Source organism: Mauremys reevesii, linkage group 6 (assembly GCF_016161935.1).
Source record: "Mauremys reevesii isolate NIE-2019 linkage group 6, ASM1616193v1, whole genome shotgun sequence".
In the NCBI taxonomy this organism is placed as follows: Eukaryota; Metazoa; Chordata; order Testudines; family Geoemydidae; genus Mauremys; species Mauremys reevesii.
The window spans coordinates 38,361,182-38,604,974 of NC_052628.1; the positions used below are offsets into that span (position 1 = coordinate 38,361,182).

Sequence of the window (243,793 nt, forward strand, 5' to 3'; positions counted from 1 at the left end):
TGTAATGTGAAGTGGCCTATGTTTGGTTTAGTTCCCACCATTTGATTTGTTGGCCTTCATACTGCTGCTTGGTTGTTTCTGGATTGTTCGCCTAACAATAAGTACCTGATAAAGATCTATGAGAGAATATCATTCTGGTGGAGTACGTACAGGGACTTCAGGAGTAAAATAAGCATTTTGAATTGATGTCAGTAGGTCCATGCCAGTCCAGCCTGCATCCTTCCCAGTCTGACCTAATAACCTCGGCTATTTTGATCTTAACTTCTGAGGTAAATGTAGGCACACTGATATCATACTTAAGCATCCTGGGGTCTGGTCTACACTACGCGGGGGGGTCGAACTAAGGTACGCGACTTCAGCTATGTGAATAGCGTAGCTGAAGTCGAACTACCTTAGTTCGACTGACTTACCCATCCAGACGCGGTGGGGTCGAACTCCGCGGCTCCAAGGTTGACTCCGCCACTGCCGTTCGCGGTGGTGGAGTTCCGGAGTCGACCGGAGCACGTGGGGAGTTTGAACTATCGCGTCTTGATTAGACGCGATAGTTCGAACTCCGAGAAGTCGAACTCACCGCGTTGACCTGCGCGGTAAGTATGAACCTACCCTGGGATTTCCATATGCAACACCCCTCTCCTGTTCTGTTCACCATGTGTGAATCTAAATTAGTCATAGAAGGATTCTAGTGCTATATAAACTCCCCACAAAGCATTTCCTTCATTTGGCCAAAACACAACGCTACAAAGGAATGAAACAACTTACCACACTACTTTTGTAATATGTAATGTAAGAAAAATATGAGGAGAGATTAATAGAGAAGTTTAGAAATATTTAGCTACCACAAAAGGTGGGTGAGGGGAGAGAAACCAAAACACACACATACACATGTATAACACTCAACCAGACTACTCTCCTAAAACAGCACAGTGTATGACATAGAAAACAAGACATTCTAATTAACTATAAATTCTCTATGCGAACAACAAAACAAGATTAAAAAGCACCACCTCTTTCTACGCAAGAAATCAAATAATATCAATTTAAAATCACAGTAAATACAGTGCATCATGTAGTCCCTGCAAAGAACATGTATTGTCTGAATAGTGTTTTCCACCTACAGCCCAATCCTGCAGTCCCTACTCAGTCAAAACTCCCCTGATTTCATTTGGTCTTCAGTCCTTTTCTCTCTGTAGAGGAGCATCTAGCCCTGTGAATAAATTTCACTCCAGGAATTCAATCTTATCAACCATTCTTTAAAATAAGTTGTGCATATTATGTTAACATACAAAAAGTTATGGATCCTTGGTGCTTAGGAATCTTACTTGGTTGTGCATTATTAAGGAATAAATTCCTGTTCTAATTTAACTGGCTCCTTGGTGGTTGACTGCCCTTTGCCTATGAGACTCTCCTGATCTCCCTGTTTTTTTTCCCCACTTGTATAGTCAAGTTAATTGTAACCAAACAGCACCAGTTTATCAAAGGTAGTGACAATGCCATTCTATTATCTTATACCACTCATTTCATGGTTTTCTACTGGTGCCCATAATTACGTCCAGTGCTTTCCACATAAAACAGATTGCTAAAGTCCCTACTGGACTTCTTGGTGTTTCTAGCTCTTTTTTTTCCCTTATAGAAACTGTGTTGGCTGTAGGACTTCTTAGGGGGCTTTTTGAGGTGTGGTGGTTGTGAAAGCTGGAAAAAAACCTGAGTTTTGTTAGCAACCACTCTAATAGCGCATTCCTCTATATTGATTTACTAATTTCACTTAATCTAAATAAAAATAGAAAGTAGCAGCTGGTAACCAGGTGAGTGTATACCCATATAAAGGAAGTCAGGGTTAAGATTTAGGTGACTTAGATATCAAGTGTTTAGCATTCATTCTATTATATTTCACCCTCTTATGCCTAGGTTTTGAACTGGTCTCAAAATGATGGCCAACTTTCATATCTTATGTTCAGACTGCTGCAAGACATGGATGCAATGTAATGAATTAAGGATAGCATTTCAGATTTATCTTTGATTTACTTTGTTTTAATCAGTATAAGTTAGACCCTTTGCTTATTTGAACATTTTTCCTATTACTGTAATATATTATGTACTAATCTCTTTGATTTGTAGACATCTTTTCTATGCTCCTTTACCATGCAAGGTAGCTGTAAGTTGGCAAATAATGATAGTCAATAGAAGTTGTGGCTTCTAAATGAAAATATGTAGTGCATATTAACTGGATGTGCACATGTGAGTGCACATAAATTAAATGAAATATATATGTGTGTATATATAATATATATTCTCTACAACATTGTTCTAAATATATAATTCTGTTAACTTCCCTATGTACAATGTATTTTTCATGGAGATATCAAGTTATTTTCTTTTTGTGGGAGAGTTTTCAAGGAAAGCTATCTGTACATTAACTGTCATTTCGGAATGACTCCAGAAAGCAATCCCTTAAATCGCCAATTAAGTCTTTCTGACAGGCTCCTATTCTCTGCAAATCATTGGTAAGAGCATTGAACAAACTTGTCAGCAATTTAATTTGAAGAGATGTGCAACAAACAATCACTTGGCAGACACTAGAAAGTTATAAATGCAGTTACATGATCATCTCATAAACTACAACATTTAGTGATCTGAGATTTACTAGCATTGAAAAAAGATGGTTGGACCAGTTGTGCTTAAATAAACTTTTGTTCCTTGTTGATTCTGGGGTTTCCCTTGTAAAAACCTGTATCCAGAATTGGAGATTTGTATAGAATGCATCATTTCTTGTGTGAGTAGGTTGTATACATTATAAAAGAAGCATGTTTACTTAATATTCCACCCAATGTTCAGAGAATATAGCAAAACCCGGCTCCTTTTTTAGTATGATTTCAGTCCAATATTGTGGTTCTCAAACCAGGCATGTCATCTTTTTCCCTCCCAGTCACTCAAATGCCTCCCCTCCCTCCCCCTACCCCCCAAAAAATAAAAATAAAACTAACCAAACAAAACAACTAAACATTCCTTTCTGGTCTGTAGTTAGGCAAAAAGATAAAGCCTTGTTTTTCAAAATGTGCATACATTAAAAAGTAAATACAATTATTATATGTTGAATTTGCATGCACAATTGTTGTGATTGCATATGCAAATGGTGTATTAACACACATAAATCGTAGGACTGGAACGGATCTCGAGAGGTCATCTAGTCCAGTCCCCTGCACTCATGGCAGGACTAAGTATTAGCTGCTAGACTATCCCTCACAGGTGTTTTTTCTAACCTGCTAATGGCCATTTAAAAGCATTAACTTAACATTTCTATGTGTCATTATCCAATTGGTACATGCAGCCTATGGGTTGCATTGGATTCACACCTGCTTCTGGAGAATTAGCAGGAATTTACAGAAATGCTGTCTTTTGCCTCTGCCTCGCTTGGTGGTTGGAACATTTCTGTTCAGCTGTGTATTTCACCACAGTAATTCATTCTTTTGTCACAGCCATATTAGATTATTGAAAGGCTCTCCACATTAGTTTTAGCCTAAGAGGTACTCAGAACCTACCTCTTTCTCTGTGTGATTCTACCTTTGTTATCAGCCGAGGTGTTTGAGCTAGCAGACCCACTGCTCTCACAAGCTGAGCGGCCTGCAAATTTCTTGCTGCTTAAGGATGGGCAACTTTACACCCAAAAGACTATCATAGTTCATTTGTTACCCAATTAGGAGAATGCCTCCTAATTGGTGGTGGTGGTTTGGATGTGTACAGTTTCTTTAAATCTGCCACAGGGCTAGGGAAGGTTCTGGGATGAAGGTCTACAGTGAATCAGGGAAACAGAATAACTTTGTGGATAAACCTGTTTGTCTTAATCTAATGAAATTCCTTGTCTGATATTCCATTACAGTGTCTCTTTCTGCCAGTCATTAGCATAGTCACAAGACAGTGGAGTCTTTCAATAATGGAAGCCTCTTTTAAAATAATTTAAATAACACAAGAAATAGTTTATTAATAGAGCTGGCTGAGAATTTTCTGTTGGAATGATTTTTCCTATGGAAAATGTAGTTTCCACAAAATGAAAATTTTCTGAGGAGAAATAACAATTTTGTTGAAAATTTTCAAATTTCCATCACAAAAAGTCTAAATTCAATATTTTGTTTGAGGTCAATTTGACCTTTGCTGTCCTGCAACATTTTGTTTCAAGTCAGTTCAACATTAGACTGCATTTCCCTATTGTGGCACAGTGCTGAACAGTTGTCATTGAAGTACCCATTCTTTCCATGGGCTGGGCCCCCAGCAGGCTCCCCAGCAGGCTACATCTCCCATGATGAAATGTAGACACCTCTCTGACCAAGCTGCATGGTGCATCATGGGAGTCACATAATTGTGGAAGTATCGTGAAAGAGGTAGACTGGTCTGAGAGCCTGGCACATAGAGGAGAATGGGGCATCAAGCTCCCAAACTACAACTCCCCTGAGGCAGTGCACCACAATAGGGAAATGAAGTGTTATTTTGAATTGAGCCAAAATGAAGCATACTGAGTTAGTTCAATAAACTGAAACAAAATGTTTCTATTTCGGGAGCACAGAAATGTTTTGTTTCAATTGAAAATGTACTGTGAATTTTTCAGACTATTTCACTCTGTGGGGAAAAAAACCCCACCCTTTTGTTCCAATTTGGGACAAAAACAAATGTTGAAATATTGGATTTTCCTAAAGGAGGGAAATCCCAATTTTTGAGTAGCTTTACTTAATAAGCACAACACCAATGCTGCTGTAATCTAGCCTGGCTGTATTCTCTCTCTCGCTGCACCTGACTAGACCAGGATGGAATTTTCACTTAAAAGGTTAATTGAAAATAGCCTTTTAAAAATAATAATTAAAAAAATACAGAAAAATTATTGATTTCCAAGTGAAAAATATATCAAACATTTTTTCCAAAAAATGGGGGTGGGGTGGGGGTCCATTTTGAGCCTTGTGAAATAAAAATAGGTCTTTGAAGTTTGTTTTCTGTGAAGTTGTTTTTCCAACTCTCCCACTGACTGTGTGTATCTCAGAGTGTCCACTGTTAGAGAGTTATATGTCTGCATATGCAGTTACAAGATATAAAGAGCACCAGCTACAAGCAGATAAGTTTAGGGTATTGTTGATAAGATTTTGTGGGCAGAATAAAGTTGTTGTTGTCACATTGCAAGATGGTTTCTTAGCTGTGCAGCTGTTAACACCTGCAAAAAGCACAGCAACTTTAAACTTCCTACTGAAGTGCACTTCATAGCCTGTGATAGGAGGAATGAATCTATGCCATTATTAATAGAATGAGTAGGGTCCTTCTCACTGGGAGGTGGAAGAAACTATCACTATGACAATAAGTGAAGGAGGAGAACAATTAATATGGTGTTTACTTCAAGAAACATCACGCTTCAGGAGACTTCATGCAGTCTCTTCAGTGAAGGATGCAGGGAGGTACCTCTGGACTCTAGGTGTACACCAATAATGTATTGTCTTTACATACAAACAACATCCCCTCCTGCTGTTTTATTTCTTCCTGTACATTTCCTTTCTTGAAGATTTCACAATCTCTTGATGAGCAATGCTCAGACAGGGAGATATGCATCTATTACTGCCTGTCTGGAAGGAACCTGTCTGAGGCATATAACCCTCTATTTACCTGCCTTCACTCCAAGGCTTTGAGAACTAATTTCCAGTATAGAAACATAACTCCTTAAATATTATCCATACATACTTTTCAAAATGAATGATGACCAATGGGCTATAGGCTCTCAGTAGAGACCTCACATGCCACCCTTTGGTGAATTATTATGCATATACCTGACCGAGGGGGTCCTTATAAAGTGTATGCATCCCCTGTGCCATCTACCAATTGGCCTCAAGAGGTCCCTGGGTCACACCTAGATTTACCTGGAAAAAAATGGTAAATATTAGATAGCACATCCTTGTGCACTACTGCCTAAATCTCAGGATTTGTTCCAGGGTTTTGATTTCACTAGTGAAGAGATGGAATGGTCAAAGAAATTAACAGTGAAGGAAAGGAACCAAATTCCATATACCCCATGGTATCACATAAATGCTCAGTCAACTCCAGATGGAATTTAACCTAATTTAGAGCTTGAGTAAATCCTGAGAGAGACCAGCATAGAGATAAATGGAGAGGCCCAGAAAGATGAAACAGAAAGGTGTCACTTCACTGGCATTACCTACAGAGTTCCCTGAGCAGCATCTGCAGCATGCTGGGTAAGTGCCAGGAGAGATTCCTGGAACCAGTCCCACCATAGCTTCTTAAGCAGCAAAGAGACTGTGCTGATAGCTATGGGGAGGTATCTGAATTTGTGGCTCAGTTTCCAGTGGGTTGCAGACATTCTCACCTATACGCATCAGTAGTTCCATATACTGACACCATCTCCACCCTGAATTCTAGCAAATGACATCACCATTTTGTCATTTATATACAGCTTATGGGCTCACGCCAGCTCCCGCTGAAGTAATGCCATGCCTTTCCACTGACTTCATTGGGAGCTGCAGAATCAGGCCATATGAAAATGCATGAAAATTAGAACAACCAAGTTAGTCTCTTTTTCCAATGCAAAAAAAAAAAGGACCTGTTTGGTTGGGATCACTTTGTGTGAACATGTTGTTAGTCTAATTTTTCTTTCATCTAAATCCATCACACTTACAAATATTTTATCATTTTTTCCCAATTGGCTTCAGGTTTTTCTTTCATGCATAACTTTATCTTGTGCACAAGGACTTGAATCGAAAGCTTAGTTAGCCCTGGTTTTCTGAGATGCAGTTTATTTAGCATCATAAAATGGTCTTGTCTATGCTAAATCTGCAATGTGCTGTACCGTATATTGCTAAGAACAAGATTTTTTTAAAGAAAGGTCATATATTAATATTCATTGTGCTTCATTTTAAAAAAAAAACCTTAGCACATAAACTAGTGTACGTAAATTATCAGTGCCTTTAATCCTTTAGGAGTTGTGGCTTTTTTAACCCTAAATTGTCCCAAATTTTCAAAAGTATTGTACTGATATCTAGAGAGTTGGGATGTCTGTTTGGTTCCTTCCCCTTTTGGCTGACTCTTTCCTCCCTTGAAGTCATTCAGCCTTGTAAATGGGAGAGATCAGAAGCTCATGTTGGGTAGTGTGTTTTTATGTTCACATCACTTTTTTGCATAGTTTACAGTTTGTCAAGATCTCTTCTCAATGGATCTGAAGATCTAAAACAATCAGTGGGTGTTCAAGATTCTGATGTAATTTGAAGTGTCAGTCATGGTCATATAATTACATGCATATCAAACTTATCAAAGATGTTTACAAGGGCAACCTGCATTTGACTCTTATTGTAAGACTTGCTGCTTTCTAGTCGTACTTTTGCGATTACCTTTTATCCCTGCTTTGCCAGAAGGCTAATACAGTAGCTGCTGCCATAGCATCATAGCTGCTTAAACAACATGTTTCAACGAGTTAAATATTTGTATAGATTCACAGAGAAACATTTTAAGAACTTCCTTTTTAAAAAGCTGGAACTTGTTAAAAAGAGACAATAAACAGGTAAAAATATGGCCTCCTATCTCTGCAGCCTCACATATTGTTGTAAATTAAGGGCGATATCTGCAATCTTGATGGAGCTTAGACTTCTGCTTACTAGACTGGTAAATGGGGGTATGCATATTTATGGCATGATCCAGCCTTCCTTACACACACAGCTCTCATTGACTTCAGTGGGTATTTTGGCTGGGCACAGAATGCATGATTGGGATGAGATTTGGCACTCTGAGAAGCTATACTCTTGGATTCTGGTTGGGAAAAGAGGCACTGATTGATTTTGCAGTGGTATGTATCACAGTACCTGTTGGATGCTTGCCTGGCCTCTTGGCCAGAAGGAGATCAATGGGAAATAGGCACTGATTCAGAGAGCAGGAAAGGGAGTAGCAATGAGGTGAGCATATGAAGTTTATTCTTGCGTAGAAAGGAGACTATTGCAGGAGACAGGGACAAAATACTGCCAGAAAGGAATTTTTTTTTTAAAATGAAGTGATGTCTCTTTAAATTTCAAAGTTTGAGCAGAGCCTCCTAACATTGTGTGTTCATTTTAATATGCTTGTTCAGTGTGTTTTGTGTTCAGCATCTTCTCTGAAAAATTACTTGTACAAAAACTAGGATGGAAAATCTGTCCCTTGTCTGAATCACACAAGCCTGCAAAAAGCCATCTTATTTTTTAAACTTCTGCAGCAAGTGCAAAAACTTGATGGATTGTTGGCTGAATCAAGGCTCAAAGAGTGTAAATGCCAGGACTAAGCAATATGCTAGGATTGAAGTGCCCATTAACAACATTGGTTTGCTGCAAGCAGATGAATATAGAGCACAGAGCAGCAATATTACCAGCTAATTATCTACCCCAAAAAAAAAAGAGAGAGGAAGAAAAGACAAGCCAAATTTCTCATGGTAATAGCCAATCACATTTTATTTTTCATTTAAAAAAACAAACAGTACTTGAAACACAACACAAGAAAATTCCCATTAATTGATTAATGTTTTTTTCAGTTTGTGGAGCTTTCTGAAGCTGTCAAGCTGTATTTGGTAGCATTAGTCCTGATGATGAAATCCAGTTCATACATCTCAATATGACTGACAATACCAAGTACAATTAAGCCACAACAAGTCATTAGTGGGGATAGAACCTAGGTTCATAGACTTTAAGGCCAGAAGGGCCCATCATGATCATCTAGTCCAGAGGTCCCCAAAGTGTGAGGTGTTCCCCCCGAGGGGGACATGGAGGAATGTTGGGGGGATACAGTGGGGCCCAGGCCAGCCCCCACGGGGGTAGAGAGGGAGCACCACCGAGCCCCTCCCCGCCCCCAGCTCTGCACCCCACCCCTAGCTCTGCTACAGTCCTGCTCCCAGACACGTCCCCGGCTTCCAACCCCATGCCTGGCCCCATCCCCAGTCTTGGCGTGGCTCTGCTCTCGGCCCCCAGCTATGGCCACTGGCTACGGCTCCATTCCTAGCCTGGGGATGAGGCCGGGAGTGGAGCCGCACCTGGCTGTGGGCCCAGCTGCAAGCTCCCACAGCAGCCCGGCTGCGGCTCTGCTCCCACTCCCAGCCTCAGCCCCTGGCCGTGGCCCCAGGCCCCTCCAGATGAGGCTTCAGCCTCAGCCCCCTTACCCCATCCATGTCGTCCTCCCCAGGAGCTGTGGGTAAGGGGAGACGTGTTCCTCCAAAGTTTGGGGACTGCTGATCTAGTCTGACCTCCTGCACATTGCAGGCCACAGAACCTCACCCACCCACTCCAGTAATAACCTCTGGCTGAGTTACTGAAGTCCCCCAATCATGATTCAAAGACTTCAAGTTACAGAGAATCCACCATTTACACTAGTTTAAACCTGCAAGTGACCCATGCCCCACACGTGCCACTTTGAGCACCGAAAATGCACACTCCTACCACTCTAGCTAAAGGCATAGCCACTAGTGGGTTGTAACCGCAGGGTTCTCTGGTCCAGCGAGCAGAGGAAGATATGGTCACATATACCTAGCCAGTATGTTGTTATACTAGCATAGGGCTTCTCTAAAAATGGAAGGGAGGGAAAAGGCTAATTATTTAAGAGTTGTTCAACACAATCTTTCACTCATAACCAATAGGAAGTTTAGAACCAGCTGTTTGATACCCATTGCAACTGGTGTATTAAACGTATTGCCTTGGCGCAGGGTGATGGGTACATCTAGTGTCAGAATTACACACTATGCACTGTACTTAAGTTTTTTTCACCTTTTTTGTTGCTGATTTTATAGATTTATTATATTTAAGTTAGCAAGTCAGTCTTAACACAGTGTGCAACCCCCTTTCAATAAAACAATACTTGAGCAGACTCAGTAACTGAGCCTCATTGCCTTCCTACTGATGTTGATCTCTTTGAGAATTTGAGATTTGAGAATAGCTCTGCTGCTAGATTAGTCTCAACCCTGCCATTAGATTCCATAGATTCTCGTTCCTTGCTCTTTTATAGAGAAGAAATTATTGCATTGTGTCAATAAGTGATTATGACAGAAACGAGCTGAACTTCTTCAGTAAAAGCCATGTTCATCTGAATATGGGGGGGATTCAGAAACCTATGGCTAGAACAGGATAGGGCTTGTGTGTTTTTAATTTAATTCTGGTGAAATGCCCATTTCTGAAGATTGAAGTCATCTAACCACCACAATAGCATGGGTGGTGGGTATCATAGGCCAGGGGAGGCTAAGCCTCCCCAACCAGCCAAGTGTGGCACAGCCCACACTCCACCCCGAGGTCCTGCTCCCATGTCCTGCTCTTCCCCTGTGGCCCTTCCCATGCTGCTCCTCTTCCTGCCCTTGCTCAGCCTCTCCCCAAAAGCCTGGTGGGCTGGTACTCAGGGTGGCTGGGACAGGCAGGTCACTATGTGGGGCAAGTTGTCTGGACTTGGGGCAACTCCAGCTGCGGTGGGGGATCAGAGCTCTGGCAGGGGAGGGGGGGCCTTGGGCAGAAGGCCTGGGGCCAGGGGTTAGCCTCCCCGAACAGGAGGTTCGCATGCCGCCCATGCACAATAGTACTGCAGAGAAACACTGCAAGCAACACTGCAAGTCCCCAGCACTAGCCCAGTACCCTGACCTGGGCAGACCAACCACAGGGGCAAAAGGGTAACTTTGTCTCTGTGGCCATTCAGTTTGTGGCGACTCCGCTAAGACTGCCAACAAGGATGCCAGGTATGGTTGTTGGTAGTGTGAGGTGGAGATAGTAAAGATGCAGATTATTAAGAAAAATTTGCTTAGTTTACTCAGTGCCTGTACCTAGGGTATCATCATCCAATTTCTTTTTGTAGACTGAAATGCCATAAACAAACTTCTGTTCAATCATTCATTGAAACTGTGAGCGATAACAGTGAATGTAATAGAAAAGATATATTGGTGTTACACTGGGCAAATACACATTCAAAATATATTCTTGTGCATAAAACCCACTAATTCACTTGACCAAGAGTCAGGGCCCTTTTCATTCACTCCTTTATTAATATTTGACAAATTGAGATTGTTCATAGAAAGCAAATGTGCCATGGATTTTTGTACAAGTTTATATCTGAGTCATCATCAGTGCTCACGTTGCCATCTTGATAGCTCTTCTGCTTTCCTCTTCCTGGCTATAAAAATATCTCACAGGCAGTGAACGGAAGCAATATAATATGACATAGGTGACCATTTACCCATGCAAACTGCAAATGAGTGAATATTCACATAAATGCCAATAGCAAATAGCCTGCCAACAGTCTACAGGTTAAAGTTTGTTCACATAATCAATTCGTCGTAAAATTGCACAAGGGGGCAAATTCTTAAACCACAAACTGCGATAACTTCCAAACAGGAAAAGAGGATAAATTTATTCAATTATTTGTTGTGGATTGTTGAGCCAGCTGTATTTACGCTACCAAGAACTGCATTTGTTTGATGGGAATGAGGTGAGATCAGGTTGTTCAATATTAAAAAAAGGAAGAAAAAAATTGGTTATGTGTAGGGACATATCCTACTCCTATAAACAGGACACAATTATTAGGAATGATTAAATCTATAGTTTAATACTGATCCTCTGTTTTTGCTTGGACAGTCTTAATTCATTTTAAGCATATATCTAATATGTATGGTGAACGTATTTAACACAATTCATAATCACAGTACTCATAAACACAGAACTAGAGCTGGTCAGATACAGTGGTGGGGGGGAGAAAACAAAACAGTGTTTGCAGACATCCATATGAATTCCAAATGGCTGTTCATTGCAGCCATGTGCTCTTTTTAATTAGCTATTTGTGCACATCTGTATCAATGAAGACCGTTGCATGAATGTTTGGGAAATGATGGTTCTGCATACAAAGGTCAATATTGCATGTGAACAAGGAGAGTATTCAAAACTAAGTAAGTGTTTTTCACTGTTACTTGGTATTTATTTGCTATGGACAATTTATTTTGCTATTTAAAAAGTGTCTCATCTAATCTGTGAGTAGAAGCAATATCATGTAACTTCAGTGATCAGTCACACACCACAAATAGGGAATAGCCAAGAGGCAAAGCTGATATTTGTGAAAACCCAGTAGGATAAAACTTTTTTCCATGTTCAGCAAACACTTATGTTTGTTTCTTATTTACACTAAGGTTCCTTTGCACAAAATTTGTAAAAATCCAAGTAGCTTGTGAATAGAAAAAAAAAAAGCTAAAATTTTCAGCTACTTTATTTATTCACAATTAATCATTCAGCCGGCTCTACCCAGTAAAACAACGTTTGCAACACAGCCAAAATTATCCTCTGAGTCTACAGTGAAAATACGGAAGCACGTAACTGCTCTAATAACTCATCTCGGTCCCCCGCTACCATCACTGTCGCTGTCTATGTACAGATGGAACACCCTGTTCTGAACATCATCCTGCAAAGCCTGCAAGAAATAAAAGACAGCTTAGTGAGTCCTGTGCCCTGGCCAACTTAATGACTGGAAGCCAGTCCCTTTAACTCTCCCCTCCTTGGAATTTTGTCTGAAGGATTGTTTGCAAAACTGCAGCCTCACAAACAAAGCCTGGATGTGACTAAAAGTTCCTCTAGCCAGCTGCTACCTGGCTTTCACAAAATCCCTTTTTATAAGTCACAAATAGTTCTCAGTTATATGGCATTACAAATTCCCAGTGTAGAAATATGACAAATTATTAACCAGCTTTGAGATTTAATTTAAGGGAACTAAAATTTTAAAATAATGTTAAATTTCTAAAACAGGCTGCCATGAATGCATCAATATTAATCCAGGCACAATAATGATAATAGTGATAATTCTAACAATGTCTCGCTAGTTACTAGATAACACATAATTAAAATATAGGTGGGTGAATCTGGCCAGTATAATCAATGGAAGTTGTTCCTCTTAGTTGGCCCGTCTTCAGGATTTTATTAGGACTGGTGCTCTAACTCAGACCATTTGGATTTATAGCAACAAATACTAATAACCTAGTATTCCAGCACTGGCCAGTATAGTGTGTTCTTTGTGCCCACCAGGTCTGACAATTTTATGAGCTAGCCACCCAGTCTAGCCATCGCTATATTGAACGTATTTGATTTTATGTGGTTTTACTGTCTGTCTGCTCATTAGTGTGATCAGCTTTCATCCATAGTAATAAACTACATCTGGTGAACAGTGCATGAGAGTAGGTTAGGTATATAGACACGTGTCTGCTAGCAGCTAAACTCAGACCACCAAATCATTTCACACAGACCACCAAACTTTTGATCACTAATTAAATGGACGAGATCTGAACCAACCACTTAGAGTTAAATGGTTCTCCAGTCCATTATACCTACTGGATACTGTTCATTACAGTATCCCCTTCAAAACATAGTGCTTTTGGAAATGACCCGGCTGTAACTGTAAAATTTGCATCTTAACACTGAGATCACAGAATGATGTGACAATTAAAGACAGGTCAACCTCAGTAGCTGCAGAGTCCTGGTTCACTTCAGAGGAAAATCCAAAATTTTGGCTATTATCCAAAGCTTATTTAAGCTATATGAATCTCTGCAGTCTGAAAAATTTGGATTGGAAATTTTGTAATTATAATATTCTAGTAACTGCTAAAGACATAGTAGAAGCCATTCTAATAGTATTTTAGTTTTTCTGGTGCTAACATTAGCCAGTAAACAGTAGCGTGGAAAACTTTCTTCTCAAGGGAAGGGATTACTAATTTTTTCCAATGTTTCACTGAGCCCTATTCCCAGACTGGTGACCAAAGATATCTGTATGCAAATACTTATTCCAACGAGGAGGGGATATTTGCTGGCTGTATCATCTCTAGTTATATCACAGTGCAGTTCTAATGCACGTGGTGGTAGCTATTGTAATATCTTTTTTTTAATCTCCTTTTAACATATCACAGTATTGGATGGATGAAGGATACTGTCAAAAGCCCAACATTAAAATACTGAAGCTAACCTGGCTCTTACCTGAATAGAAAAATGCTGAGTGTTTGGTGCTTAATGCAAGCCTAATAACTTTATCTAATTGCTAGTACTGCAGACAGTGCAGAGACCCTATTCCCTTCCTTCCTCCAGAGACTGCAACTTTGTCCAATGGATAAAGGCAAGATGCTAAATCAAGACTCATGTTTGAGGGATTTTGCAAGTGCTGATATTGTCCCGCAATTGCCCTTGCTGCAAGTAATCTATGTATGGAGGGGACATGGCTCCTTTTTCATTTGCCCCTTTCATTTAAAAAAATTCTACGTGGGCTGCTATTGCCATTGATGGCAATAAATGGACTAAAAATAGTTTTCTATGGCTCATGCTTTTGGTTCCAAGGGCAGTGGAAAGAGAAGGAGAGTCTCACAGACTAGTATTCGGACATGGTTTATTAGTTTTTGTGGATTGCTATAGATAGTTGAGCATGAGGAGCAAAGCCATTTACACCAATCCTTTAGATTTCCACTTGAGCTTTATGTTAGCTGTTGCTTTCCATTGGAATTGCCTTGTGACCTAATTCCTCACCCTTTCTGGCTGTCTTCTCTACTAGTTTCTAATCTCAACCCCTCAGCACAGCCAAGTTCACTTGACAGGAATGAGCCTAGCATCACTCTGAGGCACCATGGCAATTAGAATTAGTTGGAAAATCAAAACAGTTTTTCTACAACTTTTTTTGTTCCACTTCAAATTGAAATTCTGTTTTTTTGTTTCAGGATTCAAAAACAGAATAAAATTTCATTTTCAAGTTTCACTTTTGGGGGCAGTGGCTTTTCTTTCCCTCTTTTTACCCCTCCCCCTTTTTTCCACTGGACAAGGGGAGAAAGACTTAGAGTGCGGGAAGAGAACAGGTTTTACTTTTTTGTTCCCCCATCTCTCTCACACAGTGGCTTGTCTCTATTATAGGAGAATTTAGTCTTCCCAGTCAAAAGTTTAAACCACCATCACCCAGTCCGTGTTCTAATCAGAATGGCCTTCAGTACGGCATTTGTCACAATGCCTGAAAAATCAGCTTTACAGGAAACTGACAGCCCAATCATCTTGCTGTCATTGAACTCACTGAGCATTTTGCCATTGATGTCCACAGGAGCAGGATTACATATCTGGCTAATGTTGATCTGCTGTATTGTCCATGTGTGGTATGTGGGATAGAACCCAGGGGATTTAGCATCAAAAGACAGGCCACTTGAATTAAAATTATCTCTCGGCTGCAGTAGGACTAGGGTTTGGTTTCATCCTCTCGGAATGTCAGTCATTAGAGGCAGATATGTTCAAACACACACAAACAGATCTGATATGACATCCGGCAAAGGACCTACCCAATCCAGATTACAGTAAAACATATTCAGTATGGAGCCACCATATAATTTTGTTGTCATCTTTTTTCACTATTACTACTGTTTCTATTCATAAGAAGATATGGATTCCATGCCAAAACTGACAATCCTCCAGAATAATAATTACAATAGCTTGCTTTCGAGACCTATTTTCAACAAGTAACTAGGGCTACTATTACAACAACACAGCAGTGGATGTCATGTGGAAATTGACAACAGTGTAAACTCTGAGCTAAGATTGAAATGTTAAAATCTCACAAATCTGCAAAAGGAAAAAAAAACAAACACACCCACATGCATACCTTTATACCAGTTGAAAAAGGCTTCCCTCACAGCTGCTATATGTGGGATATTTTTCAATCTGCAATAACCTGCTCTCGTAATAAACAATATTATTTCCTGGACAAATAACAGAAAAATATCACTAAAACCACATAGTAATAGGTGGTTTCTAGTAAGTGCCTGAAGATGAATACTACTGTATTACTGCTATTACCTTTTACATACAAAATATATCAATATATATCTATCTGCCAAGGAAGGAAAAAGGAGAATTCCAGCTGCTCAGTGAACAGTAAGCTTTTCATATACTGAGCTCTGATCATCAAATTCTTTCTTGTTAATGCAGTGCAAGAAGAGTTCTTCATGTTCTGAGTGAAATTACTTCATTCCTTTTTGTTTCTTTATTTACTGGAGTCTGAAGTAAATCCTCTGGATGAAATATGGTATTTTCTCTTTCTGGAATATATTTCATTAACTCTTATTCATTATTAACAAAATATAGCTACTGAAAATGAAAATATCCTCTCCAGTTTGGAAAATGAAAGTTGGAGTAATGTGTCATGATTAAGGCTTTCAGTATCTAAACAAAGTAATAAGATGCATAAGTGCTGTATTATGGTGCCACAAGTTCTTTCTCTCTGATTCCTGCTGTTCAGATCTATTGTCTAATCACCTGTCTGTGCCACCCACCAGTTCTTTACATGGACAGCTCATATTACCAGTACACTCAGCAATGGACTGATGTTTCACAGTCCTGCATAAAGTAGCTGCTTATGAGATGAAAATAATTATTATGGCCAGTGTCTTTAAAAAACGAAAGAAAGAAAGAAAGAAAGAAAGAAAGAAAGAAATGAGGCTACAACTTCAAATTGAATTTCATGTCACAGACTTGCTCCAAATCTCTTGTGTCCATGCAAAAGTGTAAAAGGCAATAAGTACTTAAGTGAACCTTTATTAAACTTGGAGCTGTTCCATGCCAATGTGTATTATTATGGCCACTGTTACCGATGCAGTGCACTGCACATGAGCCATTAAGAATCACACCTTTTTGGACTTGCATTTTCTTCACTTTTTAGCAATGTCAACAGTCCCCGGGGACCTCTGGGGCTTAGTGCATGAGCTTCTACCGCATGAGCTAAAAGCCAGCTGCCTCTGAAATAATGCTGTAGAGCAGACTCATTTTATCTCTCTCTCTCTCTAAGTGGTCTCAGTGCCACTAGATTGGACAGAACATCACACCCAGGAGATATGCGGGTTACAGTACCTCTCACACATTTTCTTTACGTACATGATTAGACATGTAATCTCTGTAAGACTTTTTTCCTTTTCTTGATTTTTTTCTAAGGGCTCCATCCTGCCATTGAGGCAAAGAACTGAGTAAGAGGCAGTGCAGAAACTCATGGTCCTCTGGGTACTCCAGGAGATATTGTGCCTCAGAAGGAAGGCCCCTTTTGGAGCTGCCTGGTACATGGAGGGATTCTGCCTTCTGCACAGTAGCTAGATGCCTGGGTCATGGCCACCTCTAATTAATTGCACACTTTGTGAGTGTCTGATATTCCTGGGAGCACTCACAGGGGCTGTACTTGGCCAAAGCCCTTATGAAAGAGGGCAAGAAAAAGGAAGGCTCCTTGCCCCATCCCTATGCTCCCACATTAAGGCCAAGCAAAACCTGCCCCTAACTTGTATAAATATGTTTATGTTGATAATGTTACACTTACTTGCTGAAACATGTAAATACTCTGTATTTGTAAATGGCTCCTACCCACACAGGAACTCAGCATGAGAGCGCCACATTGGGGGACCTGCAGGATCAGGCCTCATCTTAAAATGATTTAAAGTCTGAATGCCATAGACATTTAAGGCACAGAACTAATTCTCTGCCTATCTGCAACACATCTCATTTCTACTAAGGGGTCTTATCCTGAAAGTGCTGCCACTCCAAATTCCTCTTGCCTTCAGTGGGAATTGGGTACAGCATACTTACAGGATTAGGACTTTGTCAAAATCTCCCAGATCCTAATTTGTAATTGGTTTTTGTTTTTTAATGGTCTTAGAACTGAAATACAGAAAAAATAATCAAGGTTAGGATTTTCAAAAGGTCCTAAGGGAGTTACACAATGGGATTAGAACCTTTGCCTCCCTTGGGCTTCTTTGGAGATCCCAGTTTAACCATACAAATATAGGGTTCAGTCCTGCAACTTTCACTTGTCTAATCCCATGGAAGGATAAACATTCTTTGAGCTATAAATGCAGAAAAACAAACTTTGATGGGTCAAATAGGCCCCATACTGGTAGGGTTGGGGTTAACGAGGGCCTGTAGACACAATTGCCCCCCTCTGCTACATCAGCAGTAGATCTCAAGAGTGCAGAAGTGTCTTAGGAAGAAGAGACCCAGCTCAGTTAGGGACTGACCATGCAAGAAAGCAGAGCTCCTCTTCTTCCTCAACAAGGGAAGCCTGCTTCCAGCCAAGAGTCTGAGGCAGCTTGCTACCTGCATGAGCCTCCTGGGGGATGGACAACTAGGCCAAGGAAAACTGAAAGGAAGTGCTGGCCACATGGAGACAAGCCCTGAGTCAAAGAGCAAGGTTTTGCTGATGAATCTTTGGATGACCCTGGTTTTGAGTTCACTGTTTTCCTTTTATTTTGGACTCTAATACCCTGGAAAGGGTGGGACTCAAGTGTTCTATAGCTAGAGGGCTAAGGCACCACGGCACCGGACCCGTGAGGGGTGGCACCGGACCCTGGGGGACCCACAGCTGGGTGAGTCATGCTCTGATGGGACACAAGAGGATACCACCTAGGCAACTTGCAAATTTGTAGGCATGGATCTAGCCCCTGTATAAGGGAGCAGGTCAGGACTTAAACCTCCCTAGTAGCATGAACATGGAACAATTATTGAAATAGATGGCCGAACAGAACAGAACTCCTGACACCAGCAACTCTTGCAGAGATGGCCACCCAGCAGCAGCCACTGATCTGAGATTTAGCTACTCAGCAGTAACAGCAAAAACAACAGCTGGTACAACAGCTCATGACCATATTGCAGCTTCCTGCAACAACTATGCCATCTGGCATGGATCCAACAGGTCCCCAGTACCGATCAGGCTGACAAAGATGGGACTTGAAGATGATCCAGAGGCCTTTCTTGAAACATTTGATCAGGTGGTGGCAGTGGTAAAGTGGTCACTGTATCAATAGGCAGTCTGACTGGCCTCATATTTCATGGATGGTGCAAGCTACCTATCACGAGTTAGACCCAACAACAGCGTGGGATTATTCATGGTGAAGTCAGACATTTTGGATTTGTTGGGCATCTCAGAGGACACGTTCTGCCAGTGATTTGGGGATGAACGATTTCCTCCAGGCACGTGTTCCCGCATGATGGCACAGAAACACTGAGACTGGTGCTTGGTGATGGCTCAGACCCAAGGCAAGGACGGGGATTCAAGTAGCGGAAACAATTCTGTTTGAACAATGTACTTGGCTATTCCCTGCCGGGGGGAGGGATTGGATATTATGCCACCAGCCTGAGATAATGGCTGAAGCCATCCAGCTAATGGAGAACTATATGGCAGCTAGGACATCTGCAGCAACATCCAGAAAGAGGTCCCCTGGGACCAGAGCTAGGGGAGTTGACATCCTGAAAAATCCCACCCAGGCCCTCCCTTGCCAGGATTTAAACCTGGTAAGTTGCAGGGCTAAGGTACCACAGCACAACACTTGTGAGGGGCAGCCCCCAACCACTGCAGGCCACAAGAAGGAACCGTGTAAGCAATGAAGTTACACCAAGTTTTGAATGAATTGACCAGATCAAATGACAAGCTCTTTCACTAAGCAAATGTGCATGATCATATAGATACTAACTTTATAATACAGATAATACGTTGGTAGTTTCTGATAACTTTTCAGCCACTTCTTCAAAAAAGTCAGAAACGTGTAAGGTAGAATACATCACTCAGGAGTGCTATTTGCTCATACAAGCATCTATAATCCAACAAAACAATGGTAATGTAATTGGACAGTAAATTGCCTATAGTGTTGATGTTAATTTAAACTTTGGTTGAAATTGTTTAGCTTTTTACTGACCAGATTCAGCAATGCTTACAGCAGAAGTTCCATTGTCTTCAATTTTGAATGAAAACTACATCCTGCAATAGGTAACTTGATGCATTTTAATGTACAGTAGTATGTCATTTATACAATACCATTAACAAAACCATTCAAAATTATTAGAGGTTAAGAAATGATTTCTTAGGGTTAGCATTTGCCAAATTAAAGTGCTAACCTTTCCTTTCTTAGCTAAGTGCTTAAGCTAGTAGCCTTCTCTCAACTCTCCAGTCGTCTCTCACACACAACATCTTTAGCCAATTTGAATATGGTTTTCATGGTGGCAATACTCTGAACCCAATTTACCGGTATTGTTGACATGTATTGGTGAAAGATATTGTTATATTGAGAAAACAGTAAGGATATGGAATTGCCCATGAGAGAAACGTGGTCTGAGTACAGGCTCAAGAGCCAGGAACTCCTGAGTTCTAAGCCCATTTTTGCAACTGACATCTTTTGAATTGGGCAAGTTTTGTCACTCCTCTGCCTCAGTTTCCCCATCTATAAAATGGGGATGGGTACTTACCACCAATATTTCACAGGGAGCATGAATTAATTAATGGTTTCTAAAATGCATCACATCCCAGTACTAATAAAAATAATACAGAAATAATAACCTGCACCCACAGAAAAATCCCAAGGAACTAATAATTTAACTTTTATTCATAAAAGCCAAGCAAATTTCTGGGCAGTGGCTTTAGCCCAATTTGGGTATATCACTTCATACACAAAGGTATTTTACCACCCACTTCAGATGAAAATATCAGTCTGAGAGCGAGACATGCTAACGAATTTGGTCTTCGAGGTGTATCTGCAGTAGGCATATGCCTATAATGTTCAGTACTTTGAACCTGGGAGTCTCCTACCTTACACCCAAAAGTGCATTGTTAACTAACCAAAAGGACAGGGCCTACAAGCCATGTGATTATGGTTCTGAGTCCTGAATGCATTCATATCCTAAGGTGCAGTTTGTGCATCTTGTTAGTTTGTTTGTACAGCACCTAGCACCTTGGGGTCCTGGTCTATGACAGTGCTGCCCGTGACTGGCAGTAATACTGCCACCGATGATGATGATCTGTGTAGATATTTTTTACTTACTGGCAGATAATTTCACTGCAGAGCAGAGCATCTCACTCTCTTAATGGGGAAAAGGAAACCAGTATGATGTGTACTGCCTCTCAGAGCACAAAGAACAGTGAGTTGAGCACAAACCAAAACCACAATACTGACCCTTTAGGAATCTGTTTAGTCACATTAGCCATCCTGGAAGCACTAATCCCAGCCCTAGTCACCACCAGGATCTGTGACCCTGACCCTTCTCAGCTGATGAGAAGCGAGAACATCTGGGGGCCCTGCTATTCGAGATTGTGACCACCACCTTGGAAGAAGGGAATCTGCCACCACCACCCTAAAGCTCGCAGTAGTCTGACCAATACTAAAGAAACTGTCACTCGGGGTTTGCAATCTTGCAAACTTGACTGCCACTCAATATCAAACCTCTGCTCTCTAATCAAGCTGTGCAAGCAGTTAGTTAGCAGTCTCCAGTGTCAGCTGCCTGTCCTTGGGGCCTTTTCAGTCAGGCTTTAAGCCATGGCACATAACAGAGCACTTGTTGCTGTGGGGGATAACCTCCAGCCTATCAACAAGGGCCAAACCTCCACGTTCATGCTGCTAGATCTCTCCATAACGTTGAATGCTCTTTTCAAGAGACTGGAAGTTTGAATAGACAAAATGGCTCAAGTCCAAACCCAGAAAGTTGTAATGGGCAACAGACCTCCACCTGCAAGGTTCTACAAGGCTCAAACTTCTCCCCATGTTGTTCAACATCTATGGGAAGCCAGTGGAAGAAATTGTGAGACAATATGGACTGAAGTGCCACCAATACATGGGCAATACCCAGCTGTACATTTCATTTACATCAAACATAGAGTGCACCAACTCCCAGCTTGCATGATGCTTGGCTGAGATTCATTTGCGGATGAAAGGCAGCTGGCTGAATCTGCACCTGGGCGAGACCTCTGACTATGGCTCAAGTACTGTATCTGACACATTGGGTGTTCTAGAGTTCAGTCAAAGCCCAGATCTGTTCTCCTGGCAACATTATTTTACAGTATAATTTTAAGTGAAAGTCTAGTGACATTTTGAACATTAAAACAAAATGTTTAGGTTCTAAATCTAACAAATTCTAATGGTTTCACAGCTATGCTTGAGCCCAAAAATCCTGTGGTTGGGCTGAAAAATCGTCCAACCTTTTCAGTGCTGTGGGTTGGATGCTAGTTTGGTGGCACCCGTGTGGGACACACACAGAAATATAATTCCACATTCTAGAATCAGATCATTTTTTTTGTTTTGTTGATTTAGCCATTGAGGCATTGATGGGGCTAAGAAGTAACATTAAATTCAAATGAGAGAAGAGGTGAGCTATTAGTGAGAACCTGAGGAAAGGTGGGGTGGGGGGGTTGCACTAGTGTCCCAATGTGGACATCAATATTTGTAATAGCAAGCTGGGGACAGCAGCAAAGGGTCTCACATGCTGGCACACAACGCATCATGGTTGTCTATTACTCTCAATGAACAAGCAATCTTCTTCCCACTTAGTTTGAAATACCCTTTTCTCTGCATTAGCTTTTTTTTCTTAGTTGCAGCCATTGCAGTTACTTGCACCCTGTTGCACCAGACTGTAACATGCCATGTTTAATTCCTCGCAGCACATACCACAATAAACACAATACACTGATATTCTCACAGCAGAGACTTGAAAGCAACTATCCTGACTCAGGGAGGAGAGTCTGGCAATGGCCTTACAGCTGCCACATAGCATGGAGGCACAATGGGCCTGCAGGGCTGCATGCAGGTGAAAATCATTCAGGGGCTGGACAAAATCATCCTGCAGGATCCAGCCCTCAGGTTGGACCACTGGCATCTCAAATAGCTAAATATTCGAATTATCTTTCGACACCATGTAGCATTAGATCACACCCAACAACTTTCTTTCAAACCACAGAATGATGTTTGACTTTAGTCACCTAAACAGAATATCACAAACAGGGGCGTCTCTACAAAGTAGGCTGCCCCAAGCAGCGCGGAGCGCTGCGCCGCCCTTCCCCAGTCCCGCGGCGGGTCCCCTCTTCCCGCGGCTCCGGCATCCTGGGGAGGGCGTCATTTGGCTCGGTGGAGCTCCGCCAGCATGCCTGCGGCAGGTCCACGGAGCCCGGGACGAGCGGACCTACGCGGTCATGCCTGCGGGAGCTCAACCGGAGCCGCGGGAAGACGGGACCCGCCGCAGGCATGACTGCGGCAGGTCCGCTCGTCCCGGGCTCCGGTGGACCTGCCGCAGGCATGCTGGCGGGAGCTCCACCGGAGCCAAATGACGCCCTCCCCAGGATGCCGCCCCAAGCGGGCGCTTGGCCCGCTGGTGCCTAGAGCCGCCCCTGATCACAAAGCCAGATTTACAGTTGCCTCTGCAATCTTAATTTTTCTGCATCATGCATATGCATTATGATACAGTCTCTTCACATAATTGCATACTATTTTTCCACAGGAATCTTTCCTCATTCAGTGCTCAGGAAGGACAGAAGGCAGAGTTGCATAAGGAGATAGGATTGAGATTGTACAAGCAACCATGAATCTGGAAGTGTGTGTGTGTGTGTGACGATATTTCTGACTTTGGCGGTGATTGGTAGCTATTTAGCACCAAAATTCAGGGTTTAAATGCAATACCACTGAGGTTGACTCTGTAATTCTTTCTTAAAAGACCAAACTCCCTCTGCCAAGTGTAGGTACACCTCTACCCCAATATAACACAAATTCGGATATAATGCGGTAAAGCAGCACTCCAGGGGGGTGGGGCTGCGCGCTCCAGCAGATCAAAGCAAGTTCGATATAATGCAGTTTCACCTATAACACAGTAAGATTTTTTGGCTCCCGAGAACAGCGTTATATCGGGGTAGAGGTGTATGTGACTGTAAAAACACCTGCACATAATTTGCCCTGCTATAGCCTATTTACACATAGTTAACTGATGAACTTAAGGAATGTCAGTATTGCACAGCTAGTCTGGGGTGAAATTTTCCCTCTGATTTCACATGCTGTCTTCAATAAGTCTCTAATACCCAGTTTCTTTCTCTGAGTTTACATGCTGCTGTTAGGCTTCCATCCAGGCCACCCTTACAGAGGCAGCTCTGTGATAATTATCCCTGCATGATAGCTCAACATGTAAAGGAGTGTAGACAAGTTATATATAGTGCAAGCAAGTCTATTTAAGTAGCCAAAAACAACCCATCAGGCAGGTTCAAAATCTATGAAACAATATTTCACTCAAGTCCCTGAATGTGTAAGCGGCTCCTTTTAGCAACCCCCACACTGATATTCAGTGGGACAGCTTGACTACTGAGCAGGTGGGTGGAAGGGGGATTAACTAGTAGATGATTTAGGGCATCTGTCCCAAACTTTATTGTCATATTTTAATGTTTGGAAATTTTCACCAGCAGCCTCCTGCTGCTCACACTGGAGTCTGTGTGCAGCCACCACCATGAAAAATGTTTTGCAAGGGAGCTGGAAACCACAAGGCCTCCATCTGCCTGGGCATTTTGTGTTTGTTCTGGTGAACAGAGAATTTCATAGAGGGGTTTAAAGACACTCCACACAACCACCTTCTAAGGTAGGTGAACTCTGCCCATTTTACACAGAGGGGCTCTAAATCATTTACCAGCTCGCCAGAGATGAAGTCATTGTGAGAGCCACAATAGAACATGGGAGTCTCTTGCCACAATACATCTCATGATAGTCCCTCCTTGTGGTCAGAGGTAACTCTGACTGCTCAATAAGGGAATTAGTTCAGCTGCAGATGGCTGGCTAGGATGGAGGTTGCCCCCGCACAAATACCATCTGTAACAAGCTGGGTTATCTTGTACCCCATAACTATGGACTGGTCTGGGATCCTCCCCAAAACAGGGAACTACAACCCATGGGTTTCCTGACCCCAAAAGCCAGCTCTGGGTATTGTAGAGGGAAAAACAGTGACAAACTTTCAGGTCTAGCAATTATGCTCTAGAATATTTTTGCCAGAAAAAGGGTTAGGAACTTATTGGGTATTTTAGAGAAAGCTAAGGTATTTCTAGGTCTACCAAACTGGTGGTAGGCAGCATGGCCAAGAGCCTTACAGTCCTGAAAGATTGGCTCTGGAAAGTGGCAAACATCCAGTTCTTTCTCTCTGCATCCATGACTGACTTTGATTAGTGTTTAAACTATATGTTCAGCAGCATTCATATCTTCTCTTCCCTTCTCCCAGATCTGTGCATGACTCAGGAGCTCCTTGCAAAGTATAGCTCATAGAGAAAAGATGTTAATTTAATGGAACATTACCCCTTCACCATTCTTGGTGTAGAAAGACCAATCCTTCAGTTACTAGCAGTAAGAAGTCACAGAGTGTACATTTGGGAATGGGCACCTAGAACAATCCATTGCAGTCACATTTGGCAGCCCTCTTCTGTTCTTGCATTTAGGAAAGCACCATTTTGTCACCAACTCTCCTATAATTAGACAACATTAGTTGTGATATAGGAATAATGGGGTTCTTTGGAATTGCAGGGGCTTTTGCCACTTCCACCATATACAAATCTAAAAGCCCATTCCAAAGTGACAGTTCAGGGTGCAGAACGTTTACACATAGCACTTTCACTTAGAAAGCATGATGCCAGCAGGACAATGACAGGATTTTTGCCCATTGCAGCTCTCCGCAGCAGCGCAACCATTTTGGATTTTCTCACAGACATATTTGAAGCTTGAATGGTTAAAAATAAGGGGCTGCAAAATCTCTCTCTCCCAGTCATCATCTTCCCTATGAAAAGTGATTCCCTGGTGAGCTCAATTTTAAAAGTGAGTTTCATGATGTTTCTTGGAGCAATGTTTGGAGAAGCATTTTGAAACTCAGTTTTAAAGCTTGAAACATGACTATTAGGACTCCTTTCTCATGCCGGATCTACACTGGAAATTTTTCCTAGTATAGTAACATGGGTTAAGATTGAGGTTTTTTTTTTTTTTCAAATAACTTTTTTATACTGACAAAAGCCCTAATACAGTGGATGCAGTTATACAAGCATAAAAGTGCTTTTGCTGCTGTCGCTCATTTATTTGGAGAACTGGTACAAGCTATACTGGCAAAATCACTCATTTGCTGGTATAACCTCCATCTACCCAGGGAGGGTTTTGCCAGCATAGCTATGCCAGCAAATCTTTTCTACTGGAGACTAGGCCTCAGGTTCAACACCTTTGAAATCAGTGGAAAGGTTCTCATTAACTTCAACGGGAACTGGATCGATCCCACACACTAAGAAAAATTCCTTCTGCCACTGCTGACATTTTTAAATCTTTTCTTTGGTTTTGCAAAACCCCAAAGAAACATTTTAAAATGAAAAAGAACTTACAGCCTCAATAGCTGCCATAGGGAATCACTTGGAATTGATGATGTCTGTTGAGGATCAGTTCCCTCCAGCCCCATTTCAGACTTTAAAAGCTTTTGCTTTCCATTTAGAATTTCTCTGTATTCATTGCCTGGTCTTAAACAACCATCTTAGAAAGAAAATAAAGCTTTCTAAACTGCGAGGAAGTTGCTTGTTAGTGGAACAAATCTAATACTGCAACCAAGCACAAATATTGACTTGATATAGATTTGATTCTTCTTTTGAAAAGAGTAAGTCCTTTTTTAATCTTATTGGGAAATCAAATTAAGATAGTGTGAAAACTACATCCCACAAACAAAATGTCCCATCCTTGAAAGCAGGCTATTTATTCTGTATCAGAGATGATAAACTCAGCGCAAGAGAATGGGAATTTTGCCATTGACTTCAATGGGGCCAGGATATCAGCCTTCGTGCTTATTATATACCACTTCTGTGCCACATTTTCTGCATAGTGATTTTTTTCAAAACCACCTATAAAGAACGTCACTGGCAGCTGGGCAAAGGCTGACAATTGGTAAGAAGTTGAAGTCTAGTAAAGCTAAATACAAATCAGGAAATTACATCAGTTAGTGAAAGCACATAGCTGACCCATTTGTCTGCACAACATTGTCTCTTAAGGTTTACTCAAATTAACTCTAATTGTATTACATCAAGATACTGGAAAAGGAAAAAGCTCCCCACAAGCTGCTGTACATATGTGATAATAGAGCTGATCAGAAGTCAGACCAATATTCTTCACCTCAAATACTCTCAAACCCTTGCTGCTTAGCACAAAGGTAGAGTCTCCTTAGGATGTCTGCCTTTTTTTCTACTTGCTCTCTAGAGTTTTTTATTTAAGAGCTGAGCATACTGTCTGATAGCTAATTAGTCTTTAGGCTAGATCCTGATGTCCCTGCGCATGCTGAGTAGTACCCAACTCTTGTGAGTTCTCCTCTTGATTTCAGTGGGACTATTTTCAGAAGGACTATTTTCAGAGTGTATTCAACACACCTGAGGGCATCAGAATCTGGCTTTTTGGTCTGAATAATCTTTTGTGTATCCTGTTGCTCACCCCGCCAAAGTAAATGAGGGATAATGGAAGTGATATCACTCATAGAGGTGCCCGTTGTGGAGTCTGATTTTTTTTTTCTCCTGCGTCCATCATTTCTCCACTCCCTTCCTAATGCAATGGACCTGCTGATCGGCTGCACACTGTACAGCTGTTTCTTTCCCACTAGAGCATGATACATTTTCAAGTGAGTTCCTGTGTCAAGGTTTCTGTGTGGAAACCCTCCTTTCCCATATATTTTGTTTCCATCCTTCATTGTTATGTCTTGGGAGGTTGTGGAATCTCCATCATTGGAGATGTTTAAGAGCAAGTTAGACAACCGCTTGTCAGGAATAGTCTAGATAATACTTAGCCCTGCCATGAGTGCAGGGGGACTGGACTAGATGACCTCTCGAGGTCCTGTCCAGTCCTACAATTTCATGATTCTATAAACAGCAGCTTGCATAGCTGAATCATTTTATTCTAGGGTGGGGAGGAAACTTCTCTAAATTATACAGGTTTTATTTCCAGGTGGTTTATCTTCTCACTTCTCCTCCAATACCAGTGCCCTGTTGCTGCATAAAGATGCTACTTATTTCTTCTCTAGTCCATATTTCTTTGGCATTATCCCCTGGGGAGCTTTTCAGAACCTGGTTTTGCCCTGAGCCTCCGACTTTGAGATCTTGGATTTCTCTGAATTATCATACCAAGTTCAATAGTGGCATCTGACCCTTTCTTCTGACATGGTGTAGATAATACCAACCTTCTAGAAGCCTTTCCATGAACAGGCACTCTGCTTTGCTCCATGCTTAGTGACTGTGACATTCCCTTGTCTCAGCTGACAACAGAACCCAACCCTGGTTTTGTGTTTTCCTGCCATGATCCAAGTTTTAATGTTCCCTAGCAGCATTTTTTCACTTCACAGGTACAGACCCCACCAACTGAGTTTTCTCAGCAAAATAACTGTTTCTCTCTTCCATGTACATGTGTTTTTCCCTACTTTTATTTTATTGATGGGAGCAGGGGGTAATCTGTTCTTTTCTAGTATCAGGGGGTAGCCGTGTTAGTCTGTATCCACAAAAACAACAAGGAGTCTGGTGGCACCTTAAAGACTAACAGATTTATTTGGGCATAAGCTTTTGTGGGTAAAAGTGAGGTGTTTTTTACCCATGAAAGTTTATGCCCAAATAAATCTGTTAGTCTTTAAGATGCCTTGTTTCTGTTCTTTTCTGTATTTCTAGTGTGTTCGCTACTTTTTGGTATGTAAAAGAAAAAGTTGGTAGAGTTATCAGGAATAACCTGGAAACTTGAAAATAAAATGTCAATATTTTGTGCCTATGTATTTTTAAATGTAGTTAATACTCTCAGAACTCTTTTTCCAACCTGGCCCTGGGATGAGTGTCACTACTGTTGATGATATGGAAGAGAGGGAGATCAGTTATACAGTGGTTTGAGCATTGGCCTGCTAAACCCAGGGTTGTGAGTTTAATCCTTAAGGGAGCCATTTAGGGATCTGGGGCAAAAATAGGTCAGGGATGGTACTTGGTCCTGCCATAAAGGCAGGGGACTGGACTCAGTGACCTTTCAAGGTCCCTTCCAGTTCTGGGAGATAGGTAATCTCCATATAATGAATGCAGGCTCCTTGAGTGGATGCACACTTTTAGTTAAAAAACCACAGGGATAAAATAAGAAAAAGTGGATTGTTGAGAGCATATTTTTCACCTTTTTGTGAAACCAGTGGAAAATCTACACTAATGTGCTCTGGTTTTACATTAGAAACCTCCTCCCGTCATTATATATCTACCACAGCAGTTACACTCATTTTCTTTAACATACATATCAGAGTGAGTATTGTTACCTCTTCCTGTAGTGCTAATACACAGTCTTTACTAGGATCTAGTGCTCCTTTCTTTTAGCATTTTAATCCTCCTTTGGAGCACCAATTAGCATGGTTAATTAGCACGGACAGACTACTAAAGAGGCCAGAGTGCTGTCAGGCTGGTAGCTACCATCCCCTAGACAAATCACAACATCTGCATTGAACTGAATTTCTCTCACTAGTTCTCCAGAGTTTTGCTTGCAGGAACTCTCTGGAGTCTGGGTACAAGAGAACAAAATCCTGCCCGCTAAATCCCGAGCGATTGAGTGAGAGGTGCTAGGGCTTCATCTCCAGTGATCAGCTTGGAAATAAGTTTCCGTTCCCTGAAGAAAAAAGAAACAACTCCAGCCCTACACGAGTGCCCTGAGCTGGCCATGAGTGCGAGAGGTGATGCTGTGGCCCTCCCCTCTGCCAGCTGCGGCCCGTCTCTCTGAAGTGGAGATTGTGGGGGCGGCAGATGAAGGGCCAATGGCAGACACTCATGGTTTTAGCAGAGGGCTGCAATCCTCGCCTTACTACTGCTCCTGGCCCGTAATCTTGGAGCTGCTCTGTAAGTACCCAAGAGGCTGGTGAAATATAACCCCCTGTCCCTCACCGAGAGGCCCATCCGGCACCCCAGTGACTACAAAAAGAGGGGCTAGGGAGGGGAAATAGATTCCAGGCTGAAACGTGCTACTGTCCCTTTAAAACCAGTTCCTATGGGCTAGGGCTACGTCTGAGTCAGTCGTTAAACCCCTTTACTGCCTTTTGGCTTACGTCATCCCTAAACTGTCACAAGACAAACGAGCCAGCACTCATGATCCACTGCTAATGAGGGGTGGTTTTGTCAGCTGACCAGTGGTGGCCTGCCTCCTGCTCTAGGGGTCAGCGTGCGCAGGGGAGGCCCTTTAATGAAGAACTCTGCCTCGGTGCAGCTGTGCTCTAGCGTCATTGAGCATGGGATCACGCTGGAGCATGCTGCACTGATGGCATTTCCAGCCCTTTCACTCTAGATCCCGACCTGCTGGCCAGATCAATCGAGTGACCTTAGAGATGGCTCCCTCCTGCAAACACGTCCTCGTTTTTTGTGCTTCCACCCCTAGTGCAAAGCGTGTACGCTTCCTCACTGGGACAGGGGAACCACCTCCTTTGGAGCTATCGCTTCTCTTTGAGTAAGAGGGGGAGAGTGAAACTGAAACATCGATCTATTGGCTAGGATAAAAGTTTTCAGCTTTAGCAAGTTTTTTTTTTAATTTCTGAAAGGCCTGGGAGATTCTGACCTCTGCTGCAAGTAATAAATGCGAGGGGGAGGGGGGACGGATTGCACCGTTCAGATTAAATTTAAACAGGTTTAAATTTGAAATATAAGTGAGATGTACATAAAACCACCAACCCACTCTCTCACACACATACACAGACGTAGTGTGATTGTACCATTGTTTCAAACACACGCCGGCTACTGGATGTGTATGTGGAGATAGATTCCTTATAGGTTCAACAAAATTAAAACTAGTCACTTAAAACGCACTTGCTGGTTCTTTGAACTCAAGTCACAAGATCTTCAATTTCAGTAATAGGCTAAATTTTCAACTTCATAAATGGCTACATTAATTTTCCTTGGTATCTTTTTGCACTTAAAAATACAACTTCGTTTTCAACTAAAGAAAACCCAGAATGTACACGTAGTTAGGAGTGATCAGAGAGAAAGGGGAAGATAAGATCAAAGTTCACTTTAATTGAGAAAATGAGGTCAAATAAATTTTCTTATAATAAATTAGACTATCTGAACATATTCAAAGCATTGCTATCATTTAACTTTGAAGGCTGTTTAAATTCATAAACGACTTGACATTTACATTCACGTGAAGCACAGAATTAACATTCCCATTTACCTATAGGTAGTACAGATTACGACAAACTAAAGAAAAATATGTATTTTTGGCTCAAGCATTGGATCTCAAACTACCTTCCCAAATACAAAGAATTCAACCCGTTTAATAGTGCAAAATAATATGCAACCCTGTCAGATCTGAACAGAATAACAGATCACGATGCATACCCTGTATGAAACTAAGAGGCACTGTACAAAATAGACATTCTGGCAATTCCGTTGAAATCACAGTTTAGGCTATCCCCATTTCTGACTTAAGAAAGAGCTGTTAGTAATACCTTTCAGTACAAATCAGGTTATTTCTTCATTCTCATCAAAAGCAAAGTATCAAAAATAAAAAAAGAAAAAAGAAAAAAAACCTCTGCAAACTTTCTTGAGTCAGAGGTGGTTTTTTTTGTTTAAAAGGGGGGGGGGATTAGCATTAGGCCAAGTATTCAGGAAAGTTTTGTTGAACTGCCAAGAAGTCAGAGCTGACAGTGTTTGTTTACTTTGCCACACTTTGCAAGTGAAGTGACTAGTACACTTCCTTTATTCCTTGCTATAGTATGAGTGTTTGTTCGGCAACAATACCGTAGCTAATCACCTGTGCTGGGAGAGAGACTCATTGATTTAGCCCATAATTGCCCTTTTCACTACACAGCATTAAAATGAGATTACTCTAGTTTGGCGGGGGAAGAGGGCAAGAGAGAGAAAGCAGCACCTAGCAAATAGATTCAAACTTCAGGAAAATGCTGCACGGCTGTTTGTTTCCCAAACGAGCACTGTGATTCCTAGTAATACTTTTAAAGTACTTTTCAAAATGAAAACCTGTGTCTTATTTTCAAGAATTTTTAAACAATATACTTATTTGCTTCTCATAGTCACGCAGATGGGTTCCGTGGGTTTTCTTAATGAGAAATCCTCGTTCGATCAGGGTGGTTCTTTAAAAATCTGTTTGTAATTAGGTGAATTGTAATAACTTCATGTTTAGCAAAATCCTTCTCATGTAAACAACGTAACTCCCATGCACTAAAAGATAGTAACATAACAAGCGGGCTATTATAAATACATGGTACAGACATATCAGTTAGTAATGTGATCAGAAGAAGTACCTTGAAAGGTTATAAAATTATGTTTCCCCCCCCCAAAACGAAATTCACTTTTCAAATCTCGCTGCCAGCGACGTAACTTTTAAGCCCCTTCTTCCACTGTGGAAAGAACTGCTTCAACCCCTCCACGTTCGTACTTACTCGACCAGATCTAGGTTAGACTCAGAGCGCTCTGTAATCTTCTTTTAATCCAAGAAAAACAGACAAGAAGGTTTTATGCATAGGATGGTTTATTTTACCGATGCTACTCGGGCAGACAAGGTGGGTAACAGCGACCACAAGCAACGATCTGCAAACCCAAGGTCTACCCAAAATAAATATAAGTGGCGAAATAGGGTGTCATTACACAGGCTGAGTACTGTGTAAACTTAGAGGAGCAGACGGTGGTCAGGTTAGTTCGGGAACACGTGCCAGTCAGTCAGTTTCCAAAGCGCCGAATTGCAAGCGCTAAGTTTGCAGTAGTTCAGAAAGGGGCTGACTCGGTTTGTAACGCTTTGAGAGGCGAGGGATTGGAATCCGGAGCGGCATTGTCTCCCCGGGGAACTATGGCAGACGCTACACCGGAGTCTGAACTACTTGGATTTGCCGCGCGCTGTGTGTTGTAACGAGTCGAGGAGGAGACGGTCCGGAGCTGCCCCTGCCGCAGTCCTGGGGAGAGTGGTCACCGGTGGGGGGGGAAGGGGGCACAAGCAGATACTCTAGTAGCAGAAGAGATGTGGAGTTTGATGAAGCAAGCGCAGGGAGCCCCCGAGAAGGGAGTGTCCTTCACTGCCTGCAAAACTTGCACTTGATAATTTTCTTAAAAGCACTTTGGAAATCTTTGTTGAAATAGGCGTAGATGACGGGGTTGAGGAGGGAGTTGGAGTAGCCCAGCCAGTTGATGACAGCCCCCAGCCAGTCCGGCATGTAGCACTCACTGTCACAAAAGGGCAAGACCAGGGCCACGATGAAGAAGGGCAGCCAGCAGAGGATGAACGTGCCCATGATGATGCCCAGGGTTTTGACCGTTTTCCTTTCCCTGGCCAGAGCCATCTTCCTCTTGGCCTCGGTGCTCCTCTCGTTCTTCTTCTCGAAGGACGGGGCCAGCGGGGTGCTGCAGGGGTCGCTGGGCAGGGGCAGGTGGGTTTTGGAGGAGTTGTGATAGTGCTGGACCTCGATGACCTCCAGAGCGGCTCCATCCTCCCTGTGTCTCACGGCCCCGTTGACACACGCGCTGGGCTTGGGCTCCACCGTCCGCTTCCAGCTCTTGCTGGGCTCCCCGTTGCTTTTCTTCTGCTGGCTGTCCGGGGAGACCGTCAGGCAGGTGTCGGCGATCTTCTTCTTCTCCGCTTTCTTGACGGTCTTGCGGATCCGGAACCGGGCCGCCCTGAAGATGCGCCCGTAGAGCACCAGCATTAGCAGCAGGGGGATGTAGAAGGCGCCGAAGGTGGAGTAGATGGTGTACCCGTGGTCCTTGCTGATGGTGCAGGCGTCGGGGTCCGACCTGTCCTCGGGCGTCCGCCAGCCCAGCATGGGCGGGATGGATATCAAGAAGCCGATGAGCCAGGTCAGGCTGATGAGCACAGCCGCCCGCCTGGGAGTCCGCTTGTTGACATAGTCTATGGGGTCGGTGATGGCCCAGTACCTGTCCAGGGCGATGGCGCACAGGTGGAGGATGGAGGAGGTGCAGCACAGCACGTCCAGGGAGATGAAGATATCGCAGGTGACCTGCCCCAGCGTCCACTTGTTCAGCACCTGGTAGAGGGCGGCCATGGGGAGCACCAGCACCGAGACCATCAGGTCGGTGACGGCCAGGGAGCCTATGAGATAGTTGGCCACGTTCTGCAGGGAGCGCTCCAGGGCGATGGCCGCGATCACACAGGCGTTGCCCAGCAGGGCGCAGAGGATGAGGGCGCTCAGGAAGAGGGAGGTGAGGAGCTGGTAGCTGAGGGTCACCGCGGCGCCCTGGCCCCTGGCGGAGGACTGCTCGGTGGGGGAGGTAGTGGTGTTGGCCACATCCATGCCGGGGCAGCTAGGAGCGCATGGGCAGAGCGCGGCACTGTCACTCCTCCGGGCTCGGGCTGGCAGGTGGGGAGCGCTCCGCTCTCCTGCCGCGAGTCATCGCCTCGGGCCCCCGGGCGCGCCGCGCCGCCAGTGCGCCTGGCCACGCCGGAGAGCCAGGGGCGGGAGCGGCTGCGGGCATCCAGGGAGCGTCAGGCGGCGGAGAGAGGCTGTGCCTGTCCAGCCCGATCCGGCCCCGGCACTCGCCTCCCAGCAGGCGCCCGCCGGGCTCCCAGGGGCTGGCACGGAGCAGCCTCGCTCGCGCTGGCTGCTTCTCCCCTTCGCTCCCTCTGGCTGGTCCTGCTCCCCCTCCCGCTCGCTCGCTGTTTGATCTGCGCTGCCTCTCCCCCGCCCTGTCCCCGCTTTCGCGCTCTTCCCCCGCCCCCTCTCCTCTGGGGTGGCTCTCGCTGCTGGGCTGCCATTGTACTCCGGCCCCTTTCATCAACCGCGCGGGCGGAGCAACCTCTGCACCCGCTGGGTCAGTATCGAGCGACGCGAGTCCCCCCCCTCCTCCCCCTTGTTCGTCCCTCCCAGTCCCAGAGGGAAGCCCGGGCAGCCCGTTTGGAACTGGCTGGTGCCTCCACACTGCGCTCCCCAACTACCTCCGGCGTCACCCTGTGATCCGCGCCAAGGCACCAGCCAGCCCCAAGGGCCCGGGGCCCGGCTGGTGGCGTTCGTGGGCTTGCACCTTCCCCAGCCCCGTGGCCAGGAGCCCGGCACGCTGGCGGCGGGAGGGGGCTAGGCGGTGCCATGCCCTGAGTGATGCCAGCTGTGGCTACGTGCCAGGGCTGAGGAATGGGGGGGGGGGTGGACGAGGCATATAACTGAGTGTGTGGCTGACTCCTGTTCCACTCCCCGCGCGGCTTCAGCCCTTTCCTTCGCGGTTCGCTTTTACATGCAAACTCCTGCCCCAGCGGGAGTCGCTCTGTTGGCCGCGTGGAGCCGGGAGTGACAGGGAAGGGATCCCCGGCCTTAGCTAGAGCAGCCGGCTCTGCGGAGGCTTTTCCCGAGACTCAGGTGAAACTCTTCGGCCGCTGCCACGGGCCAGCTGCGTTCAGTCGCTTCGCGTTCAGCCTTCAGCACCCGGGACAGCGCCAAACTTCAAGGGTATTTGTCGCCACCTGCAGGTACACGGCGTCGGGCTTGCCAGGGATCGCGGCTCTCACATACCTGAGGCGACAGGGGTCCGGGAAGAGCTCACACAAGGCAGCTGGAGGTGACTTCTCCGCAGAAGTCATTCTCTCTCTGCAGCACTTCAGTTCCTGGAACACGCGGCTTCGCTTCTCCAGGGGGAAAGTTTTAAATCGAATTGCCCTTCCCCGGGGGGCCTTTGCAAGTCGCGCAGCAAGAGATGCAAAGGCGGGTCCTTGGAGCCAAGCAGAACCAACCCAAACACGTACTTTTAGTATCATATACTTGGGAAAATTCTGCGCTTTATTTGCATGCCACACACAGATTACAATACATTAAAATTTTTCCCACATTGCAGTTTATCACTCCAATTTGAGTTTATAATTATTTGGCTCCTCTACTAGACGGCAAAGGGTTTTTATAATTGCTTGAATGAAAGGAACAAATGAGTGGCAGTCTGAATTACAAAGGAAAACAAATGTATGCAAATATGGTGAGTGGCGTGGGGAAATATGCATGCCTGGAATAGTCAAGATACAGGTAACGCTCTCGTTTTATTGAGTCATGTATTTTAAAATCAAAGTAAATGGCAAAGTGCTACCAAGTGAAGTGTACCAACGACGTGAGTATAGATAGGTACACACACACACGCTACAGGTAATTCCTCGTACGCTGTGTCAAATGATGGTTCTGTCATCAATGATCATGAAACTCTTGGGCTGTTAGATGGGTAGCAGAGCAATCAATAAAGCAACTTAAAAAAATCAAGATAGGTCGATGTACAGTAGTGTGGTATAGGTGTCCTGTGATGTATTGTTTGTGCACGGTTCCCACTCAACCATTTCAAAGCGCTGTAGCAATGAACCCCCTATTCGTGGTGATTCATGTCATTTCAGCCAAAGCCCCGAAACAAGCAGGACAGTCTATGTCATCGGTGCCTTGGTACCAGTGCGCTGAAATCTGATGTCAAAGTTCTATTTCCCTCCAAACACAACAGCGCCTCGCTATCTTTCTTAAAGCTGCATTACAGGAAATTACAATGCAACAAACTATTGCAATCACGATCCTCAGAAGATAAAAAATAACGTTACAGTTGCGCTTGATAAAAGAGGGAAAGGCTGGGTCTGAAAGAGAGAATGAAATGAGAAAAATATCACTGGGAACAATCTTAAATAAAAATAGTATCAGGTTGACATATCACAAATAAATAGGTTAATATCCAGTAAACATTCCAAACAGTCAGAAGAGTAGGAGACAGCTTCTGATCAGGGATCACATGCAAAGTTTTATGATTGAGAGGTTTAACTTTTGCTTTACTTGGAAGGTGACATTACTGGGAAGCTTACTTGGTATGATTTTTATCCTCTTGTCACACAATAATTTGAATGTCCTGAAAGGATCTTTCAGATTAGTTTGCGTTGCTGCCAAGCAAATGTCTTGTCAGAAAGATTTTTGGCAATTTCCAAATAAATTACATTTATAATTAGGCCCAATGACCCATGTACACACACTCATACTTGTTAATCTGTATTTAGGAGTGGACCCCAAAGATACCGCTGTGTTCAGAACTTTATCAGGTTTGGATAACCTCTTTAGTTCGGGTGTGACTGATTGTGTAGAAGAGAGGCAATGCAGCTGCACAACTTAACTTTCAGGCTTTCAATCATTCCTGCTTGAAATCCCTTGGGCACGTAGAGCTGATGGGCAGGCATAGTAGTAGCCTGCAATGTTTTCTGGTTATATACCCTATGCCTCGTTGTATGAAAGGTGAGGGGAAATATGACATGTCAGTGACTGATACTTAGGTCTGGCTTACTCCTGAACACAACAGGGCTCAGACTTTATTTCCCTGCTAATAGCAGGTGAAAGTCACAGCACAGTAATGGCTTCAAGGGGATTAGATCTAGTTTTAAAAAAACAACAACCCAGTGCCTCTGGCTAAGAGGTAATTTTTAGCAAGCCTGGGCAAACGGGTGGACCACAACATTGGGAAGCAAGAAGCCCAGAGTTTGAATGCAGATTCTGCCACAGACTCCTTGTGTAGCCTTGGGAAGATAACACAGGCCAGCACTGCCAAAGTGTCCTCTGATCCTACGTGCTTCAATTCTGGGCTGCCCAGACATGAGGCAAGTAGGGTTTGTTTTTTCAGAGGCACTGAGGACTCCAGTTGATTGTTGAGGGAGTGGGTAGCAAAAGTGATGGACGTTTCTGAAAATGGGTGTCTTATCTAGAGCAGATCAAACAATGGGAAAATGTTCAAACACACACACACACCCTTTTTTTGTATTTGAAACTTTTCAGCCAGATCTAGTCTTCACCTGTCTTCCAGTTACATCAGTAAAATGGGTGTGTTCTGGGGGGGAGGGAGGCTGAGTTAAATTGTGGCCAGTAGCGGGAGCCATCTCCATGAGAGGGAGAAGTGGTGCAGGTAAAGGGGCATCTCACTCCTTAGTGGTGTGATGGCCTAGGCACTTTAACATAAGTCTCGAATATTACTAAGCATGTAAATGACGGAACAGTCCAAATGAGGCCTAGCTCCTCTACTGTTCCCCCCGACCATGGCAAGATGAGGCCATAAAGGACTCTGCTGCCCTTGGCAGTATCCGCCTGGGCCATAATCCCCGCTCTAGATGGAGGACACAGGGTACAGTGAGAGTTAATTCAGTTGCTAGTACATTATCCCACATGGATTTCCACTCAGGCTTCCATCAGGTCTCAAGAGAAGCATGTCATGTAGCATGCTCCCCAGATCTGTCCCTGCCCTACTCCTGACATGCCACTTCCCCACCCTCAGAGTAACAACCCTGCAGAGATGCTGCTTCCCTTCCCCCCTCAGCCACTCCAGCTCCCACAGAACACTACCAAAGGCATAACTTGCTCAGCCCTTGAATGTTTGGGACTGGTGCCCTAGATGAGCATGAATATGATTATTTATTTAATTTCAACGATTATTCTGTATTTCAGAAAATTGATTTCAGTTGCTCAATATAGAGAAGGGAACAGACTGTCTCCAGTTGCACCATTCCTGGTTATGATGCTACTGAGGATGGTGTCACACATTGCTTTGAATTTTATACTTGAATACTAGCAGGTTGCAGTTAGCTACTTTTTTGTTTCACTTGCTATCCTAAATTATTATTGGTGCCCAATCAAAAATGTTGTCAGTGTTCATAGAGTGAGTCTCTTTTATGCCAGGAGCTCTCAGAAGAAACTAAAGTTATAGCATAACCCTGAGTGAGGACAATTTACGCCTCCTTGCACTGGCCCAGAGAATCTGGGTCTCACTTTAGTGACTGAAAATTACATGAGAAGCATTAGGCCAGATCCTCAGGACTGGCCCTTCTATACCTGCTGTAGCTCTGGTGGGGAAAAGGGTTACAAAGGTATTGTAAGCCATCCCTGCACTTTCCTCATCTTCACACTGTTGAGCACAGGTCTGGTGTCACAGAGCAAAAAAAGCCTTAGTTGTGTCAACTGCAAAGATATTCAGAGAAGCATTCTGGTAACCAGAGGTCACCAGAGTGCTGCAGAGTTCTGGCGCACCCCTATTTTCCTAATCATACCACCTGTGCCTGAGTTTAGGCTCCAGTATTTTGGGATTACCCTTTGTCAGGGGAATACCCATGCAGTCAGTTAAACCAACATTAAGGGAGCTTTGCACCACCTGAATGGTGTGAGGCAGCCTTAAAAGGCCAGAATGTAACCCAATGATTTTAAAAGATACAATGTTATGCTTGTAATTGCCTTAGACAAATATACTCTCCCAGGTCATTTTTCTCATCTGACATTAGCCAAATAAATCTTTATAATAAGAGCTCACTGTTACATAATTCTAGAATGGCTGACTACAATAACACAACTTCTTGGTAGAATCAGTCTTTTACTAGCTGCTAATTAAGATGACTGGATCTACTTCTCAGTAAACATTTATATTTATCTTTTAAGAGCAAGCCATAAAACCAGTTTACTATTAAAATTATTCATTTTTCTGTAGTTGAACGTATACACTGGATTCCAGTAATTTGGCAATTAAGTTGTAGCTGGACAATTGCTAAAATGAGTATTAACAATCCATTCCAGGATTTATAAGGATGTTCTCAGCCTTAAATTGATATTTATTTTCATTTTTATTCACTTCACTTTTAATCTTTCAGCTTTCCACCCTCCTCTTTTTTTGGATAAATTGCAAGAGATTTATTCCCCCCCCTAAAAACATAGAATAGCCTGTACTATATGCAAGACAGACCTTTATTCAAATGATATAAAAAGGACTTTGAATAAATATTGGCTTCTAGATAATGATTTGTGAAGAAGTCAATAGGAATTGCCATTTCTGAAAGTAGATTTATAGCAGCATTCAAAGGAGCCAAAGTAATAGAAAGAGAAGTGTAAGTGTTTTAGAGTGCAGTGAAAATTCATCATTTCCCTGGCTATGTTTTTATAAGTCTCAGCTTCAGGGATGTAATAAAACAGTAAACCTGTTTATCATTTTATCAGAAATAAAAAAAATAATGTTCTTGTGTTAAATCACCAAAGCGTAGATGTTACTGGTGGCGTCCGGCTGCTGTCATGTCAGGGCTTTATGCAACATGGAAGATTAAAGATGAGTTATGTAGGATCTTTTTTTTCCTCCTTAATCAATAAAAACGTCTGTTCCAGTGTTAAACAGCATTTCTTCTCAGGGAAAGAGACTGTATTATTCCATGTGTCACATAGGATTTTCCCAAAGGAGTTCAATGACTTAGTAAGTCAAGTGTGTGGTTTTATTCCCCAAACAAAGATTTGTGTCAGTTTGTGAAAATTTGCTGTGCAATATCTTACTTAGCTATGAATAGAAATACTATTTTAAACCAAATCTGTGTATAATCTCCTAAAACAATCACAGACTATACTGTATGTGTAATGGTAGAAAAGCCTAGTAGAAGAAAAGGTATATTCAGTGTATATAAGTTAAATTTTAGGAAGGAATGAGCTCTACTGACTGAATTTATCCTGTTAATTGGATAAAGGTCTTGCAAGTGTATATAAAACAAATCATTTGTTTTATGTCCAAATATCATTAATGTCTAATCACAGTGAGGACATGGGTCAAATTCCAAAACTTACTACAAATATAGGGAAAATTACTTTTCCAATGACATCTGCCAAGACCATCAAAACTGTATTATTCTAAAAGTTGTTCTAGTCCAACTGTTCATATGTTCATACTATCAGAAACCCCACACTTGAGGTACTTATAAATTATAAGTACTACATTATTGAAAAAATTAGTTAGAAAGCAATTTGCCCTTCAATTATCCATCAAGTCTTGTGTCCATGATTCTCTTTTAGCTCCAAGAAATTACAACTCAAGCAATTAAAACAGCCCAGGGAATTCTTATTTCACTTTCTGCTCTTTACAGCAGAGGTTAATGCTCACTCTTTCCATACTAACAAGTGCAACACAGTTATGAAATTAAAACAAAATAATTCTTAGGTTTGTAAAAGAAAATATTTGTGTGTCTATCTTCATCTTTTCATTGTACCTTTTGTATTTCTCTCATGGGACACAAACAGCTGGTTGAATCCCTGAGATCACTTGAAACTGCTGGAAGTAGCTATGTAGTGAATGCCATCTAATTGCTTTGTGTGTCCTGGGAATAAATACAAAGCCACTGTATGCACTTCTTGGTTTTGCTTGATGCCTCCTATAAAAAGAGCCTGCACTTTTTATCTGTTCACAAAATAAAATCCGAGAGCATTTCAAACATGCTGCTGAGAACGTTCTGAACAACTAGAGTTTGAAATAGCCCATTAGCCAGGCCTTCACCTCAATATTTTTAGAAGTCATAGTTTATGGCCATTCATATTAGATCATCAAAATGGATTGTACACAATCTACTCATTTCAAGATCTTCCATTTTCATTTAAAACAAACTGTTTTTCTAGCTAATGTATGTTTCATGTTAATCATTTGGGGCTAGCCAGTCCTTTTTCCCTCTATCCCAGGGTAAGAGGTGGCACATAACTGCATAGTCCTAGAACAGCCCAGGGAAGGAAGGAATTGTGTGCATCTAAATAGAGGAACAATTCCTTCCCTGCTTTCGGGGAATAGTATTAAGCTACTAGCCTTTACCAGTGGTTGATTAATTATCCTCCATCCTAGAACTAGCTCAGCTATGCTGGCCACCGCAATGGGGGTGGATGCAGAATCTCTTTCCACCACTGTCCTTCAAGGGGGAGAAGTACCAGGCATGCAGCCCCCGCTTTCCTCCCAAGCCCCTGCAGCAGATATGAATGGAAGCCATGCAGGGGCATAAAGACCAATTTATTCCCCATTAGTCCCCATAAATCAGACCACAATCTGAATTCAGTTTAACCAAAAACTTAACAAAAATTCTTCATGGACTTTTCTAAATACAGTTAGTTGGAATTAATGCTACAACCATACAGAAATTTTGCACGTCTATCCACTTCTACCACTCCTGTTCCACCTCCTCTTCCTTTTTAGGAAGAGGTCAATATTGTGATCCTTGACTTTGAATTCAGGCTGTTTGCAGCTACATTTTATTTGCTTTCCATTTTGTGTTTCTGTGGACCTTTCTGGTAACATTTATAAGTTAATACACCAGCTAAGGCTTCTTGGGGGGAGGGGAGGAAATTAGGAGTGAGATGGTGTTTTTTGAACAACACCCAAATAAATCTGGTTTTGTTTACCTCAATGTCAAAGCAAAATTGCCATCTTGGGGATAAATTATGTTGCATCTAATTATTACTGGACAAGGAGGGATAAGGAAGAAGATATTTATAGTTCCTTATTCTGGTGATAATATGATCCAAGGAAAATAATCTGCCTGGCTTCTAAACCACATAGAACTGGGTTCTGGAAAAACAGTATCTATGATCTTGCTTGTATAGCTCAAAGGCTAGAGGGGTTTTCTGTTGAATTTGGGATTTATAGCCTCTAAACAGTGGTTAAAATATCATTGTTCAGTATTTCAGTCTAATCACAAATTAGTTAGAATGACAGTTAGATAAAGCAGGTTCTGAAAAAAATCAGGGATGAAATCCTGGCCCCACTGAAGTCAACAGAAAAACTGCCATTTGAGTGGAATGGAGCCAGGACATCACATCAGGTGCCTCCAAACACTGAGCCAGATTCTCCTCTCAGCTACAATGAGGCAAATCAATTGGCTTTAAATTCTTGAAATCAAGGAAGTTGCACCAGTGTAACTCACAGAAGGATTTGGCCCAGTAGCTCTTCAGACGCTCACAAGCAGTTTTCTATCTGCACTTAGGTGATGCCCTACCAGTTCAAACCAATGGTCCCTCTTTCTATGACTATGGCCAGCACCAGAAGTTTCAGAGAAAGGTGTAAAACTGCATAACAGACAAGTATGCATTAAAATATCTATGGGCTATATCCTAATCCCAGGCAATCTGAGATTGATGTATGTTCTGAAGCAGGAGGGTTTAGATTTCTATCCTTTATATACATTCTTATTCTAGCTAATATAACTGAGAGCAATCTTCTTAGTGATATAAATCTCGTACTCTTTTTGGAACCCTCCTGTGTGCTCTTGGCATCAGTGCTAGATTTTGCAGTGAGTTCCACAGATTAATTATGTGTTGTGTTTAAAAAAAAAGTCATTCCCTCTATCAGTTTTAAATTTGTTACATCTTAAATTTAATTGGATGGCTTCTTGTTCTTCTCTTATGAGACAGGATAAATAGGAGTATCAGAATGATCTTCTATATAATAACAATAATTTTATATCTCTCTCTCATGCCCCGTTTTATTCATCTCCTTTCTAAATTAAATAATCCCAGTCTTTTCACTCTCTCTTCACATGGAAATCTTTCCATCCCTCCAAGCTCTTTTTCTGAATATCCCACTTGCTGCCATGTTTTTTATTGCAAAAATTCCATCCCCAGAAGGAGAACATTTTTTAATAAGGCTACAGTGTTAAATCCTTTCCTTTTGAGGATAAACATGAATAAGTGTGAAATTTTAAAATACCTGTGCATGACATCTGGGCAACTAATTTACTTGATATTATGTTCTGGCTTTTCAGAACTATGTATGCTTCTGTAGGCAAGGTTTCTCGCTCCTTGCAGTAGGATACCCAAGGCATGTATAGTCAAATTTTAATCCTTAGTGGGTTATGTACAACTTTCAGTTTCTCCAGTATGTTTCTCTCCAACTTTTAAATACACAGCAGACTTCCTAACCATTTCTTATCAGTGATAATGTTGACCATCTTACTAACTCTGAATACTTTACCTGATTAATTGTTAACATTCAGGTGAAATAGCAGGGTCCTAACAGCAAATCCTAAAGAATGTTCCTGAATTAAGAAGCTTGAGAAATGGTTAAAGTTAACCTTTTAAATGTATGGGACCAGATCCTCAGCTGATGTAAATCAGCATAGCCTCACTGAAGTCAAACACATAATTACCCTGTAGAACTCATTGCCACAAGCTATAACAGAGGCCAAGAGCTTACTGGGATTCAAAAATGAATTAAACATGTCTTTAAATAACAAGAATATCCTCTGTTACATAAGAAAGGGTAGAAAATTAACACTGATTTCCACTGAGTTATATCAGTTTACACCAGCTGAGGATCTGGCTCATTCAGATATTGTCCAGGCTTCTGTGTTAGCTGTGTGGAGGTAAGAAGAAGAGGCTGAAAAAATCAGCTGACAGAAGGCACCCTGCAGGGTCTCTCTAGTATGCAATTGCCTCTCAATTATTCTTTAGCACTCAGTAAAGCAATGATGATAGTAACATTTTAAACCTGGACATTGTCTGCCCCATTTTTATAGGGATGGGGATTAAGACAGTTTCACGAGACACAGGAAAGTGAATGGAAATCCATGATTATGCTAAGGTGCATGGACAATTGTGAAAATTGTGAACATGAAAATATTTGCCAACTGTTAAGTGGGACAGTCACTGGAATATCTGCCACACTGCATCATAACCATGAGCCTCTCACAACACTGATCACCATATCAGGAGGTACAGCCTCCAGGGCTGCATGCCTGATTTGGATGACAGACAGTTTTTGCTGCATCAGTGCACAAATTGTTCCCAAACAGTTCACTCTTACCCTAACAGCATCCTTGTAATACCTCTGTTTTCTATGGGAACTTGAGTTGCTTCTTGCATGAGAGACTGTTGTATAAATAAAAGCTGCCTAGGAGAAGTTTCAATTTGTACATATTACATTTGCTAACTTTTTTTTTTGTTTTTTTTTTACATTTGCCATTCAATTGCCAATCTTTGTTCACTGAGGCTGGATCTGCTTTAGTTTCTTCCTTCTCTGATGATATTAGATGTATGATACACCTCATACGTATCAGATAAGTGTCCCAATTTATATCTGAATTCTCAATAGAGGAATATCAATTAATCATAAATTAGGGGCAAGTCATACAGTCTTTGCTCAGGAAAATTCCCCACTGACTTTAACGTGCACTTTGCATTCATAAGGGCTGCAGGATTAGCCACTATTTATGGAAAGCTGCCTAATGCCACTCTTTTCTTAAAATAATTTGATAATCAGGATTATGGAAAGCATAACTCCTTCCACAAAGGGTCTTTGGAATCTATGTTCACATGACAACTATTTTCTTCTAGGCACCACTTAAATTCTCTCCAATCAAAGTGATTACTTATACTGAAGATATGGACCTTGACTCAGCAAGGTATTTAAGCACTTGTATAACATTAGGCACTTCAGGAGGCACCAGGCCAATGGAACTATTAAGTATGCCCCTGAATTTGGGTTTATGCTCAGGAAAATACTTTCTAGTATGAATAACAGGTAAAATCCAAGCCCCAATGAAGTCAATAGGAGTTTTGCCATTGACTTCACTGGGACCAGGATTTCATCCAACATGTATTTCAGGCTTATCATTAATTGAATCAGGATCTTGTTCATTTTTCCAGGACACCACAAATCTCAAATCCAGAAATGTTTGAGCATAATCAGAAATTAAAATCCATAAACACATATTTGACTTTATCTAGAAGAACAAGAAACTTGAGAGGACAAAGAGCAGCAATAGTATTCCTAATTCAAGAAACAACCTTGTTATTATTAATGTTGTTAATATTGTTAGTTTATTTTTCACTTCCCAAATGCATGTTAGATACTTTGAATAACTACAGTGTCATCTCTTATGTAGTTTGGGTTAAGGTCCCAAAAAGAAGATGAACCAAATCCTGATCGCCTGACTCATGAGTCTTGTGAGGAGATATTAACCTTAGGCTGGTTTATCTGTCCTGGAGCACCAGCATCTTTTACTTCACAAGTACCCAAACCCTGTTTTTATCACAGAAAGATGAAAATATTATGTTCAGGAATTGAGAGTCTCCTGTGCTATCCCAGAATTATTTCTCAGTCAAATCAGATACAGTTGTGGGACTCAAGAAAGACCAGAAAATCTAGATACATTTATAGTAAAGACCAGAGCATCAAAAGTTGTTTTAATTATTTGTTTGAAGTGTTGCTATAGCCATGTTGGTCCCAAAATATTAGAGAGAGAAGGTGGGTGAGGTAATATCTTTTGGTGGACCAACTTCTGCTGGTGAGAGACAAGCTCTCGGGGTACACAGAGATCTTCTTCAGGGACCTGTGTAGTTCGAGAGCTTGTCTCTTTCACCAGCAGCAGTTGGTCCACCAAAAGATATTACCTCACCCACCTTGCCTTTTTAATCATTTTCAGTTATAACCAATTCTCTGAAAATAGTCTCAGCTCTTTCAATTCCCTCTTCAACCTCAAAGCTCTGATTATTAATAAACACGTATTTGATTTTCTAAAATTCCTACTTTTGTAGGCAAAAAAAAATTTGTGAGAAATACTAAGGATGAATCTGACTTAACTGACTCAATTTCAGATTTAAAGCTCTCTGGGGTGGTACTCACTCATAAATTATCTGCACTGTCTCAAATGCTGTTTCCAGTATAACCAACCTGGGACCATATGCTTCAATCTTGGCATCCAACAGGATCCCCATGGAGTTGATTGCAAACAGAATAGTTTTCATGGAGATCTGAATTTCTAAAATTCCAACAGCAGCAAGTTCTAAACTGATAGCAGAGCAGGTAGGGCTAAGTCATTACTTAAACGGATAGTTTAGCAGCTACCACAGAAGAACTACTGTTTGTAACTGCTTCTCCAATAGTGTTGGATCCTGTCCTAAAACAGAGTTTCCAGGAGCAGTGTCTCTGCCAAGGCTTCTCTAGAGACATTCATCTATGGATAGCATAAAGGTAATTGGCTGATTTGTCTCTCTCACACAATGAATTTACATCAGCATAACTCCAATGACTTCAATATACTTAGTCCTCAATTATACCAGAGTAATAAATGTCAAGGCCAATGGGTACTGCAAAGCTCAAAGGCAATTTCCAAGAGTCCCAGTAGCTGAACAGGACTAATAGGCCACAGGCTGCAAATCCACAGCCTAATTGAACAGTTCCAGCCTCTTTAAACCCTCTTCCTAATACAAGTGGCCTGATTTCTGATTTCTGAGAAGTACATTGGTGTTTGCGTGCCCAATTCTAAGATTTTTGTATGTGTGAGAACTTGGACATCAGACAATTATTAGTACACAATTGTACTTTCAAGAGTGTCTGTAACAGGACAAAAGTAAATAGTTAATGGATCAAATGTTGATAGGTGGCACTCAAGATCATGTACTATAGTTCCTAGGTTTCATAGGACCCAAAACATATTGTTGTACAATGCAAATAGCTTCCTCTTTGCAGCTCTTTCCATGAAGCCTTTAGCAGCCCCTACAGGACATTCCATCTCAAACTAGAACAGCCCTGAGGCTGAACCAGTTCCCAACTGCTCTAAGGACTGGGCAGGCAGAAAAATGGTGGAAAGCCCCAAATGCTACTCCACCCATCCTTTATCACTGGGCAGGGCTCAGACACACCTGGAAATGTTGAATGGTCTGTGAAATTGTTGTGGCTTCTTCCTCCCTGCCCCAGCTTTGGTGAATCTGAGCCAAGGGAGGTATTATTTGTGCAAGACATTGTGAGAGCTGCCATGCAACCACACATTGTCCCAGATTTGAATCCTTTTTGGTATTAAACATTTGGAAACAACAGTGGAGGTCCAGGAGAATTCTGCTTGGAAAACATTTAAAAGTTAACTTGCCTCTCAGCCTATTGAGTGTGGATGTAAATCAGTCATTCATCTACAGAAGTAACAAGATTGGCTTTCACACTGGAAAAGAAACGAGTCTTCCATGCCCGGATCAAACAACAAGCCCAGTGATCTGGCTGACTGGAGCTGATAAAACTTATAGCTGAGTTGTGAAATGGCCAAAATTCCTCACATCTTCTTGTGACTAGTACTTGGAAAAGTTGGGCAGAAACCTTAGTAATGTAACAAAAAAGGGGGTCAGAAGGACCCTGTCACTAAATAACAAGCAGTTAAAGAAAGTGTTAAAACCGTGACCAATGTTTGATGTTAAATGTTTCTTTGTTGGAATTACAAAGAAGTGCAATAAAAACCACTGACTGGAATTTATATAATCCAACAATAAAGAAACTGGTAATTTGAAAGAATAATCTTTCAATTAAAAAGGAAAAGCAAGGGTTTAATGTAAATGGGTTATAATGCTCACAGGGTACTTAAGTATGGAAGCCTGGGGTAAAAAGCAGGGAAACCCATGGCTAATTATCCGATTCTCAAAATAAATGCTAACGCGTCTTCAAAGACGATGATTAAGACACTTGTGATGAAAATACATCAAGGGAAAACTGATCCAGTCTATACTCAGTAATCCTGCCCCCTCCGCCCTGCGGCCTCAGAGGCACAGCCAGTAGAACTGGTGCAGTTTTGCTGGGTGGAGAGACCAGGATGCAGGAAACCCAGATGTCGCTGTGCTTTGCAGGGCCTTCATCTCTCAATCAGTAGGTGGGTTGTGGTGTAAGGCAGAGTGGGGATGGAAGTTTGTCTGATGGACCTTTAATGATGCGGATACTTTGTGCAATCCTCTGTGTGAGTGAGAGGGTCACAGCTGCAGGGGGGGTTGCCGCAGCCATGACAATCTTTTTGTGGGTGCTACACAGTTGACTTCAATGGGAAGAGAATTAGGCCAGGGCTGAGTTCTTTTGAAAATCCCACCTCAGTGTTAAGAAAGTACTCACTGGGGAAGTGTGAGCTTTAGATATGAAATTATTATTCCCACTGTTATTTCCAGTGTGAAAAGATTGGTAATATCCAATGGCACCACCCAATTCTGCAGCTACAAACATACAAAATAAGGACCAAGACAGAAGGCCCAAGGTCCAATCAAAATTGCACACTTGCATTTTCCTGTGCAAGTGCCACATATGTAAATACAGCTAGCTGGTGCCTCAATAGACAATTACACTTGCAATTGACCAGTTTGTCTGCTCACTAGCAGTAATTGTATGGGCAAACGTGGGTGTATAAACTCATGTCTCCTTTGTTATGGACTTCAGGCCTTTTTTATCTTGACAATTTGTCCAAAGCGACTCAGCATCTGAAGTTCTCTCTGCTAGAATTAGTGAGGGCCACATGAATAATTATGATGTTGGACTAGAACTGCTCACATTCATTGCACTGTTCTATAGTCCCCTGTCAAACTGCTCACGAAGTAGTGTCCCCAAGGCATTTATGAACTTACATTAAGAAGCATGTTTTATTCAGCTTACTAACTGATAATCTGCAGAAAATGACCTAAATGGAACCTCGCTTGTCATTGGCTAGCCTTGATTGATTTAAACAGTGGTGACTTTAGACATAGGTTTTAGTCATCCCCCCACACTTCCTCGTTGCCCGTCTTCATGCCTGTGGCAGCACATCAGTATCATTACCAGCTAGTTGGAAGACATCTTTCACTCCTCCAACCTGAAAATATAATCTGTTTCTGCCTGCTGAGAGGCACTATGCAATGCTGGGTGGTTCTTCCTCAGCCCTTATGCTAGAGACCCAGGCATGAAGAATTAGGGGCGATGAAGAGGAGCTGAAAAGTGTGAGATCAACAAAGAAACCTGGGAGGGGTTCCTCGGGGTAATGGGGAATCTTGGAAACTTTTGCTGAGTTTCATCACAAAAGTTTTGGGCACAGCATCTGCAACTTCCCCTGTAACATGCTGCCAAGAGCATATTGGAGGGAGGATTGCTTTATCTTTTATCTTAACACATAGGATTGACTTTCCATTGGTTATAGGACTTGGGGGATTTTTATGTTTTGCTTCAACACCTGGAGGGGATTTTTTCCCAAATGACAAAAAGGGAAGTTGATTTAATTTGCTTGACAGCGACACTGAACTTGGCTACAGATTAGAAGCCTTTGGCAGCTTCACTGAAATTAGAGATGAAACTTCACTGAAATTAGCAACATTCACAACATAGAAAAAGGTTTGGTAGATGGGTATGACAAGACCTCCCCTGCCCCTGTACATATTTGTTGAAGTAGCTTCAGTTTGGTTAGTGAAAGAGCATGTTGGGAAGTAGAGAAAAGAGCCTTTTTTCATAGATTTATAGTCTGAGGCCAGATGGGCCCATTAGATCATCCAGTTTGAGCTCCTATATCTCACAAACCATTACCCTTTGCCCAATCCCCATGCATGGAGTCTGTGATGGGGTGTTCACCCCACACTTGCCCTGAAAGGGTTAATGCAGACTGAGAAAGGGGCTAAGTCACCCAACAAGCTGCAGCTGAGGGGAATCGGGTAGCTTAATCCCATTATTGAATGAGGGAGCTCAGCTGAGGAGGAAGGAGCTGGGATGGATTTACAAAGGTGTGAAAGTGTTAGTAGAAGAGAGGCTGCTGGGAAAGTCAACAGTCATGCCCTGGGAGGAGAGTTTGGGGACTGCAGAGATGTGTAGCCTTTAGTTACTTCCTGGGAGGAGGGAGCAGTGAAGTTGGCAAACCCAGAGAGGGCGGGAGTGCCAGATGGTAAGGAAAGGGCTCCGGGAAAGGCAGTAAAGTCCAAGAGTGAACAGACCTTGACTTCTGGTGAGAGGGTCCCTGAGCAAGAATCTGGATTAGGGGGTGGGCCTGGGTTCCCCTGCCAGCCTCTGAGGAAATGGCATTATGAGGCAGTGAATGGGAAGATTGTCTGGGATTGTGGAAGACACCCTTTGGTACTGTGGAAGGGGAAAATACGAATAGTGACCTGGCTGGAGGGCTGGCTCACAAAGAGGCAACTCCCGGGTGAGAGAGAGGCTGCAGTAAGAGAGAAGCATGGAGAAATGGTGTGCAACTGTGGGATTGGGGGGGGGTTGACCTTATGAAGCTAATCCCCAGAAGGAAGCACCATCCTAGCAGTGAGTAAAGCACCCTATCTCAGAGCCCAGTAACTTGTGTTTGACTAAAGCATAATTTATGCCTAGCTAAAGCATCTCTTCCATAAAAGCATGCAGTCTTGATCTTAAGACATCAAGAGATGCAGAATCCACTACTTCCCTTGGTAGTTTGTTCCAGTGGTTAATCACCCTCACTGTTATGAATTTGTGCTTAATTTCTAAACTGACTTTCTCTGGCTTCAAATTCCAGTCACTGCTTCTAATTTATGGGAATTAGAATCTTCTTTATAATTTTTTTCCTTCCAGTATATGTTCTGGATTTTTAGCTTTAGGATATTTCAAAGGACATAGTCAATGTATTTTTAATAACTTCACACCAATATTTTCTCCCTATTTGAATATCTCTTTGGAAGTTTGCAATACATGTCCTCACCATTCTCTCCTCTTTCCTGCCCCACTGCCGATTTATCAGTCATGAACACTGGTTTTTTGTTTTAGGGCTTCTCACAAGTGCTGAATAGCTTCCACTGATTTCATTGTGTAGAGTAAAAAGCAAACAAACAATCACTCTTTTTTGAAAATAAAAACATTAAAAATGACTCTGCTTTTGCAAGGAAGAAAAGGCATATCCCACTTTAAACCCTGACAAAATCCTTTTCAGCTTGTGATGCTATAATTAAATGAAAATTAATTCCATGTTACTGCACATTACAGATACATATTTAACCAAAACAACCACACTTTTTAAAAAGTATTTTGGCAGTGCTCAATATTAAATTATAGAGATCACTTTGCAAAGAAATGACTTTGGAATCAATTAACAGGTATTATTTGTGCTAAACAACACCAGAGCTGGTGTACGAGGGGTAAAACCAAGGAATGGGATGACCTAGCACTCAGTGGAGTGTCATGCTGTACCAGCACAGATCTATTCTTTCAGAATGTAGGTTTAAAAATCTATCCTTTCAAATGTGAATGAATGGCCATACAGTATTGCCTTATTGAGTCCGTAAGCAGACAGATTGAAACAACAGCCCCCAGAGAGGTGTGGATTGCTGTACTCCTCTCACTGTGTTGCTCTCTCTGAAACCTAATGATGACAATTTAAATATCAACATGGTTAGCTGTTTCACTGCCGATCATTTGAGGAGAAACAGCTGCTGTATGAGGGACACCTGCAGCTGTGGATTGAGTTTGGGTTTGTGGGAGCAGAATGCTGCCACTATTTTTCCTCTGTGTTGCCCCCTGGGTAAAGTACTTATTCTATCAACCAGTATCTACGTGTAGCATTTAAAACTCAGACATCTCTCTCGTATGCTTGAGTGCATATCCTTTCATTAAAAAACCAGGAGTACTTGTGGCACCTTAAAGACTAACAAATTTATTTAAGCATGAGCTTTCGTGAGCTACAGCTCACTTCTTCGGATGCATAGAATGGAACATTCCATTCTATGCATCTGAAGAAGTGAGCTGTAGCTCACGAAAGCTCATGCTTAAATAAATTTGTTAGTCTTTAAGGTGCCACAAGTACTCCTGTTTTTTTTGCGGATACAGACTAACACGGCTGCTACTCTGAAACCTATCCTTTCATTGTCTGTTTCACTGCCTACTCTACTACAAGCTGAGAATGGTGGGCAGGAATCCTTCCTTTGAGTTAGGAATTGTTAATAGAGCAGTCCTATGTCACTCTTCAGAACCAGTTATGATAGATGCTTTATGATCTTTTAATTTCTCTAATAATTAGTGTTGGCTTTTATCTTAGTCAAAGGAAAGTGTTGTCTAATGATTAGAGCAAGAATTGCTTGCATGGACGTGCGCGTGCTCGCTCTCTCTCTCTCTCTCATATGCACGTACATACCCACCCACCCACCTTGGTCTAAGAACACTGCCTCCACAGCACTGGTGCTGCTAGACAAGATTGGACCAAGAATTCTACTAATCATAAGATGACCAAAGGCAAAAGAAATCCATAGAGGTCCATCAGTCTCTCCTGCCTTTCAGCCCTAGAAAAATGTTAGTGTTCTTAAAGGAATACCCCTCCCCATCTACATATATACAAAAATTCTGGGATTACACCTTGTGAAACATAAATGTAATGGTATATTTTTTCCAATTTGTAGAATAAACACGCAGTGCCATATTAAGGCCAGGTTCACATTTATTTCCACTAGTGGAATGCCAGGAGCAGGGTCCTGGAGGCAGAATGTCAGGCAGTGGCAGAAGGCAGCTACAACCTGCTCTCCACTTTTTTTTTAGGGTGGTGGGGAGTGCACATAGGGAGCCAAAATAAACCAAAATATTAAATGCACTGGAGAGGGAGTAGATGCAGCTAGAGTAGCTGGGGAACATGCTGATTCAGCATATCCCATAAGGATCCCCCCGATTCTAGAAGTGCCTTTTCCCAGTAAAAAGCCCTACAGGGAGGGCAGGTATCAAACTTCCTCTTCTGCCTGTCTGATCAACTTCCATATACACCTCTACCCCGATATAACGAGGTCCTCGGGAGCCAAAAAATCTTAGTGCGTTATAGGTGAAACCGTGTTATATCAAACTTGCTTTGGCCTTGAGCATTTCCGTTATTAATAGTCAGCAAATCATTTTTGTTAGAACTAACATGGTGTATGCAGTAAATAAATCTGTTCTACAATGGTTAAATTGTATCTCCTTTCTTTAATTACAACAATTATTTTATAAACTTACTTAAAAGATACAGTGTATTAACAACACAGATACTAAACACTGCTTATGCAACCATGTGGGCTAGGTTTCATCATACATAAATTGTTTGGTCTGTGTGTAATGCTTAGGAAAATGCAAAATTCACATAAAATATCAGAAAACCCTTTTAATTACACATCCTTACAAATTGTTGTAAAAAGGATTTTGGTATGTTAGCAAATAGGAACATGGGCCACTTTGTCACTTAGCCAACTACTGTATGTTATACGTAGATTGTTAAGTAATATGAACTGTTAACTATTAAATAGTTTGAAAACATTTTGGAGATGGGAGTTTTTACTTATAGAAAAGGTTAAAATGAAGCTAAAAAGGGAAAGTAATGAAGTTTTAGAGACATTGATAAAATGGTAAATATCTCTTTTTGGGGTACAAGATACTTTCTTATTTAAGATGTACCCTCTTAACATTTTTTTTAATTTAAAAAAAATCTTGTTATGCTTTGTTGCTTCATGCTACTGCGAGCCTTTTTCTTCGCCAGGTCAGTTATGGATTTTAACTGCAGTATTTGCAGTCTATCCACATCCTGGCTTTCTAGCCACTTAAGACCAATCTCTAACCCTACAACTGCATCAGCAGCTTTGGGCAGTGGCTCCGAGGGTTCTTCGTCACTATCCTCAGGGCTAGACGCATTTTCGGAGGCACCAGGTGGTCGAGGGGCAACATTATGAATTATATCTACATCTGTAAGTCGTTCATAGGTTGGACACATAGCATCCACCTCCATCCACTCGTGAACATCAGCTATCCCACTTTGAGCCATAAGTTCCCTGTAGACTCGTTCTGCCTCCATGGCCTCTTCTTCCGTAAAACCTTCAAAGTTGTTCTCATCTTCATCTTCCTCATCTTGGTGGTTGTCGCTTTCAGTGACAAAAGCACTTTTGAGACCATGATGCCAACATTTCTCTATCATTGATGGAGTGATTCCTAGCCAGGCTGTCTTGCCTAAGTTAAATACATCCAGCAAATTCTATTTCTTGATTACATCCATTATGCTACTGTTGTCCTCAACAATTTTCTTTACTAAGGCTTTACGATAGTTCATGTTAAATATGGCTATAACGCCTGGATCGAGGGGCTGTATTTTGGACATCATGTTCTTAGAAAGGTAGCCCACCTTTATCTTCCTGTCTTTGCTGACAGGAAAGGTCTCAACTGGGGGGCTGGGCAGGACCGTTGTCAAGTAGGAGCAATGCCTTTGGCTCCAGGTTTTGTCTGCGTAGGTGGCTCCAGACAGCTGGTACAAAATATTTCTTAAACCATTCCTCAAAATATCCAATGTCATCCAAGCATTTTTTGAATGGCAATAAATGAATGAAAGTGAATCCATGTTCTAATGGTGGAAAGCCCTAGGTGACCTGGATTCGCCTATGCACAGAGGTTTAAGTTTATGTGAACTGGTTTTATTCATGCAGAAAAGTATTGTCGCTCTCTCTTTTACCACCTTAAAACATTCGGCCTTTTGTTCTTTGGTCCTAGAAGCAAGTGTTCTATTCGGCAGCATACGGTAACATAAGCCAGTTTCATCAGCATTATAGATTTGCTCTGAAGCATAGCTACCCTCGATGATGATCTCTTGTAACTTTAGTGGGTATTTGTCGCAAGCTTTTATATCTGTGGAGCGTGTCACTCCTGAAATTGCGACTTGCTGAATGCTATGACGTTTTTTAAAACAATTAAGCCATCCACTGCTAGCTTTAAATTCGTTAAATTGATGTGCAGAAGCGTCCTTGCCTGAGCATCTAAAATTGAGATCCTTCTTCAATTTCTTCACTTGTTTCCTTATAATGTCACTGGAAATAGTAGTGTAGAAAGAATAGTAAATATGACAGGCGACCAGCTTGGCTTAACAGTGAAATCTTTGCTGATCTTAAACACAAAAAAGAAGTTTACAATAAATGGAAGATTGAACAACTGCCCAGGGAGGAGTATAAAAATATTGCTCAGGCATGCAGGAGTGAAATCAAGAAGGCCAAATCAAACTTGGAGTTGCAGCTAGCAAGAGATGTTAAGAGTAACAAGAAGGGTTTCTTCTGGTATGGTAGCAACAAGAAGAAAGTCAAGGAAAGTGTGGGCCCCTTACTGAATGAGGGAGGCAACCTAGTGACAAAGGATGTGGAAAAAGCTAATGTACTCAATGCTTTTTTTGCCTCTGTCTTCACAAACAAGGTCAGCTCCCAGACTGCTGCACTGGGCAGCACAGCATGGGGAGGAGGTGACCAGCCCTCTGTGGAGAAAGAAGTGGTTCAGGACTATTTAGAAAAGCTCGATGAGCACAAATCCATGGGGGCAGATGTGCTGCACCTGAGGGTGCTAAGGGAATTGGCAGATGTGATTGCAGAGCCATTGGCCATTATCTCTGAAAATTCATGGCGATCGGGAGAGGTCCCAGATGACTGGAAAAAGGCTAATGTAGTGCCCATCTTTAAAAAAGGGAAGAAGGAGGATCTGGGGAGCTACAGGCCAGTCAGCCTCACCTCAGTCCCTGGAAAAATCATGGAGCAGGTCCTCAAGGAATCAATTCTGAAGCACTTAGAGGAGAGGAAAGTGATCAGGAACAGTCAGCATGGATTCACCAAGGGCAAGTCATGCCTGACTAACCTAATTGCCTTTTGTGAGGAGATAACTGGGTCTGTGTATGAGGGGAAAGAAGTGGATGTGTTATTCCTTGACTTTAGCAAAGCTTTTGATACAGTCTCCCACAGTATTCTTGTTGGCAAGTTAAAGAAGTATGGGCTGGATGAATGGACTATACAGTGCATAGAAAGCTGGTTAGATTGTCGGGCTCAATGGGTAGTGATCAATGGCTCCATGTCTAGTTGGCAGCCGGTATCAAGCAGAGTGCCCCAAGGGTTGGTCCTAGGGTCGGTTTTGTTCAATATCTTCATTAATGATCTGGAGGATGGCATAGACTGGACTCTCAGCAAGTTTGCAGATGACACAAAACTGGGAGGAGTGGTAGATACGCTGGAGGGTAGGGATAGGATACAGAGGGACCTAGACAAATTAGAGGATTGGGCCAAAAGAAACCTGATGAGGTTCAGCAAGGACAAGTGCAGAGTCCTGCACTTAGGACGGAAGAATCTCATGCACTGCTACAGACTAGGGACCGAGTGGCTAGGCAGCAGTTCTGCAGAAAAGGACCTAGGGGTTACAGTGGATGAGAACCTGGATATGAGTCAACAGTGTACCCTTGCTGCCAAGAAGGCTAACGGCATTTTGGGCTGTATAAGTAGGGGCATTGCCAGCAGATCGAGGAACGTGATCATTCCCCTCTGTTCGACATTGGTGAGGCCTCATCTGGAGCACTGTGTCCAGTGGGCCCCACGCTACAGGAAGGATGTGGAAAAATTGGAAAGAGTCCAGTGGAGGGCAACAAAAATGATTAGGGGCCTGGAACACATGACTTATGAGGAGAGGCTGAGGGAACTGGGATTGTTTAGTCTGCAGAAGAGAAGAATGGGGCGGGATTTGATATCCGCTTTCAACTACCTGAAAGGGGGTTCTAAAGAGGGTGGATCTAGACTGTTCTCAGTGGCACCAGATGACAGAACAAGGAGTAATGGTCTCAAGTTGCAGTGGGGGAGGTTTAGGTTGGATATTAGGAAAAACTTTTTCACTAGGAGGGTGGTGAAGCACTGGAATGGGTTAACTAGGGAGGTGGTGGAATCTCTATCCTTAGAGGTTTTTAAGGTCAGGCTTGACAAAACCCTGGCTGCGATTATTTAGTTGGGAATTGGTCCTGCTTTGAGCAGGGGGTTGGACTAGATGACCTTCTGAGGTCCCTTCCAACCCTGATATTCTATGAAATTGGCATGCTGTCAGAGCGTTCTTGGGTAAACCACGTAAATACTGCTCTATCTAGTTGGTTATCCTGGCCAGTTTTTAGGCGCTTCCTTTCCAGGACTTCACTTTCATCCAGTTCAACTAGCATTGATCGTAATTTTTCCTCATCTTTGATCCACCCTCTTAATGTTGATTCCCCCACTCCTAGTTCTTTTGAGACCTTCACTTGGCTCATTCCTGATTTGAGTCTGTCCAAAGCTTCCAATTTTTCTTTGACTGTCCATGCCTTTTGTTTCCATGGCTGTGAACTACTTGCCATCACGTCAATGGTATTTTAATACTGTATTAATGCTAACAATTTTTTTAAATTGTTTAGAAAATGTCAGCACAGAGTTACAATGTTTCCAAAATACAACTAGTCAGACAACTTAAGCTTAGTCTATACTGCACACAATTTAGAAATGAGATTAAAATAGGTGGGAGAGATGAGAGTGCCTAATGCAGGGGTGGGCAAATTTTTTGGCCCAAGGGCCACATCGGGATTTAAAATTGTATGGAGGGCCAGGTAGGGAAGGCAGTGCCTCCCCAAACATCCTGGCCCTGCCCCCTATCTGACCCCCACCTACTTCCCACCCCCTGACTGACCCCTCAGAACCCACGAACCAGCCAACCCCCCCCGCTCCTTGTCCCTTGACTACCCCCTCCAGAGACCCCCCCACTCCTAACCACCCCTCCCAAGACCCCACGCCCATCTAAGCCCCCCTTCTTCTTGTCCCCTGACCACCCCCTCCAAAGACCCCCCCATCCCTAATCACCCCCAGGACTCCCATGCCCTATCCAATGTCTCCATTCCCTGTCCCCTGACTGCCCTGCCCCCAGAACCACCAAACCATTTAACCCCTCCTGCTCCCTGTCCCCTGACTGCCCCCCAAGACCGTCGGCCCCTTATCCAACACCTCGGCCCCAGCCCAGCACCCTTAACATGCCGCTCAGAACAGCGTGTCGGAGCCAGACACGCCGACGTGCTGATCCACCAAAGTGCGCAGCACCACCCCCCAGAGCGCTGTTTTACTGCATTATATCCAAATTCATGTTATATCGGGGTACCTGGGCTACCACGCTAGCCAGACTGTATAAGTTACACCTCTCTTTCTCAGCTTCAGTAATATGGCCTGCCATATAGAATATTTTATTATCCTTATCTGTTGCTTTGAAGCTTCCCACTTTTTCACTGTAGAGTTTCTATAATTGATTTAATCAGTTTTGCTCAAGTTCCTTCATACTCCATTAGCATCTGCCCTTGGAACATATAATTTTTATGAACAGATCTCTGCATACATCTTACATTGGATTATGCTTGATCGCTGGTCCTAAATGTTCACCACAGTTACTCTCATTTACTAAATCTGGTTTGTAATTTTGGACTAAGTCAAAAGAGTTTCTAATTTCATTGCTTGCTCAACAAACTATAAAAGAAAATAGTCTTGCTTTACTTGCAGAAATATGGTTGCTTCCTTTGCCATTTTGTGGTTTTTAATGCAGTCAGATTCAGGATCGTTGAATTCTCCGATGACTAGTGAGTGTTTGTTTTTTTCCCCTTTAGGAAATGTTTACATACTCTCCTATGCTTTTTGCCAAGCTATACTTGCATATATGTATTTATTATGCATATAAAATGTGCGCACACAGTATATTTGTGTATACATGGGTATACATTTATTTATTCATTGTACATATATATATATAAAATGGGTATTACATGCACATGTTTATATATATATACATATATATATATGTATATGTATAAACAAACACACACACATCCATATACACATTCAAATATAAATGAAAATTTGACTTCAGTGCAAACTGATATAGCCAGAGTAAATATGTGATAGATATCTGAAGTGATGAGTCATCCCTGAACTAGAGCCTGATTAAGCCACATGCACTGATGAGTCATTCTTGTGCTAGGCTCCAGCCAATCCACAAGCCAGAAGCTGGTCTGGTGATTCTCAGGGCAGGCATATAAACGTCACAGGAGAAAGAGCCACTCAGTCTGCCCAACATCACTTCATGGCTTGGAACTCTTCCCTGCCTGACAATGGTGATAGACTTCACAGGCTTGTTCCCAGCCCTGCCCTTGCTCCAGCCTGGCTCCCAGCCCTATTCTTGCTTTGTTCCAAAGACTCCTGACTCTGGGTCTGACCTTTGTCTCTGGTTCCTGGTTTGGCTGCCACTGCACCAATCACTAGACCTGACTGCCACTGCTCCAACCACTAGGCCTGATGCTCCATGTCGGTTTCTAAACACATAATGAACAAAACACATAATGAAACAAAACATATAAATCCATGCAAAGATGGAAATAGCATATCCATAGCAAATTTCAATATTCATTATTTGTAGAAGATGGAATAAAAACAAAAAAAACTGAACCTGTAGAGGTCATGCAGGACCTCAATTATTAAAGTGACTGAATAGATAAATAAGTGAGAACATAACCTATGAATATTGAACTAATAGATATTAAAATGCAAAAGTATCAATAGTTTCACGTGTGACCAGCCATTCTCATTTTTCCAGGAGTTTCTATTAGGCAGAGTCATTTTTTTCATGAATGCACTAGTAGAGAGCTCGCTAAGCCAATTTTTTGCTTGGGGCGGCAAAAAGCCTGGAGCCGGCCCTGGTTGCAGAATGCCCCATGTAGATGCAAAGATTGGCTTTTTTCCTTAAGGTTGTGGTTAGCCTCTTAAACTTATCAATTACTGATAATTACATGTCCACAGTTACAACAATTGTGATATTACACTCAGCTGAATAAGATAGAATCAAAAGTAGACCATCTTCTTGCATCCTAATAATTTACAGACACATTTTCATACAGTGAGGTCCAAAGTCTGTGTGGCTTTTTATGTATGCATTTGTAGGCCTACTTCTATGTGCACAGGTAGGATATTTGCATGCACAAATGATAGTCAAGCACCTAAATGTCCATTTGCCCCTGTAAATGCAGTACAGGCCCAGACACAAACAGGCAATGCAAATGCATACTCAAAACATCATATTCTTTAGTTCTCCCTTTATGTCCATAATATCTGTCGGGTATGTTTAGACAAATGGCAACTACCTCACTTCTTTCATCTTTTTCTTTAAATGTTGTATGTTTATATTCCTTTAATTTATGTACCTGAAACCATCAGTGAATAATACCTTGGCCTTGTAATGCTTTGCAGAGATTGAGTGTTGAAGGTGGGATCATCTCACAAGTTCTGTAGTAGAAGGAATTCTTTCCTCCACCCCCACAAAAAGGAGTGGGGTCAGCTTATATCCATTAGTCTGTCACTAGACCCGCAGAGAGCCCTCTGCGGGCCCAGTGGCCCACATGTTGGGAGGGAACAGAGAAGAGGTAGGAGAGGGGGATCATTCCCATCTCCAGCAACCAACTGGGATTCTGGGCAAAAAGGAACATAACCCCAGTCTGTTTTACATTTTATAGACCCCTCTCTATACTATGAAGTTCAGCAGAATAATAATAGCGAAAGGTAGCAAAACTAGGGTGCTGTGATACATGTTTGGGAGGCTGGTTTTATTCCTTGCATTTGTGTAACATGGTCTAAAAGCTTAGACAGCTTGTCTGCTTTACCCGCTAAGACCATCTGTCCTTTCTTTATGCTACATAAATCATACAGAACTAACATAGTGATGCAATATGAAATTACTGTACTAGTTAGTGCCCAAATACCACAATGATGGGCAGACTAAAATATATAGATACAGTGTTGTAAATCTATCCATGTTGCATACATAATTCTACAATATACAGTACTTGTTATATCTTATTGGGCTTTATTCCCCACCACACTATACTTAGTATATTCATTTACACTTGTACAGAGTAGGTGCTAAAATGATTCCAGATCAGAGTAGTAGCATTTTATGTCCACTCTGTTTAGGATTAAACCAGTACACAGTGTGGAAAATAATAGAGAATCCAGGCCTATATTTTTTTTATCTTCCTTACCTTCTGGAGTTTGATAAAAAGTGAGAATTTCCTTCTCTTGTATTTCAATACCTCTTAAATATGGCTGTAAATCATACCCACCTGTCAGTCATGCTTGTTATGGAAGATGAAGCACTTATGGATTGCCAGCGATGTCCTTTGAGACATCACTCTTTCACAATTGCTACCCCAGTATTTCTTCACTGTAAAAATAACTCACCCTCATGACCACACTTGCAGATGGTTCACACAGCTTTATCAGAGCCTCTCATGCAGATGTATTCAGTTATTCCTCTTATGATAGTCTCTGTAATGGAAATAACTTTCAGTAATGTATTGCTTTCATCAGAACCATCAACACTGCATGAAGTTGTTAAAATAAAATCCAGTTAAGATCGTACAGCAGGCTCCAAAATATTCAGTTTCAACTGAGTGCCCTGGGAGCGAGTATTGTAATATACTGTATATGGAGAAGACATCAAAGATCCTGATCAGATCTTACAGCAAACAAAACAATTAAAAATAAAAATCAGTTATCAGGCTAAAGACTTTCCTGTCAAACAGATGAACCCTTACGCTTTTCCATGACTTTATATCACCACACATTACAAAAGAAATGAAATTTCAGTTCTAATCCAGGACAAGTACCAAAATCTAGCATAACTGTAAATTGTGGGGTAGCAGAAGGAATAAAGGGCTACCATATTCTCTAAAAATCCAACAAACTTTCATAGAGCTAGAGCCACACTGCTCCCCAAAAGGACTTTTGGTTTCAATTCTGTGCTCCCCCTAGCCTCCCTCAAAACACAGCCACCAGCAGTCCAGCTACTGAGAGAGGGAAAGCCCATTATACAGCTCCCCCATCACCTGCCCAAGAAACATTCAATCCTGAACACAGTGCACTGTCCACCCACAAGAGTATGGGTGGGTTAGGGATCTATGGGTAGGCAGGCCACTTAGGGTGCCTCTACACTGCAGCTGGGAGCCAGCCTCCCAGCCCGGCTAGACAGGCGCACATTCGCATGCTAAAAATAGTGGTGTGGACATTGTGACACCAGCAGAGGCTTGGGCGAGCCACCTGAGCTAAAGCTCACCCTGCCTCCAGAGTCTGAGCTCAGGCAGCTAGCCCAAGCCTCCGCTGGTGCCGAAACATCCACACTGATCACTAGCGTGATCCCCCACTAACCCAAGTCTGTCTACCCAGCCTCAGGGTAGCTAGACCTTTAGAATCCAAGCAACATGGACATGTCTTGGGTGGCCGGCAGATCCTTTGCAGTCATCCTGAGAGCTCTGAATTGCTCACTGGGTGTACATTTGCCTCACATCTGTAATGATACTGGATTCCTTGAAGGCCTGCTCCATTAACCAATCAGACACAGCTGGTGCCTTACATAATCCTATTGGCATTGCAGTGAACTGCCACAAGCCGTGGCCCCTGGGAAAGGCAGTCTGCACACAGGGTGACTCTTCTACCTCAGCTTACCAGCACCCATTGTGGAGATTCAGCGAAGTGAACCATTGGGAGCTACTCATGCCGCCAGCATATTGTCAGTGCATGGGATTGGGTGTGAATCCTTGTGGGTCACCTCATTCAAGTGTCAGTAAATGACACTGAGCTATGTCATGCCATTCTTTTTGCCCAGCAATACCCCGGGGGATCCCAGAGACTGCAGGATGGTTCAGTAACTCCTGCAACTGCCATCCAACAAATTTTCTGTTCAGCTTCCTCTCTGTGGAGCAGGTGTATGTGACATGGGACTTGCTTAATACGCTAGGCATTAACTATGCTGATCTCACATTTAACCAGACTAGGTTGCCCCAGATCATCTGGCTGCTGGGAGAATGCCTCTCAACTGCTATAAAATCATCCTTTGTCCTTGTCATCTGAGCTACTGCATGTGATGCATCTCCAATGAGCCTGCCAGAACCCATGAGCCCTCTGTTTTGAAATAGGAATCCACTTTCAGCAGACAGACATCCCTCCTCACCGTTCATCACCAAAATAGAAGTAGGTTCTTCAACAGCATGAAACAGCTAATAGGTTAATTTTTATTTATTTGTTTGTTTTTGTTTTGTTTTTTAACACAGGCAAAGACTGTCACCAAGCAAGGGATTGGGCAGAAACAAACAAAATTATCAATGTAAAATAGATGGAAGGAAATATTTCCCTAAAGCAGTGAGAGAGCACAGAGAAAACACGGTGTAAAGCACTGAAACTTAGGCAATTAAGTAGAGGCAAACTAGGGAACAAAAATTCACTGAGAAGATTTCCCAAGAAATAATGATAGAGGGTTTATTTCTTTGCAAGCAATTCCCATCAGTGGCTATTAAGAGCTTCCCACTCAAAATAAGTCTCACTTAGAATCCTAGCAATGAAAAGATAGTTGACATGTTTTCATACATGAACTGGTTTCCATAATTTCTGTATTTTATTCTCTTTAGCTCACAGCTGAGAAAACTCTTTCATCAGCATAGTGTTTTCCTAGTAGAGTAATAGAACTGGTCTAACACATTTTCTTTGTCAGTTGAAATTCACTTATGAAGTCTATGGTGAGATCTCTTTCCCCTCTGTTTTATCCAACCTGACCCTCTCCTGTGCTATTCACCAGTGCAGAATCATAAAGTGATAGGGCCCATACAGCAGAACTCTCCATTGATTTCAATCTCCTAGACCACTGCAAGCTCTGAAAACCCTTTCCCCTCTGTGAAATGTGTCACCAGTTTGTCAACTCAAAGAGCTGGTCACCCTACTCATTACAATTCATCACTACATCTCATACCTCTTAAATTACTTGGCCATCTTCTTGCTCACATTTGCCCATAGAAGCATATTTTTGACACAGCTGTGCGTGAAGAGAGCTTTCTCTGTACCTGAGATCTGGGTACCAGGGCAGTTACTTTTTCCATACTCTGCTTCCTTAAAATTGGAGTGCACATGTTAGTTAAATGCAGGGACTGCAACTGTCCCAGATCACAGCCAGATACCATTTCGGCTTGGCTTAAAGAAATCCTGTGCCTTAAAGCCTGGCTCCCACAGATTCTTTTATCCTGTAACAAAATGTACTGTAATTTTTCAATCTTCAGACATATATCATGACTCATTCTTGATCCCATGAGGAGCCTAAAGTTACAGGAAACCCTCTAGGAAATCCTATGTGATGTAATAAGGAAGAAAACAGAGAAATTACTCTCTTGAATTTCATAGAGAATGGTATCCTTTCTAAAAGACTTTTTAAAACAATTCTATAGAATTCTGTAGAAGGAATTTATTCTCAAATTATATAAGGTGGTTTAAAGAAAAAAGGTCCTATGGAAAGATTGTTTTCCCTTTATGGGACTTGCCCATATAAAACAGTTCTGGGGAAAAGAATAGAATCTGACAATAGAGTACACTGAATTGTGATAGATTTTTTTTTTAATCTGAAGCAGGTAGAATTCATAGGTTGCTTAGGCAGTGGTCCCCAAACTTTTTCTGTCATGCAGCCCCATCCCCCATAATGTAACCTGTCCACACCTGTGGTCTGGAACAATGGGACTTGATCGGGAGCTGGGGGTGGAACTGGAGCAGAGCTGGATCCAGAAGGGGGTTGGGTGGCACTCCCTCCCTGCCCCCCAAAAGGGGGCTGGCCCAGACCCGCTGAACCCCTCTGAATGTTCCTCTGCATCCCTCTAGGGAGGCACATCCCACAGTTTGGGGACCACTGAGCTAAGGCATTTAATACTCAAAAACTATCACAAAGTTTATTCTTCTCTATAATGTTGGGAAATCTAAGAATTCTATCATCACAGGATTTCACTAAGTTTTCCATAGCCTCAGGCTTGCTCTGTACTAATTCAACATGGGTTTTCAACTTGGGTGTTGTGAACAGGTTCTTGGAGGTGGCAATCATCCCCCTTTTCTTGATAGCTAGATGAGAGAGAAGATGGGTCCCAAAACTTCTTTTCTGTTGTACCAGGAGAGTCCCAGAACACAAGGACAAAAACCATTATTTTTGGTTGCTGATTCTGTTTGCTCATTTTAGGAGAAACCAAATCTAGTCTTAACCCAAAGGACCTACTTTGCAGTGATTGAATCCAGAAAAATTATTTTCTAGGGAAACTTTTGACAGCAGCTATGTATGTCTGCCTGGAATCTCAAAACTCCTGTTTGCTAACTTGCCTCGGGGGTTGCAGCCTATGGGACGTTGAGAGAGACTGGTGCTGACGTGGGGCAGGACTATGACACTGCCTCCTCCCCATCCTTCTCTGTTCCCTTTTTGGTGACATGCACTCCAAAGGGCAGGGAAGCCTTGTGCAGTTGCTCAAAGGGTCTCTGATGCACCCCACCACCCTTGTGCAGACTCTCACAATGGCCACTCACAATCTGGTCCTCAGCTTTTCTTTCCTCCATTTGAGAATCAGAACCCAATCTTGTCAACTACACAAATGGTTGTTTGCATGTTGAATTCAGTTGAGTCATCCATGTTACGTCATTTTTTATAACAGGAGCTATGAAGGCCTCAGGCTGGACAGCCAAAGGAAAAAAATTCCTTTTATGCTACATAATGCATAAATCATATGCTCTTTATCACATATTATACTGTGTATTGATTGTATAATTTATAACATAGGGTGACATGATTTATGCACTGTGCATCATACAAGGTTCTTGGCTGGTCACCTCACTGTCTAGCCTAGGGCCTCCCTAGCATTATGTTGAATAATGAGAACACATGTGACATGGATGATTTCATCCACTCAGATGCACTGCAATAGACGGAACGGGGATGATTGACGATTACAGTGGTAGTTGCATATATTGTATACTTTTCAAACAAGCCCCACTGTGCAAAGACAAGCTGAGGCATTGATTGCTCTCCAGCAATTTTTTTTTCAAAATTGTGCAATCCATTGTAAAGCACCAACGGGTGGAAATGCCTGGGATTCGGTGAGTCTCCTATTCGCTCTCAACATGGGATATTTACAGAGGAGATTCCACTATGAACAACTAACTATCCCATGAACACCTGCTGCTTTCCAGAGGATTACATTAGTTTACTGTCTGTCTGATGCTAGTTTGACATGCTATGACATGGCATGGCATGTTACACACTACCACGTGGCATGAACTATGTAAAAATAATTTAAAAAGAAGGAAAAAAAATCAAAACAAAACTTTCATTGTGAAGCAAATTTTTGAAATTTCTCCAAAACTACATTGTTGGAAACAATATTTTTTTAATTTCAAAACAGTTTTCCACAGGAAATTTTGTCAAAATTATATGATTTCAGGACAAAAATTGGTTTCTTCAAAATGATGTTTTCTGATGGAAAACTGTTCTCATGAAAATTTTCTGACCAGCTCGTACTGTAAATTCAAACCCGACCTTTTTGAGAAATCTGGAAATTATCTGCAGAAAAGTTGTTACCATCTACCTACCTAACAGCTTTTTTTGTGGGAGGGGAAAGGGGGAAATGTGTCCTCCTAATTTGTACAGCTAAATTAAGAGGGGCTCTCACTCTCTTCTAAAAGATAGGAATGTATACATGCTCTGTGCAGATATGGGAGAATGATAGCTGAGCATGTTGCTAATTTTCCACCTGTAGGGGGGATTATTACAGCACACAGCCACCATTGATTAGTCAATTAGCATTGATTAACTAGAGGGAAGTTGAAAGACAAGATATTGTAATCATATTTCCAGTGTGCTGAGGATCAAGGAGTTCCTGATCTGCAGCCCCTAGTGTGAGCTGCTTATAACTTTAGCAGATTCTTATACCTCTTATGGTGAAGAGCTAGGGAATATGGGGGATTGGAGCAGTGAGGGGGAATGTGGGGGCATGTGGAACAATTTGGGGGGGGATTGGGAGAGTGCAAGGAAGGGAGGGGATTAGAGGGTGGAATAGATGAGGGGGTTGGGCTGCAAAAAGGGGATGGGGGATTAGGAGAAGAGGATCAGTGGGGATGGGTTGTAGGGGAGAGGTCGAGGGGCTCAGGCCATGAGGAGAGGATTAAGAGAGTGGTGGGACACTGGGTGTAGGGACATGAGGAGTGACAGAGGCAGAAGGAGGTGATTAGTTCAGGGGTTCCTGTCAACTCCACATTCTCTCCTCTCGTGTATGCTGGAAACTAAAGGGGGCCTGCCCCTCTGAGCCTCTCTCCCTGCTCTTCCATGTGAGTTGGCACCTGAAGAAGCCCTGCCCCTCTGGGGTGCAGGTGTGAGCCCCTCTCCCTAATCACCTGTCTGAACACAGCTGGAGTGCATGAGGAGAATTCCAGTGGCTATTGCCAGCTCTAGGGGGCAGAGTTAAGGTTGTGTTAGCATGTACTTTAACTCTGTAATTCCTGGTTGTCATAGGTTTAAATTTAGCTGAACTGAACATTCTGGAAGGGCACAAAATACCAACAGGCAACCTTAACTCTGCTCTTAAGGGTTTTTTTAAGGGGGGGATGGGGACTGGTGAATACAGTATATATTGTAAAATCCACCACTTAGAAAGGTTCACATCCCTACTATTACGTCAATATTTAAGCACTCATAAAGCCAACATTAATTTAGCTAATTAACATGTATACTAGAGGCACTATTTTGCTGTCACTACCTTGGTGTTTTGTTCTACTTGTGTCATTTCAGCAAAGGAGTCACAGTGTACTGTAGTACTAGGGATCTCTTTCTTCTGAAAAAAATGTCCCCAGTATCCATGATCATGTTAAAGTATCTCAGTGGGATTTCTCTCTCTAGCTAGGTATTGATTCTGTTCTCAGCACTTTCGTATGTCAGCACAGATGTTTTCATTACATATCCACAAAATAGAGAATGGATTTTAAGGGGGTAAAAATATTGTAGGGAGCATTACTGGATGTTTGCCCATTTCACAGAAGTTTGCATTGTGGGATGAGGGGAGGGAGAGAAACTGCATAGATATGAGAATGGTAATTCTGTAATGCATATGAGCACTGAATTTACAGAAGTCACCTGGTGGTGGTTACATGTCTTGCAGTATAACAAATCTTGAGGAAACCACAACCTGCAAAAAATCCATCTCTTTTCTGTCCATTTAGATTGAAGTACAGCTATAGGGGATGGGGAAAATGGTGGTCAAACTGAAAGGATAATTAATTCAGTCGTTAGGAAAAAGATGTATGAAATTCATGATTATGGGGCCCTGTACTCCTGGGACTAGTGATGTGATGTCTGCCTTGGCAAAGCATTAAAGGAAAACTGTATCAATTCAGAACCTCATAGCCTTTTCTTCAGATAAAGGTACAAGCAAACAGACCCAAGATTACTAATCTTGATACAGGTAAACATTAGCCCTCTGTGCAATTTAACAGTTAATATTTGTATAGTAAAGTATGAGCTAGTGGTTAATGCACAGGACTGGGAGTCAGGAGATCAGGATTCTATTTCTGGCTTTGCCATAGACTTCCTATGTAACCCTGGGAAGTCACTTAATCTCTTTGTCTCTCTAATTCTCTATCTGAAAAACTAAGATAATTACCTACCTCACATACAGTTTGAGAGACTTAATTCATTAAGGTTTTAGAAAGTGCTTTGACATTCTCAGATAAAACTTACTCTGAATCTATCATTAACAATTATAATTGCCAATTGTCATTATTGTAAATTCACTGATATCCTTCCAGTGCCTGTGGTAAGGAAGCTCATGAGAAGGCTGAACGGACTTTAAGAAATCATTATATGCAAACTTGATTGGATTCTGCTGAATCTTGGTGGAATTTTTTATATATAATCACTTCCTTCTCAATCATAGAGAAATCTGAAAATTGAAGGAATTTGTATTGCTTATTAATGTTGTTGCTTTTAAAACTTGTCCCTAATCACTAATGAATTAAATCTTAGAACTATTATGTGTTGCCATGGTACCTGATTTTCAATATTTCTTTTTATGGATGTCTCATACTCTTTAGTCATAGAGTCAAATTAATTTTCTTTCCATAGTATCCTTTAGAACCCCTGTATCCCTATAATCAAAAACTGCAATACAGAGATATCAAGTTATTACCATATTATGGAGTTATTGCTATGATTGTATAGCTATATACAGACAGATTGCTACAAGAGGCTGCATTAAGTTTACTTAAGATATTATGGTTTTACATCTATTTGACAATCTTGAAAATATGAATTCTTTAGAGGAGGTCTAAATGAGGTCACCTGTGTCATTTTACCAAAGGAGTTATACTGTTATCTTTGCTAGCTATTACTGTTGTCGGGTATATTTAGACCAGGATAAAAGATGTTGAGGGGAGTAGGGAGGGGAGGCTTAGAATGTGTTGGCTAACACTTTCACCAACAGTTTTTAAAACCTTAGTGTACATAGGGCACGTTGTATTTTAACGTGTATTAGCTAGCTAAGGGGTCCCATTGGGGAATCAGAAGGTTAATCTTGACCAGCTAATACATGTTAAAATACAACTTGTGCTGTCTACACTAGGGTTTAAAAAATGTATTAACTAACATGTCTCTTTAAAACACCTTTTATCCTATTCTAGACAAACCCATACAGAAGACTAGATATGAAAATAATCGATAGGCCTGTACTGACGAGAATATTGAAGAAAGTCCCTTTTATATGACTGTTTGCTGCAGGTGTTTCACATGAATTGTGCAAAACTCAACTGGTAACCTTTAACTGTCAAGAAAATCTGTGACTGATGGAGCTTGTCGGCTGGATGCATCTGATAGGACAATATCAATTTGAAATATTAATTTTAAACATAGCCATGTGATGTTCGGTGCCAAAATATTTCTGTGGGAAATATTTGACACAAGTGTCAGTCCAAACAGCACTGATTAAATTGTCTTTCCAAAATTCACATTGGCTCCATCATGCTTTCCAGCCTCCTGTGCAAAACCACAGTGAACCTTCAGTATAATTAGGAAAGTGATGTAGCTCAGATTTCAGTCTCTGATCATAAAGAACCTGGATGGTTGGGTAGCAAGTTATGGATGTCAGGATTTTGAATCTTAGCCAATAGACTAGATGCAATTAAGAAGGCAATTCTTATTTATAAATAGAAATTGGCCAGACTTGTGATAGTATTGTGAGAGTTGACAAGACGACTAACTTATTAACAATAAGCCTGTGATGCTTTGAGGGCCTACCCAGACCAGTAAGGGGTTCTGTCACCACCTTCCCTGTAAACCTGGATGCTCCTGTGCTGTGCAGCTTTGGCTCCGAGCCCTGACACTGGCAGCCTGCTTATAGCTCAATGGCCTCACTCTGGTTTGCACCAGCCTGATTACTCCTTGAGGGTGACCCCAACAGCCCTCCAGTCCTGAGTCACCCCCAAACCATCTCCCCTGCAGTGTCCAGTCCCTCTCACTGGACCCTGGCAGAAGTTATCAAGTTATCAAGTTTGCTCCAAAGAGAGAGCACACATCAGCCTGTTAGTTTTGGCTTCAGATTTTACCCTTCGGTTTGAAGCACAGCGCTGAGAAGGTTTTATAGTATTGTAAACAACAGATTTAAGTGATAATAAGTAAGAATAGGAGACAGAGGAAAGGTTACAAATAAAACAAACACAACTTGCTTTCTAGTGACTAAAACTTTATTCTAGCAATTTGCAACCTTTGCCTATGCAATTTCCTTACTTGCATCCAGTTTTCAGCACCCCTATTCTGCCAGATTAGGGGACCCACCTTTCTTAGGCTTGAAGGGTGCTGAATCCTATCATCCCCTCAGTGATGAATACCCCAAAGTCAGTCAGCAGTTCTTTATGTCCCCAAAGTTCACCTTTGTTTTCAAAGTCAGGAAGACCGCCTCCTGTTCTTCCCTTCCTGATTGATTTCCCATCCTCCTGCTGATTTGATGTAAATGTGGATTCCATTGTTTGGATTCCACAATGCTTAATTTACACTGGAGACAAGTAGATGGCTACCTTCCCTCCTGCCTGGGAGAGAACCTGTTTTCTCCCTTTGTTTAGTCATGGACTTTAAAGCATAATATCAGTGAGTATCCATAATTCCTCATGTGTGTAATACCCACACATTTCACAATATCATTGATCACCCATGTGTCACCAGCTTAAATAAGACTCATTTTTACAGTAAAGTAATATTGTGTAATCTCAGTTGATTCACTTGCATATTCTTTAGGGTTCAGACCCTCTGTTCTCCTGCTGGATGTCTGGAGCCTGACTGTCAACAACAATATTAAGTCCATCATCTTGTCCCAAGGCTAGAATGCTTCTAGGGCTGATAGTTCAGTGTTGCTCAGTCCACCTCAGACCGAGGAGCAGCCCACCTTTTTATAGCTTCCAGCTAGAGGGCCCTTCTCTTAAGACTGATATTCCTGGCAGGTATTGCAGTACAGGGTTAACTTCAACCTGTGTCTGCAAGAAATCATGGATCCCTTCTTGTCTTCAACGAGTGATGGTGTTGGGTTTTTTTTCCACCCATCACGTACATTTTTTGCATGACAATAGTATCCTGGTGCAGCACTTCGGTATAGAGACTGCCGCTAGCCCCTCCCACATATATATTGTTCCACTTTGCGTTGAGAGATATGATTCTCAGGCATCAGAATGTGGCTCATAGGCAATTGAATAAATCCTTTGGTATTTGAGAGACAGGTGTGTCCCCAAAAACTAAAAACACAGTGAAATATATACATATTTTTACACAACATTCATTACATTTAAATTTAAGAACACATATCCCCCTATGACATGTTTACTCACCTGCAGATAAATAGTTTATAACCACGGAATAACTATAAACAAATCACTATGAAAGAAACAAGTGAATATGGAAAGAATACTTTCAGCTTGCTTTTAACATTTTTTTCTTTATTTTGGTCTTTTTTGTACTTTTAATTGGCTTTTTGAGTCATCTAATATAACTGACATCCTCAGGCACAAGTGATACAATTTTTCATTTTCTTAACATTAATTTTATTAACTACAATTCTCCTTTTTTTTCTTCTCAGATTAGTGTTCTGAAACAAAATTAAAAACATGATGGAAAGGCAATCATGAGGCTGGCAGAAAGGAAGAGACAACAACAGAGACACAGACTTTGTCTATATACAAAAGTTTCATTAGTTTAACTAAATCAATTAAAATTGATAGAATTAAACTGGTGCAAACACAATATAGGTACACTTAAGCCTGGTCAACCCATGTATATATTTGTTTAACTTACATAGATAATTTACTGACTCAAGTTAAACTGAGTTAAACTAGTTTAAGTGAACCTACATTAGGATTTTAACATGGTTTAAGTAAATTAATTTTAAACTGTTGCAACTTTTGTGTACAGACAAGGTTACACACACTCCAGCCACAGACACAAGCTTAATGTAGGTGAATGCTAAAGATTGCAGTGTTAAAATTACACTTATTTTAACATGCACAATGGAGCAAATCCTGCCCTTGCTTTTGTCAGTGTGGAAAGTCTTCTGGTGGTGGAACTGGTGATGTTCTGCTCTGCATGCGTGGGTAAAGTCAGTAGAGGCTATGCATGCATTCATGCCCACACAAACATTTAGCTTCAGGCTCTCTTCCCTTAGTCTACTTGCCCCAAATTCCACTTTAACATTACATGCATTCCCTAGTGGCTTCCTTCTTGGGACCCTGCTGCATGCCCATTGAAGAGGACTAGCAGTAGGGTATGGAAGAGGTAGCACAGCAAAGGAGGTTCTTGCATTGGCTGCATCCACCCCATGAGTGTGCAAGTGGTAGCTACAATCAGCCACAAGACACTGATCACTAGCTGCACAGTGACAGGATAAGCCTGTGTCTCTTGCTGTGCAGCCAGGGGCGGCTCTAGGCATTTCGCTGCCCCAAGCAGGGCAGCATGCCTCGGGAGGCGCTCTGCTGGTCACTGGTCCCGCGGCTCCGGTGGACCTCCTGCAGGTGTGCCTGCGGAGAGTGCGCTGGTCCCGCACGGCCACCGAAGCCGTGCGGGACCAGTGGATCCTCCGCAGGCACGCCTGCGGGAGGTCCACCAGAGCCGCCTGCCGCGTGACCGGCAGAGCGCCCCTCCCCCCCCCCCGCAGCGTGCCACCCCAAGCACGCGCTTGGTGTGCTGGGGTCTGGAGCCGCCCCTGTGTGCAGCCAAAGCTCCTAGTTGTCCAGGGCCTGCTCAAAGTCATATAGCGAGAGAATGTAAACCTAAAGCAACAGAAGATTATGTGCAACTAGGCTACAACGTGCAATGCAGTGGGACAATCTGACAACTGCTGCACCACTTGCAGTTGCCAATGCCTCCGCTTAAGCTCTGGCTAAACCATGGAGTGGGAAATCTTGAGACCCAGAACCTAGTACAGATCTCTGTGCCACCTCTGGAGGTGGAGACAGAGTTCTTATGTCCCTGGCCCCTTCCTTTCTTTTCTCTGAGAGAGAGAGAGAGAGAGAGAAGAATTGTGGAGTCTATTTTAACTCCAGAGAAGGTGTATAAATAACCTGAAAGGAAAATGTCCAGCATGTAAGGCTAACAGACTCTTTAAAACATAGTTAAGAAAACTGAGCTGACTCCAAAAGAGAGAAATGTACTGGCCAAGTAAAAAATGAAAAGACAGAGCATTGATTTGAGTGATAGAACAAAAAAGCAAATCCCTTCAAAACATATCAAGTAGAACAGGCTGTTAGATTTACATGGAAAAAATATCCCGTAAAAACTACTTGTAAAAAGCAGAAACATGAATGGATGACATGACAATCCAGAACTTCATCATTTCCTAGACATTTTAGTAGAGAAGACATTCAATGATTTTTACTCTACACTCCTACTTAGTCAAGGAAACACCTGAGGTTAATATTCATCATTGTTTCCAATACCAAGCTAAAGACCTTCACAGTTGCCCTCTTCAGTACTTTTCCTCATGTGGAGAGCTCAGCCATGTGGCAGTGTGCCCTGAGCTCTCTTCTGTTAGCTTTTGTTTTTCATTACTACTAGTGCAGCAGGGCCCAAAATCAGCCTGGGAAAAGAGGAGACATTTTGCATTTCAAAGTAAAAATGATACCCCATGAATTTATGGAGCTCAGTACCTGCAAGGAGATTGTGGCCATGAATGCACTGCCCAGACCTTCTCATGCACACCTCCTAATTTAGCTGAGCTGTATTCAGCACAATACCATTTTCTGGCCCCTCAGTACTCGTTCAGTCAGCATTGGACCAGTCTCCCAGTAAAGCTCATTGCTGCCTGATAGCTGCTGTAAACTACCCAGGCTGCCAAGAGCCCTCGGGGCTGTCTGGCAGCTGGGAATCAGTCACATACACAGTCTACCTTCTTTTCAGTCGGGAGACCCCTTGCAGTGGGGGCTACGGGGAAGGGGGTAGTGTAGTAGTCACTAAGGCAGCTGAAAATGACCTGGTGATCCCTTTCACAAGTGATACCCTCCACAGGCTGGATCCTTCCTCTTTAGGGCAGTTTCACACCAGGATGCTGAAACAAACGTATCCGAATTGACTGTCAAATCTAGTCCTTTGCCATTAATTATTGTCTTAATATGAGTAAGGGAGTACAGCCCTCAACGTTTCTGACATGTATAATGCACATTATTAGGTAGTGCACAGATTACATTAGTGTTAGTGCTAAATTCTGCCCTCATATACACATCTTACTCCATTGAAGTCTGAGAGACTTTGACATTCAGTGATGCACCGGAGAGGTCTCCTATTCACACAGCACAGCTAGCTCAGCTATAGAGGAGAGACCAGGCCTCAGTTCTGCCTTGTGCATCATCATGGGGGCTGTATGAACAGAAAGGCCCCAGTTTGACTTTCAGATCCCGGATGAGTTTGAAATGTTGGTAGTTGCAAGGCAAAAAGGCTTTTTTCGAAAGCTGAGCAGATCTTATATGGAAGTCATTGAGAGCATACTTGTGACAATATTTTATAACCACTTATCTGAGTAAAAGCTGACTTTATAGACTTCATGAAAATAATAGTGCACGGAACACTGTAGCAACAAAACTAACTATGGCCATTTCCAACTGCTCCGGGCTTTTTGTATAGAAATGTAAATGTAAGAAAAGCAGAGCAGAGGAGAAGAATATACGTCTCTAACCATTTACTTGAATTAGACTCTTAATAGATGGTAATGAAAGTGTGCAAACTGGCTAATGCATAAAATTGCTGTAGCCCAGACAGGAGAGGTTTAGTTAAGCTATAACCAGCTCACCTTGGGACATCAATAAGGTCTCAGATCAGATTTCTTTTAGGGATTTGTTAGTCAAAGTTCAAGGAAGTGGTTGGAAAGAAAAAAATCAAAAAGGATTTAACTATGGAGTGATTTTGCTTTACTTTTCTTGTGAACTGCAATTTTTATGCTATAATTATAGGAAAAGAGGAAGTGCCGAATTGTAGAAAGTTGCCTATCTGCTTATGTCCATGAAAAGTGGTCGTGTTTGTTTGCATTACCACAGCGCATAGGAATCCTAGTGATGGACCAGGACTCCAAAAGTAGCATCTAAACAAACACAACTATTAGACTATTAGTAACCTAGTGAAAAGATGCAGCAGGGGGGAAAAGAAAAAAACAGTTGCAGGCTAGGACTTTTCCCGGGTGTTCATGTTTAAAACACAAAAACAAACTACATTAGTTTACTCAGAAAGATAACAGAGAAATTCTGCAGCATAGGGTTCAAACTAGTCTTCACAAGTATGGAGCTTTAGCTCTCCATTCCCTTTTGTTTCCCAAACAATCACTTCTCTAGCCTTTCTTCTAAACACTACAAGGGGAGCTGGAGTTAATGCCGCTTTCTCTGAAGCCTGGGTAGCACCAGTACGCCAGTAACATGCTGCATTTTATACTAATTAAGGGATTTGTGATTAAACTTGTAATAAGAAAACAATGTTTAGAAAGCAATTAAGATGAATATTGATTTTTGCACCATATTTCTCCAGGATCATAAATGTGTAACTGATTGTACAAGCAATTATTGTCCATTAGGAAAATGAAATTTTGATTAACTGAATTCTGAATATTAATGGTATAATTAGAATAATTACACTTAGAATTATTCTGCTATTAAAAGTGATAGGAAAAAAAACTACGTAAGTCAGAGCCCAGAAAAGAGCTGGGGAAACCAATGAAATTAGAAGGCCAAGAGGCAATGAGGTCGGGTACAGATGACCCAGTCTTTTTGCAACCACGAATCATACCTATGGCTTGCAGAGCCAAGTAAAATATGTGCACCAGATGCAAGCAGCTCAAAGCTCTGGGTGCCCAAGTGGAGTGTTGCAAGGCTATGATTGCAGACCGGGAAGATACACAGCTGTACAGTGAGGGAATCTGTTGGTAACTTAGAGGAACTCATGGACAGAACTGGATGCCATAGTTCCTCAGATGAGTGAACCAGAAACTTATTTTATTTAAACAATCAACAAAAATCTTATTGGTTCTTCAAAAGATTTTGTGAAAAACCTTAACAATCTTAAATATAGCAGTTTAGCTAAGGGCAAATCCTGCTTCCCTTGCTCCTGGAAAGTCTCACTGAAGTCATTTGGACTGTTCGATCGAGCAAATGTGTGAATTTTTTTACAACCATAATTGCTCTGCAGCAAAGTCAAATGATTGTTTCAAATAGAAAGAAATAACATGTGCGGAATACAGTTCCTGAGGTTTTAAGATCAAAATGCAGCGTAAGTAAGTGCATATAGAAGATAAACCTGAACGTTTTTAATTACTGAACTACTTTTTCAATTAGAAACATAAGAGAAATGTATTGATACACTAGAACATTTACAGCACAGTGCCGTAAGTTGGCAAATCATTGTTAATGTTTCTATTTATTCTGTGAAGGAAGATAGTTTAGTCTTCTGACTGTTTCTCGTGTTCTGCTAATTATACCACCTATATTTTATTTTCCACTGACTTGTTAAATTCTGTAATATCTTCCTATCTGTTTTATGCCTACTTTGCTGGAAACTTCGCAGCAAGTGATAGAATGTTTTAAAATAGGAATCATAGCAACCCTATGAGCTAATCCTCATAAATAATCTCCTAAACCAATTGAGACAGAAGAAAGACGTTCTAGCTCAAATTGAGTGTGGCTATAAGTAATAGGAAAAAAATAAAATTTAATTTTGGTCTGTAACTTCATTATTTCAACTGCTCTTCAAAGGATCTGTCAGACAAGACAACTAGTTCCAGGTCAAGAGTGCAATAAAAAGAAAATCAGGTCTATTGTTAAGAAACATGTTATCCCTGGAATATTTTGTCTGTGTCTTTATAGCTCAGTCTGTGCAGTGGCTGCAGTGCAGAGCCTTAATCTGACCACTTGACTCCTCCTGTCTGGTGTACCATTTAATTGCAGAGTTATTGGTATATAAAATGCAGTCCTATTACAGCAGCTTCAGAAAATATTGCTGTACCTATAGGTCTGTATCGTTGCCAGTATTGATGCATTAGGAGTGCATAAGACATAGGAGTTTGCTAAGATGGAGATTTTATTGGTTCACAAGAAGAAAAAAGCTTGGTGTTGGTGGGGGGAAGGTTTGTTTTTGTAGAATTTTACAGATCGTTTGCCAAATTCTGTTTCCACCAAAGTCAATGTAGCAAAACTGCCATTCAGTGGCAGCAGAAGCATTCACGTGCATTGAAAATCATCTACCAGGCAAACTTGCTAACATTTTATCACAATTTTTAATATAAATGTCCAATGTATAACAATTATAATTGCATGCCCTTCCCCACCTCCTTTGTCTCTTTTTTGTGTCTGGATTGCAAGCTCTTAGGCTGGGGACTCGGACATTTAATAACCTACACGAGAGATCGTCAACCTTTGGCACACAGTCCGTCAGGGAAAGCCACTGGCAGGCCGGGACGGTTTGTTTACCTGCCACGTCTGCAGGTTCGGCCGATCGCGGCTCCCACTGGCCACGGTTCACCAGCGGAGTTCCCTGACAGGCTGTGTGCCAAACGTTGCCAATCCCTGACCTACACCTTTGTAGAACAGTTGCCAACTTTCACGCGGTAAATAAGTACCCAGACTTTCACAATAAGCCAAAATCAAGCTAATCCCATTTCAAAACAAGCCAATCCCTAAGAATCCCAACACCCCCACCACTCTATGTGATTAGATCCCCTCAGCGTGCAGTCTGGGACTGTGGTGGGCCCACTGTGCACCCCTGACTCTCTCCTTACACTTGTCCCTTGCCCCTGCTTGGCGGGAGCTGATCAAAAAAAAAAAAAAAAAAAGCAACAAGCTACAAGCCACAAACTAGCCAACAAGCAACTCACAAGTCTATTAAGCCAAAACAAGCCTAATTTGTGTGGGGGGTTTTTGTGGGGGTTTGGCATGTCTGCTTTGTAGTTGAAATGAGTCAATAAACTTCCTATCTGTCTGAGCTACATAATATACCTTATATGCAGGGGAGAAGCTGTGGAAATTACCCCTATACTCCAGCTATAAGTGGTCTCTTCCATTACTCAAAGGGCTTCCTTCTGCAGCCCATATTCAGGGAAACCTCTGAAATGAATAGGAGTTGTGAGTCAGAAAGCAGCTGGCCTTAAATGCTCATTCAGTTCCCACCCAGAGTCGATATATTTCCCTCTGTTTCTGAGGTTTGCATTATAGTTTACTGACTACATTGCACACAATTTACAGTCAGTACTCTTCTGGTATTTGTGCTGTATTCGCCTCTAGAAAATTCACAAATTGTTGCAGTGTGAAACTCTTTATAATATCTTTTCTGTATAGTCATTCTTGATGTAGCTTTACTTGTGTACAAGGGACCTGACCAAAGCATACTCAGATTCAGAAAGGATGAGTGTAACAAAGGCTTGCCCAGATAGAATCCCTCCGTGGGAGGACACACTATATTTCTGTTCAGGATTTACTTTTACTTGGTGTTAACAACTCTTAGCTTGATGGCAAGGAAGGAAATTCAAAATGTGTTTTTTGAAGCCTTTAAGAAGAAGATTTGAAATGACATAAATTTGAACAGTCAACATTTCTTAATACTTAGGAGAGGAGAGAAACACCTTTAGATCCTTAAAATGTGGGATAAATCTTTAGCTTTTCTAGCCTGCAGGTTCATCATATTACGCTTTTTCTCTCTGGCTTCCAGAACATAGACTAACTTGGCAATTAAAGAAAATCTTGTTCCATCCATGTCTGAAGGTTCTTGCTTCAACCCAGTTCCATTGATTTTCACAGCCTCAAGAGCATCTGCAGCTGGTAGCAGCATGTGGCAAAAAGAATACAACTGCAATACATATTCCAGTGATGTAGGCAGATGTTAATGTGGCCTACAGGAAAGCCTTACCAGTTTTAGATACAGAATAGGACACCCAAATGTTCCTCCATCACTGCTGCATGTGCCATCTAGGACTTGAAGCATAAATAGAGGGATTGGATTGGATTTAAAGAGGGAGTTCCCCTTGTGCTAGTGATGGGAGCCCTGCTGGGGGGATGATGCGGTTGAAAAACACTTGACTACTCATTTCAGACATATATGGAATATATTTAACTTAGACTAATGTGATTAACAATTTAATATCTTTAACCTGCCTTCCTTGTGTTAAAGTGCTTCCCTGACACCTTTGTATTTAATCAAGCAGAATATTGTCTCTGAGAGTTAATCATTGTCTTCTGATTACATCATTGTATTTAATACATTTAATACACTCATGTAGAGTGCACACCATCAGGGGGGTTGGCAAAACAATGGCCCTCTTGGGTCATCTCACATTATTTACATAATAAATAACAGCCCTGGAATGGAGGAAATAGTTACGGCTGCCTCTCTGTTAGTACTAAAGTAATACGGCAGAGAATTCTCAGGCTTCACTGTCTCTCTTCAGAGAGAGCTAAGTAAAGATCTTGCTCTTCATTGTTGAAAGTCAGCAGGGCAAAAGCTGCTCTCAGTAGTCATCACAGTGGGAGGGAAATGGACCTGTTGGCTGTATTTCTCCACCAGAGCAGAAAGACTATAAGGTAATGAATTAATGATGGCTCATTTGACAGCACCATATCAACACTTCTGCCCTCAAATAAAAATATTAAAGTGATAAACAGTGATGGTGTCACTGTTTTAGTGTTCCCGTTTAAAGTAATTCGAGGGTCAAACACAGTCTTTACCAGATTGACAAACACCTCCAAATATTTTAAGTCAGACATTTGTAAAGAAGGTACTGAAATGAAACCCCAAACCTGAACAACCCCAGACTGTAGGGAAGTTCAGATCTGATTTCAAACTCAAGTTGTCTATAAAATACTGTGTTAACTTCTTATTGGAAATTGACAAGATATGCAGCAAGGATCAACAACGAGAAACTCCCATTGACTACAATGGAGATTTTTTTCCCCTTTAGAATGCCCATTTTTCCAACAGTGCAAGTATTTTTGTACACTGCTGCTGAAGAAGCGTAAAAATGGAAAACATCTTAAGAGGAAGAGCCACTTGGCCAGATGGACAGATTATTTTTGCATGCCCAATTTCCTTTTTCTAGAGTATCTTCTGGTTTCACCTGTGCATGAGAGTTCTCATAAAAGGTAAACTGGAACAAATGAGCTTCCCAATGGAAATCGTCAGCATTATTTAGGATTTAAATGAACAAAATATTGTCCCCGTAGAACAAAAACAGTGAACATACCCCCAAAGACCCCTTCAGCTTGGTATTCCACATTGGCTCACAATCAAAGATAGCTAGACTGTGTCATGGAAATTCCAAGCTTTTACAGATCTTCTTCTGCATTTTTGGTATCTTTAACATTTTCTCCAGTACTGTATTTAAACTTCTTTTTGAAGAGGTGCTGAGCCCCAAAAGCATTTATTGACATAAAGTAAAGTTCTGGATGCTCAGCCTTTCTGAAAATCAGGCCTTAAGTTTCTAACCTCTACTTGTGAAAATATTGTTTAAATGTGAAACCTGTGTGTCCTCTAATTGAATGGGGCTGTGATAAGACATAAGCCCCACAATGGCAAATAAATGGTTAACATGGAGTCTGAGGGACCAGTTAGCCCATTCTGTGACAGCTGGTGGGGAGATTTCTAATTAAGGCTTAGATCCAGCTGGGGAGAACCAGACTGGGTGGTTCTTATAAGGAAAGGACTTCAGGCCCAATGGGAGAGAACCAAGAGAGGACAGCTGTGGTAGGGCTGTTATACCTTGGGGCTGGTCCTGAAGAGAGAGGACAGCAAAGGTAAAAGGGTTTCAGGCAGCTGCCAGAGAGGCCAAGAGATGCCCAGAGGAAGCGCCTTAGTAACACAGCTACACAGAGAGATGAAACTCCAGGGAGAGGGGACTAGAGAGTGAAGCTCCATGACAGATGCCTGCAAGAAGGCAACAGAAGGAGGAATATGCAGTAAAGACACTGTATAGTGCAGCTGATATACTATAGGATGCAGCTCACTTGGCTACTGCTGTGGAGTCCTGGCCCTGCAGTACACAGATTGCAGGCAGCAGTAAGAGGAAGGGAAGAGGGTGAGGAACTGCAAACTTTTGAGGTGCTAACTCAGATTTCCGCCACTGAGGCAAAGAACAGGGATTCCTCCACATGCTCCCTGGAGTCCCTGAGGTACACAGAGAAGGGACAGAAATTGAAATTCAATCAGAACACCCCAACCAAGACAGTAAAGGTTTCTGTGCACCTGCTCCCCCAGTTCTTCCCTTCCACCTCTGCCCCTGATTCTCCAGCCCTCAAAATAGGGCTTAAACTGGATGTAAGTAGTGCAGAGGAGGTGTGCTGGTCTGCTCAGTGGTGAATTTCACCCATGCTTTGGGGAAATGTCCTCACAGATCACAGCACTTTTGTAATGGCTCTTCAGTGTTCTCTCAGTTATTTGGGAGGTATCATACACTACTCTAAACCACTGAGGAATACAATGGAGAGTTTCAGATACGCAACTACAAGTGAATAGAGCTGGTAATTATCAGCACAAATTCACAGTATTGCTGTACAGTGGGAAAAATCCTTTTCAGTCTGAACTAACAGGGTAGGTAAACTGACTCTTAATTGTCAAGTAAGTGAAAATTTAGCTTATAAATCCAGTAACTGACGGTAGGTTCATGATACAATCTGTGTTCTTTTAATAGGCTTTATTACCAGAGGTGCTTCTATTGATCAACCTTCTGCCAATAATCACAGCAGATCTTTATTTGAATGTATATAGAGAAGAGCTGGGTTTGATGCCCTGAATCCAAATCAGCTCATTGCTGGTTTGGAAAATATGACCCTATGTACGTATCCTTAATGCATAGATAGTACTGAACCTAAAGTTGCAATAGTATGAAAATAATACTCATTGAAATTATCTATCTATTCAGATGTTCATACCTTGCCTATCACAGTGAAAGCTTTGCATCTCTATGGAAAAGGTTAAAATCTGCTACAGGCCTTCCAATACATTAAGTGTTGAGTTAACAGCCAAGCCACTCTGGGATGGATTGGCAGATATGAAACTAATTATAGTTGCCATTCCTCCTTTTTTCTGTCAATTTCTCTCCCACTTCTCCCATCAGCCAGCCAATCAACAGATTAGAGAGGCACACGTGAAACATAACACTTGGCAGAAACATACTCTATTCTGCCAAATAGGGTGCAATCAAGGCTGCTTTTACTTCCTGGGGAGGAGGAGCTTATTACCAGGGGTTGGGACTAGGCTGCAGTCCCTACCTAACATGGCATTAATTGAACACAGGGGCGGCTCCAGGCCCCAGCATGCCAAGCGCGTGCTTGGGGCAGCATGCCGCGGGGGGGCGCTCTGCCGGTCGCCTGCGGGAGGTCCACTGGAGCCGCGGGACCGTTGACCGGCAGAGCACCCCCCGCAGCATGCCGCCGTGCTTGGGGCGGCAAAATGTCTAGAGCCGGCCCTGATTGAACATCAAGATCAGGACCATACAAAGGGGGAGTAGGAGGAGTTTTTGTTTTCCTTCTCAAATGAGCAACATTCTGCACCTTAAAAGGTCTGGGCTTGAAAGCTCCATTTCTCTTAAAGAGGACTTAAAGCCAGGTAATGTCTGACTAAGACACATTTAAGTGCTGCTAAATTTTGAAAGTCCTGCAGAGCGCAAACCTTTTCTTCATGCACTAACCTACTTCATGCAGCTAGGTGTTTGTGCAGTTGCTGGAAGACAGCAGAGCTTGTTCTGGCTGTGCTTGGTCTTTGAGTAGGTTCCTAAGACTGGGAAGGGAGTTCTTTTGATCGCCCAATGTTCACCCATGTACTTTCTTGTTCATACAGGGACTAGCCACCATCTGAATAAACAGTCACAGGATGTGGTGAGAGCCATATTAAGCCTGGGGTTGGTAGTGAGGAGCAGGGGCGGCTCTAGACATTTTGCCGCCTCAAGCACGACGGCATGCTGCGGGGGGGGCGCTCTGCTGGTCGCCGGTCCCGCGGCTCTGGTGGACCTCCTGCAGGCGTGTCTGCGGAGGGTCCGCTGATCCTGCAGCTCCACTGAAGCCGCGGGACCAGCAGACCCTCCGCAGGCACGCCTGCAGGAGGTCCACTGGAGCCGCGGGACCAGCGGACCCTCCGCAGGCATGCTGCCAAAGGCTGCCTGCCTGCTGCCCTCCCGGCAACCGGCAGAGCGCCCCCCCATGGCATGCCGCCCCAAGCACGCGCTTGGCGTGTTGGGGCCTGGAGCCGCCCCTGGTGAGGAGTGGAAGGTGGAGCCGGCCTGCTGAATAGTAGTTCAGAGGGAGAAAAAATAAGTATTTTAACAAAATCCCAGAGGGAAACAAGTGCATTCTTCATGATTGGTGTTTAATATTGTATCTCTATTGGTTACTTTAAAAAAAGTCTGTGACTCCTGGATAGCTTTGGATGCTTACAAATTAGGGAAAGCTTTTGTTTGTTTATTTCAACAGTGAAATAAACACATCAGCCATGAGGAGAGACACTTGATAGGCGATTACTGACTGACCAACCCCGTATATTCTTTACACATGGAAACAGATATAGCCAGTAAAAAGCAATAAATTCCCTCTCCTAGAGGCATTTATTACATTTGGTATTTAAAAGAGCGAATGTCTCTCTCTCTATCAGGAAGCACCAAAGGCAAGGTTATTTACCGGCAAACAGGGCTACTCCTCACACTGAGATGATTAACAGCCAAGCATGGAGAGGGACGTGAGGATGTAAATGTGGCAACAGTGGAGTCGTACAGGGTGGCTCAAAGGAGAAAAGCCATGAAATAGAAAGTACTTGGTGTGCCAGTCACATTATCAGACTAAATACTCAGTAGTCCCCAAAAACTCAACCAGCAGCACCTGGATGTGTATAAGGTTTGTTCTTTTATCTTATGAAATTTCAATAAAGATAGTTTTATAAATTTTACAATTACAGAGGAGGAAGTACTCTTGCTTAGCGGAGACTTGCTGTGGTGAAGCTTGAGAAACCCTGTATTAGCTTGTGGAACAGTGCAGTGGTGGGAGGATTTTTATCAAAATAATTAAAATTCCGGTGCAGGAGCTACTCAATGTATTTTCCTTTAGCTCTAAATACATTTTCCCATGTTGAAGTTTTCAGGGGGAAATCAGTCTAATGTGCTTTTATGGATTTATTAAAAGGCTATGACGCTAAGCTAATATGTCATGAACCAATTTACTTCTAATTTCTCTAATCTAATATAAAGCAATGCAATTTAGGTTTGTAATTGTAATTAAATCAATGGATCAATGGTTTAATGTATCTGACTGGCCAGTTACTACAATGAATAATGACATCAATTTATTAGGTTAACACAAGAATTATTCAATACTTCACATGAAAGGTAAGAAAGAATGCCTTTATTTTAATCTAATCAACTGGGCTAATAGTCTGCTAAAAGCAGTCACTGAATCTCCCCTTTGTTTTAAGGAAGGTAAACAGATTTCTTTATAGCTTCCCACTTTGGTGTTTCATCTGAGGCTATGTCTACACCGCACACCTTACAACGGTGCAGCTGTGCCGCGACAGCCCCACCATTGTAAGTGTAGCCGCTCTTTGTCACCAGGAGAGAGCTCTCCTGACAACAAAATAAAACCACCCCCAATGAGAGGTGGTAGCTTTGGCAGTGGGAGCGTCTCCTGCCGATGAAGTGGTGCCCACACTGGTGCTTTTTGTCGTTAAAACTTTTGTCATTCTGGGCTGTGTTTTTTCACATCCCTGAGTGACAAGTTTTAACGACAAAAGTGCAGTGTAGACATAACCTTAGGGACTAGTCTTGGTCAAGCAGTCTCCATTGTCTATGTGCTCTCTCTGAGAAGTCTTCTGGGATGGCCAGTGGGAGAGTGGATTCCCCTTAACGGGCCATCAGCGCATCTGGCTATTCTATTGTTGCACCTGAAAGGCTGGTTGTGTGTGTTCCCAACTTCACAACATATTTCAAACACACACACACAGAGCAAAACTGCATAAATCCATGTATGATGATAACATATACAACCCAATAGGATATTAATGTTCAACTGATCAAGACTTTTAAAATGATATCTCACTAGGCATGGTTTGTACAAAACATATGATTATATGACAGTGGTGAATGTGGGTGTTCTACGGTGCTGCTTTGAAGTATAGAGAGTCACAAAGTTATTAACTGTCTTTACCTTGCAGGTAAACAATAGGTGCACCCCAGTCCGAGAGTACCTTTGAAGCGTTCCCTGGTGATATCCAGACCCTGACACCAGCTACTCTCAGAAATCCCAGCTCTGCTGCCCCAAAGGAGCAGTATACTCAGGGTTTACTTTAAATCACTGCTCCTGTACAATGCACAACACTTATAATAAACCAAAAGGTGGTTTAATTAAGAAAGAATAGAAATTCCACTAGAAATTAGAGTGAATGGAAACAAATGGTTACAAAAAAACAAAATTATAAAATACAAATGAGGGCCTACACTTATTAATAGTTACTTTTCCTTTCTAATAAACTAGGTACCCCCCCCGCAAAGTTCAGTCTCTTGAGGAGGTTGGCTGGCTTCAGAGGAACCAGGATCCAATCTTTCATGAAAATCCATCTCACTCACCTAGACAGATCCTCTGCATCCATTCACTGGGCAGCTTTCTCCAGCCTGTGATGTACCGAATCAGGGCTTTTGTCTTTATTCGCAGACAGGGTGATCCCCTGTCTGTTGTAATGTTCCTTTTACCGCCATGTGGTTTTGATCATGTGTGGTTGTCTTTGATGGTCTTCCACTGACCAACTGACTGACTTCTGGATTGGCCACCTTCATTACATCACCAGCTGGCCAGGGAGAGGTGACCATTCACTCCCCTTTGAATGGGCCATCGCTGAGACATATGATTCCTGTTGCCTGACTTTTACTCTAAGACCATACCACATAATTTTTAATATAGTTACATTATTCCTTAAATATTACTCCTACACCCAGATCACAGTGATTGAGTATTGATAAGTTACAAGCTTCCAGTGGAGATCTCACATACTACCCTTCATGGATAAATACCTTGAAAGTGGGGGTATTGAGTTTGTTAGGTCTGAGACAGGAGTTGTTTGTAAAGAACAGTGAACTCTGCTTGTTGGCACTAATAGGCCTCTGTGTCGCAATACCCTATCCACTAGGCTAAAGATTATGAGGGAGGTCATCCTTTTGAGCCTTGCATGCAACTAGAGCATTCGGCTATGTATCTTTCCCTGGTTCATGGATCACAAGCGGAGACAAGCACCTCCCTGCAGCCAGACTTAGGTGCTGATCTCTGGAGGGGCTGGGCACACACCCCTTTAGGTCAGCATCTCCCATGGGCTGACTTAGCAGGCTCCTCACCTAGCATGCTGACTTTGTGGATCACAGTCGAAGGTGCCTCTCTCTCCCCATTCATTGTACAGAAACCCAAGGGCCTAACTGAAGCTATGTGAGCTGCAGTGCATTTCTGTGATTTTTTTTTCTAGATGTCTAAAAGTTAGGCACCACGATGCCACATCTAACTGTGCTGCTCTATGGGTCTGGAACCTACGTCTACAGGGTCCAGGGCAGCTGCCAGGGCCACCTGACCATCTTGGAGAAGCAACAAATAGCAGCCTATAGAGCCCTACAGATTTAAGCACCACTGGATGTCCCACCCACACAGGTCCTGACTGGTGGAGCCTAACTCATTCCCTGATTGGCCTAGGCACGCTATTTAAGGCCGAGGGAAGAAACATGGAGGCTGTCTGTGTAGCTAGGTAAATCCCTGGCTTGCTGCTGCAAACAGACCTTCCTGATTCCTTGCCTTGCTCCTGACATGTCACTCTTACTAGCCTGTAATTGTGAGGATCATGTCTGGAGACTTTTTAAAAAAATCAGCATTACATTAGCGATCCACCAGTCATCTGGTACAGATTTAAGTGATAGGTTACATACCACAGTTAGTAGGTCTGCAATTTCATATTTGAATTCCTTCAAACTCTTGGGTGAATACCATCTGGTTCTGGTGACTTATTATTGTTTAAATTATGAATTTGTTCCAAAACCTCCTCTGACACCTTAGTCTGGGACAGTTCTTCAGATCTGGCACCTAAAAAGATATTAGAATTGGAAAATGTACAGAAAAGGACAACATACATGGTTAGGGGAAGGGAACAGCTTAAAGATTAAAAATCAACAGAAGAAGTGCTTCTTCACACAAAACAAAATCAACCTGTGGAATTCATTGCCAATGGATGTTGTGAAGGCCAAAAACATAACTGGGTTCAAAAAAGAATTAGATAGGTTCATGGAGGGTAGGTCCATCAATGGCTATTAGCCAAGATAGTCAGGGACACAACCCCATGAGCCGGGTGTCCCAAAACCTCTGATTGCTTGAAGCTGTGCCTGGATGACAAGGCCTGGATCACTTGATAATTGCCCTGTTCTGTTGATTCCATCTGAAACATGTGACATTTGCTGCTGTTGGAAGACAGGATACTGGGCTAGATGGACTACTGGTCTGATCCAACATGGCCATTCTTATGTTAATCCCCAGGAACTGGTTTTGTTCTGAATGCAGTATAAAAAAATCAGAGAAACTAAATTTGGAAAGGCCTGCTTGGTCATCCAAAAACTACATTCCCCGCCAGTGCTGAATTTTTTTATTTGCTACATTTTGTGCTGAACAGAGACACATCATGTGACAAGTCAGTGCAATGTCTCCATTAACTTTAGTGTTCTGATGATAATTCCACTGACAAAAATGCATTTCCTTTGTGTGCCACCATTCCTGTTTGATCTTGATTTTCTATTTTAGTGGTGGCAAGTTCAAACTCCTTTATCTTTGTAAATGTTTTATTTCTCATAAAAATGTATTTGATTGACAAGCATATAAATAATTGAATAATACTTTTCATTTGATTTTTAAGGTGCATTTGTTATCTTTCGCCCTCTATGTTAGACGTATTGAATTCTGGAGACCAGTGAGGGTAGTTTCTTGGGATTCGTCTGTGTATCAAATCAGTTGTAATTAATTATTTAATTCAAATCTTTGTATATGTGGAGAATGTTATCAAAACAAAATATCAAGGTAGAAATACCCTTTCCCTTTAAACCACCCTGACAGGTACTTTTACCTACAGGTACTGCCACCGTGCAAACAATGGGGTGTGAAATGCAAAGCGTACCTAAGTGTTGTGCTGTAACTGCCCCATGTGGACACTACTAGTGCAAGCTGAAAGGTACCTGGTTTGTGTCAACATAGTCCTCTTTCAAACAGGACTGCATTAATGTGGACAAAGTACATAGATGAATAGAGAAGAGTTGCAGCATGCTCTGAAGATCACTGTAGTTAGGCTTCCTTAGACAAGGGGTTGGTGAGGAAACTATTTCTGGACTCGAAGGCCTTCTATTGAGAATGCCTTGTGCCCAGTGCCCTGTTGTACAAATCAGCAGCCTGTCAGCTCCTGTTCCCCAACTCTAACCCATTGCATAAGAGGATGGAGATGCACTTACCTCCCTGCAGCAATATAGTCATATCAAACTACGTATATTTCACATAGAAAAAGTCATTACCCCATTTTATAGTTGAGAAAACGTAGGCAAAGAAAAGTTAAGGTCTATGTTTTGAAACGAGTTTGCTAATTTTGGATGCCCAAATTGAGACATCTAGGAGTCTGAGTTTTGAGAATGGCTGAGCACCTGACATCCATTTGAAAAAAACTAAAGTTGTGAATTTTCAGATCTCTAAAGTGGACTCTAAAGGCTAGACACACAAAAGTATTTTGGTGCCCAGCTGTTGCTTTAGGTGTATAAATCCCAGAATTAGGCACAGGGGCAGCTCTAGCAATTTCACCGCCCCAAGCACGGCGGCACGCCACGGGAGGCGCTCTGCCGGTCGCCGGTCCCGCGGCTCCGGTGGACCTCCTGCAGATGTGCCTGCGGAGGGTCCGCTGGTCCCACGGCTCCGGTGGACCTCCCACAGGCACGCCTGCGGATGCTCCACCGAAACCGCGGGACCAGCGGACCCTCCGCAGGCATGCCTGCGGGAGGTCCACCGGAGCCGCCTGCCGCCCTCCCGGTGACCGGCAGAGCGCCCTCCGCGGCATGCCACCCCAAGCATGCGCTTGGCGTGCTGGGGCCTGGAGCTGCCCCTGATTAGGCATCACTGGTATTCACAAAACCCCCACTCAGATGCCACCAGATGCTGTAGGCACCTAAACCTCCTAGGTGCCTAAGTTTTTTGCCTAGGCCTCAGTGCCCATGTTTCTACCTCTGAGCAGATGTACTACTGCCTCAGTCTAGGTGACCAGATACCTAAGCCCCAGTGTGATGCACAAACTTGGGATAAGATAGGCATTCATTCCTCTACCTAACTCATCTGTGGACATCAAGCTTGTAAGTGTGCTCAGAGCAAGCTCACACAAAAGGAGGCAGCCCCCCACCCTCCATAACTTTTTGCCCAGTGGCTAGGGTACTCAGCTGGGATGTGGGAGATCACCAGTTCAAATCCCCCTCTCTGTCTGAAAGGGGAGAAAGAATTTGAACAGGGAATCTACTACCTCTTAGGTGAGTGCCCCAACCCCTGGGCTATGGGATATTCTAATGTTGGGCTTCTTCAGCCTCTCCTGTAAAAGTTGTTCCACTGTGGATAAATAATTGGAGCAAGGGCACTGAATCATGGATCTCCTACTTTTGGGGGGAGTACTGTAATCACCAGGCAATAGTGTTCTTCTCATTCTTGTGTGAGCTTTCACTTTTTGTCTAATCCAATGACTCTTTATGTATTTATCCACATTGGAACAGCTTCAACCGGAGACTGAGGGACTAAAAGGGAGAGTGAGGGACTAAAAATCATGAGCACATCTCTTCCCCTCTCCTCCAGTGTTGCAGTGCCTAAGTTCCTTTGTGAAACTAGCCCTAGGTGTCTCAAATTAGGTACCTAAATCAGTGACTATTCCTGAAAATGTATCTGTAGATTACTTGCTTAGGACGCACTGTGATCTTGTGGGCTACCTGTAAAAATGGAAGTCAAGAGGTCTGTGTCCAAATCCTGGTTCTGACATGACTTTATGTGTGACACTGGGCATTTCACTTAACTTCTCTTAGCTTCAGTTTCCCTGTTTGCAAAACAGAAGAAAATATTTACCTCTTTGACATTGGCAATTTGAGGCCCAGTGAGAGAAAGTACTTTGCTCTTATATAGGAACATTAGAGCAATGGCAGAAGAGAGAAGATGGGGAAAAGAACTCAGGCCTCTCTGCTCATTAGCTTCTCTACCACAAGGCTTTTGGGATAGCTTCATCTTTTCCTCCAACTTCTTCAAAATTCCCATGTTCAAACTTTCACACACAAGTAGCCTTTCAACTTTTTTGTATATTTCACTAAAAACATGTTTTATAAAAACGTGCAATGTCATGGGTGAAAAATCAGAAGTGCAATAAAGTATCACAAAAAAATCATTATTCTTTTGTTTGTTTGCCATTTTCACCTGGATATACTCTTCAGGTATATTTCAAATTATAATGTGTATAGATAATAATTCAAACAATTCTCATTATTTCTACTCTGTACTTTAGCGCTGCATATAGAAGCTGAATCTCATCAACATGTAAAAGATTTGTTTTCTGAGACCTCCAGATCACTCTATAATTTTCTTCTATCATTTGTGCTTGATTCCAAACTAGGAGGCAGTGCATCACAAAATTTTAGCAATCTACAAATTAATATATTCTCTGAATCATTAATGATAAATACTGAATAGCTCTGTTCCTACTACTGATTTTGTTGAACCCTATTTCTTACCTCTCTCCAGTTTGATGTACTTTGACCTGTTATTCTTAGTTCATGGAAACTAAGTGAACTGATGTTGTACCTAAACTATAGAAGCAAGAGAACATGTTTATGATTTCCCTATTTTCATGTAGATTTTTTAACAAACTTCTGAATATATGGGAGGAGAGATACCTACCTGGTGACTGGTTAAAAAGCAAGCCAGGTTTTAGACATATTCAAGGCTTAAGCTGAGGTTCAGGCCCATCTTTATTTTGTCTGAACCAGTTCACCTCTGTCTACCTACTCTTTCCTGTTTTTAGTAGAAACTGAAGGAAAGCAGTTGTTGAATACTTCACTAAACTCCTCACAGACGTTCTGAGACCGGAACCATCATGTTCATCATTGATCCCTACATTTTACATACAAGTTCAAAGTTTAAACTAATAAAGATTAAAGTTACTTAAGCAACAGCTACTGAGTTGTATGTTCTATCCTGGGGATTAATGACTGGTTGTGAGATGTTGATGGCCCATGGCAAAGTTGAGGGTCATTAACCCTATTAATTTCCAGGAAATGTCCTTCATGGCAGTCCATTAAAAGTATTAAGAACAAAAGTTCAACACTATCATTTTTGGTAGGCTTTATATTGTTGCTTGTTTACAACATATTGATCATTATGAGATGTCCAGTTTTCTGGGCACTACTACAGAATTAATTGCGCACTGCGCCAGTCAATCTGCTTGTATGAGTTGTTTGCTGCTTGTTCATAATTTTTTTCCAAAACAAGTCATAAAATTAATGTTAACCAATAAATCTTTCTGCACAAAAATGTATCATTTCAATCTATACTCTAATGAACAGACGTGAAAAATTATATAATTCAGTAACAAAATACATTGCCCTATTAAAGGCTTAATATCATTCATCAATATTTGATTTGTAGCAACCATCAATAATAAATGTCATCACAGTCCAATGATTTAAAATAATTCCTCAGTAATGTCTTACACTTTTACTCAAATAATCATTATTTCTGCATCCTTGGTTCTTAGACTCTTTAAACTTCTTTTCTAAGATGAGAAGAATCCCAACCAATGCAAGAAATTGCTTTCCCTCTATATAGTTTGGGAGCTGGTTGTCTTTGACACCCCTCTCCCACGCCAGTGCATCATCATCAACATCATCATTGCTTTGTCAGGAGAGGTGCTATTGATTACAGTCTGTTGGTGTGTGTTCTCATGGGCTTAAGTCAGGGCATTCTTAATGGAGGGTCACTGACAGTGGAACTCACTCCCTCTGCTGGTCTGTTAAAGGCTATGGCTTTTGCAGTGTGATGAAAAGTTCATATTTTCAGCCAAGCCTTTGCCAGATGGGTCTAAACTAATGTCTACACATAAACAACAACAGCAGCACAGCTGCAGCGCTCAGCTGTAACACTTCAGGGCAGACACTACCTATGCCAGTTGAAGGGTTCTCCCATCGGCATAGGGAATCCACCTCCCCAAGAGGTGGTAGCTATGTTGATAGGCAAATTCTTTTGTTGATCTAGTGCTGTCTACACTAGGGGTTAGGTCCACAGAGCTATATCTCTCAGGGATATGGATTTTTCACAGTCTTGAGACATGTAGCTATGCTGATGTAAGTTCCCATAGCCCTTAGGCAATGTCTTCTGATCTCTCATCTGGTTAGTGTCAGTTAGTACTGACAGCCATTATGTTTGCCTTATGTAAGATACTCCTGGGTGCACTGTGGGCCTCAACATGTTTCCACTGAATTCAAGTAAGGAAAGGGAAAGAAGATAATAGAAAGAAAGAGATTTAATAGAGAAGGGAGACGTTTGACAAACAGAAGAGAAGAAAAATAAAACAGAGCAAAACTGGAAAGAGGAAAAATATGGAACATAAATAAGAAATTAGGAGTGTATAAAAATGGAAGAGACAATATCAGAAAGGAAAATAGGACCTTGAAGATAGGAGATATAAGGAAAGTCTTTGAAGGGGACAAAAAGAAATTTAGAAAAATGTTAAACAGAGAAAAATGTCTGAGGTAAAACACATGCTAGAGAGGATGGAGTAAAGATGCACCAAAATATACTGTTAAAATAAAAAAAAGAAAGAGAAGGATGAAAAAAACAGTGGAAACAGAGAGAGACAAATTCTGTACTTATTTTCATCTGTGCAACCCTATGAAATGCTATGGATTTATCTAGGTGCAACTGAAAGCAGAATTTGTCCTCCTGAGTTTATTTTATAAAGATATATCCCCAAACATTGTCAAAACACACATTGGCTTTTACATACTCGAAGATGAGGACATGAGGGTGGAGGAGGAGGGGCTAGTGAGATCAAGTGAGGGGTTGTTGAGGGCACATGGGGACAGGAGTTCAGTCTTCCTTCACTTTAAGGTCGGAATAATCGCGCTAACTATTTCTATCTATTTAGGTTCTTTTAACGATTCTAAGGCTAATTCCCAAGGGTCCTGGAGGGACAGAATTTTTGATAGTAGGCCTTTACTGCTGGAATTAAGAACTGCAAGAAATTCATTTAGGCCGGAACCTACCTACATTCAGGTAAGTGACTTTCTCCAGGTGTTTAAATAAATCCCTCATTTTCCTTATCATATTGTTAAAAGGTCTTCCTTTTCTCTGTCCTTTTTAAAGTTGTGGTGCTTTAGGAAGTCAATAGATGTTAATTTTTATATGTAGGAAATGTTTTTAACTTAATCTAAGACATGTATGGTGCCTCCAGATACTGTCCGGCTTAGTGCTGTATAAAAGTTTGCTATAAATTAATTTTGATTGTAAAGTACAAACAATTCCTACCATTTATCCTCTGATCAGGTCAAGTAAAGGAGAGTCAAGCATCTTTATCATGGGATATCTCTGTGGAAATATAGATATGTTGTGTTACTCAGGATTCAAATAGAGGAAGATTCAATTGCTTCACTTATTCCTCATTAATTACAATATTTAAAGTGTGGTATAGCATGCTAATTTATAACAAAGTTACTGTGCTGTGTTATCTCATAACATAGTAGGTAAGTAACACGTGCCTCCCTGGAAAGAATAACAATGTTAACACAGAAATCAATAACCATTATTTCCTAGAATGTCAGTGATGTTAATAGTCCAATTAAAAGGAAAAAGATTTCCAATGCCTCTTAAAATAACCTACTGGGACACAGCCAGGGATCTTGGAATTCTGCAGCAAAGAGGAGGGAATACTGTGGCAATGCAATGATAATGAGAAACCCGAGGATCAACTGTTCATTGAAGAATGGCAGCTCACCTGAAACAAGTGAGTGCCTACTAATTTATTGTTATTATTTATAGTTTGTCTTCTGGTAGCACCTAAAAGCCCCAGTCATGGACCAGGACCCCACTGTACTCCAAAGAGCTTACAATCTAAGTAAATTGTAGTGGACAAGAGGGTCACACACACTATCATTAAGACCAAGTTCCAGGGGTTCCCTGTATTACAAACCCTTCTACCCAACCATAGTTTCATGCACACACCCTCCTGAAATAAATTCCTTTTCTGTGCACAGTAAAATGTAAATATCACATCATTATAAATTGTCACATTCCTTTTCCTCACTTAAACCCAATCCCACCATGTCTCCCTTTACTTCTGAATGCATAAAGTCACATGTAGATTATAAACAAGTTGGGAGTGAGATTGTCTTTGTCTGTAAAATGCCATATACACTTAGGCCCCAATCCTGCAATTTACAATGCACAGAGTCCCCTTGTCTCCTGCCCATTGTAAATGTCAGGATCAAGACCTTTAGGCACTCTATAAATGAATACATACTAAAATACCTACTGTATTGTATTCTCTTAAAGCATGATCTTGTATGCATTACTTAAATCTACCCAGATTTTTCCCTCTATCCAATTTACACTGTAAACTTTCATATATTTGAAATCCTGATATAGCATTAATCTAGATCAGTGTTTGTCTTCTTAAAATAAGTCAATTTAGTCTGTCCCTTGGCGTATTCAATAAAATGGCACAAATATAGTGATTACAGCCTAGATTTTTCTCCAATCTTACTCTAGTTCAAACTAGTATCTGCTCCTAGGTTATGTATTGACATGTAAGATTACGATGTCATAGACTCATAGACTTCAAGGTTGGAAGGGACAATCATGATCTCAATAAAGAATCAATTTAACACTTTAATCAGTTTTCTGTTTACATAATGACTTTATCCTGTCTGGCCTTTAGAACAGATATAGAAGATAAACATAGTCAAAACTAGCTTTTATACAAGTTTTAGAACAAGCATTCCAAGGTGTTTTACAAAAGGGCAAAATCACAGAGCTGAGTTGGCCAACAGAAAAGATTTAGAAAAAGAACATTTTCATTACAAGTCCACTTAAAACAAAGATAGATCATTAGATAGTGCAGTGCCATTGATCAGGGAACTCAAAAATCTGACAGCCTAAAAAGTTTAGGCTCTGATAAACTGAAGTTCATATTTAAGAACTATAGAGATGATCAAATATTATGGTCATGGAAGCCATCTAGACAGAGATTGATAACGGACAAATAACTAAGGGGAACAAATCATTCATTGTAGATCTCACTGCAGAACACTTTTTAGATGAACATATGACAAAAAGATTACTTGGTATATCTGTGAGATGAAGCCAGAGGCATCATACTATGATTATTCATGGTATACTTGCCATTATAAGACATGAGTGTGGGATGTTCTTTTGAATGTAACAGGATATTTGAACAGCATCCTCTTACAAAGACAATGCACCAACACACACTTGTGTTTCTTTTTATATACCGTAAAATGAAAAATTCCAAGCTTTTCACAATATTGATAGGATTATGATACTAGAATTCTAGTTTCAGAGCTATAGAAAGGGGATAACTGGCTCAAATGATAAATGTTAATATTTTCAAATAGTGACGATCTTTTATTTCCTCAGTTTGAAAGTAAGGTGTGATTGGAGATGTCATGCTTTGAGCGTAAAATGAACAAGAGTGCCATCATCAGACATTCCCAATTATTTGTTTGATTATTGAAACTGAAAGCATGTACTTAAACATGCTGATTTTAGAGTAACTGCTAAATATCTAAATGCCTTTTACTTGCAAATTGATTATTGTTACATATTGAGGGTTATTTAGTTTTATAAAGTATAGTGCCTTTGAACATACTGTATACCATAGAGAGGGAATTCAAAAATATGCTAATGGAGTCTATTGAAAGAATGTGAAACAAATATAATATGCACCTGAGAGTACTCACTAGAAATCCCTGCAAAATAATTATTATTCATGCAGAAAATACTTGACCCATAGTGTGTTCATTTAAATTTGCATTATGAGATAGGTACATAGGTCTATCTTCAAACATCATTATCTGACTTCTAAATTGTTTGAAAATAATGCAGTTGTTCAAGATGTGCATAGCTGCATTTCTTATAAACATCCTACCCAGCCAAGGTGATTTGTCCTTTGTTTTCTAAATATAACATGTAAAAGGAGGAATTGTGCTTAAAGCTGTATGTCTTAAAACAGAAAATAGATTCTATAGTTTTCTTTGTCAGTCAAATGACTTATTCCTTCTCTCAACTTCTTTTTCTATTTATTTGACATTTGTCAGTTACAGGATCAAATTCATTAGACATATGTATAAACACTGATTAAAAACTAAATTGATTTAATGATTCTATAAACTCAAAGCAATTTCCAGTTTGACAGGCATAATTCATTTAATTTATATGTATCTCAGCTTAGAAGCAACTGAAACTGATATGATCTAGGGAGAGTTATATCAAGTTCTGCTCTCCAAGGCTATTTCTACAATGGAGAAAAAGATAGTGGTAAAAACATCAGAATTTACTGGAGTCTTGTGTAAATTAAAGCTCCCAGAAATAGGAATTTTTGAACAGAGCTGGTTGGAGAACTTGGGGGTGGGTGGTTCATGAAAAATCTTCATTCCCGTTTTTGTCAAAATTTCATTTTATTAGGAATTTTCCAACAAGGTCTACAGCTGAATAAAAACTGGCAGTCCACAGATGCTTGTGTCTCTTATTGATCAAGAAACTCAATCTATAGAATTAATGAGGCTCCCCTTTACCAGAGATGATATAATTACCCTTTAATCCTCCCATTGCAACAAACATGTTTAGGTTCTTACAAACAGATGTTTCATAGGAGACAACCTGGACAATTAGATCCAACCATCTTTTAGAATAGTCTCTGAGACAGTTACTTCCTTGCCATCTGCTGATGTAACTTCTTCCTTTCTGTTGTCTCTGCTGTTATCCTTTCCACCCTTATCTCTAGAGTACCACATGAGGCAGGAGCTCCTGTGTGGGAAAGAGAGAGCCAAGCCAGGTTTCCCACATAATTCCTGCCGACCCAGCACATAGTCCTAGCAGTCCACCCCAAACTGTGGGGGTCATGCTCCCCCTAATCTCTGTTTGGACCCAAGACGTAGCAGGTGTGGCCCATTTCCCATGGAATTACAGCCTTCTCCAGATGCTAGTGAATTTAGTAGTTCAAATGAGAAATTAGTAGCAAAGTGCTGAAATTTCAGGCTTCAAACCGTTCTGATGACGCATGATAGGGGGTTGTTACAGTCGTACATGATATAACTTGTATAACTTTCCTTTAAAAAAAAAAAAGAAAGAAAGAAACCTAGGAAATTACATACAAAAAATCCTGCATTAAAAAATACATATTATTTGTGTTGCAAAGTCAAGCATTCAAAAGTTAGGAAATGCCAGATTCATAGTTGACCACGCAACCTTGCTTCAGTCCCTGCGGTGCAGCTGTATTATAATACAGTGTTTAATTCCATGATCTTGTCCTATTTTTGTCCAGTGGATCACTGCTTCATTCAGTGCACAGGTGGACCACAAGGCGGCAGAATTAAGGTTACACAGGCAACCTAATTCTGGCATTTCCTAACTTGACTTTACAACCTAAATAATGTTTTTAACAGTGTTTTTGTATGTCAAATAATAAATATTATTACATTCCTTTAAAATGCCTTAAAGAACATTTGGTGAATATAGGCAGAGTACACTCCCATTTGTCTAATGGGACTATCCCCAAGGTCTGGGCATTCTGGAACTGGATATATCAGCCAAAATGTCCCATGTGTCACCTGATTAGAGAAGTTACTATTGGGTGTATGTAGCATAATATCAATTCTACTCAAGAATTATATGGAAATGAGTGATGTGGGTTTATGTTAACTACATGTTGTATATTAGCATAAATCAGTGTGTGCCAGCAAGCTATGTTGTGATGCACAGGCGGAGAGTACCAGCCTTGTACCTTCTCCACCTGAAGTCTACCATCTTTTGGGAAGATCCCTACTTGTTGCTGGAGGGTGCATAGTGCACTGCTACCTTTGCTCCACATATCTGTCTCGATTAGGTCTTACATGGCCTGCATCACCATAGTATCTGAGCACCATACAATCTTTAGTGTATTTATCCTCACAATGCCCCTGTGAGGTAAGAAAGTATTATTATCCCTGTTCTACAGATGGAGAACTAAAGCACACAGAGACTGAATGACTTGCCTAAGATTACACAGGAAGTCTTTGGCAAATAAGGGAATTGGACCTATCTCTCCTGACTTTCTTGTGAATGCCTTACATTCTGGACCATCCCTCTTTACATGAATCTCTGCCTACACCCAGGTGGAATGATCATGCCCTGGATTAATTACTTCTACATGCTCTTACGCTATAGGACAGAGTGATATACATCAATGATGCATACATTTGCACTGAGATTGAGATAGAAGTGGGAGGCAAACCTGCTGAAAGTCTCTAGGTAAGGATAAAAGGAGTAAAAAATAAGCATGATGTTAATGTAGGTGTTTACTAAAGACCACCTAACCAGGGAGAAAAGAGGTGGATGAGGCTTTTTTTAAACAATCAACAAAATCATCTAAAACACAGGACTTGGTGGTGACGACAGTCTTCAACTGCCCAGACGTAACACAGCCGGGCACAGATTATCCAAGAAGTTCTTAGAATGCATTGGGGATAACTTTTTATTACAGAAGGTAGATAAAGTGACTAGAGGAGAGACTATTCTGAGAAATATATCCTAGACAAACCTACTATAAATTGGGTGCACAACTGACTGGAAGACAATACTCAGACAATAATTATCAATGGTTCACAATAGAGCTGGAAGGGCATATCAAGTGGGTCCTGCAGGGATCTGTTTTGGGTCCGGTTCTATTCAATATCTTAATAAATCATTTGGATAATGGCATAGAGACTGTATACTTATAACATTTGCAGACGATATCAAGTTAGGAGGGGCTGCAAGAGCTTTGGAGGACAAGATTAGAATTCAAAATGATGTTGACAAACTGGAGAAATGATCTGAAGTAAATAGGATAAAATTCAATAAGGACAAATGCAAAGTACCACACTTAGGCCTGGTCCACACTAAAAAGGGGGTTCGAATTAGGGTACGCAAATTCAGCTACGGGAATAGCGTAGCTGAATTCGAAGTACCCTAATTCGAACTACTCACCCGTCCAGACGTGGCGGGGTCGAACTCCGCGGCTCCCCCGTCGACTCCACCACCGCCGTTTGCAGTGGTGGAGTACCGGAGTCGACCGCGGCGCTTCGGGAGTTCGAACTATCGCGTCTAGATCAGACGCGATAGTTCGAACTCCGTGAAGTCGAACTCACCGCGTCGACCCATGTGGTGAGTATGGACCTGCCCTTAGGAAGGAATAATCAATTGCACAAATACAAAATGGGCAATGATTGCCTATTAAGGAGTACTGCAGAAAAAGATCTGGGGGGTGTAGTGGATCACAAACTAAGTATGTGTCAACAATGTAATACTGTTGCATTAACAGGAGAATTGTAAACAAAACACAAGAAGTAATTCTTCCATTCTACTCAGCACTGATAAGGCCTGAACTGGAGTATTGTGTCCAGCTGTGGGCACCACACTTCAAGAAAGATGCAGACAAATTGAAGAAAGTCCAGAGATGAGCAATAAAAATGACTTAAGATCTAGATAACTTCACCTAAAAATAGGGTTTGTATAGTCTGGAGAAGAGAAGACTGAGAGGGGACATAAGAGTCTTCAAGTACGTAAAAGGTTCTTATAAAGAGGAACATGATAAATTGTTCTCCTTAACCACTGAGGACAGGACAAGAAGTAATGGGCTTAAATTGCAGCAAGGGAGATTAAGGTTAGATATCAGGAAAAACTTCCTAAATGTAAGGATAGTTAAGCAGTGGAACAAATTATCTAGGGAGGTTGTGGGTAGAATCTCCATCACTGGAGGTTTTTAAGAACACATTAGACAAATACCTGTCAGAGATGGTCTGGCTAATACATAGTTTTACCTCAATGCAGGGGACTGGACTAGATGATTTATCATGGTCCCTCTCAGCCTTACATTTCTAAGATTCTGTGTGTAAATTGGATGCAGAAGTTCTGAATATAGATGTATTCAGTGTGGAACTACAACTATGTCTAAAGTAAATTTATGTATTTTCAATAGTAAAGGACCAATACTAGTATGTCAGAGTAGGCAGAGAGATCTGCCTTTCCTTGAGCTTTAAAGTAATAAACCAGGCAGAAATCTTAATCCTAAAAAGTTTTTGCATTCCATAGAGATTAAGAAATATTTAGTAACACACAGAAAAAATAATTACTAGCTATAACCAACTTTGTCTACTGTATCTCTCTGTAGAGTCAAAAACCAAAGTCTGATAACTTTGTACAGTAAAGGCTGTTTTATTCGCATGTTGGGGGAATGGGAGTGCCGGTAAGTGAAAAATGTCAATTAATTCAGAGGGAGGGAGTTTGGATGCAGGCTGGAGCTTGGAGTTGGTTCGCAGGAGGAGGCTCGAGGTGCTGGATCTGGGGGCGCTCACCTTGGGTGGCTCCCTCCAAGCGGTGACCTGTCCCGGCTGCTCCTAAGCGGAGGTGTGGGCAGGTGGCTCTGCATGTTGGCCCCGCCCAGAGCGCTGGCTCCGCAGCTCCCATTGGCCGGGAACCACGGCCAGTGGGAGCTATGGGAGTGGCACCTGAGGGTGGAGGCAGTGCTCAGAGTCACCAGCTGTGCCTCTGCCTAGGAGCAGCAGGGACAGGTTGCTGCTTGTGGGGAACTGCCCGAGGTGAGCACTCCTGGATCTGGCACCCTGAGCCCCCTCCCACAAACCAACCCCCTGCCAACTAGACTATAAACTGGACTTTCTATGATGATCAGAAATGCCAGTTTATAGAGCTTTCCGGTTGGTGAAGTGCCGAATAAAACAGTTTTTACTGTATATCTGTATATTTACTGGTCAGCCTTTAGAGTGACTGGCTCATATCCACCACAACAGGAGCTCAAAGGTTCTGGAATCCATGTTGCTTATTGAAAGCAATGATCAATATATGTTAACTTTACCTACAAAATCAACATTGTTCCAGTTCAGGCACGGTGTATAGGGGCAGTTCTATGAACTGCTGGCAGGTGGGTCACAGAGTTGCCTCTCTTTTACTCCAGGAACTCCTCAGGTTTGGAACCCTGAGGTCTGGGGAGGAAATACCCAAACCGCATAGTTCTCCAACCTTATGTATTTCATAAACTAAACTAAATAACTAAGAAAAGCATACAATACGTGTAAATAAATCATATTAAAAGAAAATGGGTTAACATCAAATCATCTAATTAATTAGCAGGTTGATTAAATCATCTAAATAAACCAACCAACACTTTTATAAACTCGACGTAATAATGTGCAAAGACAACAATCTTGTTTAGTTAAGAGTCCCAAAAGTAATAGGGTATTGCCAGTTTCAAAGCAAGTTGATATATTTAGGATCCAGCCAAATAGCTGATGCAGTTAGGATCAAATCACTCACAGGTTAAGCTAATTTTGAGATTACAGCTCTGATGCCAATTAAGGCAGCTTGTCCAAATAATTGGTGGTTAGAGAATAGCCAGTCTCTCCTCCCTCAACATAGAGTTCAGTGAAACAGTCCAATACAATTCAAGATGACACAACTTGTTACATGAATATGCAAATGAAAAATGTAGGTGAAAATAACATGATTTCTCAGCATTAAACACACCCATAAAATATATATATGTGATCTTTTAGAGAGCAAAGTTGTTTAACTTAGAACTGCTTTATTTATTTGAAGAACTATTCTATAGATGCCTTTCTCACATAAATCCTGTGGGTTCGAGAAACATTCTCTCTCTCTCTCTCTCTCTCTGACACCTGCTGACGTTAAGAACAAATGCAAGAAGGCTGGTGTGTATTATTGGCAGTGGTAGGAAGGAGCAGCACTGGCTGCACAGCTACCTACTGGTTTGCCCCCCCGGTCCCTTCAGTGAGTTGTGATGAGGGGCCTGCTGGCATTGTAAGCCCTATGTGCAACAGGAGGATTGCAGCATTATTCACTCAATTTTGGCCCCAGTGCCATCAGGACCGAGGCGCTGTGGAGGCAAACCTGACAGTGTGATACAGCAAATACTAGACAGTGAGGGTGTGGGGGCAGTGCTGCTGCTTTTCGTTGCTGCTATAGGGCTGACTCCTGCATCAGGGTTCCTGCCCAGGAACCTGCCTGGCCTTGCCCCACTTCCAGTAGCCCGGGTCCCCTCTCAGGGATGGGGAATGACTGCCTCTGGACGGGCGGGACTGGAAGGTGGGGGCTAAGCATGGCATGGACTTGGTGGGCGAGGTGCAGAGGCCAGTGACTGCAAGCAGAAATGGCTCTATTGGGATTGATGGTGGGTATCATTGGAAAAATCTGGGGGGCATCCCTGGTTGATCATGCTTCCATGGCTACACTAATATTTTTTGCACACTAGTTCGATGGGAGTTAGCATGACTACTGTATTTCTCCTTGAGTTTGGAATCACATTCCCAGCTCCACCATTAGACATACCCAGAGGAACATCCCTCTTTTACAGACAGATGCTTAAATCTTCCCCTCTATATTTTGCTACTCAGCAGCTCAACTTGGAACAAAACTTTTTTTCACACACACATAATCTGGGAGAAAGGCTTGCATATAATAATTGACCCTCCCCTCCCCACAAATTGTAATTTATTTGTTAGGAAACCTTTTTTTAAAAAAAATGAAATGATATTTTAACTAAATCTGCCTTGGTTTAGCTAGTGGGCACTGGCTCTTGCGGAGGTCATTTCCGTGATGTAAGCACTTTTTACAATTTTTTTCAGTAGCCATGCACAAAAAAGCACTAGATTTGCTGTATCTAGGGAATCCCTTGATCTTCTTAACTTAATTTTCCCCACACAGAGTAAAATTTTCAAAAGCACACAAGTCACTTAGGTTCGTAAATCACTTAACAGTTTTGAAAATGTTACCCAAAGTTTATCCTGGCCTTTGACCAGGCATACCAATTTTCAGGTTGACCTGATTATGCATAGAAATGAAATGAAAGCAAATGTTGTTTTGTTAAATAAACTGGAGACCATCCCTTTTCTGTACAGGAAAGACTCCAGAATTGCATAGTAATATAATGACCCTACCAAATTAGATTTGGATCTAACTCCAAATATCTGTAAAGCATTATCTCCCAGGGAAGGGGAAGAAATTACATTTTGCTACGATTCACTTTGTAACCAGAAATGTTCCTAAACTGATGAGTCAAAAGTGAAAATTAGGTATATGCTTTTCAAAAGGTAGTGAAATGCACACAGATTATCATTGCCACACAGTAAAACATATTTATCAAAACAGAATATAATTCCTGTCTCTCAAGTCTAACTGCAATATGTAACCACTCAACAGTAATAGTTAAAGTGCTTAGATATTATGAGGGGGCCCTAGAAGTTCCTACGTAATAATAATAGGATAAGCAAGCATCATTGCCGGTTATTATTAGATTTAGTTGGGGTTGGTCCTGCCTTGAGCAGGGGGTTGGACTAGATGACCTCCTGAGGTCCCTTCCAACCCTGATATTCTATGATTCTATGATACCTAGCTCTATGTGGAAAAGAGAAATCACAAAGATTTAGGCTGGAATTTTCAAAGGGGCCTATGCAAGACAGGCACTCAACTTGATCCGAGTCATGTAAATTTAAACCAGTTTAGTTAAACAAGTGCAAACCCCTGTGTGAACACACTAGTATTTCAGTTGGAGAGAGGCGTGTTTTGGTTAAATTGATTAGGAATAGATTTAGGCTACACCTAGAGCTAGTTGAAAATTTTGATGATTCAGTTTTCCAGCAGAAAATGCTGATTGTTCAGAATCAAAACATTCCCTGGGAGGTGTCAATTCTGTTGAAACTTTTAACGGAAACCAGCCTGGCTGGCTGGCTAGCTAGCTGCCTCTCTTCCTGGTTTCCTGCCAGTTCACACACCACATCCAGCTTCTCCGCAGCTTGCCTGGAAGGCTGCAGGGGAGCCCAGACTTCCAGGCTCCCCTGCTCCCAGAGTGTCCAGCTCCATGGCTAGTGGGATCTTTGGCTCCCCAGCTGGTAGGATACCAGGGCTCCCCAAACTGCCCTTTTGGCAGACTGCCAGGCTCCCTGAGTGGCCAGCTCCTCAGCTGGGGAAACAAATAGCACATGCATACACACCCACCAGGCAAGCAGCCAGCAAACCAAAAATGTCCGTTTCAGTTATCCCCAATTCAGAATGAAAATCTGTTCAAAATCTTGAATATTTTGTGGAACAGAAAATCCCCCTTTCTGAACATCTCTAGCTAAACCAAAATAAGCGACTCTGAAACCAAAATAAGAGTGTCCACACAGGGGTTTATGTTGTGTGTGTAGACAAGGCCTTAGAACAACTAGTTGGCTCCCCACAAGATCAGATTTCTGGTGACCAGATCAGTGAGTAAGTGATCAGACTTGCTGAATAAAATTCACCACCTGGTCTGAATCATTCATTACAATTAACACCCTTTCCAATGTATTGGCCAAGATTTTGACCAAATCTTTTATTTTGCTTTGAACAGTGATACTGCATAACTAAACTAGCATTGTGGGAGATTGTATTCCTTTTCTGTAATTCAAACAGTTACGCTGTTGACCACCTTTTAACAAGGAGCTAACTGTAAGCTCTTCCTTACTAATGTTAAAGATTACTGTTTCCCCTAGAGAACCAAGCATGCTGGGCCACCCACAGTACACTCCTATAGCATCCATCAGCAGCAAATTAGCAAAATAATAAAATTTCCAAATGCCCTCCATTCTCATGCATCCAGTATCTCACTGGAGTAGGCCCTAATCTAGTTACAAACCAGTTGTAGCCTGGTCTTTAATTAACTCCTCCTTGTTTTTCTATTTGATTTCTTGTTTCTCTTGCCTCTTTAAAAAAACTAGTGAGACGCTCCACTTAAGTGCCTGTTAACGCACAACAGTTCAGCTCTCATGTATTTCTTTTGTATACTGCTTCTTTCAGTTTTACTTTTTAATATATTGTACATTATTTAAAATTATTCCAAAATAATCCTCTCCAGCGTCTATGGACGATGACTATTCAATCATGTCACAGCCAAAACATCTTTCAGTTATTTTTGTGAGCAACCGATGTGCTCTACAGAGCAATGTAGAAGCAATTAGCACAGCATCCCAACAGTAATCATCACTCTAGACTCACAAAGGACCCCGATGATCCCTCTTTTCGGAAATAAAAGAGACAGCTTTTGTGAACAGGGAGTAGTAGCTCGTTGACAGATATGCAACAAGATGGAAAAAAATGGTTCATTCAGCTCATTTTCAAAGACGTTACCATGCTGTTAATTTCTGTGACGTTTGAGTTTAGCAACTCAATAATACGGTAATGTCTTTCCTCTAAGCTGCAATAGCTGAAAGCAGGGCTATTCTGGCAGATCTATGTTGTGGTGGTGCTCAATATTTAAAGCACAATAGTGTCCAAAGGCTCTAATGAGGATTGGGGCCCCATGTGCTAGGAACTGAACAAATATATACAAAACCATGGTCTCTGCCCCAAGAAGCTTACAGTCTACATAGTTGTGTTGTTACCAGAAATCTTGTCAGAATCAAGACAGCACTGTCAATCTTTATCTGTAATTTAAACAATGGTCTTCAAACATTCCAGCAGCAGAAATTTCAGGAAAATAACAATTCAGAAAACTGACACTGTGTACTGTTGTGTAAACTGCGGCTTGTTCCCAGCTGGGAGTATTAACTGTCCAATGTGAGTAAATGTGATCAAAGGCTATCTTGACCTGCCAACACATTATACAAAATTGTTCATAAAAATGAGCACAGGTTATAGTTAAAGAAATTATTTGGAAACAAAAATGAGAGAAATTGTCTAAACGGTAAAAGTGAGGCAGCCTCTTCCTTCGGCACAGAACCATCACCATGAACGAGTCTGCCAAAGGGCTCTACTCTCAGATGAGGAAAGAGCCCTGAACCACAGCCTTGCTTCTCCAGCGTTCACCACCACTTGCTGATCAGGTGGTCATTTTATAACATTAACTCAGTCATGACGAATTGGTAAGTGCTATCTCCTTTCCTTTCTTCTCTCCACCTCTCTTCCAAAGCAGAAAAGGGTGACAGGGACAACATGACAAGACAGATGACTTATTTGAAGGAAGTGGATGTCTGATGTCACTGACATTTCCTCCTGCTGGACTCTTTTCATAAAAGAGCTCACTGATACTTTGTCAGCAATGGTGGTAAAATGCACCAGACGTTTTGTCCTGCAAGATTTCAATAGGCATATTGACAAAGACAGATGCAAATGTCCCAAAATTCATCTCCTCCCTTGCCTTGCTAGAACTTTCATAGGGTATGTCTGGTCGAACCCATGCAGCTGGTCATACCCTGGACTTGATCTTTGTCATAAATGTCAAGATTAAGGACATCCAAATCCAGCCACTCTCTTGCACAGACCATCTCCTCATTAAGGCGGTGCTCAGAGACCTTTCACCTCCAGGCATAAGATCAATTCTCCTGATTCAACCACGAAGGCTCAGAGCCTTTGACAATTTCCAAAGCCTGCTAAAGAACAACAGCACTGAACCCACAGGATGTGCAGTTGAAGACCCGGTGAATCATTGTTATTGTACACTATCCTTGACTATAGACATATTGGCCCCCAAACAGTTCCTCCCTCCCCCACTACCCATACAGATCTCCTTGGTTTTCTGACACCTGTGCTGGATGAAAAGAAGAGGGGTGGAAACTTGAGCACCAATGGGAGAAATTCCTCAAATCCTATGCTGAGGCTGTATTATAGGTCAAGAAAACCTTCCTATCAAATTCAATTGATGCTGCCAAATCCCTCCCAGGAGCCATCCAGGATGACTGACAATGTAATCAATCCTGAGTGCCTATAACCTGCATCTGAATTGGGCACCAAGCACTGTGAAGAACAATCATCCGACTTCACTGAAAAGATCATGCACATTAGATTTATGAAGGTTTCTCAGATGGCATGGATCTGTTCCACCTATATCCATCAACCAACTGCATTCCCAGAGTTGAGTACATTCAGTCTTCAAGAAGTTCTGGACACCCTAAAGAGTCTTGACCAAGACTTGTGAATCTGACCCATGCTCTTAATTTTTTGTGAAAGAAAATCATGAACAACTAATGCAATTCCTGACTGAAATAGGAAATGCACCATTCAAAGAAAGAACTTTCCCCTTTTCCTGCAAACATGCAATAGTCTGACCAATACTGAAGAAACCCACCCTGTGTACATCAATTCTCCCTGTGTCAAATCTTCAATTCCTGAGCAGCCTTATAGAAAAGTTGGCCAAAGGTCACATACAAACTCATCTAATTGAAGCTAACATTCTAGACCCAGCATAATTTGGATTCAGGCTAGGATATGAAACTTAAACTATTTTAGTGGCATTGATGGATGATCTCCTATTGTCCTTTAATAGAGAACAGACATCTATTCTCATCTTTCTGGACCTCTCTGCAGTATTCAACATGGTTGACCATGAGACACTTCAGTCTTACCTGAGAGAGGGGGCAGAAGTCCAGAGTAATACGCTAAAATGGTTTGAGTTCTTCCAGAAGGGATGCACCCAACGAGTAGTGATGGGAAATTGCATCTCCACCACTAGACCCTGCACTTGTGGAGTCCAGTCCTATTCAGCATCTACGTCCAACCACTAGGTGAATTGGTCAGATGACATGGACTCAAATGTCAGCAATATGCAGATGACACAGCTCTACCTATCCTTCACTACACCACTACCAACAAGATATCCCAGTGCTCAGATGTGATCAGCTCACAGATGAAGCTGAACTTGAGTAAAAGAGAGGTGATACTGGTGGACAGAGAAGAGTACTCTGAAGAGTTTGTACCCACAGTACAATCTCTTTTTGGTTGCAGGCACACACCTATGATTTGTCAGTTTAGAATTCCTTTGATTCCTCACTTACACTAAGCTCTCATGTAGCAGCATCCATGAGTAAAGCTTTCTACCAACTCGAGCTGGCTAGAAGACTCAATTCCTTCCTGTTGGAAGATGACCTGGCCTCAGTTATTCATGTCTCTGTCACTTCTCGGCAAGACTACAGCAATGTGATATAGCTGGGCCTGAAGCCTTTAGAATTTAGCAAACTCCAACTAGTACAGAACACTGCAGCAAGTCTTCTCTGCAACACTGGCTATGGCAAGCACAGAAGACTTGTCCTCTGCTCTCTACACTAGCTTCCCATAGAATTTTGAATCAAGTTTAAGGTCTTGATCTTTATCTTCAATATGATCCATGGGCTGGGCCTAGACTATCTAAAAGACTGCCTAAGTCTCCTGGATGAAGATTGTGGCACAATGCAACTCTCTACAGTAATGGTGAAGCTCGTCTGTGCAGGAGACAGAACTTTCTTGGGTGCCAGGCCAAAACTGTGAAATGAATTCCCCCAGGAACTAAAGATCCTCACAAACCTAATACCACATTGCCCTCCAAGTGCAAGGTTCATGTCTTTGACCTTGCCACCTTTTCATAAATACACAGCAATGTGAATTTTGAGACACCACAACAACAAAGAAAAAAAATCACCTACCAAATGGTACCAAAACAAGTCATTCTACTGCACACACTTCTCCCCCTGCAGAGAGTATAGTAAACAAATACATGACATATGTTTAATCATGTTGCTTAATGCACTACTGGAAGTCACTCAGCTACTACAGTGATGACAATGGTGGTATAAGAACCTATATAAAATAGAATGTACTCTGGATGGGTTTGAAGTGAAAGACTTGAGATTAGGAGTTTCAAAAGCTCCTGGTGAAGTCACTGGAGTGTTATAACAGGCCAAAATGTTATTGAGATGTAAAGAAGTTCCCATATATGGATGTTTGTTTTGGTTGGCTAATTTCAATGAGACAAAGTTGTCCCCACTTTTTGAACAGTTTTTTTTATTTTATTTTTTTCCAGATAGTACTTGGCAACTTGGCTGGGAATGAGGAAAGGAAGAAAAGTGTGACTTTGTAACACCAAGCTTCACCATCATGCTCCTCACTTGCTGAGACCCTAGGCCAGAGATTGGCAACCTTTGTCATGAGGCTCGCCAGGGTAAGCCCCTTGCGGGCCGAGGGATGTACTGGCCGCTGCTTCCCACTGCCCCCATTGGCCTGGAGTAGCAAACCATGATCGGCCAAACCTGCGGACGTGGCAGGTAAACAAACCGTCCCAGCCTGCCAGGGTGCTTACCCTGGTGAGCCGCATGCCAAAGGTTGCCGATCCCTGCCCTAGGCTTTGCCATCTCACCATGTTCCTGATCCTGAGAAATGTCCAGACCAGTCTAGGTGAGAAGGGAGCCAGCTGATAGCACCTTCTCCATTGAGTCAAATGAAACTTGAGCGACACCTGGGATGTGAATCTGAGGTTGCGCCTTGTGGCTGTCCGGCCATCGTTTCAAGCTCAACATGGCTAAAACAAAGCTCTTAAACTTTCCTTTGGCCAAGCCCTCCCTGCTATCTCTTTTCTCAATCACTGAGGATAACACTACCCTCCTGCCTGTTACTTACCCCAGTAATATGAATGTCACTTCAACTCAGACCTTTCTCTGGGACTTCACATCCAGGCTAAATTTTTCCAATTTTTTTTGTATAACACCTCTAAATATGGCCTTTCCTATCCATCTGCATAGCTAAAACTCTTGCCCAGGCTTTCATCATCTTACATCTCAATTACTAGAATTCTCTGGCCTTGACAAATCAGTCTTGCCCCCCATTTAGAATGCTGCTGCAAAGATCATTTTCCCAGCCAGTCACTTTGACTCTGTCACCCCTCATCTGGCTCCCCCACCCCACTCCAGCATCAAACATAAGCTACTTATATTCATTTTTAAGGCTCTTCACAGCCTATCATTGCTCATTCACTATCAGGATAGCAGCTCCTGCCTCCAATCAACCCATTATGCCAGCCTCCATCTCTCACTTGTCAATTTTTCAAACAAGCAGCTTTGTGCTTTCTCCTAGGCTGTCCCTCATTTTCCTCTTCCAAATCCCTTGTTAAAACTCTCTTTGCTGTGATACCTATAAAAAAAACCTCAGAAATGGTTAGGCTGCTGGGTGTGCTGAGATGAATGCCTATCATGCTGACAAATACTGTTTCCTGGTACTCCCCTATCTGTCTGTCTGTCTGTCCGTCCATCCGTCGGTTGTCTCTTGGCTTATACTTAGTCCCTGCCCCAAAGAGCTTACAATCTATCTTTTTGTTTTCTTTGTACAGCATCTAACATAATGGGGTCCTGCTATATAATTAGTGCTTCTAGATGCTACAATAGTACAAATACTATACAATAATCATATTATTTTCTCTCTCATAAGCCTCTTTCTTCTGATGCCTCTTTCCTATCTTTGGTTCCTGGCTGATAAAAGCTTGGCTTAGCCAGTCTGGACAATTCTCCTCTGCACCAGTACTATGACCAGAAAAGCAAGCTAAAAAAATGGCTTAATCACGTGCTTGAGTTTGCCAAGTTCCGGTGTGACTACTGCAGTTGTGCATAGGATTCTGTGGCAGTGTGAGATTGTGAAAATGAATAATAGTCTTTTTTGACCTGCGTGACTTGCCAAATTCTGATTCTTGCAGTTTTTTTTCCAGTTTCAAGGAGAAATGGTGGAATCTGGTGGAATCTAATATCCTTTTAGGGGAGAAAATGCCAAAGACTCTTAACACAGTAGCATTTAATTTCAAAAGGCGGAACTACACAGAAATGAGGAGGCTAGTTAAACAGAAATTTAAAAGGAAGAGTCACAAGAATGAAATGCTTGTAAGCTGCGTAGAAACTTTTTAAAAACTTTTTTGCAATCTTGTTTGTTTACAAAGAATGTACAAAGTCCTGTTTTCCTGAGCACAGCTGGAACCAAAATAAAAGGAGATCGTTTCTTTGCTTATAGCCCCAACACACACGCTTACCCAAACAATGCCCAGCCAATGCCCTCTGCCTACATGGTTCAAATTCATGGGTAGTCTCATATGTGCCATTGTTTTAGGTGGCTGCGTAACTCTCTCTCACAACTATCTTAAATGAAGGGCAGCTGCTATGCCCACTAGCCTCAAGGATGCTTCACTGAACCCACAACAATATAATTAGAACACTATCTCCTGTTTTACTTATTTAGGCCAAATCTACACTAGCGAGCTTTCAGCGACACAACTGTGGTGATGCAGCTATGCTGCTGTAAGATCACTCATGTAGCTGCTCTATGCCAATGGGAGAGAGCTCTCCTGTTGGCATAATAAATCACTTCTATGAGTGGCAGTAGCTACGTCGGCGGGAGAAGCTGTCCCGCCAACATAGTGCTGTCCATACCGGTACTTCTGTTGGTGTAACTTATGTTGCTCGGAAGGGTGTTTTTTCATACCCCTGAGTGACATAAGTTATACTGACAAACGTGGTAGTGTAGACATGGCCTTAGATCTCAAATTCCCCACGAGGGTAGAGGTGGGAGGCACTTTGCCATTGGGAAAAGCACAAGCTAGATATTTCTGCTAAAACGATGAGTAGTGAAATAGTTAAGTGTTGAGATTTAAAGTGTTTTTAGCTTACAGAGTTGGTGACCTATTGTGATGAATGGGGATAGTGCACACTACTGAACTATAGTTTCAGTGTTTGTGAGATTACAGGAAAACAACAATGCATCTATTTTTCATGTTCATGTTTTCAAGATTTTCTCCACAATCAGAAGGGCTAGGAACATTTTAAAAAACTAGAAGCTTAGTTTTAGGATCAGTCTTCTACAGTGAGGAGAAGATTCTATGGCAATTTTACAACTCTAGAATACATTGGCACCTTTTTATACCTCATTAACCAGCCATAGAATATCTATGATGGGAGTTTGCAGCATCAGAAAGTAGATGCACCCTCTCCTTCACTGAAGGAGTCTGTGAGCATTCAGCACAACCCCAAAACATTAGTAGAATTTTCCAAGGATGAGGGATGTAGCAAGGGCAGCTGATGAATATGCTGGCTGACTGGATCTGCATGACAATCCATCAGTGAAGTTCCTAGGCTCTAGGGAGTCATATAGCTACAGTCTCGAAAGGAGGGCAGTACAGTGATGGAAACCACCTGTTCTTCTTGGGGATGAAGCCTATCTGGAGTGCAAGAAGCAAGACTGGCAGAAGGAGTTGAAAACTGGGTCTTCTTTAGAAATCGGAACTTTCCAGCCTCAAGTCCTTCCTTGCATCAGGGAAAAATGATAGGTCACTGTATATTAACATATTTACCAACAGACCACTCTGTCCTAAAATGGGAAACAGATCACTTCATCTTTAAAAGAGGATTTTTTTACATAAACACTTGTGTGGGAGGTGGCTTTACCTTATAGCACTATGAAAAGATGCCATGTTTGATCATTAAGTTTTTAAAGACAAAAAATAGAAGTAGCGTGCAAATATCTGTACAGACACTGAATGTATACTCCAGTATGAAGGGAGATTAAAATATACCTCTACCCCAATATAATGCTGTCCTTGGGAGCCAAAAAATCTTACTGTGCTATAGGTGAAACCGCATTACATCGAATTTGCTTCAATCCGTGGGAGTGCGCAGCCCTGGCCCCCCGGAGCACTGCTTTACTGTGTTATATCCAAATTCATGTTACATTGGGCCGCGTTATATCAGGGTAGAGGTGTAATTGAGACAGGGATGGAGTAAGGACTATTATAAACTCAGGTTCATGATTTAGTATTAAAGATGTAAATATTTTTGAACAATAGATGATAACAGAAAGTTTGGGTGCAAGATAAAGGCAAATTTGGTATACATTGAGTTTATGTAGACTGAGGAAAGAAATACAGGCAGCAGGAATATACTACTGATCACTTTGCCAGGATGGTGACAGTGATTGTGAAATGCCCAGGGAGCTTAGAGAGGCTACAAAAATAGAAAATCAATAATAATAGGGGATCTCAACTATCTCATATTGAATGGGAACATGACACCTGAGGATGAGAGGCAGAGATAAAATTTCTAGACACCGTTATTGACTGATTGTTGGAGCAGCTAGTCTAGGAACCCACAAGGGGAGCGGCAATTCTTGATTTAGTCCTAAGTGGTCCACAGGATCTGGTCCAAGAGGCGAATGTAGCGGAAGTGCTTGGTAATAGAGATCATAATGAAATTAAATGTAATATCCTTTTAGGGGAGAAAATGCCAAAGACTCTTAACACAGTAGCATTTAATTTCAAAAGGCGGAACTACACAGAAATGAGGAGGCTAGTTAAACAGAAATTTAAAAGGAAGAGTCACAAGAATGAAATGCTTGTAAGCTGCGTAGAAACTTTTTAAAAACACCATAATAGAGGTTCAAACTATATGTATGCCCCAAATTAAACAGTAAGAGGATCAAAAAATGCCACCATGGTTAAACAACAGAGTAAAAGAGGTGGTTAGAAACAAAATTACATATTTAAAAACTTGGAAGCAAGGGCAGCAGGTGGAGCCCGCCCTTTGGGGAGGCTAGCCCCCAGCTCCACCCCTTCTGCCCCCTCCCCCACCCGGAGGTGCCCTGAGCCAAGGCACGTTATGAAGGCCAAAAGTATAACTGGGTTCAAAAGAATTAGATAAGTTCATAAGGATAGGGCCATAAATTTCTATTAGCCAAGATGGTCAGGGATGTAACCCCGTTGTCTGGGTGTCCCTAAAATACTGACTGCCAGAAAGCAGGATTTGATGACAGGGATTGGATCACTTGCTAATTGTCCTGTTCTGTTCATTCCCTCTGAAGCGTCTGGCATTGGACACTGTGAGAAGACAGGATACTGGGCTAGCTGAACCAGTAGAGCCATTCTTATGCTATATTCTAAACGGATGTGAGACTTGGACAAGCTGAATGAGGAAGATTTGTTTAAAAAGCCTGATGAGAAAGTTTAAATGTCCCATTGAAACAGCAGTATTTTTGCTGTAAGTTTATTGTGAATTATTAAGATATTTGGTGTTGTACTTAAAACCCCAGCTCCTGGAATCCTGTGATTACATAAGACTCTGCTTTCATTAAAAAAGTATCTAGTTCTTGTGGTTTTGGAGAAAAGCTTGGAAACGTGATGGCTCAAAAACCTGAAGGTAAATAAAATGAACCTAAAAGTTATTACTATTACAAATCTGATGTGTTTTAAGCCAATCATGATTTTTTTGGAGCCTGCCTCATGATACCTGAACATGAGGGGTTGGCAACACAGCTCAAAGACAGTTTCTAATAGGGGATGCTCATATCGGATGATTCCTACAAAAAACTTGACTAACAGTTACACTGCTGTTGTGCTGTGATTCCTGCCCGTCACTGATAGTGTCTCATTGTTTTCTTGTAAGCCCGTCTGCGTCTAGCCACCTGTTGTCTCCTGTGGTATAGTTTGTAAGATGTGTAGGGACTGTGTGTTTGTACAGGGCCTAGCCCAATGTGGTCTGGTCCCTGACAGGGGCTCTGGAATACCAACACTAGAGTGTCTTCATCTGCCCCTCCATCCAAACGGCCATTAAACATGCAGCTGACCCCTGGGAAAGGGTAGAGCCCTGCCCTAACTCCCAGCCCCACCCGGGCTGAGTGAAGAGGCACCTGGCGCTGCCCTGTTGTCTCTCCCTCACCCCAGGAGACGGCGGCGGCGGCGGCGGGGGGGGGAATCAGTTGTTAACTCTGTCACACATTGGAGCCCCCACCCCGTCTCCCCGGTGCAGCAGCCGCTTCCCGCCGCCCCAGCCTGCCCCTAACGCTTTTCGCTGCTGTTTGTCTCCCGTCTCTTCCCGTCGGCAGCTGTTGCACCCAACCCGGACTCTCCGCCCGTACCCGGCCCCGCGGCCTGACTAACGGACACCCCCGTCCGGCGAGCGGTAAGCGGGGGGCGCTGCTAGCTCCGCCTGGCCTGCTGCCCCTATGCCGGGACACAGCCACCCCCAGCGCTGCGGGGCAGGCCCGTTGTCCGGGTGGGGCTGGGCGCCCCTCACGGCGGGTGCGTGGGCTCCGTTACCGGGGGCGGTGCTCTGTGGCCAGCGAAGGGCCGGGGCGGGTTTGGCTGCGGGGTCGCTGTCAAACCGACCGAGTTTCCCGAGGCCGCCGCCGCCGCTGCTGGGTCCCCTCCCCAGGCGCCTCCCCCGGGGAGAGGAGCCGCAGGTTGCTTGTGTGCTGGGGAGGGGAAAACCCGCCCGTGGCTCCCAACACTTACCCCCCCACCCCCCAGTCCTGATTTTTCACATTTGCTGTCTGGTCACCCTGCCACTGGGGCTGAGCCTCCAGGGAGCTGGCTGGAGTTCGTGATCTCGCCGCTTTGTGCAATGAAGAAATAGCTCAGCTGTCAGTGCGGCCCCGAGGCCAGCGTGAGCGACCCCCTCGATCCCTCGTCAGCGCTGCTGGTATCAGCGGCCTTGGCGAGCTCTATGGACTTCAGGTTCCTTCTGACAAAATGCAATTCAAATGGTTTGTGCCTTCCTGCTGTCAAGATGAAGGGTGGTAAAGACCAGCAAGTTGGGGCTTGTCTAGCGCTACAGCTGAACCACTGTAGTGCTTAAGGGCATGTCTACACAGGGGCGGCTCTAGCAATTTCGCCGCCCCAAGCACGGCGGCACTCCGCGGGGGGCGCTCTGCCAGTCGCCGGTCCCACGGCTCCGGTGGACCTCCTGCAGGCGTGCCTGCAGAGGGTCCCGTGGGACCGGCAACCGGCAGAGCGCCCCCCCCCGTGGCATGCTGCTCCAAGCACGCGCTTGGCGCACTGGGGCCTGGAGCCGCCCCTGTGTCTACATTTGCCATTTAAAGTGGAAAAAGTCCCTCTTACACAAAAACCATGGGAGCATCAACATTTGCCAATGACTTTTTGTGGTGAAACTCAGAAGTTTCACTACAATAAGAAAACCACCTCCATGAGAGGCATACAGCTCTTACTAGTGATACTTTTGTAGCGATGTGCAAGTGGAGACACATTCTTCCTGTTTACAGAGCTTTTAGCCTCTGGAGGATATCCCATAGTGTCTAAGTGACCACTCTGGCCCCAGCTCTGCTGCCAGGTAAAGAGACATCCACCCTCCCCCTGTAAAGCCCAGGAACTTTGAAACTCTCCTTCCTGTTTTCTTGGCAAGTGCTCACTTATCATCATCCTGTTTTCTTGGCCAGGTGACAGTGCCTGCTCCATGGAGCAAAGGATCTCCTGCTTGGATCAATGCTGAGCTACTGGAGCTGATCAGTGCCTGGGGAGAGGAGGCTGTGGATTTCTCCATTCCACCTATGTAAGAGCATTATAATATTTGCAGACATGTCTTCACAGAGCTATCACAATGCTTACATCTTGTTTCTGAGAAATTAAACTAATTCAGAATGCACTCTGGTGTATATTAGTTGTTAAAGTTATGCTTTCCAATTTGAATTATTTTACACTTGTCTATGTTGAATTTTATCTTCTGTTGTATTGCCCAGTTGCCTAGTCTTCTCTGGTCCTTCTGAAGGTCCTCATAGTCATTACAAGTCTTGACTAATCTAAAGAATGTTATTGGCAAATGTTGTCTCTTCACTATTCACTTCACCTTCTATGTTGTTAGTTACCTATGTTGAACAATTGTGCGAACACTGATTCTTGGGGTACCTCACTACTAACTTCTCTGCATATAGAGGTGGCTTGAACTTCAGGTTCCACTCATATTCTGGCTATGATTAGTCTTTTAAGTTCACAGTGCTCTTCAGCTAAAGGTTTCTGAACAGATGAGACACTGATTTAAATGTGAAGTTCTCCAGCCTATTAATTTAAGTCCGCTATTATAGTACAACACTGTACAATTAAAATTGCTATGGTACTACTGTGGAAGTACTTAACAAAGAAGCAGTCCCCTAAACACTACTCATTTTAGTATAGACTCTTTGCAAAATAACAAAGTAATCTATTGTTAAGACTGTACTGTTTTCCCCCTTATCAGCCACTTCAGTAAGAATTCGTATTCTGCTTCTGCAAAATACAAACCCCACAGACACATTTGTGCCAAGTCTAGCACTAAAGAAGCAGCATTCATTATGGAAGATTATATGCAGGCATTTACTTTAAAAAACAAACCTTTTGTTACACAGATCTTTATTTGCAACAAATTGGGCTATAGGTTGTCTGTGTCCTCCATAGTGAGAACTGAAGAAAAGCACAGGTGTGCAGAACTTTAATAGACCTTCAGGAATTTTCTCATTAAAAACAACTGCTAGGGCACAATAATATTGCAAATTGCTGTAATTTGTTCCTCCAAGTTATTTATTTCCATTTTTTTAAACTATGGTTTGACGTAGCTGTACACTAAAGGCATTGTCTGACAGAAAAAGTAGAAAGAAATGAGACAGTTACTGTAAATTTCTTATTATGAATGCATAAAATTAACTAAAATATCTTTGCATATAGACATGGGGCAGTTAAGAAAAATCTGTTTTGAAAATGCTCATATTGTGAAGGAACAAAAAACAAGTGATCATCTATTTAGCAAAATAAATGATTGTGTGCCAGATGATGTTATAATAAGATGGATTCTTTTAATGATATGAAAAATGAAATGGAGCATAATGTAATATATAAACAGGCCTTGCTTGAATACAGGTAAATGTCAAGGACTAGAGCTTTTTTTGGAAACTTCTGAAATACAAATTTGAGCTAGTGAAAGAAACTCAAAACTGTATACAAAGAAACACCCCTTGCAGTCCTTATAGATTGGTTGTATTCTGGTGCATTGTTGGACTAAATGCATAATTATTAAGGTATATTATAAGATAGACAAGAAAGACCTACCATTAGTCAAATAGATCATAGCTAATTTTGTAATATTTATAAATGCATAATTTGGAATTACATTTTCACAATACATTTCAGGTGTGTTCAATATTATATTTGCAGGAGCACTCCCTGAGGGGTGGTATTCATTACATTTCAAAACCTGAGTTTGAATTGAATACTTTCTTGAGAGAGACATTTAAAATTCGTATACCCTTTGACTGCTGCTTTCAAATATGTCATATGCTGATGGCCTATTAAAATAACCGTGTTGACAGTAACTGTGTAAGCAAAACTCAAGAAACAGGGATGTCCTGTGTGGTTCAAAGCATTTGCATTTTATTAAATTCTTGCCATGTGCAAGACAAGGTCTTGAATGTGAATATTCTGTTTTTGCTTAAATGCACCTACCATGATCTTTCGTTCAACTAATATTGATCTGAAGCTCCTACTTAATACTAATACCATTCTATTAGTTTGTCTAGAAATAAAAGAATACTGGAGTTGTAACATATGTTCATACTTTTACCTGTGGATTGAAAGCTGCAGAAAACTATGAAAAGCACTGAAGCGATCTGTCTTATTTCAGTGTCTGAGCATGGGTTGTTGTTTTTTTTTAATAGTCTGGCTGTATGCTATAATCATAGTTACCATTTAAGTAAACCAAATATTGTTAGAACTAAAGCTTTGGTAAGAAAGCAGAAGCCTAGTTTATTGTGGAGGAAAAAGCAGAATGAAAAGCAAGTACTTTCTGCTGAAATAAGCACTCAGTTTTTTGACATAAATATGTGGATCATTTCATCGCTTTTCCTTTAATCAGATGATCTTTCTTCAGAAACTGAGCAGACAGATGACATGCATCTTAGACTATTTCTTGTTAGAAAGAAATGGAAAGGAAGGCAATAGGCTGTACAAACAATTTGTTAGCTATCTCTCAGTGTATTATTAATGAAAAGTCAATAGAAATAAGAGTGAAATTGTTGACTCAGTTGCAAATTGATATTGCAGGCACCCACAGAATCCCTTCTGTGATCTTTTGCCACTAATTTTAAATGCTGATTTTAATTTCAGTGTTTAATTTCGAGGCTTAGAGTAGGAATGCCCAGAGCACCATGATCCAGGGGGCCCTTTAAACATAAATCTTAGGTTTAATTTTCAAGTAGCTGGCCCAAGGAAGTCAGAAAAAGCAAGAACAGGAGGTGGATTTCTGGGAGGGCAGGGGGAAAGGGAGAGTTTTTATGAGGTCCCTGACAGAAAGATTGAAAGAGAAGAGCAACAAGAATGATTAAAGGTCTTGAGAACATGACCTACGAAGGAAGGCTGAAAGAATTGGGTTTGTTTAGTTTGGAAAAGAGAAGACTGAGAGGGGACATGATAGTAGTTTTCAGGTATCTAAAAGGGTGTCATCAGGAGGAGAGAGAAAACTTGTTCACCTTAGCCTCTAAGGATAGAACAAGAAGCAATGGGCTTAAACTGCAGCAAGGGTGGTTTAGGTTGGACATTAGGAAAAAGTTCCTAACTGTCAGGGTGGTTAAACACTGGAATAAATTGCCTAGGGAGGTTGAGGAATCTCCATCTCCGGAGATATTTAAGAGTAGGTTAGATAAATGTCTATCAGGGATGGTCTAGACAGTATTTGGTCCTGCCATGAGGGCAGGGGACTGGACTCGATGACCTCTCAAGGTCCCTTCCAGTCCTAGAGTCTATGAATCTATGGGATGGGGAAGAGTCTTCAGGGAAGAGTCATAGAGAAGACCAAAGAAAATTATGGAATACAGTGATGAGCAGAGACAGAATATCAAATGTCTTCTCTTTCTGTTTGGTGGTGTCTTATTTAAGTCTCTGTCTTGCAAGTGGGCTGACCCTTGGGCCAGAGTGATGTCCCTGTTGACTATAGTGGTAGGGGTCCTCTCATACAGAGTAACTTGCAGGATCAGAGCTTTAGATAGCAAACTCAATGGGGAAGGGACCTTGTCTTTTTGGTATTCTAAAAAAACATGCATATATATGATGTTATATAACTGTTTACTCCTGGGGGAAATCTGCGCTACTGCGCAATGCAGAATCTTGCAGAAATGAACATTGTGCCAGCTGAATTTTCTTTCCCTCACAGAAATGGGCTGCCATTAGGGGCCAATGGACCCAGCAGAGTCCAGCTCGCATATAGAAGACACTGCCGGGGGAAGAGAAATGAACTGAAGGGTCCCCAGCAGCTGCAGTTCCCCGCATGCCCTGAGGGAAGGAGACAGCGGCATGCAGGAAACTCCACACAAGCCTGGGACCAAGCATCAGGCTATTTCTCCCTCTGGATCCCTGGGCTCTGAGGGGTAGAGGGGCACGTGTCTGAGCTAGGGGGCCCCGCGGCTTTGGTTTGGGTGTATTGGCTGTGGGGGTCCCATGGCTGGGTTCTGGGAGGGAGGGGTTGTGGGTGTCTGGCCCCCCAGCTGAACTCTAGGGGAGGGAGGAGGCAAAGATACAGGAACTGGGCTGTCATAGGGGTTTCTTTAACTCGTCTCCTGGGGGAATTGTTATGAGTGTCTGTATTGTTACAGACATACTTGCTGACAGGTATTTTGAAATAAATTACCAAAATAATTGAAACTGGCATGATTATGTAGTATTATTTTGACAAATAAAATTTGCAGAATTTTAAAATATTTTGTGCAGAATTTTTAATTTTTTTTGGTGCAGAATTCCCCTAGGAGTAATTAGCTGGATGAAAAGTAGTTTATAAAATCAAAGTAGTAGTAGTATATGTTGCTAGTGTGAGTAGGGACTGTTCATGTGACTAAGAATCACAGGCTGAAACCTGTAATTTGAACAGAATATAGGTGCTTAAACAAATTATACATTTTTATTGTCTTTATAGCTCTAACAGATAAACAGTTGAAGAACCAGACGTTAAAATGAATAGCCTAGAAGTTGACATGCTTCGTTGCTGGAAGTGTAGAAAATACATAGCAAATTCTGATTGCCTCATAAAATGTAATGGAAAACAACTATTTGAAGTAAGTATAGCTTCTTTATTTTTTTCATTGCCATTGATTTAGTACCTATATATAATAAGATTCCAGGAACATCGCTGTGTGTCACTCTGCAGCCAAAATGTCTGTACAGCAGGGTTTCTCAAATAGGGGTCGCCGCTTGTGTAGGGAAAGCTCCTGGCGGGCTGGGCCGGTGTGTTTACCTGCCCCATCCGCAGGTCCAGCAGTCCGCAGCCAGTGGGAGTCGCGATCGGCCGGACCTGCGGAAAGGGCAGGTAAGCACACAGGCCTGGCCCGCCAGGGGCTTTCCCTACACAAGCGGCGACCCCTGTTTGAGAAACCCTGCTGTACAGTGTGAAGGAATGAAAACTGCAACAAGCGTGGTTCAGGGCTCTTTCTGTTCGGAATATCACCAGGTTGAATCATCACTGGATTTTGTTGTCTGTTACTGTCCAGATTTTATGTTCTTAGCCATTTTGACTTAACAAATTACTCCTGTGTGGTGTACAGCTACAGTAAGGCATGTATCTATGCCATTCCAAGAGTCTTAACCAATGCAATGTTAGAGGTAGCTTAATCACCACCCTTACTTCTACAGCTATTTTGCATACATCAGTTTCTTTGGTAATATGAGGGAGACTGTACAGGTGGTAGATTACTTGACCCAACTGCCACCTGCGTAAATCAACACAAATCTCCCATCATAACCGCCCCCCCGACACAGCAACACAACCCAAACATAACATCACAGTCAGCACACACAGTAACCCCAAATACACATAGTCCCTCACCACAGCACACACCCCTCATTTGCAACCGACACAAATCAACACAATTATCTGTCAACCTGCGCTGGGAGGCTCGCTCCTGCAGGCAGCGTAGATATACCTTTTGTGGCTCTGGTCCTTAAGCCCAGCCCATTTCCTCCACATTTCACTAATGGCTAGCTTAGGCAGTTCTCCATTCAGAGCTTTTTTCTGGCTTCTGAGAATCCCTTTCTTAGGCTCCTAACTCTCCCCATACAATGCATAGGGAGTGGGCACCTAACTTGGGACTGTGAATTATTGGGCAGCAGGGAACCTAGGAGTTAGGTGCTGCAATGACTAAATCCCCTTTGTGAATCTAGACCTTGGTTATTACCTTTATGTTCTGCAGCATGAAGAGGGTTGATATGCCTTATACATTTGTATGCTAGCTTGTGTAAATGTAGATATTTTTATTAACAGACGTTAATAAAATAACGTCTGTTAGTCTATAAGGTGCCACAGGATTCTTTGTTGCTTTTACAGATCCAGACTAACACGGCTACCCCTCTGATATTTTTATTATTCATGTAAAATAAAAAAACCTTTGTTTGAATCCCGATAAACTTGTTGCCTTAATATCTTGTAGCAGTGAGTTCTGTGGGTTTCATACTGACATGCATTTTTAGTAAAGTTAAATTATATATGGTAGATATTTCTACGTGTCAGACTGACTGCTGCTATTTACTTAAAAAAGGTGGGGCATAGGAGATGTGATAAAAAAAATATCATAACTCACCAGAGCTGACGTCTCTTACAACAGAATGGCCTACACATTTAAAATACTACTTTTTTTTAATTCACAACATCTTAATTAAAAATAATCATACAGAAAACAATGCATGAGCACCTCCTGCTGCTTTGCAACAGCAGTTAATTATCAAGCTGTCTTTCCCAAGATATTCACCACCCCGCTGACATCTTTTATGATGTTGGATCAAAGAGAAAAGTAAACAGAATACACTATATTGATTTTCTGATGCACCAGAAACACTCCAAAATGCCATGCTTGCCAGTGGAGAAGGATGTAATGACTAGGGATTGACATTAATTTTCATTCTTTTAAGAGAATAATATAAACAATATAGCATTAAATATTGCTTTACAGCCAGTCAGTGATCAGAGATTTTATACAGTTACAAACTCACAAATACATATTGGTTTCCATAACTACACAATTTAAAACCCTAGAGTTTCATAGGCTATTGGTCTCAGAACTCATCATTCATATGTCCATACAAATATGGCTGTCTCAATGTATTGATTTTTTCGCAACATTATTTTTATCTCAATTGTTATACCCAAGTTCTGGCCTGAGGCATATCTGTAAAATGGAGCCCAAACACTTCTGCAGCCACAGAATCACATATGAATGCTGAGAAGGGGTAGGGTTGCTAGGTATCCGGTTTTTTTACCAGAACGCTCAGTCGAAAAGGGACACTGGCGGGCAGTCAGCACCACTGACAGGACTTTTAATAGCCCAGTCGGTGTCACAGCGGGGCTAAGGCAGCTGCCAGCTGTGGCTCTGCGCGGCTCCTGGAAGCAGCGGCATGTCCCCCCTTCAGCTCCTATGCGTAGGGGCAGCCAGGGGGCTCCACACGCTGCCCCCGCCGCAAGTGCCGGCTCCGCAGCTCCCATTGACCGGGAACCGCAGCCCATGGGAGCTGCAGGGGCGGCGCCTATGGACGGGACAGTGCACAGAGCTGCCTGGCTGTGCCTCTGTGTAGGAGCCGGAAGGGGGACATGAGACATGCCACTGCTTCTGGGAGCTGCTTGAGGTAAGCAACTCCTGGAGCTTGCACCCCTCATCCCTGACTGCGCCCCAATCCTCTTCCCCAGCCCGGAGCCCCCTCCCACCCTCCGAACCCCTCAGTCTCAGCCTGGAGCACCCTCCCAAATCCCTCTTCCCCAGCCCCATCCCAGATTCTGCAGCCCTCCCCCCCGCACCTCAATCCCCTACCCCAGCTCAGAGCCCCCTCCTGTTCTCCAAACCCCTCATTCCTGGCCCCACTCCAGAACCTGCACCCCCAGCTGGAGCGCTCACCCGCTCCCGCATCCCAACCCACTGCCTCAGCCCAGAACCCCCTCCCGCATCCTGAGCTTTTCATTTCTGGCCCCATCCCAGAGCCCGCACCACCAGGCGGAGCCCTCACCCCCTCCTGCACTCCAACCCCCTGAGCCAGCCCGGTGAAAATGAGCGAGTGAGTGAGGATGGGGAAAGTGAGCAACGGGGGGGGGGAGGGAGGAAATGGAGTGAGTGAAGGGCAGGGCCTCGGAGTGGGCAGGGCAAGGGTGTTTGGTTTTGTGCAAGTAGAAAGTTGGCAACTCTAAGAAGGGGTAACCCTCTAAAGGCAGCTAAGTAGCTCCAATAGCAGCCACTCTATCCCACCTCCTCTCCCAGGATGGAGTCACAGATTGTTGTCCACAGTTAAGATATGGAAACAAGGTGATGAGGAATGATGTCAGTGGAGACAGGGCTTTCCTGGCTTACTTGTGTAGGAGGCTGGAAATCCTCACCAGTTGACTGACAATTGGGAAAAATGAGCAGGCCTCTGCATCCCAAGTGTTCCTGGCAAAGTTGACAGCCAGTAAGTGAACATGTTGCTATTGTTCCAAGAACTTACCAACTATCCCATGGGTCCTGGTGGTAGTGGGAAGGCTGAGAGCTTGATTTTTCATTTATGATAATGCCATTTACACCCTTCTAATCATGTGAAGGGGCCCTAATGTGTGTGTGAATATAATGTACTCCCTCTTTAAAGCCGCGTGACATGGCCAGAGCTGTGTAAAGTGGCCTTAGTGGAAATGAAATTCACCCTGACCGTGATGTTACAGATGTTCAGAATCTGGGTTTGTGTGTGAGGGGGGTGTTAATATTTTCTGTTTGGTGGCTTTCAAACAAAAGGAGATCTCTCTGATTTAGGATTAGATTAAAATGGATTGTTGGAAGGACTTTAATATAGAAACTTGTCAGAGTAGGATACAAGATTTTTTTCAAAAGAAATAGTTTAAAACTACTGTAGCACTAAAGGGATTATTAAGTACAGAACAGCAGTTAGAATTCTTTCTTTTTGCTGCAGGATTTTTAATAGCTTTTGAAGTGTGCTTAGTTATTGGGTTAGAAATGTAATATGTGAATAAACACATTCACTGTTTCACAAGAAGAATAGATAAGAATATATTATTTCCTCAACAAACCCATGTAACTCTCATTGAAGAGAATGGGAATTATGGTAGGTGATTACATTAAGAATTTATTCTGTCCTATACTTTATCATTGGGACTACACTTCAGTTTATGATAAAACGATATCTTCCAAGTTTTCCCAATTAGAAAATCTCTTTCACAGTACATTAACTACTGCATCTCAGAATGTCAATTTTGTTATTTCTCATGTTCTGAAGACATTTTTTGTGTTGCCTTTGTATATTCTGTGTTCTTTAATTCTTTAAATTATTTTTAAAATCCTTTCTAATGATTTGATGAGGATCTATGATCCCTAAAGAGAGTAAAGCAGGGATCGGCAAACTTTGGCATGCGGCGCTGGTGGGCTGGGCCAGTTTGTTTACCTGCCGCATCCGCAGGTTCAGCCAATTGTGGCTCCCACTGGCCGCGGTTCATCATCCCAGGCCAATGGGGGCTGCAGGAAGCGGCGCGGGCCGAGCGATGTGCTGGCCGCCACTTCCTGCAGCCCCCATTGGCCTGGGATGGTGAACCGTGGCCAGTGGGAGCCGCGATTGGCCGAACCTGTGGACGCGGCAGGTAAACACATTGGCCTGGCTTGCCAGGATGCTTACCCTGGCAGGCCACGTGCCAAATGTTGCCGATCCCTGGTGTAAAGAAATGCACTATATCTAAAATTCCCTAGCTACTTTCGTGTGTGTGTGTGTGTGTGTGTAAGTAAAATATAGTGTGGGCTGCAAGACATATGGCCATATTTTTAAAGGTATTTAGGTACCTAGTGGGATTTTCAAAAGTACCTGGGCACCTAACTAATTTCAGTGGGAGATAGATGCTTTTGAAAATCTCACTAGGTGCTTCTCTGCATCATTGGCCACAAAATACTTTTAAGATCTGACTGTGAGGTGTTAGCAGCAACTCTTATTTGGTGAGAACACCGTAAGTAAATGGGCTTCGTATAGAGAAGTGGTCTCCAACCTTTTAATGCCCAAGATAATTTTTTGAATTTAAGGGCAACCCAGGATCTACCCCACCCCTTCCCCAAAGCCCTGCCCCACTTATTCCATCGCCCCCTCGTCACTCGCTCTCCCCCACCCTCACTCACTTTCTCCGGGCTGGAGTAGGGGATTGACGTTTGGGAGGGGGTGCGGGCTCTGGGCTGGGGCTGACGGGTTCATAGTGTGGGAGAGGGTTCTGGGCTGAGCCTGGGGCAGAGGGTTGGGGTGCAGGAGAGGGTGTGGGGTCTCAGCTCTGGGAGAGAGTTTGGGTGGAAGAGGGGGCTCCGGGTTGGGGCAGAATGTGGAGGTGCAGGAGGGGGTACAGGGTGCTGGCTCTAGGAGGAGGGTCAGGGCTGGGGCTTGGGCTTGGGGTGCAGGAGGGGGTTTGGGGTGCTGGCTCCAGGAAGGGGTTCAGGGCCTGGGGTAGGGGTGCAGCCTCCCTCCGGGCAGCACTTACCTCCGGTGACTCCCAGTTGGCAGTGCAGCGAGGCTGAGGCAGGCTCCTTGCCTACCCTGTCCCCACACCGCTCCCAAAAGAGGCCAACGTGCCGTCGCGGCCCCTGGGAGGGGACAAGCAGCACATGGCTCCACCCGCTGCCCCTCCCTGCAAGTACCACCCCTGCAGTTCCCATTGGCCACACCTCCCCATACCCGGCCAATGGGAGCTATAGGGGCAGTGCTTGCAGGTAGGAGCAGGGTGCAGAGGGACACCCCCACCCCAGGTGCCGTGGGGTGCGTTGGCCACTTCTGGGAGTGGGGTGGGGCCTGGGCAGCCCCGCTGCGCCTCGTGAGATTGCAATCAACTGGTTGGTGACCACTGAGAGACGTAGGGGGGAACAAATTCTTAGACCCTAGCTGTGTGCTGTGTGCCTCTCCAATGTAGGATTTTTGTCCAGTGCAACTGTTTAGTAGCATATCTACCACCAGGCCCCAAAACTGTCCTCCGAGCTATGGTGGACCAAGGCCCACCCCCAAGACTGTGCTCTGATATATTTTGAGGTCTGTGTCCCTTTCACATACTGCATTCCTCCCTCCTCCAGCCTAGCAGAACTGCACTTGTTCCACTGCATTCCAGTCGTTCTGTGATCCTTACTTGGACTGGAGACTATGCCTACTATAGTTGTGAAAGGGTTTTGGATTTTTTGGTTTTGGGGGCATTGCTAATAGAGAGTTGGCACTATACCTGTTATTTATGGCAACTAGTTTTCATGGACTCCACTTAACCCTCCCAGTTGCTAAACAACTTATTCCATGTTCTTACTTCATATTTAAATATTTAAATTTCTGTAACCTCTAATTAGCTTTGAAAACTTATAATTTGAAAGTGATATACATCTCTGGGTAGAAAAGCTTATTGTTAGCTTATTGAAATAGAAAACAACTCTTCAATGTTCGTTCCATCAGAATATTTCTTGCTATGCCTTTAGGCTACAGAGTACATATGTAAAAGATTTACTCTTTGCTAAATCTGTTTTTAAATGTCTTCGTTTTATAGACTGATTTTCAGGGGAGAGGGCAAGAGAAGGAGACAGCCTTTTTAATGAAACATTGTTTCTAGTGGAAGAGTATATACAAGTTAGTGTACAGGGTAGGAAACTTTTTTTTTTAACATATTTAGGATTTAGGGCTTTTTTCATTTTTTAAACTTGGAAATTCCTACTACCTTTCTTTATGAGTAAGGTAGTTTTTTTCCCCCCTATGTTTTGTATGATTTACGTTGTGAGTTTCAGTGATGCTTAATGCCTGACCGTGCTGCCATTTGATTTTTCCTTTTTATTTACAAAAAAATCCCCAGTCCTCTGTGCAAAATGAGGAGTTTCTCTCCCATAAGGTGAAGCTAAAGTTTTAAAACTGCTTTATAATAATTCTATGTCAAAATAAGAATATTTCAGAAAGTTGAAATTCTTTCCAAAGTCAGCAATATTTGAGAATTAGTTTGAGTTCTCCCAGATGGCATCACATAAACACCTAGACAGATAAAAAATAATAGTATTAGCTGTCAAGAATAACTTTCTTATATTTTCTTACCAAAGTCTTTTCATTTTTGCAACTATTCTTTTAATGCAATTGTTTGAATTTGTTCTGAAATGCTATAACAGTAGCATTCTGTCATTGATCTCTACAGTATAAACCTTTGCAGTAATTTAGGAGATTATGAAAGCTATTTGGTTCCTAATATTTTAATAATAAAGGAATAAAATAAATGAAATATGAATATTTTCTATTGTTGTCATCTTAGAAAGCAAAATAAAATGCTAACAGAGGGAATATGTACTACAATTATGTACAGCAGATGTACTTTTTATTTTCTCTGTATAAAAATTGCACCAGAAAAGTTACTCTGCAGACTGCACAGTTGATAAAACAACTCATCTAAAAAGAAAGCATCATTGTTATTTTTAAAAATCAACAATTAAACTGCTATTTTAAAAAAAAATGTTTTAGCTATAGATTTCTTTTATCCTTTGACATCTTTATGGCGCAAACAAAAACTTGACACAACCAAAAGACAAATGACTATCTAGTAGTGTATCCTGTTACTGGTGTTAAAAAGGAATGTGTATATATAAATTGTAATTACTTAACATTAATTGGTCAGTTAAACAATGTAAGTAACTTTTCAAGAGTTACTGAAATTACATAGTAATCTTCTCTGGATGGTGCGCTAAAATCTCCCCCCAAAATAATCAGAACTGTTTTGAGTGATTTGTATGTTAGAGACATAATGCACATAACTTGTTCAAATATGCCATAATACATTTCTGTCTGAACCTTTTTGCTATGCACATTTTTGATAGTCATTTAGGAATAATCTTTCTTTATACTGATCTTTTCTCAGAACAGTTATGGCCAAATTCTGCTTTCAGTAAAACTAGTGTAAATTCAGAAGTACTCCTTTGAAGGCAGTGGAGTTATTCTGGATATGCACAGTTGTAACTGAAATTGGAAGGCTCGATTATCACGTACATGAAGACCAGGAAATTTAATAAAAAAACCTCAATCTTGTTAGACTTCAGTCTGGCCAGCATCCCATCTCTGAGGCCTTACCTGTCTGAGGTTGACATAGCTCCTGTTTACACTTAGTGTACTGTAGAAAGTTTGTTTGGAGCAAGGGAATCCAAACTTTCCCACCATATAGCTATCTTATTTTTGGAATATCTTTCTGTTTGGTGTATGTTTTAAGAGATGTGTTCTTTCTTTATCAAAAACATCAACATTTATTGAATGTATTCCTTCACTCAAAAATCTCCTGTCTGGCTACTGTTAAGTACATTAACCTTGTTTGCAGTTCCTACTTCCTGTTGCATGTTTTTCTTACATCCTTGGAGCGTCTTAGTTTCCAAAGACTAGGGTTATATATCTTCAGAAAAGAGAGACTTAATTGTCTATTTCTGTCCTTTAAGTTACTGCACGTTATAAGCGATTACCTCTCTCCCGCCTCTACAGAGTTTGAGGTTTTGAAACATTTTGTTACTTTATCATTAAGGTGTTTTTAATATTGTGGGAGTAGTTTCACCTTCTGGGAAAGGAACTTGTGGTCAGAGCCCTTGGGGGCATCAGTATTCCATTGGTGCATGCTGGATTCTTTAGAAATTAGTGCTCGGGGAACTCCATTTTCATCACTCATAGGAATATGGAATTGAAACTAGTGCTCTGCTGTGACATGTCAACAGAGGATAACAATTAAAGGCAAATAATTTTTCCGGGACATTGAAAAGCGAGTATTACGCTGAAATGATAAGTTCATCATCTACAGGTTGTCAGCCAAACTTTTTTTTTAAACTACCCAGGCTGAGAGAAAGCATTCACTTGAAACTCATGGTGAATATAACATAATGGCAGCTGAATAATAAATAAAGAAGACTTGGAGCGGTGGAAACTTTAGGAACAAATCTTAGGATCAGATACTGGGGTGATGAACATGATCTAAACATTTAGATAGAAATCCTGACTCTTGTGCAAAACTGGAGTAAATTTGACTTTGTGCAGGTCTTCTCAGTGGACCTCAGGAAGAAGACAGAATCTAGTCTTTCCAGACAGCAGTGCATTAGCAAAGCAACTTTTGTAGTTTCTGGAGCTCCTCCACTAATGGACAGAGGATCTATGTGTAAGGAATCCATTTGCCATGTCTGTGATACCTCCTCCCTTCCCCTATTTCCAGCACAATAGAACTATACCTGTCCTGCTGAGTTTCATACTTTATACATGCTGCAGTGACTTGTCCTATGTCCAGTAACTTCAGAATGAAAGGATGGTGGCTGGTTGTAATTACTTAACGTGCAGTTAGTAAAACTTCAACAATTTTAAGGCTCAACTGCTGTCTAGAAATATTCTTAGTTACAAATACTTGTTCATCACAATTTTGTTTCTTCTTTTTGGTTGTTCACATTATTGCCATTGTAACACAGTAATATACCTTGGTAATACACTTGTCTATACTACAATAACCAGCATTTTAGAAAAACAATTTTAGAACTACTTTTAAGATTATGCAATGGCCTATTCTGGAACAGATGAAAGAAAGAAAGAAAGAAAGAAATATAAATATATAAGACAGATGTTGCCCTGGCCTGGCAGAGAAACTATTTTTTAAATTAATGTCCTAGTACACTTTGTTGTAGTGTAGACAAGGTCAAACATTGTTCTGCCAGATCAAAAAAAGGCAAAACTAGCTATTTATATTTTCTCTATGGTATGAAGGAATACGCGTCAGAGAATCTGTCTACTGTCTGCAGAACCAGAAACACACTGTTACTTAAAGCAGTTACCCGATTACAGGTTTAGTGGGTGCACCAGGATCTATGGATTTAGCAGTTAGTAACTAAATTAATCAGTCCATGAAGTGCTTTATTTTTTTAAACAGTTGTTCTCTCCCCTACCTAATTTTCTAATAATTTCCTTTGTATTTGATTCTAAAAGCTCTATTCTAAGAAACGAATACATACATGAATGTTGATTAACAATGTAATCTGACTTTATTTAACAGAAATCACATTATTCAGATGCTTCTCAGTATACTTGCAATGTATGGCACATGAACTTGGAAGCTCTCCCAGACTGGGTAAAATGTGCAATAGAAAAGGTAGGTTCCTGGATTTATAAACATATCATTTGTATTTTATTTGGAGAATAAAGAGGGGCAGCAGGCATTAGTCAGGGCATCATTTCTGATGTATCAGATGGATATACTTCTGGTATCTTGTATAAGGGGGACTTGAGTCAATCACATGCATTAAGGCAGTGTTCTCAACCAAGGGGTACATGTATCCCTGGGGGGACGCAGAGGTCTTCCAGGGTAATCAACTCATCTAGATATTTGCGTAGTTTTACAACAGGCTACATAAAAAACACTAGCAAAGTCAGTAAAAACTAAAATTTCATACAGACAATGACTTGTTTATCCTGCCTTTTATGCTATACACTGAAATGAAAGTATAATATTTATATTCCAATTAATTTATTTTATAAATGATAAAAATAAAAATGAGAAGTCAGCAATTTTTCAGTAGTAATGTGCTGTGACACTTTTGTATTTTTATTTCTGATTTTGTAAGCAAGTAGTTTTTAAGTGAGGTGAAACTTGGGGGTACGCAAGATAAATCAGGCTCCTGAGAGGGGTACAGTAGTCTGGAGAGGTTGAGAGCCATTGCATTAAGGTGCCATTGACATATGGTACTGTACTTGTTATTGTATTTATTTATTTGCATATATACTAATATATAGAAACAGGATCTTGTTCATTAAATTCATTAAAGTTTGTGAAGCATTCTGATACCCATAGTGTTGCACAGCATAAGGAAGCCTATGAGGAAATTAATAATTCTGTCTTCAGAGCAGGGTTTGGATAGTGTTCAGTAAATAAGGCATGAGGCCACACATTGAACAATGAGGAGGAAACAAAATATTAAATAGCGGCTCATTAGATGAGTACCGTCCAATCTGTGCACTGAATGAGACATGGGTCTTTTATGAAAAAAAATAGTATGTCATCATGTAATTAAAGATTGTATCATAATATATATGCATAAAGGGAACAAATTAAGGTTGCACAGTCATTTCCTAATTTCAAGTGCTTGACTTTGTAACCTTAACGATGATCTTTTAACAGTTTTTTTGTGTGTAATTTCCTAGGTTTTAAAAAAAAGTAGACAGAAAAAACAGTAATTCCATCATGTGGCATCATACTGACACTCACAAGATTAATCAACAGGGTTGAAGCCTTTAGTTCTTCTTCGAGTGCTTGCTCATGTCAATTCCATTCTAGGTGTGTGCGCGCCATGTGCACAGTTGTCAGAGACTTTTGCCTTAGCGGTATCAGTAGGGTCGGCTGTGGCAACCCCTTGAGTGCTGCACTCATGCATTGGTATATTAGGCGCTGCCAACCGTACGTACTCTCAGTTCCTTCTTACCACTTGTGACGATTGGTTGGAGCTCCTTGCCTTCTAGATTGCAAGAGCATTTGCGGTTCTTTACAGCCTTTATCTTCTTTGTATATAGTTTGTAGGTACTTAGTTAAGTTAAATGTTAGGTTAAGTTGGTAGTTAAGAGTCCCGGCTGGGACTTCACCCCAGAGCGGGGCATGCCCCACTCTCCTGGCTTCAAACCATGCTCGTCATGCAACAGGCCGATGCCTATCAGTGCTCCCCATTACAGCTGGTTGAAGTGTTTGGGGGAATCCCATAGAAAGGACAAGTGTTGAATCCGTAAAAACTTTCAACCTGTAACCCAAAAGGAGTGGGCTGTCCGCTTGAGGGCTCTCCTCCTGGAGGTTGCACTTCATCCTGCATCGGAGCACTCCCACTCGGACCCCACGCCGACCACTTTGGCATCGGTGCGGAGTGCACCACTGGCATGGGGTTGTGCCGGTCCCCTTACCACCAGTACTGGCGAGCTTCCTATCAGAGATTGCCTCAGCCCAGGTCACCCTCTCTCAGATGGTCTCCCAGACCTTGGTCCCTGCCTGGGCGAGGCCGCTCCTTGTCACGGCACTGGTTCCCTTCGCCCGGTACCATTCATTGGGCAGGCGCCATTCCTGGCCCTTGCCTCGCTGGTTGCAGACCAGAGTCAGTCAGCAGTCTCAGGCTTTGATGGCGTTGCCCTGGCTGGTGGAAGGGCAGTGGTCCAAGTCGGACTGGGAGTTCAGCTCTTCACCAAGAAGAGGTGATTCACCACTGACTCGTGAGACCAGCGCGTCACCCGCAGCGACAACATGGCACCAGGAACTGTGGCCCACTCAGTGGCTATATTAGAAACTGGTGGGAGTGCCAGTAATGTCGGTCCCGTGTTCCCGCCAGCCCTCCTGGCTGCTTCGGAGAGGGAGGGGGATGCTGCTCCTCCACAGATGGTGCAGTCATCATCGTCAGACCCGGATGAAGCGGTGGCAAATCACTCCCAAACAGGCAGTCCCCCTGATGACTTCAAGTGGCACTGGGCCCTCCTTAAAAGGGTGGCTGCTAACTTGAACCCACAGATTGAGGATGTCGTGGAGGAGTCCGACCACTTCTTTAACGTTATATCCTCCTCCATCCCGGCCCGGGTCACACTGCCCATCCACCTCGGGTCCTTAAAAATGCCAAATTGGTGTGGCAAACCCCCTCTTCCATTCTGCTGGCTTCTAAGAAGATGGAAAAGAAGTATTACATCCCTGCAAAAGTGTTCGAATACCTCTACATGCACCCTCCAGCGGTGTCATAAACATACAGCTAAGGGTAGCATAAGATCCCTCTTTACCCTGTAAAGGGTTAATTCCTCTTTTACCTGTAAAGGGTTAAGAAGCTCAAGTACCTGGCTGGCACCTGACCCAAAGGACCAATAAAGGGACAAGATACTTTCAAATCTGGGGGAGGGAAAGGCTTTTGTTCTGTCTGTTCCGTGCAGCTTTGGCTGGAGCAAGATCAAAGAAGCAAGCAATCCAACTCCTATAGAGTTAGTAAGTATTTAGCAAGGAAATGTGTTAGATTTACTTTTATTTTGGCTTGTGAATTTTCTCTGTGCTGAGAGGGAGGGTATTCCTGGTTTTCTTTTTGTAACTTTAAAGTTTTGCCCAGAGGGAAACCCTCTGTGTTTTGAATCTGATTGCCTGTGAGATTATCTTCCATTCTAATCTTACCGAGGTACTCCTTTAACCTTTTTTCTTTAATTAAAATTGTTGTTTTAAGAACCTGATTGATTTTTCATTGTTTTAAGATCCAAGGGTTTGGGTCTGTGTTCACCTGTACCAATTGGTGAGGATATATTCTCAAGCCTCCCCAGGAAAGGGAGTGTAGGGGCTTGGGGAGTTATTCTCAAGCCTCCCCAGGAAAGGGGGTGTAGGGGCTTGGGGAGTTATTCTCAAGCCTGCCCAGGAAAGGGGGTGTAGGGGCTTGGGGAGTTATTCTCAAGCCTGCCCAGGAAAGGGGGTATAGGGGCTTGGGGAGTTATTCTCAAGCCTGCCCAGGAAAGGGGGTGTAGGGGTTTGAGGGGATAGTTGGGGAAAGTGGGGCTCCAAGTGACCCTCCCTAAATGTTTGTTTAAATCACTTGGTAGTGGCAGCGTTACCTAATCCAAGGTACAAGGAAGGATCTGTGCCTTGGGGAGTTTTTAACCTAAGCTGGTAGAAATAAGTTTAGGGGGGTCTTTCGTGTGGGTCCCCACGTTTGTACCCTAGAGTTCAGAGTGGGGAGGGAACCTTGACAAGAGGTGTCACTGGCTGTGTCTGCTGTGAATGAAAGGGACGGGCAGGGCCATGTTAGTGGCACACCAAAGAACAAAGAAGCCAAGAGACTTGATTTATTTGTCAGAAAGATTTATTCAATGGCCAGCCTACAATTCAGGGTGTCTAACCACCAGGCTTTGTTAGGCAGATACAATTTTAACCTGTGGGACTCCCTTAACAAGTTCAAAGAGGCCGTCCCACAAGATTGAGCCCAGGAGTTCGCCCCTTTGGTGGACAAGGGCACAGCAGTGGTGAGGGGAGCCCTCTAAATGGCTGGGATGCTACTGGCTCAGCGGCCAGGGTGGTCGCCTCGATGGTGGCCATGAGGTGCAGTTCCTGGTTGCAGTCCTCCGGGTTGTCCCAGGAGATGCAGGCCACTATTCAGGACCTCCCGGTTTGAGGGGTCGGATCTCTTCTCCAAGCTTATGGACTCAAGGCTCCATGGCTTTAAAGACTCCCGGGCCTCCCTCTGCTCCTTGGGCCTTCACACTCCTCAACAAGCCAGGAAGCCATTCTTTCCTCCATCTCCTCTGCCCCCATAGTCTAGGTCCTGGAGAACTCCCCAATTGGGTTTCTACAGGAGAAAGGAGCGAGGTAAGGGGTCTAAGCGGTGACATCCATCATCTTCCCACCTGTCTGCTCAGCCTGACCCTACCAGAAACCAGGGAGGCCAGAAGAAGTCATTTTGAGGGTACGCTCAAGGATGACGCCCCAGTCACTTCACTGGATCCACCCTCCCTCTCTTTCCTTGACCGCCTCCGCCCCTTCCGATAAGCCTGGTCTCAGCTAACCTCGGACCGTTGGGTTACACCCTGCAGTTCATAGCTGACCCTCCCTCTCACCCCCCTCCCCATCCCTCTGGAAGGTCGTGTTCCTGGTTGCAGTAACATCTGCCCACTGGGACTCTGAGATTAGGGCGTTCACTTTGGAACCGCCCTATATAGTCTTTTACAAAGACACAGTCCAGCTGAGGCTACACCTAGTTTTCCTGCCCAAGGTGGTCTCTCAGTTTCATACAAGCCAGGATATTCTATCTTTTTTCCAAAGCTGCATAAGTCAGAGGAGGAGGAGGAGGAGGCGTGTAGGCTGCATTCCTTCTACACGGAGAGAACCAAGCCATTCTGCAAATTGACACAATTGTTCACCATGATTGCCGACAGGATGAAAGGTCACCCAGTGTCCACTCAAAGAATTTCTTCTTGGATCACTGCCAGCATTCGCTACTGCTACGATCAGGTGAAGGTGCCAGCCCCTGTGACTGTAACCACCCACTTGACCAGGGCACAGGCCTCTTCGGCAGCTTTTCTGGCTCAAGTGCCTATCCAGGACATCTGTAGGGTGGCTACCTGGTCGTTCGTCCACACATTCATGTCCCATTATGCACTTACCCAGCAGGCCCGGGACGATGCTGGCTTCGGCAGGGCAGTACTGCAAGCCACTAAGCTATAAACTCCGAGCCCACCTCCAAGGATACTGCTTGTGAGTCACCTAGAATGGAATTGACATGAGCAAGCACTTGAAGAAAAAATGGTTACCTACCTTTTGTAATGGTTGTTCTTTGAGATGTGTTACTCATGTTCATTCCATTACCTGCCCTCCTACCCCTCTGTTGGAGTTGCTGGCAAGAAGAAACTGAGAGGATGTAGGGTTGGTGGCACCTAGTATACCGACGCATGAGCGCAGCACTCAAAGGGGCACCACAGCTGACCCTACAGATACCGCTAAGGCAAAAGTCTCTGACAACTGTGCATGTGTGCGTGCACACACCTAGAATGGAATGGACATGAGCAACACATCTTGAAGAACAACAGTTACAAAAGATAGGTAACCGTTTTATCTGTTGCACAGACTTCTGTCACTTCAGCTAACTGATAAGTCACATCAGCAGTAGGTTATCATCATCTGCATGGACTGGCACTAGAGGGGTGAGTCAAACACTTTGTCACTGGGTTTCACAGATATTTGCTGACAGCAGAGAAATGGTGAACTCGGGGATCTTGGGTTCCCATCCAGGCTCTACAGCGAAGTGTGCTCTAGTGGACACAGACCCTTCTATCTGCTCCCTAAGCTTGACTGCTTTTGCCTAGTCACCACCAACCTGTTTCTGTCCCAGTCCCCTCTCTTCCTCAGCCCTGGTCCCAATTCGATGCTCCTTTGCCTAACCAGTCTCAGTCTCCATTCCTCAGGCTTCTCAACACTGTTCTGGTCTCTTTGCTCAGGCAGTCCTAGTATTCCCTTGAGTTCCATCTGAGTTCCAGTCTACGCTCACTCTCGCAGTCTGTAACCTTTCCTCCACTCCTGGTTCCTCATCCAATCTCTCTCCTCTCCCCCCTGGACTCCAGTTGTTTTTTCCCTTCCTGACTTCTTTTCTTAGTTTTTTTGCCCAGCTAGTTCCAGTTGTCCCTCTGCAGCCTAACTCCTTATCAAAATCTGTCTCTCCTTTCACCCGCTCCCCAATTCTCCATCCTAATCTCTTCACTCCCCCTGCTATAAAGCATGGGGGCACTAGAGCTTGTTAAAAAAAATTCTGGAAACCTTTTCTTTAACATTACAAAACAATTTATTTTCCCTTAACCTCGTTCCCAGAAATGGCTATACCATTTTGGCTGAAACCTCCCAAAAAAATTCAGCCTGAGGCAAACACTAGTTATGGAAACTTTTTGCCCAAAGTTTGTCAGAGTTATAAACAACTGGCTGAATAATAGGAAGTGTCAGGCAACCTTAATAATAGGCAGTGCTACCAGCTCCTCTTATAATATAATTTTAGGTTCCTGAGTTAGAAATATCTAGCCTACATCTATAATGTTGTCTAATCAATTGGGCCTTAATCCTGCAAACACTAAAACGTATGTTACTTTACTCATACAAATAGCTCCATTGAATAAATTAATATATTAATTTGAACTACTCCATTCATGAGTAATGAATGTGCATTAGTGTTTGCAGGATTGGAGCTTTGGTATGTATTTCCCTTAAAAAAGAAGCAGTGACATAATAATGATAAAATATTGTTGATAATTTCACTTAATAACTCCATTTTAAAATTCACTGCTTAGAGAATGTGTTTTAGTACCTACAATGTTCAGCTTACCTTTACTGATGCCAGTTATGCTATGGATTTCTCATTTTCAGTGTATTTGCTTGTACCTTACATTGGTACTTAAAGTACAAAATAACTCTTCTGATTTTGTATGATAAGTGGAGCTTTATTCATTTTTGTGGGAAATCTCTTTCCACTGTGTTTGGTTCACAAAAGGTGTATCAGCACTCAGAAAACTTAAGTGTGAAATTATACCTGCTAAGTCACCATTAGCTTTGTGGACTGATTTAATCATTTTAAAGAGCCTAATGTTTTATTAGCATGAGGATGGTACTGTATCACTATCTATAACATTTTCTAGGAATATTTAAGAATATTTTTAAGCAGCTATATTTTGAAATGTGTTGTCTTTCTAGAGGTTTTGGTTTTTTCCCCTCTATTTATAAAGGACAGTTTTCAAAGGTCTAGTTTGATTTATGTTTGGTTTTGTTTTTACTGTGCAGTCTGTTTTTTTGTCTCACAAAACAAAAAGTGGACCCCTTTGTTGGAGGAAAATATAATCTAGTGGTTACTTTCTTTTTTATTTACAATGAATTCGTTGTTTTTTTCTCTCATCTATAGGCGGAGTGGATGATTGGAAAACTGAACTGCCCGTTCTGTGGTGCCCGTTTGGGAGGCTTTAACTTTGTCAGCAATACAAAATGTTCTTGTGGTCTGTTTGCAAATATTCATCTCTGCAAGAGTCGGATTGATTATCAGCCAGCTTGTTCATTTAGATTAGCAAGATCATCAGTAAAACACATGTCACTTTGCAAAGTTCCATCTGGTTCTAATAACAAAATACAGCACAGCGTGACAGGTGGAACTTTGGGACCCAGAAATCAAGGGCTTTCATACGTGGCCAAAAACACAAATGGTACTGGAAGATTAACAGAAGCACTTTGCCTAGAGGTGAGATCAGCCAGCTTTGAGATGAACAATAAAAAACTGCACTTCAAAGTGTTTAATAAAAAAAAAAGTCCTTCAGCTTCATGGCCTGTGAATGAGAGATGCACTATAAAAACTTGTCATAGGAAAACACACAGTTTGGATTTGAATATCAGAGAGAGACATGTTTTGTTGCCTTGTTTGTATGGCGTTTCCAGTAAAGGGCCTGTTTATCACAGGCAAAATGAAACACAACCCATTTACCCAAGAGGTAGCTTGCAATTAGAGTCCAATAGAAATAATAATTCCTTTCAGGGCCTATATAATTCTGATACTGATGAGCTACCAAAAAAGTTTCCAGTTACTTCCTGCAATACATTAACCTGTAGAGAGACAGAACGTGACTGCAGTTTTGAAGCTTCTGATCAATGTTCTGGGGATGCCACTGCTGACCAACTGCCTTTCATGATGGACCTCTCTTCATCTGTGAGTGCTGTAGAAGAGGACATTGGACAGCAGCACATCACATCTGTTGATCTTCTGCAGCCTGCTAATTTTTCCTTGGTTGCTGTCAATCAAAAGCTAAGCAAAAGAGAGAGAAACAAGTTGAAGAATTTGAGGAAAAAACAAAGAAAGCGGGAAAGGTGGCTTCAGAAGCAGGTGAGTGTGTGAAAAATGACCCACAGCTTTGCTTGTACAATTTGGTGTGTCAGTAAGAGAGGAGCTTGAAGAGACTTTTTTTTTAAATGTTGCCTTTTAGTGCCTGTGAAAGATTAATAGTACTGTCCACAGCCAGGCATCATGAAAACAAAAGTTGTGGAGCCTTCCTACATACTTGGTTTTTCCAGTTCAGTTTTTTCTCTACTGCAGCAATACTGCTTTTTGCCTACAGAACCACATTTTCATGAATGGAGATTGCTAGTCTAGTCAGTTTCTGTCACATTTCTTGTAGTTTTATGATATAGAAACAAATCTGCAGTAGTATTCTAATACCACAAAACTTACTTGATGTGATGAAAGCAAACTTGAACCCAGTTCTTATAAATTACAAGCACTGACTCTCAGGATTTCCTGACTACAAAGTTAACGTGACACACTTTTTCACAAAAGTAATAACCAGACAGGTAAAATTTGTAAAAGCTGTGTCAGAAGACTTACATTTAACTATTACTTATCATAAGATGATTATATATAACTATAGTAACAGATTATTTTCAATATGAGAGATAAGAGCCTTTAAGAATTTTTAAAAATTGAAGGGGTCTGATTCTCTGCTCCCTTGCAGCTTTTGTGATATTTACCCATGTGCAAAGGGGGAATAAAATCCTACCATTGAGATCTGATAACATTTTACATTTGCTTTGTGCAGGTGTGATTAGGGTGACCAGATGTCCCGATTTTATAGGGACAGTCCCAATATTTGGGGCTTTGTCTTATATAGGTGCCTATTACCCTCCACCCCCAACCCGCTTTTTCACACTTGCTGTCTGGTCACCCTATGTGTGAAAGACTACACAATGTGAAAGTCAGTAGAGAATTAGCCCCAAGAAGTTTGTTTTCATATGTAATCTTTACATTCTAACTATTTTTCCATTGAAAATATCTCACTGATGAATAAAGTATCCAGCTACACTCAACTCTTTCTGATTAATTTTTTTAAAATTATGTAATAGCAGTGTGAATGCAATTATAGTTTTCTGTTTACTGAAACCATAAAAGGAAAGAACAGAATTAAAAGGTGAAACTATTTTTATTGTACCAGGGATGGTCATGAGATGTTTTACAAAATGACCAGGAACAGGAATTATAACAAACAACAAAGTTATTGCTAGGTCAGAGGAAATGAAGGCATGAGATTAATTATAATCTACTGTGTGATACAAATATTAATATAACGTCCTCCGTATAAAATTCAGGAAGGATTCTAAAACTTCCAGCAGTAAAATAGCACATGCCTGATAAGAGGTAAAAATAGGTATTATTCATGTCAGAGAAAAAGTATCTACTCAAGAAATCACTGCTGTTTTTATGGGGATATGTAATTTTAACAATGCTAGGTAGTGACATCATGCTACTATATTTCAGCTATGGAATGTAAAGCCACTGTAAACCCAATATTTAAGGAGTTAATAATTGATTGGTTTAAACTTCATAGCTTAAATTTGGTACAGTATACATACACCATAATTTTACACTCAAAACAAACTATTTGAATAGGCTGTACTCTTTTAGTAGTAGATATCAAAATGTAATATTAATTTTAGTAGTTTCAGATTTTTTTGTGTTGATTTTCTTTTAAGACAATACTATACTCTGGAGTGAAATTCACCTGTTTGCCAGAGGGCCAGCACAAGGCCAAAGCACCACTCAGGCTCTACTCGTGAGGGCTTAAGTGGTATATAGGCCTGGCACTAATCCTCTGCACAAAGTGTATTTCACCCTTAATATATATACCATTGTATAGGCATAATTTCATTCCAATTGGATTAGGTCCATGAGTCATTTAGACCCATTACAATACATTGTAAATGGAGCCACTAGAATATCACAAAAACTCATATTAAAATCAATGAATTGATTTCAGAATTGGTACAGTGGAAAAAAATCAATCTGGACAAATGACTATGCAGGTGCAGCTGCTGTGTTTCTAAGTTAAATACAGTGTTCCAACTTGTATCTGTGATGGGCCTTGGGACAAATCACAAGATTTTGCACTGTCCCATGAAACCTATCATATTATAGCTACAATTTTATATTTCTTTCAAGGAGAGAATTCTCATTGCCATTATGTGACATTTTAAAATTTTTGTTTTGGCTTTAAAATACCTCTCTGAAATGAAGAAGAAAAAAAAAGCTATTAAAACTTTGAGTGGGATTTTCAAAGCTAACTGAGGGGATTTGGATGCCTATTTCCCATTAATTTAAATGTAGGTTAGGTTTCCAAATCCCTGAGGTAGCTTTGAAAATCTCAGCCTTAATTGCTATTGTGCAAGGAGTCCAAAATGGCAGCTACTAGGACATTTTATGTGTGGAATTTCGCAGGTTCCAGAGTGCAAAACCATATAAGACCTACACGGCCACCGCACCTTTTAAAAGTAATGTCTGTTAAGTTTCTCTCTGCAATTTTTTTTATTATTATTTCTACTTTGAGGGCTTGAATAAGGAGAAATACATTTACAAAATTATCTTTCCTTTTTTAACCCTCACCTCCCCAATTCCTCTCTGTTTATATATTTGATGCATCAGATGATGTTGTTACACATGATAAACCTATTTATTGAATGTACAAATTCAAAAGAAGGTATTTAGCGATATGTGTAAACAACATGTTTACTTTAACCGAGCTGTTATTGGTCATATGTTGTTATGTTTGTTTTTTGCATGGCATTGGTCCTCAATTATAGCCAAAACTTGATTTAGTATTTTAATTTTAATCTTAATATTTTTACATTTTACAGTGTAATACAATGAAAACACCAGTTTTTAGTTTTAAAGGATTATCTGTATTATGGAAGCCTGACTGAAGCCTAGGTTATCACACCTCTCATCATAGGCGCCGATTCTGGGGCTGGAGCACTCATGGGAAAAAATATGGTGGGTGCTCAGCACCCACTGGCAGCCCTGTCGATCAGCCCCTCCCCAGCGCCTCCCGCCCGCCAGTGATCAGCTATTCAGCGATGTGCAGGAGTCACTGGAGGGAAAGTGGGAGGAGTGGGGGCAGGAAGAGGCGGAGCAAGGGTGGGGCATGCTTGGGGGAGGAGATAGAACAGGGCAGGAAGGGGCGGGGGCAGAATGGGGCAGGAAAGGGTGGGGAAGAGCGGGTGTGGGAAGAGGCAGGTGGGGTTTGGAACCTTGGGGAAGGGGTGGAGTGTGATCGAGGCCTGGGTGGAGCAGGGATCGAGCATCCCCAGGGACACCAGAAAGTCAGTATCTCTGTATCTCATGGTGTGATTGTAGCCACATAAATGGAAGCAGAATCAGTAATCAGCAGGATAAATATTAATTGGGAGGTTATGTTCAGTATAATCTGGGAAACAACTAACTTTGTAATGTCCTTGAATAAATTGTTAGTTACCAGATGTAGGCCTTGCTGGAGCCACTGACATGTCTATAAGTATGAACAAAAGTAGACTGTAAACCAAAGTAGGTCTTGTTAGAGTAGTAACAGTAGCTGACCAAGCAAACACATTTCTGAGAGGATGTCGCAAGAATACACAGACCTCTCGTAAAGATAAGGCTGGGATGTCAGAATAATGGATGAGGATGTTTTGGTCAAACTATGAAATACGTGGTACAAGGGTGGTAACTAATATAGAATATAATATGTAACTTGTTTGTATCAATGTATAAAAGGAGAGTGGAAGAAGAGGAATCTTTGTATTGGTTAGGGGACATTACGTTGAATGAGCTGATACCTTGTCACGGGCATACATGCATTAGTGTGCTTATAACCAGTGAACCGTGATACTGATACCATGCTTGTTCGAGTCTTCGCCACCGAAGTGAGCCTGTGGTCTTTCTGTATGATTAACGTCGAAGTCTGCTGAGGCTGCAAGCTGTGCTAATGCGGATAACATTAGAGCTTCAGGAATAGCACAGGACCGATATAGAGATACAAGAATAACACCAGAAAACAAATTGTTTAGTTTTATATGTACTGTAAGGCTAATTTTCTTATTTAAGCTGGAGTACCTTTTATGTGTGTTTAGCAGGAGAGGCCATTCAAAATCAATACTCTAGATACTCAGGATGAAATTCTGACCCCATTGAAGTCAATGGCAAAACTCCAGTTGACTTCAGTGGAGCCAGGATTTCACCCTCAGTACTCTAGTTTTCTTGAAAGTTACAAGCAATATTCACTTCTCAGTTTTAACATAACAGTTTTGAGAAAGTGATGCCTAGTTTTAGTTTTTAACTTGTAATAATAGTTTACCAGCTGGGTCTTCATATCTTTGATGTGAATATGAAAGAAGAAGGATGGAATTATTTTGTTTCAAAAAGAGTGGGAATTATTATTGAACTCTGATCACTAACATCACTGAGGATATTTCTTTTCAGTAGGTTGTCTGTAGATACTGTTATTCCACTGAAATCTCTTTCTCAAAAATGCCTCACTTGAAGACCCTCACATTTGGGCAAGAAACTTCTACTGCCACAGGTTAAACAATCAAAACTTGAAATGGAAATTGCTATGTTTTAGAGATTTTTAGAAGGGGCCAAGATTGGGCTAAAAAAGGAATACAAATCTGGTTCTTTAGTTGTAGAAGCTATCACCTATCCATAGTTCTATTTTTTCGTTCATTTATAATTAGAATGGACGATATTTTTGGGCTGAAACAAAAACAAAATTTTGACATTTTCCAAATGAAACATTTTAATTTGAAATGACTTGACTTTTCTAAATTTATTTTGATTTCATTAAAATACTAAGACTTTTTAAAATAACTCAGATAAAAAAAAAGTTTCATTTCAAATTGTACACAATGTTTCATTCAACCCCAAATCAAATATTTTAGACTTTTGGAATGGCCACCGAACCAAAAATATCAGTTATCTGCACAGTTCTGGCTATAATAACATAGAGAGATTTTAAGGTATATCTTCTGAGTGGGAAAACTAAAAATTAGATTTCAATCTTAGTTCTGTATTTTCTGACTTCAGAGGGCTTGATTTCTCAACCTTAATGTTGCATTAAGGCTAGTCTTATATGTGGAATATTTAAACGATCATTTATAAAATGTGCTTTTCAGGCTCTCTAATCATACCTGGCAAGCTGTGCAGTCATCACACCCCTACCCCTGTGATATTACCTTCCCATAAGAGTATGGACTCAGAAGTGCAAACCACACTTACAGAAATACATGACCTAGTCCAACGTGTCACAAAACAAGAAAATCCTCCCTCCTTACCATCACACCTCTTTCCAAGCCTGCCCCCCTAGTTAATCTGCAAACCCGGCCCTTCTTCCTAGGCTTCCTTCACTGACCCTACCATGTCACCCCACTTTGTACCATCCTACTTAGGACCAGAGGATGTGGGTAGTGCCACAAATGGACTTGTGTTTTGAACAATGAATTGTTCTGTAGTGTCACAGTGCCATGATTTTGAGCTTGCTTGTTACCACATACTTAGCAATCAGATGATAAAAATTCACAAAAATGAAAGTGCATAAGCTTATAGGGGGTTGATTGAAAGAGGTTAGATCGGGAACATCTCACTGCCGTGCTCTTTGTGGGAATCTCTGTGTAGGACTTTTTCCTGATGTGAGGTGAATTTATCCTAATCCTTCTCTATACAAGTGTATTGTGTATTTCATTTTTATTTATTTTTAATTAAACCTTTTCCTCCCACTATCAGCTTGAGAGAGAGAGGATATATTTTCAGACTTTGGACAAATTCATCTGTAAGTGCATAGGTTTATTCTCTGGATTTAGCCCATTGAAAGTAAGTGAATTTTTCCTGTGGTACACTGAGCCATCCCCACTGCAGCCGCTGGCCCCAGCACCTCACCTGTCTGATCTGCGCCACACTCAGCCCCCCACCTTCCAGTCCATCCTGCCCAAGTGCAGTGTCACTTCTCATTCCAGAGGGGGACACGCGTTGCTGAAAGTGGGGCAAGGCTGGGTAGGCCTCCAAGACAGAGCCCTGGTGCAGGAGCCAGCCCCACAGCTGTTGTGAGAAGCAGCAGTGCTGGCTGCCATACTGTCCAGTGTGCCCGCTCAGGTTTAACCCTGTGGCTGCAGGGCCAGACCTGAACGGTGCTGACGCCCTTCTTCCCCCTACCCCACCCTGAATACAGAGGTTCCAATGCCACTTACTCAGTTTTGGTCCTATGACAGAGGGACTGCAGGGCCAAACCTGTGTGTACGTAATGTGCATACGGCTTGTAGGTACCACTGCCTGCTATTGTGGTAAGCTAGACTATATCAATACATTTTGTGTGTTATAATGAGGTACATGTTACAGTGTTTATAATTGTGTTAAAATTCATCAGCCTTAAATCATAAGTAGTCTGTATAGAGAGTTCTGTAGAGGACTGCATAGAATGAGGACTGCATAGAATGAGATGTAATGACTAAATTGTGTTTTTTAACAGCAGGGGGCACCAAACTTCCTCTAACTACAAAATGATGGAAAATTGTTAACTTCTATCAAAGAACAGCATACAGTATAGTTAAGGAACAGGTTTGATACAGTACTGTATATTGTTAGCAAGGTAATAGAGTACAACAGTTACAGTATTTATTTCTAACAATCATATGTTTTAAGAATAACAGTGGTGCTTCTTACTGTTACTATAGCCAAGAATCTGCCAGCATTTCTATTATAAAATGTCTTTATTAAGGATCTTGTTATATATGTACTTATACCGAAAGCATGCCCTGGCCTGAAGCTTATGATAAAATGTCTAAAAGGGCTCATCCAGGGGACTGTCTTTTTGCCTTTCTGTAAATTTGATTTTATTTGGTTTTACAATTGTTTAGTTACAGAAAGAATATGTGGTTTGTTTAGAATTTACACCATCTCATTGGAAAGGGTCATTGAAACTCAGGTCAAGGAAAAGTGTTGGGCTCTTGGCTTTAATTTATAACTTGACAACTGATATGTGTTTTTGTATCTCTTCAATAATATATTGAAGCTAAAAAGGGTCTGTCTTACAAAGATACATGTTGATCAATTTTTAAAAGGTTTATTTTCATTATGCTACTAATGTTAATTTAAACTCAGATTAAACAGGCAGATAAGAAATTATGACAGCTTTTAAAATGCAAACCTCGCAAGATAGTCTTGTGGTTCAGATGCTGGACTGGGACTCAGGATGACAATCTAAAATTTGGTCATTTTGGATGAACCAGAATCACCTCTACTGATGGGTACTGAAAGACTCTTGGTATCAGACTCTAGTTTCTTGCTGGTATTGAATCATTCCCTGACACAGACATGCTTTCTGGTGCCCACTCAAATGAGTAGACTCCCTGTCCCATATTCATGATCATCTGCCCTATCTCTCCCCTGGACTATGATGAGGGAGCTCCTCTGACTGCCAGATTTCTGTTCAGGATTCACTCAATTACCAGTCCAGAGCTGCCTCTCCCAACACCTTCTCCATAAAGGAATCTTCAAGGCACAGGCCACCCCTTGCTCTTCCTGGTCTGAGCATTCATGGGTGCCCGCTCCCTTCCCATATGAACCTCCCCACTGGTCATTCTGGGTTGCATGGGCTATCTGTAAGGAACAGTTCTGAGCTCCTAGCTACACTCATAGATCTCTACCATCGGTCATCTCCTCAAAAGGAGTCTTTTGAGAGTCAGTGGATAGATGTAGCTTTTTATCAGCCCCTGCCACTAATCTCTCTTTCTCCTCACCTGATGATGCAGTGATGCCACCATCCCACTCAGACATCCATGATTTTAAGCAATATCGGGATCTCATGATATTGCAGATTCTCTCCAGATCCTGTTGGAAGAGATTAATGAGGTTTCAGCATAAACTGATTAACATCCTTCTTACTGCCTCCACTGATAACTGCCTACAAACAAGGTTCTGCTTGAACTTGCAAAGACAATTTGACAGACTCCAACTACAATACCCTCTACTGCAAGAGAGCTGATAAAAACTACTATGTTCCCCTTAACGGATCAGAGTCCCTATATTCAACTTCATGCTCTTTGGTAGTTAATGCAGTCAATGAATGTAATGAGCAACACCACTTTAAGATTCACCTATCATGATAAGGACCAAAAGAGGTTCGATTTGTTTGGCCATAAAAGTTATTATTCTGCTTCACTACAATTTAGAATCACCAGTGACAACTCCTGATGACAAAATACAACTACACCAACTATAGGAAGTTCAATGCCTTTATTGACCATCTGCCACAAGAACAACGAGAGCAACTTCAGGCTATCATCAATGCGGGCCAGTTGTTAGTGAGGATTTCTCTTCCAGCATCCCTGGAAGCAGCTTACATTGCAGCATGCTCAGTATCAACAGCAATTGATATGTGCTGTGTTTCTTAACATCAGTCATTGGGGATCCTGAGAGAGTCCACAATACTGTCGGGGATCTCTCCTTTGACAGATTCAGACTATTCAATGAATCCCCTGATGAGTCCTTGCACTCTTAAAAAAGATTCCAGGACTTCCCTTCAATCTGCAAATAAGAGAAAATTTAGCAAGTGACTAACAGCACAGATGTCTCGCCCCATTCACTTCCCAGTTGCCATGACCAACATGTCTCGGGCTTGGGTCCATAGGATTCATGGGAGCAGCCACACTCCAACCCTCCCTCTGTGACAAGTGACAGATGTGTCTCTCGTTGGATGGGGAGCTCATCATCACAGTCAAATCGTCCACTCAGTAATCCATTCCTCACATCAACTTATTGGAACTCAGAGCAGTCAGATAGGTCTGCACACACTTCCTACCTGTGATCAAAGGCTGATCTGTAAGAATATTGACAGATAACAGAGCCCCCATATACTATATAAATTGCCAGGGAAGAGCAAGATCAGTTTTTTGCTCAATATTAGAAAATAATCAACTGGAAAGACATACCCGCAAAAGTGAAAGAAGTTCCATCATTGGTGTTTTGAACAGCTCCTTCTGAATTTGAAGAACTCTGGGCTGTCTCTGAGTTCTGTTAGGGTTCACCCAGCAGCAATTACAGCTTTCCACTCCATAGTTAAAGGGCTCTCAGTCTTCATGCACCCCACCACCTCTCAGTTTATTAAAGGATTATCAAACCTTTCCCCCCATGCTAGACAACCTTAGTCTGGCATGGGATTTAAATTTGGTCCTTAATTCCCTAATGAGGCCTCCCTTCGAACCACTGTCTAAGTGTGTCCCCGTCTACACCTCTCCATGAAAATTGCATTCTTAGAGCCTATTACCTCTGCTAGGAGAACTGGAGAATCAGGATCTTAATGGCTGACCCTCCCTACACCACCTTTTATAATGAAAAGGTATCTTTCTGGACATAGCCCTGCTTTTTACCTATGGTCACCTCAGACTTCCACATTAACCAGGTCACTAAGCTTCCAGTTTGTACCAGAAGCATCTCCAAATTAGAGAGGAAGCTGCTTGTCATAGCCTAGATGTCAGAAGAGTCTGAGCCTTTTATTTAGAAAGGACACAACCGTTTAGGGCCTCCCCCAGACTGTTTGTCTCTTTCACATACAGAGTTAGAGGGTAGCATTCTGATATGTTTTATACACGCTTCTTTAAAAGTCAAACATGGACCCGGGAAAATTCCTTTTTTCAAACATTGTTTGGGATTAGGTCATGATATAAAATTTGGCAAAATGTTTACATACCACACTTCTAATCTTATGAGGAGCTGAGCATCCTCAACTCCTATTGAAGTAAATAGGAGTTGGGGCACTTGGCATTTCATAGGAGTGGACTTCAAAAGAAACAGCTTGATTTTAAAAAAGGATTTGCTAACCTTTAAGAGCACACATTTTTGGTCAGTAATAGTTTTCTTTTTGGCTCTGGGAGTAGTTCTTTTTTCTGTGACCCTTTTTAATTTGGGAGGCACTGCATGCTTCTTGCATACAGAACAGAGTTGTTATAAGTGGAGAAAAGAGCTCAACAGATGGTAAAAAGAAAATCTGCAGTACTAAATGAATTTTGTAGAAGGAGTGTTTTTGCAGAAGTACTTGTAATTTGATTGTGTGCCAACAAATGAATGTTACTGTTCTCAGTAGTGTATAATTTATGAGAAATCATTTTGAATAATTTTTCATTGTTTTGAGGCTTGGTTTTCAGATCTGGGCTCTGTTTTTGTACGCATAATTTTGTTCACTCAATTCATGCAAACTTTCTCCAAGCAAGTCACTGCAGGTTCACAAGTGTGTGTGCATAACATTTCATAAACAAAATTCCATCCACAAAAATGGAGGCATGGCTTGAAATCCACAAGGTAACTGGAACATATCAAGACTGAGATAATATGTCTTTGAATATATACATATATATTGCTTGCTTTTTTGTTTTTTTGGTTTTTTGATGTGATGATTTTGAAGTTAAACTGCATTATTCTCCAGAATTACTGTTTCAAATAATGGGCCAAATGAACCCCTGGTGTAATTCCAATGATAGGCTTTGTTATATTTCTTATGTATATATTTTCAGTAGCTGTGTAGGTGGTACGGAGTCTCACCATTAGAGCAGGAGCTCAGAGAGACATTTTGTGTAGTGTATGCTAACCTTTTGAGGGGTTGCATTGTGTGCTCCTCTTTGTGGCAGGCCACATTTGCTGTCTGCAATGGCCCTGTTTCCTTGCTGCCCCTTTCTGGGATAGTTTAGCATTGCTAACTCGCTGCTGCTCTTGTCATCAGAATAGCAGAAATACTGCAGTTGTGCCCAGCACTGCACAGGTTGGGTGGAAGACTCCATCATCTGCCACCTTTCCCATCATTGCAGAGCCTGAGAGCTTGCTGGACATAAATGAGGCAAGAAAGAAACTAAGATTTTTTTGGGGCCTGACCAAAGTTCTTTGATATCAGCATATATTTCATTGATGACAGTCAGCTTAGAAGTCAGGCAATTTATGAGTGACATATTTGCTGATCCATCGCTGTTAGTCCAAAATAGTGTTGATGAAGAGTTTAGGGCAGTGACTCTCAACATTTCCAGACTACTGTACCCCTTTCAGGAGTCTGATTTGTCTTGTGTACCCCAAGTTCCACCTCATTTAAAAACTATTTTGCTTACAAAAAATCAGACATAAAAATACAAACGTGTCACAGCACACTGTTACTGACAAATTGCTTACTTTCTCATTTTTACCATATAATTATAAAATAAATCAATTGGAATATAAATATTATACTTACACATCAGTGTATAGATTATAGAGCAGTATAAACAAGTCGTATGAAATTTTAGTTTGTACTGACTTTGCTAGTGCTTTTTATGTAGCCTGTTGTAAAACTAGGCAAACATCTAAATGAGTTGATGTACCCCCGGAAGACCTCTGCGTACCCCCAGAGGTATGCGTACCCCTGCTTGAGAACCGCTGGTTTATGTCTCAAGAAATGTTTTAAGTGAATATTGTATACCTCTGACTTGTGGAAGCATCAAGTATTGGAAACAATTATTTTACGTTTTTAAGTAGCAAATAAGCAACTAATGTGTTTTAGAGTTTTAATACTTTTTAGTAACATGGTAGGTACTGAATAAATGTAACGGAGGCCTTCAGAGCTAAAATCTGGACTGCATAGGAGCATAATAGAGAGCAGGAACTCAGTAGCAATACTGCATGAACATAAAGATCTCAACAAATTTTCTAAGGACTTCCTTCAATTCTTGTAGTGGCCAGGAGATACCTTCCTCCCTAGCGAAAAACAATTTTGTTTTAAGTTTGGAGAGCCAAGTTGAATGTAGAATGGCCACACCGCACATTCAGTGGGGTGGGGAATGTTACCTGGCTTGCCAGGGAAATGGGTATACCTCCTAATGGGGTAGAGAAGCACAGAGGTTGCTGCACACATTGCGGTTCAGTGTAGGGATGCTCACTCATCCCCCAAGTGACCAGAAGAGAGGGGAGATTATATAGGTGCAAGCTGGGCGGGAGAAGCCCTCTTTCACCCAAACCAAGCGGAGCAGCAGCATGGATTGGTCCTGCTTTGAGCAGGGGGTTGGACAAGATGACCTCCTGAGGTCCCTTCCAACGCTGATATTCTATGATTCTGTGGAGTAGCAAGGACTCTGCCTCTGCAGTGTGCATGGTACCGCGTGGGAACAGGACATTGAGAGTGGGGAAAAGGGGTGGAATCCCCCGCCCTCCAGACCACAGAGGGTGAAATGGGTGGGAACAGCAGGGGAAGAGGAGTCAGTTAGTGAAAGAGCTCAGAGCTGTATCAGATCAGCGGGGAGGGGGGAAGGACTCCAACCCACCCACGGCTGCTGTAGCAGGCAGGCTGTGGGAGAAGGTGAGAGGGATTGGGTTTCAGGCTTTGCTTCAAGCCAGAGTAGGTAGGCAAGACCAAGGGATAGGATGACTTCCCCCTTCCAGCTAGGCATAGCAGGAGTGCTAGAACAGGGAGGGGAGGGATTTTCAAACCAAGCACAGGATGACTGGAGTGGGGCTAGAGAGGCCATGAGGGAACCAGGCAGTTGGATCCTTACCACTTGGGCTGGACTGAGGTTGGAGGATCTCAGGCTGGTCTGTCAGTTTATCAAAGGGAGTCTCCTCCAGGAGAAACAAACACCCCTGTGGGTGAGCTGACTGTGTTGGCGGGTGGGACAGGCACCAGAGAATTGATTCAGGTGGTCCAGGCGGTTGCTTTTTAGATTGTTTCCACAGCACCGCAGGGCTTGCAGGGTGTAGTGGGTTGCCCAAGAGCCAGGACGTTTGGCAGAGGTGAGTTTGAGCAGCACCAGATGGAACTTGCAGGGGCAGGGTGTGCAGGTGAGTCCTTGCCACCCAATGTAGCAATGGGTGTCTTTAGGGGGGACCTTGGTGGGTTCAGCGATCTGGCTCACTTTTCCCCTTGAGGGACTTACATGGGGCAGGGGAGGTTGGACCTAGCAGGGAAATAAATAGACCTGGGGGAGGATCGGGAATCCTTAGAGATGTCTGGAGTACACACACCTTTTGTAGATGCTAATGGTATTACACAGCTGCTGCAAGCTAACCTGCAGTTATTTCAGCAGCTGGGAGCACACATGGCTGTGGGGTTGGGAAGGGGTAGTAATGGAAGCCCAGCATGCTCCCGAGTTTGGGAGACAGGCAATAGGTGGGGTCGACCCCTCTCCAGAGGATGGGAGCCCCTAATGGTGGGAGATTTCTGGGCATCTTTCGAATCACCCATTAACAGCGACTGTAAATTCGTGAGATAGAATTGCTGCCCCAAGGGTTGCTGCTTGGGGGGATGTGTGGCAAAAATGCCCTGAGGGTGCTCCAACAGTCAGTCATGAGGATGATAGAGTTGCTAACCTAATGGGAGTTCACCTGGCCAGTAGCACTAGGGATAAAATTTTGAGAGGTGACTATGTAGACATATTGTCTTTGTTGCACAGGGAAGTACTGACAGACAGTAAGCCAGGACAGAGCAAGCAGGACAATGAAAAATCTGAGCAGCCAGGGGTAGCTAGAGCATGGGAAAATTGGGAGGCTGCCTTCCTGATCTATACAGGAGTTATTGCAGAGGCTTACCCAGACAGAAGCCCAGCATTGTTTGAATATATGGTTATAATCAGATGGTTATATAATATATTTGAGGCATGTCTTGGTTTAATTATGATTAACAGTTTAGACTGAGGGCGACAACACAAATTGGGATCCGGTGGGACATACCACATCATACGCTGGGGTTGGAATGGATAACACCACAGCAAGCCCAGCAAAGGCCTGAGGCGTGTAATGACATTTGCTAGGCATTCAATGAAAGTGGTTGTTTTCATAGCATCTGCAAATTCAGGCATGCTTGTAAAATGTGCTTTGGGACTCATATAGCCAGGGCCGGCTCCAGGCACCAGCTTATCAAGCAGGTGCTTGGGGCGGCACTTACAGGTATTTGGTGGCAATTCGGTGGAGGGTCCCTCACTCCCGCTCGGAGCGAAGGACCTCCCGCTGAATTGCCGCAGATCGCAATCGCAGCTTTTTTTTTTTTTTTTGGCTGCTTGGGGCGGCAAAACCCCTGGAGCCGGCCCTGCATATAGCCTATTTTTGACAGAGCAATAAGAGAAGATCGTAGTGGGGGAATGGGCTGGGGGATAGGTCAGGTGCCACTCACAGGCCCATGGGGCATTAGCAGAGTATGGGGGACAAAACACAGGGAGGCGTGGAGGGTGAGCTGAAAGCAGTGAGTTGGACAAGGGCACTATCCTCAGTTAAGACGGAGATTTTAAGGGTGCTCCTTTGGAATGACCCTAACAAAGTAGATGGGGCATATTTGTGGGATGAGTTTATTGTGTGATTTAGCATCCTCTATATGGAGAAAAGAAGTCATGTGATGTCTGAAAATGTGAAGTCCTTGGTGGGGATGTGCCATATTGTAAAGAAAAAGATTACATGGGAATTAAATGAGAATAGTGTAGCAAGGCCGTTCAATCAATTATGTATACAGAACTTATGGATTTGTCCCCCTTCGGTTGGTCCCTAAGAAGGCTCCAGGTGAATATTGATTAATTCATTACCTGTCATACCCACAGGGTAGCTCAGTTAACAATGGAATAGATCCAGCTTTGTGTTCTATGGGCTATTCCTCTATTGATGAGGTCATGCACATGGTTAGGTCTTGAGGCCCAGGGCAATGATGGCTAAGTGTGATATCAGTTATGCTGTTTGACTGCTGCCAGTGCATCCATCAGACTTCAGTCTTTTGGGTTTCTCTTTTAAGGAACAATTTTTATGTTCATAAAGCTACATCCTACAGGGGATGTGAAATATCCTGTTTGGAATTAGAAAAAAAGTAGTACCTTACTACACTGAGCACAAAATGGTCTAAAATGTACTGTTTGCTGTACATTTTTAGACTATATTTTGTTCACAAGCAGGGCGAAGTTGGACAAGTATGTTAACCTGTTGGACACCTTTCAGGCCTTTGCTAAAAAATTGGGGGGTTTTCCTATCAGAGTTAAAACCAGAGGGACCTTCCACTACACTGACCTACCTGTGAAACGAGTTAGGTACAAAGGCTGCCATATTGCGGCTCCCTCAGGATAAGCTTCAGGAGCTACTGAGCTTGCTTAGGAGAGGTATAGGGGGCCAAGAGAGTTACACTTGGTGAGCTGCAATCTATTAATGCACACCTTAACTTTGCCTACTGGGTGGTGGCCCAGGGCAGATATTCTGTGCCTGGCTGGCAGTGGCCACTACAGGCATAGCAAGACCTCACCATTTTATGAGAATTACTAGAGAGTGGAAAGAGGATTTGGAGTTGTGGAAACAGTTTCTGAGCCATTTTAATGGTGTATTGTTATGGAGAGAGGAATGGTTACTGGAGGCTGATTTTAAATCAGCTTGGGTGCTTTGGGAGCTATGTGTTTTGGGGTATTTTACCAAGGCAGTTGTGTACCCAGCAATGGCCCACCACCTGAATGTAAAAAGAGATAGTGCAGGGCATGATGTTTCTGGAATTTTTACCCCATTTTGGTTGCAGTGGTTGCTTGGGGGAACAGAGTTTGCTAATAAAGAGTAGGAGTACTTCTTTTTGTGGATACAGACTAACACAGCTGCTACTCTGAAACCTAATAAAGAGTGTGTTTCTGGTATGACAACATGGTGGTGGTATGTTATTACTCGCCAGTCCTCCAGATCACACAGGGTCATGAGGTTGGTAAGGGATAGTGTTTCAGCCTTAATATCTGTTCCTCTTCCAAGGATGTGCTTGAGGTTGATAAGAGCATAGCAGACGCATTGATTCATTTGCAGATGGACAGATTTTGGGAGGTGGCACCAGGAGCCAGCAAGGAATCTTAGTGGATGCTGCTAGCACTATGTAACCTTGGCGTATGATCAATGTCAGTGTAGCAGCGTTAGTGCAGAGGTTGGTGACTCTGCAAGTGTTGCGGCACTATGAGAGAAGTTTTAATAAGTTTGTGCAATTTCAGATCTAGAAGCCCAGTCATCTATGTGGCCTCTATGTGGCCCATTACAGAGGAACATGTGCTCCGTAGTTAAGAATGCCAGTCTTAACTGACACCATCTCCGGTGGCTTATCAACCCTTATGTTTGTTAGTAGACTGAAGAGTTACCCAGATCCTTGCAGCAGTTTCTTAGTTTGAAGGTTTCTAGCGGGGTGGTCACAACCCACTGGAGCCAGGGAGGATACATGTCCCATCATAGTTGATATGCTTAGGGATCTGTATTGATCCTGGAGAATGTACGTTGCTGTGGACAGGAGGTGGTGGTGTTCAGGGTAGCATTTCTGGACTAGTATGTTTTAGAGCTTTTAGGATCAACGAGTTAGTACCTGGGTCCTATAGGGATTCTTCTGGAAGGGCCTTGGAAGGAGAGAGATACACTGGGAGGGGCAAACGGTTATATTAAACTCGCAGAAGTCAAATACAGATCAAGGAGGCCAGGGTGAATCCATAATCTTACAAGCAGGGTGGTGAGCCCTGTGGAGGCTTTGAGGGCATATGTGGCGATAAGACTGGGAAGGTATGGGCCCCTCTTTATGCACTGTGACAGGAGGGCCCTCACATACCAGTTTGTTACGGGTTGTGGCTCCCAACCCAAGAATTTAGTTCCCACCCATTCAGGATTGGGGAAGAGACAGCAGTAGCTAAGCTGAGTATGGGGGCTAGAGCAATTCAGGCAATTGGGCCTTGGCATTCAGAAGCAATCAGAATGTACGTGAGAGCTGAGGTGGGAAATCAGTGTTAATTTTCGGTTGTGTTTTCATTCCAGAGGCAGGAAGACAGGCCAGGCAGGCAGTGGTGTGGTTCTGCAGACACAGTATTGCTTACTGAGCCCACAGGCGGGATCCCAGGTTGTCTGAGGGTTTGCAGGTGGGGCTCAGTGATGAAGCAGTTCTGAGCTGGCGAGGAAGGAGGAGCATGTTATGGGACCAGCTGATGCCTCTTCTTTATACTATGGGAGCCCGTGAGTGGGCAGCAGAAATAATTGTGGTGCCCCTAGGGAAAATGATCTGGGAACATGTAAAGGGGTAGTCTTAATGCTTAATGCTAAGAGGAGCTTGGGGCAGACCTTGGAACATTTCCCAGGAGTAAAAATTGGTAGGACATGCTGCAGTGCAGGGTGTGACTGGGAGCTGTGAAGCCCCCTCGGGTCGACAAGATTAGGAGGTGTGTGAATAGGGAGGTGGCCAAATTTATGGGAGTCATAGCATGTTAGTAATTTCACATCCCAACATAGCATAAGGGGCACCATAATTATTCAGGGAGAATGGGGTTCACCTGTCAGACTTGGGACTGACATGTTTTGTCGATATTAAAGGGGGCATTAGGAGATGTCTGGGAACCCAGCTAGGTGTGGGGGGAGGCAGCCAAGCTAATTGCTGGCACCTCCTTGTGGCAGCTGTCCAGTGAAGGTACTCCATAGGGAAGGGATACAGTGATCAGATAAATAGCTTGGTAAAGGATTTAGAGTTGTTTGTTAAAGAAATGGAAATGAGGGTTTGTGGCTTATATGACTGGCCCAGCAGGGAGTCAACTCCCCCCTCCTTTATAGCCCACCTTTAATCCTCATGCAAGGGTGGTGGTGCTCAGGTCCCAGCAGTGAGTTGGCTGGGAAACATGATGGAAAGGGGGATGCTGAGGAAGCCCCCTGGGTAGATTTTTAAATGATCGTGGAGTTATTTGCAATGTATACTTTTATATGCCAGGTACTCCCAAACAGTTAATAATAAAGTTGCAGACTAATTAAAGCACATCCAGTATTTCCTGTCCTCCTTCCGTTATAGCCAGATGATAAATAGTTTTGTAGTAACTAAAGTACCTGTGAATTTTATTTAGACTCAGTCACTTTCCTTGGAATCTACACTAACAAACGTTCAGACCTGGGCATTTCACAATTACACTGAGTGGGAAACAGTCTTTTTACAAAAGGATAATATTAATTTTTACATTTCCTTAAAAATTACCACTTTGTGCAAACTGTGAATAATCACTGGGAATTGTAAGAAACTGCAAGCATCAATAGGATACCAGACAATAAAACAGAAAAATCATGTAAAAATTAATAGCAACTGTAAATTTGATAATATAGTAGCGGTTCCTAGAGTGGAATAATTTAAAATAGCAAATTACTGGAGAGGAATTGTTGCATATGCCACTGGAAAAGACTACAGATATGTTGCATGGTAGTCTGCATCTCACAATTAAATGTGCTGTCAATAAGATGAACTAATTAAATGGAGTCTGGATATGATTAATCTAATGATCCTGTACAGCACAATAATATATTTATCTTATACATCTGGCATTAAACAAATGAAAAAGGTTATTGCTTAGCAATTTATCCATAGTAGCAGAGGAGACATTTTCAAATTAGGCCTTTGACTATAAGATAACTGCAGCCCTTTTCCCTTTTCCCCTAAAAGATTTGGTACTTTTAATTGAAGCAGTGATGACAAGATAAATTTTGGCGTGGTGATTTGTTTGAATTCAGTTGTCAAAAATAATTATTATACATGTTTTTTAGTAATAGTTTAGCTGCTTTTGTGCAAACCTAATCAAAATATGTTCTAAATATGCATGCAGTAACTGCATTTTTTCATGAGGGTTTTTTTTTTTCTGTGTATGCCTTCATTTGTGTTTTTGACTTTTCATAAAGGTATATGCACTTCTGAGTATGCCATAGTCTGTTTATTTGCTATTTTATATGTTTGTTTTCTTTTAGATGTATGAAGTATAGAGAAATCATAGCTCAAAACAAGGAAGGACTTCAGTACTTACTAAGATTCAAAAGCTATACAACAGCAGGGAAAGTTTTCATTTGCAAAACCTTCCAGTGAAAAGTCTTGGTTAGTAACAGATTTTCACATTTATGTTAAGTTCCAGGTCTCTCAACCGCTTGTGAAATACTTTAAAATTACTTACAAGATAGTATCTGTTTCCTCTGAGAAATAGGTAAAATTCAGTCAGAGGTATGTAAGTACCTATCAGAAGACCCTGAGCTGCTAAGGATAAGTCAAACAAATATATAGTCCGGGTACTAAAATTAAGCACCTCATTGTAAGGTACTAAGGCCTGGATCCTCAAAGGTACTTGTAGTTGCAATACCTAACTTTTAGTTGCGTAGAAAATCACAGGAACAACAATGTAATCCACAAAATGTCACTTAGATGCTGAGACTCCCTGTACTTTGAATGAGGAGCGATAGGGCCTTGAAAGTGTGATCTACAAAAGTCAGCACACTTGATAGGGAAATATCTAAGTTAGCCAATAGGAGATGCTGATGACTGGGGTGTATCTTAAGGCCCAACCTTTTCATGGAGTTAGGCGTCTATGTTCAGACTGCAAGGAAGTGCTTATTTCTGCTTGCAGTTCACAGCCTGAAAACCCTCTCCTGGAGTCAGGAGGCTTAGGGGCCTATGTCATTTCTTGTGAGAATGAGTTAGACATCTGCTTCATTCCACACAATATTGCCAGAGGAGGTGGTGGTGATGCCTACCTCATAACTTTTAGCTCAGTCTTTAGAGCGCTTACCTAGGAGATAGGAAACACAGGTTCAGTTCTGCCTGAGAGGGACAAAAGAGGTGGGAGGCATTTGTTCAAATCCTTTCTCCCCCTCAGGCAGAATTGAACCTGGGTTTTCCATAGTGCTCTATCCACTGAAGTATGGGATAGTCTGATGTGGTGGAGCTCCTTCAGTCTCTCTTGTTGCAGCTGTTCTGCCTTTCAAGAATCATTGGATCAGGGGACAGGATCTTTGAATCTCCAGTCTCCCAGGTGGGTGTCCTAACCACAAGGCTACAAAGTCAGTCTCACTCTCTCACCTTCTGGGCCTTAGGCAGGAGATAGGCATCTGGATACCTAGAGTGAGGCAGCAGCATGCATACAGAGGCAGAAACATAGATGCTTAGAAACTTTTACCTAAAATTGAGGCCCTGAGTCAGTTTAGGAACCTACATGATTTGGCAGCAGCCAAATGCGGATTTGTTGAGCTCAATCTCAGCTAAAGGTGGGGCTTAGGTGCCTAAACACCACATTTAGGCACCTAAGTATTAATGTGGATCTGGGCGTAAATTCCTTCATGTTCCATTCAGGTGAGTGGGAATTTAGAGATCTTGGTTAGCAAAATTTGGGCCAATTATGTCATAAGAACTATACCAGCAAGACAACACTGGAATATACTGAATGGTTTAAGAAAGGAAAAAATACCAATTTGGTAGTAATCTTACATGTTCAGAAATTACAGCTAATTAGGGATGAGCAAGATGAATTATATTAAACAATGGTGCTTTTCCTTCCCCTTCATCCCTAAAAAATACCAACCTTTTCTCAAAACACTTCTGAAACCCAGACTTTTAACTCTGCATAAGTATAAATGTTTTAGTTTATAATTTGAGTAAAGCATTATAAAAAAAGAATGTCTAGCAAAAACAAAAAGGGTGGTGCGGCAGCAGTCCAAAGGACATTTTACATCCAAAATCACCAAGTACAAAGACAACAGACTCTTTTATCTTCATCTGGAGAGCAACATGTCTCAGCCCTAGAAGTGGGAGAGATGGGGTACAGCATTTGCTTTGAAATACACTACTAGAAAAGTAAACTTTGGCAGTGCCCATATCATAGTTGATATTTTAGATACAGAATCTGATTCACTGGTAACACAAATAACAGATTTGGAGAGCTGTTTAATGCCAGTAAGAAAAAAAGCAGAAATCTCTGATTAAAACATGAAAAGGGGTGTGAGTTAATCGTCACACAGCCATCATGAAAGACAGCAAATAAAACCTGAAACAGAGTGGAGAATCAACTTGGCTAGAATGTTAGACTCATCAGGTTCCCTGAATTGGTTGGAGCAAATGAACTTGGAGCAGGAATGATTGGTCCCTAATATCTCGCAACTTGATATAACAGAAGATCCGATATATACTGAAAGAGCAAACAGGATTAGAAGAAGCATTGTGTTTAAGAATCCTGGGTAGGAGATAGGAGCAGTCTTTTTTTGGTACTCTTACAGACATCTGTGACAAAGTGAGAATTCCAGAACCTACTAGGAAAGCAAAACATACTACTATATATAAACATTCTTATAACGTTTTATTCTTTACAGAGTTAAACCCAGAAACAAAGGCAAAAGGGAAAGCATTTTCCTGTTTACGAAAATCTTTAAAAAGCTATTGTTGAAGCAGCAATTGGGTCAGATATTCAGGTAAAGAACATTTCTTTTGGGTGACTGATTTAGCACAGTGGCTTTGGAAGAGTTAAATAAGGGGATTCCACAAATGATGTCCCCCAGTTTTTATAAGACACTGAGGAAGAAGATGTCATCTTTCACTGCCTTCGTAGCTGTTGTCTATATTTTTTTCTGTTTTAAACCACTTGAATTAATGTGTAAAATGTTTGAGATTTTATTAGCTATTAAACAGTTTGGGGGTTAATCCTTTTTGGATGAAATAGATTATGTATAAGGAGTTTATTTTGTTTAGATCACTAGATGCATATTGTTTAGATATTTGTTTGGGCCACTAAATACAGACAGACTCTGCAGTTCTTCCAGGCTATCTAGCTGCCAGATTTTAGTAAATAGAGCTTGTTCTAGTTAAGGTCATCCTGTGCAGGATGGGTCTAAATCCTAGCCTGGACTGACAGACATGAAAGGGAGTTCTGATTAGGATACAGTAAAGATGAAGACAGATTTCATCATTCGTAGTAGTGAAGTGGAAATTGATTATGTGCATTAGAAGAAAAAGCATCATATAGGAGAACTATTCTTGGCAGATATAGATTTGTCTTGGATGGTCACATTCCTTAAACAGACAATTACTGAGCCGAAAAACAAAAACACCATCTTCATAGTTACTGTGGTGATATATTATTGTTTTCAGCTGCAACACAACAGAAGACCTTCTGGTTTATAACAGTAAGATTTCTTTGCAGGATATAAACAGTACATCCATGAGAATTCAGGATAGCTTGAATGTCTAATTATTGTACTTTTCTACATACCATGCTAGTGACTATGTTAATAGTTATGCACACTTGCCAATGCCACATTTTCCTTAAATTAGGTGAGTCTATATATTTTTAGAGTAAAGAAATATAGTGAAGGCATCTAGATGATTATGCCAGTGTCATTCTCAAGATGAGTGTATTCCACATAGAGTCATACATTTCTAGACTAGGAAGGTCCATTGTAATTATCTAGTCTGATCTTGAACAGACTGTAATTATCTGGGAATGACTGCCAAAATACACAGTGTATCCCCCCCCAAAAAACAGGAGATTTTATTCACTGAGGTTCTTCGTCAAAACCCAATAAAGTCAATGAAAAGACTGTCACTAACTTCAGTGGACTTTGAATCAGGCCTGGAATCTTGTTTGTATAGTGCCAATAACTATAAACAGCTTTAAATAGGGACATTGCTATGAGACGGTGGCTGGTAGTCTGGAATATTAATATAATCATTTAACTGAGTTTTTAATAACTATTATTTTAAATATTTACTGAACTTGTAAAAACCAATTCAGCAAAAAGTTGGACTTTAAAAAATGTTTTTAATAATAGATCCTGTGTTCCTGAATAGTAAATGAAGCAAACAAAACGTTGTTCTACTTCTCAGTAGTGCTTGCACTATGAAATAATTTAGGCCCTGATCCTTCAGTCCTTGTGCCAGCACAGAGCTGCACTGAAGCTCAGGGACCCACTTGCACACAGTGAAGTGCAGTGTTAGGCCCGATTTTGTAGTTGCCTCACACTGGTGAAAACAACACTCATTCCTCATCAATAAATTGACTATATCTGTATCTTTATTTTAAAGAAAAGAATCATCAGCCATTAAGAAATATTCCCTCCCTTTTGCCCCTTATCCAAAAATATATGCCTTTGGAATATTTTCATGTATATTGAACTTTGTAAACACTATAAACTTATACAGTGTTTAAAAAAAACTTTCAAACAATTTTAACTTCAGAAACATTTTAAATCTTTTAACTGCACAAATGATTTTTCATTAAAAGGAAATAGAAGAAGGATGAGAGCACAGCGGAACCAAAGTAATTCCTAATAAATTCTTACTGAAAATATTTTGCAGCTCCACACAACATATACTGTATGTGATATAAAATCATACAATGTACTGTGTTTCCCAAAATCTTAGGATTTAAACTGAGTTAGCCATTTAAGGTCTGAGCAATAGGAACTGAGGGTATGCAGCACCTTACAAGATTGAGCTTTTGGTACCAAATTTAATTCCAAGGGCTACATCCTGAAGTCTTCACGTAATTCAGCACAGAGCAAAAAAGGTGAGCCATGTGCCATTTTGTGTATGCCCCTGCTATGAATTGCATTAGGGCTACTTTGAAGCACGGGAGCCTCTAAGAGCCATAGACTGACCACCTACCTCAGGATTGGCATAGCAGAGTTGTGACCTAGCTACAACTTGTTTTCAGTAATCATACTTCCCTTTCCCCTCAATATCAACAGTTAGAAGGGTATGTAGTGTATGAATCCCTGTGAGCAGTATGCCACTGTAGCATCAGCCTTGCACATGGTTGATGCTGTCTGGGCCATTTACATAGCTTTTGTGACCAAAATACACAGAGTTGTGGTGGAAAGCAGGTGCAACACATCCTAGGATCTATCTCTGAATATTTTTAACCCATTTAGTTTATAGTATAATACAAAACTTACATTTGTTATTTGTCCTACTAGTTTTGTGTGTGTGCGCGTGTGTGTGTGTGTTTAAATCTCTTTGGATTGCAAGAGCATCATTGTAACCATGAGAGTATCAGTAAAAGAGACTTGGTCATTTGCCATTATAGTCTCTCACTGATATATATCTTCAATTGAATCATTTTGTTACTTCCATCTATATGAATCATAATTGTTCTCAGTGGAAATTTATAAGACATTATACTAGTGATTTCCTGTGAATGGAATTATGTTGAAGCTTGTTGTACAATCAGTTTATTGATATTTTGCAACTCAGACACAGAAATGTAGTTTATTGATCCATTGTCTACAGTTTGCTAAAATGGACTTTTATGTCTTCTTTGGAGCCGCTATATTCTTACGTGCTCACATATACTTAATGAACCGTTAATCCATGGATTATTAGTACATTATGTATCCTCAGGATATGTTGTATTGGAGCATACTGAGGGAATCTTTATTTTATGGTTCTGGCCATGTGCAATATCTCTGTACTACTGTAAATATCAGTTACATTTTTAAAGGAAAACAGTGATCGGTAGCTGCATTAGAAATCAGTTTTTAAAAAAATTGTTCAGAAATAAATGCCCTCATAATATATGGAATCTGACAATATTCTGTAGAGGGAGAAAAAAGAGAGACTCTGTGGCAAGAAAAATATATAGAATTATTTTAATAAATAAGTCCTTGATTAGGTCTGCGTATGTTTAATTCAATGAATGGGTGATAGATATTAGTGTAAAATGTTGAATTTTTTTATATCTGATGGGACAGATCCTAGCTCCCAGTTCCATTCCCTTTATGCCACTCTGCAATCTCAAAGATGATGGCAGTTGTCTTAATATAGCGGAATCCCCAGCAAGTGTAAAACCTCGACAACTATGCCACTCTCTCCCACAGGCATAGGGGTGTGGCAGGAGGCAAAACGGTTGTGACCAGGGTGGGTTGCACATCAGAAATCCACAGCCAATGGAACAGTTCTTAAGTAACTGGTATAACTAGCACAACTGAGGGATATGTCTTCACTGCACAGTTAATCTGGGCTCTTACCCAGGTTTTAACCCAACCTCCTCTTCTGCTACTATTCATATAGGAAAAACCTCTGACCCTGGTTAGAGGGCTTTAAGCCTGGCCTAACTTACATGGCTGTGTGGAATGGGTTAGAGCCTGAGGTCCACTTTAACTTGGGCTGGAGCCCACACACTTTGCAGTGAATTCACAGGCAAAACCACTTGAGAGCTGATAGTCTTTCAATGCCTTCCCACAGTTCCCTCTTGAAGGACAGACAAGTTCTCCTGCTATTGACACAACTGACTAGGAAAGAATCTTAGACTGTCTTAGCACAAGAACCATGGGATATGACCACAGACATATGATCAAGTGTAGAAACGATGAGGACACAGTAATGTGGTTAGGACTTTGCTGTGGGAACTCTCTGTCCTGAACTAAGCTAACCTGCGTGTGCACACCAATGTGCCAATCACCTGAGCTAACTGTTCAGTAAAGACAAACCCTGAGATGAGATTTAATCCTCAATTGGTCCCAGAATCAGGGGACCTGAAAGGCATATTAAGGCACCCTTTCTTCTGTCCCTTCCCTCAAATCCTAGGTCCTCTGCTAAGTGTAGCCTGAGTAGAAGTGGAGAACTGACCATAAGAATATAATAAACATTACAAACCAGCAATCGAGGAAAGATTAGTTATAACAGATTTACAAAAATAATCTGAAATTGCAAAAGTTATATTTTTATCCTATTGTAACATAAAAATGTCCAAACAGTTTTGAATAAAATTAAAAAATCACTGATTGAAGTTCTCTCTCTCGCAAATTTTTAACACCAAAGTCAGAAACTTCTGAAAATAAGGGTGTGTTTGGGGAATGCTGACACAACCTTAACTATAGCATTGACCCATTAATAAAAATTATATTGCATAATAGTACCGTTCTCTTATTACATCTCAGTGGGTACATTTTTCTTTTGCCATTGTTTTTCTTCAAAATAATGGCTTTTAGAAACATCTGATTCATTGCAGTTTCTTGAAAAATTGGAAAAGGATGCATAGTTGATACGTTTCACCACTGCATAACTGTGATAGTGGGTGCTGCTTTTGTAAGTAACTTAAAATGCTGCCATAATATGCAGTTACAAAAACTCACACAACTGAAGTAAAAAAAAAAAAATTGGCAGAAAATCCGATCTAATTCTTGCAACACTATGCCCTGTTTTATTCTTTTCCTTGAAGCTTGTCTGGCTTAGCTTCGCTGTGCAAGATTAGAAATTCCTCTCCTAAACATAAGAAAATGGTTTTGTACTCTTTCTCCAGCTAGAGAAGTAAAGAGTCAAAAGGTTGTGCTACATCTGAACTGTAGTCCTCTTCATGGATCTTATCTAGATCAGAATTTACATTGCCTTCTGAGGTGCATAAGCACCACAAAGCTGCATAACCTAGATACATTCTAGGCTGACCTATTCAGGAAAAAGAGCAGAGCAGCATGGAAGTGCTAAAACAAAATCATTGGCTGCGTGCTTAGGATCTCATGAGCACATGTAATTATATAGTGTCCCTGTATGAATAGTAATAGTTTTTTACTAAAGTTCAAATCCAAAAAGTTCTATTTATAGCCAACATTTATTTAGCTATGTAGCTTTTCTTAGGAATGATTTATAGCAGCTTATTTTAAGTCTTGAAGAGTTCCAGTATTCTACAGCTTTCATTATTCTTTTATAAAACCCAATAATGTACCTCACAGTATAGCTAAAATACAGGATGTCTGCTTCAAGGACAGTCTACTTCAGGGGCATACAATCTACTTTCAGAAATGACTCAGTGGAAGAGAGTAACAAAACAGCAGGGAGGAGATAGTAGGAGAAGGACATGAGTTGGAGCAATAGAATTAAGCAGTTACTCAACAAAGGCTTGTACCTAGCCTGGGGCAACAAAAAACAAAAAAAAACAACCCCAAATCCCCCCAAATAAAATAAATTCTTGTTTCTTGTAATCATTGTGACAGAAATCGGAGTTAAGGAGAGGGTAATAGCTGACCACACCATATCAGGAAGGGATATTAAGTGTGTACAAAGCAATATGGGAGGAAAATATTCTTATACAGTTGTTTGAGAAGCAAACAAACAGTGTAGAGTAGGAGGCATGTGATAAGAGACATAGTCAGGGTGAAGTGATTTAAATCAACAATTAGAGTTGCCAGTTTTGGCTGGACATATTCCCGGTGATTTCATCACACAACATCATCTTTAATTAAAGATTAATCTTTAATTCCTGGCAATTCCAGGGCAATCCTTGTAGACTTGTAGACTCATAGACTTTAAGGTCAGAAGGGACCATTATGATCATCTAGTCTGACCTCCTGCACAATGCAGGCCACAGAATCTCACCCACCCACTCCTGTAACAAGCCCCTAACCTATGTCTGAGTTATTGAAGTCCTCAAAACGTGGTTTGAAGACCTCAAGCTGCAGAGAATCCTCCAGCAAGTGACCCGTGCCCCATGCTGCAGAGGAAGGCGAAAAACCTCCAGGGCCTCGGCCAATCTGCCCTGGAGGAAAATTCCTTCCCGACCCCAAATATGGCGATCAGTTAAACCCTGAGCATGTGGGCAAGACTCACCAGCCAGCAGCCAAGAAAGAATTTTCTGTAGTAACTCAGATCCCATCCCATCTAACATCCCATCACAGACCACTGGGCATACTTACCTGCTGATAATCAAAGATCAATTACCAAATTAATTGCCAAAATTAGGCTATCCCATCATACCATCCCCTCCATAAATTTATCAAGCTTAGTCTTAAAGCCAGATATGTCTTTTGCCCCCACTACTCCCCTTGGAAGGCTGTTCCAGAACGTCACTCCTCTAATGGTTAAAAACCTTGGTCTAATTTCAAGTCTAAACTTCCTAGTGTCCAGTTTATATCCATTTGTTCTTGTGTCCACACTGGTACTAAGCTTAAATAATTCCTCTCCCTCCCTAATATTAATCCCTCTGATATATTTATAAAGAGCAATCATATCCCCCCTCAGCCTTCTTTTGGTTAGGCTAAACAAGCCAAGCTCTTTGAGTCTCCTTTCATAAGACAGGTTTTCCATTCCTCGGATCATCCTAGTAGCCTGTCTCTGAACCTGTTCCAGTTTGAATTCATCCTTCTTAAACATAGGAGACCAGAACTGCACACACTATTCCAGATGAGGTCTCACCAGTGCCTTGTAAAACGGTACTAACACCTCTTTATCTTCGCTGGAAATACCTCGCCTGATGCATCCTAAAACTGCATTAGCCTTTTTAATGGCCATATCACGTTGGCGGCTCATAGTCATCTTGTGATCAACCTGCGATCAACCAATACTCCGAGGTCCTGGAGGGTTGGCAACCGTATCAACAATCAGGAAAGTTTGAGTAACATCATTGATATTAATCATGTTTTACATTTGTACTTTGTAGTGATTTTCCTAAAGAAAGGTTGATTCTTACTGGTTGGTAACCAGTGAAATGTGTTGATTAGCAGACTATATTTAGTTTGCTAATCTTTACACTGAATTTGGTACTTCTTTTTGCTAACCAGGAGGATACACTAGATCTTTAAAAATATAATTGCTGAAATAAATGTGTAACTTACATTTATTTATATTTTTAATTTTTGCATTTTTATTATGCTAGAAAATGATGCACTTTTATCTACCAGATGATGATTTACATGTGATTTGTGTCAAGCTATGCTTGGATGAAAATTCAAACAATAATCCCAAAACAGCATTTTAATTTTTTTATTAAATAAAACTACCTTAAATGTGCTGGATATATAAGAAAAAATGTGTTGCATTTAAAAATGACTTATTAAACAATTAAACTTATTATCTGAAGTTAGTGAATTAAACTGATTGTTTCTGTTCATCATGTCCTTCAATATTTTAGAATTAGTAAATTGGTTTCTTAACTTCAAATGAACAAGTCATTGAACTGAACTAATTTAATAAACTGAAATGAAGAAAATATTCTCTTTGCACCTGAAGAAGAAGCTACTGCTGTCAAAAGTTGGTTTTGCACTTCAACAAACTCTGGTTCGAGGTGGTTAGCTTGTGACTTCCATCAGTTTAGTGGTTTGACTTACTTTGCTGCCAAATTTTAAACATCTACTGGTTGATATTATTTTTTTATTTACAATTCAAATGAAATTAAAATATTATAATAAGCTTAGGTCTTAAGGTAGGTTTCATTTTGAAATTTTATTTTAAATAAGAGGTTTATTTTTTAAATTCAATGTACATAAAAAAAAACTTTTTTTAATGAATCAATTTTTATCCACCATGGACCCAGAATCAGAAACACTGTGAGGGAAGAATTATAACAGGCCTTCACATTTAACCTTGATCTGGTGAAAAAGGAAAAACAAGTGTTCTTTTTTTTAGGCAAAAACTGCCATTGTGAGCATGTTGAATATGGAATGCAGAATTAGGCACATTGGGAGCGGGGGAGAGGTGTGGCAGAATGCATTTAGTGATTTTCACTGATTAGAAATAGGAAAACTTTTCCAACAGGCATTGTGCATTATAAAAGTTCACGTAAATCATGTGGCTGACTTAATTAGTATATGAGCTACTTAATGCTGCAGAGTATTCACTGAGGCTGGTAATTTCTCCTTATTTTATTTTCTTCTACTTGCTAGCAGCCACAACCATTTCGTCCTCTAATATATGAGAACTATATTTGATGTGTGTCTGGTGCAAAGCAGGAATTAACTCCACATTTTATAAGGTATTTTTAATAAGGTATTTTTCTCCGGTTGAGTTAAAAGAAGTTGTATTGATTGTGGTGTTTTGGAGCAGTCTAAATTATTAATTTAGCTTCATTTGGCAGGTAAGAGTTTTCAATCAATGATCTTATGAAAGACTATGTGCTTTTTCAAGAGCTGTTATCTTCATTTTAAAGATATAATAGTATTAATGAATATTTTATGTAATGTCTGCATAACTAAGTAACTGTGGTCGAAAACAAAGTATGATCTCAGTCTAAAATGCCTACTTGACAAAAGTACAGCTCCATGAAAAGCAAATCTTTCATTAAATTGCCAAGTGCCTAAGATGTTTTTCTTGAGATAATGGCCTTCAAAGTTAAACAGTTAAGTTTTTTGCCAGCTGACCATTCTGCACTATCCAGAATATGTTTTCCCTTCAAACTTTATTTAAATTAAAAATAAGAGAATCTTCTTCAAGGTGGTGTATGCAGATTCTCACTTATGAAATTCACCTTCTGGTGCTGCTCAACTTTAGTAGATGTCCAGAAAAGTAATGGCAGTTGGTACTGAATAACAGCCACCTTATGTCTCTGAATATTTGCAATTGAGGTTATAAGAGTACCCCTTTTCCTTCCTTTCTCTGTGCACACAGGGATATTCACTTTTTGTTCTGAAAGTGTTCCTTAGAAGAGCTAAGGTTTTTAGGAGGTCAGCAAGACTTTGTAACTTTTCTGGATCAGTGTAAAGACTTACTCATTTCCACTCCATGCGGGTCTAAATGGATTAGATTGTGCACTGAGATATGTTATGCCTTTAGTAGGGAGACACTACTTGTAGATCAAAAGATAAGGTGTTGATGGCCTGCTTCTGTAGTGTTTTTTACATAGTTAAACACCGCTGTTTTTTTATGTGAAATCTAAATCAGATGTTTGTTTTAGGAGGGTGGTTTTGCAATCCTTGTTTAAATAGGAATCCCAAGTCTGTATTTTTAAGTTGTATTCCCATAGGAGGAAATATGCAGAAGCCATCTAAAATAAGAAAGAAAGGTTATTTGCCATCAACATCAGTTGCTGACCGCATATTCACACTATCTACCCATCTTCTGCAGCCCAGCACCTCCCACAATTCTGTGATGCTTGGGCTATTGCAGTGTCACTGATCATGGCCATGCCCGCTTCCCCATTGCCCTCCAGAATTCCTTTGGAGGTCATTTGGGGTAGAGGGCCAAATTTTATTTTTAATTATGATCCATGGGCTGGGGTATAAATTCAAGACATGGTATTCCCCGTAATGCACAGTGCTTAGTAATAGTAAATGAACATTTAGTTATTTAATATTTGTTCAGCACCTTAATGTCACATTATCAGTAAGAATATATTTTTTTCCCTTAGCCACATTGCTATTTCTGCCTTTGTTTCTGTTCCGTCCTCATTCTCCTTTCTTTGTTTACCTCTCCCTCTTTCCTGGTTTTGTGACACTTCTCTGTTCTCTTTCTGCTTTTTTTTACCCTGCAGCAGCTCCCAGTTCCCAACTGAGGGCAGGTCAATACTGAAAATGCTGCATCAGTGCAGCTGCACCACTGTAGCTCTTTATTGAAAATGTTCCTATGCTGACAGAAGAGCTTCTCCTGTTGGTGTAGTTAATCCACCTCCATGAGAGGCGGTAGGTATGTCGACGGGAGAAGCTCTCTCATCGACATAGCACTGTCTACACAGGAGGCTGAGGGAGAGGGAAGGTTAGCTCAATATAACTACATTGCAGGATGTGGATTTTTCACACCACTGAGTGACAGTTATACCAATGTAAGTCTGTTGTGTAGACCAGGCCCCAGTCTGCTTCACTCCCATCCTATGCCCATTCTATCCAAAATAGTTAATGCTGACATTTAATTGTGATCTGGACTTTAAAGTTAATACTACAATCAAGTTAATGGAGAAGAGACATTCACACCTCTGGATGATTGTTTCAGGCTGTCTGCACACTCAGGTTACTGCATCGGTTACATTTGGTTCACATTCGAAATGTTGTCTCAACCGCTATGAAGACAAGAAACTTACTTCTTTTTGTAATTACAGCTTGGATTGTGGAGAATCAGAATGTGTCATGTGAGCCCCATTAATATTCATGTATGCTAGATACCGCCCGTGGACTTTGTTTCCTGAACTAGGGCCTTAGCTTGAAATCTATGAGGACCCAAAGCACACTCTAAAACTACTAAGAGAGTTGGTGTGCAAGTAATACAGGTTCTGTCCCTTAGGAAGTAATTATCACACACTTTTAACACTGGCCTAGGTATTCTTACACAATAAACTGTAGAGGTTTGGAATTTATTTTCATAGAACTGTGAAAAGACTCCCAGGGAAATTAAACCACAAAAATGATTTCAAATAACATTTTCTATTCAATTCTATATTGGGTTTCTATTTGATTCTATATGGATACCATCCTCATCATAGTGTTTGAATGCCTTCCAGTAGCCTATTAAACATGATGTCCACGATGGGGCCTGGGCAGCCTGGCCTAGGGATTAGTGTCAGGCACAGGTCGAGCTGCCAGGAGCCAATTACCAGGAATCAGGCTGGGTTGGAATGCCAGGAGATCATAATTGAGAGACAAACCAGAGGGCAGGGATCAAGAGTCAGTTACCACGAGTCAGGCCAAGTCAGGGTATGAGGAGGTCAGGTTTGGGCAACGGAGTCAGAGAGCAAGAACCAGCAAGCAGTACCAAGAGTCAGGCCATAACAGGATACTAGGAGGTCAGGGTGAGAAGTCAGAAACAGGAAAACACCAGACCAGTGGTCAATGGCAAGATGAAGCTCAGTTGTACAGGCAGCTTTCTGTTTTGTTCTCTGGCTTAATAGGGGCTGCGACCCAATCAGGAGCCGTGGAGCTCTCCCAGAGTGTAGGGGCTGGGCTTATGCCCCAGTTAGGCTTCCTGGATCCCAATCACAGCTCCTATCTGTGAGCTGCTGGTTAGAGAATTGGAGTGTGATGTCTCCTAAGACCTGCATTCGAGACCCAGGGGGCCTGGCACATGACTACAAATCTGTCACATGTTGTTTGTTCTCTCATCCTCTCCCCAAGGGGAGAATTGAAGGGCGGGGGGAGTGTCTTGTGTTGGTAGTGTTGGGAATTTTTATTTTTTTACAAAATTAATGTATCTGTTGCTATGTATTTTTGTTAAAGAAGGCCCCGGTCAAATAAATGTGGCTTGGACTTGGAACAGAAAGTGGTGAGGTTTGTGATGGTTCCTGGGAGAGTTCATTCCACCATCTCTTACTGGCCCTGAGAAAGTTCTGGCTCCTGCATAGACAAGCTTTACTCTTAATATTGAGAGTTCCATTGTGCCAGAGGAGTGTAGTTGTCGAAAATGGTCTCTGTCCTTGTTTTAAACAGTCTTTTAGATATCTTAGGCCCAGGCCGTGGAAACCTTTGAAGATAAGGACCGAGACCTTTAACATGATTCAAAATTCTATGGGAAGCCAATGTAGAGAGCAGTGGCCAGGCATGATGTACTCATGGTAGCCTGTGTTGCTGAAGAGACATGCTGCAGCACCCATTATTAGCTGTACTTTACTAAGAACTGAAGCCTTCATGCTCAGGTATGTTGAATAGCTGTAGTCCAGCCCAGGGGTGACAAAGGTATAAAAATCACAAGAGCTAAGAAATAGGGTAATATGGTCATGGCTTGTTAGAGATGTTCTTTCATCCTTAACTTTGAATTTCTTTGCTTTTATGGATTTTGTGTTAGACACTTAAAGCTTGGATGTGCCTTGAAGAATCAGGGCTGTGTTGATGATGGTGCAGAGACATTTCTTTCAGAACTCTACACAGCATGGGGATGCATGATGACTAGATCTGCTGGCTGGGAGTTGGCATGGCCCCACTCCCATTGTCACCAATGGATCTATCCTCAAAGCTCACACAAGAACTGGCATTTTGTCCCTGGATGGGAGGCTCCATCCACCCACCCACACCCACCCACCCCCCACCCCCCCCCACACACACCCTTTTAAGGGTACGTTTACACTGCACATTCCTTACAGCAGGCTGTAGAGTACATACACTATACACACCCCTAGCACAGGTATAAATAGCAGTGTAGATAGTGAGGCACTGCTTAGTTGAGTAAAGACATGCCTGAACCCTGTGGGTATGTATCCTACAGAGCTCTCTAAATGCCAAAGCAGTGTCTTCTCCATCCACACTGCTACTTTTAGCAGGATAGTGTCCCACTGCTTCCCTGTTGCTGGAGCCTTTTCCTGCCACAGGGAATTGAGGAAGAACCTGTCTCTGCTTCCTCTCCCCCTACACTCCCCAGAGCCTTTCACTGACACATGTAGCTACGCACTGCAATGTGGATGCAGCCTGCTTTTCACTGTGATGTATGGCTACACATACCCTACATGCTGCCATCAGTGGTATGCAGTGTAGATGTACGCTAAGACTGCACTTGTTCTGTTAGGTAGTATTCAGGAAAGTGGCAAAAGACATTTCCATTGAAACCACAAGATGAAAAGAGTGAAGCTTGGTGCATTTTATTCCTTGAACCCAACAGAAATATAAATAAGTCTGTGATTAAAATGTAAAAGTAAATTTCATTGCTATAAACATGCTCTATTTTTGATTAAGGAACTGACATAAATCACATATTTGATAATGATTTCTTTAATAATAACAAGTATGTGGCAGGCCAGCAGCCAATCAAAAGCTGGCACACTAATGATGGTACTTTGCATGCTTTATGGAAATGGGTTAATTGTCTTCCTGGAAGTTATAGTTCCTTTTCAGAACAGTTTTTTGTTCTCTCTGTGGAAGAGTGGAACTTGAGGTGCTGCACTCTGGAAAGAAATAAAAATGAAATTTATTCTGCAAATGTCTTTAGAGCATCCATTTTAACACCTTAATGTATTTGTACAGTTGTTTAAAATGTACAAAACTAAAGAACACTCTTACCTATTAACCTCAACTGTCAAAATATAATTTACCCAGCAAAAGAAAGCCTTCCCTCATTCAGCCACCTAAGACTCTTAGCACATCTGCTCACCATAAGTCCAAGAGAAAAAATGTGAGTCTTACAGCATTCCTCAAGATCACACATCAGAACTGCAGCGGACTAGAGGAGAGGGCCAATTTTAAAGTTCAGGCTTTTAAAAAGAGGCTATTAAAGAGCTATCTGTAGTTGCAAGTGCCGTGGTATTTCATAGGGAGGAAAGAAGTAGCTCGATCCCAAACTCCTGCCTCACAGCAGTCACATCTGAGCGGTCTAGACAGTTTTGATATTAATGTTTATCCCAGGACACTGGTCAGCATTCTATATATCTAATTGGGGAAAGTTTACAGGATCTCACTTGGGAGACGTGAATAATGTGGCATGTTCTCACGGGAGACCCCTCTCTTCTGCAGAGTTTTAATAAGGTTATTTTGGATTTTCAGGAAAGATTATTTTTTCTGCTTTTTTCTAGGTGTAAATTTGTACTGTATGTATAAACAGATTAATTAAAAATGAAAATACACTTTGGTGTCTTGCATGTTCACGTATTAGTGGAAACGCCAATGTTTTCACATGTATAGAAATCTGAAATCCGTTAAATTCTGGTAATCTGAATTCATATTTTTTGTATCAGATTGGAATATAGAGCTTTGACACAAGAAGTAATTTAATAGAGTTATTTTGCAGGGAATCTGTTTAGAGAATGGTTATCTCCTTTCTATTAAGTTCCTCTTATCATGGAGCATATTTTAAATAACTGTACATTCACATTAAAATGTTATATAACAGTTGTGCATTGCAGCTAAACTATCTCCCATTAATTCTACAAGTTTCCAAACTTGCTTGTATCTTCTTAATGTCACTTTTGAAAGGGCTTTTAGGCTGGCAGCAGTGAAATTTCTATTCTTCGGTAGCCTTTCATGGCTGAGACTGCAAAAATTGATAAATATTTCTACGAAGTGGAAACGATATTCATAATAGGTTTATGTGAAGTATGGTAAATATCCTACCATACAAGTCACTAATGTGAGACAGTTTTGACAGTCACTGGAAAATATTTTGAACTGTTTTCTCTCTAGTGAAAATACTTATTGATGTTACCAATATTATTATTTACAATTACAGTAATAGTGTCTGTAACACAATGTTTTAATAACACATTATTTTTTGTAAGACATATTGGTTATCCTCAAGCACCCATTCTCTAGCCATAATCACCCAGTTAGTTTTTTGTATGCTTCACAATAAACGTGTGTCTTTAGGAAAGACGTGAACCAATTTGTATCCCAGCATTCGTATCCCAGCCTTCCAGAAGATTTGCTTCTTCTGCAAAATGTTCAATAAACTAAATGGCTGATTATGACTAGGATGGAGTTTCTTGAGGATCATCTGTATATCTTACAAAACAAAATTGTTTTGTCATTAATATATTTTATTACCAATTTGGTATGTTTTACTCTTTTTCCTTACCCATTGTCTATTTGTTTGTCAGTCCCCCTTTTAGATAGTTTAGTCTCCAGGGCACAGACTATGCTTACTTTTATGTTTAGAAAGCAGCACATTGAAAGCAAACTATTGGAAACAAACAATAATAATGATAGTTTATATCTAGAAAGCATTTTACCATAGAGAGAGATGTTCTGGGGCTTCATCTTAAAACCATCCAGAAAGTGAAGCTAGGGGAGAATACAATAGCCCATTTCTTAAGTTTAATGCCTTGATGTGAGCATGTTCAACCAGTGCTCCATAATCTGCATTGGTCACCAGTGGATTTTTAATGACTGTTAAGGAGTCTGTATAAACCTGTAAATCCTTAAGTTGCCGAGGGCCTAACTCACAGAGAGATCACCAGATTCCCACAGCTGAAATCAGCAAAGGTCTTCAAGGTCTTTGAGCAGTTACTTGCATTCCTGGCCACCTGAGTGCAGGCTCCCTGGCCAGCTACACTGCCGCCTACACTTCCTGAACCAGCCCTACTCCCTGAATCCCCTCCACACTATTGTATCCTGCAGACTAGTCAGCCTTTGGGCAAATCAGGGCTTGGCTGTTCCATGTCACAGGCTAGTATATGGAATAGTTGTGGCCCACACGTGCAAAACAAACCTTTCTCTGTTTTTGCACTGTGTTTGGTTACTGTGTTGTATGTTTGGATGGCAGCTGGTTTGCAAGTCAGGTTTTTACATTGGTATTTTATGTTTAAATACATGTTTAAAATAAAGTGTTGAATTTGTGCACCAGGCTGCATTAGCAATTTTTATTATATGTAATGAAGTGGAACTTCATCATGGTGCGCCATAAATTGTGGGTTTAAGTACATGGCCAGTCTCAGTAAAATTACAAAAAATGCAAGAAAAGTCATCACGGTAATCCATAAGCATAAAAAAATCTCCATACATTTCAGCACACTATGTGTAAAGGTACATTAAAAGTGTTCGCAAAATTCATAATAAAATATATTTAAAAATGCTCCCTCAGCTGCCCCACACCCAGAAACAGCACAATTACAAATACTATTTCACTTTTCCTCCTGCATGGAACCATGGATGCCCATTATGTGGGCGCACAAAGCATCCCTGATTTCTGTTGCACATGTGGATCCAGCTCCAGTAATAATAAGTGCACTTTCTGGCTGTGTGTACCAGTTCAGCAATCTATTAGGGCCTTAAATCCACTCTTGGCAAAAAGATTCTCCCTTATCCTCTCAGACATTGTGCAGAACACAGCAGGCCACAATAATGCAGTCAGCACTGACAACACTAGCATCCAAATGTTTCTGAAGGCTGTACCAACAGAGTTCAATCTGCCAAATGCACATTCAGCCACCATCCTACAGCTACTGAGTGTGTAGCTGAATGTTCTTTTACCTGCTTCTCTGAAATCAGGGTTTGTTTTTGTAACTCATGGCAAAAGGCGGGAAGCGGGGGCCCCTAGAATAACAGTGGGGCCAGTGACTCCATTTATAACAATATCATTCAGTGGGAATAATGTCCCAGCTTGTCCAGGAAGGTAAAGTTCCAATTTCCAGAAAACCCTGACATCATGCACCTTGCCAGTGCATCCCACATTAGCATCCATTAATCTGCCTCTGTGGTCTATCAGGGCCTGCATAGCGACGGAGTAATACCTCTTGCAGTTTATGTACTTGTTTTCCTTGTGAAGGGCAAACTATGGCAGGAGTCTCATCAATGGCCTCAGCACAGTTTGGAAAAGCCAGCAATTATTTCAGGAACATTTGTAATGCCCATCACCTGTAGGTAAACCACCATCCTGGTTGCCTCACAAACCTCTGCAACAACACCCCCACAATTGACTTCCAAACTGATTAGTAACAGACCTGTAGCAGTCAGAGGTAGCCAGCTTTCAGATAGTTGTAGCAACCTGCTTCTGGACCAGCATAGCCTTCCTCATTTGTGTTTCCTGGCACTAAAGGGTCAGGACAAGCTGATAACAAACCTCCAGGAATGTCTGCTTCATCATGCAAAAGTTTTGGAGCCACTGCTGATCATCCAAGGTCCACATGACAAGGCGATCCCACCAATCTGTGTTTGTGGCCATGCTCTTACATACAAGGAATATGTGGCTATGGCAACAGGCATAGAATCATAGAATTCAAGATCAGAAGGGACCATTATGATCATCTAGTCTGACCTCCTGCAAGATGCAGGCCACATAAGCCGATTCACCCACTTCTTTAGCAAGCGACCCCTGCCCCATGCTTCGGAGGAAGGCGAAAAACCTCCAGGGCCACTGCCAATCTTCCCTGGAAGAAAATTCCTTCCCGACCCCAAATATGGCGGTCAGCTGAACCCTGAGCATGCGGGCAAGACTCTCCAGCCATACCCTCTTGAAAAAGGTTATATCATATCATTGACCCATTGTACTATTTACCAGTGTGGCACTTAATTGACCTATTGACTAAGCCCGTTATCCTATCATACCATCTCCTCCATAAACTTATCTAGCTTAATCTTAAAGTCATGGAGGTCCTTCGCTGTTTCTCTCGGTAGGCTGTTCCAGTATTGCACTCCCCTGATGGTTAGAAACCTTTGTCTAATTTCAAGCCTGAATTTCCTGACTGACAATTTATATCCGTTTGTCCTCGTGTCCACATTAGCACTGAGCTGAAATAATTCCTCTCCTTCCCTGGTATTTATCCCTCTGATATATTTAAAGAGTGCAATCATATCTCCTCTTATCCTTCTTTTGGTTAAGGAAAACAAACCGAGCTCCTCAAGTCTCCTTTCATACGACAGGCCTTCCATTCCTCGGATCATTCTAGTGGCCCTTCTTTGTACCCGTTCCAGTTTGAATTCATCCTTCTTAAACATGGGAGACCAAAACTGCACACAATACTCCAAATGAGGTCTCACCAACGCCTTATATAACGGGACTAGCACCTCCTTATCCCTACTAGAAATACCTCGCCTAATGCATCCCAAGACTGCATTAGCTTTTTTAACGGCCACATCACATTGCCTACTCATAGTCATCCTACGATCAACCAGGACTCCTAGGTCCTTCTCCTCCTCCGTTACTTCCAACTGGTACGTCCCCAGCTTATAACTAAAATTCTTGTTAGTCATCCCTAAATGCATAACCTTACACTTCTCACTATTGAATTTCATCCTGTTACTAATACTCCAGTTTACAAGGTCATCCAAATCTCCCTGGAGGATATCCCGATCCTTTTCCGAATTGGCAATACCTCCCAACTTGGTGTCATCCGCAAACTTTATCAGCCCACTCCTACTCTTGGTTCCCAGGTCAGCAATAAATAGATTGAATAAAATTGGACCCAAAACCGAACCTTGAGGAACTCCACTGGTAACCCCCCTCCAACCTGACAGTTCCCCCTTCAATACGACCCTCTGCAGTCTCCCCTTTAACCAGCTCCTTATCCACCTCTGGATTTTCATTTCGATCCCCATCTTTTCCAATTTAACCAGTAATTCTTCATGCGGTACCGTATCAAACGCCTTACTGAAATCCAGATATATTAGATCCACAGCATTTCCCTTGTCTAAAAAATCTGTTACTTTCTCAAAGAAGGAGATCAGGTTGGTTTGGCACGATCTACCTTTCGTAAATCCATGCTGTAATCTATCCCAGTTGCCATCGGCCTCATGCTCCGGAACCACTCTCTTTTAAGATTTTTTCCATGACTTTGCATACTACAGATATTAAACTAACAGGCCTGTAGTTACCCGGGTCACTTTTTTTCCCCTTCTTGAATATAGGAACTACATTCGCTAATCTCCAGTCAAACGGTACAATCCCCGAATTTAGAGATTTATTAAAAATTATCGCTAACGGGCTAGCAATATCACTCGCCAATTCCCTTAATATTCTAGGATGTAGATTATCCGGGCCCCCCGATTTACTTCCGTTAAGCTGTTCAAGTTTGGCTTCTACCTCAGATACCGTAATGTCTACCCCCATATCTTCATTCCCATCGGTCCCTCTATCACTATTCCTTAGCCCTTCATTAGCCTCATTAAAGACTGAGGCAAAATATTCGTTCAGATATTGTGCCATTCCAAGATTATCCCTAATCTCCACTCCGTTTAAAATTTTAAGCGGTCCCACTTCTTCTTTCTTGGTTTTCTTCCTATTTATATGGCTAAAAAACCGTTTGCTATTGGTTTTAATCCCCTTCGCTAGGTCCATCTCCACCCGTCGCTTTGCCTTTCTCACTGCTTCCCTACACCCTCTGACCTCAATAAGGTAGGTTTCTTTGCTGATCCCTCCCATTTTCCACTCCTGGTACGCTTTCTGTTTTTTCTTAATGACCCCTCTAAGACGCTTGCTCATCCAGCTCAGTCTAAAACTGCTACCTACGAGCCGTTTTCCCCTTCTCGGGATACATGCCTCTGACAACTCCTGCAACTTCAACCTGAAGTAACCCCAGGCGTCATCTGCCTTTAGATCCCTAAATATGTTAGCCCAGTCCACTTCCCTAACTAGTCGCCTTAATTTAGTAAAGTTAGCCCTTTTGAAATCGTAAACCCTAGTCTCAGATGCACTATTGATTACCCTGATGCATGAGCAGCATCGGGGAGAAGTGCTTTGGCAGGTCAAATATTGCCACTAAAATGTCCACCAGCATCTCACAGATGCTCTGCATGATTCCCGAAATAGGACTGACAGCATGAGTTGGAGACGTTCTTCCACTGAGTTGAGATCATGTTGATGATGACTCTGGCTTCTGGGAGCATGCAGATTCAAAAATGGCTTGGCTGGATGTGTTGGTGGGCTCAAACCACCTCTAATCAAGTCAGGCAAGATGGACTGACCACAATCCACTATGAACCAACCCTAGAGGCAGCTACAGCTGGCGAGGGTGCTAGGACCCCTGGGATATGTTGATGCCTCCCCAGAAGCAGAAGATCTTACTCGGGTCTGCGTAATGCAGTATGGACACATCAGCATGGTCGGGTGGCCTGGATTTACAATGCAGTGTGGATCCCAAGCACAAGCTTCGAAATACCAAGTTCGCAGGTGCGAGTCTCACAGCCCAGGCTTACTATGCAGTGTAGACATAGCCCCCAATATTTAAGTTGTGCATCTGGCTGTAGAATGGGACCGTGAACCAGGGAAAAAAAAAAAAGAGAGAGGATGATCAGTCCCCCCTGCATGTGGCATTTTTAGTGCTCTTCATTCGCCCAAAATCTGGGTCTGGCTTCCATTTTATGCCTCTGAATAACTGAGCAGGATTCTTGTGGAATGTGCACAGTGAGCACTCATTGGTTAAAGGAATATAGCCATAATAATTGTGCAGTATTAACAAAGCATTGTGAAGTGAGAGGCAGGTGGTAGAGAACAGGGCAGTACATGCATGCACGGTATCCCTTTTGAATGCCACATTTCCTGCTTCTGCTCATTAACTGCAATACCATAAGGTAAGTACAGGTTTCATTCCTACCTGAGAGCCCAAGTAATTTTTTGTTTTGTTAAAAACAGTAGTTTAGCTTTTAATGTAAATCCATTTCCTCCAAAATACAGACATACTTCCTCAAATGTGTCCCCTTTTCATACTTTTCTCATGATCCTTTTCTACCCTGTGGAAATTTAGCAAAATAGTCCCATTGTTGTTAATACCAGTGCAATTTCACTTGTTTTAGCCACATTGGGGTCCCAGTGTACACAAGGTAATAGCAGTCATCAGCATTTTTGAGCAAGTCTCTTCTAAACCTATTCAAGGCATGTTTAATCAAAGTGGTGCTTAAACTATTGGTGACCCCGCAACACTGGGAGTCCTGGGACTCCGACAATTTGTAACTCCAGTGAAGCTGTATTGGTGTTAGCAATGATGGGGAAACTTTGCAAAATCTCTGTAGTGTAGACAGGCCAACGTTTGCAATGTTGAGTAGTGTTCTGGGAGGGGAAGGTCTTAATGTACAGTGTGGCAAGTGAGCCTGCCTACACTTGTTTTTTTTCCTGCAACTTCTGATCCAGCAGGAGTACCTGTTTTTGAGTGCCAAACCCCTGTTCATCCACTTCAGCACTGATTATCCTTAATGTGCAGGAACAACCCCTTGCTGAGATCTTGAAAAGAATTAATAGAGCCACTTTCAATAAAATATGACAGATTTTTAGTTTTTTGTTTGGGTTTTGTTTTTTGTTAAGTTTGGCTTTAAGTACTTTGTACAAGCATTTGTTCTTGATTTTTATTCCGTTGTAGAGTTGACTTAACTATTTTTATATGACTATTGATTTTATATAACTTGTGATTTTTCTGTATCTATTTGTAACAGATTGACATGAGTTTGTTGAATAAGTAGCCTCATTTTTCTTTGATGCTCTGGCATCAGTAATCTGTGTGTCTGGTTGCAACCTACAATATGGGCACTTGTGTCAAATTCTGCTCATTCTTCTGCACGTCAGCTGTATTTCCCTGGAATACCAAAAATATGTTTGGTATTTTCTTCTGAGAATCTTTTCAGCCGTTTGAAATTCCCAAAACCTACCACTGAATCCAGTGATTTGCTGTCTTCTATTTTCCCTGATCCAGGAGACCATGTTCAATTTATGTTCTGGTTGGTCAAGATTTTTTAAAAATGAGGCCCTAAATTTAGGGATCTCAATAAGTGGCCTGGGTTTCAGAAGTGCCTGTCACCCAGCACCTCCCACTGAACAGAACTATTTAGGTACCTACTGATCTGAGCTCTGAAATCAATGCAAGCAGCTTGGTGCTTACAACATTTTCAAAAGGTGTTTATATATACACCTGCCTATCTAGATACGGAAATTGTATATTAAAGCTGAATTTTACCTTTAAAGGCCTTCCCATCCCACTTTCTATTTTTTTTTTTACTTACTGTATGTGGTTTCTTACAATGTTTTCATTTTTATTATATTATTTGTTTTTGCTTGTGCAGTGCTCTTGGTGGGGGAGGGCCTAAGAAGGGAGCTTTATCATTTCAATTATTTGAGCAAAGAAAATACAGGACATTAATTAGAGATCTTATAGGAGGTTTACATATATACATGACATTCATCACATCACTGAGATGTTAATACTTTGGTAATTTCACAAGCCATCCTTGTCATTTTACAACTGCAACAGACTGACAGATATGGTAACTTCAATTTCTTGAGAGACTATCTGATTAAAAACACTGTAATAAAGTTGCCATTACAATGCAATTAGTATAAAATGTTCACTGTACAGCTTCCCCCTACAAAGTGATTACAGTTTTTTCAAACAAATAATTGTAGTTGAAAATAATGAGAACAGTAAGAGCATATATATATAGGTCCTTTCGTTAGTGAAATATGTTGCTGTTTTAAACTCTGCTAAAAATGGAATGATTAGGAGAAATTACAGATTGGTGTGCAATATGACTGTAAGTGTTACAACAGAAAGAACACAAAGAACGCACTAACGAGAGAACTCCAAAAGACGAGAACTGTGCTCATCCCTACGAACCAGTTCTCCCTACAAAAAGGGCAAGAGTAATTTTGAGTCTATTACTTGCACCTTGTGTTATGAGTGTATATTTCCTGTAATGACAATAGGCTGGCATCACAACATCCTACTTGGTATTCATCAGACTTTGTCATTGTGACCAGAACCTCTTTGATTATCTCATCTCTAACCTCTCTGATGTTTGACTCTTATGTGTGCCATTTGACACAGATAGAGATAATTCAATCTATTATACAAACAGGCCTCCTTTGCAAATTGTAGCTATTAATGCTCATAAAGTGGCTAAAAGTTAGGGACTGGAGTCATTGAAAAAATGGATGTGAATAAAATTGCATTTTCAGTGCCAGCAAAAATAAAATAAAAATAAAAATCTGTTCCCATTGCTGTTTTTATTTTAACTGTTAATAAATGCAAACTCTTATTGCAAATATTGTTTAAATGAAAATGTAGGGCACAAAAGCACAGAAAAGTAATTCTAGCAAACCAGTATATGTATCCTACATGCAGCTGTGTCCAGCTGTTTTATACTCGTTTGTAATGTTGCTGTGCATTGTTAAAAGATGCCCTGATTAACGCTGCGGTGGCTTCATTTTAGTGGTAGGCATATATTCTGTATAAAAGATGGGGCTGCCTGCAGGGTCTTTGTTAGAGCCCCTTCTCTTGAGAATGTTCTCCTCTTACTTATAAAATAGCCTGAATCACTTGGCCGTAAGGACATATTGCAAGGCTCATCTTTTTAAAGGGGTTTTTGTGGAATGAGATGCTGTATGAGAGTAGAGCTGATAGTTAGGGATGGTGTGGTATTTCTTTTATTTTATCTATGATGTATAATTTATTTACTTATTTGTATAACTTGTGGAGTTGCTGCTGGTTCTCTTTTGTTTATATTAATTGTGATTTTAGTTAATTTTCTGGGACACCTAGAGGGGGAGAAACTTGTGGTTTTTAAATCTAAATAAAAAATATAGTAACAGAAATATGCAGCTTTTCATCTAAGGATCTCAAAATACTTTACAAAGGAAATAAACATGGAATTCCCATTTTACAAATGGTTAAACCAAGGAGCTGAGGGGACTTGCCCAAACTCATACAGCACACCTTGGGCAGGCTAGGAATAGAACTAATGTCTCCTGAGCTGCAGTTTGATACCTTAGCCACTGTGCCAAATATGTTGTTTTTAAAGCAGTTTATGATCCTTTGGCACAAAGATGCTATGTAAATGTAACCTAGGATACATATCTGAAAACTGAATTATTTTCAAGATGCAAAGATTATGAAATGATGTCTGAAGATTTGAGTGCCAAGTAACACAAATTTGAATAACCAGTTTTGCAACTATGTACTTCCTGAACACCTGAGTATTGGTTAATCAAAGATTTCTAGTGGGAATATTCAGTTATGCATCTTCTCAGCACTTAGGGTTTTCATGTTTACTTCATAGAGATTTCTAACATAACTGTAAATTCCTTTTTATAGTGCTCACTATATGGGGATAATTTCTGAAGTTAAATAATCCTAAATATGAAACAAAACAATTGATGTTTACAAGATACTCTAAAATTGTTTGTCATGCTTAAATAATGTTTTCAGCTGGTCTGCTTTCAAGTAGCTCAAATAATACACATTTCAATAATTATACAGATTTATTTTGATGTTTTGATTATGAAAATATAGCTCATAAACAAAAAAGCATAACATCTCCAATCATATCTACATTTCATTTGTAAGGAAATAAACAATGTAACTGTTTTGACATGTTTATCTCTTGGAGCTGAACAAATTAACTATATGACTTCACTGTATAGATCATGTAAATAATATAATGTCCTCTGAATATCATGCATGGTTTGCTATTGCCATTGTTCATGAAAGGAAAACAAATTATTCCTTTTGGAATAGTACTTCTGAGTTAACAGTATATTCAATTAGCAAACACATTTTACTGTAAAAAATGGTAAGGCTGTATCCAGGGGCGGCTCTAGGTATTTTGCCGCCCCAAGCACGGCAGGCAGGCTGCCTTCGGTGGCTTGCCTGCGGGAGGTCCGCTGAAGCCGCGGGACCAGCGGACCCTCCGCAGGCATGCCGCCGAAGGCAACCTGCCTGCCGCCCTCACAGTGACCGGCAGAGCGCCCCCCCGTGGCTTGCCGCCCCAGGCACGTGTTTGGCGTGCTGGTGCCTGGAGCTGCCCCTGGCTGTATCAAGGCTGAAGTGCAGAAGGTGGGGGCCTGCAAGCATTTTAAAAATTAATACTTGCCACTCCAGGCTTATATTAAACTCCCAAGGTTACAACTTCTCTCTGACCTTAGATGGTTAGATGCTGCCACCACCCAAGTGCAAACACCCCCTTTTTGAAACCTGGGAATTCCTTCCTGTGGAGTACCCTCAAGCCCTTTCACGCTCCCTCCGGGGAATAGCTGAGAAAGAAAACAAAAAAAATTAGTTGTTGCCACCAGCTAATTAAACAACATATGCACAAACCTCTTAGGGACACAAAAATGCAATCCTGTTCTTAAAAAAGGTAAATTTTATTAAAACAATACCAGGATTAAGCATTATGATAGCTTCTTGAGATCCAGCTTAAAGGTTACAAGTAAAACAAAAGCATCTGGGGTTAGCACAGAGGAATCCACAAGCCTTACAAAATAAAAGAAATAAACCTAATCACGTCTTTCTAGATATTCCTCATTTACTTACACATCTGGGGGTTTCCAATAAGTAGTTCTAGGTATGATCTGATGCTTTTTCATACCTGGCTTAAAGCTTCTGGATAACATAACTGCTGCCCTGTTCCCCTCTTTCGTGGAGAACAACAAAAGTCAAAGAGGACGTTCTAGCCATCCCATTGGCTCTTTTGGTCAGGTACTCCTTTCTTTTACCTAGCCAGGGAGACTTTTTAACCCTTTACAGGTAAAGCAAGCAGAGAACAGCCACCAAGAGGGACTTTATAGCTAACTGGTTGGCTGGGTGTCCATAAAATGGGACTCCAACCCCCTGCCGCCTTCATTTATCACAGGCTGAAAGTGTGTTTCAGGTCTGGTCTACATACAGATGTTGCCCTGGTTCTAACTAAATGTGTGCCATTAAACTCATGCAACTTTGTATGTGGACACTCTTCCAACAGGTTAAATGTAGTTTACACAGGTTAGCTTGCTCCTGTAATTTATAGGTGCAAGCTAAACTAATATAAGAGTATCTACACAAAAGGATGTACAGGTATAAAATCACACCTGGATTAAACTGATGAAACTTCTGTGTGTGTAGACCCAGGCCTCAGTGAAGTCCAGCTAAAACTCCCAAAACCTAGTCTCCAAGAATCCTGCATTTTTTAAGCTCTGGAAATGAATCATTAAAGGATCTATCCTGTTCCTTATACTTAAATAATCCATCCATATTCACTATTGCCTCACCGAATTTACACTGCGCATCAGATGTAATTTTGACCCTCAAAAACAAATGCAAGGATACACCATTGTGAAAACTTAGTAACAAGGATTTTTAAAGTTCTAATGTGGAGCCATTCTCTGAAAGAACTTCCTGGTTTGACCTCTGGGAATCCAAAAACACCCAAGCATAACTACATTTTCCTTTCTTTATACAAGCAAGATTTACAGGGAATAAAACTGCTGCTGAAACACCCAGGAGAGCAAATTCATTCTTAAAAACCAACAACTTCTTCCATCATGCTTGCATGGGAAATGCTCCTTTATCCATTCTCTGGGAATGAGCAGAGGAATATGAATTCTGTTACTATTTTACGCAGATAGTATAATAACTGGATCGTAATAAAATTGAAAGTATTAGTTTTCCTGTGGAACTCATTTATGCATTTTCCTCATTGAACCACTCACTAGTATGAACGCATTGTGTGGTTCAGCGTTGGCATATGCTTTCATAATTTTGAAAAGGAGGATGTGAGATGCCATCAATTTTCTAAGACCATTCTCCTTAAACTTTGCTCAGAACAAGTTTTTTGGTGCCAATGCAGCAAAGTGCCACATCCCACATGAATAATAGATTCATAGAACTTCAACGTATTTGGTCATCAGAGCCATCTCTCTGCCAATGCAGATTTATTCTCTATAGTAAGTTTTCTAGTGCTTTGTCCAGTTTATTGTCTTAAGTCCCAAGAGATGATGCTTCCATTACTTCTATTAGGATATTATTCCACAATTGGTTGGCTCTCATTATAAGAGAAGCTTCTCAGCCATTCAGCCTAAATGTTCTTTCTTAATTTCATCCTGTAATTTCTACTTATATGCCCATTCTGTTTATGCTCTTCAAATGCTTTTACACTGTTATCATGTCCCATTAATTGTCATGTAGCTAAGCTATACATAGTAACCCTTTTATAGTAACCTGAATTTGTCTGTTTGTTTATTTATTTATTTATTACAAATCAATCCCTAGACTCCGAATCACTTTTGTTGCTTTTCTTTAGACTTCTTCTTTTCTCTCTGTTTTCTGGTACTAAAATGCACAGTACTGAAGGCAGTGTTCCAGGTTTGGTCTCACCAATGTAATGCAGAGAGGGACATGCAGCTCTGTTTTGAGACAATTCAAAATTGTCTTGTGTCTTTCTTTTGTCCATTTCGCATTTCAAGATTATATCTAGTTTGCTGCCATCTATCACCCAGATGTCAGATTTGACATTACTGCTTTCTAGATGTCGTCCATCACAGAGAAATTCTGAGTTTAAAAACAAGAACAAGAATCCCGCTCCGTGATGTGAGACTATAGGAGGTGTCTTTGTGTAATGAATGCCTGGGCTTGGAGAGAGAAGCAGCAATTATTCATTCCGTTAGTACCATCTGGTAATTGATTCCCAAAGCAACTTTGGTGTCTGTATCTTTCTCAGACAGAAGTCACTGCAATGCAAGACATCCAAGAGAAGCAGCGGTTGAAAGCCCACTGGTGGATGCAAACATAAGCCGACTCCATGGGTGCTCCAGGGCAGAATGGTGGATTGAGCACGCCCCCGCCCCGGCCCAGAGGAAGTCAGTGCCAATGCATGCAAACCCCAGAATGAATGAGTACAGGAAAACTACAAACTCTGCTAGACTGGCCTTCAAGTTGGGGCTGTAGCCTTTTATTTTATTTCATGTTAATTATACTAGTTGGGAATTGGTCCTGCTTTGAGCAGGGGGTTGGACTAGATGACCTCCTGAGGTCCCTTCCAACCCTGATATTCTATGATACTACAGTGGGTTCGGCTCTAACAGCTACAGTTTCAAGTTTAATAGTGTTCTCTCTCTCTGTTCTGGATCTAGAGCCCATAGGAGCCATAGGCAAGTAACACATACAATCACAAAAACAAGGTCCACTATCTTTTAGCAGTTTTATTAAGGTTGCCAACAAAGTTATAAATGTCACAGCATATAGACTTCCTAAATATATCCATGTACTAGTTATAACTATAGACATACTCACATCCTCCTAGATGGTGTTAGAGTCTGATGGCCCTTTCATGGATTGATCATCAATACAGGGATGCACCTTAAAGACTAACAGATTTATTTGAGCATAAGCTTTCATGGGTAAAAAACCTCTGCATCTGAAGAAGTGAGGTTTTTTACCCACGAAAGCTTATGCCCAAATAAATCGGTTAGTCTTTAAGGTGTCACCGGACTCCTTGTTGTTTTTGTGGATACAGACTAACACGGCTACCCGCTGATACTTAATACGGGGATGGTTCCTGTTGGAGGTTTCCCATAGGAATCTCTATTTTCCCGCTCTGGGCACTCTTTTTTAATACAGACCGGTTTACGCGTGAATCCGCTTAATGCACAGTAGCACCATGCCTCCCAGTGCTACGTGTTTAACACGCGAGACTCGTTAACACGCGGTACAGGAACTTGCTATGGAGCGCTACAGATTTGCCCACTAACTCACTGACATAGAAACCAACAGGAAGTGCAGAGTGGAAATGTGTTGTACGTCTTTACTGCCAATGGAGGGCGGGGAAGGGACAGCAATGTTCAAGCACTGCCGCAGCAGTGCTTTAAGGACGGTCCTTTGCTGTGGAAGCGCTTTAAGAATGGTCCTTTGCTGCGGCAGCGCTTTAAGGATCCTCAAAGCGCTGCTGTGGCAAAGGACCGTCCTTAAAGCGCTGCCACGGCAGCACTTTAACGTTGCTGCCCCTTCCCCCAACCCCCGGCAGCGGCCCTGCCGGTAGGGACCCTACCAGCAGGGCTGCCGATGGGAGAGGCAAAAAGGGCAGCTAGGCTGCCGATGGGGCGAGGGGGGGGGCAGCAACTTTAAGGTCCCTGCCCCTTTTGCCCCCCCCCTTGGCCGCTGATAGGCGGGGAGAGGGCAAAGGGAGCAGCTGCCCTGGGGCCAGCGATTTAAAAGGGCCCCGGGCTCCGGAAGCCGCTACTGCAGCAGCGAGCCCCAGGCCCTTTAAATCACCACGGGAACCCCAGACAGCACGGAGCAGGTGGCCTGGAAGGGCTGGCTGGGGGATGCTGACCCCTAGCCCTGTCCCGTCCACCTAAGGCCCTGCCCCTTCCGGGGGCCAGAGCCGCCCCCGCCCCATACCGGTAATTGTCCTGAGTTACTTTCACCCCTGTGTAGTAATAACAATGTTTTAATTAGATTACACATTTGAATTTATATTCTTGCAAAGCGCCGTTAACAGATAGGCCTGCAGTATTTGGGATGCTATGACTACGTATGTAATCCTAGATAATTATACATGTGTATATATAGATATTTTAAGATATTTCAGCATGGATCTCTTAACCTGCGGTCCGTTAACACGTGGTCATGACGGCTTGACTCCCAATATCTGCGCATAAACGGGAGATAATATTGGCTTTTACAGCGTTTTATAATTTAAAATTTAATCTTCTTGCTAGCCTTCTGCAATATTACCACTTGGTACCTCTTTTCCCGTAATCTTAGAGCATTGGGTTATTTCTCAGTTATTTTCTAATGTCAGGATTTCTTGTCTCCAAGGCCTAAAATAGTTAAGCTAAAATCTTGCAGGCCTCAGCCTACAGATTCTTGTATTTCAGCTTGTCTTACTTATGTCTAATACATGTTTCCTTTAAATACTGCTCAATCTTATACACCTATAATCCTCCAAATTAACTCTAATTAACAGACAATGAATATAGATGATATAACAGGTTGATTAATCATAGCATCACACAATAAATGAATAATAAACTAAAATCATTGGCTACAGGACCAAGCACCAAAAAGAGTCCATGGCCAAAAAAAAATTAAAAATTGAGAATCATTCTGATTACTGTATCCACAATCACGGTATGGAAATATCCTCTTCATAATGTGATCAACAATACTGAGTGTTAATGGGTCCCTATACATCTAGGGCACTTACCAGATTCTCAGGTGTACACCCCCTCTGGAGGGTAAACCCAAAATGATACAGTCTTGCGCTGCACAGGAAACTGCACAGCATAAGCTCATGAAATTCACTCCCTCCCTCAATGCAGAGGAATATATGCAACAGCTTTCTGCCCCAAGTTATGATTTCCACGCATTGGTTTTAGACAAAATAAAAACAAGTTTATTAACTACAAAAGATAGATTTTAAGTGAGTATAAGGGATAGCAAACAGATCGAAGCAGATTACCTTGCAAATAAACAAAATGCAATCTAAGATTAATATACTAAAGAGATTGGATATGAGTACCAAATTCTCATCCTAATTGTTGATTTAGGCAGTTTGCAGAGATTCTTGAGGGCAAGCTGCTCTTGTTTGTAGCTTAAGTACTCCAGGTATTCCTTTCACCGGCTAGAAATCCTTCTAGCCTGGGTACAACACTTCTCACCCAGTCCAGTCCTTTTTCCTCAGGTGTTTCCAGCAGTCTTCTTGGGCAGGGAGTCAGAGAAGAACCATGATGAAGTCACTCCCCTGTGTTAAATAGTTTTTGCATATGGTGGAAACCGTTTGTCTCCAAGTTTGGTTCCCATGCCTTTCAGTGGAAAAACACTGGTATTCCAAGATGGAGCCCAGTAGCAGGTGACTTGATGACATGACCCCATAGTGTCATAGCAGCCATGAGTCAGAGGTTGTTTGTAGTATCCCCAGGAAGGCTCCCTGGAGGGAGATTAGCTTCTTCTAAGACCTGTTGTTCTCCCTAATGGCCCTTCCTAACCAGCAATCTGGACTGATTGCATTTACCCCAGTGGAAATGAGGAAAGTGTTTTCAGGCTCAGACGCTTTAAAACGTTTGGTCAGATGATCCATTGGGACTGGCTGCTTGGTAGCTGGCCTCACTCAGGGAGGAGCCACAAAGGACTCTCTGAGCTGGCTTCCAGTCTGATTACAAACAGCAACTTAGAACAATCCCAAGGCTCTCTAATTTGTCCTGGATGCAACAACCACTATGGGGTTGCTCTGGGAAGAGAACTCCAGCGATGCCCCTTTTCCTTGACACGTCTCTTGACCAGGAGGATGGCTGCAATTAGTGGCAGTGTAGCGCCGCAGTGGGGTGTGACGTAGAGCCAGCTATCCAGCTTCATGCCACTGGAAGATTCCCCTACACAGGAGTACGGTGGGGCAGCTTCTGAGATCTTATCCACTCATTAGCCTCTAAGACTTTATCCACTTGGTTCCTGAGAACTCAGCTTAACTCTGAATTCATCACTGAGGTTTCTTTATTAGCATACAATCAAACTACACTTGAGTCGATCAGGCTCAGTTGTATAGTGTCTGGGTAACGGGCTTACCACACATCTAAAGTTATACAGAAACTCCCTTCCTTTATATATATTTACACATGACATTACATTCACCATTCATTGTATCACATATTTTGGGATTGGTTTGGTGACTTTGCAGGAACCAGTCTCTGTACAAAACTGTCTGTCCATGTGCTGTCCATATTTGCATTTACACTTTATCTCATCTTTATGTTCCCAAATTCTCTTGCCCATTGTTATCTTGTGTTTAGGTTCTCTAGGCATTCCCCCTCTTACCTTAGCTAGACATTCTGTCTTTTAGCTTACTGACCCATTTACTTATTTTAGCAGAAACATTTCATTTTCAGCCTGCTGATTTTGTTACCTCCCTAATCCTGTCTTCCAAGAAATGAGGCCTCCCCTATGTTTAATTACTCATGCCAAGCCAGGCCTACGAATAGGTGGCCTGAGTTTTCAAAAATGAAGATTACTCAATAGCTCCCACTAGGTACTCAGAACTTCTGAAAATCAGGCCACTTATTTAGGTGTCTAAATATTGGTTTAGGAACTTAACTTTATAGAACTATTTTTGAAAATCTTGATCTCATACAAATAGTGTTGGTAGATCTATCTCCTGTGAACCTGTTTGGATGAAGTTTCCTACAGTAGCCCCAGCAATTTTTACATAGGTTGTGCGCTGTAAAGAACAAAATGAGCTCTACAAGAAACGTTTCACTTTATTTTTTCCCCTGTCTTGTTGGAAAACTTATGTCTGAATCTTGTCAGTGCCAGTAATGTGGATGAATAGCTATAGGTTAACCACTACTAATAGTAACTATGGTCAAGACTATATGTTTATTAGCTGTAGCCATATAATATTAAATCATTAATTTAGGTTGAAATTTACCCTCTTCCTCTCACACAGCTCCCCAGAAAAAGCTTGTCATCAGGCTTTGGGTAGGGAAATTAAAAACATTAGGGAAAGTAATGGAATCTATGCTAACCTTAAACTATGGACACAGTGCGGTGCTGCAACACATCCTCTCTGTGGCTGTTATTACAGCCTTTTGGCTGGAATAGTGGCAGTTATGTAGGGGCTGTGATTGCTGGCTATGCATAAGTGTGGATTCTTTAGTTCTGTAACAAGGTTGCTGAGTTCTTCTGTTGACCCATTGTGTTTTCAGGTATTAGACCCCTGCTGGGAGTTGCTGACTCTTTTCTTGCTTCTGCTTGGTAGTCTATCCTCCCTTATATCCAGACTGCAGTCATCTGAAAAGAGGTAACTGGGATCTAGAATAGAGAATAGAATAGAGGAACAGTGAAGCTTGGGCAGAAGACTAAAGTTTATGTTGTTGTTACTTATAAAGCTAAACCCCAGAAAAAGGGATAAATTTGGACTGCATTGATGAGTATTTGTGTAGATTCTGTTCAGAACAGGGTGGAAATTCTGTCCCCCTTCTCTCTCAGTCTGCTATTTGGAGACCTGTTGTAATGATAAGAGGAGTTGGTATTCTGCATAAAAATAATCTTCATATGCTGTCTATTAACTGGGATTATTCCATCCATACCGTGTAAATGATGGTTGATATTATGGTGGATGACAATAAGAGGATCAGATGCATTGTTTAGAATGCTGTGATTATATTTATACAGAGCTGCCAAAACTGTTCCAGACATCGTTTTGCAACCATTTTGTTATATTTTTCCTGACAGAATGATATATACACATAGAGATCCAGCATACTGAGAGAATGCCAGAATAAATGCAAATACTCAGCTATTATGTCAGTGCAGCAGGTCAATTGATAGATTTGCAGATTCCAAGGCCAGGAGGTACTACTGTGATCTAATCTCACATATAATACAGGCCATAGAACTTTCCAAAAATAATTCTTAGAGCATATCTTTTTGAAAAACATCCTGTGTCATGACTTTAAGATTAATATGCAGGCTATTTTCATAAATACAGAATTAACATTTCAGCACAAATAGATTGTATTAGTTTTATAGTTCTTCATATAGTTGAAATGAATAGAAAAGAGCCTTTTTTATCATGTAGCAGTACTTTTACTAATAGAGGAAAATATATATTTTAGACAAAAAGACAGCGATTGCTCAGATGTATCTACTAAACCAGAGGTTCTCAAACTGTGGTCCATTGACACCAGTCATCCGCAAGTTCCATTCAGTGGTCCGTGGATAGTTCCCTCTAAGGTGCACGCCTGAGCGGCTGCACACAAGAGAATGAAGGGCTACCCACCTGATTAGTGGAGCCATGCAGGCATGGCTCCACTAATTAGGTGCTTGGACCCTGGAGAAGATGCACATGTAAGGTGAGGTGGTGGCCTTGTGGGGAATAGGAGGTAGGTGGGAAGGGGCAGTAGGGTGAGAAGATGGGGTGAGAGGAATTTCATAGAATCATAGAATATCAGGGTTGGAAGTGACCTCAGGAGGTCATCTAGTCCAACCCCCTGCTCAAAGCAGGACCAATTCCCAACTAAATCATCCCAGCCAGGGCTTCGTCAAGCTTGACCTTAAAAACCTCTAAGGAAGGAGATTCCACTACCTCCCTAGGGTAACCCATTCCAGTGCTTCACCACCCTCCCAGTGAAAAAGTTTTTCCTAATATCCAACCTAAACCTCCCCCACTGCAACTTGAGACCATTACTCCTTGTTCTGTCATCTGCTACCACTGAGAACAGTCTAGATCCATCCTCTTTGGAGCACCCTTTCAGGTAGTTGAAAGCAGCTATCAAATCCCCCCTCATTCTTCTCTTCTGCAGACTAAACAATCCCAGTTCCCTCAGCCTCTCCTCATAAGTCATGTGCTCCAGCCCCATAATCATTTTTGTTGCCCTCCGCTGGCTCTTTCCAATTTTTCCACATCCTTCTTGTAGTGTGGGGCCCAAAACTGGACACAGTACTCCAGATGAGGCCTGACCAATGCCAAATACAGGGGAATGATCACATCCCTCGTTCTGCTAGCAATGCCCCTACTTATACAGCCCAAAATGTCATTAGCCTTCTTGGCAACAAGGGCACACTGTTGACTCATATCCAGCTTCTCATCCACTGTAACCCTATGTCCTTTTCTGCAGAACTGCTGCCTAGCCACTCGGTCCCTAGTCTGTAGCAGTGCATGGGATTCTTCCATCCTAAGTGCAGGACTCTGCACTTGTCCTTGTTGAACCTCTTAGTTTTCTTTTGGCCCAATCCTCTAATTTGTCTAGGTCCCTCTGTATCCTGTCCCTACCCTCCAGCGTATCTACCACTCCTCCTTTAGTGTCATCTGCAAACTTGCTGAGGGTGCAGTCCATGCCATCTTCCAGATCATTAATGAAGATATTGAACAAAACTTGCCCCAGGACCGACCCTTGGGGCACTTCACTTGATACCGGCTGCCAACTAGACATGGAGCCATTGATCACTACCCATTGAGCCCGACAATCTAGCCAGCTTTCTATCCACCTTATAGTCCATTCATCCAGCCCATACTTCTTTAACTTGCCGGCAAGAATACTGTGGGAGACAGTATCAAAAGCTTTGCTAAAGTCAAGGAATTTAGGATGTTCAGGGCTTCAGCAGCCAGAGAAAGAGGCAACTTTCCCCAGCTCCAGGGCTGCGGCTGCTGGGGAGAGACGCCCCCTCCTTCCCAGCCCCAGCTCGGGGGCTGCCATGGCAGGGGAGAGACCCCCCTCTCCTTCCCAGCCCCACTCGGGGCTGCTGTGGTGGGGGAGAGAGGGAGAGACCCAACCCCTTCCCAGCCCAGCTCGGGGGCTGCCACGGCAGGAGAGAGGGGGCACATCCATCACATTAGAAAGGTAAGACTACTGATATTAAAATGAGTTGTGTACTTTTATTTGTAGAACAATTTTTTTTTTATTATTAAAGGTTTTTTTATATAGCGCTTTTATCCAAAGCGCTTTCCAAACAACGTTTGGAAAGATCAGTAAGTGGTCCACAAAGACCCTCAGCAATTTTCAAATGGTCCACGAAAAAAGAAGTTTGAGAACTACTGTACTAGACTATAGTCCTGTTTGCAGAGTGAATATTACTTTGTCTATCATTTAATCTTCCGATTTAAATACATCTGCAAATCCCACCACTATGTTTAGTACATATGTAGCTCCCAGCACAGCATCACATCAATTTGTGAAATGAAAAGGAGATATTTAATGATGAGGAGCAGTACACTGCTTCATACTGCAGCTTCTGCCAAAAAAACCTGGTGTGTTCTCTTTGGGAGAAATTCTCACAGAGAGAGTCCATGCAAGGTTTTATGCACTATTTAAATGCTGTATCAAAGCTTTAAGTGGAAGAGAGGCGCTTGTGCAGGATTCTGTTCTGGGATTAATTTCACCCTCTGTGTGAAACACTGATTGAGATTAAATTAAATTAAATTATTGGTATTAAGTATTTGCTTTACTCCTAGATCAGTGTTTCTCAAACTGGGGTCACCGCTTGTGTAGGGAAAGCCCCTGGCGGGCTGGGCCAGGCTGGTTTGTTTACCTGCCCCGTCCGCAGGTCCAGCCGAACACGGCTCCCACTAGTCACGGTTCACTGCTCCAGGCCAATGGGAGCTGCTGGAAGCGGCGCAGGCCGAGGGACTTACTGGCCGCTGCTTCCAGCAGCCCCCATTGGCCTGCAGCAGTGAACCGCAGCCAGTGGGAGTCACGATTGGCCGGACCTGCGGACGGGGCAGGTAAACAAACCGGCCCAGCCTGCCAGGGGCTTTCCCTACACAAGCGGCAACCCCAGTTTGAGAAACACTGTCTTAGATGCAATGACACTGTCAATGAGTGGCCTCCTCTTGGGCACCCTCTCCTGGCTTCATGGCAGACCTGTAAGCGGCACCGTGCCTCATTTTCCCCTTTTGGTTCCTCAGTTAACTCAAAACAGGCTTTTTACAAGTTCAGTAGCAGCAGCCCTCCTTAGGCTCTGGTTTGTTAACTTAACTTCCAGATTTAAACACAAAAATCTTCCCTCCAGCCTTAAGCTGGACACAGCCCCAAACCCCCCTGTTGTCTCAGGGTTTTTCTACATTAGCAGTCTACTCTGAGCCCTTCCTACCTGGGCCTTAGGATCTTGGTCTTAGGATCTTCCCTGGAGGAGCAGCTCACTCACTGCAGTCTCTACACAGATCCCCTCTCCTCTCCCCAGTTGCAGCTTCCTATTGCTCAGATAGTGGAATCACCTGACCCAACCCAGGTGTGCCTCTAGTAATTAGGGTTGGCTATCCCCAGGCTTTCCAGCCATTAAGAGCTGAGCCACTCTGTGACACACACAACCCTTTGAACCTTGCCCACCCTATGGCATGTTCTACCTGAGGGAATGTTTTATTTCTTTCACTGGCCTCTGTTGGTCTCACTCTGCAGCCTCTGTCCCTCTCCTTTCATCTGACTACTTTCAGATAGAAACTGCCCTCTCTCCAAAGGTGCCTACATCTCTGCCACCTAAAGACGAAGCCTGTTCCTTTTGTCCACCACCACCAGCATATCAATTTGCCACTCCAAGCCCTTCTTATCCATGGCTAATTCATCCTTTCCTTCAGGGCCAGCTGCCTAGCTTCTTTAAAAGCCGCTTGTTCCTTCTGATATCTCTCCATCAAGGAGAGCAGCCCATTAATGTCCCTTCCCAAGAACATGGTATTGACGTCCTTTTCGCACCCAGCAGGCCTGTCCTGACACCCTTAGATGTTTCTATGTACTGATTATGCATCCACTTTCCTTCTTGACAGTAGGAGGGTCTTGCAAATCCTGTCAACTTCTCCAATGTCAACAAGTGGCCTCCTCCCGGCTTCCCCCTTGTGGCCTCAGGGTAGCCGTGCAAGCAGCCCCTCACCTCAGTTTCCCTCTTGGTTCCTCAATAAACTTCAAAAATAGGCTTTTACAAGTCCAGTAGCAACAGTCCTCATTAGGCTCTGCTTTATTAACTTATAGTTCAAATTTAAACACAAAAATCTTCTCTCCATTTTTAAACTGGGTACAGCCCCAAACTCCCCTGATCTCTCAGTGCTTTTCTGCTTTAGCAAACTACTCCCAGACCTTCCTAGCTGGGGCACCTCCTCTGGTCTTAAAGGGTCTTGCAGGGAAGACCCTCTCACTCACTGCAGTCTCTTTCTCACTCACCTCCCCCTGGGTTTCAGAGCCTGAGCTCCAGTCCAAGCAGGATCATCTACACAGCTATTTTTAGCGCTGTAGCGGGAGCCACACATGTAGACCCGGGCTCTGAGACTCACTGCTACAGGTACATTCACTGAAATGTTTTACTTGCCAACATCAGAAATAGCTTTAATGGTTATCATAACTCATTTTAAGTGAAAATTAATATTTATTTTATTAGTTTCAAAATCAAAGTCAAAATGATAAGGCTCATAGAATGATAGATACTTCCTATTTTCTTGCTATATGAACGGTAGGCATAAATTCACACACGTTAACAAGAATTAGATTCAAAATACGCAGAGTATTTTTATGGCCTTCCTCTATATTAATCTTGATGATTTAATTCTTTTAATAGAAATAATACAATTTTAATTTATTTATTCAGTGAAACAGTTGCCACTAGCTTCAGGAAGAGCTGCTTTCCCAAGAGTTTAACGTGATAAATATAATTCTTCTAACAGCAATTTTCAGGAAAGTAATAATATCTTGAATTGCCAGTTTAGATGTGTATTCTAAGAGGCGACAGCTCAATTAGTGCATGGAAAGATCCAGAGGGATTAATCAATCAACATAACAAAGAGCACCTAAATAACTTCATATCTAATTACTTGGATTAAGCTGAATGTCATCATAACTTCTTTAAAAAATAAAACACATAATCTGTTTTTGGCAGGGGCTGCATCTTTATATGAGCACAGCATCCATCACAATGCAACCCAATCCTGATTGGGAATTCTGGGCACTACCATAATATAAATATATACCGTAGTGCTGTAGCCCTGTTTGTCCCAGGATATTAGAGAGATAAGGCCCAACTTCTGTTGGTGAGAGAGACCAGCTTTAGAGGTTAACTCAGAGCTCTTCTTCAAGTCTGGGAAATGTACTCAAGACTCTCACAGCTAAATAAAAGGTGGAACAGATTGTTTAGCCTTAGTAGTTAGCACATATTTCGAGGGACCATTCGAGATGACACCTCTCCAGTCCAATCATAGGGGAAAGGGAAAAACAATGATCAACATTCCCCACAACACACCTTTCGAGATCCATGTGTCCTACACATGCCTATTACAACATGTGGTACACTCAATGGCCCAATAACAACTATGTGGGTGAAACAAGACAATCACTATGCTCTCAACTGAACTCACACAGAAAAATGATAAAAGAGGAAAATACCATATCACCTGTAGTTGAACACTTTTTACAAAGGAGTCACTCTATATCTGAACTTTCAGTCCTCATCCTCAAAGGAAACCTGCACAACATCTTAAAAGACGAACCTGCGAGCTTAAATTCATAACTTTCCAAGATACTAAAAAAATCATGGACTGAATAGAGACACTGGATTTATGGTTTATAACAACAATCTATACCCCATTTAAACAGGCCCCTTCCCCAGCTTTTTTCCCCTTTCTCACCTATAACTAGAGGGATGTTAATGGGCCACTTTACCTTGGATGCTCCCTTGAAATATGTGTTAACTACTTATACTAAACAATCTATTCTATCTAGTTGAGACACTCTGATAATCTAGAAGCTTGTCCGATAAAATATATTGCCTCACCCACCTTGTAGCTCTCTAATAAAAATATGAAATAAAAATACATTATATGACTGATTAAAAAAAAATGCTGTAAGCCCAATGCCAGGTGTGCATAAAGGAGGGTAAGAAATAGGTAAATATGTTCTCTACGCTTTTATTGGTCTTCATGGATGTTGTGTTTCATTTGTTCCACGAAAAGAGTGCTTTGTTCTTTAAAATAATATTAGACTGAATGAAATTGATTAATTTTTCTTGTATCAAACCGTAATAAAGGATGTACATTTAAATGTTCTTGAAGTAATCCAGTCATGTCTTCAGATACTATTTTCACTGAAAATAGATTATGTTAATGATAGACTCACTTAACTGATACTTTAAATAGTATATGGCAGTAACAGATCATTGGGGTTATCACATTTCCTGCAGCTCTAATGAAGCTTTAAATTAAAAAATTTGAAATGTTTTTTTCCCAAATGATTATAATTAATTATTTTGATAGGAAGAGTCAGAACTTCACTGAGAATGTAAAAAGGACACAGTTCTCTAAGCAATCAGAAAACAGACCTGCACTTACCAAATGGCTTTTTCAGTGTGAAGTATCTCACTTCCTTGCAATAGTTTTAGATAGCTGTTTGGGGAATAAAAGAGCTAGAATAAGATACTGACTGTAATCCATCCCAATATGCATCTAGTGCTACTGCCATGTAGAGGCTTTGTGAACCTTCTGGGCTGCAAAGTATGTATGCTGTTCCCTCTTTTAAGGAGGGACTTCCATCTCAAATTTATTCGTATAATGCTATTTTGGCCTTATGTAGTTGCCCAAGCATACCTATATCAGGTCAATTACCTTAACACAGAACTGACAACATGCTCATTATGTCTTTGATGTCCTATAACAAGGCAGGTTCTTCTCTGGCTGAAAGAAATGATCTTTAAATGCAGTTTTAGTGTAAGACATTCAAAGATGTTTAAAGCCCAAAGGGCCCATTATGTTAATCTAGTATGAAATCCTACAGGGTGATCATTGTGAAAGCACTTGCAGGACCAGAACGTGGGACTACAGAGATCTGAGGCAGCCAATGCTTGTGCATGATCATCAGGAGCTCAGGCTATATTTCTGCTGGGGGACTCTGTGAAGCTAGATACTGCAGGAAGTAGTGCCCAGTGGGGTTTGAGTGGCGGCCCCCTGCAGTCCACTAGTTGGCCCATGCCAGTAAAAAAAACAGGAAGTCATTACAGGGAGCTGTCTGAGAAATGATGTAGATCATCTGCTTGCTTCTGCTACAAACCTTGCCTGTCTGTGAACCTTAGACTCCAGCTCCTGTCCCTGGTGTGTCCCAGAGTCTGCTACTACTTGCTTCCTGTCTGTAACCAGGTGCTTGACCCTGACTTCCTGGTATCCTAACCTAGCTCGACCCTGACTCTCTAAGAACTAAGAAGGAAAAGCTGTTATAAATTGGCCGATTTATCCAACATACCAATCCTAATCACCATCAGCAGCAAAGAAGAGTTAGGACTAATCCAGTTTCCAGTTGGAATGTCTTGCTGTTCTGCTATATTAGCTGTGCGTTTATCTTGGTTTCTTACTAAATTCTCATCACACATATAATAATACACCACCATAAAACATAATTTATTTTGACAGAAAGTATCCAAATATCTATCCAAAAACAGATTTTCTTTTGCCATCCAGTGTACTCTAATGGCTCAAATCATTTCCTTACAGCTTACCCCCATGCAGGGGGCTGGAAACTCTCTGGTTTGCATTCACTTAGCTTCTACTTGATCAGTTTGTACATGATGGAGTTTGTTCCCTCACTCTGTATCATGGGATATGAAGAAGTTCATCCAGTGAAACTATCTTGGGAGGTCTGGTGGAGCTAGTTATGCAATGAGAGCTAGTTTATGCAATGGAATATCACCTGCCTCCAGTCGTGGATTCCATGGCATGGCAGTACACTCCTTCAAATACAGCCCATACACTAGAATGCATAAATTTCAATGAATTTGAACTCTATGAAAAGTTTGAGTTCTATTATTAAATCATTCAGGACAAAGAAAAGACTGACACTGATGCTAAATTTCTTAAAGGACCCGGTTTTTAATCTACTTTAATTCAGAAACTAATTAATGGACTTTTAAATTCTTGGAAAAATCACTCTGTACCCAAAGAGTTAGTGCTGTAAGTTTAGGGAAGAGATGCTGTATTTTTCATACAAAACAAAGAGGTTTAAGTGGAAGATGGAACTCAACTTTAACTATGGAGCCATGACCAGCCTTTACATAATTCTATTTCAGAATTGGCGGCACAGTGAGTTCTCTGGGATGTCAGTTTATACATTCCTTGTGAGAGGGACAGAGCTCCGAACAGAAGTCATCATAAATATATGCACTGTATGTGGGGTTTGGAGGATGGTTTTTGGTAGATCTCTGTAGAAAACATGTTTTTTAAAATAAAAAGGTTAATTTTTGTTCAATTAAATAATCATCTGAGTGGTCTTTTAAATGTTGACACGTTTTATGTTGATATTATCTTATTTTAGTTGTTAATCATTTTACGAGTTTCAGTTTGAGTGTTTACCCAACGTATTTGTTGTTGCCTTGTTTCTTGCCTTATAAGAGATTAATCAAAAGTTTATGCTCACTACACATAATTAATCATGGGCTCAGAAACTGTGGTCAGTGAAGTATTTCATCATTTTAGATGACCAGTCCCATTGCCTGTAGCTTCTTCTAAATATGAAAACAAGAAAAAAAGAAGCTATGGTATCTGCTTTAAACAAAAGTTATCTGTAGAAGAAGGTAGCATTTCAGTTGTTTTTCCCATGAGCAATTTATCCAGCACAAGCTGCGCAAGCTGAAGCAGAAAAGCCTGAAAGGAGGACATGGCTCCTGGCAATAGGTAACTCCTGAGAGCTGCTTAAGCTACTTTGCTCTGCTCTGAGGTTTTTAACTTGTTTTTGGATTTTAGTGAGAGTGGCTGTATGGGGAGAAATTTAGAGTGCAAGTAGCATAGAGTGAATTATTAACTTATAATATAGATATGTAGGCCAGGGGCATTGGCCTCTCTGCTCCTCTCTGATCTATAGGTTTTAAGCTTAAGTTTGCCAGAAGCCTGCGAAAAAGAAGGTCTGCCCTGAATATACTTGTCAACTAAAACACAGTGCCTGAAGGTACACAAACCTCAAAGGGCCTCTTGGCCTAATTTGGAAGAACTTGAAGGAGAGCTCTGTGTAGCTCAAAAGCTTGTCTCTCTCACCAACAGAAGTTGGTCCAATAAAAGATAATACCTCACCCACCTTGTTGTTCTGATAAAATGTGTTTTATATTTAAGGGTTTGAATGTTTACATGTTGGTGTATCCCTTTTGTTACTAATTTAAAGTGAGACAGCCTTTGTACTTGCACAATTAAAAAAAAAATCCAATACCAAAATGCTAATCTTACATTAATTAGATGGAAGGGTGGTGTCCACTGCACTCTGTTGTATCAGCTTTTGGTAAATACAAAGTCTACAGGATAGGAGCCTAGAAATAAATAAATGGTGCTGACTTTCTCCTCCTTGTGTTATCAGTCACTCACCATTTCAGGACAATTTATTGACATAAATATCATGAAATAGTAAATTAGCTACCAGTCAGGCTTGGAGCAGTGCTTGCATTGCCCAAAACATATGTAGGTATCTTTAGGCTTTTGTGCCTCTGTTTCAAAAGTGACTTACATTTATTTTACTCCAAGGCCATTTAAAATGGTCTAACTTTGATCATTAATTTTTGCTAGGTTAGTATTTTTTCCAAATAAATTTTGCATGTTTTCTGCACTTTTAATTTGGGACAGGTATTTTTGCAAGATGATTTTAAAAGTGTAGTACTGATTTTTGTCTTCCCTTTTTTATTTCCTGCTGAACATGAACATTTTTTGAATTTACTCAGTACATTCTAAGCTGGTCAAATGTATTCTTTTTAAATAAGTCTCTTAACAGGGAGTGATTTTGCTATTTTGGTATCGTGGGATAAATGTTTTTGTGGGACTTATTGCATAGTTTACTTCTTTGGTTTCAATTACTTGGTTGTAAGTATTATCCCTCTACCAATATTTCCTAAATCTGGTACTCCACCTCGGACCTCTCCTCCTTCATTCAGCCCCTCATTTTCAGTGGTCTTTCTAACATTTCTATCTGAATGTCCAGCTGCCAATTCAGTCTGAACATGGTGTACACAAAACTCCACCATCCAGTTGTCCCCACGCCTTTCTCTGTTACTATATATATTGGTACCATCCTTCCAGTTACCCAGGTTTACAACCTCATTCTCATTCTAGACTCCTCTCTCACATGCTTAATCTCCTGGTTTCCCCATCTGCATTTAAATGTATCCCTTCATCTCTATTTCTGCTTCTGGGGAACGTAGTGGATAGAGCACTGGACTGGGACTCAGGAATCCTGAGTTCTGTTATCAGCTCTGCTACCCACCTTTTGGATGATCTTGGATAAGTCACTTTTTTCTGTGTCTAAGTCCCATCTGTAAAATGAGACTAATGCTACTTGCCTCTTTTTATAAAGTGTTTTAAGATCTCAGGCCCAAAAATGCTATATAAGGATTGAATATTACCGGGGGGGCTGATGCACAGGTCCCATTTCTGAGCAAGAATGAAAGGTTGTCTGAGGCTAGTACTTGGCATAAGGGTGTAAGGCTTTAGTGCTCATGCATTCTGCAAACCATATGGAAGGACCAGGTTGGTCCTCCTACAAGTAGATTAGCTTATGAAAATGTAGAGCAACTGGTTTTGGCAAAACCATGCACTTGCCAAAATTTTTGAGTTCTTATCCCCACTGGAGCATGCCTTCCACAAATGGACAATGTTCTTTCAAAGGCAGAAGAAATGCACATAGTGTTTTTATGTTTTTTATGGTTACTAAATTTTTGTGTTAAACTTAGCAGCTCTTTATTGTTATAAAATTACAGAGAAAATATTAAGATTTATAGGAAAGGCAGGAATCTGTAAATTGCTATATTTTTATCCAGTTTTTTTGGTTCCATGTTTCTCTTTACTTTTAGGCTCCCAGGTCTAATGTCCATAATTGTTTCCCTCAATATGCTTGTTGTAAGAAGCATTTCTGTCACTTGAGGATGCTTCATTATCTCTTCAAAAGAATTATGTATTAACCATTGGGAATCATACCTTTATTTCTTAGATATAATACAAGACCACCTTCCCTCCTACTTGACTGATCCAAAAGTTTTAAACTGCGCTGTGAAGAGATTTTTCTTTTTTTTCCTTGCAGACTCTGAGTGATAACCTGAATACAGACGATGAGCATGAACAAAGAGGAGATAAAGAAAGCTACCTCTGTGCAGTGTGCTTGGATGTTTATTTCAATCCGTATATGTGCTATCCATGCCACCACATCTTTTGTGAACCTTGCTTGCGGATGCTTGCCAAAGACAACCCAACCAACACTCCATGTCCACTGTGCCGTACTATAATTGCCAGAGTCTTTTTCCAAACAGGTATAAAAATGAAACTTTTTTAAATATAGAAAACACTTGTAACTTTTCCTTTTCCCATTTCTGGTCTGAAAAAATATGCAGCTAAAAATATAGCAAGAGCCCTGCTAACAGTATACAGTCAGCTAAATTCTGTTGTCATGTGTAAATAATAATGAACATTTCGGTAAATCCAGATATAAGTATATTCAGAGCAGAATTTGGCCCAGTGACACACATCATTAATGACTCCATAGTTAAGAGTGCATTGAGATTTGTTTGCATTTGAAGTGTGACTAAAATCCCTCTATTTCAGACTTTAGTGTTTGCATTTAATTTCCAGTTTTGGTGCAATAACTCTTCCTGTGCATTCCTTCTTAAATATTTATTAGCTTTTGCAGAGGAAACACTTTAAAAATGTTTCCTTTTTTAAATTTACCCTTGACGTCTCGTTTCTTTGGCTCAGTGTAACTTAAGAACCACAAACTCCAAACTTTATACGTGCACACATTGTCAGAATATGTCCCTAAAAGGCAACTTTTCAAATTTTACACTTAATCACAAAAGAATTTATTTCTCTATTCATCTTAAACTAATTTCATCATAGACTAAAATAAAACCTGACAGAACTGTCAAGGTCCACCATCTAATTCTATTCTTTGACCTAGATCCTCAAAGGTAGTTTTAGATGCCTAACTTCCATTTTGCATATAAATACCTTGGAGGATCTGAGCCTTAGACACTGGCCAGCCTTCCCCCCCAGACTCCTGAGCTCTGCTCTTCTGATTCTATAGAGTTTGGGAGGCAAGGTGAATTGTAGTTGTTCTTCAAAGTGAACAGGGATGTGTGGAAAGCAAGGGGTGAGTAGTACTACGTGAAATGAGTGAGGTCTTTGGGGGAAAGGTGGGACAAAATGGGCCAGTGGATCTTCTGATTATGCAAATCCACTGACCTTTACCTCCAATAGCAAGGGCTACTGCAGCCCTAGTCTTCCTCACTAGTCTTTTTGGAACCTGCCTACACCAAGCTCAGCTTTCTCTGCTTCAGCACAGAGAAAAAGATTTGGATTTAAAAAATTCAGAAAGCACCCATCACTGACAAGGCATCTAGGGCTGTACATAAACCTGTATCAAAGTTTTTAAAGTAATAAACAGAGCCCAGTGACTCTGTGTATCTGGGGCTTGATTTTCATCTGAGCCTTACGTGGCCTCTGTCTTTTGAAGGCACAATTTTAAATTGTGGGCACAACTTTTAGTAGTCAATGGAAGCCACATTGACTTGGCCCTGGAAGGGAGTCCCATAGTTCTGGTAGCCAATGCTTGGATTTTAAAAGCCTTTCCTCTTACCTACTGATTCTGCAAATCTATCTCTTGAATCTGCAATCCTGTTCCTTGCTATGGTAGGGAAAACGTTTTAAAGATTTTTTTTCTCACTGTTGGTTTCTTTGGGTGTATTGCTATAGGCAGGTTAATGTGGCCAGCAAGGTCCTGCCCATGCTGGGTTGTGTTCCTATTTTCAGAACATTTTAGAATAATAAAATTGCCCCCCAAATATTTCTTAAGTAACTAATGCCTGCTTGAGACTAATAACTCTTTATCCCAGAGGGTTATTAATCCCATCCCCCAAGAAAATGCCTTTGGTTCCAATCAGCCTTCATTAAATAATAATTCCTGTTAACCCATAATATGGGTGTGATTGTAAATCAGGGGTGGACAAACTACGGCTCACAGGCCGAATTCGGCCCACCAGCCATTTTAATCTGCCCCTCGAGCTCCCGCTGGGGAGTACGAGGGTCTGGGGCTTGTCACGCTCCAGCCGGGGAGCAGGGCCGGGGGCTGCTTCACACGGCTCCTGGAAGCAGCGGCATAACCCCCCTCCAGCTCCTACACATAGGGGCAGCCAGGGGGCTCCACTCTGCATGCTGCCCCCGCCCCAAGTGCCACCCCCGCAGCTCCCATTGGTTGGGAACTGCAGCCAATGGGAGCTGCAGGGGTGGTGCCTGCAGATGGGGCAGCGTGCAGAGCCGCCTGGCCACGCCTCCACTTAGGAGCTGGAGAAGACACATGCCACTGCTTCCAGGAGCCGCTTGAGGTAAGCACTATCTAGAGCCTCCCCCCCCAAGCCTCCCCCTGTGCCCCAACCCTCTGCCCCAGCCCTGATCCCCTTCCCACCCTTCTGCACCCCAAACCTCACATCCCCAGCCCTACTCCAGGACCTGAACCCCCAGCTGAAGCCCTCACCCACCTGCACCTCAACCCCCTTCCCCAGCCCAGAGCCCCCTCCTACACTGCAAACCTCTCATCCCCAGCCCCACTCCAGAGCCTGCACCCCCCACACCCCAACCCCCAATTTGTGAGTATTCATGGCCCACCATACACTGTCCCAGATGTGGCCCTCGGGCCAAAAAGTTTGTCCACCCCTGCTGTAAATAAATGTTCTAGACAATTTTTCAATCCCCAGTCCTGTCTACTAGGCTTGATAACTGGTGTTGTATCACTGTGTTTAAAGGAAATACCAGAATGTAAGCTGAGTAATGGAATCACAATCAGATGTATAGACTCTATGTTCATGAAAATGCTTTTATATTTACTAATTGTACATGCTGTACATTGGATCTAATTGTGTATGTCTGTACATTGAGTCATCACTACTTTCTAATAGGGATTGTTTGAGTAAGTGTGTGATGTATGCTGCCTGTGGTCACTTATAGCTTGTCTGCATCTATTTTTAATGTGTTTTCCTGCTTAATTTTAAAAGTGGAATATTTGTAATTCCACAAAGTATTTTTTCTTGGTCTTAATTTCATTTGCCGGTAGGAAGCTTGGAGACAAGGAGGTTGAAGAATAAATTTAAGAATTATGCTTTCTATATCTGCAAAATCTCATTCTCTTGTGATCTTCATCAACTTGAAAAGATCTAAAGATGTAGTAATTACAGAGATGTTATACAATAGAGAAGACATTTTTATTTTTTGTACTATGCATTTGTCCAAATACCTTTTCTGAATGTATTCATTTTATAATTATATCTTCTTTTCCATTAATTACAGAACTGAACAGCTCCACGAAATCTTCCTTCCCAAGAGAATATTTAAAATTAAAAGAAAGCTTTCAAAAATCAAGTTCTGCAAAATGGCCCTTGCCCAGCTGCAGGAAACCATTCAGAGTTTGGGAAGGTAAGAAAATTGTTGCAAAAAACATTACTGTTTGGACAATATAACACTGTAGACATGCAGAGCCTAGTTTTCAAGCATGTTCATGTGCAGTTAGGTCTTCATTTTCATGTGCAAATGTTTAGTTATAAATCTAAATGTCCAGTGTGCATGCACAGTTATGCCAATTGTATATGCAATTGTACACACCTTTTGGGAAATCTTTTATAAACGTAGAGAGGTATTTGTTTTATTCTCTGTGAAAAATTTCCGTCCCAGGTGTGGTCATTAGAAAGAAACCACAGAATCACTGTCTTGTAAAAGTGTAAAACGCCAGTTTAGAAATCTGTTAAATAGCGCTAAATGCTGCTGGCTTTCTGCACGTGAAACAGAATAAGAAATGCTGAACCATCGTTTTATGTCCTTTGTTCTTTTTTCACTTTGCAATATTGTATCTATTTATGCAGGAAATAATAGTCCTCTTGTAACTAATTTAACACCAAAATATTGGCTGTTAACTAAAAATTATTTAGTGTCGACTAGAGGATTAAAATGTCTGATTTTCCCTCTTCCCCAGTGTATCCCTTTATTTCAGTCCAAGGTCTCTTCTTTTCCTGGGCTCCATCAATATTTGCTGTTATAGCTGGTGGTGTGATATAACACCAGGTGATCAGAATATTCTGGTTGTGAGAATACTTCTCCAGAGGACTGTCTTGCCAACAATAGTATTCCAATAATTTTTCCTGTTTTTAAGACCAAGGCTCTTTGATTCTAAAAATATGTCACCTATTTTTAACTTTCTTGGTGACTCTATCCAGTCACCTGTTTGCAGGTCAAATAAGGTGGATTCTAGGTTATTACTTATAAAACTAGGTCAGGCAAGGTCATCATTTTGACACTGAAAACAATAAGAAATGCTCCAGGGCATAATATTGTGCACGTAGACTTGTGAAGTTTAATGGTTTGGGAGGACTTCTTTGGTATTGCTCACAGGCAAAAAGCTCCTGACAGCAACCAAGAAATAGAAAGCACATGACTTTCTTTTCTTTTTTTCTTTGAGCCATTTTTATTTTTATATTATATTTATGCTGGGTTTATCGTGTTGTTGTAACACAGTAAAGAGCAAACATGGGCATATAGTTGGTAATGTTATTTCACTCATTTATTAAGTGCCAATTGCATGCTCAGACAGAACATAAATAAATAAGGACAAGGTCACTGCCCCTGGGGGACTACAGTCTAAGATGCCACTGGGCAAGATGCTGGGCATAGAGGGAGTTGGGCACGCTTGGCACCTATCAGAATTGCTGTTTGCAAGATCAAGCGGTAAAAGGCAATGATCAACCAAGCACTCCCTAAGCTCTGGAGAATGGTTATTGCTTAGACTATATTTTCGTTAATTGGGGCAGAAACAGTGTAATACTGGAATAGGTCAGCGTTCGTCCACTTGGATTTTAAGGAAGGATTTGAATAAAGAGAGTCTGAGTTTCTGGGATAAGGATTTCAGGCAGGAGGTGAAATTAGAGGAGAAGGAGAGAAGGAAACCAAAGATGCAGTGAGGTTGTTAGTAGTGGTGGATGTGATTAGAAAGTAGCAGTGATGTAGGCAGGGACTGGAATGTCCAGACCTTTGAAGCTGAGGGTTCCTTTCTTTTTACAGTACAGTACTTTACTGCATTGCTTAAGTATAAGAACATATTTTGTGGGTGTGGGGGAAGTGTACAGAGAACTGATGGTATTACATACCCAGCAGCTGTAGTAGTTAGTGCAGAGCTGGTTGTTGTCTTCTAATTTAATGCAGGACAGGCTTCCCACAGGACAGAAACACCCCAAAATATGGTGTTCAGCTTTAATAGTGTGGAAGTCAGAATAAATGAACCTTGAAGATAATAGCCTCCCATCAGAGAATGCCAGATCTGATGAGAGTGTAAGTCCACAATGGATTTGGCTAGATGTCAGCAGAAGGAGGCTTTTGACAGCTGAACAGACTTTAGATTATGTAGGAAGATTTATTTTATCTGAACTGATCCAAACTTGTATAAAGTGCAGGATTATTATAGGCTTGAGGTCTGGACCAACAATTTTATTTTCTGAATTTATTCACTGATCTAAAATGATCCCTAGGCAGCGTACAAATGATAATTTCTGTAAGAATTGTCCTGAAAAATGTAAAATTGTTGTCTTTCAGAATCTAAACAGCAAAGAAGAACATGTTCACAGTTTCTTATTTTCTTTACACAAAAATTCTCAGTACTGTAGCTTTTCTATTTCTAGTCCTGAGAACTCCTTGCTAGCTTTTCTTTTCCAAGCATCAGTATAGCACATCTCCACTGTGATTGTTTCTCTTAGAACAGATAAAATATTTATTATACTCTTTATTTTGAAAACCTTTTTGTCAAATGCAACCAATTGCTGTATGAACCATATTTTAAATGGAGTGCTTTGTATATATGGGTGCCCAGATGTCTGGGCTTTCAAAACCTTCAGTGTTCAAGAAATGATGTATTGTTATAGATGGAGTATGAATTTTCATCATAAAACACCTAATCCATATGAAAGAAAATATTTTTAAGTCTTATCTTTTTGAAGGTTGTATTAAGTATATAGAACATTAAAATCTACAGTGTCATGGAAATAGTAAGAAGGGTTCAGGCAAAGGAAGTTATTCATACAGAGTCCACTCCACCAAACGTGCTTGCATTTGCTTAACCCGTCTTGTTTAGAGAGATCATTCTCCTGGGAGAAAACAGGAAGGGAAACAATGAGTACACCCCACAGTTTTGGCAGATGCTTTGATTTTGCCAATTTGTCATGCTATGTGATATAAATTTTAACTGGTAGGATCCTAGTTAGAGCCTAGGGACAAAATTTTTAAGGGCCTCCCTTTTATACATAATTCTTTTGAACGTATAACTCATTTGCATGTGTTAATCAGTAATTAGATGCCCTGATATTCAGTTTGCATATGCAAATACCCATTTGTATTTGCAGATGTGCTAACTGCACATACAAAAGAGGGATTTCAAAATGTGCTGAAATATTTCACAAGAGTGCATAAAACTGTACTATAAGTACACAATTACCGAAAAATAAACTCATCAGAAATGTTTTGATGAAAGATCACTTGTGTTATGTAAGAGCTAAACCAAGAGATTAGATTATATTCTAGCATTCATTTTTGCTTTATTTTTGAAGATGAAATTGTAAAGTAACTCTTTCTGGAATTGAAGAGCCTCTGCAAAACCAGAGCTTAAAAAGATATTTAAAGAAGGGACCGGATTAATTTTTTTTAATTGTGGTAAGTGTAATTAAGTAAATACATGCCTAGATAGATTTTTATACATTGGACGTAATAAGCCAAATTCTGCATTCATTTATATTTATATAAGCCCCTTAAATTAAAGGAGACTTCACAGGTGTAGTCAAGAAGACAATTGAACTCGCACTATATAAAACACTCATCAAAGGCAGATCCATTTATATACTATATTAACTGGTATTCTAATATTCAATTAGATCAGGGGTCTCAAACTTCATTGTACCATAACCCCCTTCTGACAACCAAAATTCCTACATGACCCCAGGATGGGGAACTGAAGCCTGAGCCTGCCTGAGCCCCACTGCCCTAGACGGGGGGAGCCAAAACCCAAACGTTTCAGTCCCAGGCAGGGGGACCTGGAATCAGAGCCCTGCCACCCAGGGCCGAAGCCCTTGGGCTTCGGCCACAGGTGGTGGGGCTTGGGCTTGGGCTTGGGCTTCAGCCCTGGGCTCCAGCTTGTCTAATGCCAGCCCTGGCGACCCCATTAAAACGGGGTCGCAACCCACTTTGGGGTCCTGTCCCACAGTTTGAGAACCGCTGAATTAGAGCATTACACTGTTATAAAAAATTAACGTACTTTCTGTCTACAAGGTAATTGTGCTGGTGTGGCAGTGTCCCTATAGGCAAGTCTTCTAAAGTCAGCTTGCTTAGTCAGATTCCTTTGTAATATGATGTGCCTCAGACGGTGCAGGGTAGGATTAGTGACCCACGTTGGGGTCATTAGAGCTAGGGTTTGTGGAGATATAAGCCCTGGAAAAAATAGCCATTTTTCAAAAAGTTTCTAGATTTTTCTTTTTTTGTGCAGAGCTAGAGCTCAAACTTTTGTTGTGCTGCGGATCAACATGGTCTCAATCGGTCCAATTTTATCCAGGGCACCACTTCATCTTTGGGTGGCGCAAACTGAGATCAGTATTAAGGAAACGTACACTTTTTACAGTGTGCAAGTGCCAGTATAGAAAAACAGCTAGAGAGTTTCCATTCCTGCCAGTTTATGAGCCTTAAAGCTTTACTCTTCTAGGTCCTCTAAAATCTAAACAGTTAATTGGATTGTTTTTAAATTTGCTGAGCCTTAAGGGAGCTCAGGGTAGGACTAATGATCCAAATTTGGAGTCTTTTGATTGGGGGTTCCTGGATTACATCTCCGCCCGCCCACCCACCCACCCAAAAAAAAAGGTTTACGTCTTCTGCTTGCACTGTTAAACTGAGGGCTTGTCTACACATCTCTGCAATTTGGACTACAGAGTTGTGAATTGCAGCACACACTATCACGCTGCGCTGTGGATGTTGCAGGCACGAACTAAAAGAAACCTAGTTCTCATTAACTTAGTCCTGTTTAAAAAGGCAACATTAATGCAAACTATTTTACCTGGACAGCACCATAACACACTCTGCAGTTCATGCTCTGTAGTCCAAACTTCAGGGCTGTGTAGATGTAGTCTGACACATACTAATGACTGGATGAATCACAGATGTCATTGAGATTGCTGGCTGTGAACTCACCATTCAATTTGATTTGTCCAATGATAAGTTAATCACAAGCCCTCACCTAAGACAAAAGAAGGTTTGGACTGAGTGGCTGGAATTTGCTACAATTTGTGAGTCATCGATGACAGTTTTCTTTTGAGGAGAATATAATCAAAGTCTTTGGGGGGAAAAAATCAGACGTTTGAATGCTTCTTAGAAGGGTGAAGGGCACTAGTTGAATTTGATGCAGTAGGAAAGGAGAAACCGGTGGAGGCATTTGGAGAATGAGGTGACGTGATTACAATGATGAGCAAGGAAGCTGAATTTAACAATCATATTTTGAACAAACTGGAGCAGGAATATGTATGTCATTCATGGAAGCCAGAAATGCTGAGACTACACTGGGGGGGGATCGATCTAAGATGCGCAACTTCAGCTGCGAGAATAGCGTAGCTGAAGTTGACGCATCTTAGATTCAATTAAAATTACTTACTTCGCGTCCTCGCGGCACTCGCATCCCTCCCCCGTCGACTTTGCTTCCGCCTCTTGCATTGCTGGAGTTCAGCAGTCGACGGGAGAGCAGCCGAGGATCAATTTATCGCATCTATACTACATGTGATAAATCGATCCCCGATAGATCGACTGCTACCCGCCGATCCGGCGGGTAGTGTAGACATACCCTGAAAGTCAAGTCAGGACATAATGAGGATTTAGGTTAGTATTTTAGCTGTGTGGATGGAGAGAAAAGTCTGAATCTTAGATATGTTTAGAGGAAAAAGTGACAACATCGGACATGATCTGGATTTGCAAAACAAAGGTTGGGAGAGTCAAAGGTGACAATCAGGTTACAAGCCTGGTGGGATAGGGATTAAGGCTTGTCAACAATATGAAAGAGAAATAGGGTATCTGGTGATACAGACATTTTAAAATTTTAATTATTTTTGTTTTAAATGAGTTCTGTCATGATAAGCTTTACAATAATTTTTTTCTATCAAATTGAAAGTTTTGCAAGATAAGCTGTTTGCTTTATGGCCTTTCTCCTAAATATATAAAGATTATTACATTGTCTTGTTTGCAAGAATAGACCTCTGGTCATAAAATGTTCAAATTTAATTTTAATTTTGCTGATGAATAAATGCTGAGTGCCTGGCTGTTGCTAAATCTTTTCAATTTATATTTATAGGATTTTGGTCAAACTTTCCATAAACTGGTGATTTTATATCCTCTCAAGACCTTTTTACTCAGACAAGACCCTATCAGCTTATTCAAAAAGTGGTCTTGTATTTTGTGTTTTTGATATTTTAGGGGGATCCCATACGTACAGTCTCTGGTATTTAAACAACAAATATTTTTAAAGATACTGGCTTAAGCAGGACATTGGGTAAGGATGACCTAATTCAAGCATGTTTGGACCAGGTTACATGCCTCCAAGGTAGACTTTGCACCTCATTTCTCTAAAGTCTTTAGAGGGCAGCACTGCTAAATGGAGTGAGCAAAGCTCAAAAATCATAAGACTCAAGGATCAGGCCAAGAAGCCTCGCCTTTTGGGTCAGCAAGTCATCCAAGGGAAGACTGAAGTTCCAGAACCCCAAGACCATAGGTGCTGGAATTAAGGGTGCTGAGGGGGCTGTGCTGTCGCATCCCCTGGCTTAAAGTGGTTTCCATCATATACAGGGTTTATAGTTTGGTTCAATGGCTCTCAGCACCCCCACTATACAAATTGTTCTAGCACTCCTGCCCAAGACTGATCACTTCAGGGAGAAGAAGTCATGACATTAATGAATAGACCTCTGCAGCCTTTCAACAGTCTCAGCACTTAAAGAAAGCCCGCTCATGACTAGTGCTGTTCTAGCAGTAACACTGTCTGGCTGATTGACTGAAGTTCCAGTTCCAATTTCATGAGACTCCAGAACACTGTGAGAGCTGAAGAGTTCCACTGTTATATCTTAAATATCCTGTTTTTCCTTTTCTTATGTTTGTCTTTTGTTTTTATTAGCTGGGAGATGGCCCAGGCTTTTTATTTTTAAATTTTGGGGTGTGAAAGTGTGATTGTATGTATGTGTGCATGAGCACCGGTAAAGTGTACATGAAGAAAGTGCCAGAAAGAAACTTCCCCAGATGTAAAAAGCCTTAAAAGATAGTCTCATAAAGATACTCCTTAAAGTGTGATTTGTATTGTTCCTTTAAATGTCCTAAGAACTTTAAAGTTGTCAGCTGTAAACTGCTAAACCAGCATTGTCAAACTTCCACTTCTCAGTGTTGTTTTATGGCCTGTATTGGAATCTCTGCTGGGTGAATGGGGGGAAAGGGGTAGCCCCCACATAAGAACTGAAGTCTAAGAAGGGGGCTTTGTATTTGGCTGTGAGGTTGTGGTTCAAACATTAGATGATGATTTGGTATCAGTATGAAAATATTTAACCAGCTCTAAGTTATAAATTTGATTGACTCAGTAAAACTGTTTAGCTGGAGTTTATAACCAAACAGACAGCCACCTCTTAGAGCTCTTTTTTAAGATTTAGAAGGATGGATTATTTGTTGTATTCCTCTGATGATTTAACTAATTTCATTTAATTCCAGTTCAGTATTGATGCTAACTTGTTGATTTGATTTTTATTTGATAGTTGTATTGCTTTATTCTTAGTTTAGTATTAATAGTAGCTTAGCTTTAGTGATTTTGGTTTTGATTTTGTGCTACAGGGGGAGTAAGTAGCTTCTCTCTGAGCTGCTTGGATTGTCCTAGGTGCAGGAGCAACGGCAGGGGCTGCAGCTGGGCAGGGAGTAAGAGGAGCCAGACCGTCATGATCCCCTCCACAGAGGAATATAAGCTGCACCTTGAAAAGGGGTGAGGCAACTTATTTCCCTCCCAGAGTGAGGGGAGCAGGGTAGGAACTGTAACTTCTGGTGGTGCCCCTGATATGGTGCAGCTCTATGCCCCCTAAACAGAGCTAAGACTAAAAGTTCTATCTAGCCCTATGTGTGCAGAGTGACCTATTGTGTGGCATTCTTGCGTGTTCATTTACTTGTTTTAAGTATTTGGATTTTGTAAACTGTGATACATAATATATATTATTGTTACTTAGCAACCTTAACTAGTAAAGTTTTGTGGTTTTAGAAGAGGAAAATAGGATTTGCCATACAATTAACATCTGGTATGCTGCCTTAGGGCAGTCAATACCGTATGCTTCAGAAGAAGGAAAAAAAAAACCCACTACACAATGCACCTGTTGCTAGTTGAACAATCATGTGCTTAGCAAGAGGGTGTCAGAATTCCATCCTGACTCCTGCAATAACTATGTTACATCCTGAAGTGTAAAATTCAGTTACCCCTATTTTAGCATGCATTCCAAGATGCAGAGAAGCCAATAAGCTCATGTCTCTCAAAGTATTAATTATAGAATTAGCACAGATGTCTGGATGGAGAAAGTATGGGTATTCTAGCAAGTCTCCCCCCACAACCCTCAGTTCTTCTTTCATATGCTTATGTCCAAGGGAAGAAAGTCTGAGACAGAAAAATACATTATTGCTAGTTTTACATTATGAATGTGGGGAGGAACTGTGCACAGCCACTTTCCAGTATGGACTAAATATTTTTAATGAAACTGGTCAATGTGGTGCACTGAAAAAATAGCAAACAACTTTTTTGTTGACATTAACAATGCTAGATTAAGAGTGTACATGCAAACCACCTGCATAAGTTTTACATGGATTTGTAAATTCATGCACTACAGAAGGTTCTGTAAGGTCATGCACTACAGAATCTCTGTCCTTCACTATATTCTTTACCAATCTGATCCCTCATTAAGATACACTATTCAGCTTTCTGGGTTGTATTTTAATCAGTGAGAACCAAATTATTACTCCATAAAACAGCATGTGGTTATTACTGTCACTTATTTATATTTGGTTATCTATTTAATGTTCAGAATATTATTGCTGCTTTGTGTGGAATACAACAAAACAGACAAAAGCATTCTATTGAGGTCCATGGAATGTAAGTCTATAGACTCAAATTAATGATAGCAAGAGTTAGTGTGCAAATACCTAACTTATAAATAGGAGAATAAACCTCATTGAATGGCAGTTCATCTTATTTACACTGAAAATCTCACCTTCATTTCCTGTCCAAACTAAGGCTGCCAGTTTTCTGTAGCAGCTGTAAAAGTTTGTAATTTTGAATTAAATTACATTAAATTAATCTTGCAATATTTCAAAGAGCAAAAGACTTCAGATGAACAATGGTGGCAGGCTGTTTTGAAGGCCTATATATTACTTACGAGAGGTGTAAATTGCCTAAGAGTTTGGCTGTGCACTTAACAGTGAAAGGCTAAAAAGAATGCTGAACTCAAAAAAGCGTGTTTTTTTTTAATATGTTTTGCCTTTTAGCATTTAAAACTTGGAAACCTATGCTGGAACTCATTGTAATTTTATATATGTTAAGGATTGTAGGAGCCACTACAAAAGAAGTATTGGTGATCCTTTGTAAAACCTCAAGGAAAAGTATTGGAAGTTACAATGTGAAATAACTACTGTATGTATAAGAAATAACTTTATTGGAGCAAGAACTTAATAATAAGATTTGTATGTAAACAATACATAAGGCCCTTAGGGTCCAGAGCCCAGGACTGCAGGACTACCAGGCAACTTGTATCACCAGGCTGCCACTCAACAGTAACTGTAACCTGTTCGTGCTCCATTCCCATGACCTGCTGTGGACACAGACCATGGGAAGTTCTACTCAAGGGTTTGACAGACAACAGCCTCAGGGCTCCTGATTGGCTCCCTGCCCTATCTAAACCCAAAGAGCACCCAGGAAGTGTTCAGGCAAGTGTGGCTATCTTGTAGTTACCATGACCCTTCCTGTTCCTCAATTCCTGGCTTTGAACTCATCTTGATTTGGACTTTGCTTCCGGACTTGGACTCTGACCCTGGTTATTGACACAGGCTTTGAACCTGACTCTGAATTCCTCTGCTAGTCCCAGTCTCAGGTTTGCCCCTGCTCTGACCCTTGCCGCTGACTGCCTTTGTTGGGATCCTGCCACTGTAATCCGATACGTTACTTTTTTATTTTTAAACATTGAGCATTTTCCAATATAATTATGTAGATTCTAATTTCACAGTTCCGTGGGCTGTATAAAACAGTGAGGGAATACAAGATTGCTATGGAGGTACCAATAGTTATGATGTTACTTGATAAGAATCAATGTTTTTCCTATTAACTGATATCTGGGGACAAAATTTCTCTAAGTTGCCTAATTACTTCTTTTCTTGTAATGTCCAAAGAATCAAATCTATATCAATCATTTTAGCAATAGCTTTATGATAAATTAAAGGTTATACCACAATTTTGACTCTAATTTGATTTTCTTTCCATTGTTATGTTAGTTGCCTTATGACAGGGTCTCAATGAATGAGCTATAACTATGTAGAACATAGTGGATATTTGGCACTCCTACAGAAGCAGAATGATTGGAAAAGCAGGTATAAATGATATAAGCCCAACAGAATGTCCATCATTTGGAATCACTACTGCTCAAATCCTGATGAAACATGTGACTGTCAGAAGTCAATTTGGAGATTATTTAAGGATGTCTGGCAACCTGCATGTTAATGGAGCTCAACTGAATTTGCAAATGAGTAATAGTAATATGTATAAGCAGAGAAAATAACTTTTTCAGCCCATATGAAAGTTAATCAAATAATGGTAGATGGACATCCAGCATATTCTGTGACTATGCCAGACTCCTTGTGGCCGACCTGGTGTAATTCTGCTATAGAAGGGGATGGGCTGGATAGGTGAGTGACCACGCAGGGACTGGGCACGGGCAGATTGTAGGAGGGGCAGTGAATCCACCACTGCACAGATCCACCCATCCTCCCACTCCTTTGAGAACTACATAAATCTCCAAGAAGACTGCTCTACCCATTTGCTTCATGTAGCCTCCATGAAGTGGCTCTTCAGCTGATCTCTCACCTGCCAGACTGGGAGGAGGATTCCAGATCTTCATACCTCCAGGCATCTGTCCAGTTAGTAGGGCCAGGTACTGGGCTCTGGACTGAGTCAGATCAACTATGGACAGTACTTGATACTGCTGTCAATGTAAACAATGGCAAAACACTCATTAGTTTCAAAGGGGTATGGTTGGGCCAATATTGTTAATATTGACTTTATGATACAATAATTAATTGATGTGCAAAAGAATTGTCAGAATTTTATTTGACTGATTTTGATTTATAGAAATGCTAAAAGGGGTACACATCCATATGGTGTAGGTGCCATTGTCATAACTTAAAAATATATACTGTGACAATTTAAGATAACCCGCCAGAGGCAATTCACTGCCCTGACAATTACAATTCTCTTTCCCCCCCTCCCCCGCCTCATTCCATTTTTAGATGCCTGGGAAAGATCAGTCTTACAATGATCCCTCATGGTTCTTTGATTCAGGCTTTTTCAGATTCAAGGGAGGAATTAAATGTCAAAATCGAGGAGCCTTCAGAACATGCCCTGCCAGCAGCCCCTCTCAATTTCTGTATATCAAACCATACTCTGTACTCCGGATACTCTGTGTATTTCAATAAATACATTAATTAAAATAAATATTCATTGTTAAACAATGGGTTTAGCTTACAAATTCTCGATTGCTAAGAGTGAGTGTGTGTTTTTGTTCATACAAGACACAAATGTAATGTAACAAAACCAAATGGGTGATATTTTACTGTCAGAAAAACAGCAAGTGATATAAAAAGTAAATGCTTTTTACAATCATTCTGTAAGTCTCTTAATGATGTTTTTATAAATGTAATTTCATAGTGAAATTAGTGAAACCAACAGACTATTCTGAGGAATTTCTCCACTAAAAAAAATTTTTTTTAAAGAGCAATTATAAAATATCAATAAACCAAAGAGTGGTAGTATTACCTAATATCACCACATCAGTGCCCTGCATTTCACCCTACTAGTAGGTGTAGTTTTAATTGGGAGAATCACTGCATGCTTTCATGTTAACTTCATTATTCCAATGTTGCACAAGCATGTCCAATATAAGTATTATTTTTCAATTGCATATTATTCTGTCAGACATTTTTTTTAACTGAAATTTTCCTCGGCTCAGAGTGACTTATTTCTTTTAAGCTGGAGCAAAATGGGTTCAGACATATTAAAAATGAAGAAAAAAATATATTATTGTTTGCAACTTTATTTTGACTACCACTAGATCTTCAGAATGAGGTTGTAGAAACTTGAAATTTGGCAGGGATATATATAACAGATGTGCCTTTTTTCTGTGCTTTGTGAAAATCCTTTTTGATTTCTGTGACTTATAAGGGCTAAAAAGCCTACTTTGCACATGGACTTGTTTCTGTTACACAGGAACAGGTTTTTACTGAATCTGCCAATGTTCCAGTGGCACTCTGCATGCTTATTCTTGTGATTTGGGTGGAAATTCTCATTCAATGTCTGATTGTGCTGGCATATTTATGAAAGTTGGGTAAAACTTGTTTTAATCTACAGGTGCCTGGAGATCATGATTTGAGAGGATGTTTATGGAATGAGACAAAGCTCCTTTTGGAGTTCTCCAATTTTCTGCTGCACTCCAAAGAAACCCTGCCTCATTCCATACAACATGGAAAAGCTACTGTTGAATAAGATCAGGATCACAAATCTGCTTCACTCAGTTCATTAAACGGGGCACTCAATGAAGCATGTCGCCTCAGAATATGCATAATAGGCAGGACAGAAAGTTCTACTGCTGTCTAACAAATAACAGTTGCTGTGGTATGCTACTAAGAACACAATAGAAATCTTTCTTTGTTTAACTGTTTTTGTTTTAAATATCAGCACTTGAAAGTCAGTCCCACCTATTTAGGCATCTAAATATGGACATCAACTTGATTTTAAGAATCTTAGCCTAAATATCGAACAGCAGCATCATTCGCTAAAGACTGTTCAGCCTTCACAGTGAATGAGGCAGGGGTCCTGTGGATAAAATAGTATGTCCTCTTGTTAAAAACTGTATCAAAACGCATACATACAAGGGAGCAGAGTTAAGATTTCACAGACAACCTTAACTTTGATATTTTCTAAATTAGAGTGCTGTACTATGTTTTCTTCAACTGTGTATGAAGGTCACTGATGCCCCACAATGCACCTTCATGAGCTTTAGGAGGAGTTAGATGGAGAGGGATGGGGAACAGGTCTCAGCCATAGTATGGTTCTTTGGACTCCCACATGCCAATATACAGCACAGTCCCTTTAGCCCCAAATGAACCGACATGGTTTCAATAGAGACTTGTGACCCTACAGAGGCCAGTAGGGTTGAAGGTGGTTCCTATAGCCTTCTTGAGGCTTATGGGCATTAGAAGTGGCCCCAAATGAGCTTCCTAAAGGTAACTGAAGATTCTTCTCTCATTCACACCTTGATAGTCCATATTTAGACAGAGGGGAAGGCCACCCTGATCGTCTTCTCCCGGGTTTTCTGCTCACTCCAGTCCTCCCCTAAAGTTTTCAGGATCAGGGCACTAATCCTACAGACCTCAGGTGACTTGTAGAAAGTGGGGTTGGATAAGAGCAGGAGGCTAGAGGAGGTAATCAGGGAGTTTTTCCTCCTTCCTTTGGAAATCTTGAAGTCTGTAGACGGAAAGAACCCCCCATGGCCCTTTGGGCAGAAAGATTTTTTTTTCTCTGATTGACCAGCCTCCCTTGCAATCACTTATGCTTTGAGTTCTATTTGGGCAAGGAAACAAGGGACTTCATTTGTATTTTTTCTTTCAGGTTTAGATCTCCACCAGTAATGTGACATTTTATACTGACATTTTATATGTGACATTTTATGCAGTAATGTGACATTGTCATGCTGAAATTGCTGAGCTATGTTCAAATAATCCAAAGTTATGAACTTTTGAAATTAGATTTCAGTCAACTAAATTTTGGACCTGGACACCAAAAGAGAAAATTTCACAAGTACTTAGTGCTTCTGTCCCATTTTCAAAATGACTCAGGCACCTGGGAGCCTAATTCTGATTGAAGGTCAAAGGGATGTAGGCTCCTAAGTGCCTGAATCACTTTTGAATATTATACCCTAGATCTTAGCTGGATGGGTCTAGTAAACTAGACTTTATAGTCTTTTCACTTCTCTAGTTTTCTTCGGGGGGAAGGGGGGCTTTTTGGATGGGATGGTTTTTGGAGGCGTGCTTGTTCCAAAGAAGCAAAATCTGTTAAGTGTTTCGGAACACCAGTAAATTCCCCTATTTTTAGGGTGACATAATTCAGGAACCCTTGGTCATGTCATGAAAATTTAGTAGAAGAGTCTACAAGTTTTGAGACAAATTACTTTTTTACATAGTTTAGAGGGATTGTCAGAATCAGAGACTTATATTCAGAACTCATTTGCAACACTAGTTATGCAGTGATTGTCAACACACTAATTTTTGTAATATGGCCCAAATGGCCTTTTCTTATCAGAAATTACTCACCTAGAATCACTCTTCTAAAGGAGACAACAAGCTCAGTGTGGATTAAATGCTTTTGCAGTAACATTTTTTCATAATGATGTAGTGTGGAAAAATGTAGCCCCTAATTTCTATGATTTAAATGTATCCAAATAGGTTTTCGGTGTATTTCAGGGCAAAGGACCATTTTTTGTTCTTTACTAGTGCGTGCTGAGAGCAAGGATTTCGTTTCTAGCCTAGTTGTACTATGGCCACTTTCAACTGAATCTTAATTGATTAACAGATGGTAAGTTAGGGTATGTCTACACTGCAGCTGGGAGCGAGTCTCACAGTGGAGGTAGACAAATTGTGCTAGTGTGGCTCAGAATAGCTAGTGGATGTGCTAAAAATAGCAGTGTGGACGTTGTGCCTCTGGCATAGACTCAGGCTAGATGCCCCAGATTAGACTCAGAGGATAGAATGGGTTTGAGAGCTGGAGCTACTGCCCAAGGTGCAAAGTCCACACTGCTATTTTAGTGCACTAGCTTGGAGACACATCCAAATAATAGGGAATTAAAATCTACTCCATATGTTGGGTGTCAAATCCTGATTGCTTTGCTCATGGAAATCAGTGGGATTACTCGTGTGGATAAAGTGAGCAGGATCTGGTTGTATATAGTCTTAATGCAGTATCAGAAGCATTTCTGTGGGTTTCTACAGCAAGAACAATTATAGAATAGCAGTAGTTTCCTATATTAAAATTGCTGTTCTTGAATGCAGAATGATTACATTATAAAGTCTAATCCAGGATAAATTTAATGCAGGTTGCTTGAAGTAAATCACATAGAGATACAAATCAAGGATTATATTTCTCTAAATCTTTTAGGCTCTAGCAACTACCCAGTCATAACTAATGTCACTAAATGTTTGCATAATTATACTTTGATTACAAGATGATTCAAAATTGTTGATGCAAAAATAGCCTTCTGGCATTTTGTGTTGTATTTACTATAAGAGTGGAAAGAAATAAAAGCAAATCACACATAGCAATCTTGATTAGGACCCTCTGGAGAGGATAATATACACTGAGGATTTATGTATAAAAGCACATAGTTATAACACTGGTGATAGAACTTAACATCAATTGCAAATTCATTCAAAAAATGGAAATCAGATCAAATAAATCCAGATTTATATTTGGAAATGATGTTTAACAAGTGTTATAAAAGAGAAGCAGATAACAATATGCTTCTACATGTCAAAACTAGATTTGAAATACAGGTTTTGAATCAAGATGTGGTTTTTATTAAATCACATCTTTGTAGTGTCAGGAAAAGTTGTAAAAAAGACTCCACTATTTTTCAATAAGTAAAGGTAATGTTTTCCAAATGTAAACATAAGCAAGGCCCATGCCCTGCAAAAACTTAAGCCTCTGCTTACCTTTAAACATGTGAGTAACCTCGTGGATTTCAATAGGGCTACTTAATTTCTTAAATGGGTATATGTAAGTCTTTGCAGGATTGGGGCCTAAAATAGCCTCCCAGTACAAATCCATAGAATAATTTTTTCTCTCCCTCAGTAGCTTGGCATTTTTTTAAACTATAGGTTGCAATTGTATCCTTTATGAAGTCAATGGGAGTTTTGACATTCACTGCATTGGAGTCAGAATTTCACCCATAATCTCTTAAAATGCATGGGGTTAAACTGTTAGGGGGGTTTACAGACTAGTAAACCTTATCTATCCATGGTAAATTAGTCAGTTATACTTCTAGATGTTTTATAATTCTGTTTAGTTGATTATTATATAAGGTCTAACCAGAACAGATTCTACAAAGGAAATTTGTGTATCACTAGCAGACTAGCACTTTTTGAATGAATCAGTAACAGTGGATATAGGAAAAATCAGTTGATTTGATTTATTTGGACTTTCAAAGCAGCTTTCAGAAAGTCCCTTACAAGAGATTACAGAACAAACTGAGTAGTTTTGGTTTGAGAAGCAAAGTATTCTCATGGATCAAACTCTGGCTAAGAATCAGGGGGAAAAGAATAGGAATAAACGGTCAAATTTTGTCCTGCCTGTGAATAGAGGCAAAACTGTTACAGTATAGCAGAGTTTAGGGAAAGACATTCTACATCCATTTAATGAGGGGAAAACCCCTGGCAGAGGGGAGTGCTTTCATAAATCTTTGGCTCCTGGGTCTGCAATGGACTGTAATTTTAGGGGGTTAACAGGGCCGCCCAGAGGATTAGGGGGCCTGGGGTCTTCGGCGGTGGGGGCTAAAGACCCGGCACTTTGGTGGCGGGTCCCAGGGCGGAAGGACTCCCCCGCCACGGGTCTTTGGGGCACTTCGGCAGCGGGTTCCGGGGCAGAAGGACCCCCCCCCGCCGCGGGTCTTTGGGGCACTTCGGCAGCGGGTCCCAGGGCGGAAGGACCCCCCTGCCGCGGGTCTTTGGGGCACTTCGGCAGCGGGTCCCGGGGCAGAAGGACCGCCCCCCCCTCCCCCCCCGCCACCGAATTGCCGCCGAAGACCCGGAGCAGAAGAAGCTCCGGGGGCCCGCGCCCGGCGAGAGCTTTCCGGGGCCCCCGGAGCGAGTGAAGGACCCCTCTCCAGGGGCCCTGAAAAACTCTCGTGGGGGCCCCTGCGGGGCCCAGGGCCTGGGGAAAATTGCCCCACTTGCCCTCCCTCCTCCTCTGGGCGGCCCTGGAGGTTAATCTACTTTATTGGGTGGGAAAAGTAACTATTGATAAGCTTAGATTCAGATTTGTTTTATGATTTTTTTTGTATTGTAACCACTTGCTTCCACCACTCTTTATTTATAGTAATTTTTTTATTCTTACTTAAAAAAATCTTCTGTTTTATTATAAATGCTCGCAAGGGCTATGTGGTTTACAGGAGTAGTGGGTTAAGATAAAACTGCTAAACTGAGATACACTGCACCTTTGGGGATAGAGGATCTGGAATTGGTGTGGGTAGCCAATCTCTGGGGCTGGATATCACAGGGGAATGATTCAAAGGGATTCGGGGATTGGGCTGCACCTATTTGTTAATCTACAAGGCAAAGACAGGGCTGGCATAAGCCCATAGGAGAATGCTTAAGTGGCTGAAAGGCTGGCAGTGTCAGGAATGCCCAGCTACCATAAGACGCCTCTCATTAGCGACAGTGGGTAAAAAAGTGACTCGAGTCTTGGGTGCCCTGAGATCCATCATAGTTCTCTCCAGGAAAGAGGGATGTATACTGGTGGTGAGATGTGCTGCTTCTATTCTGCATTAGCTCTTCAGATAGAGGCTATCCATTTCTGATGCTCTCAATCCAGCGCCTTTCATAAGCATTGTATTCACTTAAAATATTTTTTTAAAAGAATAAGTAGACTGAAGTGACATGATCTGTTTTCCAGCAGGTATCCAAAGGCATACAGATCCTGTAGCAAGAAGGCACTTCCCACATGCTGCTCACAGGATGGACTACATGGATTTTGAGGATGATAGCCGTGGATGGTGGTTTGACATGGACATGGTGATAATCTACATTTATTCTGTCAACTGGGTCATAGGATTCATTGTTTTCTGTTTTCTTTGTTATTTTTTCTTTCCTTTTTAGGGGACTGCATTGTTTGTTTAGTGAAACTGAAGCATCATGCAAACAAAGACAATGTAAATAGAAATGGTTTGAAGTAATGAATGCAGATCTTTGTGTGGTCTGGAGTTTTTATGATTCAGAATTGTATTAGCCTACACCAAACATGACATGGGGCTAATGATCTAATTACTGGATGCTTCTGATATAGGCATCAAAGACTTGCGCTTTGCTGAAAACATAAAGTGAAATCCTGGCCACATTGAAGTCAGTGGGAGTTTTGCCATTGATTTCAGTGGGGCCAGGGTTTCCACCCATAATTTGTAAAATCACCAGTATATAGAAATGAACCATCAAGATTTGTTTTGAGGAGTTACTGCTCAGATGGCTGCAGCATGGTCTGAACTGAGTTCAGTTTTTGGCTCTGTACTTTGCAACCTTAAGCAAGTCACATCATCTAGTGGTGCCTCAGTTTCCTCACGTGTAAAAGAGGGATGATGGAGGGAGGATCCTCCAGCACAGACAGTGTGTGTGTGTCTCAAAGTTAACTTTTAGCACCTTTCATGTGGAAGGATCCCAACGCACTTTAAGGTCTATATAGATAGATAGGACACAGTGGCTAAAACTTCTGTGTTTGAGAAGTACAGGGGAGTGTTTAATTTCAAGGGACTCAGTCTTGTAAGCTACTGAGAACTCTCGCCCTGATCCAGGAAAGCACTTAAGCATGAGTAGTCCCATTAACTTCAGCATTTGCATTGGTAACCTCAGGAGCTGCTGCTGGTTATTCAGTATGTAGCACTCTTCCAATTTAGCTAATACCATTCCATCCGATTGCTAGGTGGAATTGAATAACTGTAATGGGACTGCCCATTAAGCATGTGCTTAAGTATTTTGCTGGCTCAAGGCCAGAAATGAGCAAGGCCTCAGACTTGTATCTCATCTGAAAGTTGGCACCTCCAGCAGCACATTGGCTCCTAGCATTTAGTTTTCCTCAAACTGCATAAAATAACTTCTTAAGATTAGACATCCCTTTGAGGATTTTTTTGCAGGTAAAATACCTGTACAGCTAAAACTATGTTGACTGAATGGATTTGGTCACTTTCTTTTAATATTGCTCTAAAGGGTAGTGGGAAGTGTAATAATTGAAATTCACCATCAGTGTAGTTGTGGGCAAAAGAAAAATTAATGTATGCAATTACTTTACCTCTAATTACAATAGGTTGTCTTGTACTATTGATAGATGATCATTAGGCATAACGTCCCCCCCCCACCATTAAAACTTTAGAGGTTTTATTAAAAGTCATGGCACAATAAAACTCTCAGCAAACTTAAAACATGTTTCTCAGCTATGCCAGAACTCCGGTTATAGCTTTTGGTTTTTTAAACTTGCAAATCAACTGTTCCTGGCTCAGCGAAGAGAAGGGATGTGAAGCACCTTTTCAGCCAGAATATATTTGCACTTCCTGAGGTCAAAAAGTGTTAGACTGAAAGGATGTATCATGAAATAATTGCTTCAGCTAATTTAACTAACTTGGTGCTAGTTTAAAATGTGAAACATGATTTTTTGGGGGAAAGTATTAAATCAGATTTAAGAATTTAAGTAGGGTGTTTCTCAGATGAATATATCAATTAGCTAATATTTCAAAATGTACTCATACATAAGAAATCTATTCCAGACAACTCCAATTAAGTGAAAGTAAACATATATAGAAAATTTCTAGTAGCATTTTATCATGGGTTTATTCTGAAAGATAAAACAGGAAGGGAGACAGTCAAATGTAGTATTGCCTTCTCCTTCTGTACAGTTACAAAAGTTGATAATTGTGGGTGGATGGATACACTCTTCTAAATTTAGTATAAAAATTATTTTATATAACCTTTCTAAGGTGCATATACATATTAGTCAAGCTGTATATGTTGTCTATACTGTTGCTTTGGTTAATGCTATTAATTGCAAAGAGTAATGAATTAATCAGATAATAAAGGAGATGGACTTAGTGTTTCAGATTTTTATATAAAGCTGTTTCTCCTTCAGAAAGACCCAGAAGGGGTAGAATGGTTGTAGTTGCTTTTCTCTATTGCCTCTTTCCTTTGAAAATGTTAGTTCATTATTACGGTCTCAAATGTGCTTCCATTGAAATGTTGTCACAAAAATCCTGTTGACTTCAGTGGGAGCTGGACTAGGTCCTTTTGTGAGCAGTTTAATTCTTAAGCACTTGGTCTTGTTCTGGAATGTATTTTTATCTATGAGGTTATTACAATAAAATTTGCAATAAAATCTGAAGTTGTTTATAATATTTTTCAGTTGTGTCAATAGATATTGGGTGGAATTAAATTTGAATATTTTTTCAACCAATTTTATGTTTCTCTTTTAATTCTGTTTTTGGGAAGCAGTAGAGATTTTGGGGGGAGGGGAGTTATAATTAACACGATTATCTTTTTTCATGCTAGCATTCTTAATTGTTTTTGTACTTTGCGTGGAAACCCAAAGGGACTAGAAGCATTGAACTATCAAGTTTGTCATAACCCACAGTGGCATGTCAACTCTTTATTCTGGGTCTGAATCCATTCTGTGGATGATTTAGTACTAAATGCCGATGTTATTCTTCCAAACAGATATAACTGCATTAAACAACAGCATAACGCGAGAGACCTAATGAGATTTTAGCGGCTGGTGCACAGTTGCTCATACATGAGGTTTCATGCTCAGCTGGTGACAAACTTTTGATTAGCAGTTGCACTTTTACCCTCCACAAGTCCTCCCCTGCACCCCCATAGTCCCCTACTTCTCACCATTAAACATTTTTTAAAACTAGGAAATTAATACACAAAAATTTATTTATGAAGCACATAGGCTTGCAATACACAACACATTCACAGACATATACCTGTAACGTAACTGACAAACCACAAAAGCAAGAATATGAGAGGATCACACCTTACCATTACCACAACTATCAAGGGCCTCAGACCATACTCCACAACCTTAACTCCACTCTAGCCCCAGAGATGCCAGATTTCCATCAGCCCCCTGTGACCCAGGGAGCCCCTCAGTGCCAACTGGCAGAGGGTACAGCATATCATAACTCTCATCTGGCCTTACATGCTCATTGTCCCAACTCGCCGTCATAATCTGTCTCTAAAAGTTGTCATGTAAGGTGTTATATGCAAACTGGTAACATTAGTCTTTATCTGTATGGGTGGTATATAAAGAATTCTAGATGTTTGCTGAAAATATGTTCCTCAAATGTGTTTCGTGGACAGTGCTGAAGCACAACCTGTCCTACAAAGGAATATTGTTTTGCAGGCTTCGCCGTGTCTCCAATGTAAATTAAGCAAAATGTGACCTGAGACAATGAAAAACACATTTATATGCAAGGTAAACAATGCCATCAGGCAAGCGAATGGGGGAGGGGGGAATGGCCAGTTAACTGTCTTGACAAGGGATGGAGACTGCACCCCTAGGAAGCCTTCCTGCCTCTTGAAATAGGGACAATGAACTTTGAAAGCTAGAACAGAAGGCAAGAAGCCATTATGTCATCCTTCACCTGAGGAGACAAAGAAAAGTGCTTTGGGCTCCATGTTGGATCCTGGCTAAAGATGGGCCAGCCGAGCTGGAAGAATGACTGTAGTGAGAAAACTATTTTGAACAAAAGACTCTAATTTAAGTTCAGTTTTAATTTTAGTTTTTACTTTTGTTTGTAACCATTTCTATCCCTACTCCTTCTATCTGGTATCACTTAAATCTAGGTTCTATTGTTAATAAACTTGTTTTACGTTTACAAAACCACCTCAGTGCTGTGTATTAAACTAAAGAGCAAAACCCTCAGCTTATCTTCCAGACTTGCGTGTATTCCGTCTCTTTGGCAGTAGCAAGTTTAACTCCTGTGAGGGTGCAGTGAGAGGGACTGGATGCTGCAGGGGAGATGGTTTTGGGGAGACTCAGGACAGGAAGGGCGGTCGGGGTCACTCTGCAAGGAGTAACCAGGTTGATGGAAGCCAGGGTGAGACCACTGTGCTGTGAGCATGCTACTGGCGGCAGGGCTCTCAGCCAAAGCTGCACAGCCACAAGCACCCCGGGTTACGGGGCAGACCATGACACAACCCTTTCCTGGTCTGGATGAACCCCTGAAGCATCACAGGCCCTTACTCTCTGCATGCACTCATCTCTTTTTAACAAACTATTCTTGCCCAACACAACCAACTCCTACACCACACGTACTAGTGCCGGGGACAAGTACTCTGGGTAAGAGGTGTGTAAAAGGGTGAAAGAGGAGCAGAGGTTAGGCTATGTTGGGTGGTCTGTGGTAAAAGGTAGTTGTGCTAATGGCCAGGTGTTTACTCGGGGAACGGGGAAGAGGAGGAGCGAGTATGGACAGTTAGGCGGCTTACTTGAGCAGTTCAGTCTCTTTTGTGGGTGGGGATGTGGCAATCCTAACTGCTTCACAGTAAAGCTTTTTCTGTATTAGCAAATGAATCCTCACAACACAACAGGCCCCCCTTTACACAGAGGGAAACGGAGCTGAGAGTTTGATTCTCCCAGTGCCACAGAGGGAGTAATTGTCAGCGCCAGTATTAGCACTGTGACGTGTTTGGCTCCCGCTCCTGTCTTCAGGCTAAGTTGGTCACTTTGGTTTCTCTTATAATATTAGAGAGTATGAGTAAGCTCACATTACCACTCCCTATCAGGTGCCTCTTCTCTGGCTAAATGGAAAAACTGAGTTTCCAGTGCCATCAGCACCTTTTATGTTTCGCTTAATTGTTTTTTCAAGCCTGCAAAAGAGCTAAAAATAAAAAAGCAACTCAGAGCTGAAACAGCTTGTCATAAAAAGCCCTCTGTGAACAATTAATTCATCTTCGGAGTAAAAGGCTAACCTGTTTGAGGCATCAAAAGAGCATTGGCAACAAGAGCAGGAACCTGAAAGAAAGTTTCTACTCCACATCCACATGGTCCCCAGCACTTCCTTGGACAACATGGAGACTTCATACCTAGCTTGTGGGCGTAGGGGAGCAGGGATTGTCTCCTTCATGGTATGCTCCCTCAACCCTGTACAAACCCTTCTGAAGTTCCAACTGTGTAGGTGGAAAGGGGTGCAGGTCACTGTCAGTGTGGGGTGCAGAAATCTGAGTTTTTCACACACACTCCCACCTCTCACCCACTTTTTTCTGAGGTTTGTGTTGAGGGGAGTGAGGGGAAATACTTCGGCTGGAGGGAGACATTCTGAGGGCTGTCCTGCCTGGCATGCAGGGCCAAGGTGCAGCCTAAAGGTAAGGAGCTCTCCTTGTGAAGGCTCCTTCCCTCCTGTTGTTCACACACAATACTCTGATTAAGGAATGGAACAACTGGCCCTCTGCCTTTACAAACTTTAGCCATTACTGTATAGGATGCTCTAATGGAGGGTTTTTTTTTTCAACATCTTCTGAAATTAGCTTGCTCATATTTCCTGTAATGCACATATGGCCAAATTTTGCCTATAGTTACACTCGTGTAAGCCCAATGATTTAAAAAGGGGAAAATCTGAAGATCCACTGGATTAGAAACATGCAGGTTTCTTTAGCATTTATCTAACTTTAGTAATTTAATTCTGGTAAGCATACATTAACATCCGACAATAAAGTAAAAGTGCTCTTGGGAATTACGGTACTTTCCTGCATTATTCAGTGAAAGCTTAGTCGTAAACTATAATCTTTAATCTAGGACACTATACTTTTTACTTGATTGTATTTTTATATGGTAAATTATTATCAGAGGGGAAATTGTTCCTAAAATTGGGCTGCAGGGGTATCTGGGCTGGTGATGGGATTTCATTAAGCTTCTTTAATTAAAAATTAACAGTCAAATCTTATGGGACAAACAGCTTCATTTCTGATACATTCTGGAGAAAAAATGCTGAATAGGCCAACAAATATGAACTGAAGAATGATCCTGGACTTTTTAGTAGATATGTACTTAGTAACAAAAAGTCCAGGGCTTGCTTCTCAAAGAAATCCTATCAGCAGGACAGAATTAAATTGGAATTCAAAACCATGTTTTATTAGGATCAGATTGTGCCATCTATTGCATGCATGTAATTCCCATTCAAGTCACTGGGAGTTGAGTCAGGGCATTTGAAGGCAGAATTTATTCCTTTGAAGTTCCTTATGCAAAAATTCCTGAACACTGTCAGTGTGTCGAGTGCCCTCTGCAGACTGCCATTCATGGGATGCACATCTGTTGCAGCTCTGACAATGGACCCTTTGATAGCAGTGCCGCTGGAGCGTGCTCACACCCCCTGCTGCCCCTTTCCTCACTGTTCGTGAACATTCTGAGGGTGAGGCTATATAAGAGAGGTGGATGCTCTGGCTGCTTCAGTTCCTTTCAAAATCCAGCTGGCAGATCAGGAAGCAGTCTAGGTCCTTGGCCTGAATTCTTAGCCTTAGGTAGTACCTTCTACACCTTTATCATTCTCATTAGATTTTAGTATAGTTAGATTCAAGTGGCGTGCCTCATGTTCCTGGTTTCCTCTGGGCATTATATGCTCACATATGATGCCTAACCTGCCTCAGGGAGAGACAGACTCCCTCCAGAAGCTTAGTCTGCAGTATTTTCACCCCAAGGGCTTGGAATGAATGTCAGAATAGACTTCAAGCAGTGCATCTGCAGGAGGTTCTGGCAGCCAGGCTTTCCAGATCTGGCATATCTCTTGGATCGATGAGCAAGCATAGACCAGCATCATCTCCTGATGCTTCTAGGGAGAAGAAGCTGGACAAAACTTTGCAGAAGGTTTAAAATTCCAAGAAACCTGTAGTACCCAAGAATGATCCCAAGTGATTGGATTCAAAATTGAAAAGCAGAGAAACCACACAGGTGAGAGCCTCTGTGAGCCGAGTCAATACATGGGAGGGACACGATTGGATCCAGTCACTTTGGGTCTGTGAAAAGACAGTGCACAAGAAAGAATCTGTCTGCAGAGCCAAAAAGCACACTCAGTGGATGTTACAGAGCCATTATCTATGGATCCTAGACCATCGGATCTCCTATATTAAAACAGAAGGATTCTGGTCTTATAATGAAGCAGACAATGAACATTTTGGATATTCTGAATCCAGCTCTCCATTCCAAGCCGCCTCAACAACTAGCCATGATATTTGTTGCTCCTATCCATCCAGATCCGCAACGCAAACATAATTTAGAGAAGAACTTTAGATTCCCCATACTATTGATTCTCCTCCAGAGAGGAGAAGCAGGGTGGAGAAGCTTCATGTATAATCACCTTATGCTTCCATAGGTCTCCTGGTAAGATGCTACAGACCTTTTCTATTCTGTCCCCGAGATCACTGATCTCTCATCTACTATTGGAGTTGAATCCAAGGTTGAATCCTCAATCAGAAGTGGAGTCTGAGCACTCTAGTCAGCCAGATAGGGCTTTTCATAAGGAGAGATATTCTGCAAAACAAACATGCAGAGGATCCATACCATGACAGACACTGTGAAATGGAACTGGGCATAGATTTCTGGATGGATTAGCATGTACCCTTTGGGCTAGATGGCCCTCTCCCAGACATTCCTCAGAAAATCGCTATTCTACTAGAAATCTTCCCTCTCTAAGAGTGCAGGCAAGATTTCCATCATCTGATCTGACACTCCTGGATTTGTCTGGAATATATAAAGAAAGAGCAATTACCTGTCATCATACCAGACACATTCTCAGAAGAGGGGGAGCCAGAGATGCCTGAGGAATAGCAGCAAATGGATCCTGAGCAGAAGGATCAGAGTTTTCCAGATGGAAATGTGGGGATTACTACAGTAGTGCCTAGCTCTGAGGGTGCAGCACTATTTCACAGATTAGTTGACAGGATGGCAAATGCATCGAAGATCCTCTCTATGACAGTTGAGACTTCTAACCCAATCTTTGGCATTGTTGGCTCTCCAGAATTACACTGCTGGTAAGTCTGTAGCAACTGCCAAAAGCAGTATGGTCTAATCCTGCGTCTGCTCAGTCAGTGTAAAAAAGGTGGATAAATTACACCAATTGCCACATGAAAGTTTCTTGTTTTTTTCACACTTGCCCAGAGGCTTCTGTCCAAAGGTCTTAGGGTGGTTAGATTCACTCCACATCTTCTGAAAAAGCAAGAAGGATGGATGGGATGGGCAAACAGGTATTTTCTTCTATGTTTGGTATAAGAGTGGCTAATTATCAAGTTGTTGTCACATGCTACTAATACCATTTCTGGGAAAAGATGGTGATATTTGTACAATCCTTCTGAAGGACAGCTTATTGCAAAACATGGTTTAAGGGGGTTATTTTTTTGCCTCTGACACTCTAGCCAGAGCAGCTGCTTCTGCCACCTCTCTCAGATGATATGCATGGCTTAGATCATCAGACTCCCTCCAGAAACAAAGATGAGGTCTGTGAGAGGATGAAGGATATGAGACCTACAGCCAGCCCTTTTGGGAATATACCAGCAACCCACAATGGTACACCATTTTTCAGATAGCAGAGGAAACAATACCCATCAGTGCACTTACTGAGAAAAGAGATTTATGTACACTTGTACTTACAACTGGCTAATCAAAGCATCAGCAGCAGAAAAATATACTGGGAACCATGGCTTACACATGCACCGTATTCAAGAAGTTAGACCTCAGGATGAACTGGGAGAAATCATTATTGAGACTTGCACAGAAGAGTCCTATCACAGGGGCAATATTGGACTCCCAAATTGGCAAAGCATTCCTGACAAAAAAGAACTAGCAAAGATTCAATCAGCTATAGTCCTGCTGCACCAATTCTCAGTCATCTTTTCAGATCCCGTAGCCTCAGCCACATATATAACACTTTACACCCGACTCAAAATGAGATGTCTCCAGCACTCACTGGCAAAGAATTAGAGACAGAATTTAGACAGTAGATCTGTATCATTGATCATACTTAAGGCTAAGATTTTGTCATGGATATTTTTACTAAAAAGTCACAGGCAAAAGAAAAATTTACAGAAGCTGCGACTGGTCCGTGACTTTTACTAAAAATATCCATGACAAAATGGGGATTTGGGGGTCCCCACACCACCTGAAGTGGGGCAGCTGCGCATGGGCTAGGAGCTGCCTGCAGCAGCTTGGGGCTGTGGGGTACCCCTGCTGCCTGCAGCTCCGGGGGTCCCCTGCTGCCCATGGGGCCAGGAGCTCTGGGCTGCCACCACCTCTCGTATCAGCCAGCTCCAGGGGTCCGCAGCAGCTGGGAGCTCAGGGTTCACCCACAGCTGTGGCAGCTGGGAGCTGTGGGGTTCCCTGCCACCCGTGGGAGCTCAGAGATTCCCCCATGGCCAGGAGCACCTGGGTTTCCTGCCACCCATGGCATCCAGGAGCTCGGGGGTTCCCCCACCGCCCACGGTGACCAGTAACACCTGGCACAGGCAGATCTGGGGTCCCCACCACCACAGCAGCCAGGAGCTCTGAGGGTTCCCCGCCACATCAGGGGACCCTGCAGCTCCCGACCACCGCAGGCTGAAGTCACGGAGGTCACTGGAAATAACAGATTCCGTGACTTCCATGACCTCCGTGACTAAATCGTAGCCATAATCACACTAAAGAACGAGCTCCTGTCTTTGCCATGGTGGACTCAGCGGTTCAGTGTTATGAAAGGAGTGGCTTTCAACGCCCCAAGCATCATCAGCTACACAAACCTCAGATGCATCTAGCCTGAGCTGGAGTGCTCACTTCAACAGTTTGATAGTGCATGGCCACTGAAATTCCCAGGAAAAGAAAATGTGCATGTGTATGTTAGAACTCAGAGCAATATGTTGGGTTCACAAATTTCTTCTACCTTACTTACATCACCTGGTGGTACAGGTCATTTAGATAATACAGGACATTATAGACAGTGGTGTGTTATATAAACAAGCAGTGAGGAGCTCTCTCAACACAGCTTTGCAGGGAAGCTCTGTGGGAACAGTATTACCCAGTATGACATCTACCCAGCGGCTGTACATCTGACAAGGAAAGACAACGGTCTGATGGATAAGCTGAGCACAGATGCAACAGAACTGCACAAGTGGCCATTAAAGACCTAAGTAATGTGCAAGATCTTTGACTCCAAGGGGGGTCATCCAGAGGTAGACCTCTTTGAAACCAGCAAAATGTCCCAGATTTTGCTCAAAACCAGGAAGAGAACACTAATCCATCTTGGATGCATTCCTGAAAAGCTGGAGAGAGGGTCTTCTCTTTCCCCCAATTCGCCTCATCCAGAAGGTGATAAGAAAGACAAAACAGAACAAAGCCAAAGTAATTCTGGAGGCTCTGGCATGGCCAGGACAATAGTTCCCAGACCTCCTTTTTCTATGGAAGGGTTTTTTTGTCAATCTGTCCCTTTTATTCTAGATCTGTTGATTCAACAGAATGGAAGTCTTATCACCCAGACCTATATTTGCTACACCTGATGGCCTGGGATAGACTCAGAGCAATCTACCTCTCTAGAGGTACATATCCTGTTTATCTGGAGGAGAGAATTAACATGTAAGTTATAGCCTGAAATAGAACAGGTTTATTCTCTGGGCAAACAGTAATAATGTTGTCCCAACCACCATTCCAGAGCTGCTAAAGCTGAAACTTCTAGGTCTCTCAATCATCAGTTAAGGTGCATTTGGCAACCATGTTGATGTACTACACTCTTAATGATAACAAATCTGGATTCACATATGAGTCTCTTACGTGATTTGTGAAAGGGAAGACTAACATCTACTCAAAGTCCCTTCTGCAGTATGAGACCTCAGTATGGTCAGCTAATGAATCCTCCATTTGAACCAATGAGAGAATGTTCCTTATTTCATATTTCAAGTTAAAACTGTTTTCTCTATATCAGTAACATCTGCTAGAAGAGTGAGTGAACTACACACCCTCAACATCTCCTCCCCCCCTCCATTTTACTGTTTTTCATAAGGGCAAGGTAGTGCTAAGCCCTCATCTGAAGTTCCTGCTTAAGGTGATAGCTGAGTATCACATTAACCAGTCAGGTAACCTGCCAGTGTTTTTTCCAAGGCCACATGTACATGCAGGAGAAAACAGGCTTCATACTTCAGATTCAAAAGGACTTTAGCTTATTTGCCTAATAGGCTAATTTAGGAGGTCCTATGCTGACAAGAAAAAGGATCAAGCAATCACATCTCACTATCAAAATGGGATAGGATGTGCATTCACGAGGCTTACACTTTGGCTTCAGTCCCTGTTGCTGAAGGAATTAGAGCACATTTCACTAGAGGACTAAGATTTCTTCAGTGGCGTGCCTTAGGCACATACCACTTATAGGCATCTGTAGAGTAGCACCATGGGGTTCCATGTATACATTTATAAAACAGGTTTCAGAGGGGGAGCCGTGTTAGTCTGTATCAGCAAAACCAACAAGGAGTCCGTGTGGCACCTTAGAGACTAACAAATTTATTTGGGTATAAGCTTTCGTGGGCTATAACCCACTTCATCAGATACATGGAGTGAAAAATACAGAGGCAGGTGTAACTATACAGTACATGAAAAGATGGGAGTTGCCTTACCAAGTGGGGGGGAAGGGGGAGGGTCACTGCTAATGAGGCCAGTTCAGTCAGGGTGGATGAGACAGTTGACACGAAGGCATGCGTATCAACAGAGGGAAAATTACTTTTTGTTACTACCCCACCCCTTCTCTGAGCACCCCCCCCATGCCACCCCTTCTCTGAGGCCACACCCACCACTCACTACATCCCCCCTCCCGCTGTGACTTGCTCTCCACACCCACATTCACTCATTTTCACCAGGATGGCTCAGGGGTTGGGCTGTGGGAGGGGGTGAGGGCTCAGGCTGGGGGTGCAGGCTCCAGGGTGGGGCCAGAAATGAGGAGTTCAGGGTGTGGAAGGGGGCGCCAGGCTGGGCCAGGTGGTTGGGGTGTGGGTGGGAGGTGAGAGATCCAGCTGGGGCTGTGGGCTCTGGGGTGGGGCCAGGGGTGAGGGATTTGGGGTGCAGAAGGGGGCTCCAGGTTGGGGCTGAGGGGTTCAGAGTGCGGGGGGGCTCCAGGTTGGGAAAGGCAGTTAGGGTGCAGGGGGTGTAGACTCAAGTGGGGTTGGGGATGAGGGGCTTGGGGGTGTAGGAGGATGCTCTGGGCTGGGGGTGGAGCCAAGGGGTTTGGAGTATGAGAGGGAGCTGCGGCAGCCGATTGGGGTGCGGGGGTAGGGCACCGGTTGGGAATGCAGGCTCTAGTGTGGGGCCGGGGCTGAGGATTTGGGGTGCAGGGGGCTCCAGGCTGGGGCTGAGGGGTTCAGAGTGCGGGGGGGCTCCAGGTTGGGAAAGGCAGTTAGGGTGCAGGGGGTGTAGACTCAAGTGGGGATGGGGATGAGGGGCTTGGGGGTGTAGGAGCCAAGGGGTTTGGCGTATGAGAGGGAGCTGCGGCAGCAGATTGGGGTGCGGGGGTGGGGTAGGGCACCGGTTGGGAATGCAGGCGCTAGTGTGGGGCCGGGGCTGAGGGATTTGCGATGTAGGAGGGGGTTGAGGAGGCAAGGGGTGAGGGGTCCAGCTGGGGGGGGTGCAGGCTCTGGGGTGAGGCTGAGGATGAGGGGTTTGGGGTGCAGGAGGGTGCTTAGGGGTGGGACCAAGGGGTTCGGAGGGCCTGAGGGGGATCAGAGCTGGGTCAGGGGGTTGGGGGCCAGGAGGGGGGCCAGGGGTGCAGGCTCTGGGCAGCACTTACCTCAAGCAGCTCCTGGAAGAAAGGGCATGTCCCCCCTCCTCCCAGCTCCTATGCAGAGACGCGGCCAGGCGGGTCTGAGCACTGCCCTGTCCGCAGGCACTGCCCCTGCAGCTCCCATTGGCCACGTTTCCCAGCCAAAGGGAGCTACAAAACCGGCGCTTGGGGCGGGGGCAGTGTGCAGAGCCCCCTGGCTGCCCCTACGTGTAGGAGCCAGAGGGGGGGACATGCTGCTGCTTTCAGGAGCCTCACGAAGCCATGGCAGACAGGGAGCCTGCTTTAGCCCCACAGCACTGCCAACTAGACTTTTAACGGCCTGGGCAGCAGTGCTGACCGGAGCAGCCAGGCTCCCTTTCGACCAGGCATTCCAGTGGAAAACCGGACACCTGGCAACCCTATTAGCAATCAAGTAGTGGTCAGGCTACAGCAGTTTCCTTCCCGAGTCTTGTTGGCACTCTCAGGCCAGCAACGATGACGGAACCATGAAAAAAGCAAATTAACAAGAGAAAAAGAGAGCAAGGCCTGCCTGGAGAGCAGAGAGAGTCAGAGAGTAAAGGAGCCCCCATGCTTCTGAAGCTGGACAGGACAGAGAAGAGTTAGTGACAGCAAGGAGCTCTGCTGACCACTGTCAAAAATGAGTGGAATGTTTCCAAGGCAGCAAATAAGCTCTGGGATGGTGTGAAACCACCAGTGTCAGGGGGTATGTGGCTTGTGATCCTATGCCTTACGGTGCTTAGGGACCAAGAACCTTAAGATTCTGGATGAGTCTGCCTGATTTGTGCTAGGGCACTGCCACCCAAGCCTAACTATCCTGCATGATGACAATACCATCAGTGGAAAAACTGTTTTCAGCATGTTGTTGGTAATAAACGAAAAATTTTACTGTTTAAAAATGAAATAGGTTGAACTGGATGACCAGAAGAAATATGGGGGAACTGGATAATCTAATCTCTATTACAGCAGTGGTCAGTGTGTTGTTAATACAAAATCATGTATTAAAATTGAACAATAGTCTGGTCCCACAACTTATTTCTTTATTTCTGAAAACAACCTCGATTTTTCAGTATGCGGTGATTGTGTAACCAAGTTGGTCCCGGGATATTAGAGAGACAAGGTGGTAATAGAGTTTTGTGGACCAACTTCTGGTGGCGAGACCTGAAGAAGAGCTCTGTGTTAGCGTGAAAGCACCACCAGACGTTGGGCCACTAAATGCTATTACCTCTCTAGATTTGTCAGGGACGGCAGGAGTTCCAGATTCCTTCGAAGATGTCTATCTTGTGTGATGAGCATGGCACTCACTTGAGGCAATTCTACCATAGCTTTCATCTATTCTTCTGTTAGTTGGGGATTCTTATATAACTGACTGCTTCACCCTCTCCTGTGGAGATACCTTAGCAATAGCCTGGGTAGGGAAAATGCCAGACATATTTTTTAGGAGTTCCCCAAATCATTCTTTAATTAGGCAGAAACGATTCCCAAACATTTAGTGGAGCCCAGGGAACCTAAGCTGCCATTTTTCTTTTTGTTAATGGCAAATAAAAAGCTAAAAGCTGCAATTGCAGACAGTAAATATCCCATATCCAGGTGCTAGGTTTGCACTTTTTAAATGTCTTTTGAGAGTGTGCAGGGGTGGGCAAAAAGGGATGGGGGCTATAATTTTTTAGGTCTCAATTCCGCCTCTTAGGGGGTCTGAGCTGTGCTAGGTGTAGTCAGAGGTGCACCACCACCTGCACAATCTCAAGGAATGCTGATGCAATGAGAACCTCTTTCCAGAATGGGCAGCCAACCACCACCCTTCCTCCTGCACAGGCTGCTTGATGGTAGCGGTGGCCTTTTCTAAACCAAATACCACTCCTTCCCCAGAGCCACCAGCAGTATTAAACTCCTTCCCACAACTTGCACTCCTAATGCTTACACGTTTGCCCTTTGCATGAGTACACTGGAATGGGGAAAGGCCTCCTGCATCTTCACTGCCTCCAACATGTCCCTGTTCAAGCAGCTGTAATTTAGTCCTTAGCATTGATGTTATTGCTAGATAAAGAGAACAATACAAATGGATTGTTTATAGTGAGCTGATAAAACTGTTCCATTTTTAAACAGTGGCAATCACACTGGTTACATTATACATAAGGCTGAGATTTTGCTCTAGGCAGAGTGCACTGTGGTAAGTGTATTGTGGGACATCACTTTAAGTTAATGGTAATCTGTTCTATTTCCAATCAAACTATTTTGTTTCCAGCAGGAGGATCTCTGCATGCCTTACTGGAAGTTAAAATGTAAATCAGGCAATCACTTAAATGTGCTGCACATGTCCTTATTATCCTCTACCAAGAGGCGGAAGAGGAATGTGTAAATGCAGCCAATAAAAGGTGGACCAGCTCATTTTGTTTTCCTATTGAGCCCCTGGCATAAAATCCCACTTACTGTGTCATAAAAATTTGGTGTTTTAAAAGTTGTAATTTTGCAGCATACTGTAAAATTTCTGAACTAGAGGATGGAACTCAGAATCAGTAAAGGGAAGTTATATACATAAGCGAATTTCTGTAAAATGAATGAGGTTGGGTACTTTCTGACATAAAATAGTCTATATTACTGTCTTCATTTACTGAGGAAGTGAAAAACGGAAAACCTTTGCAAAATCCTAGAATGAGCTTTTTCTAGGGAAACCAACTCTTCACATAATTTAGGTGCCACTAAAGAAACATTCTTTAAACCTACAATCAAAAATGTGAAACACAAAGCCTTTAAATCCAAGGGGCTGTAGATACTTTTAGTTGTTTGAGTTTAATGCCTCATTACCAGTCATTGTATGGCATCTGCCAGTGTCTTAAAGACATAGTCTAATTAGAAACACGTACTAAGATTGTGGTTACCTTGCCCATGGCTTTATCTACATGCATTTAATCTTGCAAAAGTTCATTTGGTTCTGGAATGATTTGAATAAAACTGGAGGAGGGAAGAATATGGTAACTTTATAGTATATCCTCCCAAGAAGAGATCTCTGGATAGTGTCTGCAATGAATTAATGTTATAGGCACGCTACTGCCCTGCCTGGTTTCCTGTCATGAAGGATGTTAAAGCATGGTTTTTCTGGTGATCTTGCTCTTTGTCTTTTTAAAAGAGTGCTGAATGAATTTAGTGTACATAAAAGTGAGTGATTAGTATAACTGGTTTAAACAGCGTAGTATCAGAGGGGTAGCTGTGTTAGTCTGGATCTGTAAAAAGGTATACCTGCCTCTGGAAATTTCCACCACATGCATCTGACGAAGTGGGTATTCACCCACGAAAGCTTATGCTCCAATACGTCTGTTAGTCTATAAGGTGCCACAGGATTCTTTGTTGCTTTAAACAGCATAAGCTTCCTCCATGAAAGCTTCCGCAAACAGCTCTGCTAGTGGAGTGTTTTTGAGCAGACGGCCAGCCATGACAAACTGGGTGACAATTGTGTGAGCTACACAACAAGGAATTAAAATTAAAATAACAGCATCAACTCATGTTGACTGGCGATCTGGCCAGTGATTGGCATTCAGGACTATAGAGATGAAAGGCACTAGTCTACCGTGTCCCCAGATTTACAGTTTTTGTATGTAATGTTACTTAAAGTTGTTTAAGAAAGCAATGAGGTGTAATGGTTAAACCACAAGAAGCAAGTCAGGAAATTTGCGTTCCATTGCTGGCTGTTCCCCTGGTGATTCACTGGTCATTCCTGCAGTCCCTGCTACAATGAATACTCCAGTATTTCATACAAAGTGGAACAGCTTCAGCAGGAGTGACTGAGATTGAGACATGAGTTAGGCACTGGGCATCAGCACTGAGAGGGCATTGCACATGCCCACCAGCAGAAATTTGCAACTGAGGAGCCTTTACCACGGGGAATTGAAGCACCTACGGGGTAGGCCACAGCTGAATTGGAGGTTGAGGGTTTAAATTTTGGATTTAGGTGCTTAATGCAGCAGTTAGGCACCTAAATCCCTTTGTGGCTCTAGCTTCCTGGTCTTTTAAGTACCTCTCGCGTTAGGCAGAAGCTGAGAGGTAGTTTGTGAATGCCAGCAGTGCCTAAATGTTGGACTTCAGTGCTTACCTGACCCTTTTGGTGCTTACGTTCCCCTTGTGAATCTGGCCCTTAGAGCCTTGTAGCTGCTGAGTTATACCCTTTAGTAATAGCTTAGGGGCTGTTATATTCCAGAGCACAGTGTGCTCTGACTGCACACTCCCCTCCCCGCTAACACCAGGTACAAAGCCAGTGACACTGGTTCTAAGCCATCTGAGGATTCCTGAACTAGAGGAGGAAGCTTACAGCTCTTTTAAATCCACTTCAGCTGTTGCAGTGGCATAGAGAGATCTAAGCCTAAGCCAGGATCTGGCCCTTGGAATGGCTAAGGCAGGAGGAAAGGCTCAGGCATTAGAACTTAATGGGTGTTTTACTGATCTGAGACCATTACCTTCTGCTACCTGGAATCACCAGCTCCTTTTAAAGCTCCAATCAGATGTTCCAAATTAAATTACCTGTGCTTTAGATGGCCATGTCAGTAATCTAATCAAAGTGCAACGGCATAAGCAAGAAGTAGGCAGTAACACAGAGAGCGAGAGAAAATCACAATTGAGTAGTGCAAGGTATAGGAGAGTCAAAGGATATGAGATGATAGGAATTTATTTCCTCCAGCATATTTAATGGCCTGCATTGGGATTTGCTGAAGGATGGGGGAAAGGCTTGGTGCACTGAGGGGACTAGAGAAGGCAGATTACTGAAAGGGGTGAGATAGAGTGGGAGATGGGACACTGAGGGGGTGATGAGGTACAGGGTTATAACCAGTTGGGCAAGCACTTGAAGACACTGAATAAAACTATTCTGTAATGAGAGCTCATTTTCACTTTACAGGAAAATTATTCCCACAAAATTACAAACATTGAAACTGATTGATGCGGACATCGCATCTGCTCCAGCTCCCATTCAAGACAGGATAAAGTCTCCCATTGACTTAAATGGGAGCTGGACTGGACCTACGTATAGGCTAAAAATTATTCCTAACAGAGTTGAAAGGGCCTTTTTGCATGATCTAGTTCAGGGGTAGCCAACAGGTGACCTGGGAGCCAAATCTGGACCACCAGCAGCTTTTGAACGAACCGCAAAAACTTTTTATTTACTTATTGACATTATTGTTACTATTTTTGTATTATTTTCTCTGGAGTCTGGACCGTGCCTATACCTTGACCAAGAAATTTGGACCTTGACAAAAAAAAAATCATTGATGACCCTGATATAGTCCATCTCCCTGCGTTGCAAGCCAGTTTTTGTATGTTTGGCTAAAGCATTTCTAATTGTTAATTTATAAGCATTTCTGTAGAATTCATCATCATAGTAGTCAAGTGCTTCTGGTTTATTGTCTTGTAAATTCCAACCCCTACTACTTTCAGATTTTTGTTTACAATGTTTATTAGACTTTACCTTAAAATAGGGTCTGCAAACAATCCTAGAGCTCGCTGTAACATCTGACT

General features: G+C 41.8%; 2 protein-coding genes and 1 long non-coding RNA gene across 12 annotated transcripts; 1 reads left to right on the top strand and 2 right to left on the bottom strand.

Moving 5' to 3' along the window:
• Window positions 1-32,267: 32,267 nt before the first annotated feature.
• HTR1A (5-hydroxytryptamine receptor 1A) lies at window positions 32,268-34,226 on the bottom strand. The gene has a single exon (XM_039543109.1). It carries the CDS (start codon window positions 34,032-34,034, stop codon window positions 32,799-32,801), a length of 1,236 nt encoding a protein of 411 aa, XP_039399043.1. The 5' UTR covers window positions 34,035-34,226; the 3' UTR covers window positions 32,268-32,798.
• Window positions 34,227-93,536: 59,310 nt separating this feature from the next.
• Window positions 93,537-229,321, top strand: RNF180 (ring finger protein 180). 10 transcript variants are annotated; one of them, XM_039544739.1, is made up of 9 exons: window positions 93,537-93,650; window positions 94,188-94,377; window positions 116,625-116,737; window positions 121,115-121,253; window positions 131,198-131,293; window positions 138,567-139,532; window positions 204,478-204,703; window positions 207,729-207,854; window positions 225,436-229,321. In XM_039544739.1, the coding sequence occupies exons 4-9, from the start codon at window positions 121,152-121,154 to the stop codon at window positions 225,636-225,638; spliced, it is 1,719 nt and encodes a 572-aa protein (XP_039400673.1). In that variant the 5' UTR covers window positions 93,537-93,650; window positions 94,188-94,377; window positions 116,625-116,737; window positions 121,115-121,151; the 3' UTR covers window positions 225,639-229,321. The 10 variants fall into 10 exon arrangements, 7 of the variants coding, with proteins under 7 accessions (XP_039400673.1, XP_039400677.1, XP_039400672.1 ...); XM_039544743.1 differs by lacking the exons at window positions 93,537-93,650; window positions 94,188-94,377 and adding an exon at window positions 115,275-115,351 and having other exon boundaries at window positions 225,436-225,554; window positions 228,922-229,321; XR_005600443.1 differs by lacking the exons at window positions 93,537-93,650; window positions 94,188-94,377; window positions 207,729-207,854; window positions 225,436-229,321 and adding exons at window positions 115,275-115,351; window positions 158,190-158,313; window positions 160,572-160,670 and having other exon boundaries at window positions 204,478-204,576.
• Window positions 173,570-177,478, bottom strand: LOC120408139. The gene is made up of 2 exons (XR_005600444.1): window positions 177,245-177,478; window positions 173,570-173,758 (listed from the first exon to the last, which is right to left on the bottom strand). It is a non-coding gene; the product is annotated as an uncharacterized LOC120408139 (long non-coding RNA).
• Window positions 229,322-243,793: the final 14,472 nt, after the last annotated feature.

Excerpts from the sequence above, each read along its gene's own strand:
- HTR1A (XM_039543109.1), bottom strand. The coding sequence starts at position 34,034 with ATGGATGTGGCCAACACCACTACCTCCCCCACCGAGCAGTCCTCCGCC.
- RNF180 (XM_039544739.1), top strand. The coding sequence starts at position 121,152 with ATGAATAGCCTAGAAGTTGACATGCTTCGTTGCTGGAAGTGTAGAAAA. Across the intron at positions 121,254-131,197 it reads ATGGAAAACAACTATTTGAA|AAATCACATTATTCAGATGC; the intron begins GTAAGTATAGCT and ends TTTATTTAACAG. Across the intron at positions 139,533-204,477 it reads AAAGGTGGCTTCAGAAGCAG|ACTCTGAGTGATAACCTGAA; the intron begins GTGAGTGTGTGA and ends TTTTCCTTGCAG.